Source organism: Eleutherodactylus coqui, chromosome 5 (genome assembly GCF_035609145.1).
Source record: "Eleutherodactylus coqui strain aEleCoq1 chromosome 5, aEleCoq1.hap1, whole genome shotgun sequence".
Lineage (NCBI taxonomy): Eukaryota > Metazoa > Chordata > Amphibia > Anura > Eleutherodactylidae > Eleutherodactylus > Eleutherodactylus coqui.
This window is the reverse complement of record NC_089841.1, coordinates 162,572,279-162,860,636: the sequence shown is the minus strand read 5'-3', so window position 1 is coordinate 162,860,636 and position 288,358 is coordinate 162,572,279. Positions and strand designations below refer to the sequence as shown.

At 44.3% G+C, this 288,358-nt stretch overlaps 7 protein-coding genes across 13 annotated transcripts in view; 4 read left to right on the top strand and 3 right to left on the bottom strand.

The window, feature by feature from the left end:
• The window catches only part of GGT1 (gamma-glutamyltransferase 1), a 30,774-nt gene extending 9,420 nt beyond the window's left edge, over positions 1-21,354 (top strand). The window contains exons 4-12 of the mRNA XM_066601937.1: positions 1,191-1,383; positions 3,650-3,807; positions 4,129-4,278; positions 5,011-5,144; positions 10,356-10,543; positions 13,010-13,137; positions 14,352-14,464; positions 16,097-16,210; positions 21,208-21,354. Coding sequence (XP_066458034.1) covers positions 1,191-1,383; positions 3,650-3,807; positions 4,129-4,278; positions 5,011-5,144; positions 10,356-10,543; positions 13,010-13,137; positions 14,352-14,464; positions 16,097-16,210; positions 21,208-21,354 — 1,325 coding nt within the window. The remainder of the gene's footprint in view (positions 1-1,190; positions 1,384-3,649; positions 3,808-4,128; positions 4,279-5,010; positions 5,145-10,355; positions 10,544-13,009; positions 13,138-14,351; positions 14,465-16,096; positions 16,211-21,207) is intronic.
• Positions 21,355-34,323: 12,969 nt separating this feature from the next.
• GGT5 (gamma-glutamyltransferase 5) lies at positions 34,324-103,352 on the bottom strand. Its single transcript, XM_066603569.1, has 12 exons — positions 102,990-103,352; positions 88,482-88,612; positions 86,101-86,196; positions 69,147-69,336; positions 63,599-63,756; positions 62,320-62,466; positions 60,600-60,727; positions 57,816-58,006; positions 52,547-52,641; positions 49,693-49,805; positions 47,471-47,581; positions 34,324-37,738 (listed from the first exon to the last, which is right to left on the bottom strand). The coding sequence occupies exons 1-12, from the start codon at positions 103,151-103,153 to the stop codon at positions 37,592-37,594; spliced, it is 1,671 nt and encodes a 556-aa protein (XP_066459666.1). The 5' UTR covers positions 103,154-103,352; the 3' UTR covers positions 34,324-37,591.
• Positions 103,353-135,551: 32,199 nt separating this feature from the next.
• Positions 135,552-167,640, top strand: SMPD4 (sphingomyelin phosphodiesterase 4). Of its 2 annotated transcripts, XM_066603567.1 has the most exons (19): positions 135,552-135,707; positions 143,717-143,803; positions 143,920-144,062; positions 144,154-144,229; positions 146,589-146,697; positions 147,936-147,988; positions 148,314-148,465; positions 149,065-149,194; positions 154,579-154,650; positions 155,110-155,193; positions 155,906-156,051; positions 156,691-156,781; positions 157,516-157,622; positions 159,478-159,641; positions 159,726-159,931; positions 162,354-162,584; positions 163,017-163,148; positions 166,912-167,040; positions 167,218-167,640. In XM_066603567.1, the coding sequence occupies exons 1-19, from the start codon at positions 135,669-135,671 to the stop codon at positions 167,536-167,538; spliced, it is 2,472 nt and encodes an 823-aa protein (XP_066459664.1). In that variant the 5' UTR covers positions 135,552-135,668; the 3' UTR covers positions 167,539-167,640. The 2 variants fall into 2 exon arrangements, with proteins under 2 accessions (XP_066459664.1, XP_066459665.1); XM_066603568.1 differs by lacking the exon at positions 155,110-155,193.
• Positions 167,641-172,543: 4,903 nt separating this feature from the next.
• MED15 (mediator complex subunit 15) lies at positions 172,544-211,695 on the bottom strand. 4 transcript variants are annotated; one of them, XM_066603560.1, is made up of 18 exons: positions 211,542-211,695; positions 205,365-205,452; positions 201,145-201,196; positions 198,052-198,081; positions 197,735-197,947; positions 190,217-190,512; positions 188,429-188,770; positions 188,178-188,348; positions 182,540-182,656; positions 181,663-181,799; positions 180,291-180,415; positions 179,773-179,907; positions 179,569-179,632; positions 179,418-179,484; positions 176,563-176,723; positions 175,831-175,997; positions 174,278-174,376; positions 172,544-172,944 (listed from the first exon to the last, which is right to left on the bottom strand). In XM_066603560.1, exons 1-18 carry the CDS (start codon positions 211,607-211,609, stop codon positions 172,808-172,810), a joined length of 2,469 nt encoding a protein of 822 aa, XP_066459657.1. In that variant the 5' UTR covers positions 211,610-211,695; the 3' UTR covers positions 172,544-172,807. The 4 variants fall into 4 exon arrangements, with proteins under 4 accessions (XP_066459657.1, XP_066459658.1, XP_066459659.1 ...); XM_066603561.1 differs by having other exon boundaries at positions 188,178-188,345; XM_066603562.1 differs by having other exon boundaries at positions 188,429-188,767.
• Positions 211,696-211,759: 64 nt separating this feature from the next.
• KLHL22 (kelch like family member 22) lies at positions 211,760-231,958 on the top strand. 3 transcript variants are annotated; one of them, XM_066603564.1, is made up of 8 exons: positions 211,760-211,919; positions 213,605-213,919; positions 217,857-218,022; positions 219,912-220,136; positions 221,999-222,492; positions 225,125-225,317; positions 227,190-227,423; positions 231,228-231,958. In XM_066603564.1, the coding sequence occupies exons 2-8, from the start codon at positions 213,699-213,701 to the stop codon at positions 231,612-231,614; spliced, it is 1,920 nt and encodes a 639-aa protein (XP_066459661.1). In that variant the 5' UTR covers positions 211,760-211,919; positions 213,605-213,698; the 3' UTR covers positions 231,615-231,958. The 3 variants fall into 3 exon arrangements, with proteins under 3 accessions (XP_066459661.1, XP_066459662.1, XP_066459663.1); XM_066603565.1 differs by having other exon boundaries at positions 211,766-211,880; XM_066603566.1 differs by lacking the exon at positions 211,760-211,919 and adding an exon at positions 212,006-212,154.
• A 14,206-nt stretch (positions 231,959-246,164) lies between these two features.
• On the top strand, positions 246,165-258,428 carry CRKL (CRK like proto-oncogene, adaptor protein). The gene is made up of 3 exons (XM_066603559.1): positions 246,165-246,695; positions 248,798-249,263; positions 257,060-258,428. The coding sequence occupies exons 1-3, from the start codon at positions 246,385-246,387 to the stop codon at positions 257,192-257,194; spliced, it is 912 nt and encodes a 303-aa protein (XP_066459656.1). The 5' UTR covers positions 246,165-246,384; the 3' UTR covers positions 257,195-258,428.
• A 23,202-nt stretch (positions 258,429-281,630) lies between these two features.
• LOC136626981 (T-box protein VegT-like) lies at positions 281,631-286,979 on the bottom strand. The gene is made up of 9 exons (XM_066601936.1): positions 286,955-286,979; positions 286,440-286,587; positions 285,490-285,592; positions 283,976-284,140; positions 283,741-283,887; positions 283,224-283,294; positions 282,818-282,903; positions 282,533-282,707; positions 281,631-282,076 (listed from the first exon to the last, which is right to left on the bottom strand). Exons 1-9 carry the CDS (start codon positions 286,968-286,970, stop codon positions 281,698-281,700), a joined length of 1,290 nt encoding a protein of 429 aa, XP_066458033.1. The 5' UTR covers positions 286,971-286,979; the 3' UTR covers positions 281,631-281,697.
• Between the last annotated feature and the right edge of the window lie 1,379 nt (positions 286,980-288,358).

Below are 288,358 nucleotides of genomic sequence, written 5' to 3'. Positions count from 1 at the left end.
TGCCTCCACAGTGGCAGTAGTAGTAATAGTATCCCCCATAGTGGACCCAATAGTAATAGTGTGACCACAGTGTCCCCCGTAGTGTACCTTGGACAACAACCCGACAAGCATTGAACTCAGTCCGTAAATACCTTGCGCTGTCCACCACTGTTGCAATCAGTCTTTGACCGCATTCCTCTCCCCCTGGCATTCGTGCTGCATATGGGAGAGCGCACACTTGGGGGGAGAGGTCAGGGGTCACAGACTCTTTCTACATTTATTGGGTCACAGACTGATCACAGCACAGCAGCCAGGGAAAGGGAGCTGCGGATTGAGTTCAACGCTTGTGGGGTTGCAGCCCGGCCATCTCCCTGCTGGCAATCTTAGATCGCCTTATTGAAAGGGCACCTCTGTTTATACCCCTCTCCATAAACTTATTAGATCACCGAGTCACCTAGCTTCCTAGTCTTGAAAAGTTTGCATGGCTTGAGGAAGTAAGATGGACCTTTCACACATACAGAATATTTCTGCAAGATGCACCTAAAGACACATTGCAAAACGTTCCGAAAAAAACGGCCATCTGTCGAAGCCTTCAAGCACAAAAAGTACATTGATATGCGCTAACATGTGCATATCAGCCTGGTTTTTGCCATATCAAAGCCTTGTTTATACGCAAGTACGCTCTGTTGCGGTGTGCGTATTTGCACATACAGTCATCTGAGGAACCCCTAAGGCTAGGCTGACATGAGGGTAATTTCATTGCGTATTACACGCGCAACCTACATGCACATAATACGCTGTGAATGGACTCAATGAAAGTACATTAATTTTCATTGATCCATTCACACTTGCCCAACTGCTGTTACGCAGCCCCATATGCAGCGATCTACAAAGCTGTGATCGGACTAGGCAAGCTGGTTTTTGCTCCCCACATGTATCGATGAGCATTGGGCACTGATAACCCAGTCACTGGTTGTCCTTCCCTCGACCACTTTTGGTAGGTACAAACCACTGCATACTGGGAACACCCCACAAACCCTGCTGTTGTGGAGGTGCGCTAACCCAGTTGTCTAACCATCACAATCTGGCTCTTTTTAAAGTCACCCAGAAATTGACCTACACTATAGATTTTACATCCACATCATGGCAACTCTTTCTGCAGATTTTACTTCTAGCCATTTACTTTTCATTAACAACCATATCTTCTACAGGGGGCTTGTCCATAGCAGTACCAGGGGAGATTCGAGGATACCACGCAGCACACCAACGATATGGCAAGTTACCATGGAAACATCTGTTTCAACCAAGCATTAAGTTAGCCCTTGGTGGATTTCCTGTTGGCCTGGGTCTATCCCAGGGTCTTAATTCTTCCAAGGCAATTATTGAACAAGACATAGCTCTTTGGTAAGAAACTCCACGTTGCTCCTATTTCTTCTTCATACCTATGGTTTTGCATTGAAACTTCACCCTTGGCCAACTTTAGTCAATTTTGTTTTTACAGTTTTTTTTCTAAATCTTTAACACATACAAATACATATGTTCTAACTGTACATACCCCATGCAGTTAGGACGTACGGTATATAGATTTCCACAGCATATGCTGTGTATGCATTGGGCTCAGGAGGCGAGCCCACGCCATACACTGTGGGTTTTGGCTATCTTTGACAGCCAACACCCACCTGAAACAACTAAGATCGTTGATGCAGTAGCCACAGTAAGAGTGCACAGGTATAGTGTAGAAAAAATAATATAGTAATAAAGTCCTACAATGGTCTTTCCTGACCTTGGAGAGACAGACTACAGAAATAAAAGATATAAAAGTAAAAAATCAAAAATAAATGTAATCAATTCTTAGAGAAAAAATAATCCACCCCAAAAACCCTGTTCTCCACCACCAACTACTACTGAGACCTGATAACTCTAAATGGGACAAAAAGTCTTGAAAAACAGTATACATTACGTGTATAAAAATGATCAGAAACAACCTGCATTGTTTATTAACATGCCCTACAAAAGTTACATCACTAGCCCAACAAATAAAAAAAGTTATAGTCTTTACGGGCTCCTGTCCACGGGCGTAGCGATATCCCGCGGCAGATCTCCGCCACAGGAACCATCGCCCAGGAGCAGGTGGGAGCTGACGGCTCTCCACGGTGAGCCTATCTGATAGATAGCCTCACTGCAGAAAATTCACAGCAATTCGCAGCATGCTGCGATTTAAATCCCGCGAGCTGAGAATCGCTATGGTTTTCCGCTTGTGGACAGAGGGGCTGCGCTTTCCATAGCAACGCTATGGAAAGCGTTCACTGCATTCCCTGCGGCCAGATTATCGCTGTGGGGAACACAGGGAAAATTCGCCCGAGGACAGGAGGCCTTAAGGGATTCTGTCATAATGTTTATGGGAGAGAGCTGTCGGTGTACATGCTGCAGGCAGAGAGGCGCTGGAGCAGAGCACCGCTGTAACTCCATTCACAAGTCATACTTCAAAGTATGTTTTTTTCTAAAATGCCAGTGTTTCAGAATAAAATACACCTAGAGCAATGGGAATATCTGTCCCAGGTTCATGCTGCTCGTGGTTTGGACAGCATGAACCTGATGACAGTATCCCTTTTTAAACCAACGCATGCTAAGGCCTTAGTCAGACGGGCATTTTTTTGAGCGATTTGCACATGCGCATGCGTCCGGCGATTTTTTAAAACCATTGCTTTGCAATGGTATTGGACACATGAGCGCTTTTTATGCGCTCGTCCGATAAATTATAGAACAGAAATCGCAGATCGCACCTATCTGCGATCTGCGATTCCTGTTCTCTTCTCTATATGCGCTCAATGGGGCCGGCGGCAGCAGCGCCGACCCCATTGAGAACATATAGAAGACAAATCATTCTTCACTGCCACAGCTGTAACAGCTGTGGCAGAGAAGAACGATGTTTGCCCATTGAATTCAATGGAGACGGCAATACAGCCGCCTCCATTGAAAGCAATGGGCTGCCGGCGTGCGCGGGATGAATTGTCGGGAAGGGCTTAAATATATAAGCCCTTCCCTGCAATTCATCCAGAAAAGTGTTAAAATAAAATATATATATATATACTCACCTTGTCCCGGCAGACGGAGTTCCGCGCGGCAGGCCGGCTGCGCAGAGCTCCGGCTGCTGGGAGCAGGTGAGTATATATATATATATATATATATATATATTATATATTATATATTATATATTATATATTATATATATATATTATATATTATATATATATATTATATATTATATATTTTTACACTTTTCTGGATGAATTGCAGGGAAGGGCTTATATATTTAAGCCCTTCCCGACAATTCATCCCACACTCGCCCGCAGCGCATTGCTTTCAATAGAGTCGGCTGTATTGCCGGCTCCATTGAATGCAATGCGCTGGACAGCTCCAGCCCGTTTCTAATGAAACGCGGCTAGGAGCAGATTTTCGGGCGATTTTCGGGCACCGGTCACGCGATTTGCGGATGCGCATCCGTCATGCGATCCGCAAATCGTGCGAAAAAACACCCGTCTGACTAAGGCCTAAAAGTTGCTAAGTGATGTCTAGTCCTAAAGATCCCAAATACCCTGGACTTGCATCATTATGCTAGCCAGTGTTTTCAGGTGTACAGTATCAGTCATTCTTGGTCATTCCTTTCTAGTGAGGTGTTCTGTAATGCAGAGGGGAAAATCTTGCAGAAAGGAGATATCGTTAAACTACCTAAACTAGCGCAGACTCTGCAGACCCTGGCTGATGATCCTGACTCCTTCTATACTGGTGCACTCGCCAAGCAGATTGTGAGAGACATCCAACAAGCAGGTTAGAATATAAATGAAAAAAATCTTGTTATTTATATAGTGCCAACGTATTCTGCAGGGCTTTCAGATAATTTATTTATTACCCCTCACCAAGCTGGGTACTCATTTTACTGACCTCAGAAGGATGGAAGACTGAGTCAACCTTGAGCCAGCTAACTGAACCATGCACGGATTGAACTTGCAACCTTTAGGTCATGAGCAAGAGCTTAGGACTGCATTTCTGCTGCCCTAACACTCTGCGCCACACGAGGCTCTTGAACTGTTCTACTTTGTCTCTGGGAGAAATGAACATGTGCCCTCGCTTTTTTACATTGTGCTGCAGGTGGAATTATTACAGAGCAGGATCTGAGAAATTATCAAGTTGACGTCAATGAGGAACCACTTCGTTTTCAACTTGGAGACTATACACTCATCAGCCCCACCGCACCTCTGAGTGGTCCTGTCCTTGGACTCATCCTTAACATTCTGAAAGGTGAAAGACTGATCAATGGCTGGTACTGTGATCTGCGGAGATACATAGATTATTCTGTATCTGAACATCTTATTCTCTAAAGGGAATCATGGTGAATGCTTGTTGAGATGACATGTACTGTTGTGTTTTCATATGTTAAAGGTATAAAAAGTATTGTTTATAGGTAAATCCAACCCATAATTATAAACATTTTTGTATATACACTTATTTTAAAAAAGTTTCTATCCCCAGATATTCCAGAAGTAATGTTAGAATAGCACCACCTACTGTCTTTATTTTGTGTCCACCTTGGTAAATTGCTCCACCTTCTTTGTCTTGCTTTCCTGTTTGCTCCACTGGGTGTGTGGAGGGATCTCTAGTGAGGTGAGCAGCTGTTTCTGAAGTTGCTGTGTCTTCTCTGATACCATTAGAAATGCTGAGCAAGCGATAAGAGAGGAGACAGAGTTACTGCAGAGGAGACTGAACAGGTGTGACCATCTTGGAACATTTACTGAGGTGGACCGCACACAAAAATGCTCTTCAATAGAAACAGGTGGTGCTATTCTAACATTACTCCTGGAATATCAGGCGAAGTGTAAATATAAAATAAAGTTCAGAATTTTGGTCGGAATTTAACTATAAGCAATATTTTTTGTGGGATAATCCCTTTAATGTAATAGGGTGTAGCAGTAGTGATGACTGTGCATTTACTGTCTAATGTTTGGCATTTTATTCTCTCATGTTTTGTGCCAGGCTTTCACTTTTCATCCCAGAGTGTAAAGCCTGACTTCATTGGACTCACCTACCATCGCATAGTTGAAGCTTTCCGTTTTGCCTATGCTAAAAGAACTTTGCTAGGAGATCCCCATTTTGTGAATATTACAGAGGTAAATGCAGCTTTGTGCATGAGCTTTATTCTGTGTGCAATTCCATTTGTCAAAGTTGTATTATTGTTGATGAAATGGTGGAAACAGCAGATCAGGGTGCAAAGCAATGAAGTTTCTTTATTTCTTTCCTCCCAGACAGAAAAAACACGACGTTTCGACTGCAAGAGTCTTTGTCAAGTATGGACAACAAGTGAACAGCATACAAATATATAGTGTGTCTAATATCACATTAAAGGGGTTGTCCCGCGCCGAAACGGGTTTTTTTTTTTTTCAATAGCCCCCCCGTTCGGCGCGAGACAAACCCGATGCATATGTTGAAAAAAAAAACCGGATAGTACTTACCCGAATCCCCGCGCTCCGGTGACTTCTTACCTACCTTGCGAAGATGGCCGCTGGGATCTTCACCCTCGGTGGACCGCAGGTCTTCTGTGCGGTCCATTGCCGATTCCAGCCTCCTGATTGGCTGGAATCGGCACACGTGACAGGGCGGAGCTACGAGGAGCAGCTCTCCAGCACGAGCAGCCCCATTCAACACGGAGAAGACCGGATTGCGCAAGTGCGTCTAATCGGGCGATTAGATGCTGAAAATTAGACGGCACCATGGAGACGGGGACGCCAGCAACGGAACAGGTAAGTGAATAACTTCTGTATGGCTCATAATTAATGCACAATGTACATTACAAAGTGCATTAATATGGCCATACAGAAGTGTATAGACCCACTTTGTTTCGCGGGACAACCCCTTTAAACCAATCACAACAGATCACATGATAAAATTCACCTGCATTCATTGATGTCATTATGGCACACACATGCTGTGGAGTCTGTAGCTATGGTGGAGCGTTGTAGCAACCTTTCACTTTCTCTTGTGGCTGTGTCGCCATGGAGACTTGTTATGCAGAGCTCCTATTGGTTGGAATCTATCTAAATCTCCTCCCGTCCTCCGTGACGTCATCACGTCACGTCAGTATAGCGTGGTCATGTGACTGGGGTGTTCAGCATCATTGGGCGCATGTCCTATTCACGCCCTGCTCCATAGAACTATTACTAGACACAAATGTCAGTGTTTCTTAATAAGCACCATGACGCAATCAAATCGCGCTAGTGAGACGTAGTCATGTGTCTGGGATGAGCCGCATCATCGGGCGCGTCATAGACACGCAGCCAGATCCCAATGTGTGATCCTACATAGATAAATCCACATCTGTAGTGAATACAAATATATGAGGCATTACTACATGCATAACACACAAAGAGGAATACCGCATGTCTGTACATCGGAATATATCGTATAGTTGCAATGTCATAGCCACACGTGTGGGCTCCTCCCCAAAGGGGTGTGGCCTCCACGTGAAAAACACCATAGCTTATTCTTTAGCTTTTAAGTGTCAATATCCAAGCAAACTAGATATTTGGAGGGCATCATGAATAAACATGAGATAATCGGATAAAAAATCAGATATAGCATATCATGCATATATAATCATATTAATAGGCCAGTGATAATGCTCATAATACACATGAATGTCAGGAAAAACTCATCATGTATTCATCAATATTTAGATGGTGCTAAAACCTCCACAAGGATACCACCAAAAATTCGCATATAAATAATATACAAAAATTGGCAATATGTTCACATAACAATCCGATGCAGTATAGATTTCTTTGGTGCCATAACAACATCATAAATGCACTGTAAGACATAAAATTACACGTAAATGAGTGAATTAAAATCCATATAGATGGCATAACCAATGCAGAAAAAGAGAGGCAATTACAGGAACATATGGGTATCATACTCATGATTTAGACCTTTTGGGGACATTGTCTCAAGTGTAAAAATCCAGTATAATTCTTTCTTTAATAACATTCGTGTTCTATCGCCCCCCTTAGATGTTTCAGGTACAGAGTCAATGATGCGGAATTTTAGTTGGCATACCGAATGTCCACTGTCATAGAAATGGCGTGGTACTGGCTGATCTAATTTTTTAGTGCGTATCGCGCTCTTGTGGCTCGAAATTCTGTTCCTCACCTCCTGCGTTGTTTGGCCGACATATTGTAGGCCACACGGGCAGGTGAGTAAGTAGACGACATGTGTCGATGAACATGTGTGACGTCCCTTGATATAAAAACACTTCCCGGTCTGTGAATGAAAAAATTGACTGCCCTTAATCATGTTTGAGCAGCTGGAACAACCCAAACATGGATAACTACCTGTCCCGACCGATAAAGAAGTTTTAGATGTCCGAGAGATAGTTTTTTCATGTGTTGATCGTACCAATTTATCGCGCAGACTAACGCAGCGTTTATATGACATGATTGGCCGTTCACGGAATGCATTCGCCTGCGGAGCTAATTGCAATAATGGCCAATGTCTACATAGAATAGAAGATACCTGTCTACTTATGGTGGTAAAGGTAGAAACAAAAGGAATGCGTTCGTTTTTATTAGTCCTGCTTTTCGGGATTAATAGTTCATCCTGCGAGAGTACCCTTGCTCGTTCCATTTTCTCTGTCACCAGATTTGTGGGATAACCACGATCAAGAAATTTTTTACACATCTCTGTTAGGCGTGTCTCTACATATGCATCATTGGTGACTCGCCTAACCGTTAAGAGTTGACTCCACGGAAGTGAGTCAATTGTGGTTTTAGGATGGAAACTTGTGTACTCAAGAAGGCTATTTCGGTCAGTTGGTTTGACATAGAAATCAGTGGAGAAGCCAGTGCTGGTTTTTATAATTGTCACATCCAAAAATTCTATGCTGCTATTAGAATACTTAAGAGTAAATTGCAGCTCTGGCCTGATGCTGTTGAGTTCCTGATGAAACAACCGTAATTCCTCAACAGAACTGGACCAAACAACAAATATGTCATCAGTATATCGCAGCCAGGAGACCGCCAGGGGCCAATATGCAGATGTATAAACAAACAGATCTTCAAAGATGCCCATATAAATATTTGCATAACTCGGGGCCATATTGGCCCCCATGGCGGTCCCCTGGCGCTGACGATAGAACCTCCCACAAAACGAAAAATAACTCTTGGTGAGTACAAATTCCAAAAGGGTCAGAACCACATGTTCGCATTCAATAGATACCAATGCTGATGACATTTTTTGTCTAACTGCCTCTAGACCAAGTTCGTGAGAAATTGATGTATAGAGAGCAGTGACATCAAGTGTAGCCAATATTATATTCTCATGGCAAGGAATAGATCTCAATTTAATTAGAAAATCGCTGGTATCCTTGACGTAAGAGCAATTACTTGTAGAGTACTCCCGCAGGATATAATCTAGAAAGATGGAAATATGGTTAAACATGGAATTTTGTCCTGATACGATTGGACGTCCAGGAGGCTCCGTGAGATGTTTGTGTATTTTAGGTAATACATATATAGTAGGTGTATTTGGATGGTGTATATACAGATATTTAGACAAAGCTAAGTCAATATTACCTTCACAGAGGGCCTCATTCAAAATGCTTCTCAATTGAGGAGGAGCCCACACGTGTGGCTATGACATTGCAACTATACGATATATTCCGATGTACAGACATGCGGTATTCCTCTTTGTGTGTTATGCATGTAGTAATGCCTCATATATTTGTATTCACTACAGATGTGGATTTATCTATGTAGGATCACACATTGGGATCTGGCTGCGTGTCTATGACGCGCCCGATGATGCGGCTCATCCCGGACACATGACTACGTCTCACTAGCGCGATTTGATTGCGTCATGGTGCTTATTAAGAAACACTGACATTTGTGTCTAGTAATAGTTCTATGGAGCAGGGCGTGAATAGGACATGCGCCCAATGATGCTGAACGCCCCAGTCACATGACCACGCTATACTGACGTGACGTGATGACGTCACGGAGGACGGGAGGAGATTTAGATAGATTCCAACCAATAGGAGCTCTGCATAACAAGTCTCCATGGCGACACAGCCACAAGAGAAAGTGAAAGGTTGCTACAACGCTCCACCATAGCTACAGACTCCGCAGCATGTGTGTGCCATAATGACATCAATGAATGCAGGTGAATTTTATCATGTGATCTACTGTGATTGGTTAATGTGATATTAGACACACTATATATTTGTATGCTGTTCACTTGTTGTCCATACTTGACAAAGACTCTTGTAGCCGAAACGTCGTGTTTTTTCTGTCTGGGAGGAAAGAAATAAAGAAACTTCATTGCTTTGCACATTGATTTGCAGTTTCCACCATTTTATCAACATTTGTACTAAAGAGTGGCTTGGCTTGGATCCCAAACCCAGGGGGCGTGCAGGATACCTGTTCAAACCATAGGGTATTTATATTGTGCTGCTGACATCTTTTTGCCTTTGGATATCAAAGTTGTATTATAGCATAAAAATCAATGGACCTATGCTGCACCTCTATGTGTCTCAAATGGCATAACATGATTTTTTCTAGAAAAACGATAGTATTGCAGCGACTGGGGTCAGGCCTTGGGTCGGAAAGACAGCGCGGAGCCCAATGATGGGTCACATTGGCTCTACTGCCTTCTGTCGAATGCATCCCAAAAACGCGGCCTGCCGTGGCCCGGCTGTGCGCAGGGGTAAAGTTAGCAACTGTGCCAAGAAGGTTTATAATTTACGGTTCACGTGACGCCAGTGTTCCTTCCACGCAATCAGTCAAATAAATGAGTCCACAGTCAGAAGGGTTGTTTTAAACCAGGACACACGGTTCTTTACTAAATGTTTCCAACCTTGATTTTCCAAAAAAAACACAGCGACCGTTCTTGACATAACAGCTGTGGCATACGTCCTCCTCCTTACAAACTCCAAAACACTTATATACGAAACGACACTTCTTCCCTGGAATACAGCCATCACCAGTCTCAGTTATCTGATGCCAGTTCCTTCCAATCACAATAAACAGGCAGTCATTTGTAAGTGAACGACTGCCTGTTTACATGGGCTGATTTGGCATTCAGTTTTCTGCATGCAGAAACTGAACGACGAACCAGAAGCAAACAAATTCTCATTTGTCACTCAGTTGGGGCACGCATAATAATAGTTCAGATTACCTCTGGATGCTGGAATCTGAATGATTTATCGGCCCGTGTAAAAGCACCCTTAGTTCCATACTCTGGTGAACTTCCCATCCTCTATCAAAATCATGTACAGTACATCCATTTATTCCTATGTCATTTGTGTCTGATAGATGTGATTCTCCTTGCAGGTATTGAACAACCTGACATCTGATAACTTTGCTGAGCGTCTAAGAAATAAAATCTCAGATTATACCACCCACCCTGTGGAATTCTACGAGCCTGTATTCTACACTCCAGATAACCATGGCACAGCACACATATCAGTCGTAGCGGAGGATGGAAGTGCTGCATCTGCCACTAGCACTATCAATCAATAGTAAGAGGAGTGGGTGTATGGGAAGAGGGATATTTGTCTATTTCTTACTCTGCCATATCATTTTGTGCTATTAATTTTTTATTGCAAGACAAGTATATGCAGTAGAAAATATAAATTGTTCACTTTCTCTTTATGGCTTATCTAATGTTTTCATTATAAATCAGTGACGTAAAGGACCCCTCGCACTGCACTAGTTGCTGGCCCATCTCTCTGAATAACATAGACATTAAACTATACTCCAAGAGCTTAGTGAACAGACTTAATGCTATCCTTCCATCAATAATACACGGAGACCAGGAGGGGTTTGTGAGGGTCAGGAGACAAGGGAGAACACCAACAAAACCTTACTCCTGATAAAGGAAGGTAAAAACCAAAATCCACTTTCAGTTTAATATCAATAGATGCTGAAAAGGCCTTTAACCGTGTTCACTGGAGTTACCTCCGGGCATCACTCACACAGATGGGCATAGAGCAGAGGTTTACAGACAAAGTTCTCTTCCTCTATGACAGACCATCAGTGCAGGTGAGAACCAATGGAATACTCTCCACTCCAAGATACCGACACCAGACAGGGCTGCCCTCTATCTCGAGAAGCACAGATACAGTTCCAGTGCAAATCCTTATTAACTGGGTACTGCCTCTTCAAAGACTAGCTCAAATTTAACGGCAGTAGCAAAAAAAAAAGTAATTCTTGACATGGGATGATTGATATTTTCAGGACACACTGTTAAAGGGGTTATCCATCTCCTAAAAAAATGTAAAAAAGGCTACAAATGTTCTAAAATAAAGCCTGCAGTGGGCTAACGCTAGCCACTTGTGAACAAAGCATGAAAGGACCACCTGGGCTGTTCTAACCTTTTTTTCAGATGTTGAATAACCCCTTTAATTCTATACACTCAATTCTTCCTTCTACTGGCTAATATGCCCTCCTATTAATCCTTCCCTACAGAGCAGTGCCACGACACAGATCACAGTATCATAGTATTGCTCCTTACATCAGTGTCAAGCCTTGCATGGCCTGATGTTGGGCTGCTGCTCCTCTTACAACCTGGCTTGCAGGCAACTGTATTCGACGACACTGTTGCCTGCAGTGGGCATTCAAACAGCATTTTGAAGAGAAGACAGGTGCATACTACAAAAGGGTACACCAACAGAGACAGCAGGTGAAGAGAAAAGACAAATACAGGTCACACTTATCAAGACAGTATTGCCTGCCCCCTTCCCCATTCCCGCAACACTCCTTCTTCCCCCTAGTACTATTCTACTATTCTTTCCTTAATTAATTATGTGTGTATATATGTGTGTGTGTGTGTGTATGTGTGTATGTATGTATGTATATATATATATATATATATATATATATATATATATATATATACATACATACATACATACACACACACACACACACACACACACACACACACACACACACACACACACACACACATACAGTCAAAGTGCTAACGACCACTTGTCTGTGAGTATGTGAGTGCTTCACATGCTCCGCCCACTGATCATATGATGGTGACATAATCGCAGGTGCTAAAGCATGTATAAAACACAGAGCCTGACAGCAGCTGTGTGCTCACAGGACCTGTGATAATGTCATCGTCACGTAGTCTCTGAGCTCCGCCCCTGATCACATGACAGTAATGTCATCGCATGTCCTTCACGTTATTAAAAATCTGCAGAGCTGGACAGCTGTCGTGTGCTGACAGGAAACCCCTGCGGCCTCAGTTGCTATGGATACAACAGCACTCAGTCTGGCAGTTTGTAGTTGGTTGTGAGACAGCTGGATAGCTGTGTGGAGACTCCAATAAATGACACCTCACAAATGCACACATACATAGCTGGTGGTGCATATTGACCATCAACATTGAAGCATAGTCCTTCCCCACTATCTTCACATCTCCTGAATGTCCTATAATGTCATCTCAAGTGCTAATGCCGCCAACCGTTGTCCAGTGTTGGAACAAACTGTCAGTGTCGTGCAAACATGTCACGACAGAGGGTTCAACGCTGCCGTGAAGCTAATGCAGCTTACGTGGCACTGTGACAAGCCACGATCAAGTAGCTGAAGTTTGTAAATCTTATGCAGCAGATATGCAAAAGCTACAAGCCAACATGTCTCCTTAGCGAACTGCTGAACTGTTTGCATGGAAATGTTTTGACCAACTCCAATCCCTTTCACTATATTCTACATTAGTAAGTGGCGCATTGCACAACCAGAAACACTGGTACTATAAATAATACTAGTATATTGTTAAAGACATGATGTATGGATGTGAGGGTTTGAAGAAAGGTTCCAGAATACGTGACAATGTCCATAGTACTAATCACAGATACTGTACATTACAAGTCTCCGGTCACCTTTTGTACATGTGTGTGACAGAGGATGTATATACATCTTATGTTTTTGTATATGTGCATATTAATATATTGTTTAAAAAAATCTCATTCCAGCTTTGGATCTAAGGTTCGCTCCATGACAACTGGAATCATCTACAATGATGAGATGGATGATTTTAGCTCACCGTTAATAATCAATGGGTTTGGTGTTCCACCATCACCTGCTAATTTTATTACACCAGGTATCTATGAATTCACAACACATTAAAGAGGACCTGTCACTAGATAAATTCCATGGGATGGCTGCATGGCTCTGCAACTGCAGCTCCAATGAGAAACCTTACTGTGGGGGAGATATGTATATCACCCACTGTTAGTATCCTCCCCACTGAATGTATATCTGCCTGCACACAGTAGAGTTACCTCTTACCCACCCCCAATACACACATAGAGTTTGATATATACAATCATCCTCCCTAAGTATATAATATTCCAACCCCACTCCCTGCACAGTAAATAGCTGAGTAGCTCTTCTCTCACTTCCTTACCCTTAGACAGCTCTTACCCCCCTTCCCTTGATCCCTGAGGGTGAGGCTCCCTCCACTCTTCTACATCTGCCCCTTTTGTATACTGTGGTAATTGGTGGATGACGTTGGTCATGTGACTTTCTTTCTCTTCTCACGGACGTGTGCTAGTAGCCGTCATGTGAACTCCGAAGTAGCTGCTGCGGCATATCTTGGCATCCTGTCTGATGGTCTTCGTTACTGTAGCATTGGTCCTGCGGCTGGTGTGTGGTGAACGGGCTCGGCTAGGGCTTTTTTCAAGAGCCTCACTGTAAAAAAAAATGTACACTAAAACCAAACATCCCACCCTCGGCTTCCCCTTTCTGGGGGACAGAAGTTCCAGCTTGTTTGGTTGCCACCAGGGTCTCTTGTCACTGTTTATTTCCTAGCACTTGGCTTCCACGTTGACATGAATGCCGCTAGACTTAACATACGGTAGGAACTGACCTGACAGGTCACTCAATGTATCAAACTCAAATTTTATGATTTTACACCGGTGGTGGGGATGTAACAAATTTAATGACACCAAAACCATCCACCAAAGATCACGCAAAGGGGTCAAAGTGCGGTGCAAGAAAAAAAGCCTGTAGGCTTTTTCAGATTAGATGTGTGGGTGGAACCTATCTGTAATGACAGCTAGCGATATTCCGTTGCGGCCGTGGACAGGCGACCTTAGAGTGAGTGGTGGGGACCACCCACTTGACAAATTGAGAGCTTCAGGGGCTGGAGCAAACTAGAATCCATCTGAATGAAGGGAAGTGACTTTGGAAAAAAAAGACGATAGTCAGCGGGCTGAGCAATGAGCCTCATTTATCCAGTGACGGGCCCTCTTTAAATGAAAGAACATGGCTCAGATGAAACATTAGAGATCTTGACTTGTAAAACCCTTGCAGGTAAACGACCTCAGTCCTCAATGTGTCCAACAATCCTGCTGGATAAGGACAAAAAAGTACATATGGTGGTTGGAGCGTCAGGAGGAACTAAAATCACCACATCAACAGCACTGGTAAGAAACTGAGAAGAATAGAGAGTTTGAAACTGCAAAGAGAACGAGTCATTAAAACGTTAGAAAAATGCTGCAAAATCAAAATTTTATATAATCTTTTGGATGTAGATCAACCCCACATATTTATATCACATATTATATTATTCAGTATACTTGTGCCAGTCCACCATAGCTCTATGATTGCTAATCAGAAAATCTAAGTGTGACTTCCTCCTTATCTCACTAGCAAACCCAGACTCCTACTCTACACTGATGAAGGGCAAATAGCTGTCTGTGCATGGAGTCTGGCTTTGCTTTTAACTCCCAGTCATTGTTACAAGGCTTGTATAAAGAGTCTAACTTTGGCTTGAAGAAATGCTGCCTTCCAATAAGTGGCACGGTGGAGGTATTATTCCATCTCCCTTATTTGCATATTACCCAGAGGAGCATGAATGGCCTTTTGAGTCTCTTCACTCACCGTCTAGCTGCTCTACCTAAGGAGAAAAGACAGCGTTTCCGTTCCTCCTTATCATAATCTCAAGGATCCAAGAGATATGGGGGGATTTTTAGTGGGGTCTTAACACTGAAGAGCTGCTCTAGTTGTTCCCCTAAATGGAAACTGTGGAGGATTTAACACATGAGCTTGTTTTTCCCCCCTTATATAGGCGTGATAATCACGGCCGTATAAAGGGATAAAATTAAACTACTTATCTCAATAGGAGTTCAGTAGTTTCATTTTCACTGCGAGGATTTCTTAGCCGTGATTTGTACGGCCGAGAAAATATAGGACATGCCCAATCTTCCCCGCACGTAGTGAATACATCATGCAGTGAAGATCGGTCAACCGCTATCTTCCCGCCTCTTTTTTTCAAACTCCTACGCTCTGGCATGGAGTTTGAACTGTCAGTATGGGAGAAGAAATTTCCCTCATTCACGCGCAGCTACGCTCCATACTGCTAAGCATAGTTGCGCCCACAGCAGTGTGTTTTCGCCCTAAATCAGTGTTTTTAGGCTTTATACACACGAACGCATAGACGCGCCTATGTTGCCGCGTTTTCACGCCCAGCCAATATATGCAACCATTCAAGGCATTGGCTTCCAATGCATTCGTTCACACAGGCGAATTTACAGCGCTTAAAACTGTTGCACTGTTAAAAATAGAACATGTGTGACCGAAATGTGTGACGGCGATTATACGCTGCGTAAAAACATAGCTGTGGTTCTATGTATTGACTGATATATGCCGGTGGGTCCCATAGACTCCTATGGGAGGTGGAGGCATTTTAGCAGCGTCCAATGCTGTGAAAAGCTTACAGGTGCTTCTATTTTGGCATTTGAAGTCATTCCGAGGATTTATGTCGAGCGAGAGATTTCCGAGGTGCGACTTATTTTTTCGGTAAAAACGTTACACCCAATCGTGTGAATGGACGTGAAACCGCTAATTAAGCACAGGACTTGATCGCGGAAAATCATCCATTCATGCAAATTTGCTGCGCGGACGTTCGAACATAAAAACCCATACAATCGTGTGAAGGAGCCCTTACAGTGTGAATTCAAATTGTTTGTTAATTCAATTGGTAAAATGGTTATCTAAGGATATTTGACAATGCAATCAGCAAGTATTGGGCACAATTTCATTTTTTTCTTTTGCAGGTCATTATAAACTCGCTGTGGTTTGGCTATGATGTGGAGACCTCAGTGGAGCTGGCACGGGTGCATAATCAACTATTCCCTAATGACACTACTGTCGAAGATACAATAGAGAAGGTCAGTGATGTCTATTTAGATACTTTTACTTTGCCAGGTTTGAATAATTGTCTACACATTAGTATAAGCTGTATATATTAACATAGTAACATAGTATGTTAGGCTGAAAGACAAAGACAAAGTCCATCTAGTTCAGCCTATTTCAACCCCCTTGTTGATCCAGAGGAAGGCAAACCCCCCCCCCCCCCCAAGAGGCAGAAACCATTTAGCCCTATCCGGGGAAAAAAATTCCTTCCCAACTCCATAATGGCACTCAGAATAATCCCTGGATCAATCTTTGATAGTTCCTACCTGAATATAAAACCTGGATCAACAACCCCCTGGTCACCTAATGTCTATATCCTGTAATATCATAGCGCTCTAGAAAGACGCCTAGTCCCTTCTTAAACTCCTCAATGCCTCTTCTAATGCACCCCGAGACTTTATTAGCTTTTGCAGCAGCTGATTGGCATTGGTTGCTCCAGTTAAAGCTACAGTCCACTAGTACCCCCAGGTCTTTTTCCATATCATTTTTTCCTAGCAGTACCCCATTTAGTGTATATTAATCCAATGAAGAAGAGAAAAGCAGCACTCCAGGGGATAAAATCAAATTGGTATCTTTATTGTGCCCATGAACAACGTTTCGACCCTGCTCCAAAGGGTCTTTGTCAAGTTCTGAATCACATATACAGACATACACCATTAAATAGCAACAATAGCCACACCTCCACCAATCACAGGACAATACATCATTAGCCCATTAAAACAGAACACATGCTATAGGTCGACTCAGTGCATATAACGCAGGTGATAAATACCTAATTGATTTCATCAGTACCTTCATGTCATACATTGTGCTGCAAACCTGTGGACCTATTCACCAGTGATGTCGCATGCTATTAGCGTCACTATCCCCATCCCGCGAGATCTCATTGAAGATCTTGCGATATCTCGAGTAAGATGCACAACTTGGCCCTATGGGCCAAGTCCCAATACATAGCGATCGCGCATGCGTGGAAATTCGCTGCTTCTATGTGAAACGTCACATCTCCACAGCGAAACCATAGTACGTGCACGTCAGCAGCATAACCAACGCAAAGCTGACATGCCCGTATAATGATCCTTTGCTAGTAAATAGTGATGCAGTTAATGCGCATGTGCGAGATTCACCAGTTCTCGCGTGTCTCACCTCATCACCATAACGTAAATTGCGCACATCTACGCCAACAGCGTACACCATATGCGGTAAGCTTATCAACGTGTGTTAACCTCAATAACTCTACGTAGTATCATAATATAGGGAAATCATCAGATTACCAATGTGTACATACAGTCACATATTACCGATATTAACTAGGATCTGATAGTTAGAGGCACAACAATTAACCATCAATATACCATATACTGGCAACCAAGTGCATATACCACCCCAAAACGTTGCCATAGTTAATACAATCAAAGGTATAACGCATAAGGCACCAATGAATCCCTCCAGAAAACCGGATGTATCATTAATCACCCATAGCAGTAATCGCCAACAATTAAGCCAATCACCACTACAGTATCACCATATATAGTGCACATAACACCGCCAGTAAGTATGACACAAAGGCACATCATAGTTTGTATTGCTGATAATGTTATTCAATCTAATTATGCATAGAAAAACGACCAATATAGGTTCATTCTGGAACAATCATAAACTGCCTATATTTTCACTGCATCTCCCCATGTGATCTGAAAAAACAAACATATATGAAAATTAAAATCAGTACTTAAGCAGCAAATATGAATCAAACATTGCCATAGAGAAGCACCTCTAATGACTACGTAAAGATATATGAAAATTTTTGAAGATATATGAAAAAAAAATTTTCTCCCAAAAAATTTTTTTTTAAGAGATAGCACAATATCATGTTAAGTACAATAATGGATTGTATTCCAGATTAAGGCGATTCGGGGCCAGCACATCAAGTTTAAAAATCCATTTTGCCTCAAGTAATTTTAACCTACGTTCCCTATCACCACCTCGAACGTCCCTATCAACAGAATCAATAACCATGAACCGTAATTGGCTAACGGAGTGGTTATGATCCTCAAAATGTTTTGGGATAGGTAGATCTTTGTCCTTACATTACTCTTGTGATTAGGTATCCGCTTGCGAACCTCAGTAGTGGTTTCACCCACATACTGAAGGCCGCATGGACAGCTAATAAGGTATATGACAAACGAAGACCAACAGCTGTACCACCCACGTATGGTGAAGCGTTTGCCAGATCTGGAGTGAAAAAAACTATCGCCCTTTGTCATATTATGGCAAGCCGCACATCCAAGGCACGGGAAATTGTCATTTCTGACCGGGGCTAATGTTCTTTGCACAGATCCAGAATGAACCTATATTGGAGGGATTTTCTGGAGGGATTCATTGGTGCCTTATGCGTTATACCTTTGATTGTATTAACTATGGCAACGTTTTGGGGTGGTATATGCACTTGGTTGCCAGTATATGGTATATTGATGGTTAATTGTTGTGCCTCTAACTATCAGATCCTAGTTAATATCGGTAATATGTGACTGTATGTACACATTGGTAATCTGACGATTTCCCTATATTATGATACTACGTAGAGCCAAACTGAGTTATTGAGGTTAACACACGTTGATAAGCTTACCGCATATGGTGTACGCTGTTGGCGTAGATGTGCGCAATTTACGTTATGGTGATGAGGCGAGACACGCGAGAACTGGTGAATCTCGCACATGCGCACTAACTGCATCACTATTTACTAGCAAAGGATCATTATACGGGCATGTCAGCTTTGCGTTGGTTATGCTGCTGACGTGCACGTACTATGGTTTCGCTGTGGAGATGTGACGTTTCACATAGAAGCAGCGAATTTCCACGCATGCGCGATCGCTATGTATTGGGACTTGGCCCATAGGGCCAAGTTGTGCATCTTACTCGAGATATCGCAAGATCTTCAATGAGATCTCACGGGATGGGGATAGTGACGCTAATAGCATGCGACATCACTGGTGAATAGGTCCACAGGTTTGCAGCACAATGTATGACATGAAGGTACTGATGAAATCAATTAGGTATTTATCACCTGCGTTATATGCACTGAGTCGACCTATAGCATGTTTTCTGTTTTAATGGGCTAATGATGTATTGTCCTGTGATTGGTGGAGGTGTGGCTATTGTTGCTATTTAATGGTGTATGTCTGTATATGTGATTCAGAACTTGACAAAGACCCTTTGGAGCAGGGTCGAAACATTGTTCATGGGCACAATAAAGATACCAATTTGATTTTATCCCCTGGAGTGCTGCTTTTCTCTTCTTCATTGGATTGACATACTTCTGATCCAGGGATCCAGGATTGTGACGAGCGTGCACCACCTATGCGATGATATCCTTCCTTACAATCTAAGGTGAAGCGTGTGCTGTGACTAACCGACCATTTGTGATTCCATTTAGTGTATATTGGTGACATCCGTTTCTCCTGCCCATGTGCATAACCTTACCTTTATCAACATTGAACTTCATTTGCCATTTTTCTGCCCAAGCCCCCAGCTTATCTAGGTCTTTTTGTAGCCGCACATTGTCCTCCATTGTTTTAATTATCTTGCATAATTTTGTATCATCTGCAAATATTGATATTTTGCTGTGCAGCCCCTCTATCAGGTCATTGATAAATATATTGAACAGAATGGGGCATAGTACTGAACCCTGTGGCACCCCTCTAGCAACGGTGGCCCAATCAGAGTACGAATCATTTATTACCACCCTCTGCTTTCTATCTCTGAGCCAGTTATTAACCCAGATACACACGTTTTCGCCAAGACCGAGCTGTCTCATTTTATTTATCAACCTATTATACGGCACAGTGTCAAATGCTTTAGATAAATCCAGATATAGTTTTTCCTCAATTACAGAGGGAAAGACAGAACTACCTGTGGCAAAACATTTTTGTGGTCAGAGACACCGCATAGACCAGATGAGTTATTATACTGAAGGGCAATTCAAGTCGCATCATCACAGAATAATTTGGGAGTACAAATTTATGGTCATGATTGAACCTCAGCCTGGGATTCTTGCATAAGTGGAAAATATGAAAGGTCTGAAGGAGGTGAAGAGGAGTGTCCTCCTACAAATCCTAATTCTAGGTCGTGCTGCATCTCCTTTCATGTGCAGGTTGAAGGAAAGATAAGACGCATCATAAAACTGTCCTGAGCTCAGTGGACTGATTTATGATGTATGTCTCCGCTCTGTTTGTCTGTTTTAAATTTTGAGTGCAAAACAGTCTCAAATTTCTGTATAAACATTTATTTAGATCAAGATGAATGTGTTCCCCCCTCCTCATCTGTATGTCATAATTATGTGCCATCCTAACTAGTTTCATTCAATAGCCTGACAAAGGGGGCGATATCCCCAAAAGCTTGCTGTAACATCATGCATTTTTGTTAGCCATTAAAAGGTATCATATCTACAAGATTACTTGGTTTCTCTCACTGAGCACAATCACACAATCCAATGGTACAACCCTGGACTTGATAGTGTCCATAAATATAAGAAATAGCGGTCTAGCTATTACATCACTTAGTTCCCTTAGAACCCTTGGGTGTATCCCATCTAGGCCCGGCGATTTTATCGATTTTAATCTTCTTTAACTGGCTCTGCACTTACCCCTGCTTTAAGCATGCAATATTTAGCAGGGGGTTCGTTTTATTCCCCTGAATCTTGTAGTACCAATTCAGTAGATCCAATTTTATATCTCCCTATGTTACAGCCTCTTGATAAACAGGGATGATAGGCCTACATTGGTGACACTAAGGTGACATTGTAAGACATGGCAGACTTTGTCACAATGTAATCCAGCAGTATGTCTGATACAAAATTTGGCAAAGCTTGGATGTGACCTAAGGAATGGTGGGGGCAGCTATACGGATTGTGAGGTTTGTGAATAGCCCTGAATGTCTGCTTTACTAATTATGTTTTATGTGTTTTTTTCCCCAGACTATAGTAAATGAGCTCTTAAAGCGGAATCATCATGTAGTGCATTCAAGAAGAGCTGGAGCCGTGGTCCAGGCTATAGTACGGACCAATGGTAAATGGGCTGCAGCTTCAGACAGCAGAAAAGGAGGGTTTCCTGCAGGCTACTGACCTTAACTTACACCGTCAACTGACTGTGAGCTGCTTATTGGAGTCTATGTGCACCTTTTGTTCAGTGGATTTCAAATTTCTTTCAATATATTTAAAGACACTTTGACTCAGGGACCAAGTACTATTGACCAAGTGTGTAATCTCTACCTAAGGATATGTAAGGGGGTGGGGTCTCCTTACAACAAGAATTTCTGGACTTCTGTTAGACACCATTCGTTTCATGTGATAGCCTGTACGAGGATAGTAGAAGTATTTCTTTAGTGTTGCTGCCACCTAGTGTAATGTACATAAGGGTCCCTTTTCACCAAATGATTTATCATTTGAACGAGTAAACAGGCAGGTATATCGTCGGCTCGTTCAAACAAGAAATGGTTCAGTTGTTCACATTTGCTGTATAAGTAAATACAAGGACTGAACGAGCGCTATTTAAACTGAACAATATGTGAACGAGCCAACAATGATTTTTAGGCGTGCATAAAATGAACGACAGATGAGAAGTGAACGATTCATCGTTTGGTCCTCAGCTACATTTAGACTGAACGATTATCATTCACTTTCGCTTGTTTGGACAATTGTTGTTTAACAATAATCATTCCGTGTAAGAGGGCCTTAACCTGTGATTATGTTATTTAACTCTTCTCACTCTTGGGGTATGGCATGGCTAGGTTCACACTGGAAGTCCCCGGGTAAACCGGATGCAGTGTAGTGTAGCAGAGATCAGCGTCTGAAGGAGACGTACTCTTAAGGCCTCGTGTCCATGGGCGCCTGCGGGAGCCAATCCTGCCCGCGGCTAAACTTTTTTTACCTGTTCGGGTCTTCTGCAGACCTGTCTGGGTCTTCTCCCTCCTGTCCGGATCTTCTTTCTTCTGCACTGCAAAAGCGTGCGGGAGCGCCATGCGCAGCACTTTTTTTTATTTGACTCCTGCTTTCCCCGAGGATCCGCGGCAGTAGTGTCAGCTGCAGGTGTGCTGCGGAGCGGACAGCTTCCATCTGTAGTGTCAGCTGCAGGTGTGCTGTGGAGCGGACACCTTCCATTGACTTCAATGGAAGCTGTCCCTCCGGGATCCACAGAAAAAAATGGAGCATGCTGTGATTTATTTTCCGGACCAAAGGGTCAGCAAATCAAATCCGCCCGTGGACATGAAACCTTTGGCCCAGTGATATTCTTTGGCAACACATGCGCCAACGGCATCCATGGGACTCGTTGCCCTGCGCAACTCTACCTTAACGAGGGGGTTTTGCCTGTAGAAAGAAGCAAACTAGACTCAAAGCTTTAGGGTGTTTTCAGAACTGCATGCTCAGACAAACTGCTGCATTCCCACTCCTAAGTGTAGCCACACTACCCCCGACGGGACCGTGAGTGACTGTTTATTTCCGCATCTTGAGCATTAAAGTTCCTGTTTCCCAGAATACAAATGTCTGCTTTTTTGCACTGAACTGGACTGTCCCGATGTGACCAAGAGCATTATGAGAAACATCCAGTAATGGTGGGGACTTCCAGTACCAGGCCTCACCTGATGCCTAGTCCGACGTCTTTTTCTAGCTCACCCAAATCCCCTTGGCCCATCATCCTCGAACCCTTCTGAGACTCCCGTCAACCCTAGAATCAATCTACACATGCACAAACATTGAATCCTGTGTTCTTCATAGAAATTGTATTCACAATTTGGAATAAAATGAAGGAATCCTTACAATGCTGCTATATACTGGGACTGCATGTCATGTTATGGCATAGGACTGACAATGGGATCGCATGATAATGCCAAGACTGCACTAAACAATACAATGTGTGCCTTTTAACGATTGCTCACTCGGGGAGGAAGAACATTACAGAAGATTTGCCCATCTCTTTCTGGAGATCAGCTGTTTGCCATTTAATAACACATCATGGCCTCTGGCTGACATAAGGTCTACATCAAGGTGAAGGTTGTGGGATGGATATGTTGCAGAACTACTGCGGTATAGCTTTCTTGGCATTACTGGAAGTGGAAAAATGTGTGTGAAACTAGCTTTTTACATTTTCTAATATGGAAGGCAAACCTCTGGCAAGTGGCCACAAACTATAGAACATAAGAGCAACATCAAAGTACTGTTCTGGCAATCCACACTCCGCTTCAAAAAACTGCCATTAAAAGATTTTAGGCATAAAACATGAAATATTAAAAGTTCAATAAGGGATGGGCAGGATGAAAACCAAGAAGTACTAGTTGCAGAAAGCTCCCGATATCCAGCCGAAAAGCCCATTGTGTACTATGATGTAAATCGTTACTGTTAGTCTACTTCATTTAAAATAGTTCTTGCTTGCTCACTGCATTTATAGGTATTATATTAGCAGGTTCTTTATAAACTATGCTTTACATACTTATTAGCAGGTGGCAAATTTGATTCCTCTTGGAAATTTTGGAGCTATTTCTCTTTCCACTAGTTTCCTACCAGATTCCATGTATGAGTTTTATTGTACAGTCTCCGTCCATTAAATTTAAAACTTTTATAACGTGTTGTATTATGTGATTCTTTTCCATATTTGTATATTAAAAACCTTATGAATGCATCTTATATACTCTAAATCAGTGGTGACCTAATGTTAGATTGTGATCTACTGGAAACTAAAAGCAGGTTGTAGATCTTGATGTTAGACCACCTGGCTGTTTCCATGCTGGTTTCTACACAAAAGTGGACTGAAGGTCCGGCTTGGAGGGTCACTCCCAGACTCCAGTCCAGGTCTCTCAAAGAAACCAAGAGCCCAGGATGTTTTTAATTAAAGGAGGGTGTGGAAAGTGGGCTAGGGGGCAAGTTCAGTGTGTAGGGTTGTCACCTTTGTCACGAAAAATTACCGGCCATTGTAAAAAAAAGGGATGTCGCTTATTACAGCATTTTATTTGACCTCCGGGCACCCATATTTGTATATTAAAAACCTTATGAATGCATCTTATATACTCTAAATCAGTGGTGACCTAATGTTAGATTGTGATCTACTGGAAACTAAAAGCAGGTTGTAGATCTTGATGTTAGACCACCTGGCTGTTTCCATGCTGGTTTCTACACAAAAGTGGACTGAAGGTCCGGCTTGGAGGGTCACTCCCAGACTCCAGTCCAGGTCTCTCAACGAAACCAAGAGCCCAGGATGTTTTTAATTAAAGGAGGGTGTGGAAAGTGGGCTAGGGGGCAAGTTTAGTGTGTAGGGTTGTCACCTTTGTCACGAAAAATTACCGGCCATTGTAAAAAAAGGGATGTCGCTTATTACAGCATTTTATTTGACCTCCGGGCATCCAGTGGCCTCTAGTGGTCGCAGTCTCGCTGGCTGCTGCATCACTTGACACAGTGGCCCTGTTAAGGACCGTTACACATGACCGGTCACATTAACCTTTCAAGCCTTGGGTTCCAAATTAGTTCATACCTGGATGCATCAGAGAGGCCAAAAACTATATGATTTATAGTAATTAGCTCTCACAGATATGTAGAGATGAGCCGCGGCAAGTATTCAGCCCACCCTGCTTAAGGCGCGTACACTGAATCTTTATTGACTGAGTATAGTTCTTAATACAGGAAAGCAATACGTCATTAGTCACGAGGTTAATCTTATTGGGTTAGAAAAACATCAAGAATTGTGCTTTGTTGAACAATCAGCGCAGTGAGAATAAATATGTGAAATGTCCTTCAAATGATTATTCTCTCTTGTGAGTTTGGATGATCGCAGCGTCTTATCAGCACGATTTGCTCTTTTCCCAAAGCTCAGGACATGGGGGAGTTTTTTCTGATAGCGGCTGTACCAGGCAAATGTTCTCGGATGAATAGAAAGAAAAAAACAAATCATTAGACATTGCACCGAATACCCTGCTGTAAAGTTATTTTTGCAAATTTATTGTTTCCCTACACACAAGCTTATTTACATCTTATAATGCTCCATTTTGTATCTAGCAGCCATTTTGAGACAGATTCTTCCATTTTATGGACCTGTACCTTCTCAAATCCCCCTAGAAACTGTCTCAAAATAAACAATACCTTATAACTGCTACTGGACGGGGTAAGGTTTGCTTTCCCTATCTCTAGCTTATGATCTATGCCCTACCTATCATTGTTGGTCAGCTGTCCAAGGGCTAATCCCTTCCCCGACAACTAATCCTAACTAACTAAACGCGAAGACCTAATAGACACAGAAGGGATCTATAACACACATGCTACTCTATTCTAATGGCTGGGAGACTAGAGTGGTCACCCCTGCTTCTGCTGAGACAGATCCATAAGGGGACAAATCGCTCTGTTGTATCATAGGCATATAGCCATCGCCTGGGGTTTCTATATCTACGTATACGGGGGCGACAGGTACCATCTGATCTGTAAGCTTAGCACAGGAGCGTTTTATGCAGGGCACAATACAGACAGAAAGTAGCAGGAGTATGATAAGAGTAACCAGAATCCCTATACCTATCTGCATCAAGAATTGTTTCCATTGTCCGGTCCATACAAACCACTCATCCCAGGGGGTTAGTTATCCCAGAATTACGCTTCAGCTCTTCTGACAATGTGGCCAATTTCTTTATTGCGATAGTCACTTTACCTGTGGGGCCTGTATTATCTGGAATATTCGTACAGTAAGTTTCACCAATCATTTTACAAACACCACCTTTCTCGGCTAGCATAATATCCAGAGCCACTCTGTTCCGGAAAGCCATGGTGGCCGTGGGGCCCAACTGATCAGCAAGCCCCTAAAGTGCATCTCTTGTATAGCTCACGAACCCCTGCTGGTTGTAATATATATATAAACATTCTTATTGATGGTTACTATTCCAAACAGGGACTCAAATCCGGCCTTAACTTGATCCCTGGCTTTAAACTCATCTGGCACCCCCCCTTGGCACTCTGATTGCATCTATATATATACACATGTATGTGGATCAAACCTGCCACCTGGTTTCAGATTGTGACGCTTGTCTGTAGGACCTGAGAGAGAAGCAGAGACCACGGAATGCGTTATTGACAATTCCTTGGAGAGACCTATGACAAAATTAACAAGAGAATCATTTCCCAAACTTGGCTACTGTGGCATGTATCCTCCGGAGAAAAAGAAAAACTAATGGAAGACACTCAATTCAAGATTTGCCAGTTTCCTTCATTGCCCATGGATCTACTTTCCCACTACTCCGTGGACGGTAGGGTGTGTGAAAAGCCTGGAATATACCCAAAGCAGACATGATGTATTGCATTATTTCACCTGTGACATTTGTACCTTTGTTAGACTCAATTACTTCCGGTACCCCATATCTGCGGATTATCTCATTCATGAGCTTCTGTACAGTTACCTGCTTATTTACTTTGGTAACAGGGTAGGTCTCCAACCTGAAAAGAAATCAACAACAAGCACATATTCATACTTCCCAACAAGTGGGAGCTGAATGTAGCCAATTTGCAATCCCTGAAATGGGTAGAGTGGTCTAGGCAAGCGTTATGTGGCAAATTTACTTCTGCCCTGTTGCTTACGGCAAAGATCATGCAAAATTGGACAAATGATACAGCAGCTACAGAAAACCCAGGAGCCACCCGTCCTTGCTCAAGCGTTGACATCATTGCTGCTTTGAACGGGGTGTTGGATGAGGCGAGCATCGCCACCATGCTGAGGGAGGTGCTGGAAGGCCTGGAGTACCTGCATAAGAACGGCCAGATCAACAGGGATGTTAAGGCTGGAAACATCCCCCTGGGTTAAGACGGCTCAGTGCAGATCGCAGATTTTGGCGTCAGCGCGTTTCTAGCCACAGGAGGCGACATCACCAGAAATAAAGTCAGAAAGACCTTTGTGGGCACGCCATGTCGGACGGCATCGGAGGTGACGGAGCAGGCCAGAGGACACGACCTCAAGGCGGACATCTAGACCCCCGGTAGGTGTGTCTTTCCGTGCATCAGCTGGGCCATCATGGGGCACAGGGACCGTGGTAGGCAAGTTCTGTTGACCGTCCCATTTCTGCTGCTCCCATATTTAGTCCATTTGTCTTTTTTCTTCATTGCTGGCTTGTAACTGTAAAGTCCTTAGCATATCAATGTCCAACATTTTTAGCAAAGTCCAAAGTTTGTATCAAAGTCCAAGTTCATATCAAAGTAGTCAAAGTCCAAGGTTTATATCAAATTCTTCTTTTCTTCTTTTCTTCCACGGCTTCAGGGCCACTGCCTTCGCTGTGTGGTTTGTGATGGCGTTGCCTCTTGCTTCTCCGGTGTAGGAATTGGTGTGAGCTTTCCACTTTGTCAGGTAGCAGTAGGGCTTCCATGAGACTTTGCACCGCTGCACCATTCTTAATTGGCTGTCCTGCTGAGGTAACAAGCTGTCTGGCCTTCCATGTTGGGCCGTAATCATGAGCTATGCCAAATGCATACCGGGAGTCAGTGTAAAAGGTTGCCATCTTACCTTCTACCACTCTACACGCCCCAGTGAGGGCCTTCAGTACTGCTTCTTGTCCTGAAACATGCGGAGGCAGAGCTTCTGCTTTTTAGGACATCTTGTTGTGTGACCACTGCATATCCAGTGTGGAGTCGTCCATCACCCTGGGACCATCTATAAAAAACAACTCAAAATATGCATTGTTAACAGGGGCTTCAGTAACCTCTTAAAACTTACATTTTCTTGTTGCATCACTGCTAGACAATCAGGCTGATATTCTATTTCAAATAGATCAGAACCTTGTTGCAAACAATTTAAAAATAGCTGATCTGCAATACCTAGATCACCTATGCCTTCTCCTCCCCCCTGTGAACCAGGATACTCAATTAAAAGAAGAGTAGCCAGGTTCAAAAGAGCACATTGTAGCCGGATCTGACAGGCCAGAGATAAGTGCTTGGGTTGCACTTGCGTGAGTATGGTCCGAATGACATGAGGGGTGAGGACCACTAAGGAATGGGGGGGTGTGGGGGGGGGGGGGGTATAGTCCAATACCAACTCAGAAGGTTTGTCAACCATTGCCTGTACTGCTGCCACCGCACAAACACATGAGGGAGCTCCTCGAGCCACTGGATCCACCCTCATTGAGTAGTATCCAAGTGGCCGTGGTTGTCCTCCGTGCTTTTGTGTCAACACTGCCGTCACATGGCTAGAAAGTTCAGTACAGAAAAGAGTAAAGGGTAAAGAGTAGTTGGGAATACCCAAGACTAGAGAGCTGCTTCAGAGGTGAGAGAGAAAAGAATAATTGAAAGACAGTCATAGAGTGGTTGCATAAGAGAGGAAACCGAGTGGATTCATGGGCAGCAGTATGAAACAAGGCCCAGAAAGGTGCGGAGTTTGGCAACATGTATAGGTACAGGTATGACCTGGAGAACAGCCTTTTGTTCCTCTGTCAGATGTCCAGTTCCTTGGCCTAAACAATGACCCAGGAGAACAACCTTTATTTTGCAGGACTGGACTTTGTCATTTCTGCAAGAAAAATTAACAGTGAAATTGTGGCCTGTTGGCAGGCTTCCAAATTATCAGCACACAGCACCGACATGCCGTAGGTGTCTGACTGACACCTCATCAGCACACAGTGCCTACATCACACAGCGCCGACAGCACACAGCGCCTACATGTGGTAGGCGCCTGGCTGACCCTTCAGCATTTTTTTCTGGACTGGAAAAAAGAGGGGTGTTTGTTGGAGCAGTTAGTTTACAAAACTCTTCTGAACTGGCACCTGAGGTCTCAACCCGTACCGATCTATCCGGTGGGAATTTGGTGGATGCAGATAAGGCCTGTAAGATATCAGTACCAATAACAGAGACATGAATTACATTAGGGTAGAATATTCTACAAACATCTATCCACATTGAAAATTTACAGTCTGCATATGCAGGGGGGAGGAGGGGAAATTGTATCCCCAGTCAATATCTGCATCGTCTGAACACGGGTCATTAACTCTCATCCATCCATGCGGTCAAGTCTGTCTCTCTCATTCAAATGCCTATGATTCACCACACACACAATGTTTGTGCCGTTACAGAGTTCAGGAAATTGTGGATACATTGCACTAAGATGCACACCGTTCACACCAGGAGATAACGCATATGATGCAACTGTCCTCATCTTGCAAACAAATGCATTCAATCACTACCACCTCTCCCTGGAAACAGTCAAACTTTAACTGTCTGTAATACTAGAGATGTACAACAGATTCCACAACACTAATATTTCCCATAAAAGGAACACACATCTAGCAATTATGCACATGTCCAACCAATTACAGAACTGACATTTACACAAAGAACAGCAAAAACAGTAAGATTCACTGGATTCATTACGGGTTCTATTCTATTCAAGCAAACTTCTCTAATCTTTGGCCTTGAGAGTTAGATGAAGAAAACCAAAGGGAAGGGGGGGGGGGGAGATTGGAGACAAGGGGGAGGACCTGCTCCGGACTAGCTGCGGCTTCTAATAGATCAAGCATTAACCCTCTATGTACTCCGATATATATATTATCACATATTGACCCTCCCCTTCCGACCTTTCTTCTCAGCAGTATCTGACTTATGAGGAATGGACAACACGTACAGCAATGACACAATGTTATGACATTAAAACATACAGGACAGACAGCACGGTGGTTAATTGTCACATAATTGTCTGCAGACTCTGCATGAACTTGCTTCATGTCATAGGGGGACACAGACTAGAGGATTCCCTTTCTCCTCCATTTTTCCCCCTTGCAAAGTGGAAAAGATTTTTCCAGCAACAACTACATTCATGGGAAATTTTAAGCACAGACCTACTTGGGATGGGGGTGCTAAACACAGACTGCAGAACAGCTAATCGGGAGGAGGCTATTTGCAGGCGCAATGAGGGGACTTGAATGTTTCTATGCAAAATTCAGAAAAGGCACTCGTCATTGCAGTTCAAAGAATTGGTATGCCAGGTAAAAACATACATAGATGGGAGATGAGAAGCCAGCTCATTTCTGCTGCGGAGCTAAGATGACATCTGAGGGGTAACTGAAGGTATTGTTACAACAGATGCTAAAATGGCCGCTGGGCTATGGCTGGCACTGAAATGGCCACTGAAGGCGTGGCCTGACTGGGCGATGGTGACGGGAGGGTCCAGGAATACTACATACTAGACACGTATCAAGATATATCGACTGGTATTGGCCCCAATAACAACACGGCCATCTAGGGGCAGGACAAAAGGGAGAAAAACATCGTCCATGACACGGCCGGGGCGGTGCCCTCAGATGTGGTGGAGAAGGACTGCCTTCCTTTGTCTTCAACTCAAAGCATATGAATAATCGCCATCTTGAATCTGCAACTTTCTTACTTCAACTTTACGTTACTTACTGAAACATCTTTCTCTGCAAACTTGAGCAAACGTCTATTAACTACAATTCCTTCATTATCAGCTAACACACTTTTCAAGCCTTCTCCGACAGCCCCCACCTTTGTAAAACGGCTGTCAGCTCTCTGTGAATATGAACTATTCCCTGCATTTAGACTCATAGATAAACACATATGCTTGGTTTTGAATTCCACACCTTGTGCACATCCAATGTGGAACATCATCAGTCTTATCAGAGCCCTCGTATGGAGGCGGTCTGACAGGCTTACGGTACTTGTAAGACCTTACATGTTCTTCAATCCATTCAACTTCCTCATAACCTTCAGCTTTCAACTGTACAGAAACCTTATGCCACATTTCAGCGTCTTTCAATAAACCAGCATCATTCAGTGACCCTCTACACTTAATCAACATTTCTGACCACAATCCAGGTTGTAGCCTGCCACCAGACGGCATACCCACTATCTCACATAACTTCTTAACCTTCTTCACATACTCCTTCCCTCCTCTACATGACACCAAGTGGACAGGATCCAGGAGACCAGTAACACTGGACTTCTTCTTAAAGAACTTCAACATGTTTCTAATATCCGAGCCCTTTTTCCACTGGAGGTCTGACGCCCTATGCTCAATCAAGTGGGATACCGCCCCCCTGCGTCCCTAGATACCCGATATGCGTCTGACCGGTCCTTGGGGGATGCCCCGCCTCTTGGTGTAACAACCAAGTGCTTCCCTTCCTAGTCGGACTCCCGGTCATGTGACCGGGTCCCACTGTGATATCGGGAAGCAACATTGGATATATGTTTTAATATATATATAAAACAATAATAATTGTAATGACATGCCACTAAATAAGAGGATGGGAAACCATTTATAATACTATGGTCACAATATGGAATATGTGCAGTGTGGTCAATCTCCTTCCTGTCCCTCCCCTTCCCCTTACCCTCTGTGTATGCTTTTGCTATAAATAGAGACCATCGTCCTACTGTTTCCTATGCTTGATAAAGGCTTGATATAAGCCGAAACGCGTTGCAACACCCACCTACCTGTCTTTTTATTCAATAAATCCTTTTAAAGAATATTCTTGCATCGTTGAAACTTCTCTGCTTCTGGGGATTTTGGGGGTGCCAGGAATCCAGGCACCCCTCAACAAGTAAGACTTCTACATTCTGTTAATTTTTGATGGAGCGCAAAAAGTGAGTTTTTTTGTCTCTCTTAACATACACTATGCTCAATCACGTGATGTTCAAAGACTTTCACGTCTGATGCCCTATGCTCAATCACCCCCTGGAACCTATACTCATGGATATCTTTAAATACACCTAATATCCAAGCCCTTTTTCCAATGGAGGTCAGAATCGCCCCCTGGAACCTATACTCATGGATATCTTTAAATACACAATAAATTTGCAACAACAACTTAGGTACCTATATCTATCGATTCTGTCCCTTGGTGTCACTTAAGATTACCCAAGACCTGAGGTAACAATGTCTATTGATGACAGCTTAACAAATGTACATTGAAATAACGACTGACCGCAGGACAGACTACAATCAAACGTGCCAAAACAGACCACGGTAGACATCATATATATGTATATATGTGACTTACCGCGCTGTATGGGGTTGATCAGTCCCCGGACTTTGGCACGGCTGATATCATCAATCCAGGTCTGTGTCGCAGTCCAATGGTTATCATCAGCGTCAATCAATAATCCTGCCGACTACGCCAGTTGTTAAGGTTCGTTACACATGACCGGTCACATTAACCTTTCAAGCCTTGGGTTCCAAATTAGTTCATACCTGGATGCATCAGAGAGGCCAAAAACTATATGATTTATAGTAATTAGCTCTCACAGATATGTAGAGATGAGCCGCGGCAAGTATTCAGCCCACCCTGCTTAAGGCGCGTACACTGAATCTTTATTGACTGAGTATAGTTCTTAATACAGGAAAGGAATACGTCATTAGTCACGAGGTTAATCTTATTGGGTTAGAAAAACATCAAGAATTGTGCTTTGTTGAACAATCAGCGCAGTGAGAATAAATATGTGAAATGTCCTTCAAATGATTATTCTCTCTTGTGAGTTTGGATGATCGCAGCGTCTTATCAGCACGATTTGCTCTTTTCCCAAAGCTCAGGACATGGGGGAGTTTTTTCTGATAGCGGCTGTACCAGGCAAATGTTCTCGGATGAATAGAAAGAAAAAAACAAATCATTAGACATTGCACCGAATACCCTGCTGTAAAGTTATTTTTGCAAATTTATTGTTTCACTACACACAAGCTTATTTACATCTTATAATGCTCCATTTTGTATCTAGCGGCCATTTTGAGACAGATTCTTCCATTTTATGGACCTGTACCTTCTCAGCCCCAGTTGAAATGGCAATCCCCACAGTAATATTAACCCTACAATATTATTAACCCCCCTCTGTAATATTATGAATGCCCTTAGTAATAATATTAACCCCACAATAATAGTAACCCCCCTTCAGCAATATTAACCCCCCCTCAGCAATAGTAGTAATGACATCATTGTATGGCTGTGATTGCTTAACCCAGCGCCGGCTTCTAATTGGCTGACGCCGGCGCTGGCTAGCCGATCAGAGCACTATCTTTTCTGGAGGCGGGGAATTCAAGCCCCGCTTCCAGAAAGAAATGCTCTGCCGGCACAGAGAACATCACGGCGGCCTGCAGGAGCGACAGGGACCCGCAAATGCACCAGATCGCCGGCGGAAGGTGAGTATTAGACCCCCCCCCCCCTCCCCAGTGTGATTACCAGCGGGGAGCTGCGGCACCCGAGTTCAGAATCACAGAGAATACCAGCCTCAGGGTCAGATGGGCGGTCGGGGCTGGTATTTAAAAATACAGGCCTGTAATATGTCCCGTAAAAAAAAAACCGGCACCAGCCTGGCGGGCAAAATATCGGCCAGGCCCATGAATTACCATCCGGGTGGCAACCCTACCAGTGAGAGAGAGAAACACTGCTCTAAATCGTGTACTGTGTAGAAAGCTGGGTGAGAACCACAGTATAAATTCTTATTACTAAAGCCCGAAATGAAGGACATTTAATTTAATTTCTGAGTTCTGTTGCTGCAGCAAGCTAATGTTACTTTGAATGTATAAATAAACCCTAGGCAATTGGACCTTATCTTCTGCTGGTGTCCACCTGTTTGCATGCCTATATATCCAGGTACAAATATACACACTGACACATACACACATGATATACACATGGAAATATGTGCACACTGGGATATAATGTACACAGGTATATACTTTACATTGTGCCCTTACACCCACCCTGGCTGCATAATATTACTAGTACCTAATAGAAAAATGAACATGCTGTGGCCGTTGAATCTGCGCCGCAGGGCCGGCTTTGCCGTGGCGGATTCGCCATCCTGTGTGGACGAGACTTCTGAGAAATCTCGTCCACATGGCTGGCTAATCCCAGGATTAGCGGCCATAGGCGGATTTGCCATGGTGAAATTGTGGACGGAATTTCCATGGCAAATCCGCCTAGTGTGAATCCAGCCTAAAGCTGCTGCTGCAGTACATTGAGCAGTGCAATAAGTAGTTCAAAACACATTGTCTAGATGGATACTGTGGGTGAAGAATATTTTTCTGTAACATACAGGCACATTTTTTAAGCAGAAAGAAATTCCTACATATTATGTGTTAATTAAAAAAAATGATTTATTTTTTCCTTTTAGCAAAAATAGTTTTATTATATTCTCATAGTTGAGTATAATACAATGTTACACAATATAGGAATATCATCTATGCTTTTGCAATCCACAACTACTCATATACAGAGTAAAGCCTGTGTCACACTAACATATTTGCACATGTAGTTGAGCACGACGATTTTGTGCGTGCAATACATAGAAAATAAAAACCATTGATTTTAATGGATTTGTGCACAAGCGTGTATTTTGCGAGCGTAGTTGCGTTGTGTAAAAAAAGTGCAGTACGCTCTATTACAATCCATTGATTTCAATGGGTTTGTTCACATAAGTGTATTTTGTTTGCGCAAAAAAAAATGTGCAGCTTGCTCTATTATCCTGTGCAAATGTGCAGAATAGGAACACATCGCGAACTCCTTAAACGAACTGGCCATTTCAATGACTGAGCGCATCAGTGCGTGTTCCTTGTGCAAGCAATTGCGCACGACTTCCGCGTGAAAAAAAGCACAGAAAAAAATGCCCAATGCACGTAAATACACGTTTGCTCATGTAACACAGGCCTAAGGGTCAGACACATAGCAGAGTCAAACACAAGCGGGAACTTTGACACATTTAGAAAAGGTCTGTTACTGTAACTTCTCGTGTGGCACCTGAACGCTGAGATCAGAGACCATGCTGCATATAGGGGGAAGGTTTGTTTTCATACAATGGTTAGATAGCAGAGGTGTAACTTGAAGCTGCTGGGACTTCTGGTTCATCGTTCAGTTTCTGCATGCATAAAACTGAACGATGGATCGGCCCGTGTAAACAGGCGGTCGGTCACCTATGAACAACTGTCTGCTTACTGTGAATGGAGACGGGTGGGCCGGGACAATCCCAGACCCGCTCCCCCTCCATTCAGTTAGCAATGATCATTCTTGTGTAATAGCACAGGATTGATTATCGCTGGGATGACCTGTTGGGTATTTACATCCAACAGGTCTTCCCATATAAAAGGACCGTAAAGTAAACCCTGCTCTGGGATACAAGTAACGAATGTATTAAGAAGCACAAGCCTCTTAATACATTTGTTTTATCTGACAACATATGCAAGTGCTAAATGAAATCCACCTCCAGCCAGGAGCTACAGTAGGTTTTTGGTATAATCTATGCCCGTTTCTGGCATAAATTATAGTAGTAACGATGGGTCACACCCCCTAAAACTAGGCCCTACCCACTTTTTCAAGAAGTGGTGGGTGCAGCATGCAAGCCCCAAATGTCACAGTTTTGGCGCATGTGCATAAATTGTAACTTTTGCATTCCAGAATACTGGCATCCTGACCTTGTTAAGAAGCCCCATGATTTATTAGAAAGTTGAATACATTTTCAATTATTTTGTGATCAAAGGGATTCTGTCATCAGGTTCATGCCGCCCGAGCCACAGACAGCATGAATCTGGGACAAGGATGCCTGTTGCCTCCATGAGTGTTTTATTTAAGCATTACTTATATAAAGCCAGAAAACCTCCCAAAAGGGGTTTTCTGGGGGAATACTACTGATAACCTATTCTCAGGAGATAGCCAAGTTCCTTTAAGACCAATTAAAAAAAAAGTTGAAATATTAGACATTCTGCTAAGTCCTGATACTGGTAAGGGGAAGGAGTGTTGGAGAGAGGGTTGTGATTATTTCACTTTCAAAGGTTGCAAGACAATGGCATGCACTCCACTGGGTACAGCCTTATGTCAAAGAAAAACGTGGAAATGAGCTGTACTCTAGAAAGCAGGATGTTAGCACCACCAAGTGGACCAATTCAGTGCTGCAGGTGGTTAGTGCAATACTGCACTGGATGGTAGGCAGATTCATTTTTACAGCTCAGTCACAATTTAGCCTTGAAGTAAGTAGCTGAATACTGGCACTGAATACAGGTGATTTTGTTTGTAATTTGCACCATATTTATTTGCCAAAATAGTGTCAGTATTTTTATATTGATCAGTAGTAAAGATGTCATATAGATCTAGAATACAGATCTGATTTTTCATATTTCAGTGACTTCCATAGGACATGCTGCATAATGAAATGTGTATAGATATAAAGTCATATAGAAATATGGATAGCACCAAAAATAATAATGTATTTACACTCAAGAGCCCATTCTATACACTAAGGCCGCCTTCACATACTCTGTATCTGCTGCGGAATTTTCACAGCAGAGGACCCGCAGCAGATATGTGGGAAAACCTTAATGGTGCAGATCTGCTGCGGATTTTCAGTGGATCTGCTGTGGATTTTAACCATTGTATTTCAATCTGTAGCATAAATAGACATATTGTAGATTCGTTCTGGAAAATTTCTGCACCATGTGAATGAGATTTTAGAAATCTCTTACACTTGACTTTGGACTGTAAATGCTGCAGAATTTCTGTAGCAAATTTTGCTGTGTAAGGAAAGCCTTAGAATACAGACATGCACACCCACCGTCCATGCTACAGGGTCGCATAAAATGAAGAGTGCTGAGTCTATCTCCCTGGAACCACAGCATAAGAGCCTGACTCGCTGGTTATTATAGATTACTATGGAACCTTTAAACCGATAGTTCCAAGCTGAATATATTAATTGTGTTACAAAAATATCATATGCGCTCAGTATTCATGTGTACTACTTTTTGTGTAGTTGAGCTGCCTATACATTGCTTCCACCATTTGTTGAGGTAGAACTTAAAATCACTTGCCTGATTTTCAAGTCCAGACTCCCCTGCCACCATATTCATTACTAAAAAAAGGCAATAGCATTTACAATACAAATATACAAAGTAGTACAATAGTCTAAATGCCAGGGTATTGGATATGCAACTAATACTGTAAACATGATCATCTAGGTGCTACAAGTTCCTCACCTCAACAAATACAGGTACTGGTACAGGTACAAATACTAGATTTTAGCTAATCTTTAACTTTATTAAACCATAAATGGGTGATTCAACAAGTGATAAGAATAAGTTTCAGTTATGCAAAGTATTTTTCCGGCTTCAAACTGTTGATCTCTCACCATCTGCTGATTTGCCCTATATAAAATAATAAAGTTGAGGTTTTGCTAAAATCCTTTACTCCGGATTTTCTAATTATTAGATATACTTTGTAGTCCCAACGGAGTCCGTTATGAAGTTCGTGGAAAGTTCCCTGCAAACTATATTGCAGACAGTGTAATTGCAGGTGGTAATATGCCAACTTAAAGTCCTGCATGTATGTGTGCTTGGTCTTGTAGCTGCTAAGTTTGGCAATTTACTGTTTTAATAACCTGCAGCCTTTCCGAACTTCCTGATGTCCGAGTATGGAAATAAACAGTCTTCCTCTTTGTAAATTCCTTGGACCACATTAAGTTTATACATAGATGTAGTATTCTTATGTCTTTTATCATGGAGACCCTTCTGTATAGCCTGTAAAAGATAAAAGAGCACTTTTGATGATAGATAGATAGATAGATAGATAGATAGATAGATAGATAGCCAAAAGTATGTGACCAGCCCTCCTAATAATTAAGGGGTTTCATTCAAACAAGTACATAAAATCAAGCACACAACTGAGGAACTATTGGTGGTGCAACACAGGTTGAGGATGGTGCGGCAATGACCAACGGAGGTAGAGGGGGCACATTCTTTTTCTATAAATACATAAATTTATTAAAGGAGATGTCTCGAGGAAGCAGTTAATTTTTTTTTTTGCCCAGTCCCCCCCATTAAACACACATTACTAAGCCCCCCTGTAAATGACATTTCTAGCTGGTTTCTACTTACCGTTCCAGCGTTTCAGCAAGTTATAAAAGTTTCCTCAAGATGGCCGCCGGCTCTTTCCCAGTCGCTCGCTGCAGCCCGACGTGCGCGCTCCCGAGACGCCGCCAGCTGTGTCTCCATGGCAACCGGACGCATCGCAGCCGCCGACCAGACAGCAGGTAACCGGCGCTAGCCCCCGGCTCCCCAGCGCTAGCTCCCCCGGCGCAGCGACAGCCCCCCCCATCGCAGCGACAGCCCCCCCGGCCTAGCGCTAGCTCCCCCGGCCTAGCGACAGCCCCCCCGGCCTAGCGACAGCTCCCCCGGCGCAGCGACAGCCCCCCCCGGCCTAGCGCTAGCTCCCCCGGCCTAGCGACAGCCCCCCCGGCCTAGCGACAGCCCCCCCGGCCTAGCGCTAGCTCCCCCGGCGCAGCGACAGCCCCCCCGGCCTAGCGCTAGCTCCCCCGGCGCAGCGACAGCCCCCCCGGCCTAGCGCTAGCTCCCCCGGCGCAGCGACAGCCCCCCCGGCCTAGCGACAGCCCCCCCCATCGCAGCGACAGCCCCCCCGGCCTAGCGACAGCCCCTCCCATCGCAGCGACAGCCCCCCCGGCCTAGCGACAGCCCCCCCCATCGCAGCGACAGCCCCCCCGGCCTAGCGACAGCCCCCCCCCATCGCAGCGACAGCCCCCCCGGCCTAGCGCTAGCTCCCCCGGCGCAGCGGCAGCCCCCCCCCGGCGCAGCGGCAGCCCCCCCCCCCGGCGCAGCCCGGCGCAGCGGCAGCGCAGCCCGGCGCAGCGGCAGCCCCCCCCGACCCATCACTTACCTGGGAGGCTTCTCGGGGCTGCTGGGCTGGGCTGGGCTGGGCTGGTCTTCTCCGCTGGGCAGCTCCAGTTTCTGCACCTTCCTCTAACAGAGGATGGTGCAGAATGGCCGCTTCAGCGCGCTCCCGAGCAGTGACAGCTCGTCTGCGCATGCGCAGAAGAGCTGTAGCGGGGAGCACACTGAAGCGGCTCGTGCTGAATGGAGAAGACCGGACTGCGCAAGCGCGTCTAAAAAAGCAAGCTGCCAGCGAATTTAGACGGAACCATGGAGACGAGGACGCTAGCAACGGAGCAGGTAAGTGGAATAACTTCTGTATGGCTCATATTTAATGCACAATGTATATTACAAAGTGCATTAATATGGCCATACGGAAGTGTATAACCCCACTTGGTTTCGCGAGACCACCCCTTTAACAACATTGCGCTCAATGGGAGGGTTCATGTACTTATAACGTTGCTGTTAGAGATGAGCGAGCACCAAAATGCTCAGGCGCTCGTTACTCGGGACGAAATTATCGCGATGCTCGAGGGTTCGTTTCGAGTAACGAACCCCATTGAAGTCAATGGGCGACCCGAGCATTTTTGTATTTCGCCGATGCTCGCTAAGGTTTTCATGTGTGAAAATCTGGGCAATTCAAGAAAGTGATGGGAACGACACAGAAACGGATAGGGCAGGCGAGGGGCTACATGTTGGGCTGCATCTCAAGTTCACAGGTCCCACTATTAAGCCAGAATACCGGCAAGAGTGGGCCCCCCCCCCCTCCCAACAACTTTTACTTCTGAAAAGCCATCATTAGCATGGCATACCTTAGCTAAGCACCACACTACCTCCAACAAAGCACAATCACTGCCTGCATGACACTCCGCTGCCACTTCTCCTGGGTTACATGCTGCCCAACCCCCCCCCCCCCCCCCCCGCACGACAGTGTCCACAGCGTACACCAAATTGTCCCTGCCCAGCCTTCAGCTGCCCTCATGCCACGCCACCCTCATGTCTATTTATAAGTGCGTCTGCAGAGGGTTGGCATGGCTAGGCAGCGACCCCCCCATAAAAGGGGCGGGCCGATAGTCCACAATGCTGTACAGAAGCAATGAGAAATCCAATCCTGTGCCACCTCCATCTGGAGCTGCACACGTGGGCATAGCAATGGGGAACCTATGTGCCACACACTATTCATTCTGTCAAGGTGTCTGCATGCCCCAGTCAGACCGCGGTTTTTTATAAATAGTCACAGGCAGGTACAACTCCGCAATGGGAATTCCGTGTGCACCCACAGCATGAGTGGCTCTCTGGAACCCACCCGCTGTACATAAATGTATCCCATTGCAGTGCCCATCACAGCTGAGGTAACGTCCGATTAAATGCAGGTGGGCTTCGGCCCACACTGCATGCCCCAGTCAGACTGGGGTTCTTTACAAGTGGACAGATGTAGTAACAACTCCCTGTGGACCCACAGCATGGGTGGGTGCCAGGAAGCCACCGGCGGTACATAAAAATATCCCATTGCATTGCCCAACACAGCTGAGGTAGTAATGTCGTGCTTAATACAGGTGGGCTTTGGCCCACACTGCATGCCCCAGTCTGACTGGGGTTCTTTACAAGTGGACAGATGTAGGTTAAACTCCGTTTGCACCTACAGCATGGGTGGCTCCCTGGAACCCACCGGTAGTACATAAAAATATCCCATTGCATTGCCCATCACAGCTGAGGTAATGTCGTGGTTAATGCAGGTGGGCTTCGGCCCACACTGCATGCCCCAGTCAGACTGGGGTTCTTTACAAGTGGACAGATGTAGTAACAACTCCCTGTGGACCCACAGCATGGGTGGGTGCCAGGAAGCCACCGGCGGTACATAAAAATATCCCATTGCATTGCCCAACACAGCTGAGGTAGTAATGTCGTGCTTAATGCAGGTGGGCTTCGTCCCACACTGCATGCCCCAGTCAGACTGGTAATATGTACCTTAACAGTAACCTCGTTGGTGGTAATGTGGTGGTGACTGCGGACCTGGTAGCGCAGTTTTATGTAGTTGGTTTTCGGAATGTGGCCAGGATTAAGTGGGCCGTGGTGGGGGGATGGTGGTGGTGCTCTCTTGTTGTGTCGTTAAAGGTGAAATTCTTGGACTGCCACCAGACGGACTAATGCAAAGGTATTTGCCAAGAATGTTTTCATTGTTGGAGGAGGAGGGGGATGTTTTGGAGGCACTATGTGTCCTCTACACGTGTCCGTGGTTATATGCACCTTAACAGTAACAGTGTTGGTGGGAAATGGCCTCGCCGCCATCATGTCTTTGTGAAGCCTCTGTTTCCACACCCCAGTGACATACCATTAGCAGCGGTATAGGCAGAGCCCAGAATTATTAACATTTCAGCGGTAGCATTAGGGACAGGCCCCACTAACATATCACTAGCAGCAGTATAGGGGGAGCGCAGTCTTAGTTCCATTTCAGTAATAGTAGCACTCAAGACAGGCCCCAGTAACATTCCCATGGCAGCAGTTTAGGGAGATAACAGTCTCTTTCACATTTCAGTAGCTGCAGTATAGACAAGGCCCCAGTTACATTTATGTAGCTAAAGTGTAGGCCAACCCCACACACCTTTCTGTACCATGAGTGCAGGCGAAGAACATAGAAATTACTATGATTACACTGTAGGTGAGGGCCCCAAAAAATTGGTGTACCAACAGTAGTAATGTACCTCAGAAACAATTGGCCATGCCCAACCAAGATGGCAGGTGAAACTCATTAATCGCTTTGGTTAATGTGGCTTAAGTGGTAACTAGGCCTGGAGGCAGCCCAGTTTAACGAAAAATTGGTTCAAGTTAAAGTTTCAACGCTTTTAAAAGCATTAAAAACGTATAAAGATTGTTTAGAAAAATTATATGAGTGAGCCTTGTGGCCCTAAGAAAAATTGCCCATTCGGCGTGATTACGTGAGGTTTCAGGAGGAGGAGCAGGAGGAGGAGGAGGAATATTATACACAGATTGATGAAGCAGAAATGTCCCCGTTTTGGATGGTGAGAGAGAACGATGCTTCCATCCGCGGGTGCAGCCTACGTATTGCTTAGGTATCGCTGCTGTCCGCTGGTGGAGAAGAGAAGTCTGGGGAAATCCAGGCTTTGTTCATCTTGATGAGTGTAAGCCTGTCGGCACTGTCGGTTGACAGGCGGGTACGCTTATCTGTGATGATTCCCCCAGCCGCACTAAACACCCTCTCTGACAAGACGCTAGCCGCAGGACAAGCAAGCACCTCCAGGGCATACAGCGCGAGTTCAGGCCACGTGTCCAGCTTCGACACCCAGTAGTTGTAGGTGGCAGAGGTGTCACAGAGGACGGTCGTGCGATCGGCTACGTACTCCCTCACCATCCTTTTACAGTGCTCCCGCCGACTCAGCCTTGACCGGGGAGTGGTGACACAGTCTTGCTGGGGAGCCATAAAGCTGTCCAGGGCCTTAAAGACTGTTGCACTGCCTGTGCTGTACATGCTGCTCGATCTCCGCACCTCCCCTGCTACCTGGCCCTCGGAACTGCGCCTTCTGCCACTAGCGCTGTCGGATGGGAATTTTACCATCAGCTTGTCCGCCAGGGTCCTGTGGTATAGCAACACTCTCGGACCCCTTTCCTCTTCGGGAATGAGAGTGGAAAGGTTCTCCTTATACCGTGGGTCGAGCAGTGTGTACACCCAGTAATCCGTAGTGGCCAGAATGCGTGTAACGCGAGGGTCACGAGAAAGGCATCCTAACATGAAGTCAGCCATGTGTGCCAGGGTACCTGTACGCAACACATGGCTGTCTTCACTAGGAAGATCACTTTCACGATCCTCCTCCTCCTCCTCCTCCTCCTCAGGCCATACACGCTGAAAGGATGACAGGCAAGCAGCATGGGTACCGTCAGCAGTGGGCCAAGCTGTCTCTTCCCCCTCCTTCTCATCCTCCTCATGCTCCTCCTCCTCCTCCTCCTGAACGCACTGAGATATAGACAGGAGGGTGCTCTGACTATCCAGCGACATACTGTCTTCCCCCGCCTCCGTTTCCGAGCGCAAAGCATCTGCCTTTATGCTTTGCAGGGAACTTCTCAAGATGCATAGCAGAGGAATGGTGACGCTAATGATTGCAGCATCGCCGCTCACCACCTGGGTAGACTCCTCAAAGTTTCGAAGGACCTGGCAGATGTCTGCCAACCAGGCCCACTCTTCTGAAAATAATTGAGGAGGCTGACTCCCACTGCGCCGCCCATGTTGGAGTTGGTATTCCACTATAGCTCTACGCTGCTCATAGAGCCTGGCCAACATGTGGAGCGTAGAGTTCCACCGTGTGGGCACGTCGCACATCAGTCGGTGCACTGGCAGATTAAACCGATGTTGCAGGGTCCGCAGGGTGGCAGCGTCCGTGTGGGACTTGCGGAAATGTGCGGAGAGCCGGCGCACCTTTACGAGCAGGTCTGACAAGCGTGGGTAGCTTTTCAGAAAGCGCTGAACCACCAAATTAAAGACGTGGGCCAGGCATGGCACGTGCGTGAGGCTGCCGAGCTGCAGAGCCGCCACCAGGTTACGGCCGTTGTCACACACGACCATGCCCGGTTGGAGGCTCAGCGGCGCAAGCCAGCGGTCGGTCTGCTCTGTCAGACCCTGCAGCAGTTCGTGGGCCGTGTGCCTCTTATCTCCTAAGCTCAGTAGTTTCAGCACGGCCTGCTGACGCTTGCCCACCGCTGTGCTGCCACGCCGCGCAACACCGACTGCTGGCGACGTGCTGCTGCTGCTGACACATCTTGATTGCGAGACAGAGGTTGCGTTGGAGGAGGAGGAGGGTGCTTTAGTGGAGGAAGCATACACCGCCGCAGATAGCACCACCGAGCTGGAGCCCGCAATTCTGGGGGTGGGTAGGACGTGAGCGGTCCCAGGCTCTGACTCTGTCCCAGCCTCCACTAAATTCACCCAATGTGCCATCAGGGAGATGTAGTGGCCCTGCCCGCCTGTGCTTGTCCACGTGTCCGTTGTTAAGTGGACCTTGGCAGTAACCGCGTTGGTGAGGGCGCGTACAATGTTGCGGGAGACGTGGTCGTGCAGGGCTGGGACGGCACATCGGGAAAAGTAGTGGCGACTGGGAACTGAGTAACGCGGGGCCGCCGCCGCCATCATACTTTTGAAGGACTCCGTTTCCACAACCCTATACGGCAGCATCTCAAGGCTGATAAATTTGGCTATGTGGACGGTTAACGCTTGAGCGTGCGGGTGCGTGGCGGCGTACTTGCGCTTGCGCTCAAACACTTGCGCTAGCGACGGCTGGACGGTGCGGTGCGAGACATTGGTGGATTGGGCCGAGGACAGCGGAGGTGAGGGTGTGGGTGCAGGCCAGGAGACGGTAGTGCCTGTGTCCTCAGAGCGGGGTTGGATCTCAGTGGCAGGTTGGCACAGGGGGAGAGGCAGCGGTGCAAACCGGAGGCGGTGAACGGCCTTCGTCCCACCTTGTGGGGTGCTTGGACATCATATGTCTGCGCATGCTGGTGGTGGTGAGGCTGTTGGTGGTGGCTCCCCGGCTGATCTTGGCGTGACAAAGGTTGCACACCACTGTTCGTCGGTCGTCAGGCGTCTCTGTGAAAAACTGCCAGACCTTAGAGCACCTTGGCATCTGCAGGGTGGCATGGCGCGAGGGTGCGCTTTGGGAAACAGTTGGTGGATTATTCGGTCTGGCCCTGCCTCTACCCCTGGCCACCGCACTGCCTCTTGCAACCTGCCTTGCTGCTGCCCTTGCCTCCCCCTCTGAAGACCTGTCCTGAGTAGGCGTTGCAAACCAGGTGGGGTCAGTCACCTCATCGTCCTGCTGCTCTTCCTCAGAATCCTCTGTGCGCTCCTCCCTCGGACTTACTGCCCTTACTACTACCTCACCGATAGACAACTGTGTCTCATCGTCATCGTCCTCCTCACCCACTGAAAGGTCTTGAGACAGTTGCCTGAAGTCCCCAGCCTCATCCCCCGGACCCCGGGAACTTTCCAATGGTTGGGCATCAGTGACGATAAACTCCTCTGGTGGGAGAGGAACCACTGCTGCCCAATCTGAGCAGGGGCCCGAGAACAGTTCCTGGGAGTCTTCCCGCTCCTGAGCATGTGTCATTGTAGTGGAGTGAGGAGGCTGGGAGGAAGGAGGAGCAGCAGACAGAGGATTCGGATTTGCAGCAGTGGACGGCGCAGAACTGTGGGTGGACGATAGGTTGCTCGAAGCACTTTCTGCCATCCACGACAGGACCTGCTCACACTGCTCATTTTCTAATAAAGGTCTCCCGCGTGGACCCATTAATTGTGCAATGAATGTGGGGATGCCAGAAACGTGCCTCTCTCCTAATCGCGCAGCAGTCGGCTGCGATACACCTGGATCAGGAGTTCGGCCTGTGCCCACACCCTCACTTGGCCCTCCGCGTCCTCGGCCGCGTCCACGTCCTCTAGGCCTACCCCTACCCCTCAGCATGCTGTATTACCAGTGATTTGATTTCCCAGCCAGGAAATAAATTGGCGCAAGCCTGCTGTTAAACTTAGCTGGCTGCGTATGATTTTTGTTTAAGTTCTCCACCCAGCACACACGTACCCAGAACGCTGAGGACTGTCAGAGGCAGGCCAAATAGAATTTTTTCCCTTTTTTTTTAAAGGAAAGGCCCACTGCGTATATTCAATCAATAATAAATGTGTTGTGGCCCTGCAGTGTGTCACAGAACTGCAGTGTTGCACAGTTATTAACTACAGCAGAGCGGTGATTTCCCAGGCAGGAAATAAATTGGCGCAAGCCTGCTGTTAAACTTAGCTGGCTGCGTATGATTTTTTTTGCGTTCTCCACCCAGCACACACGTACCCAGAACGCTGAGGACTGTCAGAGGCAGGCCAAATAGAATAGTAGTTGTTGCCCTTTTTTTTTAAAGGAAAGGCCCACTGCGTATATTCAATCAATAATAAATGTGTTGTGGCCCTGCAGTGTGTCACAGAACTGCAGTGTTGCACAGTTATTAACTACAGCAGAGCGGTGATTTCCCAGGCAGGAAATAAATTGGCGCAAGCCTGCAGGCCAAATAGAATTTTTGCCCTTTTTTTTCAAAGGAAAGGCCCACTGCGTATATTCAATCAATAAAATATGTCTTCTGGCCCTGCCTACACAATTCTGTCCTTGGAGTATTACTGCAGGGCGCAATGCTCTGCACGGCCGATTTGGAAAAAAAAAAAAATGTGCAACACTGCTAACAGCAGCCTCCACAGTACTGCACACTGTTAGATGTGGCCCTAAGAAGGACCGTTGGGGTTCTTGAAGCCTACACTAACTCCTAACACTCTCCCTGCCTAACCACCACTTCTGTCCCTGTAGTATTACTGCAGGGCGCAATGCTCTGCACGGCCGATTTGGAAAAAAAAAAAATTGTGCAACACTGCTAACAGCAGCCTCCACAGTACTGCACACGGTTAGATGTGGCCCTAAGAAGGACCGTTGGGGTTCTTGAAGCCTACACTAACTCCTAACGCTCTCCCTATAGCAGCTCCGGCACCAACAGCACTGTCCCCCAGCTATCTCACAAGGCATCTGTGGCGAGCCGCGGGAGGGGCCGACTTTTATACTCGGGTGACATCTGATCTCCCCAGCCACTCACAGCAGGGGGGTGGTATAGGGCTGGAACATCACAGGGGGAAGTTGTAATGCCTTCCCTGTCTTTCAATTGGCCAGAAAAGCGCGCTAACGTCTCAGAGATGAAAGTGAAAGTAACCCGAACATCGCATGGTACTCGTTACGAGTAACGAGCATCCCGAACACACTAATATTCGCCCGAGCATCAAGCTCGGACGAGTACGTTCGCTCATCTCTAGTTGCTGTATAACTTTAGAGTAAACTCTCTTAAAGCGACTCAAAATAAACATTTTCATCCATCGTTGGGTATATACATCTCAGTTCTTCACCATTTTCACTTGGCAGCAGCAAGGCACTAGGCATCCCTCATAGTTTTCAGCATCTTTTGCTACGTTTCTTTACTTGCGCCATAACCGCTAAATGCATCCTCGCACTGGCCATAGGCCCCGACCTCAAATACTCTGTAAGAGCAGCATCCACACTTTGGTATTGTCTATGACATGTTTCATGCATTCCTAAAGTCCAGAGGTCATTACATCATCATCATTATCAACTAGCCAGGACAGAACCAGAAGTCTAATAATGGCTTTGGTCCCATGGAACTCAATGTGAGCGATACCGCTGCAATGAGGAGCTGTGTAATAGGAGGTATGGCTCTCACTGATTTCAATGAGAGTGAAGCCGCCTATTATACTTCCAGCCCTGACCACCAATGACAATGTCTGATCCCCACTACACTGACAATGGGCCAGAGGATGAGTTGATCAGTAGAGATCCTGATCAGTGGACCCTTGCCGATTAACTATTTATGAGGCTTGTATCGATTCTGAGGATAGGTCATCAATAGTAACAGTCCCCAAATACACCTTTAATGACTGAACTGCTATTAAAAATGCCATTATTACCTCTTTCAGGAAGGACAATGATTGTACAGTCTTGAATATCTCAAAAACTATGTTCATACAGCATGATGCTTGTTCCTTACCGGGCTGAATGAGTCCTCGAAGTCCAGTGAATTATCCAGTTGTACATGGAACACAGGAGCTGAGATTGCATCTTTGATGTTATAACCGAACCACAGCTTGTTTATAATGGCCTAAAAGAAGATATATATATATATTACATGGCAAGAGTTGAAACCATTGGGTCAGTATTATCAGTAATTATAGTATCACAGGATCATTGCAGCTCATTTATACCCCATAAACCGTAAACAATTACAGAAAATAGCATGGGCTGATTTCACATCTGTGTTGGAATCTTTGTTCGGAGGTTCCAGCTCAAAATACCGGAAGAGGAAGCACTGCATGCTGGGCTTTTTTTCACGTCCAAAAGTTAAGTAGCTGAGCAGTAATTATAGTCAATGGGGTCCGCCCGGCGCTGTTCGGTTCCGTCCTAATACAGAGCCCTTTCATTCGGAGAGCAGAGAAGGAGAATCCCTCAGCCGAACAGGAAAATGGAACCTCGTGCAGAGTTCTAAAACCACACTTACAGAAAGAGAAATACATTAGCCCTCACCCTGAGGGCTCATTCACAAGAGCGCTGTTTTCGCACAGTATAGCCAAGTGAAAAGATTGCAGCTATACTGCTCTAAAGATCCCGTGAGCCGGTTAGTTCCTGCTACTTGAAGTAGCGCCTTCACACGGTCCATGGTGCGGGGTGCGTGCTTTCCAGCTCCCATAGGAGTCTATGGAAAGCATGCAGCAAAAATAGGTCAGGTCATATCTTTGCGCGCACCACGGAGCCAGAGGCGCGCATACACTCGCATGTCCTATCTTTGATTGGTGCGAGCGTTTTGCGAGTCTAAAATTCATTCATCTGAATGGTTCTGTAGGAAACCATTGTTTCTATTTAGACGTGATCTTTTCGCACCTTTCACTCACGTCTGAACGAGGCCTAAATCACACATTTACTTAGCATTCACAGAGGATTTGCCCTGGGGGGCAATTATAGCTTTTGCTGTCTGAGGAGAGAAGTGAAATAAGAGAGATGAGAGGAAGGGACAGATGTCAGAACATCAGACGCAAGTCAGAGATTGCAGGTAAGAGGCTTTGGGGAGTTATGGAATACCTGGGGGTTGTAGCCCGCTTTGGGCTGTTATGGAAGGCTTATGAGAAGTGGATACTCGGAGCCTCAATTAAAACAGGCCAACATCTTCTTTGATGTTCAGCCGAGATGGATGTGTTTAGCCTGTTTTGTTTTATTGTTCAGCTCTATTATATGACCCTGAGTTTGTTTTTTTTTCCACATTGTAGGATCTTGCTATATCCATATTGTTTGTTTCTGCAATCCAGATATAACCAATGATTTCTCCTCTTGGATGAAGTTATATATATTTCTGGGAAAGACAAGAACACCTATAGAGTTTATTAATACTCAGGTTCATTGATGGCAGATCTACATAGTTAAGTAAGTGGGGATATGAGAGACAATATTACTGAATTACTTATAATCATTAAATCTTTTTGCCCCAAGAAGACAACCCCTGCTCACATGCTTATTAGGACATATGGATATCATAGATTGGGATCCCCCACTCATGAGCCCTTGTATGAGCTGGAATGAAGAGTTTTCTTTAAATAGTGAAAATTGGCTGCTACCTCTTTGCTTGTTTTTTTTACCTTATTCTGGATCAACATTTGAAGGAGGGGGAGGCTGAACTGGATGGACCTGTGTCCTTTTTTTGGCCTTACATACTATGTTACTATGTTCTCCATCAGAATGGCTATCATGTAATACTACATTTTTCCTGCAATTCAGTGAAAAAGGGTCAAATCCATGCTAAAGTCACCGAAAATGGTCGTACTTACTGATGCAAAGGAATAAGTGCAGGTACAAACACCAGTTCCCAACAGCGTGCAGAAGGAAACAATGCTACACGGAGGAGGTAGCACAGGTACAAAATAATACATAATACAATACTTACACACAAATAAGGCTTATATGGAGCGTCAGTCACACAGATACATGCACACCCTATTAGTTCTACCCATACTATTATATCAGGCAGACACCCTGTGCATTTAATCTTTCTGCACGCCACTGCAAACTAGGGTTTGTTTCAATAATTCATCTTTGTTTTCAGCTTAACCATATACATACCGCGTGTCTGAGCATATAGAATTATCTCAATGACATCTATCTTGCTGACCCTATGCAATAGTCTTTTAGCAATTTCCATTTCCTATAGCTGTATTGTTTACTCACCTGTGCCGTAGCACTTACAATCCTTAGACCACCTGAACCACCGATTACCAGCTGAGACCTCTTGTCTTTGGATAGAAGAATGGTTGGTGTCATGGAAGATGGTGGCTGCATCCCTATAATGTCAAGGCACAGTAAGAGTTCTAGTGAACTCAGAAAGAGGGTAGGAAGAATCCAATGGCTGGATGTTCTTAAGGACAGAAATGCCCAAGAAGGTTGAGAAATATTGCGAAATGAGATTCTCAAAGCACAATCATTAACAATTCCTAGAAGAAGGAAGAATGGGAAGCATTTAAAGAGACCAGGATGGATGGACACAGAACTTGCACAAATGTTAAAAACAAAGAAAAATATGTTTATCAAATGGAAAGTGGATGAAATATTTAAAGAATATAATGCGGTGTGCAGAAACTGTAGGGCAAGTGTCAGAAAAGTTAAAGCTAATAATGAATTGAGGCTTGCAACAGAGGCTAAAAGCAAGAAAAAAGGATTTGGGGGGTATGTCAAAAGCAAAAGAAAAGTCAAAGATGCTATTGGATGCTTACAAGATGAAAATAATGAATTGGTTAATAATGATGTAGAGAAGGCCCAACTTTTCAATTCCTATTTTGTATCTGTTTTATTTCTCCATTGGGAGAATAAAAGAATGCAGGCTATCTGTAAGCTGAGAGATGGTGAGGGAACACTTAGCTAACTTAAATGAATTCAAGTCTCAAGGTCCAGATGAATTACATCCTAGGTTACTAAAGGAAGAAGTGGAGGTAATTGCTGAACCACTCGCCATAATCTTTAAAAATTCCTGGAGAACAGGAGAAGTCCCAGAAAATTGGAAAAGGGCAAATGTTGTCCCTATCTTCAAAAAAGAGAAGAAGGTGGATCCAGAAAACTACAGGCCTGTGAGCCTGACTTCTATACCGGGAAAGATCTTTGAACAAATTATTAAACAGCATGTATGCTAGTACTTGGATGAAAATGGAGTAATTAACCAGAGCCAGCATAGGTTTGTAACAAACAAGTCATGTCAGACTAATCTAATTTCCTTCTATGATAGTATCACTGACTGGGTTGATCAGGGAAATGCGGTGGATATAGTTTTTCTTGACCTTAGTAAAGCATTTGACAAAGTATCTCATACTATACTAATTGAAAAAATGACCAAATATGGGATTGACAAGTCAACTGTTAGGTGGATTCACAACTGGCTGAGTGATTATACTCAAAGAGGGGTCCTAAATGGCTGCACATCCAAGTGGAAGAATGTATCAAGTGGGGTACCACAAGGCTCTGTTCTAGGCCCAGTGTTGTTCAACATTTTTATAAATGATCTGGAGGAGGGAATTGGTGGGAAACTGATCAAATTTGCTGATGACACAAAGCTAGGAGAGATAGCTAACACTAGGGAAGAGAGAGTATTCAAAAAGATCTAGAAAATCTTGCACAGTGGGCAGCGTCTAACAGAATGGTATTTAACAAGGAGAAATGCAAAGTCCTACATCTGGGCAAGAAAAATGAAGAAAGCACATACAGAATGGGAGGAATTGAGCTAAGCAGCATAACATGAGAAAAAGACTTGGGTATACTAATAGATAATAGACTGAACATGAGTCAACAATGTGATACAGCAGCCAAAAAGGCAAACACAATTCTGGGATATAGTAAGAGAAGCATAGAGTCTAGATCACGTGAGGTCATTATCCGCCTCTACTCTTTCTTAGTCAGACCTCATCTGGAATACTGTGTCCAGTTCTGGGCACCCCACTTTAAAAAAGATATAGACAAACTGGAGCAAGTTCATAGAAGAGTTACCAGAATGGTGAGCGGTCTGCAAATCATGTCCTATGAAGAACGGTTAAAGGATCTGGGAATGTTTAGCTTGCAAAAAAGAAGGCTGAGAGGAGACATAATAACTGTCTACAACTATCTTAAGGACTGTCGCACTGCAGAGGATCAGCCCTATTCTTATTTGCACAAGAAAAGACTAGAAGCAATGGGATGGAAAGGGAGGAGACACAGATTAGATATTAGAAAAAACTTTCTGACAGTGAGGGTGATCAATGAGTGGAACAGGTTACCACGGGAGGTGGTGAGTTCTCCTTCAATGGAAGTGTTCAAGCAAAGGCTGGACAAATATCTGTCTGGGATGATTTAGTAAATCCTGCACTGAGCAGGGGGTTAAACCCAATGACCCTGGAGGTCCCTTCCAACTCTACTATTCTATGATTCTATGAATCTCGAAGAAATAATTAGCACAATAATAACATACATTTTCAGTAACATCCGGCTGATGGAAAATAGTACCGTGTTATCACTACCTCACTGTGTTAGCCTTATTCTGCTGTCAACACAGTGCCAATTAAAGGGGTTATTTGGGATTCAGATATTGATAAACTATCTTTAGCCAGAGCTGCAGCCTCTTTATTGGCCTGTGCATTATGTCCAATGGTCAAATAGCCTTTCTGCAGCTTAGTCCCATTCTAGTGTATGGAATGAAGCTGCTATACCAGGCTCACTACTATGAAATGAAGTCTAGCTTCTAGGGATACACAGTCTGAGGGCTTATTCAAACAAGCATGTCTGATTTTGAACTAAATGGGAGCTGCGCTGCAGTACTAACCCTATTCACTGTGCCATGGTCAGTCACTACAGTCAGCACTTTCTGCTTCCTGCTTCCCCCTAAGGCTCCTGGGCCTAAATGCAACCACATCCCCTATAGTTACGCCAGTGGTTCCACAATACCCCTTTCACCTATTGAGCATTTGGACAAAAAGAAATGAACCAAGGGGGTACTAATTCTTGACCTGTTTTGATAAATAGCAAATCCAAGTACAGAGCAGATGCACAATAAATGAGATCTCACCTTCCTTCAAGGAAACAGTAGGGATATTGCAGAAATCAGCTAGCTGATTGTTGAAGATTATCCCTGTGTTTGGTGAATAAATCCAGGCGCCAAATCTAGCATTCAGAGGAAAAAAAAGTCATATAGAAATTAATTCATGAAGTTCAATATAGGAATCGTCTTTACAATCTGAGAGTCAAATGTTGGAATGCCCAACCACAAGTAGTAATGGTAGATAATACTACAGTATTTATGAGAGCAGGGGGGAACAAAATTGGCAAAACTAGATGTAGTTGGCCAGGAGGTTTTGTTTTGCATCCTTCTGGGTCAGATAGCTAGGCCTGAGAAAGGTAGAACTAGATGGAAAGGGCTTTCTTTCAAAAGTGACCTGAAAATGGAAAATTGATGGTGCCTAATTTGTTATACAACTATTAGGCCTCCCACCTTTGGAGAATTTTGTTCTGATCATCTATTCCAGCGTACACCAGATGGATAGAAATAGAGTAACTGTGGCTCGCCCCTGTCAATCCTAACTTTCTTATTTAGAATGGTCCTTATGACCCTCCATCTGGTGATCTGCTGGGACCCATGGTCCTGTTGAGAAATATCTGGAAAAAAAAGTTTCTTACATATACATAGTGAAACTGCACACTAATAGCGCCATGAAATATGCCAATAGTAAATACATTAAACTGAACTGCATGTAAATACTAACATATACAAACGTACATAGTACAAACGTACTATGTAAATAATTGGGAGTTCTTAGCAGACATTTTGATCACAATGTGAGAGCTCATCTGCCAGTAACAAGGTGAATCTATCAAACAGAATCCAAACATCCAAACTTACCTCTCTTTGGGCATAGGCGTCTAAATTAACTAGCGTATGTAGGATCACAGCTAATTAAAATGTCTGGTACAGAAGGGAGTGGAGTCACTGGCAGATGGGCTCTCACAGTTTGATCAAAATGTGCACTAAGATCTCCAATTATATTTATAAAATAAGTTTAGCAGTACTCCGATTCAATTTCATGTATTTACTGTTTGCATATTTCATGGCACTATTAGTGTGCTGTTACACTATGTATATATTTATGTGCTTTTAGCCAGTTTAAAGCAACATCCACCTATATATATTTCATTTTAGATGTGCTGTCTGATTGCCTTTCCATTGAAAATAAAGTTGACCAATTTACTGCCGTTTGGGATCTGTGGGATACTTTATGGATAACCCACTAACTATAAAAGTGTTTTTCTTATTCTGCTCTTTTGCATTTCATTTTGTCGCTTCTTCCCCATACTTTTCTGGTTTAGGTTTTTGGAATATCTACACTGGCAATCTCTGTTAGGTTAGTTACTTAACCTGCCAATGTGTTTACATTAATTGACAAGTTGATCTATGACTGTAATCCCTTTGCTTATGTTCAACATTTTTACACAATGTGACAACATAAAAATGGAAGGAAAAATGAATAAAAACACAGTTATAAAAGTGGCCTAAGAAAATTCATATCTTCATTCTTTCTCCATAACTGATTTGCAACTTCTACTTTCAGCTACACTTTGGACAAAATATTTTTTAATAGCATTTAAAGCAATTTTCTAACATACTATTTAGGAGCCAAAATGGACAGAGCTTTGTAGATTAAAGTGGAACTGTCTTTTATTTTATCGGCAATTTTTAGGCTGCTATTGCTTGAGCGCTGACAGCAGCCACTAGCAGTCACAGTTTCCTGAGAATTGTTGGGCTGAACCTGAAAGTGCAGGTGCAGTCCAGCAATTAGTGCCATGAACGATACCCATGTGACAGCAGCTTAGGCCTCTTTTACACGAGCGTTTTATCATCGCTATTTTGTCATGATAAAATGCTGGCCAAAAATTGTGACCATCTGAAGCATTGGATTCCAATGCATCCATTCAGATGGTTGATTTTCCGGCGAGTAAAATCGGCAGGCGGGAAAAGGACTTTTCCTATCTTTTTGCCGGAATAAGTAGCCGATTCCCATAGACTCCTATGGGAACCTATGAGAGCCGTCACAAAAAGAGGAGGGAGGGAGCTTTGAGGGAGTTTAGCAGTGACTTGTGTTGCTAGAGTACCTCACTTTCCCTCTCCTCTCTCCCTAGCCTATAGGAGCTGCCGGCAAAGGAACATGGCAAGCACTGCTAAAGTCCCTCCCCCTTCTTTTTTACGGGAGCTCCCATAGGCTTGTATGGGAGCTTCTATTGCCGCGATCAGCCAGCAAAGGGAAGGGGAGTGAGGGGGCGAGACTTTAGCAGCCGTCTGAAAGGGCAAGAAAACGGGAGACTTAGCTGCTTTCTTTTGTTCACGCAATTTTCGGCTGCGGTGCAGGCAGCCGAAAATTGCAATGCCTGTGTGAAAGAGCCCTTAATGTGCATTCTCATATAACAAAAAAATGCTTTCGGCTAAAACTCTGCCCAGCCACAGCTGCCAATAGTCACACAATCTTGTTGACATTAGCGGCATGATCAGGCTTCCATTGGCTGCTGTGGCTGGGTGAGGTCTCAGAACGCACACTAAGACTTTTTCTAGCATTTTTAATGAACAGATTTAGGCTGCTTCTAATAGAAAATCACTATTGCCAGAGAAAATCAGTATTCAGACAGTAAGTATGGACGGCTGTGTGTCCACAGACTGCTGCAGTATTCAAGGCACTTGTCTGGAGATTAGAGATGAGCGAACGTGCTCGGCCACGCCCCTTTTTCGCCCGAATACCGCGATTTCCGAGTACTTCCGTACTCGGGCGAAAAAATTCGGGGGGCGCCGTGGTGGCACGGGGGGTAGCAGTGGGGAGTGGGGGGGAGAGGGAGAGAGAGAGAGGGCTCCCCCCTGTTCCCCGCTGCTACCCCCCGCACCGCCACACCTCTCCCCGCCCCCCGGCGCCCCCCCGAATCTTTTCACCCGAGTACTGAAGTACTTGAAAATGGCGGTACTCGGGTGCGTAAGTACTCGAAGCGAGTACGTTCGCTCATCTCTACTGGAGATAAGATTGTTTTCTCAGATGTGGCTTTTATCACTGTAATCAGTTTACTGACTGCCCCACTGTGAGATGAAGCTCAACTGTAATTAATTAGGAGGGTGCAGAGTGATTACAGGGATGGAAAGCCACATCTAATAAAACACTCTTATCTCCAGACAAGTGCCCTGAATAGTGGAGCACAGGGAAGAGCTCTCTGGCATGTCATAGCGACATGTCAAAAGTATGGATCAGTGGGGGTCCCACTGCAGAAACACCTAGATTGCTAGAGTGAGGGTCTATGCCCCCTCGGCTATGTTCGCTCACTTTAGACTGCTTTTAGCAGCTAAAGACGGCCTCATAGGGGTATATAGAAGAGGTACACACCTCTATGAGGCTATGAGGCCATCTTCAGCTGCTGGAAGCAGCCAAAAACACATAGTGAAAGGGGCACAGCAATCTGGTAAGCGCTGCAGCCCTCTCATTCTAGCAATCTGGGGGTCTCAGCAGTGGGACCCCACTGATAAATACTTTTGACATGTTGCTATGACATGTCAAACATTTTCTAAAGGTACAGGTAATTGTTAATTATATTAGAAAATGTTTTAAGTGACTAGCCTGAGCCATAACTCATTGACATAATAGTATGAGGACTTGTTTTTTTGGGGGGGATCAGTTGTATTTTTTAATAGCACCACTCTGGGGTACGTATAATGTGTTGTATAACTTTTACAATTTCTTTTCCTTGGGGGTGTGGGGAGAAGGGGTGGGAGTGGACAAAAAATAAGTAGCAGTTCTGGCAATACTTTTTAAAATTATTTTTACACATTCACCGTGCATGACAAACTATTTTCATTGTCTGGGTCGTTACGAATGTGGTTATACATATTTGTTGTTTTTTTGTCATGTTATCCATTTAAATCTGTTTTTTTGTGGGGAAAAATACATATTTTTTTAAACTGGATTTTTTATCTTTAACTTAAACTTTTTTGACACTATTTTTTAGTTGCTAAAGGGGACTTGAAGATGTGATTGTTCGATCTCTAGGGTAGGTTTCATTGAAGTGAATGGAGGAGAGCTGCTATACCACACCAGGCCACTGAGCTGGGGATGGTGTTTTGACATTACCGGCAATCCATAGGAACATCTTATCAGCAATAGTTCCGACCCTGAAAGCCCCCTTTTGAAAATACTATGTTACTACTCTATGGAGTGTTTGAAGAATAAGAGGTATTGTCTCTCCTTGAGGAGAGGACCCATAAGGTGTGTGTAGACACCTAGGAGGTGAGTCAGGAGATTGTGATGTACCTTCTGGGTGCTCTCCTTAAGAAGAGACAATATGCCCCCAAACACGGCACAGGCCTCTCACTAGCCAAGCCACAAACCTACTGCACACTGATGAGTGGCAAATACCCCAAAACAGCTGTCTGTGTATGGTTTTCTGGCTTAGAGTTCAATTTCCAATCATTATTTTAAAGATTTGTTTAAAGAGTTGTACATTGATTTGAAGGAATGCTGCCATCCAATAGGTGGCGCTGCAGAGGTATTGTTCCATCTTCCTTATTTGAAGAATAGGAGTTAAAGGGGTTCTGTCATTAAAAAAAAATTCTATACTCACCTATTCCTCCCCCGCCAGTCTACTTACCACGTCTTCTCCTCGCTGAGATTCTCCAGTGCCCCGGGGTTACCTCACCTTGTTATGAAGCCGGCATTCCTCACATTCTTTCTGGACGTCAGTGAAGATCAGGTCCCTGTGTTGTAGCCTTCACTGGCTAGGAAGAAATGCTGATCTTTTTCAGATCAGAGATAGCTCACATAAGCAGTCTCTGCAGTAGATAGGCACTCCCACTGCTGGCCTGTGAACTGTGACGTAACGTACATTGGCTGGCAGGCAGTAGACTGCCAACCAATGTACGTAACCTCACAGGAAGGAGAGGAATCAGGCAGCTGGAGGTGAAGTGACCCCCATCCCTGGACTGCAGGAGACAGGATAAGATAGGGGAGGTAAAGATCTGGTAAGCAGACTGACGGGGGAGGAATAGGTAAATATAGATTTTTTTTTTTTTAATGACAGAACCCCTTTAATGTCTAGGATTGCCTGAAGTCAGAAATGTTGTCATACCTTCTTTTATACAAGCTATGCATTAAAATTATATCTTTAACTTTCCCAAATCATGCACAATTTTCTACAACATAGCTATTACAAAAACTAAATGCATAAGCAAAGTAAACAGCCCAATTACCCTTTAATAATTCTATGACAAAAAGTAGCAACAAAGCCCCACTGCATCAGGAAGTGTGCAGGTCTCTTACATTAAATTGATGGAGCTAGTGACAGACACAGAGCTTCCATCTTTGCTGATGACAGACAGGTGAGTCGTACCAAAGGTCTCTGAATTTAGAACTGCAGACAAATTATAGAACCGGAAGTCATGATCACCGAAGTTGTCAGTTTTGTTCCTTATTTCCCCTCCATAATTCTTAGTTAACAAGAAGTCTATGAACTGTAGGTGAAACAAGGGAAGAAAGACAATGTATAAGAGGAAAGACAGTGAGAAAATATACAGAAAAGTTTGGAAAGCTGAATAACTGCAAGTATATTACATTATTATTTCATAGTAGCTCTGATTTATAATATTACTTCTGGCGGTTGTTGCTAGACAGCTTGACTTCGTGAAATGCAATGTCGTTGTGCCTATAGGACTGCATGAGAAGCCTGGTGCAGGTCTTCCATGCCAGGAGGAGCGGGTGCTCGGCTGTCAAGACAGCCTGGCACTTGCTCTAACAGTAGGAACCGAAAAAAAACTCTGATCCCCACTGTTTAACCCTTTACATGCCACAGTCAGTCAAAATGTTGACAGAAGTAGGAAGCTCCCTTTCTCAGTGATTGGACCTCAGCCATGTGATTATGGAGTCCTGATGGGTTGCTATGGTACCCGGAGGCTTGAATATAGCCTCTGGCTCGCATATATCTATATTACACTCAATTTCGGCACTAACAACCAATCAGGTTGAAGCAGGGAACCCAAACAACCAATGAGGTTGAATCAGAAAACCTAAACAACCAATCAGCTTGCTGGAATTGTGAATCAGAACCAATGAGGTTGCTGGAATCGCTCCATAGTGCCGAACATGAGTGTAATATAGATATATGCCTCCGGCTCTGTTAGCTACGGTGGCCTATGAGGTTCAGCCTCTGGCTGAGCTTCATAGGCTTTCTAATGCACTATTATACTGAAATTAAATCTAAAAAACAAATGGCAGAATTTTTTTATATGTATCTGAAAATTATGCCATTAAAAAATATACAACTTATTCTGCAAAAAACAATCCCCCATATGGCTATGTCAATGGAAAAATTAAAAAGTTATGGCTCCTGGGATGCGACAATGAAAAAAAAAATGAAAAATTAGTTGGTCATTAAAGAGGTTTTCCAGGGAACATACTATTGACGACTAGAGATGAGCGAACACGTTCGGCTCCGCCCCTTTTTCACCCGAACACCGAACTTTGCGAACACTTCAGTGTTCGGGCGAAAAAGTTCGGGGGCCGCCGTGGCAGCGCGGGGGGGTGCGGCGGGGAGTGGGGGGGAGAGGGAGAGAGAGAGGGCTCCCCCCTGTTCCCCGCTACTGCCGCCCGCGCCGCCGCGCATCTCCCCGCCCCCCGGCGGCACCCGGACACTTACGCGCGAACACTGCAGTGTTCGGCAAAGCCGGTGTCCGGGTGCGGATGTGTCCGTAACGGACACGTTCGCTCATCCCTATTGACGACCTATCATCAGGATAGGTCATCAATAGTTGATTGGCTTGGGACCCCAACTGATCAGCTGAGCGGGCGAATGCTGTCAGTGCCACAAATCACAGGGGTCGGAGCGGAAGCAGTGGAAGTCTCTGCACTGATCTCTGTGCAGTGGCCGGCGCTTGTAACTACAGGCATGGCTCTCATTGAAATCAACACAAGCTGTGCCTGCAGTTACAAGCGCCAGCCACTACACAGAGGTCGGCGCAGAGACTTCCATCCGCTCTGACCCCTGTGTATTTGCGGCGCTGACAGCATGCGCCCACTCAGCTGATCGGTCAGGGTCCCGAGTGACGGACCCCAGCTGATTAACTATTGATGACCTATCACGAGGACAGGTCATCAATAGTATTTTCCACAGAAAACCCCTTTAAGGCGCAAACAAGCTTCATCACTACACTAAGGCAGTGTTCCCCAACTCCAGTCCCCAGGGACCGCCAACAGGTCATGTTTTCCGGATTTTCTCAGTGTTGCACAGGTGATGTAATTATTGTCAGTGCCTCAGACATTGCCACAGGTGTTCTTACCATAGGATATCCTGAAAACATGACCTGTTGGTGGACCCTGAGGACTGGAGTTGGGGACCCCTGCTCTAAGGTGTTAAAGTGGTGCTGTAATAACTTTATCATATACATTTATATTGCATCGGGGAACAGGAGCTAAATGGGATGGCTTTCAGACTACTGCACATGCATGGGAGCTCTCTAATTTACTTACATTACAGTGGGGATGGCCAGGAGCTTAAATGAATGGCTGTCAGTTTACTGTGCAATGCCCAAGAAATGGTCTATTCACTTGTATTGCAGCTGGGAGCCTCTCAGGCTAAAGTGCTTAAAGGGAGACGCCCTATTCACTTGTATTGCAAAGGACAAAGAAGGCCGACTGGGAGCTACTGTGCTTGCTCTATTAATGCCTGTCCCCAAGAACCTGGCAATACTAATGGAAAAAACAGTGCAAGCAGTACACAAGAGAGGCCACTGCTGCAGGACTGCAACAACCCTTGGGAATGAAGAATGAATATTGCTAGGGACATGGGGTAGACCTGAATGAAAATCACCCAATCATCACAAAAGTAATAAATAAGTGTTTTCAAATATGCATATACTGTAGTTATATTTATCATAAACTAGAATAGGATCCTTGACATGGGATTAGCCCTTGAGGCATTCAAAATATTATGTACAAGAAAGACCCTAAGCAGCTCCCCTACAGTGCACATGACAATGGTTTTCCTTTGCTCATTCTTTTATTCACAAGCTATATCTATCATGTTTCCTGCCATTGTAGTCATATTCATACCTCTTGAGTGTTGGCAGATGTAAGCTTATCTCTGTTTCCATTTGCAAATTTCAAGGCTTCTGCAATGCGATGGTAGGTCTCTATCTGGTCAGGCACATTCTGCATGGCACGCTTATCAAAATGATACCCTAAAATCAGGTGTCTGAATTTAGTATTCACTCTTGATATCTAAATTGTAACTCACATACAGTGGATTGACATTTTGTCCGGTTCCTACTGCATTATTAAAAAAAGCCCCACTCCACAATTATGCCATTTATTTCAGCTAACATATTTTATACATATCATAGTATTTCTACATCTACTTGTTGCACTGTGTAATGAACTATTAGTATTGCAATGGAGTTGCAGATTACAAATAAACAGAAATCTTCCCTCTCTCTGTTCACATGATACGTCATCATTACATTTGTTACCTTATTTTATAAAGTTTAAGTTTGAAGTTCAATGTTTTGCACGTTTTTTTTCTGAATACAAGTCTTATTCCTCTCAGTACGTTAGCAGACAAAACTTTAGTCTTAGGCGACCTGCAGACGGCTGGGTCGGATCCCGTTGCGAGAATTCTCGCAGCGGGATGCAGGCTCGTGCCGCTGCAGAGATCTACGGCTCACCCACTCCCGGCGTCTTCTGTTTCCTACTATGCGCCGGCTGCTGGCCGGTCGGCGCATGCGCAGAGCGGAGCCGGCCCGTCACCACTGACATTTCTGTGCGGGCCTCTGCGAGACCCGCACAGAAATAGAACATGCCGCAATTTGTTTTCCGCATGTGTTTTTACGCAGACAAATCGCGGCCATCTGCATAGGATTGCATTTTGTAATGCAATCCTATGCAGGTAGGCACGGGCGGAAATTCTGCAGGAAATCCTTATGGTGGTCCTTCTGTCTCCCACCAAGTAAGGGTGGCCCCTCTGTGTCCTTAAAAGTAACCCTGGTCCCACTGTGCCCCAAATTAAGGCCTCATGTCCATGGGCATAATTCATTTAGCAACTCTGCGTGTGTGATCTGCAGATGAATTTGCCCATAGGGAATCATTGGGCATCCGCAGGTAATTAAATAACTGCAGATGCCATTTTTTACTGCCGTGCGGATCGCATGCGGGGAAAAATACCTGCAGCATGCTCCATATTCTACAGATTCCCGCACGGACGGCTTCCATTGAAGTCAATAGAAGCCATCTGATTCGCGGCACACCCGCAGCTGATCCACGGGAAAGCAGGAGATTTTTTTGAAAAGCACGGCGTATGTGCGCGGCATGCTGCCAGCGTGCCCTCACACATCCACCGTGTAGAAGAAAGACGATCACAGACAGAGAAGACCCGCACCGCATCCGGATAGGTAAGAAAATATCTTTTTAGGCCTCATGGTTTGGGCACAGGTGGAAACCGCTGCGGGATTCCACACTTGGAAACCATGCGTGCCCGTGGACATTAGGCCTAATACAGATCTATATATGCCTCAGTGTCCCTGCTTCTCTCTAATAGTGATCCCCTGAGCCACTGCTCAACCCCCCCCCCCCCCCCAGTAACAGTGGACATCTGGAATTGATGTCTCACTGGCTCTCCCTCTCTGAGATAACACTGTGTAACTAAACTGGATATGCAAATATTACATTTTAGGAATAAATGCTTTTAAAAAGTTTTAATTTCACGTTATGAACATAAAAAATAATGATTATATTTATTCCTTTCTAGCATTCCATTTTGCCAATTCTGTGATCTTACCTTCGAGAATATTAAGGACAAAGCTAAGAAGAGCCCCCCCTGCTGGCGGGGGAGGTGCATACAAGTCATAGTTTCCCAGAGAAACGTATAATGGTTTTACAATTTGCACTTGGTACTTTTTGAAGTCTTCCAGTGTGAGATTGCTTCCTAATCCGAAATCAAGTAAAGAACATTTCCATAATTAGTTAATAAGAACTAACAACAAGGCTAGGTGTAAAAGACAATAACTGCGGGGGGGACTCATTGGACTCCAAATGGATATACATGGACAATGCCCATTCACATGCATTGTATATTCATTTTCTCATTCATTACATGGACAGGAATAAAGGTGCTTTTATACAAACGATTATTGCTTGGATTTACGCAATCCAGCGAGAATCTGAACAATTATTTATTGTAAATGCACGCACCAACTAAACGATGAATGAGACGTCTTTCACTTCTTGTTTGTCGTTCGGTTTCTGCATGCAGAAAACTGAACAACGTATTGTTCCGTGTACTCAGGCAGTTGCTCACTTCTGAACGATTGCCTGCTTACCATAAGTGGAGACAGTCGGTCCGAAACAATCCCTGACCCGCTCCGCCTCCATTCACTAGCGATGCTCATTCCTGTGTAAAACACATGATTATCGCTGGGGCGTCCTGTTGGGTAATTTTTGCCCCACAGTTCATCCCGTGTGAAAGCACCCTAAGGCCGGCTTCGCACTGGTGATAAAATCGTGCGAGATTTGTGCGTTGCGAGATGCACAATTATGAACCCCATTCATTTGAATGGGTTCACACACATGAGCAATGTTTTTTCACATGGCACCGCAATGTGGTGCTATGCGAGAAACAAATTGGGGCATGTTCTACCTTGCGTAATCTCGCATCACGCCGCTCATTGTTTTAAATGGGTCTGGCGGCAGTATCGTCGGCCCCATTGAAAGCAATGGGAGAAATACCGCGATCTACTGCCGTGGCAGAGGACTACCTTCATCCCTGAAGTGATGCAAGGCTATTTTCACATGGGTGGAGTGAGTCTCGCCCCCATATCGCGCTTGCCTGTGTGAAGTTAGCCTTAGACATGCCATGAGTCTTGTTAAAAAGACCATGGGTCAGTGTGAAAAAAAAACTCCATGTATCATATGTATAACCTATAGCTGAAAATACACTGGTGTGCCCATAGACTAATAAGGATAAAGAAAGAAAAGAGAATCAAGTGCAAAAAGGGATCCATTTACTAAGAACTGGAAGCATCACTTAAAATAAGTTGTTGCTTTCGAGCTCAGCTCACCTTGATGTTTGAGATCTTCTACCATTTTTTTTGCTATGGAACCTCTATAAAAGCTGTCAGCGCCTTCATCTGCCACAGTCTGGAGAGTGTGTGCCAGCTGGGTGAAGTTTATGGCATCGCCCAATTTTAATACTTCTCCGTCTTTACAAAGCAGTTGACTAGCAAATATATAAAAACAGATCATGAAGAAACGGTCTCCGGCATGTAAGTACTTCTTGACATTCGTCATAGACAAAGATAAGCAAAGAGAAAAGTAAATAGGTGGAAACAGTAAAATATAAAAGCAAATACCAAAGATCTAAATCCCTACAGAAAGTAGTGAAATCTTAAATGGGTATCCAGGACTAAAATATTGATAACCTGTCTGCAGATCAATGTATAAGGTTGGCTTCACACCGGCGTATTTGCATGCTTTAAACAATGAATAGAACCCATTGCTCTCAATAGGTTACTTCACATGTACGCATTCTTCCTGTGCATTTCAGTCGCGCAAAAAAACCCCGCAGTATGCTCTATTTTCCTGTGCATTTGTGCAGCAAAAGTCCTCATAGAAGTCAATGGGGATGCACAAATACATGTGCAATACTCTAGGAGAAGCTTGATGCAATATTGTGCAGGAAAAGAACACATTAGACTAATTAGCCATTTCATTGGCTGGGAACGTTGGTACATATTTTTTGCACGCACAAAGAACAGCCAAATATATGTTGATATGCTTGCAAAAAAAAAGTTTGTTCCACAAAAACACGCATACTCCCGTGTGAAGCAGGCTTACACAAGCGTAATTTAATAGTGTAGTACGCAGTGAATGGAGTCAATAAAAGAACATTGATTTACATTGAGCCATTCAAACTTGTGTATATATATATATATTGTGTATAGTATGCGCGTAAAAAAAGCATGTTCTATTTTACCATCTATTATGCGCGGTAGAGCCCTATTATTCTCTATAGGCACATAATAAACGCTGTACATACGCAATGTTTTGTGTATGTGCGGAATTTATACGTAAAATTGCTAAGCGACAGCGAGAAATTTTTTAAAAAGTCACACTGCGCATACGTGAGATACTCTGTCATGCGCAGTGAAAACTTGCTGCCATGTGTGGCGATACACCGGCTCACACAGCGGTAAAACGCTGCATTATACACAGAGAGTTTTCTGCATATGCTTGTGTGACCTTGCCTTAACAGTATGTAGTTACTGTGGCTCTTGAGCCTCCTCTAGTGGCAGCGGCAGGTACCCAGAATATTGAAATCTACACTATGCAGGGAATTTGTAATCGTGTATCAGAAAAACAAGCCATTATAAATATATTTTAAAAATGTATCAGTTTTTTAACCTATTAAAGTAAAAATATGGTATTCAAGGGTGGAAAATTACTTTAAAGCAACTGTCCGGGCCTGCAGAAACAAAGATGGCCACACCAGCTTCTCCAACTACCTGATACAAACTGTGTATTAGGCCTCTGTCACATGAGAATTTTGCGCAGCTAAGTTACAAGCGCAAAAAAATCACAACTATTAGAACCAATGGATTCCTATAGAAATGTAGAGCCGAAAGAATTTTAAGCATGTGAAAAAAAAACAGTCGCACCTAAAATAATAGGACATTCATGACTGAAGTCCCACAACTGACATTCCCTGCTGCGTGAAAAGGTAGGACCTGACCGATCTTTGGTGCACGATGCACAGGAGTTTCCGTAGACTCCTATGGGAGGTGGGAGAGAGCTTAGCTGCATCCAACACTCGGTGTCTGTAGTTTAGACATTAGAAGGATTTCTGCCCACCAAGGGAATTCTTAACAGCAGCGCATTTTTTCCTGCAACATGCAGCTGATCGTGTGATTGGGCAATTTCACCGCTAATTAATCTCGGGACTTGATTACAGGAAATCATCCATTTACGCTATTTTTTGTGCAGTTAGCCATGATTTTTTGCTCGTGTGAAAGAGGCCTAAGGCTGTGTTCATATGGGGCAGCATTGGCGCGGAATTTCCATGCAGACTTTCTGCACAGAAAATCTGCCAGCAATCTTAAAGGGGTTGTCCCGCGCCGAAACGTTTTTTTTTTTTTTTTTAATAGCCCCCCCGTTCGGCGCGAGACAAACCCGATGCATGTGTTGAAAAAAAAAAACGGATAGTACTTACCCGAATCCCCGCGCTCCGGTGACTTCTTACTTACCTTGCGAAGATGGCCGCCAGGATCTTCACCCTCGGTGGACCGCAGGTCTTCTGTGCGGTCCATTGCCGATTCCAGCCTCCTGATTGGCTGGAATCGGCACACGTGACGGGGCGGAGCTACGAGAAGCAGCTCTCCAGCACGAGCGGCCCCATTCAGAAGGGAGAAGACCGGACTGCGCAAGCGCGTCTAATCGGGAGGTTAGACGCTGAAAATTAGACGGCACCATGGAGACAAGGACGCTAGCAACGAAGCAGGTAAGTGAATAACTTCTGTATGGCTCATAATTAATGCACAATGTACATTACAAAGTGCATTAATATGGCCATACAGAAGTGTATACCCCAACTTTGTTTCGCGGGACAACCCCTGAGATTAAACAGCGAAGTGGAAGAGATTTGCAAAAATCTCATCCACACGCTGCAAACAGTCTGTTGCGGCGAAGCCGTGCTGAAACTGACGTGCCATGCGGGATTCAAAGCAGCGGGAAGTCAATTTTATTGCTGTTTCTTCTGCGGGCTCTCTACTCTCTATCTGGAGAGATGGCCGCAGCGGAACAAGCCGCTTTCAAAACCCATGGAACTTCAGCTGCAGAATTACCATGCGTTCCAGCTGCGGACATTCCGCGAGATTTGCGCGGGATTTACACCCTGTGTGAACCTAGCCATAGGGCTCCTGCACACTGGCGAGTGCAATATCGGACCATGATTCACGGCCAGATATCACCCTCGCAATGCATGTGAAACCCCTGGATGTGAGGTGTTTTTATGTGAAAACAGCTTCGCATCACTGCGGGGAATCCTTTCATCCCATTGCCTTCAATGGGGCGACAGCAGCGCCGACCCTATTGAAAACACAAGGAGAACATCACTATCTTCTCCCTTTGTTTTCCATGGGGCCCGGCGCTGCTGCTGACATCGGCCTCATTGAGAACAAGGTGCAGGGCTGAAGGAATCCCCTGCTGCTGCTGTCACAGTTGCAGCAGGGGATCACGATCTTCTCCCTTTGATTTCAATGGGGCCGGCGCTGCTGCCGCCGCCCCATTTGCAATAATGGGCGATATCGCAAAAAGAATGGGCATGCTGCGATTTTTTTTCACACAGCATCGCAGGAGTGAAAGTATCGCAAATAAAAATGAAACCATTGAAATTCGTTGGTTTCATAATCCTGCGCTTTCACCGACTCTCGCAGCGCAAGAAAATCGCCCGATTTTCTCGCCAGTGTGAAGGAGCCTTTAGTATGTGTCATTAGTCTAAGACACCACACCTGCTTTAATTAACCAGTACTTTCCATATGAGCCCTACTGGCCAATCTGTTCAGTTTTTTAGACTAGTCATGCATACTAGGCACAGCGTGCATCAAGTAGTCAGAGAAGCGGTTTGATTCCATCTTTGTTTCTCCAGGTCCAGAGGGTCGCTTTAAGAGTAAATGAAGACTGCTTCCAACTATTTACTATATTGAATGCAAAGCAACACACAGCACCCTATAGTGTGAATGGGTAATTTCACTGCTAATTAAACTGGGGACTTGATTACGGGAAAACGTCCATTTACCCTATTTTTCGTGCAGTTAGCCATGATTCTTTTACGCGGGTAACTTTGGTGTGATTTTCACGCTCATTTGAATAAGGCCTTAGTTAACTGTCATCCTAATGCTTGTATGGCCAACGCATTAAATATATGCTTGTCCATGTTTATTAAGTATGGAAAGGGTATACAGGCTGCTGCCCAACACATATAACAGTGGCTAATCTCAAAGGATCTGGCATGTTGAAAGCTAACATGCTAGATCTTACATTCCCCCACACCCGTTGCAGGAAACAGGAAGCATGCAATATAAACAGTAGGTCGTAAGCAAAATATGTGTAGGTACATTTTACAGGAGTTTTCCATCACGAAAAGTTTTAACATCACAGTAGTCGGACTACCATGATCCCCAAATTGAAGAGTTCACAGCACTGCTGGCTATGTAGGGAACTGCAGCACGGCATCCTCCTTTGCATACATGGATGAAGGCGTGCATCACTAAAACAGCCCTGTAGACCCCTCAATATCGTGATCATGGGCGTCCCAACCTAAAGATGCACTATTATTATTTTCTATGTTAGGAATAATCCTTTTAAGACACTGTGCTAATGATCCCCATGATTCACAATGACTAGCTGCATTGCAACACACCAGAGAACTTGGCACATCAATGAGGGATTTTCTACAGATAATAAGGAAGGAAATGGAGGAAATCTTGTTTTCTGGAAATTAGCAATTTAGAGCCGATGCTCATGTGCTATGCAAATATTTTCATCAAGCTGGATGATATGCTATTTGTTTTCAAGGGGTGTAGCAGATATTTTTTACTGCCCACTGGAGAAGCAGTTGTGTGTATGGATGAAATCATAACATGTAGGTGAAAGGAGAACTTTGAATTTTCTAAAATGCATCGCATATAGCCTTGTGAAACAAACTGCTTGAAAAACATGTAAATCACCGCAGTATTATATACAGGAGGGATAGGGCTACAGAGGGAGAGAGAGCAGGGATGGAGGGGATTCCGCAAGGGAATACCCATAGCAAGAAGAGAGAGGGAGCAGGGCACCCCTCTAGCCCCACCCTTTCTCTCCCTTTCTCTACCTCTTGCATGCTAGTCGAGAGCTCTCTCCGCTAGGCTATCAGGACTTGGACAGTTCCATTGCTGAAACCTAGCCTTGTTCTATATTTCCCAGCTACCTAGTTCCTGCCTCCTAGTCCTGACCTCGCCTTTGTTCCGGATTGCACTTCCTTTAGAAGCCTAGCCCTGACACTCCTTCAGTGTGTGATTATTGAGCTACCAGCCTGTAATCAGCTCCACTGCTACCTCATTCTCTGTGCTGCAACTGAGACCATCTGCTAATGACCCGACTTCCACTTGTCTACTCTCCAGTCCAGCTTGGCTACTACACCTGGGCTACAATCCAGCGCCAGTAAGTCTTTACAGGGGGATTCCCTCAGGAAGTCCCCTCTAGTCCCGCTCGTTCTCCCCCTGCTATGGGGGATTCTTTTGGAGAGTTCCCTCTGGCCCCTATGGGTACTAATTGCTGTTCTGGACTTGGACTGCTGCCGCAATCTCTCTCTTTCCCGTCTCTGAACTCCCGAACAGCAGCGCTGTGAATGGGTGATTTTAGTGCAAATTAAGCTTGGGACTTGTACGCACAAAAATCATCCATTCACGTGTTTTTGTGCACAGTTAGCTGCATTTTTTGATGTGCTGAATTTGACTTCATTAAGGTACGCATAGGTCCCTCATGTGAAAGAGCCCTGAATTGATCATTTAAGAGTGTGCCTGCTGTCCCAGCCCCGACCCAGAAGTGAATGTTTTCCACAGGCCTGGCACTTACCACAATGAGCTAGCTTTTATTTGTTCTTTAATTACATTGATGAATCTGTGCAGAACATTCAAGACGTTAACTCCATCTGTCAGCAATTTGATTGTTGGCTGAAAGAGATCTTTCCAGGGCAAGCGCCCATACCTCTTGTGAGCAGCCTCATATCCTCTCAGCTCTCCGGGCACCCCAATCCATTGCACTCCTGTAAACGACAAAAATGTATTTTAAAGGGTAATTGTTCAAGTGCGTTATCCCACGAATTGAAAAAAAATAAGTTTCTGGAGCGATGTGCACAGTCTTCGTAATACTAATGGTGCCAGTGTTATTTTTTTCCAGTTAGCTGCTTTTCTTATCTCTCTGCAGCTCTGGCCTCTTATTTCTGCAGCTGGCAGCAGCTGGTCCCACTTAGCCCACAAGTTTACGTCATCCCCATAGTTGAAGGAGCTGAGTTTCCCTGTCTTTTTCTCACACAGCCCAAGTGACCCTGCTGATGAATAGGACTGTGATATCTTAGCTGTGCCGGGGCTCACTGGTCTTGGGTGGGATTAATCCGGTGCTTCCTCTTGGAAATCAATTTTATTTGCATCTTTAACATGTGGATACAATTGACTATGACAGTGGTACTGCAGAAAGCCAAATGCTTTCTGTTCTGCCGCTCAGCGCCCTCTCTGTCATGCAGGTAACTCAAGGATGTCAGGGGACTCAGTGGGGCCTATAAATGACTTAGAGGTAAAGCAGGACCTATGAATTGCTAAAGGGACACAGTGGGGCCTACAAATTACTAAGGGAGCATAGCGGGGCTTACTTAGGAGGCACAAACAGATCTATAAATTACTGAGGCTTCTTTCCCATGAGTGTATGTCGGCCAGCCGTTTTCACGGCTGGCGATATACGCTGTGATCTGATGCATTGGATTTCAATGCATCAGATCACATGGCCGTATTTCGTGATGCAAAAGCGCCCGTCCAGCCAATATAGCGCCGGACGTTTTTATGTTGGGTCCAAAAGAACTATCTTCTGGGCCGGAATAAATCGGATGCTACATGGGCTCCTATGGGAGCCAACGACAGTGGCCGGCAAAGGGAGTTGGGAGGGAGTTTAGCAACATGACTGCTAAACTCCCTCCTCTCCCCTCTCCTTTGACTGATCGCAATGGGAGGGGGGGCGGAGCTAAGCACAATTCTCCTCACATTGCTGGCTGTGGACAAGGTGTGGGAGGGGCTGAGCTAGGCTCCACCCCCTCTCATCCCTTTCCCGTGCAAGCAATTTAAGGAGTCGGGACAGAACGACGCTTAGCTCCGCCCCACCCCCTCCCATTGCAAAGAGCGGAAGGAGAACAGAGGTGAGTCTGTGGGGGGGAGGGAAGGTAAAGAGGCAAAGGCATGGCAGCCTGGCGTATATGCGTCGGGGCTCATGCTGTGTGAACGGACGCACAAACATTAGATCTGTGCGCCGTTCACGAGCTTTTGCGCTACAGATGGTAGCGTATATCGGCCAGCCGTGTAAAAGGTGGCCGGTATACGCTCGTGGGAAAGAAGCCTAAGGGTGCCCACTGTGACTCTGTAGTGACCCAGTACATCACCCTGGTTCCCTCCATTATTGTCATACATGTTTGTCTTATGTTGATGTGCTGTGCAAAGCTGTCTTGTCATTTCGAGTCATTTCTGCACAGCTGCAGCGCTATATATGGGGCATTATTACTAAGTGAAGGCCTATATGGAGCTATATTACTGAGTGGGAGCTAATGTGGAACCTATTATTACTGATTGAAGGCCTATATGGAGCTATATTACTGAGTGGGAGCCTATGTGGAGCCTATTATTACTGAGTGGAGGCCTATTTGGGGTATTATTACTGAGTGGGGGCCTGTTAGGAGCATTATTATAGAGTTTTACTGTGTGTGGGACACAAAAAGTGGCACTTACTTTGTGGGGCCTACAGAGAGCACAAAAAGGGGGATACTATTGCTGTGTGGGTCATCTCAGATGGCATTACTGCTGTCTGGGGCACTATTGATGGGGAGACTATATAGTAGCTTGGAAAATGAAGTCAGGTCCCTGGAAATTTAAAGAGTCAAAGATGTCAGTGTTAAATACTGCAGAGACAAGTTGTGACCAGAAGAAGTTATTATGATAGTCAGGGCCAGATGAGCAAAAGTAGAAGGGAACAAGTCCAATCAGAGGGGTTGTCACCTGTGATCACTGGATGTAATGCTACTGTAATAATTTATATGGTTTGTACAGTACTGCTGCAGATCTAATATATACTGCTAGACGGTCACTGTGTGTGTATGTGGGAAGGAGGGGGTTGTAATATTGGTCTTTGTGTAGTGTTTCTTTCAGCAACACTGGTGGAATTATTGGTCATAGTCTGAGGGTATTATTTAGCCCTTATACATTGTTACAATTGGTAATATTGATCTTTGTAGTGCTCTTTATTCAGTGACACTATGTTGGTATTAATCACTATGTAGTGGTAATATGTGGTGGGGTTATTTGGCCCTTATATAGTGCTGTTTTTGGTAATGTTGGTCTTGGTATAGTGGGATTTGTTGAGTGATAATATAGAGGTAATTATATGGGCCATGATGATTACAGTGATACGGTGTGTGGCTAAATTTTCTTCACTTCTGCAAAATAAAAACTGGGTAAATATTTTTAATAAACTTTCTTAACTTTTTTCCATTATTTATTTAAACCCGCTAGAGACATCACAATGTGATTTTTGGTATAGTTAGCGTAGAAAATAATTATTACAAGTGTGAAAAAAACTGCAAAGGAATCTATTAGGTTGTGCTGAAGGCTCATCCTAATAGTCAGCTGTGAATGCCTGGGGGTCTTTCCTTTGCCTTCAGCTGCCATAGTTACCCATTGGAGTCTTAATGTGTTAGAAATAGGCGTCGCCTTAATATTATATATTTATATACAGTTCTAACATCTTCTGGACTTCATAGAAAAATAACTGCCAGTTATACACGCCACTCACTACAGCTTTGTGGCTGCGGCAGGCGATTTGCTGACCTCTACATACTTTTATTCACAACACCTGCTGCCGCTTTTGGCCCTCCTACAACATGGGACCCCTCTGTTATAATTTTCAGGGCCACATGCACATATATGTGCATGCAATACACACTGAGTAGAACCTAATGATTTCAATGAGTTTGTTCATATACGCGTATTTTGCGTGTACATTTTCAGACACGCAGGAAGAGATTGAACATACTCTATCTTTCTGCATATTTGCGCACCAAAGGTTCCCATAGAAGTCAATAGGGGGGTGCACAAATGTGTGGGCAATACGCAAGGAGATGGGTAAAACACTGCGCAATTGCACTAGAAAAAGAACACACCTGGAACTAATTCGCCCATGTGAAACTAGCCTTATTCTTTTTTTTTGTCATAGATTTCTATTGAAAAAAGACAAGAAAAATGTGTGTACAAAATGACACAAAATAATAAATGCAGATGAAATGCCACAAAAGCACTTGTTACTTTAAAAGGAGTAGTTTCCATTTTAAAAATGCATTTTTTTCTTCCTTTTTAGAAAAAGCCAGGAAATAAGGCGGTATGAAGGAGCCTTCAATCTTTGCTGAACAAGTAACAAAGGACCTTGCTATTCACAAATAAATCAATGCACCCAGCCAAGCTAAAACAATTCCGTTCCCAACAAGAATATAGAACAAGTAAAATCATGAATCTTTGCAGTGCTAAAAGCTAAATATAATAGAGACTTGTATTTAAAAACATACAAAAGGTTCAGTTAGTTTCAACTTGCAGCAAGTTGTTTCACTGTTGTAAGTGCAGGATTTACATTATGGTCATTTGAGGAAATCATGAAGCATGAAAGCTTTCTCCTGTTAATCCCTTAAGAATGTTGCCATTTTTGGCCTGAAATGTGTTGTCTAGTTTAGAGGTTTTTTTAAAGAATTTATTTAGAATTCTAAGTTAAAGGGGTTGTACCAAGATCTAAAGTTGTTCCCTGCCCACTGGATAGGGGATAACGTTATGATCCATGGGGTCTGGTCACTGGGACCCTCACCAATCCTGAAAAAGAGGGTCCCCGTATTAATAGAGCAGAGGCTGTGCATGTGCACCACTGCTCCATTCATTTCAATGACAGCACTGGAGATTGTCGAGCGCTCATATTGGTAATTTCCGGTGCTGTCATTGAAATGAATGAAAAGGCCGTGCACATGCACAACCTCCACCTACTGTGTTTACCCAAAAATAAGACAGTGTCTTATATTAATTTTTGTTCAAAATGTTTTAACTTTTTTACATGTATAGCTGCCTGGACAATATTTAAATTGACTTTTTTAATTAACTTTTAGCAGGGCTTAATTTTGGAGTAGGGCTTATATTTCAAGCATCCTCAAAAAGCCTGAAAAATCATTTTGCATCCTCAAAAATTCTGGAAAATCATGCTATGTCTTATTTTCAGGGTATGTCCTAGTTTCAGAGAAACAGGGTAGTTCATGCGGGGACCATCAGGACTCCCATTGTCAGGATTGGTGAAGGTCCAAGTAGTCAGTCCCTCAATGGTGATAACATTATCTTTAGATCTTGGTACAAACCCTTCAATAGAGTGGGTTGTATATTCTGGACTCTAATCAGTCAGCCAAAATAGAGACCAGCAGCAAAGAGCTTACTTTGATCTGGAGGACCTGACCTGTCCTAAATTACATATAGTTCCAATCAAACGTTTGAACATGCCTTTTCTTGCCATGTTTTTTTTTTGTTTTTTTTTTCTACATTGTAGATTCATATTGAAAATATGCAAACTATGAGGAAAGATATATGGAATTAAGTGGTAAAAAGAATAAAAATCTGAATATATTTTATATTCTTCAATGTTGCCCCCTTTTGCTTTGATGACAACTTTGCTGTCTTTTGAGCTACAATCGTTGTGTGTGACTGCACTAACATCGTGCAGTTTCCGTTACCGTTGTCTTTCAGCGTGCTGAAAGACGATGATGAGCCTTATCAGGGATTCACAGCGGGATACAGCTGATACTATTGTTTCAGCTGTATTCCGCTCCCTGATAACAGGTGGCGTATGAAGAACAGAGCAGTCCAGCTCTGTTCTCCATACCTGGCATGGAGCTCTCGCCTGTATAACTGCCGGGTGCTCCATGCAGAAAACATCTGGATGCAGAAAACAAGCGGGGACACCCCACTTGTCTTCTGCATCCTCCGCTCCGAGCGCTTGGCTGTATAACAGCTGGACGCTCGGAGCGGGGGCACAGCTGGATGCACAAGACAAGCAGGGACACCCCGCTTGTTTTCTGCATCCTCTGCTCTGAGTGCTAGGCTGTATAACAGCCAGGCGCTCGGAGTGGCGGAACAGCTGTACGTAGAAGACAATAGGGGACACCCCGCTTGTCTTCTGCATCCTCTGCTCTGAGCGCTCAGCTGTATAACAGCCAGGCGCTCGGAGCGGCAGAACAGCTGTATTCAGAAGACAAGCGGGACACCCTGCTTGTCTTCTGCATCCTCCGCTGGCAGTGCAAGGTGATCGCTCATCTTGAGTGATCATCTTGCACTGTAAATGACACAACGATGATCGTTTAAAAGTCGCTTGAGCAACATCTTTTGAGCAATTATCGTTGTGTCTAAATGGGACTTTAATGTGTTTGAGACCATCAGTTGGGTTGTGCAGAGGTGGGGTTGGTACACAGTTCCATACAGTGTTTAGCCCTATTTAACTACTATTCTAACATTTTGGCAAGAACCACTCAACTAACTACAGAGAAGCAACATCATTATTTAAAAACACGAAGGTCAGTCAACCCAGAAAATTTCAAGAACTTTGAAGGTATTCTCAAGTGTAGTGATAAAAATCATCAAATCCTATGATGAAACTGGCTCTCATGAGGACCATCCAAGGAAAGGAAGACCAAGAGTTACCTCTGCTACAGAAGATAAATTTATTAGAATTAACAGCCTCAGAAGCTGCAAATTAACAACATCTCAGATTAGAGCCCACATGAATACTTCTCAGAGATCAGGTACCAGACATATTTAAACATCAACAGTTCAGAGGAGACTGTGAGAATCAGGCCTTTATGGTTGCATTGCTGCAAATAAGCCACTAATGAGGAACATCAACAGGAAGAATAAACACAAGAAATAGACATGAGACCAGTGGAAATCTATGCTTCTGCAGCGTCCAGCAACGACCAAGACATCAGGCCCACGCTGAGGAGCTGGTGGCGTAGAGTTGGCACTTGTCACGGTGGCTCTACCAGAGTTCTTCCCGGAGGGACGCACAGAGCTTCAGCCAAGGCACTGCTAGGCCTCTTCCAGGCAATGCTGGGACAGCTCTTATCTGTATAAGTGTTGTAGGCGTGAAGTTGTCACGTGTGACGCCACCGTTCCTTTCACACCGTTGAGTATCCGGCGGATGAATAAAAGGAGTCCACACACTGATAGACTTGAATACCTCAATCACTGGAAACGGGTAGGGACAGGAAACTTTATTGTTGAATATTCAGTAGAATACAGCTTACTCACACGTCCAGGAAAAACAAGTTGCTAGTGTTAGGTCAGGGAGGATAACTCAGGAGGATATAGGGTGTGCAGTCTGTTATCTGCAGTGCTCCGCTCCTGGACAGGGAACACTCCGGAGGAGGACAGGGAAAGGGAACACTCCACTGACACACTCTGTGCTCTTGTAGACAGCTCTGCATGGCGGACGTCTCCTTTCTCTCTTCAGAGGTGGCTCCTGGCATGGAAGGCCTGAGGATACCTTTCCTCCTCTTCCATCACTTCACCATATGAGGGTTGAAGGTGTGAGGGTATATATATATATTGCCATATGTGTTTTTTATGCTTTTATACCTGTATGCAAGTTTTATTCAATTCCAAATGAGAGAAAAAACTTATATGTCGCCTTACATCAGATATTCCAAGGCTGAGAGAGATGTTCTAGAAATTCAGAGAAAACCACGGAACCAGACACAAGGACGCATGTACTTGACCGTTTTCCCAGAAGTGCCGTATCAAGATGTTCAACCATGTACATAATTTTCACTGTCCCAGGCCGGAAATCCGGACTTCTTAGAATTGAGTGGGTGATTCTTTGCACTGGAGTTAATTGAATACGTGATTTTCTGTACAAGCCAGAGGCGCCAGTATCAAGATAATGACTGTTATATGATTTTCACTGTCTCAGTCCGCAAATCCGGACTTCCCATATATGGTTATGAGCCCATCACCCCCTGGTGGGGATGGGAAAAAGGGTATAAGATCTCATGTAATCTGTAATAAAGCACGACGTGGGCACAGCTGAGAGCCATGTCCCGTGTGAGGAATGATACCAGATCCCTGTGTGGTGTCTATTCTTACGGCCGGCAGTGGGGCAAGTGGGGTGGGCCCGATTGGTGCTGTATTTAGAATTTTAACCCTGATAAATGGCGCCCGAACGTGCGGCGACAAAACCGGAGCTTACAACGCATTCCACCCGGATCCACGCCGCAGAGAAACCGTCCTGCTGCAAACCGAGCCTGATCAACTCACTTAGAACTCCAGGTAAGACAAACATATATTTATGTTGTGTTTTACTGCGAGTCTTGCAGCAGGAGGGACTATCTGTGGTTTGTGACCGGACGGGTTGGGTTAAGAGTTCTACACGGTAACTCGTGTGGGCTCCGGGTTTGCCGTCATGGACCACTGACCGTGATATGCGCACCAATCTGTCACCCAGAAACTAGTCTGTAGTCTATTTGTTGTTGAAGTCCGTAGTGTTTTAGCGATAGTGGAGATTGTTTGATTGTTTGGTGTATCTGCAGAAGTTTTTTTTTCTCTCTTTCTTTTCATTTAATCTCACAAGAGAAGGGACCCTCAGTTTAGTTTAGTTAGTTGTTAATGGTTTAGCAGAGAGGGATGCATTTTGTGAGATAAGGCTTCATAAGAGAAGGGACTCTCGGTCGGTTTGCCTTATATATGGGGCTAGCGATTTGATTTCAGAGAGATGCATTTTATGGGGCTGGTTCCATAAGGAGAAGGGACCCTCGGTTGTCTGCCGGTATATAAGGGGCTGACAATTTGAAAATTAAGAGGGATGCATTCTATGGAGCGTGTTATTATTATTATTATTTTTGTTGTTGTAATATGCGTAAGATCTTATTAAAGAAGACAGAGCCCCTCAAGGGCTGCCGCCGTGTGGATAAATTTGTAAAATGTAAGAAAACTCTAATGAAAATGTGTGACACCGACCCGCACGGCAGATTACAAAATGGTGTCTGGGGGGAGGTCTTTAGGACCGAGAGGTGCCTTGGAAGACCAAGGTTTGCTAGAAGCAGAGAGAGAGACAGTCAGAGAAAGTATGTACACATTATTTGTTTAAGAAAGTATCCGTAAGTGAAATGTTGAAAAGTACAGTAAGTGATCAAGAGGGCGTCAGGAGAGTGTCTATTAAAGGTTATATTGGCAGTTAGGTAGGGGAGAGAAAGTGCTGAAGGAGCAAGCAAGTCGATAAGTAAGTTACAATGCATGTGATTTGTTGGCAAAGAAAGAGATGAAAATGTGTATAATACAAGATAGATAATAGATAATATGTATAATCCATACTAGGTGGATATATATGTGTATATATATATACTGTAAGTGCAAATAGTTAACTGAGCTTGCTTTTAGGGGAGAAGAGTTTGTTGACATGTAGCTGCGAGTCTCTGTGTAGCCTTCCAAGGTCAGGAAGATAACAGCGAGAGAGAAAATGCAATAACAACCTTGGTTAATATCTTTGCTTGCTTGCAATGAATTGAAATGAATTTAATTAGTTATACTGTCTTAGTAGGCAGGGAAATATAGTAATTTCTAATGTATATTCTTACTTATACAGGGGTTGAAAATGAATGTTGCAAGGTCCCAGGATATGTGTTAATTATGATTTCAAAATGCAGGCAATAGTTTAAGCTAAAACTTATTCAGTCTGTGTTTCATATTCGCGGAGAGATAACAGTCAGGGTCACAAGGGGGGCTGAAAAATACCCAGAGATTCTAAAATACTTTAGCGTTTAATACAGCATATAATAGCTTCAGTAGATAAGAAATATAGAATATTTCAGTCACTCAGCAAACTTTTTTTTCACATAATTTGTCATAAATAGCGCTCATTCACAATCTCATCTCAATAGAATAATGTACTTTATAAAATGATAGCACTCACCTCGGTGTTTTTCAACTGATGTATGTATGTTTGTCAAACTTTTTTTTCCGTGCATCTGTGTGTACTGGTACACCTCCAAGGGGGGTGACGGAGCAGACTTGAGAGCATGGATGGATGAGAGTTAGTGACCCGTGTTCGGGCTGCGTGGAATGTGTGATGTGGATAATTGACTGGGGATAAAAGTCCTCCCCATGCATGGGACTTTGCTTGGTTGAGATGTGGATGCTTGGACTGTTACGCTGAAATTAAGTTGGGAAGACGGACGCACGGTGCCAATATCGAAGGGGTGGAGCTAGATGATGTAATAGTACGTAGTAATGTTTCATCCTTCTTGCACAAGGGAGGGGGTAAGGATCTTGAACAGCTAGTAAAAGTTTTGTTGTTTTGTTTGTTTTTTTTTCTCCTGTCTCAGATTTTATAAGATATTGCAGGCAGGGTCAGACTAATAATGAATTCACTTAAAGGGATCTCACATTTCAAATATGAATAGATGTTTTGTAGATTATTCTTCCCCGGTGTAACTCATGTTTCTGTTATTGGTGCTAACTTCTTACAGGCCTTATCTGCTTCCATCAAATCTTTTTACAATGTTGTACTAACTTAAACCCGGCTACTATTGTTCCAATTGAGTACCCTGGTTTAAAGGGGGGGAGGAGAAGGCATAGGTGATCTAGGTATTGCAAGTCAGCCATTTTAGGTATTGCAAGTCAGCCATTTTAGGTATTGCAAGTCAGCCATTTTAGGTATTGCAAGTCAGCCATTTTAGGTATTGCAAATCAGCCATTTTTAAATTTTTTGCAAGCCATTTTTAAATTTTTTGCAACAAGATTCTGATCTTTTTGAAATAGAATACCAGCCTGATTGTCTAGCATTGATGCAACAAGAAAATTTTTAAGTTTTAAAAAGTTACTGAAAGCCCTTGTTAATAATGCATATTTTGAGTTGTTTTTTATAGATGGTACCCAGGGTGATTGACAACTCCACACTGGATATACAGTGGTTACACAACAAGATGTCCTAAAAAGCAGAATGTCTCCGCATGTCGCAGTACAAGAAGCGGAACTAAAAGCCCTCGCTGAGGCGTGTAGAGTGGAGGAAGGTAAGACGGCAAACATTTACACTGACTCCCGGTATGCATTTGGCATAGCTCATGATTACGGCCCAACATGGAAGGCCAGACAGTTTTTACCTCAGCAGGACAGCCAATTAAGAATGATGTAGCGGTGCAGTCTCATGGAGGCCCTATTTCTACCTGACAAAGTGGAAAGCTCACACCAATTCCTACACCAGAGAAGCAAGAGGTAATGCCATCACAGACCACACAGCAAAAGCAGCGGCCCTCAAGCCGTGAAAGAAAGAAGAAAAGAAGAATTTAACAATAATTTTGGACTTTGACTACACTTGGACTTTGATAACAACTTGGACTTTGATTTGAACTTGGACTTTGATAAAAATTTGGACTTTGATATGCTAAAGACTTTACAGTTACAAGCCAGCAAAGAAGAAAAAAGACAAATGGACTAAAAAGGGACGGCGTATGGTGAACAGTCAACAGAACTTGCTTACCATAGTCCCTGTGCCCCATGATGGCCCAGCTGACGCACAGAAAGACGCACCTCTCAAAGCAGCAATGATGACGACGCTTGAACAAGGACGGGTGGCTCCTTGGTTTTCTGTAGCTGCTGCATCATTTGTCCAATTTTGCATGATCTTTGCCGTAAAGCAACAGGGCAGAAGTAAATTTGCCACATCACACTTGCCTAGACCACTCTACCCATTTCAGGGATTGCAAATTGGCTACACTCAGCTACCACTTGTTGGGAAGCATGAAAATGTGCTTGTTGTTGTTGATGTCTTTTCAGGTTGGAGACCTACCCTGTTACCAAAGTAAATAAGCAGGTAACCGCACAGAAGCTCATGAATGAGGTAATCCGCAGATATGGGGTACCGGAAGTGATTGAGTCAAACAAAGGTACACACTTCACAGGTGAAATAATGCAACACATCATGTCTGTTTTGGGTATATTCCAGGTTTTTCACACACCCTACCATCCACGGAGTAGGGGGAAAGTAGATACAAAAGGCGATGGAGGAAATGGACAAATTTTGAATTGAGTGTCTTTTATTAGTTTTTCTTTTTCTCTTAGGAGGATACATGCCACAGTAGCTGAGTTTGGGGAATGATTTTCTTGTTAATTTTGTCATGGGTCCCTCCAAGGAATTGTCAATAATGTATTCTGTAGTCTCTGCTTTTCTCCCAGGTCCTACAGATGAGTGTCACAATCTAAAACCAGGTGACAGGGTCTATGTGAAAAAGTTTGAGCGAGAAACCCGGTTTGAATGTCCTTACCAGATGTTGTTCACCACCCCAACTGCAGTCAAGCTCGAAGGAAAACCCACTTGGATCCACACTTCGCACTGAAAGAACTCATGATCCTGTATATCCTTTACATGCTATAATGTGGTACAATTCCTCTAACACACACCTTTGACTACTGTACACTAGCCCCCTGTTTCAGAACAAATTAATACAATCGAATGTGCAATATGAAGCCTACACTGAGGGTGAGAATACAACACCGTATCGTGCTAAGAGAGAAGTTGACGCTCCAGGTGGTAACTTTGATCCACATGTATACATAGATGCAATAGGAGTGCCAAGGGGGGTGCGAGATTAATTTAATTCTAGAGATCAGGTTAAAGCAGGTTTTGAGTCCTTATTTGCTATTGTCACTGTTAATAATAATGTAGATTGGATGAATTATATCTATTACAATCAGCAGAGGTTTGTAAACTACACCAGAGATGCTTTTGCAAGGGTTAGCTGACCAGTTAGGGCCCACTGCATCCATGGCGTTCCAAAATAGAGTGGCCGTGGATATGATTTTAGCAGAAAGAGGTGGGGTATGTAATTTCCCGTTTGTGTATTATCCCTTAAGGGCTCATGTCCACGGGGAAAATAGGATTTAGGATCCGCAGCGGATCTCCCGCGCGCGGATCCGCACCCCATAGGGATGCATTGACCACCCGCGGGTACATAAATACCCGCGGATCGTCAATAAAAGTGATTTTAAAAAAAATGGAGCATGAAAAAATCTGGACCATGCTCCATTTTCATGCGGGTCTCCCGCGGGGACGGCTCCCGCAGGCTTCTATTGAAGCCTATGGAAGCCGTCCGGATCCGCGGGAGACCTAAAATAGGAATTTAAAGCATTTACTCACCCGCAGCGGACCGCGAAGCTCTTCTCTTCCTCACCGCCGCATCTCCCTTGCTTCGGCTCGGCGGATGTGCCCGGCGCATGCGCGCGGCACGTCGACGACGTGCCGGCGACGTGCCGCCGGCGTCAGGAATTCATCCGCCGGCCGAAAATGAAGATCCGGCCGTGAGGAACAGCTGACCTTCGTCGCCCGCGCCGGAAAGGTAAATGCTTTAAATTGCTATTTTCGGCGCTCATGTCCGCGGGGCAGGAGGGACCCGCTGCAGATTCTACATGGAGAATCTGCAGCGGATCTGATTTTCCCCGTGGACATGAGGCCTTAATGTGTCCAAAATTTCCCTTGTTTGAAAAAGATGAAGAGCCAGTTCCGATAATGCCAACCAGATACGTTACCAGAAGAATGGAGAGATGGACTAGTACTGTGTCTGCCCCGGTCTCATAAGATGGACTGTCAGTGGACTTCCCATTTGCCTAGGGAAAGTGCAGAAGACCTTAGGTTCCGGCGAGGGCACACCCTGCGGGGTGTTAACTTGTACAGATAGAGGGTATGGATGCCCGGAAATAAGCCCAGGGAATCCATGGCCTCCTTCTGAGGTGAGGTAGGGATCCCTCCCTTTTAGGAGTAGGGACTTACGGGCAGTGGAGAAACCCTGACGCAAGGGAGAGACGACCGAGGAAGAGTGCAAAGTCTGATGCTTGATCTCCATATTAAGTTTTTTAGGGGGGTTCGTGAGGGTATATATATATATTGCCATATGTGTTTTTTATGCTTTTATACCTGTATGCAAGTTTTATTCAATTCCAAATGAGAGAAAAAACTTATATGTCGCCTTACATCAGATATTCCAAGGCTGAGAGAGATGTTCTAGAAATTCAGAGAAAACCACGGAACCAGACACAAGGACGCATGTACTTGGCCGTTTTCCCAGAAGTGCCGTATCAAGATGTTCAACCATGTACATAATTTTCACTGTCCCAGGCTGGAAATCCGGACTTCTTAGAATTGAGTGGGTGATTCTTTGCACTGGAGTTAATTGAATACGTGATTTTCTGTACAAGCCAGAGGCGCCAGTATCAAGATAATGACTGTTATATGATTTTCACTGTCTCAGTCCGCAAATCCGGACTTCCCATATATGGTTATGAGCCCATCACCCCCTGGTGGGGATGGGAAAAAGGGTATAAGATCTCATGTAATCTGTAATAAAGCACGACGTGGGCACAGCTGAGAGCCATGTCCCGTGTGAGGAATGATACCAGATCCCTGTGTGGTGTCTATTCTTACGGCCGGCAGCGGGGCAAGTGGGGTGGGCCCGATTGGTGCTGTATTTAGAATTTTAACCCTGATAAAGGTACTCCCATGTGGCCGACACTCTCACTCCTCTCTTTACCATTGAAGATCAGGAACCCCTGAACCACACCTTAAACACTCACATTTATAGAGTACAGACATCACGTGATTAGACAGATATTGATACTTTCCCAGACATATCCCAGCCACTTTCAGACATTACCCTCTTACATGCTGCAGTTGTGCTATACATATTACAGCAGACAAGACACTTTGCACAGTGCATCCACATTAAAGACATGACATATATGACAATTATGGAGGGGCCAGAAACAGGTGTTTCGGGCCACTACACTTTGGTCTGATGATGAGTCAAAATTTGAGATTTTTGATTCCAACCACCATGCCTTTGTGAGATGCAGAAAAGGTGAATGAATGGTTTCTATATGTGTGGTTCCATCCATGAAGCATGGAAGGAGAGGTGTGCTTTGATAGTGACCATGTTGGTAATTTATTCAAAATTAAAGGCACACTTAATCATCATGGCTACCAGAAGCATTCTGCAGTGACATGCCATCTGATTTGTGCTTAGTTGGACCATCATTTGTTTTTCAACAGATCAATGACTCTAAACACACCTCCTGTCTATGTAAGAGCTATCTGTCTAAGAAGAAGAGTAATGAAGTGCTGCATCACATGACATGGCCTCCAGAACCACCCGACCTAAGCCCAAATGAGATTATTTCGGGTGAGGTAGATCGCAGAGTGAAGGAAAAGCAGACAACAAGTGCTCAACATCTATGGGAACTCCTTCAAGACTGTTGGAAAACTATTCCAGGTGTCGGCCTCATGAGGCTGATTGAGAGAATGCCAAGAGTGTGCAAAGCAGTCATCAAAGCAAAAGGGGGCTACTTTGAAGAAAATCTATAAAACATATTCTGGTTTGTTTGACCCTTTTTTTTTATTTACTACTTAATTCCATATGTGTTCTTTCCTAGTTTTTATGTCTTCAATCTATAAATCTACAATGTAAGAAAAAGTATGATGTAGTGGCCAGAAGTCTATGTTGCTGGCTCCTCTATAAGTGTCCAGGACTGCGGAGCTTCCCTGCATCGCATTCCATCAACCTGGGTGATAGGACCGGCGGTGCGGGCATGGAGACCCCAAGAGCCGCCAGTCCTGACAGTATCATTTATGTCCTGTTATGTGGTTTGAGTGAGAAGATAAATAGGAGTGTGTGAGAGCAGAAAGGGTCCATTCTAAAGAAGCTATTTTTCTGGGTTCCTGAGAGAGAGTGCCAGCCACATGGGGGTACTTTCAACTCCCATGTGGTGAAGAATAGAGGAGGAAGAGGGGTTCCTGGTTATCTGTATGCCAGGGACCGTGAGAGAGTGAGCCCCAAAAGAGAGAAAACGTGAGCGTGTTGGTCCTATGCGCTTGTCCTGTGCATGGGATCACTGCATAGAGGCACTCAAATTCTACTGTTTCCTACATGGCCGTCCCGTTTCGGGGATCACCATGTAGAGGTACTATCCTATTGTTTGTCTTCCTGCACCTTAACTTTGTGTAAATTGTGCCTTTCACCCAGTGTTGATTCCAAGTAAAATTTTGCCAGGCCCTGACTCTTACCGGGAGTGTGGTAAGTGCCGCCGTGAACCATCTTACCCTCGGACACCCTGTGTTCAGGGTCACCCTACGGGATGCTGCACATGAAATGAAAAGCTGTATCCAAACTTTTGACTGATACTTGTATATAAAATAAATAGCTTTTTACACATTGCATTCTGGCTGCAAGCCGCTCATAACCATGTACTATCTTGGCGTTTTTGCTCAAGTAATATGCCCCAAGGTAGGACATGCTGTGATTTTTTTGTATGGCCGCCTAATGCAAATTGGTTCAGCATATTATGCGTGAGACCCACGAGCAGAATATGCTGTATCAAGGTCCAACACGCTTGTATGAGCTGGGCCTAAAAGAGAAGCTATGCCATTCTGCTGCTTGTATAATTCTGTCAAATGACTTTATTCATCAATAAACAACATCACTGGTCAGTATTATTTTTTCACAAGAATATGTAATGATAATTCCAGTAGCATTTCACATCCCGAATACAAATATGTTGTTAGAATTTTTCCACCTTTTTAATTTAGGTGTTCTTTATGGTTTGCCATTGGATGAATTACCTTTTATATTTAGTGTCCTATTCTGCAGCATTTATGCATTTGAAATCTAAATTTCCCTAATTTAAAGTTAGTGATGTGAAACTGAAGGAAGGAAGTTTTATAGGGCCCCAAATAAGATCAGTGATGGATGATGGAAAATTTCAGGAACTCTTAAATTCATAGCAAAAAGCAGCCTGGTGGTCATTCAAAAATGTCTCCACTATTGTGATCTAGTGAGTGATCTTGTGAAATCGTATCAAGCTATGGGTTGCAATATACCCTTAAAACTTCACTTCTTGGCCTCCCACCTGAACTTCTTCCAAGAAAACATTGTGGCTGTCAGTGTCCAACATGGCGAGCGTTCCATCAGCAGAACCAAAATATTCCCGTCAATCATCATCACAAACTTTCTAGGTAAACTGTATTTCCATAATGTTGACTTACATAAGTACTAATTTTATGAAACTTGAAATGTGTGTCACAAAGAAACCTGCCTGATGGAAACATTCTAACAACATATCTGAATTCAGGAGGTGAAATTCTACTAGAATTACCCTTACCTATTCTTGTGAAAGAAAAAAGTTTTGTTTTGTAGGCCAGTGTTAATAGTTTACAATACTGTAAAATTAATTATACAACATTCTGTTTTAAAGCTACACATTGCACAGTGGGCAGCACAGTATCGATTGAACGGCTGTAGTCATTCAAGCCAGCTAAGCTCAGTAAGGCCAGATGTTTATTGGGGCGGCTCAACTTTCGCCCAACAGATGATGTCAGGAGGAAGAATCATGGACAGTGAATTTCTACACTTGATCCTTTTGCTTCCCAGGAGATAAGCCACCACCAGAGCTGTCTGGCTGCAGCTTACCTCTCTAAACACATGAATGCTCAGCTGAGCCAAATGTTCATATGTATGGGGATGCTAGGGTAAACAGCTACAGCTGTTGAAGGTATATGGGCACCTTAACAGACAACTCATTTGCATCCCTTTTTCATGAGAGAATTCTACAACTCAGTTATTTTGATCACTTCTGTCCTTTTGTCTATGTAAACATATTCCAAAACAGTTTTCCTATATGTTGACACATTATAGATGTAAAAAAATATTTTAAAGTGCACCCACCTGTTTTAAATATTTTTTTATCTGCACACTGTTGCAGTAACTTTGGAGGAAACACTTTGGGAACAGTCTCTCTAGCATTGATGATCTCCACGATTCCTTAAAATAACAAATGGATGTAAACCATACATTGATAATGTTTCACAGCATAATGTATCATACAAATGACCTGTAATGCCACTTTTACAAAGGAAAACAACTCTATATAATGGGATCTATACATTTATTCATGTGTAAAGGTAATTTAAAGAAGACAAAATTATGATGACTGCAAAAAATGGCCAAATTCAAATCAAAATCAGGGCATAGAATGCGTGTCAGACTTCCTCTTCTTTGGCTCAAAAATTGACCAGGATGATGAATCTATGCCAGAGATAAAACGTAGGATAGCATTGGGGCGAAGCGCGATGCTAAACATGGACAAAATCTGGAAAAGTAGGGATATCGGCATAGCAACTAAATGCTAGTAGCTAGTGCAAACCATCATTTTCCCCATAGCCGTGTATGGATGTGAAAGCTGGACTGTGAAAACAGCTGATAGAAGGAGGATTGATGCGTGTGATATATCACTGGAGAGGAAGATGACCCGGCTCGGACTCAACGTATTTTGGCCATGTAATGTGAGCAGAGTCGCTAGAAAAATCTATAATGCTTGGACAGATCAGTGGGAAAAGAAGACCCGGCTGCAAAGAGCACGATTACTTGATATTGTTAAGGCTGATACTGGTTACATATCAAGCAACCAAAAAAACATGGAGGGGAGCTCGCCTTTAGGATCGCCGAGGGTCGTGAACAACTAAGCATCTAACAATAACAAAAGGTAATAGGCATGCCTGTGCTATTAGTAAAAGTAAATCTGATTATTTTCACATTAAAGTAGATGTCTTCTTATGACAACCTCCTTCTGAAAACAAAGTTCGCCCAGCAATCAGCTGATTTTCTCCATTCTGGCTTCTAAGACCACTGGCAATTTTGCTCTCACCAGGGAAAGTTGCAGGCAGATATACTGTACATCTTCCCTGCAGTGGCGCTGCAGAGAAAGTGTCATACTACATGCTAACCATGAATGGGCATCCTTGTTATACATGGATGGACCAGTTCCTTTAGAGCAGAAACTACTGATACACAGTGAGACTCAGCTCTGGATATTAGAGGGAAAAAAACATGAGCAGTAGACCTTGATTTATGACAGCCATATATCCTAGTAGGGCATATAGACAGGAGTTGTCCTTGGGAGACAATCACTTTACTTCTGTAGGATTGCGTTACAGTTTTCTGTATTGTATCTTATTGGAAAATTTGTGGCCTTACAAAAAGGTTTATGGGAATTTTCTTGCTGAAAATGAAAGGGTCTATGGCAGTTACAGTAACAGCATAAGGGTATATTCTGGGGAAAATCCGCACCAAACTCTGCAGACTTCAAATGTGAAAAACCATGTCAAAATATGCACTATTCGTGGGGACTTTGACATGGATTTTGGTGCAGATCGGCAGCTGCTTTCATCCATTCAATAGAATGGGTGTAATTTGCTGTGAATTTGCACCAAAATTCATACCAGTAGTGCAGCATTTGACATGGAAATGACACAAAAAATCTGCACCATTTCTGGTACGTGTGAACATACCCTGAGACTGCTTGTTTAGCTCTTTCTATGACTCCTAACCCCCTTGGAATAGTGTACACAGGAGTATTCCCACTGCAGCCATAATGGGCCAAGATGGAAATACCTCTCTAACTACATATCAAACCAAGTCCCATAGACAGGAAGTTTTACGACAGTTTTAAGCTTTTTCTGCAACAAAGATCAGGATATAATTGTACAGTGAATGAGGCATATTCAGTAATATTGTCTGAGGCCTTGGTCAGGCGAGTGTGATTTTATGTGAGCTAAAACAATGAACTCTATGGATGTGCAAAATGCGCCTGAACGGGTGCATTGGCATTCACATGTCCAATCTTTTGCGCCTCTAAAAAACAAACATGTGAACACTTCATAAGAAACCAAGAGTTCTAATAGATGGGATTTTTTTGCATGCATAGGCACGCAAAAAACATGCTCGTCTGAGCGAGGCCTAAGGGTACCTTCACATGTAGCGGAAATGCTGCGGCAAAATCTGCAGCATTTCCGAAAAAAACAGGGTCCAAATCCACATCAGCTGATTTTAGCAGCCACGTGCTCCTCCTCACTTTGGAAGTCTTCACACTGTCAGCGCATCCCTTCACCCAGCACCCGGTGGCCTCTAGTGAGCGCAGTGCTGCTGGGCAAGGGATGGCACTTCCACATTTGTGTTAATTCCAGTAATTACAAATAAAACTGTCAATTGCAATATAGATGCTTACACTGTTATATCCAACAGACTAAAATGCTTTTCATGCTACTTACTTTTAGAGGCATCATAAATAGTAAAAATGACTCCTCCTCCAATGCCCATACTTTGTGGATTTATCACTGATGTACAAAGCAGAGCGGCAATAGCGCCATCCACAGACGAGCCTCCTTGCTTCAGGATGTCTCTGAGAGAAAAAAAATTGACACAATGACTCAGATTTGTTTATACAAGGCATATTTTCTTAGATTTTACTGAAGCATGTTTGAGGCAACACATATACTGTATACCTGTAATAACACTGGCTGGACACAAGACAATGGAACTGGACTTCACATATAGAAGTTGCCTTTCTAGCGTACTAAGGGTACACAAACATGTCAGCCTAAGGCAGCACTCTGGCTGACAGGTATTAATGTATCTTGATGCCACCGGAAGCTAGGGTTTGACAGGAGGAACACCCCCAGCTCCCGATAGCGTCAAGGCTGCAAGGTCCTAGCAGCAGATTGTGGATGAATGTCAGTCAGAGTGCTGGCTTAGGCTGACGGTTAGTTGTCTTCTTTGCCTTACATTATTACCTGTAAATGCTGCTATGTTACAACAGTAAAAGCAGCAGAAGCATTCCTGATGATCACAACAATACTGTATGCGTTTGTTTAGGGGATATTTTGCATACATTTGCAAGCCAATCTGCTGTGACAATCATTTATAATACCCCTTCTTCATAAATAATTGAGTGATCAAATGGAATGGTCTCTGCTAGGTTCTCCTTCTGTCTGCTTCAAAGCTTTTATTTCTGACAGAACCACAATACGCATACGGTTGTGTGAATGAGGCCTTACTGTCTTTGACAACTCTTTACAGTATGTTAAAGTTACAGTATGTAAGCTCCACAATAATTAGTTGAACATTTCCTGCTAAAAGTTTAGATAAAAGACAAAGGACTTACTTTCTTCTGCACCATGTGTCCTTCCATGGCATATGCATAAGGTTTTATTGTGAAAAAGGTCAGTGCCAAACACTATAAATAGATTTACTGAAATAGATGCAGAATTCATTACATGCTTAAAAAAAAGATAAGAAGAATGCATAGAAACCACTATGTTTGTTGAACTGTTTATTTCAAACTGTGTTAACAGATTATGTTCTCTTCCTGTTATCAAGAAAAATAAGAAGAAACACTTTTTTCTTTTCTTTTCTTTGGTACGTATAAAAAAATAAACATTGCACAAACTCTTTAAAAATATGTTCCTTGTACTAATTTTGCAACATCTTGCATAAAGTTTAAAAAAAGGTCAGTGGATCCATTTTATTTCTATATGACTTCAACTCATATCAAAGTGCATCTATGCAAGCTTAACTGGAGCAACCAGTGTCAGGCAGCTGTTGCCAAAGCAAATAGGATCATGGGGTGCATCAAAAGAGGTCTAGGGGCACATGATGAGAACATTGTTCTTCTTCTTTACAAATCATAGGTCAGACTACACATGGGATATTGTGTACAGTTTGGGGCACCGGTACTCAAGACAGGCATATCAGAGCTTGAGTAAGTACATAGGCGGGCAACTTAAGTAATAAATGGAATGAGCGGACTACAATACCCAGAGAGCTGTTTGCAGTGCCCATTGTGTGTTTAAACACACGTCCAGCCGTGCAAACAGCTGCGGACACATTCCATTGTTCTCCTCACGGCTAGTGTACGTAAGCATGCCACGGGGAGAACATCCTGCAGTCTTTTGAAAGATGAGTGAAATACATTCAAATGGAATTTATTTGCTTAGTCATTCAGCGGCGGAATGATGGATTTTACGTGAACTAAAATCCATCGTTCAAACGAGAAGTGCACAATGCCCGCGTTTACATGTAACGATTATCGCTCATTTTCGGCCACTTGGACGAGTATTAAGTGATAATCATTGCGTGTAAAAAGGGCCTTTAGACTGCAGTTTCTATATACAGTGATATGTAGAAGCTGCAGAAAAACCAATGGTGCAATGCTTCTACCAATATTGTAGAAAAAAAAACATGGACCGCACAGCCAGACATTATACAATGATCAATAGCTTTTCAGTAATATTTATAAACATGAACTTGAGGCTCTGTGTTACATTTTTATCAAATTGTATAAGCCTACTAGCGTCCCTTTAGTTGGTCCATATGCTACAGGGTGCAGCATTGCATGGTGACCCCACTGCCAGAAAACATAGGGGGAGTGACCCAACAACCCCATTGCTGCCAGGCCAAGCTTCCATGGCTCTGGGCCACACCACCCATAGACACTACAGCAACAACAGCCAGAAGACAGTCTGAAAATCAACTAGGCAAATCACTCTCATGCAGTCTCCCACTAATTAAAGACACCTCTGCTAAATGAGTTAGAGCACTGGTACGAAGGCAAGAAAAGGAGGAAAAAGAGATCACCGTGAAGTGTCTAGTGGCCTTATACGATTTGATCAAAATGTAACAAAAACCTAATGTCCATGTTTAGAAATACTGCTAATAAGCTAAAGATCAATGTATAATATATGGATGTGTGGTTCATGTCTTTTTTTCTATGATGTTGATGTAGGTGCTAAATTTTTAACCCCTTAATGACGCGCTCCCTTTTTCTTTTCCATTTTTGTTTTTTTCCTCCAAACTTAAAAAAAAATCATAACTCCTTTATTTATCCATCGACATCGCTATATGAGGGCTTGTTTTTTGCGGGACGAGTTATATTTTTCAATTATGCTATTTAATGTACCATATAATGTACTGAAAAACTTTAAAAAAACATTCTAAGTGAAATAAAATTTAAAAAAAAAACGACATTCCGCCATCTTTCAGTGCGTCTTGTTTCTACGGTGCACAAGCTGCAACAAAAACGACATGATAACTTTATTCTATGGGTCAGTACAATTGCCATGATACCAAACTTGTATAGTTTTTTTTTTTACTGTACTTTTCTTTTTTTTTTAAAGACATTTAATTTTTTTCAATTATTTTCTGCTGCATCTTCTGCGTGCAATAACTTTTTTAATTTTTCCGTCGATGTAGTTGTGTGAGGGCTCATTTTTTGCGAGATGTCCTGTAGTTCACGTTAGTTCCCATTCAGAATACAAGCAACTTTTTGATCGCTTTTTATTGCGTTTTTTCTGGGAGACAGGGTAACTGAAAAAGTGCATTTCTGGTGTTCTTTATTTTTTTTTTTTGGACAGCATTCACCATGCGAGGTAAATAAAGTCCTACTTTGATAGATAGGACTTTAACGGATGCGGGGATACCAAATAGGTATTTTTCTTTTATGATTTAGATTTTTTAATTATAGATGTGGCAAAAGGGGGGTGATTTAAACTTTTATAACTTTTCTTTTGATAATTAATAAAACTTTATTGATCTTATTTTCACTTTTCTTTTAAGCCCTCCGGGGGGACTAGAACATGCGATGCTTTGATTGCACCTGCAGTATGACGTAATGCTATAGTGGCCTATAGCATTATGTCATACTGCGATTTGACAGGCAGTCTATCAAGCCACCCCACAGGGATGGCTTGATAGGCAGACTCCTAAGGCAGCCCTGGGGCCTTTCAGAAGGCTCCCGGCTGCCATGATACCTGCACGGCGCCCCTGATCTCACTGCTGGGGTGCGCATATGGGACCCCCGAACATCGTTCAGAGGATTTAAATGCCGCTGTCAGAATTGTAATAAACAGTTGACGCCCACGCTGTATGAAGAGAGGTCTCCCAGCGACCGCTCTTCATAATACCCCGACGCTCCAGGACGTAAATGTACGTCATGGAGCGGGAAGGGGTTAATTAAACCCTATTGCAAAAATGATTGTCAGCCCAGAATACATGCATTTAAGTGAAAAAAAATTGCCTCCCAAAAGGTGTCCATAGCCGTTAAATGTAATTATCTTGTGATTGGCTAAAATTTTGGCTAAAGATGCAATTTGATTGCAAAGTATTACAGAACATTTTCCCATTTGGTCACAAGATGCTAAATCATGTAACATATCCTTGATGCTTTGTAGCTTGATTACTAGGACTTGATTAATGGGCCACGAGATGCTGGTTGATAGACCACATGTGTGCCAGACTTCAAGTACTTTGGAACATAGATAAAGTCATCTTATTTATATGCAGTTTTTTGGATGACTTTACTGAACTGGGCAATGAACTGAGATATTGTTTGTAATCCTTACTTTGATGAATTGAAATGTATCATGACTACAGTCTGCTGAGCAATGTCTGGCCTCAGTACTAAAATTCATTTTGATAATTGAGGTATTGTTTACGGAAACATTTCATAAACTGACTTTTTAATGTTTTTATTATGATCTGACCATATTTTCCATTTAAGCTCATATAACATTCTGTAGCACAGTTGTACATCACAACATTTTTTAATCATTAGCTTCACATCTGGATAAAGAGCTGGACAATACAACTGTTTGCTTTATGTTTGGGGATCTGGAAATAAAAAAATGTAAGTATATCAACCAAAGATACTGAATTTTTTTTAGACTTAATTTTACAATTATAGACAATGATTGAGCATTTGAATACCTAATATAGTTTTTATATTTAAGAACAAACAGAAAAGTAAAAACTCTCCAGCGCTCAGAGGTCTAGCCCATATATATTAAGACAGCTATTTCAGTAAAGTCATCGATACACCTACTTGAGAGGGGAGGGGGGTGACAAGGATAAATCCAAAAGAAGCCCCCCTTAGAGGTCCAAGTAATGTGAAGAAATGATTTCAGAAGCTTGCAATAAGTATGTCCGTTCTACAGGACTAACAGGGAAAATCTATATTTAATATTAATATATAAAATATTTTTTCCCCCTTTTTTTGCACTTTATTATTTAAGGGCTCAGTCAGACGGGCGTTTTTATGTGTGCATGGTACTTGCATTTGCGATCCGCATCTATTAAGAACCAATTCTCCCATTGAATTCAATGGAGCAAGCGCTACAGCCACCTCTATTGAAAGCAATGGGCTGCCGGCAAGCCCTGCAGTAATTTACGGGGAAGGGCTTTAAATATAAGCCCTTCCCTGAAAATCATCCCTAAAATGTGTAGAAAATATATATATATTTACTCACCTCTCTGCAGCTGCCGAGGCTCAGTGCATCCAGCTGGGTCTTCTCCCTGCACTGCTCTGAAGTGCTTTCAGCAGGTGGGGATCTAAAATCCCTGCCTGCTGAAAGGGCTGCCTCTGGGTATTAGTGTATTTTGACGCCACCAGGAAGTCCTGGAGGTGCCAAGATTGACAGGGGAGTGATGCCCTCTGAACCTGATTGGCTGCAGAACTTGTTAGCCTGCAAGTCCTGCAAGTCCCCTACGGCAGTGCCTGGGCCAAGGAGGACAGAAGCACCGGCCACCAGGGAAGTGACAGGCAGCTTGCAGACCAGCTGCTGAGAGTCCACGGCTTGCAGAAAGGCAAGAGGTGGCTTCCGCAACGCTGTACACAGCCGGCGGCCAGCACCAAGGTCACAGCCGCCTGCCAGGGTGCTGCAGTGAGTCGTGTGTCGGCATGGAGGTGACATGCAGATGCCGTGAGGATGCAGAGACCCATCGGCCGCCACGGAGGTGAGAGTCGGCTGCCGGGACTGACTCCAGCGCTATTACCCTGCACATGGAAGGGGAGGTGGGGCCGGCTGCTAAGCAGACACTGCTGTCCGCAGGTTGTGGAAAGATTTGTGGCACTGCTCCAACCTCAGGCAGAAGCTTACTTATCGTCTTAGGCTTACATAATTAGATGTTAATGGTGCCATGTTACTGCGGTAACATGGCAGCATTAACATGTAAGAATGTAAGCCTAAGAAGTCAAGTAACCTGCCTAAGGCTGCAGCGGTGCCACAACTCTATCCACACTGTGCTGCTAGGACTTTAGTCTCTTCATGCTATCGAGAGCTGGAGTGTGAGGGGGGCATTCCTCTTGTCAAAGCCCTAGCTTCTGGTGGTGTCAAGGTACACTAATACCCTGTCTCTCTTTGGCTGAGCACTGTGACCAATCAGAGGCAGCTCTCAGCAGTCATTCAATAACTCAGAGTTGCCTCTGATTGGTCACAGTGCTCAGCCAATCAGAGGCAGCCCTTTCAGCAGGCGAGGATTTAAAATCCCTGCCTGCTGAAAGCACTTCAGAGCAGTGCAGGGAGAAGACCCAGCTGGATGCGCTGAGCTCCGGCAGCTGCAGGGAGGTGAGTATATATATTTGTCATTTTTTACACATTTTAGGGATGATTTTCAGGGAAGGGCTTATATTTAAAGCTCTTCCGTGAAAATCACGGCAGGGCTTGACGGCAGCCCATTGCTTTCAATAGTGGTGTCTGTAAAACCGGCAGTAGCACAATGCTGTCACAGTGTTCAGTGACAAGGGGACTCCCTGCGGAAATGAAGAAATGCTCTGCCACAACTGTCACAGCTGTGGTAGAGGATCACGATCTTCTCTGTATGTCAATGGGGCAGCATCCAGGGGTTTCACATTCAAGGAATCCCCTGCTGCAGCTATCACAGCCACAGCAGGGGATAGCGGGCAGCACACTTTTTGTGCGCATAAATGCAGTCAAGTACGTTTTTTTCAGTGTGACGCCCGCTTCGGTCACGCAAAATTTTTTGCGTTTGATTTCTGTGCACAAAAAATCTGCACGTAAAGACCCTCATCTGACTGAGGCCTTATAGTGTCTTGCAAAAACATTTTTCTGTTTCTAACCATACATTCATTATTATAAACTGTCAGAAAGGAAATGAGGACCTTCCTGTTTTTTCACTATACTTCCTGCAAAATTCTTTTATTGTCCTAGAGATAACTCTGAAGAGATAAGGGTTCACTTTGCATAATCAACCTCAGGAAGCAGATGGACTAGAATTGTCCATAGTAAATATGTAGAAGTCATTCTGTTTCAACTGGATACAATTTCCTTGGGTTGATTACATCCCGCTATAATATTTTCCTAACTTAAAGGAAGAATAGAAATGCAAGCAGTGAGGAAATATACTAAATCGTTAAGAGATCCTTAAGGAAACCTGTTATTTCCTCTCTACTGCAAAACTAAATAACATCTATTTTCAGGTTCCCTACTTATCCCACTGCCCTTTTCCCCACATATCCCATTGGTATACTATCCTCCCCTTTGAAATGTGCTCACCATATGCAAATTTCCAAGTTAATTGACAACTGTGTGTTTCATAGAAAACCAACATTTTGTACACATTGGAAAATCATACTGAATGGTAAAGATTATAAGTGATACATGTATATAAGTCAGATAATAATATTAACTCATTACCAGCATTTACTGTGAGCGGAAAAATGGTGATAACTAAACATAATAATCTGCTCAACTATTAACAGCCTAAAAATATCACAAATGCATTCATTTTTCTGGCACTAGTAAAAAGTTCCCTATTTTCATGGGCTGTCCAGGAATTTTCTGGATGGTTGGCAACCCTGGTGGCAACTCTAATTTTAACCTCCTTGGTGACCCACCACCAACACCAGCTCATCCTTCATGTGTTACAATCCCCAAAAAGATCATCAAAATTGGGAGTAAAGTCTCTTGGTAAAAAGCCTTTTCTGCAAACACTCTGCAGTGTCATCTCCCAGCAAATCATTATGATTAAGTATATCAAAGTTCATTACAGGGATCACTCTATAATCTATTTATACCCAGGCCTGGGACTATAATAAGGGGGCATTCTCTATATCCAGAGGAAAGAACATTTTTTACAACAACATAGAAGGGGCCTCTTTCCTGTAAATGTGAAACTTTCTGCCTTTAGAAGTTCCCATGATTAATTTATTTAAAACAGTTTAAAAATACTCTGGATGTCTTTCCTGATTATTGGAAATAGGTCACTGATCCAGCGATTTATTATGAATCACAATTGGATTAGAGAAGCAATTATTTCCCAATGATGGCTGTCCCATAGGTACCTTTAGGGCTTAGTCAGACGGGCGTTTTCAGCCGCGATTTGCGCATGCGCATGCGTCCGGCGATTTTATAATTTATCGTCTGATAAATTATAGAACAGAAATCGCAGATCGCACCTATGTGCGATCTGCGATTCCTGTTCTCTTCTCTATATGCGCTCAATGGGGCCGGCGGCAGCAGCGCCGACCCCATTGAGAACATATAGAATACAAATCATTCTTCTCTGCCACAGCTGTAACAGCTGTGGCAGAGAAGAACGATGTTTGCCCATTGAATTCAATGGAGCCGGCAATACAACCGTCTCCATTGAAAGCAATGGGCTGCCGGCGAGCGCTGGATGAATTGTCGGGAAGGGCTTAAATATATAAGCCCTTCCCTGCAATTCATCCTAAAATGTGTTAAAATAAAAAAAAAATTGTATACTCACCTGGTCCCGGCAGACGGAGTTCAGAGCGGCCTGCAGTGGGTGTGAAGGGGGTGTGAGTCAGACTTGCCTCTGATTGGCTCAGCGCTGAGCCAATCAGGGGGCAGGTCTGACTCACACCCCCTTCACACCCACTGCAGGCCGGCCGCACGGAACTCCGGCTGCCGGGAGCATGTAAGTATATATATATTTTTTATTTTAACACTTTTCTGGATGAATTGCAGGGAAGGGCTTATATATTTAAGCCCTTCCCGACAATTCATCCCACACTCGCCCGCAGCGCATTGCTTTCAATGGAGCGGGCTGTATTGCCGGCTCCATTTAATGCAATGCGCTAGACAGCTCCGGCCCGTTTCTAATGAAACGCGGCTAGGAGCAGATTTTCGGGCGATTTTCGGGCCCCGGTCACGCGATTTGCGGATGCGCATCCGTCATGCGATCCGCAAATCGCGCGAAAAAACGCCCGTCTGACTAAGGCCTTACAGGGTACAACTGTCGGGAGAATACGAGCCAGACATCAGTACCTGCGACTATCTCTCAAATGAATGGATGTGTATCCTTCCAGCCGCCTGCCTCCATTAGCAGTAAACAGGCAGTCGCTCTTAGATTGAGCAACAGAGTGAGAAGCTGCTCAGTAGTCGTTACTTTTCATTGACCTGACACGGAATGGCTAGAGACAACCGAGCGACTACTCACTCAGTGCCCTGTTGGTGGCCATGTGTCCATGGGCAGACACTCACCCAAAATCGCTCATTTGAACGACTATCACCCCCTGAAAAGGTACCTTTATTTTGCCCTCCTATAAATAATCATAATAATAGGTTGAACTAGATAGACGTATGGCTTTTTTCAAGCCTAACTATGTAAAGGCAGTTTTACACAAGCGTATGCGCAAAACAGTGCATGTACAATGCAGCGCTGTACCGCTGTGTGAGCCAGTGTTTAGCTGCGTAGGGTAGTGATTTTCTACTGCGCATGACAGCATATCTCATGCACGTTGTGATGCACAGTCTTCCTGGTTTCCTTTTTTTTTCCCCCGCTCTGTTGCTCAGCAAAGGTGTAAAAATGCCGCACGTATGCAATATAATTACATATGTAGAGCGGTTATTACGCGCCCATAAAGAACAATAGGGCTCTATCGTACATAATTCACAGAAGGATAAAACATGCTGCATTCTTTTTTATTATATGCAATGTATATACGCAAATGTGAATAGATCAATGAAAATCAATGTACTTTCATTGGATCTATTCACCGCGTACTATGCATGCGTACATCGCTCGCTTAATACAGGATTCAATGCACTCGCATGCGGATTCCGACCCGGCCGTGCGCATTCGGCGATATTCATTCCACCTTCACAAGATTCCGTGGAGAATTTATCAAGTCAGTGACACCATGGTGAAGGAAAGTTGCTAATTATACTGCACACCATATTTGCACTACAATTTGCAACAATTTCTCTCCTACCGCTCATTTGAAAAGGAGTAATAAAAGTGGGCTTAGTGCTGTGGCAGGGAATGGTCAATGGCTCTCTGACAAAATATATTGTTATAAGGCAAAAATAGAGCAAAAGACAGCCAAATTTTAGTGTCTTTGGGAAAGCCCAAGATGTATCAACTTTACTAAATAGCACCCGCCTCTTAAGGCTGCTTTCACACAGGCGACAAATCTGTCCGATTTTCTCGCGATGCGACAGAGCTACAAATCGCATGTATGTGAAGCCCATGCTTTCCAATGCATTCCTTCACATTAGCGATGTTTTGTAGGCTGCTACATTGCAAGAATACAAAATCGCGGCATACTCTATACAGCCGTGATTTGCTATGTTTTGTAACCAATGTTTCCCTACGGAGCCTTACTTTCTCGTGCATCGCATGAAAACGTGGTTTTCGTGTGATGTAACTTTTACAGTAGGAAATCCTTCTGTAAAAGCCGTAAAATAATCCCTAGCAACATAAAAAAAAATAATAATAATACATCACCTACCAGGCACTGTCAGCCTCGGCGCATTTCTCCTCTGCTGCTCCGGCAGCTCCTCTGCAGCTCTGTAGTCTTCAGGCAGCTCTTCCTGGATTGGAGGTTTAAAATCCTCGCCTCCAGGAAGCGCTGGCTGTAATTGGTTCTCAAGCGCCGCAGTTCAACCAATCAGAGCCAGCACTCGATGAGCAAATCACAGATATCGGTCGATAGGTGATGGGGTTTTTTTATGCAGATAGAGCTTATTTTCAGGGTAGGGCATATATTTCAAGAACCCCCCCCCCCCAAAAAAAATCTTTTGTAGCATCATGTGCGACTTTGTAGTGTCAGAAATCGCAGCAGTAGCGCACAGAAAACATATGCGATGTCGCTGTGATTTGGTTGTGGCGATATCACGTCGCCCGTGTGAATGCAGCCATATAGATTTAACGCATTTTACTCCAAAACGCCAGGACATATGAAACACCAGTCTTAATACATTTTCCCCAATGAGTTTCAAGGTTTTCTTTCGTTTTGTACTTCATAGCAAAATAAGAGGCTCTAGCATACAGTAGATCAATGGTCTTAGGTTTCATTCGCAAAAACACAAGCCACATCTCAGCCTTACTTGCACTTTCAGCAATTATTCTGGATTCTTTGCTTGTCAATTTACAGTTCAAATAAGAAGCAACATTATTGTTAGACTTGTACCCGGTTTCCTAGGAGGCCCCAGTTCTACAGGCTTTACTTGCTGACATATCAAACTTCACTTTTCATCTATTTGTATTTTGGTGCAATCTGTCTCAAAAGTTGTCACTTCTACTGATATATAACATTACAACCCCCATCACAAAGTTTACAAACATTATACAACAAATGGCCAATCAGAGGCTGGAATCGGCACATGTGACGGGGGCGGAGCTTCGCGATGATGCGTACAAGGGGGCGGAGCCAAAATGCCGGTGATGCCGAGACGAGCCGAATGGAGAAGATAGATCTGCGCAAGCGCGTCTAAAAAAGCAAGAAGACACCGAAGTTAGACGGAGCCATGGCAACGGGGACGCCAGCAACGGAGCAGGTAAGTGTATAACTTCTGTATGGCTCATATTTAATGCACGATGTATATTACAAAGTGCATTAATATGGCCATACAGAAGTGCTTAACCCCACTTGCTTTCGCGAGACAACCCCTTTAAGTCTCCTCTCAGCCTTCTTTCTTGCAAGCTAAACATTCCCAGATCCTTTAACTGTTCCTCATAGGACATGATTTGCAGACCGTTCACTATCTTGGTAACTCTTCTCTGAACTTGCTCCAGTTTGCCTATGTCTCTTTTGAAGTGGGGTGCCCAGAACTGGACACAGTATTCCAGATGAGGTCTGATCAAGGAAGAGTAGAGGGGGATAATGACCTCAGATGAGCTAGACTCTATGCTTCTCTTAATACATCCCAGAATTGTGTTTGCCTTTTTGGCTGCCGCATCACATTGTTGAGTCATGTTCAGTCTATTATCTATTAGTATACCCAAGTTATTTTCACATGTGCTGCTTAGCCCAATTCCTCCCATTCTTTATGTGCTTTCTTCATTTTTCTTGCCCAGATGTAAAACTTTGCATTTCTCCTTAATAAATACCATTCTGTTAGTCGCTGCCCACTGTGCAAGCTTTTCTAGATCTATTTGAATACTCTGCCTCTCTTCCCTAGTATTAGCTATCCCTCCTAGCTTTGTGTCGTCGTCAAATTTGAGCAGTTTTCCATCAATTCTCTCCTGCAGATCATTTATAAAAATGTTTGAATGCCGAATGATAATTCATTCGTTTATCGTACATCGTTCAGTTTATGCAAGCAGAAAAATCAAACAAGGACCTGTGTAAACAGGTAGTCCTTCATCTATGAACAACTACCTGTTTACTGTAAATCGAGGCAGGCGGAAGGAAGCGATCTCCAGTTCACTAAGCAGTCATTGCTCTTGTGTGAAAGCACAGGAGTGATAATCGCTGTGACGACTGTCTGGTGCAATGTGCTTGACAATCATCTTGTGTAAAAGAATCCTTAGTTTGCACCAAAATTTATTGCCAAAATTCTGGCGCACATTGATTTATTTAGGCCATTCCCATTCATTAAAATATGCCCTCTTTTGATAAGTGATGCTTCTTGGGGTTGTCCCGCGCCGAAACGGGGTTTTTTTTTTCAATAGGCCCCCCGTTCAGCGCGAGACAAACCCAATGCATGTGTTAAAAAAAAAAACGTTTAGTACTTACCCGAATCCCCGCGCTGCGGCGACTTCTTCCTTACCTTAGCAAGATGGCCGCCGGGATCTTCACCCACGATGCACCGCGGGTCTTCTCCCATGGTGCACCGTGGGCTCTGTGCGGTCCATTGCCGATTCCAGCCTCCTGATTGGCTAGAATCGGCACACGTGACGGGGCGGAGCTACGAGGACCAGCTCTCCGGCACGAGCCGCCCCATTCACCAGGGAGAAGACCGGACTGCGCAAGCGCGTCTAATTGGGCGATTAGAAATTAGACGGCACCATGGAGACGAGGACGCTAGCAACGGAACAGGTAAGTGAATAACTTCTGTATGGCTCATATTTAATGCACGATGTACATTACAAAGTGCATTAATATGGCCATACAGAAGTGTATAACCCCACTTTCTTTCGCGGGACAACCCCTTTAAGCATAGTGGATTGAGTACTCTTTTTGGCACATTTGCTACATAAATGTGTCTAGTGGTACATTCACACGACAAATTCCGACGCTGAGTTTTATAAACAGAATCCGCCCGTTAAACTGTGGCAGAAATTTGCGACTATTCTGTTGCAAGTTTTGTCATGGATCTGCATGTAGATTTAGCCCTGTCAATGGGCAAAATCCACATGCAGAAATTCTGACATGTTTCTGGGGAAAGAAGTGACAAGTCGCTTCTTCATATGATCCCTGCTAAGATGTGTTAGAAATTCTGCATGTGGATTTTGCCCACTGACAGGGCTATATTCACCGAAGGATGAGGCAAACACTGTGGCAGAATAGCCTGACGTGGTTTCACAGGCAGATTCAACGCTACAAATTCTGCAGCAGAATCCACCATGTGAACATACCCTAGGAGCGCGTCCACAAATAGTGTATTGGGTACGTTTTTTCCGCAGCTGACAAATCCATGTCAAATTCCACATCCAAATCTGTGCCAAAATTTGCACCATTGGCATGGATTTTGATGCAGATTCACAGTAGATTTCAACCTTTCAATGGAAGGGGTGAAGTCTGTTTCAGATTCGCATCAAAATCCGCACCAATGGAAAATCTGGAAAATGGAAAAGCTGCATCATATCCACTACATCTGAACACTTCCTAAAGTGGGATGTGACATTATGCTCCAGAAATGCACCAAATTTTGGCAACTTTTTTGACAAAGTCTATGTGCAAAAATATTAATGTATTTGCCCTAATGTTTATAAAGCCGTATTTACAAGATTAATATTTTCGCGCGAGTTTTGTGCATTGTGAGACTCACAAAACTTGTACGAAAAGACATCTTATGGTTTGAAATGGATCTACTTACACAGCGATTTTTCTCTCGCAGTGATGCTGCAAGACAGGAAAATCGCATTATGTCCTATTTGCACGTGAGTCTTGTACAGTAATAGAACATGCAGATGTGCGGTCTCCCACATACCGCACAAAAATGGACATGGTGTCTGTGTTCTGTGCGATGTAAGTTGCGCTGAGATTTTCAGGCTCGACTCACTATTGGCCGTGTATGTATGGCCTTAGGCTTGGTTCACACGAGATGGAATTGCCGCAGAATTTCCGTGCAGATTTCCGAATGCATGCATTCTTAAGCATGAGACTAAGCTGCAAAGTGGACGGGATTTGCAAAAATCTCGTTCACACTCTGCGGACAGTCCGTTGCGGACAAGCCACGCGGAAGCTGACATTCAGCGTGGAATTCAAATCCGTGACATGTCAGTTGTATCGCTGTTTCCGTTGCGGGCTCTCTTCTCTCTATGGAGAGAGAGTTCTACAGCGGAATAAAGCTGCTTCAAAACCCGCACCTTCCACTCCGGAAATCTTTCAAAATTTCCGTGTGGTCCCGCTGTGGACATTCCACAAGATGTCCATCCCATGGGAACCGAGGCTAAAGGTATAACAGTATCCAAGGAAACAACATTCATTCATTCTATTCATTCATCTATTCATTCTATCCGAGAAAACAGGTTATTACTTTCAACAGTAGTCTTTCTGTATAAAAGCCACTTACCTGCCAATATCAGAGCAGATCTCAGAGTCTGCAGCTACTGCTCCATTTACAAATCCTCCTTCACAGCTGGAATTTTTAAGTAAAAATACTAAAGGGATGATGACCACAATAGCCACAAAGAACAGAACGATGAGCGAATAACACAACCTCTTGGATGTTGCCATTATACCAGGATGTGAAATTGTGGCTCTCTTCCCTGTAACTGAACTCTTAAGCAAGCTACTTTAAATTCTTTGCCATACTGTTCTTCCTTGGAATTCCTTAGCTTGTTACTCCTTTCTATATGCTTTCTTCAGAAATCTTCGCTCTTGCTTTGCTATATCACATGCGTCGTGAAGAGAAAAGTAACTTTCACTTACTGAGTACTTCTGGAACAAACAGGATCAAAAATCTCTTCCAAATCCCTCCCTCATGGTGACGGCTTGCCCCCCCTCGTTTACATCCATACAAACACATGGAAAGATTGGCTTCGTATTTCATTTAACATCAGAGAAATCAGGAAGCAGTAAAAATCTGTTTGGTTTGCTTGCATCGGATGTAAGGCACAGTAATGAGTGTAAGATGGTAAAAGTTAGTTATTTTTGTCTTTATCTAGCTTGTAAATACTTTGCAGGTAGGAAACAGAAATATACCAAGTGTTAGAAAAAAGCTACTCCCAGGGGTACACCCGTCCATGAGATGAGTTGAGCACATTGCATCAAGCAGCGGTGCACGCTCATGACTGCAGAGGGTGGCAATCCTTGGATATGTTAGTGATTTACCAGTGGAGGAGCAAGAACAGATAGCAATAGCCAGACTACAATATATTGCAAAGAAATTAATAACTCAGCATTGGCTAGATGAGACCCTCCTTACACTAGAAGAGTTCAGAGACAAGCGTAATCGGCCCCTGCCATGGGAAAGAGGGATATGCTTTAAGCACAAAGCGGGACTTGAGTACAACTAGATATGGTTAAAATGGTTAAAGGCCCATGGTCCAATGCCACTCAGTCTATTCAATAGTACTCCACTGGGCTGATCCCTGTGCAACTATACAGGAACTGTGTGAACTGAAGGAGATTGTGAAGGACAGAGAATACTTATTGCTCCAGGCAACGAATAAGATAATGATATGTGTGATAGATAGAATATGTTTAACTGATTATACTCTGATGCAGGACAGTTTACCTTAATTTATCCTAATTACTCTGTATTATATTCTAAAACTGGTATTTATTAGAGATGAGCGAGCACCAAAATGCTCGGGTGCTCGTTACTCGGGACGAAAATTTCGCGATGCTCGAGGGTTCGTTTCGAATAACGAACCCCATTGAAGTCAATGGGCGACCCGAGCATTTTTGTATATCGCCGATGCTCGCTAAGGTTTCCATTTGTGAAAATCTGGGCAATTCAAGAAAGTGATGGGAACGACACAGCAACGGATAGGGCCGGCGAGGGGCTACATGTTGGGCTGCATCTCAAGTTCCCAGGTCCCACTATTAAGCCACAATAGCGGCAAGAGCGGGCCCCCCCCTCCCAACAATTTTTACTTCTGAAAAGCCCTCATTAGCAATGCATACCTTAGCTAAGCACCACACTACCTCCAACAAAGCACAATCACTGCCTGCATGACACTCCGCTGCCACTTCTCCTGGGTTACATGCTGCCCAACCCCCCCCCCCCCCTCACGACCCAGTGTCCACAGCGCACACCAAATTGTCCCTGCGCAGCCTTCAGCTGCCCTCATGCCACACGCTGGCCTCATGCCACACCACCCTCATGTCTATTTATAAGTGCGTCTGCCATGAGGAGGAACCGCAGGCACACACTGCAGAGGGTTGGCACGGCTAGGCAGCGACCCTCTTTAAAAGGGGCAGGACGATAGCCCACAATGCTGTACAGAAGCAGTGAGAAATATAATCCTGTGCCACCGCCATCAGGAGCTGCACACGTGGGCATAGCAATGGGGAACCTATGTGCCACACACTATTCATTCTGTCAAGGTGTCTGCATGCCCCAGTCAGACCGCGGTTTTTTATAAATAGTCACAGGCAGGTACAACTCCGCAATGGGAATTCCGTGTGCACCCACAGCATGGGTGGCTCCCTGGAACCCACCGGCTGTACATAAATGTATCCCATTGCAGAGCCCTGGACAGCAGAGCTAACGTCAGATTAAATGCAGGTGGGCTTCGGCCCACACTGCATGCCCCAACCTGACCGGGATTTTTAATTCATAGACACAGGCAGGTACAACTCCCTATTGTGAAGTCCCTGTGGACCGACAGCATGGGTGGGTGCCAGGAAGCCACCGGCGGCACATAAATATATCCCATTGCATTGCCCATCACAGCTGAGGTTATGTCATGTTTAATGCAGGTGGGCTTCAGCCCACACTGCATGCCCCAGTCAGACTGGGGTTCTTTAGAAGTGGACACATGCAGTTACAACTCCATGTGGACCGACAGCATGGGTGGCTCCCTGGAACCCACCGGCGGTACATAAATATATCCCATTGCAGTGCCCAGCACAGCTGAGGTAACGTCAGCTCTAATGCAGGTGGGCAAAAATTAATTGGATTAAACTGTAGGCGAGGGCCCCAAAAAATTGGTGTACCAACAGTACTAATGTACCTCAGAAAAATTGCCCATGCCCAACCAAGAGGGCAGGTGAAACCCATTAATCGCTTTGATTAATGTGGCTTAATTTGTAACTAAGCCTGGAGGCAGCCCAGTTAAAATAAAAATTGGTTCAGGTGCAAGTTTCAATGCTTTAATGAGCATTGAAACGTATAAAAATTGTTTACAAAAATTATATGACTGAGCCTTGTGGGCCTAAGAAAAATTGCCCGTTCGGCGTGATTACGTGAGGTTTCAGGAGGAGGAGCAGGAGGAGGAGGATTAATATTATACACAGATTGATGAAGCAAAAATGTCCCCGTTTTTGATAGTGATAGAGAACGATGCTTCCATCCGCGAGTGCAGCCTACGTATTGCTTAGGTATCGCTGCTGTCCGCTGGTGGAGAAGAGAAGTCTGGGGAAATCCAGGCTTTGTTCATCTTGATGAGTGTAAGCCTGTCGGCACTGTCGGTTGACAGGCGGGTACGCTTATCTGTGATGATTCCCCCAGCCGCACTAAACACCCTCTCTGACAAGACGCTAGCCGCAGGACAAGCAAGCACCTCCAGGGCATACAGTGCGAGTTCAGGCCACGTGTCCAGCTTCGACACCCAGTAGTTGTAGGGGGCAGAGGCGTCACGGAGGACAGTCGTGCGATCGGCTACGTACTCCCTCACCATCCTTTTACAGTGCTCCCGCCGACTCAGCCTTGACTGGGAAGCGGTGACACAGTCTTGCTGGGGAGCCAGAAAGCTGTCAAAGGCCTTAGAGAGTGTTCCCCTGCCTGTGCTGTACATGCTGCCTGATCTCCGCGCCTCCCCTGCTACCTGGCCCTCGGAACTGCGACTTCTGCCACTAGCGCTGTCGGATGGGAATTTTACCATCAGCTTGTCCGCCAGGGTCCTGTGGTATAGCATCACTCTCGAACCCCTTTCCTCTTCGGGTATCAGAGTGGAAAGGTTCTCCTTATACCGTCGGTCGAGCAGTGTGTACACCCAGTAATCCGTAGTGGCCAGAATGCGTGTAACGCGAGGGTCACGAGAAAGGCATCCTAACATGAAGTCCGCCATGTGTGCCAGGGTACCTGTACGCAACACATGGCTGTCCTCACTAGGAAGATCACTTTCAGGATCCTCCTCCTCCTCAGGCCATACACGCTGAAAGGATGACAGGCAAGCAGCATGGGTACCCTCAGCAGTGGGCCAAGCTGTCTCTTCCCCCTCCTCCTCATCCTCCTCATGCTCCTCCTCCTCCTCAATGTGCTGAGATATAGACAGGAGGGTGCTCTGACTATCCAGCGACATACTGTCTTCCCCCGGCTCTGTTTCTGAGCGCAAAGTGTCTGCCTTTATGATTTGCAGGGAACTTCTCAAGAGGCATAGCAGAGGAATGGTGACGCTAATGATTGCAGCATCCCCGCTCACCATCTGGGTAGACTCCTCAAAGTTTCCAAGGACCTGGCAGATGTCTGCCAACCAGGCCCACTCTTCTGTAAAGAATTGAGGAGGCTGACTCCCACTGCGCCGCCCATGTTGGAGTTGGTATTCCACTATAGCTCTACGCTGCTCATAGAGCCTGGCCAACATGTGCAGCGTAGAGTTCCACCGTGTGGGCACGTCGCACAGCAGTCGGTGCACTGGCAGATTAAAGCGATGTTGCAGGGTGCGCAGGGTGGCAGCGTCCGTGTGGGACTTGCGGAAATGTGCGCAGAGCCGGCGCACCTTTACGAGCAGGTCTGACAAGCGTGGGTAGCTTTTCAGAAAGCGCTGAACCACCAAATTAAAGACGTGGGCCAGGCATGGCACGTGCGTGAGGCTGCCGAGTTGCAGTGCCGCCACCAGGTTATGGCCGTTGTCACACACGACCATGCCCGGTTGGAGGCTCAGCGGCGCAAGCCAGCGGTCGGTCTGCTCTGTCAGACCCTGCAGCAGTTCGTGGGCCGTGTGCCTCTTCTCTCCTAAGCTGAGTAGTTTCAGCACGGCCTGCTGACGCTTGCCCACCGCTGTGCTGCCACGCCGCGCGACACCGACTGCTGCCGACGTGCTGCTGCTGACACATCTTGATTGCGAGACAGAGGTTGCGGAGGAGGAGGAGGAGGGTGGTTTAGTGGAGGAAGCATACACCGCCACAGATACCACCACCGAGCTGGGGCCCGCAATTCTGGGGGTGGGTAGGACGTGAGCGGTCCTAGGCTCTGACTCTGTCCCAGCCTCCACTAAATTCACCCAATGTGCCATCAGGGAGATATAGTGGCCCTGCCCGCCTGTGCTTGTCCACGTGTCCGTTGTTCAGTGGACCTTGGCAGTAACCGCGTTGGTGAGGGCGCGTACAATGTTGCGGGAGACGTGATCGTGCAGGGCTGGGACAGCACATCGGGAAAAGTAGTGGCGACTGGGAACTGAGTAGCGTGGGGCCGCCGCCGCCATCATACCTTTGAAAGCCTCCGTTTCCACAACCCTATACAGCAGCATCTCCAGGCTGATAAATTTGGCTATGTGCACGTTTAACGCTTGAGCGTGCGGGTGCATGGCGGCGTACTTGCACTTGCGCTCCAACACTTGCGCTAGCGACGGCTGGACGGTGCGCTGACAAACATTGGTGGATGGGGCCGAGGACAGCGGAGGTGAGGGTGTGGGTGCAGGCCAGGAGACGGTAGTGCCTGTGTCCTGAGAGGGGGGTTGGATCTTAGTGGCAGGTTGGGGCACAGGGGGAGAGGCAGCGGTGCAAACCGGAGGCGGTGAACGGCCTTCGTCCCACCTTGTGGGGTGCTTGGCCATCATATGTCTGCGCATGCTGGTGGTGGTGAGGCTGGTGGCTCCCCGGCTGATCTTGGCGCGACACAGGTTGCACACCACTGTTCGTCGGTCGTCTGCACTCTCAGTGAAAAACTGCCAGACCTTTGAGCACCTCGGCCTCTGCAGGGTGGCATGGCGCGAGGGGGTGCTTTAGGAAACAGTTGGTGGATTATTCGGTCTGGCCCTGCCTCTACCCCTGGCCACTGCACTGCCTCTTCCAACCTGCCCTGCTGCTGCCCTTGCCTCCCCCTCTGAAGACCTCTCCTCAGTAGGCGTAGCAAACCAGGTGGGGTCAGTCACCTCATCGTCCTGCTGCTCTTCCTCCGAATCCTCTGTGCGCTCCTCCCTCGGACTTACTGCCCTTACTACTACCTCACTGATAGACAACTGTGTCTCATCGTCTTCCTCACCCACTGAAAGCTCTTGAGACAGTTGCCGGAAGTCCCCAGCCTCATCCCCCGGACCCCGGGAACTTTCCAAAGGTTGGGCATCGGTCACGAAAAACTCCTCCAGTGGGAGAGGATTCGGAACCATTGCTGCCCATTCTGGGCAGGGGCCCGGGAACAGTTCCTGGGAGTCTGCCCGCTCCTCAGAATGTCTCATTTTCATGGAGTGAGGAGGCTGGGAGGAAGGAGGAGCAGCAGCCAGAGGATTCAGAGTTGCAGCAGTGGACGGCGCAGAAGTCTGGGTGGTCGATAGATTGCTGGATGCACTTTCTGCCATCCACGACAGGACCTGCTCACACTGCTCATTTTCTAATAAAGGTCTACCGCGTTGACCCATTAATTGTGAGATGAATGTGGGGACGCCAGAAACGTGCCTCTCTCCTAATCCCGCAGCAGTCGGCTGCGATACACCTGGATCAGGAGCTCGGCCTGTGCCCACACCCTGACTTGGCCCTCCGCGTCCTCGGCCGCGTCCACGTCCTCTAGGCCTACCCCTACCCCTCAGCATGGTGTATTACCAGTAGTGCAGAAACAGAACGCTGTAATTAAATGTGCCGCTTATTGGCCTGTGGTTGGAGGCTGACTTCGCTTACGGAACGCACAGCAGAGCCAGGAAAGAATTTTGCGCAAGCCTGCTGTCACACTTAGCTGGCTGCGTATGAATTAGGACAACTACCCCCAGCAGAGACCCAGTACACTGAGGACGGTCACAGGCAGCCCAAATAGATTTTTTTTCCCAAATGTTTTTGGAAAGGCCCACTGCCTATATACACTAAATATGTCTTCTGTCCCTGCCTCACCACTACTGGCCCTGGACAATGTAAAATTACTGCAGGACGCAATGCTCTGCACGGCCGATATACAAAAAAAAAATGTGCAACACTGCAAAAAGCAGCCTCCACACTACTGCACACGGTTAGATGTGGCCCTAAGAAGGACCGTTGGGGTTCTTGAAGCCTAAAATAACTTCTAACACTCTCCCTATAGCAACTCCAGCAAGACAGCACTTTCCCTGAACTATGTCAGAATGCATCTGTGGTGAGCCGCGGGAGGGGCCGATTTATATACTCGGGTGACACCTGATCTCGCCAGCCACTCACTGCAGGGGGGTGGTATAGGGCTTGAATGTCGCAGGGGGAAGTTGTAATGCCTTCCCTGTCTTTCTATTGGCCAGAAAAGCGCGCTAACATCTCAGAGATGAAAGTGAAAGTAACTCGAACATCGCGTGGTGCTCGTTTCGAATAACGAGCATCTCGAACACGCTAATACTCGAACGAGCATCAAGCTCGGACGAGTACGTTCGCTCATCTCTAGTATTTATATATAAGTGCTGGACAAAATATGATATGATTCAGTAATGCCTTTCTGCGTTCATTGCTTCTCAGATACCGGTAACTCTTGTGCTGTATAGCACTGGCGTCACGACAAATAATCATCATCATTACAAATTACCGTTTGACCACTGCAAATGCTGCTATTTGGGGAAGTGCTGGTGATCGTCAATATGACATATCTGACCTAACTACCACTCACATTGTCCACACCCCAGCTCACACTCTACACTTTAACCACTACTAGAGATGACCAACTGTCACATACAATGGCCCCTCAGACCATCACTCCACCAGTGGGGGCAGTGTGCAGCTACACAGCAAAGGCAGGATTGAAGTGCTCATTGCTGGATCTCTAGACTCGAAAACGGCAGTGCCATCATCAGTGCCCAAATTAAACTTCGATTCATCATTGAAAAGCAATCTGGTTCCACTCTGTAGCAGTCTAGTTTCATTGTTCATGACACCACTGCAAAAAGAGGTGACTATGGGTATCAAAGACAGTATATGTAATGGGCACCGTGAAACCAAATGTCCCTCAGCCAGGCACCAGGAAATGTTTCAGACAGACACGGGGCCTGTAACGATGGTGCCACCTGTCTGTAGATGATGAACAACAAAACAGTTTTAGCTGCTCATACTTGTTGGATGATCAAACGATCCTCTCTACTGGTAGTCTGTTGAGGGTGTATTGAGACTGGTCACCTTGTGTGCGTGCCCTCATATATCCACTGGTCCCAACAGCTCCTAACAGTCTGGTCAGAACGACCATCCAGCATCTCACATCTAATAATGTTAACTGGGCAAAATCTCTTTGATTGCGTCATAGAGGTATCATAGGCGTAGCGTGAGGGGTCGCTGGGATCGCCGTGGCAATCCGGCCTTTGCGCTTAGGGGGCCCTCTGCCATCCATATATGCACTTTCAGTGCTTTAACGGTTAACTGCTCAGTCTGAAGCATGGCATAGATCACATGGCAGGCAGAGATGCCAGCCTGAGAGGAAGCAGGGAAGAGCAGGTGAAGGAGGAGAGAGGCAGTCACATGGGCCGGCAGGGACTGATCATGTGATCATGTGTTGCCCCTCTCTCCTGCTGAACGGAAGCTGCTGTGTCTGCCTGTGCTGCTGTCACATAGAGGAGAAGTGGTCCGGGCCCCAGGGTATGTGTATATCTGTGTGTGTGTATATATATATGAGTGTGTGTATCTGTCTGTCTATCTATCCAACTCCTATCTATCTATCTATCTATCTATCTATCATTATCTATCTATATATCTATCCATCTGCTAGCTATCTATCTATCTATGAACCACAAAACAGTTTTAGCTGCTCATACTTGTTGGATGATTAAACAATCCTCTCTACTGGTGGTCTGTTGAGGGTGTACCGAGACTGGTCGCCTTGTGTGTGTGCCCTCATATATCCACTGGTCCCAACAGCTCCTAACAGTCTGGTCAGAATGATCATCCAGCATCTCACATCTAATAATGCATCCCCTTTCAAAATCTTAAATGGGCAAAATCTCTTTGATTGCGTCATAGAGGTATCATTGGCGTAGCGTGAGGGGTCGCTGGGATCGCCGTGGCAATCCGGCCTTTGCGCTTAGGGGGCCCTCTGCCGCCCTCTGCCATCCATATATGCACTTTCAGTGCTTTAACGGTTAACTGCTCTGTCTGAAGCATGACATAGATCACATGGCAGGCAGAGATGCCAGCCTGAGAGGAAGCAGGGAAGAGCAGGTGGAGGAGGAGAGAGGCAGTCACATGGGCCGGCAGGGACTGATCATGTGATCATGTGTTGCCCCTCTCTCCTGCTGAACGGAAGCTGCTGTGTCTGCCTGTGCTGCTGTCACATAGAGGAGAAGTGGTCCGGGCCCCAGGGTATGTGTATATCTGTGTGTGTGTATATATATGAGTGTGCGTATCTGTCTATCTATCTATCCATCTTCTATCTATCTGCTATCTATCTATCATTATCTATCTATATATCTATCCATCTGCTATCTATCTATTCATCCATCTATCTATCTATCTATCTATATATCTATCCATCTGCTATCTATCTATCTATCTATCTATTCATCCATCTCCTATCTATCTATCTATCTATCTATCATTATCTATCTATTTATCCATCTTCTATCTATCCATCTGCTATCTTTCTATCTATCTATCTATCTATTCATCCATCTCCTATCTATCTATTATCTATCTATCCATCTCCTATCTATCTATCTATCCATCTGCTATCTATCTATCTGCTATCCATTATCTATCTATCTATCTATCTATCTATCTATCTATCTATCTATCTATCTATCCATCTCCTATCTATTTATCTATCTATCTATCTGCTATCTATCTATCTGCTATCTATCTATCTGCTATCCATTATCTATCTATCTATCCATCTTCTATCTATCTATCTATCTATCTATCTATCTATCTATCTATCTATGCCTCTAACCTACCATCTGGGTTAGGGGCCATTTTATTCATTTTTGATTTGCTATTTATTTATCTTTTATTTCTCTGAGCAGCTATTAGGTAGGCAGGGGAATGTATTTATTGTAAGGATTCTATGGAACACAAAGAGTCCTAGAGGCTGTACTGATGGGCGATTAAGGTATTTATCTAATGGAGCATTATCAATTGCTTAGTAAGAGTCTAGTCTTTCATCCCCCAGTGCATGTAATCAACACTGAGTGGTGTGAGCTGGCAAGTCCAACAGCCTCTTGTGTACCTGGCTTTATTATAAATCTAACAAACAATTATTTCCAAGTTTTGCTCCACATTAAGGCCTCCTTCCCACGAACGGATTTACGCCGCGTAAATTCGCGGCAAAAATCCGCTGCGTGGCCCCCTGCTATTAGGTTCTATTGAACCTAATAGCACAATGCTCACGATGCGTAATTCCACCGCGGAATTACGCACCGCGATTTCTCCCGTCCTCACCCGCAGCATGCTCTATTTGCTGCGGGTGATGACGGGCTGTACGCGCTGACGGCTTCCATTGCAGTCAATGGAAGCCGTCCGTTCACGCTATCTCCCGCTGTAACCAGCGGGAGATAGCGTGAAAAAACGCTTCCCCACCTACCGCCGCAGCGTCATTTGACGCGGCCGGCGCGTCACGTGACGTGGTGGGCGTGTCACACGACGCGACGGCGGTGGACGGGGAAGCGTTTTCACGCTATGTCCCGCAGGTAAGTATAGGGGCTCTGGGGGGCGCCGTGACGGGCTTCACTGCGTAATATTACGCGGCGGAACCCGTCACGCTCGTGGGAAGGAGGCCTAAGGCCTCCTTCCCACGAACGGATTTACGCCGCGTAAATTCGCGGCAAAAATCCGCTGCGTGGCCCCCTGCTATTAGGTTCTATTGAACCTAATAGCACAATGCTCACGATGCGTAATTCCACCGCGGAATTACGCACCGCGATTTCTCCCGTCCTCACCCGCAGCATGCTCTATTTGCTGCGGGTGAGGACGGGCTGTACGCGCTGACGGCTTCCATTGCAGTCAATGGAAGCCGTCCGTTCACGCTATCTCCCGCTGTAACCCCGCCTACCGCCGCAGCGTCATTTGACGCGGCCGGCGCATCATTTGACGCGGCCGGCGCGTCACGTGACGCGGTGGGCGTGTCACACGACGCGACGGCGGTGGGCGGGGAAGCGTCTTCACGCTATCGTCCGCTGGTAAGTATAGGGGCTCTGGGGGGCGCCGTGACGGGCTTCACTGCGTAATATTACGCGGCGGAGCCCGTCACGCTCGTGGGAAGGAGGCCTAAAATACCCTGAGTACAGGACATTGATACTAATTTTTCTCTATCCCAGCTACCTGTATTTAGTATACGGGAAATGTCTGAGATCTCAGGAAAATTGCATAATCATCTAATATTTATAGCACTAGAAAGAAAGACACTGTGATGCTAGTGCAGAGGGATAGCAGTTCCTGAGGAACTACCGTATTGGTAGACAAAACGCGTTGAACCGAACCGACCCAATAGGAATCATTTCTTGGTTACAATTGATATTCCATTTCAAAATCAAACCCTTATAGAGATTTCTACCATGCCCACAACCCTTACATGAGAAGTCTTGACCATCTGTACATCTATGACTTGTATATGAGAAGTCTAGATGGTAGCGGTTTATGCAAAACCATCTGAGTTGCTCACAGATTTAGTGACAGTAGCGGATTTTCGATCGATCTGACTATCATCTAATCACGTTAATTGTTCTGACTGCGGTTCTGGTTGTTGCAAGAACCTGCAGTCTGTGTTTGTAGCCCAATAAAATTTTAATGTATACTAATAAAGGATAAATTTTAGGTATATGTCAATTCTGTTAAGGGCCTTTTTGTTTTGGTTACAATAGACTTTTTCTGCCGCCGTGAATCTATCTATCCATCCATTATCTATCTATCTATCTATCTATCTATCTATCTATCCATCTCCTATTTATCTATCTGTCTATCCATCCATCGCCTATCTATCTCATATATATCTAGCTATCTATCACCTATCTATCCATCCATCATCTATCTATCTATCTATCCATCTGATATCTATGTATCCATCCATCTCCTATCTATCTGTCTATCCATCTCATATCTATCTATTTATCTATCTATGGGTGGATAGATAGATAGATAGATAGATAGATAGATAGATAGATAGATAGATAGATAGATAGATAGATAGATAGATAGATAGATAGATACATAGATACATAGATGTATCTATGTATCTATCTATGTATCTATCTATCTATCTATCCATCTGATATCTATGTATCCATCCATCTCCTATCTATCTGTCTATCCATCTCATATCTATCTATTTATCTATCTATGGGTGGATAGATAGATAGATAGATAGATAGATAGATAGATAGATAGATACATAGATACATAGATACATAGATAGATAGGAGATGGATGGATAGATACATAGATAGATAGCAGATGGATAGATAGATAGATAGATAGATAGATAGATAGATAGATAGATAGATAGATAGATAGATAGATAGACAATGGATGGATAGACAGTAGAGATGAGCGAGCACCGAAATGCTTGAGTACGCATTATTCGAGTCGAGCTTTTGGTAAAATGCGAGAGCTCTACTCGAGTAACGAACCCCATTGACTACAATGGGAGACTCAAGCATTTTTATATGTGAGACGCCAGGTGCCAATCTTTTTTCTTTTTTTTAACGAATTTTACGAAAAGCTCAACTCAAATAACGCGGACTCGAGCATTTGGGTGCTCGCTCATCTCTACTGTCTATCCATCCATTATCTATCTATCTGCCATCTATCTATGTATCTATCCATCCATCTCCTATCTATCTATCTATCCATCCATCTCCTATCTATCTAATATCTATCTATCTATCTGCCATCTATCTATGTATCTATCCATCCATCATCTATCTATCTATCCATCTACTATCTATGTATCTCATATCTATCTATCTATCTATCTATCTATCTATCTATCTATCTATCTCATATCTATTCATCTATCTATCTATCTCATATCTATGTATCTATCATCCATCAATCTCCTATCTATTTATCTATCTACCTATCTAAAACATGAACACACCCTAGGGCCACTCTCACACGTCTATCTATCACTCTCCTATCTATCAATCTCATATCTATCTATCTCCTATCTATCCATCCATTATCTATCTATCTATCCATCTGCCATCTATAAATGTATCTATCTATCCATCTATCCATCCATTATCTATCCATCTGCCATCTATCTATGTATCTATCTATTCATCTCCTATCTATCCATCTATCCATCCATTATCTATCTATCCATCTGCCATCTATCTATGTATCTATCCATCTATCTCCTATCTATCTATCTATCTATCTATCTATCTATCTATCAATCCATCCATTATCTATCCATCTGCTATCTATCTATGTATCTATCCATCCATCTCCTATCTATATTTCTATCTATTTATCTATCTATCTATCCATCCATCTGCTATCTATCAATCTGCTATCTATCTATTCATCTATCTCCTATCTATCTATCTTTCTATCTATCCATCTCTTATCTATCTATCTATCTGTCTATTCATCCATTGCCTATCTATCTATCTATCTATCTATCCACCCATCTCCTATCTATCCATCCATCTCCTAAATATCTATCTATCCATCTCCTATCTATCTATCTATCTATCTATCCGTTCATCGCCTATCTATTCACCCATCTCCTATCTATCTAATATCTATCTATCTATCCATCCACCCCCTATCTATCTATCTATCTATCTATCTATCTATCTGCCATCTGTCTATGTATCTATCCATCCATCTCCTATCTATCTATCTATCTATCTATCTATCCATCTTCTATCTATTTATCATTCTATCTATCCATCTATCTCATATCTATCTCATATCTATCTATCTCATATCTATGTATCGCATATCTATGTATCTATCATCAATCAATCTCCTATCTATTTATCTATCTATCTAAAACATGAACACACCCTAGGGACACTCTCACACGTCTATCTATCACTCTCCTGTCTATCAATCTCATATCTATCTATCTCCTATCTATCTATCCATCCATTATCTATCTATCTATCCATCTGCCATCTATCTATCTTTCTATCTATCCATCTCCTATCTATCCATCTATCCATTCATTATCTATCTATCTATCTATCTGCTATCTATCTATGTATCTATCCATTCATCTCCTATCTATCTATCTATCCATTATCTATCCATCTGCTATCTATCTATCTGCTATTTATTTATCTATTCATCCATCTCCTATCTATCTATTTATTTATTTATCTATCTCCTATCTATCTATCCAGCTATCTATCTATCTATCTATCTATCTATCTATCTATCTATCTATCCATCATCTATCCATCTGCTATTTATCTATCCATCATCTATCCATCTGCTATCTATCTATGTATCTATCCATCCATCTCCTATCTATCTATCTATCTATCTATCTATATCTATCCATCTCCTATCTATCTATCTATGTATCTATCTATCTGTCTGTCTATCAATCCATTGCCTATCTATCTATCTATCTATCTATCTATCTCATATTCATCCATCTCCTATCTATCTATCTATCTATCTATCCATCTGCCATCTACCTATGTTTCTATCTATCCATCTCCTATCTATCCATCTATCCATTCATTATCTATCTATCTATCCATCTGCCATCTATCTATGTATCTATCCATTCATCTTCTATCTATCTATCCATTATCTATCCATCTGCTATCTATCTATCTGCTATTTATTTACCTATTCATCCATCTCCTGTCTATCTATTTATTTATTTATCCAGCTATCTATCTATCTATCTATCTATCTATCTATCTATCTATCTATCCATCATCTATCCATCTGCTATTTATCTATCCATCATCTATCCATCTGCTATCTATCTATGTATCTATCCATCCATCTCCTATCTATCTATCTATCTATATCTATCCATCTCCTATCTATGTATCTATCTATCTATCTGTCTATCAATCCATTGCCTATCTATCTATCTATCTATCTATCTATCTCATATTCATCCATCTCCTATCTATCTATCTATCTATCTATCTATCCATCTCCTATCTATCTATCTATCCATCTATCTATCTATCCATCTCCTATCTATCTATCCATCTAGCCATCTCCTATCTATCTATCTATCTATCTATCTATCCATCTCCTATCTATCTATGCATCACAGAAGGGGAAATAAAAAATTAAAAACAATCACAGAAAATGGCCGTTACTTACTGACTCTGGAGTGCATATAGATGCATCCTCCTCTCACCATGCTGGTAGCTGACTACCAAATGGAGGAGCAAATAACACCTGTGCAGGACACCGATAAGACAACCATTCACACTGCCTCTTGATAATTAGGGGGGTGGCTGCTTGGCGTACACTCCCACACATAGTGGATATGATCTGGATTATGATTTCTCCAGCAGGCTTTGAGGTATTTTGTCGCTTTCCGAATTGAGTGTCGTGTGCACACATCATCGAACCAGAATCAGACACCAATGTTGGTCTAAAACTGGGAGAGTCTCTACCATGTGTAGAGGCTCAGGCTTTTTATTATAACACATGACAACCGCCCTTCAATGGGCGTGCAACAGATTACATCAGTAACATATAAGATTCTCATTTGTCGGATCATACAGAATCCCCCACCTCTCTGCCCACCCCCTCCAAGTGTTGAGGTGGTATGGACTTCGTCCTCTAGCTGAAGTCATCTCCGTGTAGTGATGACTCATTGTTTACCTAGCTTCAGGATGAGGAGTGGAAGGGGGCTAGACAAACACTCAGTATTAAACACAGGATATAAGGATATACACGACACTATGGCCCTTAACTCTTAGAAGCTGGTTGTGCAACTTGTGTAACTTCTATGTACTTAACTAACATTAGATCAGACATCCATTGTCTAGCAAATACTATGATTAGATTGTGTGTGTGTCCTTTAAACTCCTGAGCTAAAAGTCATTACAATAGCAAAATACATTTGGGTTATATTAAACGATAGACATTTTATAAATAATCATCATGTCTATCACAATCCCCCCTTAAAATGTCTATCCTCTAATTTTCTATCTAATTTTCACAGTTTTCTGCGCATGAGCCTATAACTGGAGCGCGTTGAAGGTTCGTTTTAGGGTCTTCAAGGGGGTGTAGGACTTGTCCACTCCTTCTGGGGATGCATCCAGCAAACTCATGGTGGGAGCGGCTTTTCCAGCATCAGTTTCACAGGTCTCTCTGACACAGGGAATAACACAGCAGACTAGAACAGAAAAGGTAACCATCAGTTCACATACAACAGCGACGCCCGTCTGTGCCAGCATCCTTTACCACCCGCTCATCCATGGCGAGTGCTGGTCCCAAAAGTTAGCTCTTTTTAGTTAGTGCGGTCAGCTTCTTAATAGCAACTGCGTCTTTACCCGCGGGTCACGTGTCGTCTAGGATGTAGGTACAACAAGTCTCCCCTATCACCTTACAGACACTCCCCTTTTTAGCTAAAGTCGTCTCTAAGGCCATTCTATTTTTAAAAAAGTCATAGTCGAGGTAGGTCCTATTGGTCGACTAGTCCCTATAAGGCGTCTCTAGTATAATTTATAAACCACTGCTAATTATAATAAACATAATTAATCCAGTCAACGTTTATTTACCATAATGATCAGGAAAATGGACTCGAATCTAGTTTTAACTTGGTCTCTAATTTTTAAAACTCGTCAGGTACCCCCCTTGGCTATCCTATGATGTCAATGTATACGTGTAGATCAAAACTACCACCAGGGGTCTCTCTTCTCGCTCTAGTATAATGTTACAATACTAGTAGCGTGCACAGGTACGCACGGCGTGGGACTCCCTAATCTTCACCCACACCAATGTCCCTCCTGGAGATAGTCCTAATGGTGAACACGTCCAAGTCACCTCACCCTTGCGTCAGGGCTTTCCCACTGCCCGTAAGTCCCTACTCCTAGGAGGGGGGGGATCCCTACCTTACCTCAGAGGGAGGCCATGGATTCCCTGGGCTCATTTCCGGGCATCCATACCCTCTATCTGTACAAGTTAACACCCCACAGGGTGTGCCCTCGCCGGAACCTAAGGTCTTCTGCACTATCCCTAGGCAAATGGGAATTCCACTGACAATCCATCTTAGGAGATCGGGGCAGGCACAGTACTAGTACATTTCTCCTTTTTCTTTGGTAGCGTATGTGTTTGGCATTATCGGAACTGGCTCTTCATCTTTTTCAAACAAGGGAAACGTTGGTGTCTGACAGGATGTGGAGGAGCATAAGGGCTTTACTAAGGCACACTCCCCTGTCCAATTACCCTCCAGGCGGGTCCTCTACCTCATGTCTCCACAAAGCCAGTAAACGTCTCCTAAGGACTGGACCTGATTCTGCATCTATTCCCCTCCTATCATACTGTAGGAGGAGCAATACCCGTTGGCGAGTTCCCCAAAAATCTCCCTCCACCCTGCCTATTTGCCTGGCAGGTGTAGTTTCCAGGGTAGTCAGTAATACTCTCTCCGGTGCAAAACACTTAAGTAGTTATAGAGTATTCCTTCTTCCATTTCTCACGGACAGTGTAATTAGCGGAAATGTTCGTGAAGAGACTAATAAACCACTCTTCAGCATCTACAGGGAGATTTAGGGGGACCATCCCCGAGTGTGGTCGGGCACTACCGCACACGCAACAGTTAGACTTGTTGCTCCTGTTAGCATTGTACCTCATCAACTCCAACCAGAGATTCTGGTCAGAGTAGCCAGTCGCTACTGTCAAGGTGTCCTCAAAAGGTAGGGTCGGCTATGATCATCATGTTCGTCAAGGTCTTTATCTTACGGCGGAGGGGGTTAATTATGGGCACGGGACTAAGTGAAGGCTTCCATTCGGCTGTATCTACCATATCCCTTATTTTAAACTTCCCTAAGGGATCTATCCTCCCGTACCGGTATGTCCCCAGACTATAAGTCTCCCCGTCCCCCGGGCTTGGATCTTCCATGGTTAGTGTAACAACCGCATTAAAACCAAGCAGCATACTAAGTTCAGCCTTCCAATACCTGCTGTCCTTATTATTCTCAAGGAGGGTTATACGACTAATTAGGGATTTCCCGCTCTTATTTTTCTTATTTAAGGCACTTCGCGGTTTATAGGACTAGTCTGTTCCTGCGTTCCATGCCACTAATCCCCAATAACGGCAGTCTTCTCCCCAGACGTTATCAGTGGCGCAAACATATTGTATTCCCCGGGTATATGAGTCATATAACCAGCTGGACTGAGCTAAATCTGGCCTGCGGTGGGATCTTGCGCCTAGACACGGGACCACAGTACAATAGTCGAAGGAATATGCAGCTACTTGAGCATTGGACGAGTTATACTAGAAGGTAACCATACCCCCATATTCTTCCGACTAAGGATTCCAGTTGCTACCTTCCTCTCTCACTAGCCCTAACCAGAGTAACGTCTTTGGCACAACTAAGACTGGTCTCCCGGATCTGAAGCTTTCTTACAGTATGAAGCATGGATCCATGTAAGTCTTTCGGCTAGTTTCACAGCTGTGGCAGTAGTCAGAAGCACCTGGTAGGGGCCATCAAATCGGGGCTCAGGAGGGTGCTTCCTGAGGAACTTCTTGACGCACACCCAATCCCCAGGCTGCAAGATATGTGTCCCAGTGTCTGCCTCTGAGTCTGGAAGAGAACACCTGTGCATAGGCTTTGGTTAGTTCTTTAACAACGGAAATCACATACTCAGTCAACACATCAGATTGTAATTGTAACCACTGAGGATAGTAACAACCTAGCCTTGGGGCTAGCCCAAACAATCTCGTAGGGAGATAATGTATAATCCCCCCTGGGTTCATATCTAACACTGTATAAGGCTATTGGATGACAGTCTTTCCAAAGTGGCGTCATTTTTAAGTATCTTACTTTTTAGCGTGCCACTATGTCTCTCCACCTTTCCACTACTCTAAAGATGGTAGAGTATGTAAAATGCCTGGGATACACCCAGAGCAGACATGACATGTTACATTCACCTGCGAAGTTTATACCTCTGTCTGACTCTGAATCACCTCTGGTACCCCATATTCACAGTTTACCTCGTTCATGAGCTTCTTTGCGGTTACCTACTTGTTTACCTTGGTAACAGGGTCGGCCTCCAACCTGCAAAGACATCAACAACAACAAGCACGTAGTCATACTTCCCAACAAGTGGGAGCTGAACGTAGTCAATTTGCAATCCCTGAAATGGGTAGAGTGGTCCCGGCAAGTGTGGTGTGGCAAATTTACTTCTGCCCTGACTTACCCATGGCATAGATCATGCTAAACCGGACAAATGATGCAGCAGCTACAGAGAACCCAGAAGTCGCCCAACCTCTTTCAAGCGTCGTCGTCATTACTGCTTTACTAGGTGGGTCTTTGCGTCCATCAGCTGGGCCATCATGGGATACAGGAACTGTGGTGGGCAAGTGCTGTTGACCGTTCACCACACGCTGTCCTGTTTCTGCTGCTCCCATATTAGTCCATTTATTCTTTTCCTCCTTGCTGGCTTGTAACTGTAAAAGTCTTTTAGCATATCAATGTCCAAATTTTTGTCAATGTCCAAAGTTTTTTACCACTGACTCATGCTGTCAGTATCTTTCTTCTTTCTTCCACGGCTTGAGGGCCGCTGCCTTTGCTGCGCTGTCAGCGAGGGTGTCGTCTCTCGCCTCTCCAGTGTAGGAATTGGTGCGAACTCTCAACTTTGTCAGGTAGAAGCAGGGCCTCCATGCGACTCTGTACCGTTGCACCATTCTCAATTGGTTGTCCTGCTAAGGTAAAAAACTGTCTGGCCTTCCATATTGGGCCGTAATCATGAGCTATGCCAAATGCATACCAGGAGTCAGTGTAAAGGATTGCCGGTCTTACCTCTCGCCACTCTACACGCCTCAGTGAGGGCCTTCCATTCCGCTTATTGTACTGTGACATGCGGAGGCAGAGCTTCTGCTTCTAGGACATCTTGTTGTGTGACCACTGCATATCCGATGTGGAGTCATCAGTCCTCACCCTGGTACCATCTGCAAAAAGCTCAACATATGCATTAACAGAGGTTCTGATAACTGTTTGCATATCTGCAGTTTCTTACTGAATTAGTACTAAATAATCGTTCTGATGTTCTATTTCACATGGCTCGGAATCTTGTAGCACAAAATCATTTATTTTTTTTTTTTTCAAACCCAATAGCTGATCTACAACACCTAGATCATCTATGACCCAGATCACCTATGCCTCCCCCCTTTTGAACCGCAATACTCAATGGAAAAAGAGTCATTGCGTTCAAACTAGTAAACCAAGAGGCACAAAAACAAGCACTTTGTAGGTCAAGGTGACATTGTATGCAGCGAAGTCTGAGCGAAAATCTCCTTACAAAAAATTTTTTTTTTTTCTTTTTTCCCTCTCAGGTCGCAGTTAGCAATTTTTAACACAAGGGGGCGCCACACGATTCAAATTTTACGTCACCCAGTGTAATAGTATTTCAGGGTATGGCCAGCGTTTAGCTTTTACTCTCCTGTCGGCAAAAGGCTTAAAGAAAAACTAAAGAATACGGATGAATTAACATCCTACTCTGGGCAATTCAGTCCCTCTTTCTTCACATAAAAAGTAAAATTACTTCACCAAATTGCATGAAAAAGTTTGCTGGGTGACTATAGTGAAATTATTCCATCTGTAGGAGCCTTCCATAACATCATCTGTCTGAGCATCCATTGGAGAAGCGGGCAGTGGAAAACAGAGCCCCTGGGAACATGAGAGAGCGTCCCCTGTCATGTATTCCCGGCCTCTGCCCCCCATGCATCAACTCCAATCTTCCATGCACTATAAACCAGCTTAGTCATCTACTATGTCCCAAGCTGCATCTCCACAAAGGTTTGTTTCCCTGAACTTATCACACATCCAAAGTGGCCACATCTTGGAGTGTAACAAAGTCTGGTCAAACAAAACCTTACTTCAGACAATCATGATGTTAGCACTGGATACAGTGGCATTGGGGAATATAGGCCTCCCAAATGCAGCAAAATGGCCGCCAGAGGCAGAAAGGGGCGGGGCTACAAATCTCCCACGTGAGGCAAAATGGCTGCCGGAGGAACGGGCGGGGCCAGGGGCAGCAGCACTCCCAGGTGAGGCAAAATGGCTGCTGGAGGAGGAAGGGGCGGGGCCAGGTCCTGTCCCGGATGGGGAGGGACCGGAAGTAACATCACACACCCTGAAAGTGAGCACATGGGGGGAAGTAACTTCAGGGTGGGGGGCAGGCCTCACTACATTTACTGCAGAGTCACACAATGTTGGATTGTAAACATTGCAAGCACGGCCGCCATTACAGGGAGGGGCCGCAGTCAACACAAAGACATTACATTGTTCATAAGCAATACACATACCCCCCTACATGCTTTCTCCTCTTCAATCTCTTAACTACATTATACCTCCTCCTAGCAATCTAAAAACACATTTCTTTCTGCTAGGCTTCCTGCTCATCTTCTGAAAACTTTCTACAACCTATCTTATCTGTCCATGACCTAACATTTCTTTCTGCAACTTTTCCTGGTCCTTCTCTTTGTATAACATTTCTACATGTTCAGTAAACTCTGCTGCCTTCAGCAACCAGATGACAAGCTCTATGACCTTTGTCCTTGCTCACTTTGCTCAACTCTATGCTACCTGCTTATTCTATTCTATTCAAAGTTTCTGCACACAGTACTGTTTCTCTTGTAAAATCTGCTTTCTTCAAATCCTTTCCATATAACCTCTTTCCCACTCAGAATTATAATGCACATTAATTCTACAAAACACAGGGAACGACAAAGTAAACAGAAAGGGTTAATTGGAAAAAGCTTTCAGTTCACTCTTATCAGCAGCCCTCCCCCCAACAATAAACACTGCACATTCTTTCTATAATACCAGACAGACGGGATTACTGGAGAATACCCACAACGGCTCAAGGTATATATATATCTCATCCACCTTTATATCAACCCAAGGTATATATCTCATCTACCTTTATATCAACCCAAGGTCTACTAGCAATCCCGAAGAGCACTTCCTGTACACGTCCTAGACAGGACATTTAGCTATACACAGAGACTGACGATTATTTTCAATGACCAAAACCTCAATAATATTCTGGAGAAATCAGCCGTCACAAAGCACGGCTATACTTCACAGTATATACCTTTCCACATATGAGAACATAACACGCTCAATCATAAAGTTAAGTATACGTATCATAAATCTTCCTAACCTCACACTAGTTTTACCTAGGAGCACGTGTCACTGGCGTGTTCCCTCAGACTTAAACAGCCGAGTCCGCCCTCCCGACACATTAACCCTCACAGAATTTATCTCTTGGTCTTGTATACACAATTTTTAACCGTCTCAAACATAACAGACACAGCATACAAAATACCCCTTAAGCAGGTTAAAACGGTGGTCTTTTCCGAGTAAGAAAGAACTATATTACCTGCCTTTCATTGATTTATCACTCTGGATCAGGAACAGGCAGAAAAGCAGTCAGAACCCAGATCACATCGGTAGATTTACATAAAGCAATCTTACCGTGTTCTGTAGATTTTCGGGCCCCTGAGTTCTGCGTGCCATCCGCCGATCTCTGTATTTTTCCAGAATGAAAGAAATCAAAATCTCTTAACTCGGTCCACCCAGAGACGCCACTGATCTGGATTATGATTTCTCCAGCAGGCTTTGAGGTATTTTGTCGCTTTCCGAATTGAGTGTCGTGTGCACACATCATCGAACCAGAATCAGACACCAATGTTGGTCTAAAACTGGGAGAGTCTCTACCATGTGTAGAGGCTCAGGCTTTTTATTATAACACATGACAACCGCCCTTCAATGGGCGTGCAACAGATTACATCAGTAACATATAAGATTCTCATTTGTCGGATCATACAGAATCCCCCACCTCTCTGCCCACCCCCTCCAAGTGTTGAGGTGGTATGGACTTCGTCCTCTAGCTGAAGTCATCTCCGTGTAGTGATGACTCATTGTTTACCTAGCTTCAGGATGAGGAGTGGAAGGGGGCTAGACAAACACTCAGTATTAAACACAGGATATAAGGATATACACGACACTATGGCCCTTAACTCTTAGAAGCTGGTTGTGCAACTTGTGTAACTTCTATGTACTTAACTAACATTAGATCAGACATCCATTGTCTAGCAAATACTATGATTAGATTGTGTGTGTGTCCTTTAAACTCCTGAGCTAAAAGTCATTACAATAGCAAAATACATTTGGGTTATATTAAACGATAGACATTTTATAAATAATCATCATGTCTATCACAGATACAGGGTGCCAGACCATTCTGATATATGTAGTTCACCATGCAGACCAGCAACCTATTAATGACGCCAAGATAATTCGGCGGGTTGCCCTGCATTTCCATCAGTGAACCACATTGGTACTGCCACCCTGGGCTCCCCCTGGAGTCTTAATGCCATGCTACATGTGAATGATAGATAATAAATGCAAGGCATTGGTTGGATGTTGGCCAAGATACATGAGCCCACTAACCACTTCACGGTTCTTTGCGTTGTAGTGGATCCCTACACTAATATAAATGCATCACAGAAGGGGAAATCAAGAATTAAAAACAATCACAGAAAATGGCCGTTACTTACTGACTGAGGAGTGCATATAGATGCATCCTCCTCTCACCATGCAGGTAGCTGACTACCAAATGGAGGAGCCAATAATACCTGTGAGGGCACCGATAAGACAACCACTCACACTGCCTCTTGATAATGAGGGGGGTGGCTGCTTGGCGTACACTTTGCTCCTCTATTTGGTAGTCAGCTACCTGCATGGTGAGCGGTAAAAAGCAGTGTGTGTGAAAAAGGCCTGTCGGGCTACAAACAAATTTTCATGTAGTGCAGGAAATGCGTCATGTTTGGAAAGATTACGCCAAGGGACAGATCATGTATGCAGCACGAGTTAGGTATGGGTATGGGGGAGTGTGGGGTAGAAGCCCAGGGGGGCCCCGAGCTAAGCTTTTGCACCTGGGCCCCTGAGCCTTTAGGTATGCCCCTGAGAGGTGTCATGTGATCAACAAGCTTTATATAAGTGGAAAAGGTTCACTACACACAAGTAGCCCCTGACAGCCTTTTTTATAGATCAAGAGTGGAACCACTTTTAGGGCCTCAGGTGGCAAGACCGTTCGTCAACATTAACAACTAATCATTTGCATATCTGCCTGAGATGTAAAGGCCCATTTACACGGAGCGATGATCGCTAAAAAATCTCTAAAAGGCGATCGTTTTAGCGATAATCATTGCGTTTAAATGTGCACCCATAGTTAAATTGAGTCCAACCTAAAAATTGTCATTCAGCCTTATTAGCAGTTCTCCATGGGTAGTGCTGATAGCATTGTTTCCCGCTGGAGAACAAGGGATCTGAATGCAGATAAGAGCCCTTGGACTATTAACTGCTTTCAGCTGAGGCTTCATTTGCACACTTAATTGCTCTTAAGTAGCTGAGTAGGTATTTAAAAGTTTATGCAAAATGATCACTCAAACTGTCCTTTGAGCAATCTTTGAGCGATCATCGGGTCAACCTTAAATGAAAGGCTGAATTTGCAGCAAAACGACAACTCATCTAGGGGGTTGATTGAGCTCACCAGGCCATCGCCCATTTCCCATCCCTCCTCATCGCAGGCTTACCTGTCTTCCACCCCTTTCGTTCTGTGCAATGGAAGAGGGCGGGGGCGGAGCTAAGCGCCCGTCCGCCCCACCACCTCCCATTGATAGCTATGGTCAATGGGCGGGGAAAGGGTGGGCACTTAGCTCCGCCCCATCCCACCCTTGTCCATAGCATCAATGGGAGGAGGAGGGGGCGAATGGACACTAAGCTCCGCCCCACCCCACCCCTCCCATTGCACAGAACGAAAGGGGAGGAAGACAGGTAAGCCTGCACGTAGGGGGGGGGGGGCGGGAAGAACAGAGGGAGGGAGTTTATCAGCCACGCTGCTAAACTTCCTCACACCTACGGCCACTGCCATGGGCTACCATAGGAGCCCGTACAGCGGCTGGACGTATTTCGGCCAAAACATAGTTCCAGAACTATGTTTTGGTCCAACGTAAAAACGCCCGGCGCTATATTGGCTTGGCTGGGCGTTTTTAAATCTCACCAGTACGCCCATGTGATCTGATGCATTGAAATCCAATGCATCAGATCACAGCGCATATCGGCCGACCGTGAAAATGCCAGCCGATATGCGCTCATGTGAAAGAAGCCTAAGGCCGCCTGCAGACGGCCGGGTCGGATCCTGCTGCGAGAATTCTCACAGCGGGACCCGACCCGAGCGTCTGCAGTGAGCAGGTTGACACTCACCTGCTCCCGTGGCCCCGACTCTTTCATGTGCCGGCTGCCGGGCCGCCGACGCATGAGCAGAGCGGAGCCGGTGGCCGGTGAGTGACGTTTCTGTGCGGGGCTTTGAGCCCCGCACAGAAATAGAGCATGCCGCGATTTGTTTGCCGCGGGAGATTTTGTGCGGCCAAATCGCTGCCATCTGCATAGGATTACGTTTGTTAACGCAATCCTATGGCAGCTTCCAGGGGCGGAAATTCCGCGGGAAATCTCGCCGCGGAATTTCTGCTCGTCTGCAGGCGGCCTTAACTTGAGAAATAAAAACATCACAGTGCTCTTAGATCCTCATATGCAGCACCTTATGAAGGCTTTCCCTTCAATGCTTACATGCACAAAATCTAATAAACTCACATACAAAAAAGTCATTGCTGTTGTTACTTTAGTAGTGAATGTGTTACTAATTCTTTGTTTATAAATCTTTGTTTATAATCTCAATGCACTAATCCTTCTGTTCATTTCCAGAAGGTATTAATCCTACAAATGCTGACATGCACAATTCTAAAATAGATGTTTGTGTGCTATTCAAATGTATACTAATGAACTATAAACTGTTAGGTTCTTCTTTTTTATTACAGGTTTAGGCCTCATGCCCACGGCCAGGTCGGATTACGACTGTGAAATCTCGCAGCGGAATCAGACCCGGCGCCCCGCAGAGACCCTAAACTCACCTGTCCGGATCTACTGCGAGCGTCTGAATGCTGAGCTGTGATATGAATTCCCGTCATACTTCTGCAGTGCTCACAGCGGAAGTATCGCCGGACGGACAGCTTCCATTGACTGCAATGGAAGCCGTCCGTGCGATTTTCCGCACAAAATAGAACATGCTGTGATTCTCCCCCGCAAGAGCAAAATCACAGTTGGGATTCTGGGAGAATCGTTTAACACAGCATGTCTATGGATGAACATTGCTGCGGAATTTGCGGCGAGTGTCTGACCGCGAATTCTGCAACGATAATCCGTCCGTGGGCATTCGGCCTTAGGGACGTTATAGTAAAAATGCTAAATCACCTAAACACAGTGGTTGCAAAAAGCCAAAATGTCCATGCAGCCTAAAGAAATGCAGTAAGTATCATTAAGCTGCCTGTACCCGGCGTGCCAACAGCGCAAGACAGAAGAACGAACACTGATGAATCTGTGTCGTGAAACGTGTGTCAAGGTCTGAGGTCATTACCCTTCTGATAATATGTCTTAGGGTTCCTTCAGATGGACGTATTCGAGAAGGCAAAAATTGGGCGTACAAGAGACACAGAATAGAACCCATTGATTTCAACAGCATTTCTTGCATAAGCAAAATAATAGGATCTGCTCGATTTTCCTGCGTATTCAGTTCAACTTTTTTTTACAACGAAGAAAAATCATGATGACCTTTTTTTAATTCTGGAGAAGGATGTTCATTAAAATCCAGCAGTATTTATAATTCATTTGTCACATTCTGAGAAAAGCAATACAGCTTTCAACTTTATAAATTAGTTTACAAGTTCTAACTTTTCCATATTACATAAATACATCATCTGTCATGTCACATACCAGCTAGAGGCGGGAGTCTACACGGCACAAGAATAACTATTCTGACATTTTTCCTTATCTGCGGTATGTAAAGTAAACATCCTATCTGCAATGAATTGCTGGTGTGTGGGTAATGTTTAATGTCTCCCTGTCAGTTGCACAGCTTTGTAGCACCACTTGCGACTTCGTAGCGCCACAAAATCGAGGTATCGCTGCCTGAAAATACCGCGATATCACACAGACCAACAATGCAATATCGCTGTGATTTTCTCGTGGCAATGTCGTGCCGCCCGTGTGAAAGAAGCCTAAAATAAGCACTACCAAAGGCTTGTTAGGGTGACTTCACTTGGGACAATATATTCGACACAGTGCTGCAGAATATGCTGCTGTCAAGATCTGTATGTGTAAATGCAGATTTGTAAATGTGGATTTGCCAGGAGAATTCTGCGATTTTCTATTCTGCATCAAAATCTGCACATTAGACAGATAGATTTTGGTGCAGATTATTCCACACTGCAGAATATTCCGCAGCATCCACCGGAATATTCCGTCTTTCGTGAAAGCGTCCTATGAGTGTTTACATGTTGCAGAAATGCAGAATTGCCTTTGGAAAATCTGCTGCGTTTTCCAGTACAGTTATTGTGGATGGGATTCATCCCATTGTATTTCATTTTTTGGAGGCTATGTGACAAAAAAACAGCCTTTCTGCCTGTTTTAATTTTTTTTATTGCATTCTTTGTGTGGGAGAAATCATTTATTCATTTGTATGCAGGTTGTGATGAATGTGGAGATACCAAGTATCTGTCTTTTTTATTGTTTTATTTTTTTCTACATCATAAAACAAAATGTAAGGAGAAAATTGTGATTTTTTTTTGTTTCTTTTATACTTTTTAACATTAAACTTTTTTTTTCATCTTTTGAGTCCCAGTAGGGAATTTAACCATACAAATGCTTGATAATTTGTACAACCCCAATTCCAAATGGTGCGTGAGCACAGGCATGTAAGCAGATGCAAGAGAGACTATCAGACGTAGGATGGGGTTGCCATAAAATATATCATTCCCAATTCCAAAAAAGTTGTAAAATGTAAATAAATATGAAGAAAAAGAGAATGCAAGGATTTTGAAATCTCATATAGCCATATTTTATTCACAAAAGAACACATTAAAAAAATTAACTCATTTAGAAATTGATGGCAGCAACACATCTCAAAAAAGTTGGGTCTGTAAATGCCTTGAAAGAGGAATGTTATCCCATTCTTGGCTGATATAGGATTCTAGTTGCTCAACAGTCCGGGGTCATCTTTGCTGGATTTTCCGTTTTTCATAATGCGCCAAATGTTTTCTATTGGTGAAAGTTCTGAACTGCAGGGGGCCAGTTCAGCACCCGGACTCTTCTGCAAAGCCATGTTCTTGTGATGGATGCAGTATGTGGTTTAGCATTGTCTTGCTGAAATATGTAAGGTATTCCTTGAAAGAGATGTTGTCTGGATGGGTCCCTCCCAAAATACAATTTTTTTATATCCAACGCCTAGGAATCTTGGTGTCAAACTGGTACATATAAATTGCGACCCATTGGCTCTCCTGAGTCCCCTGCTAATAAAGTATAACTTTCTATACTTATACTTTCTTAAAACCATGTGTGGGGTGCACTAAAACCAAAGCTCTTGCATCCGTAATGACTGTACCTGACTGTCTATTTAATTAGATACTCTAACTACATGTCAGTCTAAAGCTTGATGTAACGCTGCCATTTTAGAACTATCTGCAAAGCCCCCCTGACATGTGCCGGCATGGTTTTATAGATAGGGCCGGACACCTGATTATCCACATGATCATCTGGATTCACTTAATCAGGGAATGTTTTTGTATTGCTCAGTGATCTATTTTTTTAACTCTTTTGCCAATGGAGTCTTGCTTGTTTCTCTTATGCAGCAATGGCACTCAAACCGTTTGTATGATACTATAGCCAATCTGTGCTAAGGACCAATGAGTTGTGGATTCAAATATATTAGACGAGCTTGTTTCGCTCGGGCAGCCTGTTTAGACAGGCAGATACATCATTGGCTCTTTCACATGAGAAATCATTATAAGTGAATGAGAATGACTGACCAAGTGCAGTTTAAACCGAACATTAAGTGAATGAGTCAACGATGATTTTTGTTTGCAAAAAATGAACTACGAGCGAAAAATGTCAGTTGGTTGTTAGTGCATCTTTAGACTGAACTAATTATCGTTTACCTTCGCTTGTTTGAACGATTTTTAGAGCACCCTACGCTGGAGCACCAGCATTGTATTCAGCTGTAATGGGCTTGACTGTGCACCATCTGCTTACCAAAATGATTCTTGACTCTCCTCCTCTGACCCCTTTCGTCGACAAGTTGTTTAGGTCCACAGGATCCCCTTTCACTATTTTTCCTCGATTACTCCTCTCTTGCTACACTCTCAACACCATTGCATGAGAAAACCCCACGAGATTGACAGTCTTTGAAATACTAACCTTGACACTCCGGGGTCATGTGTCTAGGTTCTATACAGGGAAGCTCCTATCGTGAAAGAGCAGGTAGGTGTCTTAGGCTGCAATTCTACACAGCAAAAACATACTTGTAGCTGAAATTCTGTCCAGCGGTGGCTGTCAATAGCCGCACAATCTTGCTGACATTGTCGACAAGATTATACAGCCGTTGACCGCTGTGGCTGGCCACCATGTCATCCGCAAACAGCTTTTGTTGTGTGGGAATGCAGCCTCATTAAAGTGGCCATAAGTGTATATATTGGTGCTACTTTTCTTTGTAATTAAGCCTATGATGGTATTGAGATGACCGCTTAAAAGTTTTCTCTTGAGAACTGGAAGTGTCAGATTATTATTAGGATTATATTTGTTTTGGACAGCGTTTCTTGGTCCACCCCCTATAGGATCCTGTTTTACATGATGTCACGTCCACGTCAAGCGTGCAATGACTGCAAACCAAAATAATCTCTTGGCAATGTTCCTATAATACTACCAGGAACAGTAGTTATGTATAGAAGAAAAAAAGAGGACGAGAACTTTCCCTAGTAGGCACTAGATGGTGACATTCCCTGCCTAATAGTAGATGGCCGACCCTGATAAGGACGCATCCAACTCTCGTTCCTTTGCCACTCACTAACCCTGCAAAAATGACAAATGAATACCACAGTGCATATAAACAAAACTCCACAAAATAAACCTCAGTACTTATCTTATGAGTTGCTGGATGAACTACAGAGCCCTGATACAGCAATGTTCACTGAAATCAGCAAGAGACTGTAAAAAATTGAACAGCACAGAACCAAGGCAATGTGGAAATAAAAACCCTCCCTAATTGTCCTCTAGCAGCAAAACACACCCATAACAACTCCAGTGTTAAAGGAGACAAATGAAAAGAAGTCCAAAGCAACTAGCAAAGTCAAACTCAAACCGACACAACACATAAGATGGAAAACTGAAGATAACCATTGTCTTCAATAAGTGAAACGGAGACCAGTTTTGTCTTGATTCCACAAGCTTCAGTCATTGTCTGTCTTTTTAGCTGGATAGAAAAGCTCTATGAATAACGCTTGTCTATACAGCTAAAGAGACAGATAAAGGTAGAAAGTATGTGAAATGGAGACCAAAGTGGTCCCCTCGTTTCACACATTAAATGCTGTGGCTCCATCCTAGTGGTGTGTTCAGCATGTACGATGGGATGCGGGAACATACAGGCAACAGTGTGTGAAATAACATTGCGCAATGTGAGAGCGAGTGAAAATGCAGAATTATGAAATCCATGCTTTTCAATGGTTTCATTCCCATTTGTGATGTTTTCACTCATGTGATGTTGTGAGATTTAAAACTCACAGCATGTCCTATCTTTCTGCGTTTTGCGATTTTTTTTCCCCTTTGGGCAGCAGTGATGCGCGATTTTTCAGAAGAAAAGGCATCGCTGACGCTCAAAAATCGCCTGAACAAAACAGCGATTTTGCCGCGATTTTCTCGTGGCAATATAGCACTCGCCCGTGTGAAACTATCCTTACTGGTCAGTGTGAAAACTGAGGGATTTTTTTAAAACTATATATTGTGACGAGAAAAATGTAAAATAAAAATCTGGAGTTCTTAAAACATATATAAGCACATTGGATCCTTTTTTCTCAAATTTCAGACAAATACTTTAAGCGTTGCATGGAGGAAGCCTGCAGGCACTCTGTGCGGGCCTTCTTATAAACTGTTTATTGGTCCCTCTGCCCACATTCGCAAATTAAATTTAGTGGGTGTTTTGAGGTCGTGTCCAGGACTATTGTGGCGCTTACACAGAAACAAAATCAAGCTCTTGGCAACATCTGATGTCTCATGTCTGCTGCAACAGCTGTGGTTGGCTGTTACTGATTTAAGTGCCGGTGTTGAAGGGGTTGTACCAGATCCGCTATCTACAGAATAGGTGATAACAGTCTGATGAGTGGGGGGTCTTCCCACTGAGGTCCCTAACAATCCCAAGAACTGAGGACCTGTGTCTTCCTCTTCTCATCATGGATGATTCTACCACTCGCAGTGACATCACATGAAATACAGCGATGGCCGCACAGGCACAGCTGCTCCTCCATTCCTTTCAACATGGCTGATGGAAATAGCTAAGCCTTAGGCCTCATGTCCACAAGCAAAATTGAATTGCGGATCCTGCATGCGGATTCTGCGGGTGAAATCCGCATTCAATTTTGCCCATAGGGAATCATTGGCCATCCGCAGTCAATTAAACTGAATTTTGCACCCACGGAAATTCTGCCCACAGCTTTTTATCCTAGGATCAGCCAGCACAGTGGATGAGATTTGCAAGAATGTCGTCCAAACGCTGTGGCCAAGCTGCAGTGAAATTGACATGGGCGCAGAATTCAAAGCCGCAGCATGTCAATTCTTTCCCTGTTTCCGTGGCGGACGCTCTCCTCTCTATGGGGAAAGATTGCCGCAGTGGAATACAGGCAGCGAAGCCGCTCCAAAATCCGCAGCGAAAAGCGGTGGGTTTTGAAGCTGCATTTCTCCGGCGGAAATCTTGCGGTATTTCCGTGCGTTCATTCTGCGAGATTTCCGCTGGATTTCGGCCCTGTGTGACCCCAGCCTTATACGCAACTATTTCTGGCAGTCCCATTAACAATAAATTGAGTGGCATTGTGGATGTGCGGTCATCACTTCATTCAATCTCCTCCTCATTGCAGGAGGTGCAGTGAGCCCACAGTGAGGAGGAGGGGGACATCTGACTACCACGCTCACAATCAATGGGGGTCTCAAAAGTGAGACCCCACCGATCAGACTTTTATCACCTATTCTATAGATAGGTAATAAAACTTCATTCTGCTGAAGCTCCTATAATTCTGACAGCAAAATTTAAATCAGCATCTAGAAGTCCTGAATGGGCCTTTCACAAAGAGATCATGGGGTGCCGTTCAGGTGTCATGGCTGCCAGGGGCTTTAGGTCCCCCAGGGCTGCTATGAATGCTTGCCTATTAAAACATACTTGTAGCACGCCTTAATAGAATGAATGTCAAAATATGTAATATTATTGTAGTGCGGTATACTGTAGAAGTGATCAAATGATCGTAAGTTCAAGTCAATTTAAGGGTTAAGAAAAACTGTAAAAATAAGTGCAAAAGCTTTTATTAAATAATTTTAAAAATATTTAACGTTAAACAACCCTTTTCCTAAACTTATGATAAAAAATCATTCGTGTGCATTAAGACTAGAGTAGGCTGGAGGACTACTGGGAGAGCAGGGGGGTACAGAGCGGCTCAGCTCACTCCTAGTCTCATCAGTGTCTCTCTCACTAAGCCCACGTGACGTCCTGCACACCAGCACGTGACTACAGAGTTCAGGCTTCGAGAAAATGGCGGGAAGCAGACTTCCAGCGACCAGTTGTTTGCGGAGCTTTTCTTTCGTTTTCTAATTCAAACGCCGGGGACGCGTTTTGATGACGTCAGAGAAACGAAGCCAGTAACTGAGGCGCGGGGGTTGAACGGGGACGGTTAGAGAAGCTGGTGAGGATGAGTCTCCCCGGGGGACCGCAGCCCAGCTACCTGCTGGTAAGTGGCGGCCAGACCCGCCGCATGCGCTGTGTGTACCGGGCTGGGAAGAGGCCAGGAACTGCTGGCTGCCACTGTGGTTGCCATAGCAGCCTTCAGTGTCACCCAGCTTTCTGACAGTGCTGAATGGCACGTGTTTTGCATGGTTGCCCCTGGAAACGGCATTGGAGTGGAATGTGCTATTCAGGAGAAGGGGTAACCAAGGAGATAAGCGGCACTTCTAGAATAGGGAACAACGATGTAAAAACCGTCTGGTAAAATCTGTGATGTCACATGATCCGCGCAGAAATCTGACGATTTAAACGTTGGTTTGCGTCCGAATTTAACCCCGTTTATTGCGGCAGATCCCTTCGCTCCCGCCAACGCTGTTTCCGTGTAACGGCATCAAGAAGTCTTGGAGGATGGTACACGCCAGTAAACGCTGAAGGGGCCGCAGCGCGCACATGGCCTTCAATCAGATGATTGGCTAGTGGTGAGCCCCAGCTGATCACATGCTGCTGGCCGCTCCTGAGGACAGACCGTCTATTCTTACAGCGTGGATAACTCCTTTATACCTCACGCACGCACGCGGGCGGATTTGAATTGGCGAATCCGCGATCACCCCCCGCGCGGGAGATCCACTGTTCAAGTCGCCTATAGGGAAACATTGAGTGTCCTCACCTCCACACACAGATGTGGGTTTGCTTTGTGAATTCTGCGAGCGTAAAATAAATCGCAGCATGCTCCATTTTAGCGCGGATTCTGCGCGGACCGGCTTCATTGATCTCTATGGAAGCATTTACATTGCAGATTTGTAGGCGAATACTCCTCAGGTTGCTTGGAGGTCAGGCAGGGAGGAAAATATTGTTTCAGCTGTATCCCTGTCACTGATGACAGGCTGGGTATGAAGAACAGAGCAGTCCAGCTCTGTTCTCCATACCCCGCACGGAGCGCTCAGCTGTATAACAGCCGGGCGCTCCGGACAGAGAACAGCTGGATGCAGAAGACAAGTGGGGACACCCAGCTTGTCTTCTGCATCATCTGCTCTGAGTACTCAGCTGTATAACAGCCAGGCACCCAGAGCAGGGAACAGCTGGATGCAGAAGATAGCCGGGACACCCCGCTTGTTTTCTGCATCCTCCGCTGGCAGTGCAAGGTGATCGCTCATCTTGAGTGATCATCTTGCGCTGTAAATGACACAACGATGATCGCTCAAAAGTCACTTGAGCGACATCTTTTGAGCGATAATCGTTGTGTCTAAATGGGCCTTTAGGACAGCACCATAGCGTGAAGAGAATTTGTTTACCAAGGAGAAGACAATCAGATCTCGTGTAGACCCTCAGGAGAGATACTAAACACACCAGCCTAATGCCATATCAAGTGATTTCTACTTGATTCAAATGTGCAAGTGGTTTATATACCATAAATGACATCACAGGAAAAGTATATACCTCCAGAATATACCTTACTAAGAATACTTGATCAGTTACCACTAAAAGATGAACATAAGTTAACATATAACTATAACATGCAAAGAAACCGTTATGAATTCAGTGAAAAGGAATGGGGGGGGGGGGGGGGGGTCTGAGAGACTCTTATCTTCTGTCTGTCTTTATCCCATACCATTCACTGGTATATAGAAAAGGTTTTGTTTAACCCCTTCACTACTTATACTAGCATCATGTTATATCTTCCTAGTCTACAATCTAATAGCAAAAACAATTAACTGATACATTTTCTTAACACATAGCTTAAAGGGGTTGTCCCGCGCCGAAACGTTTTTTGTTTTTTTTTCAATAGCCCCCCCCCCCCCCCGTTCGGCACGAGACAAACCCGATGCAGGGGTTTAAAAAAAAAAAAAACGCGCTCCGGTGACTTCTTACTTACCTTGCGAAGATGGCCGCCGGGATCTTCACTCACGGTGGACCGCATGGTGCACCGTGGGCTCTGTGCGTTCCATTGCCGATTCCAGCCTCCTGATTGGCTGGAATCGGCACACGTGACGGGGCGGAGCTACGAGGAGCAGCTCTCCGGCACGAGCGGCCCCATTCAGAAGGGAGAAGACCGGACTGCGCAAGCGCGTCTAATCGGGCGATTAGACGCTGAAATTAGACGGCACCATGGAGACGAGGACGCTAGCAACGGAGCAGGTAAGTGAATAACTTCTGTATGGCTCATAATTAATGCACGATGTATATTACAAAGTGCATTAATATGGCCATACAGAAGTGCTGAACCCCACTTGCTTTCGCGGGACAACCCCTTTAAGGGCCATTTATTCACTTAGTGCCCGAAATTCACTCAAACAAAGGAATTTGCGCAATAATTATCACATCTAAATGCAGAGCCATCATGCACTAGTCGTATACAGTCCATTAGTCGTTCACGTGCAACCAGCATGAAAATCATCGCTGAGTGTAAACGCAGCAGTCCTTTAGAAGGGACATTAGTTTATGGTGGTGGTGTGACGTGACAGGTTCCCTTTAACCCCTTCAGGACCAGAGATTTTTCATTGTTGTTTTCCATCCCCACTTTCTAAGAGCCATCCATTTTTGTTTTTTTCCTTTGACGTTAGTCGTAATGAGGATACAATTTAGTTTTCCATAGAATGTACAGAAAAACTTTTTAAAATGTTAGGGTGTGGATATATTTTTTTAAAATGCAATTGCGCCATTTTTTTTTGGGGGGGGGGGGTAGTGGGGGTTGGTCTCTACAGCATTCACAACGCAATAAAAATGACACATGAATTTTGGTCTATGGGTCAGTACAATTCTGGTAATGGCAAATTTATATAGTTTTGTTTTTTAAGTGTTTTTCTATATTTAAAAATGAAAGAATTTTTTTTTTTATTAAACCAAACTTGCTCCATATTCTGAGACCTATATTCACAGAGGAGGCAGTGCAGAAAAAGTCTCCAAAATATATAGTAAAGCCCTATCACAGAGGTGACTTAAAAGAAGAATAATTTTTATTAGGAAATTCTTTAAAAATGGGACACATAAGGGCACAACAAATGACGAGGACGTTTAAAAACGTAATGTACTGTATGCAAGGACACACAACACAGTTGCTCAGGAAAGAAGATCCACCAGCGCAGTATTAGATCAAATATTGTGGTCCTGAAGTAATCTTATGGAACCACAGGTCTAAGGTGTCGTGGCCTAATGTGTGAGCTGTTATAGTTGAATCCACTTTTTGTCCTGTCCCGAACAAGATGTAATGCTAGAATGGGTACAAGGATATTGTGGATCAAGCTTCGGAGGAAAGAATCGATTTTTCAACTGTGGATTAATCCTCTGACTAATTACTGTTATACAGTTGCTCGAAAATCGACAGTGAATCTAATATATACAACTGTGTTTTAGAGTTTGAGAATCTTGATGCTTAATCTCTATGCCAAGTCTCTTACCTGTAACAAAGCATCCCAAAATTTATCGGGACTCGACAGGGTCTGAAAATTTTGTGAGACTTGGCAGGATATAAGCACTGATTTTACGGGTCAAAAATGCTCGATATAATGCAAGACCCAGAAAAAACTCCAATCGTTTTTGCTCGATATTTGCTTGTTTTTGCTCAACGCGTTTCCCCACTGGATTATGTGGATCATCAGGAGCATTAAGAAATTGGAGAAGTCTCAATTGACTCAAATGACGAGGAATCAAATGTCCTAACAGTATATAAATAAGGAGGAAACAACTGTTTCGGCAGATTTTAGGAGGTGAACATAACGTAATCAAAGTCTCTGTTTGTAGATCCTTTGTGCTGTCGAGGACCAGAGCATACGGCTAAAGCGACCCCTAGAGATGATAGCGGTGTGACGCTAAGCCGATGTCCTGGGAATATTGCTTAAGCAGAGACTGGGGTAAAGAGAAGTCTCGAAATAAATGGGGGCAATCGCCCCACTCAGAGTATACAGAGTTGTTCACCCATTCCCTATCTGCTCCTTAGAAATTTCTCAAAAGGCATGTGTATCAGGATTGTTCCATATCCAGAATCAGTGGATGGAAACTGGAGAAAATGCTCCAATATAACACGTTAGCTACAAAAAGGCTATGCTGTTTCTAAGTTCCTTCTTTAAGTAGTATCCGAATGTTCCCACCCAAACCTCCCTTTTTCCCCCTTAAGTGTCAAAATGACAGAGTTAGGTAGAGGATACAAGATAAAAATAAAAATTTCCCATAGCCTACCATCTGGGCTATGGACACCAACCTTTTTTGTTTTTATCTTGTATCCTCTACCTAACTCTGTCATTTTGACACTTAAGGGGGAAAAAGGGAGGTTTGGGTGGGAACCTTCGGATACTACTTAAAGGGGTTGTCCCGCGGCAGCAAGTGGGTCTATACACTTCTGTATGGCCATATTAATGCACTTTGTAATGTACATTGTGCATTAATTATGAGCCATACAGAAGTTATCAAAAGTTTTATACTTACCTGCTCCGTTGCTGGCGTCCTCGTCTCCGTGGTGCCGACTAATTTTCGGCCTCCGATGGCCAAATTAGCCGCGCTTGCGCAGTCCGGGTCTTCTGCTGTCTTCAATGGGGCCGCTCGTGCAGAATGCCGACTCCGTGTAGCTCCGCCCCGTCACATGCCGATTCCAGCCAATCAGGAGGCTGGAATCGGCAATGGACCGCACAGAAGAGCTGCGGTCCACGGAGGGAGCAGACCCCGGCGGCCATCTTCAGCAGGTGAGTATGAAGACGCCGGACCGCCGGGATTCAGGTAAGCACTCTCCGGTTTGTTTTTTTAACCCCTGCATCGGGGTTGTCTCGCGCCGAACGGGGGGGGGGGGGGTTAAAAAAAAAACAAAACAAAAAAAAAACCGTTTCGGCGCGGGACAACCCCTTTAAAGAAGGAACTTAGAAACAGCATAGCCTTTTTGTAGCTAACGTGTTATATTGGAGCATTTTCTCCAGTTTCCATCCACTGATTCTGGATATGGAACAATCCTGATACACATGCCTTTTGAGAAATTTCTAAGGAGCAGATAGGGAATGGGTGAACAACTCTGTATACTCTGAGTGGGGCGATTGCCCCCATTTATTTCGAGACTTCTCTTTACCCCAGTCTCTGCTTAAGCAATATTCCCAGGACATCGGCTTAGCGTCACACCGCTATCATCTCTAGGGGTCGCTTTAGCCGTATGCTCTGGTCCTCGACAGCACAAAGGATCTACAAACAGAGACTTTGATTACGTTATGTTCACCTCCTAAAATCTGCCGAAACAGTTGTTTCCTCCTTATTTATATACTGTTAGGACATTTGATTCCTCGTCATTTGAGTCAATTGAGACTTCTCCAATTTCTTAATGCTCCTGATGATCCACATAATCCAGTGGGGAAACGCGTTGAGCAAAAACAAGCAAATATCGAGCAAAAACGATTGGAGTTTTTTCTGGGTCTTGCATTATATCGAGCATTTTTGACCCGTAAAATCAGTGCTTATATCCTGCCAAGTCTCACAAAATTTTCAGACCCTGTCGAGTCCCGATAAATTTTGGGATGCTTTGTTACAGGTAAGAGACTTGGCATAGAGATTAAGCATCAAGATTCTCAAACTCTAAAACACAGTTGTATATATTAGATTCACTGTCGATTTTCGAGCAACTGTATAACAGTAATTAGTCAGAGGATTAATCCACAGTTGAAAAATCGATTCTTTCCTCCGAAGCTTGATCCACAATATCCTTGTACCCATTCTAGCATTACATCTTGTTCGGGACAGGACAAAGTGGATTCAACTATAACAGCTCACACATTAGGCCACGACGCCTTAGACCTGTGGTTCCATAAGATTACTTCAGGACCACAATATTTGATCTAATACTGCGCTGGTGGACCTTCTTTCCTGAGCAACTGTGTTATGTGTGTCCTTACATACAGTACATTACGTTTTTAAACGTCCTCGTCATTTGTTGTGCCCTTATGTGTCCCATTTTTAAAGAATTTCCTAATAAAAATTATTCTTCTTTTAAGTCACCACTGTGATAGGGATATTCTGAGACCTGGAGCTTTTTTATTTTTCCGTCAATTAGCCTATGTAAAGGGGTGAGCTGTAATTTTTAATAATACTATTTTAGGAAGCATGCGTCTTAGGGCTTATTCAGACGACCGTATATCGGCTGGGTATTTACGCCGGCCGATATACGGCGTCCCTCTCTGCAGGGGGAGGAGGCTGGAAGTGCCGGGAGCAGTGCTCTGAGCTCCCGCCCCCTCTCCGCCCCCTGGCACTATTTGTAATGAGGAGACAGAGCCAAGTCCAGAGACTTGGCTCCGCCCCTGTCCCACCCCTCCCATTGCAAATAGTGGCGAGGGGCGGAGAGGGGGCGGGACCTCAGTGCACTGATCCCGGCTCTTCCAGCCTCCTCCCCCTGCAGAGAGGGCCGGCGTGAATACCCGACTGATATACGGTCGTCTAAATAAGGCCTTCGAAAAATAAAAAATCTCAATTCTTGCAATCCGCCTTTTTTAATAGCTTTCTCTGTTTGGAAAACTGGAATAAATGTTGTGATATTTTAATAGTTCAGACTTGTTCATACACAGTGATGCCAAATATGTGTTTTTAATGGGAAAACAGCAAAGGGGGTGGAGGGGAGTGGGCTTTAACGTTTCATTTTTATTAATTTTTTTAAATCTCATTTTGGTAGTTTTATTTTTTTTAGTAAACTTGCAATTATTTGCTTGCTTGTAGTACCATGTTTCCCTGAAAATAAGGCCCTGTCTTAAATAATTTTTTTGCCCCCCCAAAAAGCAGTGTTTAATTTGGGGGGCTTATACACATCTGGCCCGCGGCATCTGAGTCCCTCATGCTGGCCTCCAGCACTACGGCAGGCTTCCGTGACCTATGGGTTGACATATCACTCTCTTTCTGGTGACGGGGCTTTGAATACCCCACCTCCAGCAAGCAAGTGCAGTGATTGGCTGAGGCAGGGGCGCTCATGATCCAATCAGAGCCGGCGCTCGATCATTCACAGCCATTACATCTGTCTGAGGCAGTGGTGCTCTTGAGCCAATCAGAGCACTCGCTTGCTGGAGGTGGGGTATTCAAAGCCCCCTCACCAGAAAGAGAATATGTCAGCGCAGAGGTCACGGAAGCCTGCCGCAGCGTGGGGACCAGCGCGAGGGACTCAGACGCCACAGGCTAGGTGAGTATTGATGTGTGTGTTTTTTTTTTATGTAGTTAAGCCAGGGCTTATTTTCGAGGAAGGGGTTATATTTCAAGCCTCCCCAGAAATCGTGGTCGGCCTTTTTTTTGTGGAAACACGGTATATATTGCAATACTTCAACATTCCAGTACGTAGCAATTGTATTGTTTTGTTTGTGTTGCCTATGAGGCTCTGCCGCAGCAGAAATTGATAGGCATCTATGCATGACTGCCCTGAGAGCTTCCAGTAGGCTCCAAGCTGTCATCCTAGCGCATCGGCGCCCCCTGACTGTGTTGTGGGGGGTGCTAATGAGGCCCAGGAAGGGGGTCCTGCCCTCCCTCTGACTGCTTAGATGCGCAGTCAGCTTTGACCTCTGATCGCAGCACTTACCGGCGGCTTTCAGAAGCAGCTGGTACCCAACGGTTATGGAATGGACTCTGCTCCTGATCCTGCTCCATTCACCCCACATGACTGCCCAATGTAAATTTACCGGCAGTCTTCAAGAGGTTTTCCGGGCAGATGCTATTAATGACCTAACCTCAGGATAGTTGATCAGCTGGGGTCGTATTGGGCGCCTGCTTTCAGTGCCACAAATAGCAGGGTGCAGAGTGGAAGCGGATCGCTCTGACCCCTGTGTAGTGACTGGCGCTTGTAACTGCAGGCGCAGCTCTCATTGATTTTAATGGGACCCCAGCCTGCAAGCACCAGTGCTGCCCATTAAACCCTGTGTGTTGTGGCACTCACAGCGGGCTCCAGATCATCTGACCTGCTGGGGTCCCAGCTGATCAACTATTGATGATCCGTCGGTAGTATCTATCTGGAATTTAATGACTGTATATACAGTATATAGATGTCATATGGCATATATTCCTTTTCTCCCTAAATAGGCCTCCCTGAAGGCGGATTGTGTTAATAAACCTTTTCACCAAAGATGTCAGGATCTGATCCGAGTAATTGAAGATTTTCCGGCAAAGGTACTTTGTATACATATAAGCTATAGTAACAGCTTGTCGTTACTGTTAGAATAAGCGGCTTACAATGGGACATGCATCGTGCCGCTGACTGTCTGCTCTCCATCACATTCTTGAAGGAGCTGCATGCCATCTTCCCATGGCTGGTGGAGCAGGTGTTTGGCAGTCTGGATGGCAGCATTGTGGGCTGGAACCTAAGATGCTTACAGGAGAAGATTAGTCCTGTGGACTTCCATTCTACCCTGTTCTTTCTAGACCCCAGGTGAGTCCGCCATGTTTTTGATCCATTTTACTTCTTATTTATGTCCGTTTTCTTTGTTAGAAAGTAGTGAATTTTCTCTCTTTCTTCCTAGTGGTGCAATGATGAAACTAATCTATAAGCTCCAAGCAGAGGAATACAGATATGATTTTCCTGTATCGTTCCTGCCAGTAAGTGAACCTTCCTTTGGGATCCACAGGAGAAATGGTTAAAGGGGCTGTCCTACCATAGTAAGGGGGACATAGCATTGTCATTACGTGATGGTGGTAGAACTGTTGTAACCCCGACTAGAAAGAAAGAGTTGCAGTGCTGGCTTAAGGCAAGGGGCATATTTGACAAGGAAAATAAATTTTTTACATGTCAGTGGTCACCTTCAGTTAAAAATTAGCACTAAGTTTCAGGCTGCAATCTTCATTTAGTTTCAGAAGCCCATCATGCAGTTTGCATCCAGTTCCTAGTTTGGGGCTGCGTTCCCTCCGGGCGGAAGTCCCACGGAAATCTTGTGGAATGTCCGCAACAGGACCACATGGAAATTCTGTGAGATTTCCGCAGAGGAAAGGCAGCCTCAAAACCTGCACCATTCGTCACGGGTTTGAAGCGGCTTGTCCACCTGTATTCTGCTCTGGGAATCTCTTCCCATAGAGAGGAGAGAGCCCGCAGCGGAAACGGCAATACAACTGACATGCCGCGGCATGCCAGTTTCAGTGCGGCTTGGCCGCAACAGACTGTCTGCAGCGTGTGGACAAGATTTTGGAAAATCTCGTCCACTTTGCTGCTTAGGCTCAGGTTTAAGATTGCAGGCAGCAAGTCTGCACAGAAATTCCGTGGCAATTCTGCCCCGTGGGAACCCAGCCTTAGAGTTCTTCTATGTGGATGTATCCCTCTCAGTGAAGCATACAGGAAATGAGATGTGTGTGTCCAGGATGCTGCTGCCTTTTCTAGTTTTCATGCGCATTATCACAGCTACATTCCATTGCTGTGCTGCAGTGCGAGGGTGGAGGATGTTGACTCACAGCACTTTTACACAGGACGACAGTTGTCTAAACAATTGTTTAAGGTCGTTAGCGCTCGTATAGAGTGACTAGACTGACAGACTTCACCGCTGAATTGCAAGCTTCTCGCTCAGGGCTTCACCTTCTATGTGAAGCGCTCAGTGAAGAGTGTTTACACTGAACGAGAAGCTCGCAGTCCAACAATGGTTGAAAATCAGCATAAACGAACAGTAAACAATGTTTTTGCATTTACACTGGACAATTATCGCAGAATTTAGTTCGTTTGAATGAAGTTTGAGTAATAATCGCCCCGTGTAAATGGCCCATCAGGCTGACGGCAGCAGCTAGGAGCGATGTGCTATCAGATCTGTGTCAAAAGCAACAAGACAGCCAGCTGTGTGAAGGAGTTAAACTAACTCTACAGCAGCAAAATGCAACAACTTTTTAAATGAAGTCTATTTAGTATGCTTATTTTGTATTTAAGAAGCAAATAAAAACTGCAAAATCAATCTAAAGATGCTTGTACAGGGTGGAGCGCGGTAATTTGCTAATTTGGGAGTGAAATAAAAAAATAATGAACTTGTAAAAACTTTATTTTATATTTTATTTACATTAAACAGTAGTGGAATTTACAAATTATTTGGTTTTAAATATTGTATCTGGCAAATGTTGACCTTCGCTATCCACACACTGCTGCATACGTTTTCGGAAGTTCTCATGCACTCTTTCAAGCATGTCGACTGGTATTCTGGCAATCTCAGCGTCAATATTGTTCCTTAGGTCTTCCAGGGTGTTGCTTTTTTGAGTTGCAGGTTGTGGCAGCGCTGTTGGTCGAAGAGAGGGGAGAGTGGGCGTTGCTTATAGTGGCTGACGGGAAGTTTGTCTGCAGCTGCTTTTCAGTTGCCATCATGCAGTGGACACGTGAGGAGCGTTCATTTTGTGTTGAAGCATATTTTTCAAATAACCACTCGATCATTGCAAAACAACGTATGCAGCAGTGTGTGGATAGCGAAGGTCAACGTTTGCCAGATACAATATTTAAAACCAAATAATTTGTAAATTCCACTACTGTTCAATGTAAATAAAATATAAAATAAAGTTTTTACAAGTTCATTATTTTTTTATTTCACTCCCAAATTAGCAAATTACCGCGCTCCACCCTGTATATTCCATATGGCCCCCTTAAAATAAAAAATATAAAAAAAGGGCGTGATTTATGCGTGCTGCAGCTCCTTCTGTGTTTTCCTGCCTACTTACACTATTCACTTGGATCGCAGCTGTGGTGCAGTTTTCTACATAGCGGGTACCTAGGGGTGCTGCTATACAAGAGAAAATCTGAAGGCAACCCGCTGTCTGCCTTTTCAGCATCTATGGCGCTCCCAGAGATCGAACCTCCGTAATTTATAGTGTTGTTTTTCAGTTGTGTGAAGACCCTTTTGATTGGGCTTGATTGTCAGTCACTTATTTTCTATTAATCGTTATCAGAGATTGCTTTCAGAGTCATGATCTTTTACCTACAATATTTTGTTTTCTCCAGGGTCCTGTGCGTGCATCTATACAGGAGAGAGTCTTGCCTGAGTGTCCTTTCTATCACAACAAGATCCAGTTTCCATCCTCCGGAGGACTTGGTCTACATCTGTCTCTTAGTATCTTTTACGTTGCTATAGAAAAAAATGTGCATATATTATATTAAGTAGGCACTGCGCTTTCAACCAATTTGTGCCTGTACAATGGCCAATGTGATAACTAGCAAAAGTCTTAATCACTTTGTTCGCCTAAAATGACTTTTTTGTACTGAAAATTCACTCTAAGTGCTGGCCATTTAAGGTGTTTTTATTGTTCAAAAAATCGCTGGATCGTTCGAATTTGAGCAATAATTACTCAGTGTAAACACAGCTAACGACTGAACAATGAACGAGAACTTGTTCACTTCATGTCTGTCGTTCGTTTAATGAAACTATAAAACTAAAAAGAAAGGAAAATAAACCTTGTTATTTGTATAGCACCAACTTATTCCGCAGCGCTTTCAGGTAATTTATTACCCCCACCAAGCAGGGTACTCATTTTACCAACAATGGAAGGAGGGAAGGCTGAGTCAACCTTGTGCTGGCTACCCGAACCAATCAGGGATTGAACTCGCAACCTTTAGGTCGTGAGCGAGAGCTTAGGACTGCATTTCTGCTGCTTTAACATTCTCATAGTTCGTTGTCAGCCGCACCGGAGGATCGCTACTTCCCCAAAGTGATACAAAAACTCCTTGCATCAGCAGCAATATCGCATGTTGGCGAACGCGATATTGGGCGGAGTTTCCCAGCTCGACATCACGCTTGCAAATTGCGATGTCCCTGCAGTTGCGAGGCGTTTTTATGACAAAACTGCTTTACATCACTTTGAGGAAGTTGCGATCCTCCGAGACGGCGAAGGATCGCGGACATTCTTCCATTCTTTTTTTCAATGTGGAAACCTTACATCGCACAGCGAGCACCTAGCACATGGTGCGATGTGAGAGCAAGCGCAAGCCTAGAGCCTGCCGCAATTTTATTTCTGCATTGTGGTGCATTGTGATGCGGGAAAAAATTGCTCATGTATGACCCCATACTGAGCGTCACCCTTTACAGCATGCAAACAGAGTTCGGTGGGGAGAAGGGGAGCAGCGGGCATCTTTCCTTCATTTAAAAAAAAAAGTTTGGTGAGCAATTGCTTTATTTTCTTTTACTGCCTGCTAATATTTGTTTGTGTTTGGTTTTTTGGGGGTTTTTTTTGAGAATGCTGCCCTGTCTGAATACAAGAGTAAAATAAATATGTTTAGAATTAGACAGGACATTTTGCTGTGCATGGAATAATGCTTCACTTCTCAGAGGTTTTTTCTTAAGCGCCCCCTCAGATGCTTTTGAGTATTTTATGTTCCACTTTGCCATCTTCTTAATCATCCAGAGGGTAAGTAACCTTAAACGTTTCTGCAAATCTGTACATTGCTGTGTATAACTACCCTTAAATACAGAAAAGGTTGAATCCTTCCACGGTAGTCTTTCACCAATGGGTTTGGCTTTACAAGTATTGACACAAAAAAACTGACTAAAATGCTGCCAATTGAATAAGGCGTTAGATGAGCCAAAGCAGTCATTTGTAATAAAAATACTGATTACATGTAGTATCTGTGTTGTGCTCCTATAATTTCTGCTGTCTACCAGATGACATTTGTGTTCAACCTCCTTACAGTATGAAAATGAATGTTCATAATTTCTACATTTTTCTCTTGCAGAACTTTATCACAGGACAACTTTGCAATTTCTCTGATAACGCCTACTACATCTTGGTTGAGAAGTACCTGAATTGGTTCCTTCCTATAGAAGGAAATGTCCCCCCTCCTCATTTCTCCAACCCTGGAGGAGCGGTGCCATCACCTGCACCTAGGTACTATGCTCTGCTTGGTTGATTTACTTATTTTGGGCTTAATAGTATGCAGTTGTTAAAGGGAACCTGTCACCCGGTATCAGCACTATAAACTAAGTTATGGTGCTCATACGGCAGGTTCTCTTTGGTCTGATGAGGTATTTCTTATACTTGCCTGGCTCCCCAATCCAGCATTGTCACCCTCGGAAGTCAGTGCGGACCATGCAGATGGGCCACTGATCGTACGCTCTATGCGCACGCTCCTATTGATTGCTGTGGGAGTGCGTATGCACAGCATGCAGTCAGCGGTCCAGTTGCATGGTCTGTGCTGACTTGGGAGGTGACAGGGCTGCATCAGGGAGTCGGTTAAGCATGAAAAATACCCCCCTAGGACTCCAAGGAACCTGCTATATGAGCACCATAACTTAGTTTATGATGCTCATACCTGATGACAGGTAGCCTTTTACATAATAGAATTACACATAATGCCATGCACTAGGCAGTGTCCATAACATTGCTCCAACCCTGTAGCAGTGCCCACTATTTTCACAGTATTATATACTTTAAAGCCTATTAGGGGGTTCAGAGTGAATTTGACTAATGTCCTTTTGTTCGTACAGATCTCCATCAATTTCATTAACTTCATATGGGACTAGCCCCAGTCTTTTAAAGAGACACATTTCTCACCAGCACTTGGTGAATGCTGACCCTGCGGCTCAGGAGATATGGAGGTCAGAAACCTTATTGCAGGTGAGTTTCGGAGTTGTGTTGTGTGGGGACATACTTGTTCTCTGATGAAAGGGTATCGGTGTCAGGTCTTTACAGATGAATATTGACCCTGTGATTTATTTATTTATTTATTAACTCCTTCTAAACAACTGCCATGCATTTTACTATTGATGTCCTATCCATCAATGGCAAAAGTCCTGGGGAACCCCTTTAAATGTACAATATGCTGAAATATAAGTCTGCTATGGAGACTAGAAAAAAAGTAAAAATAAGATTAGGGTGTTGTGTTTTTTTTGTTTTTTGTTTTTGTTTGTTGTTTTTAAAGTTTTTGTAATTTTATAAAACTTAAGTTTAGATATGCTCCCTTTTTCCAGTTGTATCAAAAATAAACTTTTTTTGTTTTTCTTTTTTTAAAGCTAATTTGTTGCATAGAAATTGACCTAGTTATAAACCTACTGACCCGCAGAATAAAGATAACCATGAGTGCTTTAAAACTACCCTTCCCACGGCCAAATGTGCATTTTTTTTCCTCATTTCACACCACTTAGAAATTTGTGAAGTTTTCCAATCCATTCTATGGTGCGTTAAGGCCATGTCTCATAAGGGACGGATTTGCAGCAGCCGACATACCGCAACAGAAAATCTCATCCACTCTGCTTCTACTGTAAGTGCTGTGGACTTTCTGTTGCATAGGGTCTGCACGGGAAATCATCGGCAAATCCGCACCGTGTAAACATGGTCTAAATGGTACCAATAATAAAAAAAAATGCAAGTTATCATGCAAAAACCAAGCTCTCATGTGGCTATGTCGCCAGAAAAATAAAGATCTTTGTTTTTTGTTTTGTCTTCAAATGTGGATTAATTTCATATATCAGAATATCAGGGTAATATATTCTAAGTACAGCACCAATCGGGCCCACCCCACTTGCCCCGTTGCCGGCGGTAAAGAAAAAAACACCACACAGGGAGGTCTGGTATAATTCCTCACACGGGGCATGGCTGCGCTTTGCCGACGTGCTTTATTACAGATTACATGAGATCTTATACCCTTTGTCCCATCCCCAACAAGGGGTGATGGGCTTATAACCATATATGGGCAGTCCGGATTTCCGGCCTGACAGTGAAAATTATGTACATGGTTGAACATCTTGATATCTTGTTTCTGGGAAAACGGCCAAGTACACGCGTCCTTCATGTCTGGTTCTTCTTTGCTGTGTTTAAGATACATTTTGTTCAAGATACGTTTTTGTCTTCGCCTGGCAAGGCCTCTTGGAATATCTGATGTAAGGCGACATATAAGTTTTTTTCATTTGGAATTGAATAGAACTTGCATATAGGTATAAAAGTATAAAGAACATATGGCAATATATATATATATATATATATATATATATATACCCTCACAAGAATATTGATTGATTGTGTATCAGATTGTTTCAATGTAACATAGTATGTAAGGCCGATAGAAGATATATGTCCATCCAGTTCAGCCTATTCCTCACCCCGCCCCCCCCCCCAAATGTTGGAATAATCCCTGGATCAACAGCCCCTCTGAAGTTAATAATGATTATAATATTGCATCGCGCAAGGAAGGCATCCAGGCCCCTCTTGAACTCTTTCGGTGAATTTGCCATTACCCTGTCCTCAGGCAGAGAGTTCCATAGTCTGACTGCTCTTACACTAAAGAACCCCCTTCTATGTCAGTGTAGAAACTTTCTTTCCTCTAGACGTAGAGGGCGCCCCCTGGTTACAGTCACAGTCCTGGGTATAAATAGATGATGGGAGAGATCTCTGTATTGTCCCCTGGTATATTTATACATAGTCATTAGGTTGTAGCCGGCTTTTTCTCTACATTAAATAACCCCAATTTTAATAATCTCTCTGGGCATTGTACTCTCCCATTACATTTATTACTGTCGTGGCCCACCTTTGTACCCGCTGAAACTCTGATATGGCCTTGAGTACCGGTGCCCCAAACTGTCCACAATATTCCCTGTGGGATCTGACCAGTGACTTGTAAAGAGGAAAGCAATGTTCTCGTCTTGTGCCCCTAGAGCACTTTTTTTGTTCAAAAACATTTTATTATGACATAGGTGACAAAACATAATTGACAACAATAATATATAGCTGTATAAAAAGGAAATTTAACAGCATATCTCTTCTGCCAGTGGATCTCGAAAAGCATCCAAAGAGTACACCCGTGTCACAGATTTTCAGATAAATCAAACAATATAATAGAACGCAAAGTAAAATAGATGAACACAGGGTAAGAAAGGGAAATCTAGGGGAGGGAAAGGTGGGAAGGGACATCTAGGCCTCAAAGGAGGTTGGAAAAGAGAAATCAACCCTGCCAAGTAAAAATGTTGGCAACTCAGGCTATCTTTGACATTCTCTCATGTGAGGCTGAAGAAACCAGGGTCAAGCCGAAAGATAGCTTTTACTTTGCCATGCCTGAACCTAAAAACAACCATTCTTCCATTCTGGGAGATGACCCAAATTCCAGCCATGGCTGCCATACCGCATAAAATGCATTAAGATCCTAGTCCTCCTCAGCTCTCATCTCCTCATAACGCACCAGTGTGTTGGTTGCCTCCACCTACTGAACTCTGGTTGGGGAAATGTTGGTTTTCCACAATCTTGGGATGATCTACCTAACGGCCTGGACAAAGCATCGTAACAAACCTTTGCTATGGACCCTGGAAACATAGACAACAAAGCCATCCTGCAGGTGAGAACAATGGGAGCGCCACATATCCTGTTACACAGGGCCAAGACATCCGACCACAGAGCTGCCGCTGGGGGACAATCCTACACCTCGTTTGATGCAGACCATGATCCTATTTGCCTTGGCAGCAGCTACCGAACACTGGTTGCTCCAGTTAGGCTTACAGTTAACCAAACTCCCCAAGTCCTTTTCCATGTCAGTGTTACCCAGTGGTTTCCCATCTAGTGTGTAATGGTGACATTTATTTCCTCTGCCAATAACTTTAAATTTATCACTATTAAACCTCATTTGCCACTCCCCCCCCCCCCCCCCCAATTTATCCAGATCCTTTTGCAATCTCCTTGCGTTCTCTCTTGTGTTAATTTCTTTACCTAGTTTTGTGTCATCTGCAAATATTGATATTTTACCTCACAGACCTTCTACCAGATCACTTATATATATATATATATATATATATATATATATATATATATATATATATATATATATATATATGAATAGGGCCAGTACCTAGACTTCAACTTTTCAGGTACTTTCAGTCCAGACCTGCTTTGAATGCACAATTTCCACTGGACTCTACCAAAATCTCCAAATACCCAACAATAGGTATTCTTAAATCACAGGGACCTAGAGGACTAATATCAGCACTTTACACACACTTGTTGTCAGCCAAGATAAGCCATGACCCACTCTCTATTTATGATCAGCGGAAAACAAGAATACTCACATTAACGTCAGAAGACTGGCAGGAGATAATGGAGTCACACCTATGGGTGTCACCAGCAATTAATAACAAACTTATACCGTTTTATATATCATACACCAGGCATATCTCACGCCAGTCCCACTGCAAAAGATGGGTAAAACTGACACCTCCACATGCCACAGATATTACCAGCTGGATGCCGATTTTTGGCATCTGATCTGGGAGTGCCATGTTGGAGAATTTTGGAATTAAGTGTTTACTTTCCTGTCCACACTTTTCCGGTCCCTCTAGCTCTAGACCCTAAAGTGGCGTTATTTGGACTGTTGGATGAGGAGGCGTGGACTCCTCATGACACAATATTTATTAGAGAGGTACTATTCCTGCCAGGTGGATGGCAACGAGATCACCTTCCATTTCATATTGGATAAGATTAGTCGATACAATAATTGCCTTTTGAAAAAGTATATCAGCATCATGGCTGTCACAATAAATTCACAAAAGTTTGGGTGCCTATGGATAAACTCGCCCTCCACAATTCAGGTAATATAAACATAGCAAGAAAGAAATGAAAATAAACACATAGTAAACCGAGCATGTTAGAAAAGAAATAAATACTTTTTTAAAACATTTTCTTTATTATTATTATTACCTTACTTTCAATTGTTTATTGTATATTACAAAATATTACTGTATTGACGGAAACTTAAGTCAAAAACTAAGTATGAGTAATTCTATACATGCCGTAATGTATGTTATATATTGATTTGTGATTTTGCTAATAAAACGGTTAAAAAAAAGAAAAGAATAGGGCCCAATCAGAGTATGTACCATTTTATAACCCCCTCTGCTTTCTATCACTGAGCCAGTTACTTACATTCTTGCCCAGACCATTTTATATACCAACCTTTTATGCTGCACAGTATCAAACGCTTTGGAAAAGTCCAGATACACAAGATCCAGTGACTCTCCGCGGTCCAGTCTAGAACTTGCCTCCCTGTAGAAGTTGATCAGATTGGTTTGACAGGAGTGATCTCTCACAAACCCATGCTGATTTGGAGTTATACAGCCATTTTCGTTGAGGTACTGCAGAATAGCATCGCCTAGAAATAGAGCTCAGCTAGCATGCTCTGATACAGCAGTTACTCGAGCAACTGCTTACTGGTCCGAGTGTGCTGGGGGGGGGGGGGAGATCTCTCTCTTCTTCCCAACCCCCGTCGTCCCCCCGAGCATGCTCAGCCCAGTAAGCAGTTACTCAAGAAGAGCGATGCTCGCTGGAATGCCTGCTGTATCCGAGCGTGCTCGCTCATCTCTACTTAGAAACCCTTCAAACATTTTATCCACAATAGAAGTTGGGCCTCGTGTGGCGCGGAGTGTTAAAACAGCAGAATATGTTCCTAAGCTCTCGCTCACAACCTGGAGGGTTTAATCCCCGCATGATTCAGGTAGCCGGCTCAAGGTTGACTCGGCCTTCTATCCTTCCGAGGTCGGTAAAATGAGTACCCAGCTTGGTGGGGGGTAATAAACAAATTACCTGAAAGCGCTGCGGAATAAGTTGGCGCTATACAAATAACAAGTTCCCTTTAGTTTCCTGGTTCACTTTTTGACCCCTTTTTAAATTGCTGCACCACATTGGCGATGCATCAGTCCAGTGGATCAGACTCCGTCACTATAGAGTTATTAAATATAAGAAACAAGGGTCTGAGTATCACGTTGCTCAGTTACAATTTTGATTTAATCTTTTTAGGACCGCTCTGCAATTCTTGCTGAGTTTGACTTGTGACATTTAGTGGAGAGTTTACTTCATCATTCTGCATCTCATCTGACACTTCATATTCCTCTGTGAATACACTGGAGAAAATGTTGTTTAATAGATCTGTTTTCTCCTCATCACTCTCTACAATTTCTCCGACATCATTTATTAAAGGTCTGACACTTTAAGTATTAAACTTTTTAACATGTTTTTCCTTTCTGCAGATATTTGTCGAAATGTGGCTTCATCATTATTCCCTTGAAATGTACCATAAAATGCAGTCTCCACATGCAAAGGTAACAACCCATTCTGGGTCCTCTATGTATTGTTGTTTTAGTTATTATAGATGGACATGAGATTCCCTTTTAGTGATTGGACATTAGAGACTCTACTTTTTTTGTGTACAAGATTTTCTACTGCTGTCTTCTAGTATTGTGAATGTTTTGCATGTGTGTATTTAAATGTTATGTTTTTCTATGTTGATGACTAAGCATTGCAGAAGTAGATAGCAATACACTGTGTGTCTGGTTTTGCCATGCCTGATGGCATCCAGCGTAACGGCAGTGCAGTAAGACTTGTAACCTAATTGAGCCACAGAATGATCAAATAGTGTCTGGATCTCACATTCTGATGTTGTGTTGCCCAGACTTATTCACTCAGTATGTTTTCTCTCATTCCATGTTTTGTGTTTTTTGTTATTGTCCCTACTTCTTCTCCCCAATTTCTCATCATCCGTTGGCTCCCATGTGTCTCAGCTGGAAGCGCTTCACCACAGGCTCAATGTGTCCAGTACTTCCTACATTAGCCCTCCTCTGCCTGGGTCCCTCCATTCATACCAAGTACTTCCAGTTCTCTGGGACACACGTCTGTGTTGTAAATCGTAGCTGTGGGGAAGGATGGGGCTTTTGCCATTTTGAAATCACTTTTTAGCCAATGCAATCTGGGGGATGATGGGCACAGGCTGCATTCAAGGGCTCTAACAGTTGTTTGACTATGGTGTATTGCTTAAAGCAGCTTTGCTTATATATGATTCACGTTCCTGTAAATGCTGCTCATTCTTTACATGCAAAATACCATCCTTTTCTTTCTGCATTCGGTGGCCTCAGGGGATGCTGCTTTGCCTGCTTTGTTGGCTGGGACTGCGTGACAAGCAATAAACTGCTTTGGCTCAACAGTGTGATTTTTGTATAGAATTTGTGGATTTTAACAAAAAAGTTGCATTCATTCTAATTAGTAACCCATCCTATTTAACACCCAGCAGAGAGATACTGCATTATAACCATATTGTATTTCTTAACACAATGGCACGTGCTAGCTAACTGTATGTAGAAGGCCTTTAAATTTGAGAAATGACTAAAGACGGCTGGGCCTGACACTTTAACTACTGTGTGCAAGGATGAATGCAGTCTTCACTAATATTTCTTAGAAATATGATTCTTCATCTTCAAGTGCAATGCTACTTTTTATTTTATGGCTTTTTGCTGCTCTTAGGCTTATGCTCTTAAGAGTCTACACTGTGGTACAATAACCGCTATTATACTTCATTGCTAGGAGTCTTTTCAGCCCACAGAAGAACATGTCTTATTGGTCAGAGTTCTTGTGAAACACTTGCATGCCTTTGCCAATAGCCTCCGGCCGGAACAGTTATCGTCTGCTGCTCACTCTCACACACAGAGTCCAATGGAAGAGTTAAAAAGGTGAGTTATTTTGCTACAGTTTTCCATTTACAAAGCTGGCAAAAAAGTTGTTTGAATTTTTGCGAAGTTTTTGACCTAGGGTAACGAGACATGTAATGACGGTACAAATGCAATACCTTTTTAATACCTTGTATTGACATAAGGGGTTTTTCTAACCTGAAAGCTGCTTATCCTAAGCAAGTCACTTGGAGGATCAGCTAGGACTTTCAGGAGCCAAGCTGCTGTTATTACCAGGAGAAGCTGCAGGGTAAAAATGGGCCTATTCAGATAAGGCCTCCTGTCCACGGGCGATATTTCACTGCGTTACCTACGGCGATAATCCGCAAGCGGGTAACTCAATGAACGCTTTCCATAGGGTAACTATGGAAAGCGCAGCCCGATGTACTCAAGCAGAAAATCGCTGTGATTTTCCGCTCTCGTATATAAAAATCGTGGCATGCAGCGCTTTTCTGCAATGAACCTATCATAATCAAAAATAATGGAAAATTGCGCCGTGAGATAATTCTCCCCTATGGCAGGTCCCGTGACAGTATATCGCAACGCCCATGGACAACCAGCCTAACTGGGCAACCATTACAACCAATTGTGAGAGCTCATACCAAATAAGTGACCCTCATACTGATATTTTTCTTTCCTTAGGGTTGTTATCCCAAGATTTATACAGCCGAAACTGTACATCTTCCTGCAACATTGCTTTGGTCACTGGCCTCTGGACGCCTCCTTCAGAGCTGTATGTATAACAAAATGTTTTGCAGGTTATTTGTGAATACTGATGTGCGGAATATAAAGCTGCAGTCTTGCACAGAATAACCAGTTTTGGGCCTCATGTCCACAGGCAGATTTTTGCTGCAGAATCCAGAGCGGGTGTTCCACTCCGGATTCCACAGAAATAACCCACCATAGCATGCTATAGAAAAATGATTCTCCATGCACACGAGCAGAAACCAATTGCAGTTTCCGCTCGCGGATGAAAAATCCCAGCATGCTCTATTTTACTGTGATTTTTGCACGGACAACTTCCACTGAAGTCAGTGGAAGCTGTTTGACCTACAGCTCATCCTGAATTGACATTGTGGACAGGCTGCGGATTCCATGGAAAGAGCAAGAGATTTAAAAAAAATAAAAAATAAAATAAATCTGTACTGTGCAGGTGCGCTGGCTTGCACATCTGCACACATCTGCAGTATAGAAGAAAGAAGACATGGACAGGTACGCAGGGTCGTCAGCCAACGGCAGATTCTGTGCGAGATTCTCCATGCGGAATCCACGCGTGCCGTGGACGTGAAGCCTTAATTGATTGTTTATAGACAACCATAATTCCGTGAGGGGTTCAATTTGCAGATTCAAGGCCCCTTTTCTCTTGCATATTTATTCTAATACATGGCCCACTTTAAGTATTTCACTTTTATTTTTTTATTTATTTTTATATGTTAAATATACTGAAAAATTATCTGCTCCTGGCAGGTACTGGAAATGTGGCTGAGTTATGTGCAGCCCTGGAGATATGTTCCTGAGAGATCTTCTTCACCCCTCAGTAATGAACCCCAGAACCGTGCAGTCCCAGAAAAATGGTGAGTAGACTTCAGCAAGTTGGCTTCAGTAGTACACTGGGGAAGGTTCATTATGGCTAGACCACAAATGTCCGAGATGGAAATACTGCTTTAAATCAAAGTTCGAATTAGACATTCATTCTGGGCCTAATATTTAATAATAAAGTGTAGTCTTTCTGGTTGCTGCTGCATAGTGGAGTATGTGGGCAGACAGTGGTTGGTGACATCAGCCTCTGCCCATCTGCTCCATAGGAATGACTATGCTGATATTTAGGATCAGACTGGGGTGGGAGCACACACTCCCACTTCCTCTGTATTGTTACTAAAGAGGGGGGTGGATAGTGTGAAATTATGGCAACACCTTTCCTCATGACTAACGATGCAATTGTGCCAGCCACTGTTGGCTGCCAACATGATATTAAAACAGAAAAAATACCAGAGTAGAAGCTGGAATTATGTAGATAGATATCCATATTATAGAGAGATCTAATCTACATTGATCAGCTTTAACATTAAAGCCACTAAAAGGTGAAGTGAATAACATTACCTCTTGACAATGGCGACTGTCAGGGGTGGGATATGTCAGGCAGCAAGTGAACGGTTAGTTCTTGAAGTTAATGTATTGAAAGCAGGAAAAACTGACAAGCATAAGGATCTGAAGGAACTTTGACAATGGCCACATTGTTATGACTAGGCAACTTGGTCAGAGTAACTCCAAAGCAGCAGGTTTTATGGGGTGTTCCAACCAAAAGTGGCTAAAGGAAGGACAACTGGTGAATCGGCGGCAGGGTCATGGGCACCAAGCGTCATACTCATGGGCAGCGAAGACTAGTTCATCTGGTCCAATGCCACATTGATGCAAACCAAGTAACCCCTTCATGGGAATAGTATTCCCTAGTAGCAGTTGCCCTTTCCGCAGGATATTGCGTCCTGCCTCGCTACTAAAATTGTTGAAGAATGGTTTGAGGAATGTAGAAAAAGGTTTAATGTCTGACATGGCCTTCAAATTCTCCAGATCTTAATTTGAATAAGCGTCGATGGGAATTGCTGGAATAACAAGTCCAGTCCATGGATACTCCAATTTGCAACCGATAGGACTTAAAAGTTATTGTGTTAGGGTCAGATTCCACAGGGTATCTTCGAAAGTCTTGTGAGGGCCATGCCTTGAAGTGTCAGCTGTTCTAGCTGCATGAGGGGGAACCTACACAATATTGGGCAGATTATATTATGGCTGATTAGTGTATATTCAACCCTGACATTACACACAAAGAAACACTGCCTGCAGTTTTGACTTTATTCAATGGGGTAATCTGGGGAGAAAAAGGATGGATTGAAATGTGCTCAGTGCTGTATAAAAAAATAATGTCATGCACGTCTCAACCAGTTCCTCAGAACTCCTTTTCCAAATTTGCCCGGTCCCCATTGCACTGTCCTTCCAGCTCCAGTGATGATGTGCCCCCCCCCCCTCTCCTAACCTCCCTAGTTCGACTCTTAAAAAGGATAGATTTAGCTTAAGAGATAGGTCAAGCGGGTGTCCTACAACTCATTTACCCTTTAATACCTAGACAGGCGCTCCCGTTGCTGTTGCAGGGCAACAAAATTGGGCCCTGACTACATCCCACAGATGGTAATATCTAAAATAGGGATACTCGGGCAAGTCATGGGTTATCTGCAGTTGTAGGAGGGTGCAGAACGTACCCTCACTGACTGTGAATTTCTTATGTTTAACAGCGCTGAGCCCATTTTAATTAAATTTCTCCTCTCCAGACCCCCCTTTCAGATTAAATATTTGTTGCATCTGAGCATTTATGATGATGAATAGGTATTGTTAGCAGCACACTGCAAATGAAACGCTGGATATGTTCTTTACCAACAGGACTTCATTTGTGCAAGAAAACTTGCTTATGTACACAAAGCTTTTCCTTCGCTATTTGAACCGCGCCATCCGTAGTGACCTTGTCAGCCCCAAGAATGCACTAATGCTTTTCAGAGTAGCAAAGGTTTTTTCTCAACCCAATCTACCAGAGATGATCCAGAAAGGTAAAAACAAACCCTTATACTAGCATCAGATATACATAGTCCCAGGGATCCCTGTTGTTATGCATTAACTAACGATCTCTACAGGTGAGCAGTTGCTCCTGGAACCAGAGCCCGTTATGCCCCACCGGCAGCACCGGCTTCTTATGTCTCCAAGCCTTGGTGGAAGCTTTCTTTCATCCTGGCAGCCACCAATTACGGATGCTTCTTTCAAGATCAAGAGTCACGTGTACAGCCTAGAGGGGCAGGACTTCCAGTACACACAAATGTTTGGCAGTGAGACGAGGAATCAGGTAAGTGTAGTGTTTATAGAATAAGCCATAAGGAGGCACAAAGCAATCCTATTGAAATGGCACCTAAAATTAGAAAAGATCAATAGGATAAAAAGTTTAGTCACCATTTTGTTTAAGAATATTCTGTTCTAAGAGTAACATCTGTGTCTGTAGGCTTCTGTGTGCTCTGATCCTGCCTGCAATGTTTTTAAAATTTCAGGTGGCTTTCCTCCCCTGTGTTACAACCTGTTTTACTTTCTATATGGCCTCTTACGATTTTATTAGTCCCATGTATCCAAGGACCATTCTGAGAGGAGAGCTGAATAATCTCAGTCTGCCTGGACTATTATTGGGCCATGTTCAGTAGAACCACTGAAGCATAATCAGGCCGATTAGTAGTCTTACACATCCCCACTTGATTGTAATTTTCTTTTTTTAAACTAGATGCATGGTACTCTTTCAGTAGTAATAGTTTCTTCATTGATGGCCTTATAAGGAAAATGTGTTTTTTTGTTTTTGTTTTTTGTATTTTTAGTTGGGCTCTTTTTGTTTTCTTAGCAAGAGCCATTTTACTGTATTCTAAAAAGGCTTTCAGTTATTTCCATGCAAATGTCTTTTCTCGTCTGTCATTGGGGGACGCAGAAGGCCTTGGGGTATAGCTCCTGCCACTAATAGGCGGACACTAAGCAAAGAAAGACTTAGCCCCTCCTACCAGCTATACACCTCCTACAGGCACTAATCTGTATTAGCTTAGTGTCTGTACGAGGCAGATCTCCTGCTCTGCAGGACTTCTGTCTTTCTTATTTTAGTTTTATTATTTTTCCTTTTTTCCCCTCTAGCTGAGAATCTGGGATGAGCTAACTTCCCTGATTGTCCACAGGTTGGGAAGGTGAACAGTGCTGAATGGGACACAATCTACACCCCCCCTCCAAGAAGACACAGCAGCGCTAAACACTCTGTATCCCGCCAACTGTGGGGTCATCTGAGGTTGCTGCCTGCTTGGTCCATCAGCTTCATTACCCCCTTCCATGAGAGTATTAAGTTGGGGTTAATCAGTACTGGCAGCTCTTCGAGTATCTGGCTTCTCACTTCTTCTAGGAAAGCATTTTTGAATGGCAGATTGCCCTCCCCTTGCAGGCTGGGTTTCTTAGGTTGATGCTATTCAGCCAAGGTGTTACTCATAAATCCTTTACTCCCCACATACCCTGCAAATCGGTCTACACCAGCTTCCAAAAACTCGTTAGCACAGTAGCTGAGCCGGCACAGTAAGATGGGACATTCTGATTTCAAGTGCAACCTCTCCTAGTTACTGGCAATTTTTGACCCCGATGAGGACATTCTCTAGGTGAGACTTCATGAGGCTTGTGCCAGTAACTCTGCAGCAGATTCCTAAAATCCTTCCAGTATGTACGTCTGCCTGGCGAGGACTGCCCTCTCTTTACACAGTGCACCAAGCTCCCTTAAGTGGTCCAGTCTGGCATTAGCTTGCCAGTGGGAGCTTAGCGGGGAAAGGAGAGATTGCTTTTTTTGTTCTGCTGTCATTGAGAACGGGTACACAGAGGGGAGAGGCGCAGGGCATTGTGGTAAGGCAGCACAACGGCGCCATCTTTCAGAACTGCTTACATCATCAGTTTACAAAGTAAGAAACAGACATTACGGCTGATCTTCCTGTCGGTTTTGAACCCATGCAGGCTGTGTGTTACAATGCTTAGTAAAATGAAAGCATTGCTATTATAAAAAAAATTCACCCTGCGTGTAGGGACAACCCCTTTAAGTACAAACTGACTAGCTACATGCCTGCAGGGGATGTATAACTTCTTGGAAGGACTATAGGCCCATTTACACAGAGCGATGATCGCTCAAAAATCGCTCAAACGACAGTTTGAGTGACAGCTTTGAGCAATCATTTTGCTACTCAGATGTGTAATAGCAATTAAGTGTGCAAATGAAGCCTTAGCTGAAAGCAGTTATTAGCCCGAGGGCTCATATCTGTATTCAGCTCCTTTGTTCTCCGACTGGAATCAATGCTATCAGCACTACCTGCTGATAAGACCACACAATGTTTTGTAGGCTGGCTTGAATTTAACGATCAGCTAGCAGTGCACGAAAAGTGCACGATGGCCACGCGTTTAGACGCAACGATTATTGCTCAAACGATCGCTTTTGAGCGATCATCGCTCCGTGTAAATTGGCCTTAACTTTTTTAGGCTTAGTGTCTGCCTCCTAGTGGCAGGAGCTATATAGCCAAGGTCTTGCTATATGTCCCCCAATGAATGTGATAAAATAATGGATTTTACAGTAAGTAACAAATCCTATTTTATCTTTATCTCCTTTCCTGAACAATTTCGTCTTACTTGTAAATATATCTGTAGTCTGTGTAATGCCTTTCTCCTTTTCAGATGTGCCTAATTCCATTTTATATGTACTTCTATGTTATGTACAGGTTTTGCGACTTGCTCAAATGATCATACAAGCCAAACAAACTGCTAAATCCATCTCTGACCAGTATCCAGATACAGGCAGCCAGACACTACTCTCCTGGTTTGGGTTAAACAGCCCAGATCTGAACACCACTTACACGGGGAATGACCTTGAGGAGTCGGGGTATGACAGTATTCGGAAAACTGATGAACACCTTGAAAAAGCGCTGGAGTATCTCAGCCAGATTTTCCGGGTGAGTGTGCATATAAACCTAGTTCAGTAGTAATCTTAAAGGGGTGTATCTATCTATTGTTCCTGTGGCTAGCAGGGAGAAACTACAAAGAGTAGGTTTCACTCTGGAAGACTCCGCTTGTCCATGATGGAATGTATATATAAACTGTGTCAGAGCCTCATTCTTTACAGTAGGTTTCCAGGGCAGCTATAATAACACTGGTCACCTCCACAAACATCTATGCATTGGTCTGACATAATGAACACAGTGATGTGTGACCGATCATGGCAGGGGTACAGCTTCATCTTTCTTATGAATGTGGTCACATATTCTGTTCATTGTGGGGGAAAAAGCTGTTCATGCCATCAAAAGCAATAGTGTTGTGCTTTATATATTGACAATGGCAAAGAGCTCTCATAAATTTATTTTGCACCTTTTTTTTTTTTTTTTTAGCTAAATTCTGCACAACTCAGTCAGCTTACAGTGAACTTCGGGCATGCCCAGGATGAAAGCCAGCGGAATCAACTACCTGATTTTGAACAAAACGAAAATGGTATTGTCCTGACCCAACTGGGCAGACAGCAGGTAAGACTATGTAATAGACGTTTGCTGGAGGGTAACGCTCGGTTGACACTTCTGTTCGTTCACTCCGGCATGGATTTCATCAAGAGTGGCAGAAAAGCTAGCACGGCATGGTGCTTTTTTCCACTAAAGTGATGGAAATCTTGACTGAAATCAGATGTAACCCACTATAGTTAACCCCTTAACGACAAATGACGTACTGGTACGTCATGGAGCGTCGGGGTATGTATGAAGAGAGGTTGCGTGGCAACCTCTCTCTTTATACAGTGCGGGCATCAGCTGTTTATAACAGCTGACACCCGCGGGCAATAGCCGCGAGCGGCTATTAAAGGGGTTGTCCCGCGCCGAAACGGGGTTTTTTTTTTCAAACCCCCCCCCCCCGTTCGGCGCGAGACAACCCCGATGCAGACTTAAAAAAAAAACAGCACAGCGCTTACCTGAATCCCCGCGCTCCGGTGACTTCTATACTTACCGGTTGAAGATGGCCGCCGGGATCTTCTTCCTCCGTGGACTGCAGCTCTTCTGTGCGGTCCATTGCCGATTCCAGCCTCCTGATTGGCTGGAATCGGCACGTGACGGGGCGGAGCTACACGGAGCCCCATTGAGAAGAGAAGAAGACCCGGACTGCGCAAGCGCGTCTAATTTGGCCATTAGACGGCGAAAATTAGACGGCTCCATGGAAACGAGGACGCTAGCAACGGAGCAGGTAAGTGAAAAACTTTTTATAACTTCTGTATGGCTCATAATTAATGCACAATGTACATTACAAAGTGCATTATTATGGCCATACAGAAGTGTATAGACCCACTTGCTGCCGCGGGACAACCCCTTTAACCATTTAAATGCCGCTGTCAATTCTGACAGCGGCATTTAAATCCCCCGAACGATGTTCAGGGGTCCCGCGCGGCCCCCCCGCGGTGAGATCGGGAGAGCCGTGCAGGTGTCATGGCAGCTGGGGGCCTAATGAAAGGCCCCAGGGCTGCCTTAGCAGACTGCCTATCAAGCCGTCCCCGTGGGGTGGCTTCATAGGCTGCCTGTCAAAAAGCAGTATGACGTAATGCTATAGCATTACGTCATACTGCAGGAGCGATCAAAGCATCGCATCTTAAAGTCCCCCAGGGGGACTTCAAAGTAAAGTAAAAAAAAGAATCAATAAAGTTTTTTTTTTAATTGAAAAAAAAAAAAAGTTGTAAAAGTTTAAATCACCCCCCTTTTGCCATATCTATTATTAAAAAATCTAAATAATAAATTAAAAATATGAATTTGATATCGCCGCGTCCGTAAAAGTCCGATCTATCAAAGTAGCACATAATTTTTCCCGCACGGTGAACGTTGTCCGAAAAAAAAAATGAAGAACGCCAGAAATGCACTTTTTTAGTTACCCTGTCTCCCAGAAAAACGCAATAAAAAGCGATCAAAAAGTCATATGTATTCCAAAATGGTACTATCAGAAACTACAGGACATCCCGCAAAAAATGAGACCTTGCTCAACTACTTCGACGGAAAAATAAAAAAGTTATTGCGCGCACAAAATGACGACAGAAAATAATTGAAAAAATTTTATGTCTTTTAAAAAAAAAAGAGTATAGTAAAAAAAACCTAAACAAGTTTGGTATCGTAGTAATCGTACCGACCCATAGAATAAAGTTATCATGTCGTTTTTGTTGCCATTTGTGCGCCGTAGAAGCAAGACGCACTAAAAGATGGCAAAATGTCGTTTTTGTTTTCATTTTACTCTACTTAGAATTTTTAAAAAGTTTTTCAGTACATTATATGGTACTTTAAATAGCACCATTGAAAAATACAACTCATCCCGCAAAAAACAAGCCCTCATACAGTGACGTGGATGGATAAATAAAGGAGTTATGATTTTTTTAAAGGGGGGAGGAAAAAACGAAAATGGAAAAAGAAAAATGGCCGCGTCATTAAAAGGGGTTAAAGGGTTCTGGTGAGCGCTGCTGGTTTCCATCATTTGACAAATCCGACTCCCTTTCTTTTTGGGCTTTTTTTTTTTTTTTTTTGCCAGTTTTGGCCTTCCGGACCAGTCCCCATTTTTTTCAAATCTGATATGTCACTTTAAGTGGTAATAACTTTGGAATTGTTTTTCTGGTTTTCACTTATGCAAGTGATTCTGAGAGTGTGTTTTTGTGCCACATTGTACTTTTGTTAGTGGTCAATATGTCTTGCTCTTTTATTTTTAAATGCTAAATTTACATAAAAAACCTTGAGAAAGCGTTGCCATTTTCCAACTTTGAATTTCTCTGCTTGTTAGCTATTTTGCATGGTAGCATATGTCTAACAACCATATGTGCTCTGTAGGTTGGTACCATTTTGAAAGCTTCATTTTATTTACACTCCTTGTCAAAAAAAAAAATCAAAACATGTGAAGGGAGGCTCTAGTGCCCTGTGGGCCGCCTCTAGCTTGGATACAAGATGTGATATGGGCGGGCATGTAGGCTTTAGTGCCCTGTTGGGCTGCCTCTAGCTTGGATACAAGATGTGATACTGGCTGGCATGGAGGCATACAGGTTGTGTATAGTATCCTGCAGCTTATCAGTCAACATTTGCTGTAACTGAACCTTTAGATCATGCAGAGTCGTAAACTGTCAAAGTTGGTGTCCCAGATGGTCCCATACATGTCCTATTGGCGATAAATCTGGCGACTGAGCAGCTGCGGAAGTGTGACAATGTTGTGGAGGCTCCTGTGACATCCTTGTATGTGCGCGACCCAACATTATCCTGCTGGAAAATACGTCTTGGAAGCCGCCATGAGAGGAACACATGTGGCTGCAGGATGTCCTGAACATATCACTGAGCTGTCATTGTCCCTCGTACCACGACTGTCCTATGCAATGGTTCCCCAGACTATCGCACCAGCACTGCATTGTACATGTACGGTGTGTGTCAGGAAGGGGTTGACGTATACCTCTTTAATACATGGTGTCCTTGACAGGGGTGTCAGACCATGAAGAATCTGAATCTAAGCCAGGGGTCTAAAGAACCACTTGTATACTGCTGTATAGTAAAGGAGTGAGTAAGCAAGCCTATGACATAAGTTTATCATAGGAAAGATAATAAATTCTCTGTATGTACTACATGTGCCAGCACACTTTTAAAGGGACCCCTAAATCACCACCAATGCCTTAGGGCTCCCACCCACTTGCGTTTTGTTAACGCGATTGTCAATGGGACTTTCTAATGTTGAAAACGCATCACACAAAAATAGCAAAACACAAACTTGCGTTTTCAACATTAGAAAGTCCCATTGACAATCGCGTTAAATGAACGTAAGTGTGTGGGAGCCCTTAGTGGGGATATCCTTATCTGTGTTGCTGCTGCTTGCATGTAAAGTTATGGGGTGTTGCTAGTCCTCTGAAGAGTTACGCAGTGCACAGAGGAAGCTGAGCCCATTTATGCATCGCATCACTTCACTGCACATGTACTAATACGACCTTGTGATGACATATCCCAGCCTGAGGGCTTGTCGGTCACGTTAAAATGGGCGTGATTAGGGACTGGCCAGCGCCGGCACCAAAATTACCTGTAAAGTTCTTTTCTGAGTTATTGCTGTAGCAGAGAACATAGATTAGGATATGTTTAGAAGCCTATTCCCCTCCCGTAGCGGGTATGGTAGTTTGGTGGTTTAGGAGTACTAGATTTAAGAAGCTCACTTTAAAGAGCAGAAAGGTTTTCTAGTAGTGGATGAACCTTTTAAACTTGCCTTGTGTGTTGAGTAAAAATGCTTTTTTTTTTTTTTTAACTTCAGATAATAAATGGATTACGCAGGTTTGACATACAGTACCTTGGTGATCCGGAGCTCCAACCAATCCGTAGCTATGAGAATGCTACACTAGTGAGATTCCTCTACCAGCTTTCCAGTGTATTAAATGAAAGGGTAAGGTCCTGCAAATGTTACCTTTTGCTGTGGTTAATCAACTGTTTTTAGAACTTACACAAACATGGCTGGTCCATAATGGTTGGCTTTGTTTTTATAAAATTGCTTTATGATGTTATTTGTGAAATGTTTTTTCACCGCAGTGCTTCATCAGGGTCGTCTTTTATTATCTTCCAGTTTGGCAGTACGTTTGCATCACTATGCAGAAGACAGGACTTTTTGGGAAGGTTTTGTAGTTATCATCTGATCAGCAGACCAGTCCAGAGAATGAGCCCCATGCCTTCCACCAGTACCTTTGACCCAACCGTTCCCCGAATAACTCTACGGTTCTTTGCCAACTATCGAGTTTTGATGTATTTGGTTTTTTTCTACTTTGTGTGTGGAAGTATGATGTCGATGGGACCCGTTTCCTGCACACTTTTCCTTCTTTTTGTATATGTTTTCTATGCAGCCGTCATGACTTTACTTACAGAACACTGGAGACCACACCAGGACTGATGCGCATGTTTGGGGTTTTTTTTTTTTTTATTTTGTCACAGCTATAGTATTTTAACGAGGGTACAAAACTACAGTCTACAAAATTAAAATGATTACTCTATATATTTTTGGTGTGTACTTCAATCACCTGTAGGAAAAGAACTTTGATAGTAATCTGTCCAGCCCTTATTTACTAAGGAATTATTACACTCGAGTCTGACTTTAAACAGTTTTATATATCCTGCAATGGAACAGTTCTTAACTTGTGAGTGACCTTGCTCCTGTACTTTCTCCTGATGTGTTTTTACAGTACAGCACTGCATTAGTACGGGACACGTGCTTCTGAGTGTAGCAGGATCTTAAGGCCTCCCTTACACAGGTGTTTTTGTACAGAGTTTAGTGCTGTGCTAAACTATGTACAACACACCCATTAATTTCATTGGGGCTGCTTACACAAGGCTGAAACCGCTGCGCTTCGACTCCGGTGCATGTTCTATGTTTGGACAGTTTCAGCCCTGCATCGCCCCTTGAAATGAATGTGCGGCAGTTTCAGCATTACTGAAACCGCGGCAAAACTTGGTGTCGTGTTTTGGGTAGCGTTAGCTGCACACTGATTTTCCGGGGAGGGCTTGCCATATAATCCCTGCCCTGAAAATCAGCCCTAGCTACACTAGTTGGGGGGGAAGCAATACTCTCCTAGCATGGGTTCTGGTTGCTGGTCTCTACCACTGCTCAGGGCAGTGTTATTGTATCTTGTCACCACCAGGAAGTAGGGGTGGAGATAAGATTGACAGGGTGGTGACACCCCCCTGTTCCTGATTGGCTGGCAGCTGCCTCCCCTTTCTTGACCTCAGAGGTCCTGGTAGTCACTGAGAATGTTGGGCAGGTGGCTGTGGGGGAAGATACTCACTTCCCCATCTGCCTCCCAGCAGCGGCAACAGGTGCTGAAGGTAGAAAAGGCAGGGAAGCAGTACCAGAGACCCCTTACCAGCCCAGCTGTCACTCTCCCCTGCATGGAGGGAGGTGATCAGCCAGCTCCTAAAGCAGTGGGGCTGCTGCCGCTGACATAAACAGATGGCGGCTGAAGAGTGAGTGCGCAGGGAGGCTTCAGTAAAGGGGAGTAGCTTAGCTCTGCTGCATCACCGCTCCCCTAGCAGAAAGAGACACTCAGAAGCCACAGTACACGACTGTGGGTGGCAGGAGATGGAAGGGGAATGCCTGTTCCAGGGATACTGATAGCAGCAGCCTTTGTAGTGAGTTTTCCTGTTAGGCTTACATTACCTCTAAATGCTTCCATGTTACAGCTGTAACATGGAAGCATTTAGAGGTAATAATGTAAGCCTAACAGGGAAAACTAAAACTAACCCTAACCCTCCGGGCCAGGCAAAAATCACTACAGCCTCTGCAAGGACCTTCAGGAATTTAGCCTATCAGGAGCGAGGGCTGTTCTTCCATGCAAGCCCTGTCAAACACAGAGCTTCCTGGTGGTAACGAGATACAATAATACGGCTTCGGCCTTCCCCTGCACTGACAGAGCTATTGCTGCAAGCAAGGCTTGAGAACCCTGCCTCCAGCAATAGATTGCTGTGATTGGTTCTCGGTGCTAGCTCGATGCCCAATCACAGTATGGGTTGTGCTGTGTCTCCCAATGAATGAGACTAGAGCGATTTTACGGGAAGTACAAAAATCTTGTTTTCTCATCCGTATAATTGGGGGACATGACTGCAGACCGTGGAACTGGTCCAGAGCAGTCCCTCAGGTGCAGGAAAAGAATGCATGCAATCAGTTTATAGCCATCTGTTAAACTCTTTGAGCAAGGGAGGTTTTTGCTGATGCAAAAGTATGCACTTTGGACAACGTTTCTAAATAATTTTACCAAGAGGTCCATGTAGCGGCCTCACACACTTGAGTAGCAGAAGCACCATTGTGTACCTCCCACAGCCGAGTAGAGTGTGCCATAACGCAGAATAGATGTGCTCTGCCCTTGGCAAGGTAGGGCCTCTACCACTGCTGATTGGATCCTGTGAGAGATGACCACTTTCCAAGCCACCAGACCATGCCATGAGCAGTCAGGAATCACAAACAGAGCGAGCAAGAAGCTGTCTGAGAAAGGTAGGTCCACACGGATTGCACAAGATGTAGTTTGCGAAGAGCACGTTCTTTCAGGTAAACTGCAGAGGGGCAAAATGAAGGAAGAACAATTTCCTCATTGAGATGGTTTTGCCAATAAGTTAGGTAGAAATGAAGGAACTGGGCGTAGGCCCACTTTGTCTTGATGAAAGACAGTGAATGGCAGTTTAGACAACAGTGTGCGCTCAGAAACCCAATGGATGAGGTGACCAAGGCCATGTTCCATGTCAAAAGGCAAGCTGGAACCTCCTTCAGCGTCTTGAATGGATGAGAGTAGCACATCAGTACAAGATTAAGGTCCAGAGGCGAATGGTATGGAGGGGTGTGGCCTTTGTTCTTGTGATGCCTTCTTATTGTCCAAGCTCTTAGGACTGGGACAGCAAAAGGATCAAAATTGAAGTAATTACTTCTGTGGAGCTCTCACATGTCTGGCTCTGTTATGTGGCAGGTGAGAACTTTTTCCACCTGTGGCATCAGCAATGATCTCATCCAGTCTAGTACTGAACAGTCACGAGCCAACACAAGGAATGCTCGTTAAGGACTATTTGAGGAGCCATCTGCGTCCCAGGGTTTTAGCCACAAGGTCCGGTATGTGTCTGCGTTCGGGAAGCTTTACCAATAAACTTTGTGCATCAGATAAGCCAAGTAGGAATGTCTGCCAATTCTTGTGGAGGAGACCTGGAAAGAATACCTGTGCATATCGCTCAGTCATTTAGTAGTGGCCTTGCTGATCCAGAAAGAGGCAAAAACTGGCCTGAGCACTAAACCCACTGTCTTTGCTAGAGCTTCAATCTCCGTCGCACACATCTTGAAAAGAGGAGGCATCCACAATAGGAAGTGTGATATATGTTGTCAAATGGGACACAAGTGGATCCACTGCTGTTGAGACAACCCTTTCTTCACTAACTCCTCTGGAAAAGGATACATGAGAGAAAAGGAGAAAAGATACAGCTGTACTAGGCATCTGGGCGGATAGCTGAAAGGTGTCCTTTACGACAGCTATCAGGCTGTCCTCACTAGGGGAGTGTGGAAGCCTCTGTCTGAGTCCGACCCAGCCAACAAACAGCTCGCTCTCTGAGCGACTATTGTGCCTGGAAGACAACACAAGAGAGTTGGATGAGTGTAGTGAGCAGGAAGATCTATTCCACTGCTGTGGTCTACTACAAGACGAGTCCTGCCTGACAGTCTACTCCGCTAGATACAAATCCACCTATTCAGAATGTAGCTGTCCAAAATGGCATGAGACGCCCTGATAAGGTGCGAGACCACCTACGACCGCGAGCGAGCCCATTCCAGGTCAGCATGGTAGAGCAGGAGGGGTGCTTGTAGTAGATTCTACAGCCACCTGCTGCAATGGAATACAGTTAGAGCAAAGCATCTCAAATTGCTCGCATGTGAATTTTTTTCCGAAGCGAGAGCACACATAGTACGTGCCTCTAGCTGATCCTTGTCTAGAATTTTCTGCTCTGGTGTCGAACATGGGTGCTAGAAATGCTGCAGACTGTTATTTAGTATAAAAACAGTTGCCCTCATTCTGTTTCCTCCTGGCCTAATCTAAGAGCAACAGCGGGAGCCAATGGGATCACAAACGGATTGGGGGAGAGCAGCAAATTCTCCTCACCACCGAGCGCCATTAGAACATGCCCCGGGAGAGTGGCCAAAGGAGGCCAGAGGTCAAGGCCTATGGTTTTGGCCCCTAGCCCTTTACAGGCCACATGGTGGCCAAGTGCAGAGAAACCTGCTTGTAAAAAAAAGGCTTCCCTAGGCCAGAGCAGGACCTAGTGCTGCTCCTAGTAAGGGAGAATTGGGAAAGTGTGGAGATACCTCTCCAGGATCTACTTAACCTTTGAGAAAGGATGAAAGGTCCCTAGTTCCATCACTGCCCCCCTCACCTGCCTTTATAGGAATGCTCAGGGGAAGAATACCAATCGCTGGCAGGTCACGGTCAAGGTAAAGCGTAAACATGTCTCCTTTTCCTCTGTTGTCTGTCCTGTACTCAGAACAGTTAACTCCATCTGTTCGCCCTCTGCAGTGGGGTAACAGGGAGAGTCCTGCCTCCCTAAATCCAAGAGGTAGTTGAAGACTACAGATCTGCCACCTATGGACACCAAACTAAAAACGGATTAGCTTTATGCATGCAGGAATATAGCTAGTAGGAGAAGCTTACACTTTTTCTGCTTAGTGTCTTCCATCTTGTGGCAATAGCTATACCCAAGGTTTTCTCCAATGATAGATGAACAATCCTTGTGCCCTCTTTATTTGGGCTCCAGCAGTCAATGACTGCCTAATAAGTTTAAAGGGGTTGTCTCACGCCGAAACGTTTTTTTTTTGTTTTTTTTCTCCATAGGCCCCCCGTTCGGCACAGGACAACCCCAAGGGATGTGTTAAAAAAAAAAAAAAAAAAAATAATACATATTACTTACCCGAATCCCCGCTCTGCAACTTCTTCCTTCTTCTACCTTCACCAAGATGGCCGCCGGGATCTTCACCCACGATGCACCGCGGGTCCTTTCCCATGGTGCACTGTGGGCTCTGTGCGGTCCATTGCCGATTCCAGCCTCCTGATTGGCTGGAATCGGCACACGTGACGGGGCAGAGCTACGCGATGACGTTTAGAAGGGGGTGGAGCCAGAACGCCGCTCGTGCCGGACAGAGCAGAAGGGGAGAAGACCGCACAGCGCAAGCGCGTCTAAAAAAGCAAGAAGACATCAGAATTAGACGGATCCATGGAGACGGGGACGCTAGCAACGGAGCAGGTAAGTGAATAACTTCTGTATGGCCAATATTTAATGCACGATGTATATTACAAAGTGCATTAATATGGCCATACAGAAGTGTATAACCCCACTTGCTGCCGCGAGACAACCCCTTTAAGTTACAGGAGTTATAACTCAGATGGGAGGGAATCTGATTTATTACAATAAAATGCAAAACCATGTACAAAATATGCCTGAAGACATCAAGCATTAGTTCTCATACACATTAGATCACATGCTCTGCCACTGGTTTATGCTAGATGCTTACCACAGCAAGGTGTCTATTTTATACTAATGTAGGCACAGAGCTGTAATGTAAAGACAAAGCACTCCTTATCTTATCTAACTGCTAATGGCAGATAAGGTAACATATACAAGAGTATAGAGACAGTCCAGGGCCATGACTATGCAACTGCCAGGCAGGCTTGCCGTATGCTCTGTGCCCAGGTTGTCAGGAGGGCTGTGAGCGAGTGCTTGTCAGGAAGCTGGAGAAGTTTCGATGTCATACAGCGATATACAGACTGCAGGAATGGGTTTGCTTCTGAAAAAAAACAAAAAAAAAAACTTGAAGAACAAGTCATTAAGAAATAAAGGGTATTTCCATCTAAGACATTTAAACAGGGGGTTGGCAGGAATATAGAGACAGCTGAGCTACATAAGCCTCCAAAAACTCCTACAAAAGTGAAAGAATCACAAAAACTGCATAGAAGCGACCTACAGTGTTCCTGCAACTCCCATTCACCTCTATTGGAGTTAGGTAAACAGTGTAGCGCAACCCTTTTTCTGATGGGTAGGGTATACAGACTCCAATTCCAGAATGAAAACACCCATTTAAGAACCTTTTATTTTTCTGAATCAACACAAAGATGCAGTTTTAGGCCAGTTTGACACAAACATTATAGCAGTGTCTGTAATATGGATGCGTGTCCCAGCCTGACCACATGGTTTACTGAACTGTCACCAACATGGGAATATATAATGGTGACAGTTCTGAGCAGTAAACCCCACAGTCGGGCCAAAAAACGCACAACGGTATTAAGGATGCAGAAATGCCGCATTCGAAATTACAGTGTTTTACTGCAATTTCAAGTAGCATTTTCTAACGCATTGTACGGCATTTTTAAAGCACCCCATTGTTGTGATGGCTTTAGCAGGCAAAAAAAAAATAAAAAAATGAAAATGGAGCAGACAGCACTCAAAAATCACAGCGTTTCTAAACACAGCCCTCTTCAAGTGCTGCAATAAAACGCTGTAAGACACCTCCATTGATTTCAATAGGGCTTAGACTAGTGCTCAAATCTAGCATTTTCAACGCCCCATTTGTCGAGCACTGTTATATTTTCGGTTGTGTAAACTGTCAAAAACGAGGTAGAACGCTACCGTGTTTCCCCGAAAAAAGGACAATGTCATATTAATTTTTGTTCAAAAAGGTTTAACTTTTTTACATGTATAGCTGCCTGGACACTATTTAAATTGACTTTAACTGTTAGCAGGGCTTAATTTTGGAGTATGGCTTATATTTCAAGCATCCTCAAAAAGCCTGAAAAATCATTTTGCATCCTCAAAAATTCAGGAAAATCATGCTAGGTCTTATTTTCCGGGAAACAGGGTATGTACAGCATTTTTACTGAGAAAATGAGTGGTGACGTCATCGGCTGGCTTTGCCCGTGTTGTTACTGCAGAGTAACACTACTACAAGCACAGCAACAATGCAGGCAAACGCTCACACTAAACGCTGCACAAAGCAGCTCTGCCCCAGTCATGCCTGTGTGAGAGGCATTAATGTGTATGTGAAACTGGCCTTATGCAACACCTGTGAATTAAAGAGGAGCTGCCCGCTTCACAAAGCCTGTGTGTGGAATAGTCTCACATACCATACTGCCGTGGATTGTCCATCCACAGTGGACTCTGCTCGGGGTAATCTGCTGGGACGCTGAGCTGCAGCGGAGGCACACTTGGGAGGTTTTTGTCATCTGGATTAATAAATAAAATACATGGGTACGTTAAGTGCGATAAACCTGAAGACCCATCACCGTGTAGAAGACCGGAAGAAATATCACAGGATAAATATCACCTGTTAACCCCTTAAGGACATCGCTGATTTTGGCCCAAAGGGCACAACATTATTTTGGGGATTTCCATCACCACTTTTCAAAAGCCATAACTTTATTTTTCCGTTGCCATGGCCGTATGAGGGCTTGTTTTTTTGTGTGGCGAACTGTAGTTTTCATTGGTACCATTTTTTGTGTACATATAATGTATTGTAAATCTTATGTTTTTTTGGGAAGGCAGAAAGAAAAAAATTCTGCCATTTCTTTTTACAGTGTTAATCATGCAGCATAAATGGCATGATACTTTATTTTCTGCAAGTCGATATTCTTGCGATACTGCAAAAATTTTTTAAAGGTTTTTCTACATTTGCACAAAAACTCTTTAGGGAAACAATTATTGGACTTTGAATACAATGATGTAGATAAACAAATTTCCACAGATGGAGCTCTGTGAGGGATTGTTTTTTGTGTGATGAGTTGTAGTTTTTATTGGTACCATTTTTTGGGTAAATAAGGCTTTTTTAGAGGCAAAACTAACAGAACAAGCATTTTACCTCAGTTTTTTTTTTGGTTTTTTTTTTTTTAAACTACAAACTTTTTTGTCCAGTTTTCCCTATTTGTATAAAAACATTTTAACAAATCCAATATTTGGTGTCATCGTATCCGTAATGACCCTTACAATATAACGGAACACACCATTTATCCTGCACAGCAAAAACTATTTAAAGAACAATGTTTTTGCCGTGCAGTATAAATAGTATGTTCAATTTATTGTACAGGTCATTCCGGATGTAATAACAAATGTGTTATTTAAAATTTGCACTTTTTTTCATTTAGTTATCTTTAAATCACACACACAGAAGTGCGGTAAATTCTCCAAGTGGATCTAAAGTAGCAGGCAACATAAATCACATATTGCTGAAGTTGAGCTGCAGTGTGGATATTTCCATTTGCAACGCGTAAAGTGGGGGATTTTACGCATTGACGGGATAACAAATTTTACACCAACACGAAGGCCACTCCAGGAGACAGAACCAAAAATGCACCAAATCACAAATATATACATCTATCAAAGAAAGAGTGCAGTACTTGTATTAATGAGAATACGTCGTTTCTATATGCTGGAGGTGTTGTGAGACTCATCATGCATGATGGTTTCATTGCTTTTAAATGTCTTGTATGTATACCTTTCAGCTTTGTAATTTAGAGATTAGTTGTTGTTTATTTTGAGTCTTGCACTCTGATACACTGACGGGGCAAGTCAAAATTCAGTATTTAGGAACAGGTCTCAAAATGTAACATTTAACTACCAGTGAGCCAAGGACAACAGAAGTGTCCATACACACAAGTACAACTTCCAGTGCATCAATACTCACCTAATTTACAAATGAGATGGACCGTTCCATTATTACTGCAGTGAGAAGGATCAAGGTTGACCAAAAATCTGGAGTGCAATTTTGCAACCTCCCCCTGGAGAACATTGGGAATAGTTTGTCTCTCATCATCCTCAAATTTTCTCTTTCGGGGAATAACCGTTTGAGCCCTAAAAATGAAAAAAGTCTCTGCATCAGTCACATGCTCTGCAAGGTATAACTGGATTAGCAGCTACTTCAAGCTAGATCTTGATTAATGCATCTCTGCAAGATAGTAACAAGCAGCAACTGCCCTGTGTTCTTGTCATAAAACTTAAGGCTACTCTACTGAGAAATTCTGCAGAGGTTTACTTCACGGATTTCTGTCCGATGCAATGCTGCTATGGGAGGATTCAACCCAGCACCCTCATCAGTGTTGGCACACACATTTGTCACCACTGAAGCTAGGTAAAAAAATGTTGCTATTGGGAGTCCAATCGCCATATACATGTGTATTTAAATCATGCCCAGCTCGGTGCCAGTGGTACATGTGTGTGCCAATTTGAATCCATACCACCACCGCACCTGACAAGCCAAAAAAGGAACACATTGAGCAATTTTTCAGTAGTGCAACTTCAGACTTTGGTTGTACAACTTAAAGCAATCATACTTTTTTTAATGGCTTTTTCTAACATAACAGCACAAATGTAAAGACTATCATGGTTGTTTCTGTCAGGCAGGGCTGTACTAACTTACGTGATGGGCTGTCCATGAATAGCAGTCATAGCTGGTACAAATGTCCGGTACAAGGAGTGGTTAAATACAGGTGATCTAATATTTGCCAGAACCGCATCCAACAATGGTTGACACAAATATTGCTGCTTGGTGGATGGAACAGTTGGAGGAGGAGGAGTTGTCTGGAGAAGAGGTAAAAATGACAGGAGCGTCAATTAAAAGGTCTCACCATAAATAGGTACAAAGCGACATAAGATTCATATTAACTGGCAGTTTGCAAAATTACTGGAATCTTTCTGTATATACACACACCCCGCAACTATTTTTTTTTCTTTAACCCCTTAGTGCTGAGCATTTACGACAAAGTGCCTGGTAGTGTATGAATCAGGGTCAGGTGTTACACCTGCTCTATATGCAGCAGATGTTAACTACCGTATTTTCCGGCGTATAAGAGGACCCCTCCAACTATCGACTTATACGCAAGGAATACAGTGTAGGAAAAAAAAAACAATACTCACCTCCCGCGGCGTTCTGCGGCGCTGCTGCAGGCTGTCGCTCCCTCCTTCTCGTCAACAAAGCATTGCTTTATGGATGCGGGGCTTGAAATCCCCGCCTCCAGAAAGCTAATGCTCTGAATGGCTAACTCAGCGCGGCGTCAGCCAATGAAGGCCAGCGCTGCATTAGCCAATCACAGCCATTCAATGACACCCTATGGTAGATGCAAGAGGAAGGTCGTTTTCTGGCCCTGAACATATTCCGTACAACAGGGTTCACAAATCCCTGATCTTTTAAGAGTGTGGGTTTTACAGCCACATCTTCAAATGTAGAGTATGCAAACGTGGGTGAAGAGCCGGGCCCTGCAGCAGATCTTATCTGCTGGTAAGGGCCAGGGCATGCCAACCACAAGATTGACGTACCAAGGACCAAGTTTGAATCTATGAGGACCATAGGGACACCCTCCATCTCTGATTTCTTGAAGGGAAGTGGGAGCAAAGGCGTTGGTGGAAAGGGGTACAGGGACGATAAATGGTTCCATGGGATCACTACAGTGTCTATCGTCCACGATTGAAGATCACAAAACGAAGAACAGGGTTTCCGACTGTTGAGCCTGGATGCCAGCAGATCCACGTCTGGCGTGCCCCATTTCGCACATATGTCTATGAAGACTAGACATGGATCGGATGACCAACCAAAATCTGAATCAGGCACAGGTGGATGGCTCCAAATTCCAGTATGCTGATGTGGAGGGATGATTGGACCATTATCCCTGCAATGTCAGGCTGCCTAGGATTCCCCAACCCCATCTACCCCAGCCTTAGAGGCTGGCATCCGTGGTTAACACCTTTTCAGTGGAGGGAGTGGAAGCACATCCCCGGAAAGAGGGTTGGATGATATTAGCCACCAGAGGAGGGAACGACGGACTGACTGAGGCAGAATTAAGGGCCGATTCAGGAATTCACGCAATGTCTTCCAGCAAGCCAAGATGGCTCATTGACGTAGAAGAGTGTAAAACTGCTCGTGCGGTACTGACTCGAACAGTACTAGTAGCCTGGTGGCATCCAGGGAGGCCATGCAGATGACTTAGCTGAGCCTGGTTCTTCTGCTCTCCTAGCCAGGCAAACTCCTCCTGTGAAGCACCGGAGAGGACTCCTGGCACAGTTTTGCCCATTCAAATATAATCCTACGGACCCCATGATGAGGCGAGGAGTGGACGAAGTGAACCGGTCACCTCAAGAGACGATTGGCAAAAGATTTCAGCCATCCATCATGCTGGTCCTTAAAGGATGACACATCTGCCAGTGCAGGGTAGTACATTTGGACAGGCGACACACTGGGACAGCCGATTGTGAAGACAAACCTTTTTTAATGTATCTGTTCAGGGAACAAATACATAATGTCCAAGCGCTTAGGCTTGAGGAAACATTTTTCCTGGGTGGATCATTCTTTGGTCACAACCTGCTCAAATACCACAAGTGGGGAATGTTTTATACGAATGTCTGGGATGTCAGAAGGAAAAAGAAGTCTGCGGTTGTAGAGGAATTGTGGTCTTTCATATGAAGAGTCTTTTACTGCTGTATGAGAGCTTCTACCATAGCAAAGACTTTGAAAGACTGTTCCTCATTTGCTCTCAGAGTGGGAGCTATCCCTAGAGAGAATTAAGTGGGATGCTGTGGGTCAGGGTAACTGTGTATGACCGTGCGACCTTGAGGACCATTGCCATTTGGAGGTCCTGCCACACGCATGTTCCGGTAGGAAATATTCTTCAGCATCCCTGGGACAGGGACATTATTTGCTTTTCTGAGAGGCAGGCACTTAATGCAAAGGGAATCCTTTTGCCAAATTGAAAATTTAGTACAACAGCGATCCAAGTGAGTGGATCTTGGCTGGCGGGTCACAGAAGGAAGCAGCAGGGAAGTCAATGGCAACCCTGTTGTCTCTCCTCAGTAAAGGAATTCTATTACCCTGTGAACCCACACAGTCCAAAGAACTCCAGTATCATGAAGACCTGCAACAGGAAGGTCTGCTTTCTATGGACACTGAGCTAAAACGGATTTAGCCAAGTAGCTAAAGGAGAAATACAGCTAATAGGAGGAGTCAACTCTTCCTTTCCTTACTGTCCGCCTCCTAGTGGTAGGAGCTATACCAAAGCTGTGGTGTGACCCTCAATGACACAGCCAAGAAAAAAAAATATTAAAAATATTAGTTCTGGCTTTAGGAAGGGAGCTAAGACAGACTAAAGTTAGTGCCAAGAGGTACACCTCACTTTTCTTGCTTGGATTGATGTGGTTGATGCAGAAAAGTAAGTAATAAAACAAGAAGTTGGTTAAAAGTAGTAGAAGAATGCATAAGGAATAATTTGAGATACATTTACTTACCACTATCATGTCATTCTTAAGCTTCTCCAGTGCAATTTCACATTTCTGCAAGGTCTGCAAGGGGCACCTTTATTTATAAAGAAAAATCATGTAAAATGCAGAAATGAACAGCCTTGAAAAGACAATTTTTTGGAGGACAGCATGCACATACCTCTTAGATGGATCAGTCAAAATATCCAACAGACTCTTCATTTTACTTAAATCTTTCTTGCGATCTTACAATAAAAAAAAAAGTTATAGTTAGCAAACAAGTTATTCTGCAGAAGGTTTGGAGCAGTTAAATGGGTGGACCATGTTTCAAATAAACCTGCCTAAATAATGAAATAACCTATAAATGGAACGGGTAGGTGCTCACCTTCATTCTTATCAATCTTGTTAATCATGCGTCGTAAAGGCTCTATATACTTGGAGAGTTGTTTCAGCTTTTCTAAGTACTGTTGTTCATCTGACTGGTTGGCGCTTGCGGGGCTCATTACAGAGTTTGGATTACCTAAGTCATAAATCAACCAATTAGTTTTCTCCAAAAAAAAAAAGCTTTCTGATCTTCAAAAGGAAAAAAACAGGCCAAGCCATACACAGACATTTTCAGTAGACATAGCAGAAAGGGACATCAGTGCAGATCTGAAAGCTTGGACCTGAACTTCATCCTAAAAAAGGAACTGAGGCAGACAATACTCTAATAGTCAGACCCCTTTAGGTCCCATGCAGATATGCTTCATTAAATAACTCCAACCCAGTACTCAGAGTAAAGAGCTCAAAGACCGAAGCATCATCGTTCTGACATTTCTATATGCCTGGTATGCGGCAGTGACTTTACAGACAAGACCATGTTTTTTTGCAATAGTTCTATTGGCGAGATGCTGCAATGCTTACCTGGAGTATTGAGGGGTCCTGGAGAGGGCACACTGAAATTCTGAGGTGTTCGGGCAGAGGCTGGGCTTTGAGAAGGCTGTGGAGATGGACTGGGCATGAAGCTTGGTGAGGGTGCTGTACCTGAGCTGAAAAAAACAAAAGCAAGAAATGTGAGAGTATTCTGGGCTATTTGTACTGATGACTAATCTTACTGAGAGCCGGACCTGTAATTACCAACTCCGGCCACCACACAGGAGTTGAAGTTGACTCACTTCCGTTCCATACCCCGTGTTTTGTCAATAACAGTGGGTGCCCGAACAGCTGATCAGCTGGGGTCCTGAGTGGCGGACCTTAGCTGATCAGTTATTGATTATCTATCCTGAGAATAGCTCATTAATAAAAAAAATAGCCTGGAAAACTCATTGAACATTTCCACAAAGAAAAACTGAGCATACAGCCTTTTCAAGCCGAATCTGAACATTTGTACTATTTACTATAAATCTAAAAAACATGCATCTGGCATCCAGATTAAGTGCATCTGGACTTATTACCAAGGAAATAAAATAACAGATGAAAGGAGTAGAGCAACAGCTTATTTACATGTATGTCCTTTCAGGGCCTCCGTGGCTGATTTCTGTTAACATCCACAACAAAGATGGCAGTTGATGCTTTTTGACTGTACATGATAATTTACATGAATATAAAAAAATAATAACTACAGTGTGCTCCCAGCAGGCAGAGATGGTAGTGGCTCTAGCTGGTCATGTGAAGCTGTGCTGATGCATCATGGGATTGCTAGCACAGCATAGGGAAACAGAAAGCAGGGAGAAATCTAGCAATCAAGATAATGTATGATAAGTTTCAGACAAGAGGGTGCACTGAATAGAAGTGAGTGCAATATACATAGACCTCCAAGTGCGATAAACAATGAGGCAAGAGGTGCAGTGATGAAAAATTTCTCCCTCTGCTGGAATGGCCCATTAGGAGGAAACTTACTGCACTAGATTAAAAAAAAAAAGTGTAATGTATTCAAAGTGTGGCATGTACATCATGAAGATGAACAGTGCAGCCTGATGTCTTCTCATCTTCAACACCGTTTTGTCCTGAGACAGGAGGTTATATCACCTGCAGTTGTCCTTAGCTGCCAATCCCTAGACCGCGCTGGTCATCAGGACCTGGAACTAGTGAATCGGAGAAATTGCAAAGAAAGACTGCAGGCAATATACCCCTCCTTTCCACTTCGGTCCTAAGACAGAATTTGGTCCTGAAACTGAAGGGTCAGTTTAATTCTCCAGGAGGCATCGAGCTTGAATCCTAAAGGGGACAAGGTTATGCACGTGTTCTTTGTTTTAGATAACATGACAAGGTAAAATCATAAAGAGCAATTGCACACCTGACATTGGAGTTGGGTTGAGACATAGGCTGTGATGGTTGTGGGGATGGCTGCGGAGGTGGTGGCATGGATTGTGGAGTCTGTACTTGCTGTACGGGTGATGGAGACGACATTAAGGAAATGCTGCTTTGGTTTACCTGAAATGGAAATTACAATTGGGGAAGGGAGGGTTGGGGGGGACACAACAAAAAAAAAATCATTAAGTGCTCTCGATGACAGACGATTAGGCAATTTGTGTATTAGTTAGTTAAAATGCGGTGATGCATCATCATTTTCCGGACCTGTAGAGATATTTAGTGCTGAAGATATCTTCATACAGCCACCTGTATTAATATGGATTTAGCTACATTTCTGCGGTCCGCTTGATGCTAAAAACATTTTAGATTAATTACTATTTAAAAGAAAAAACTAGAAGCGCTCTACAAAACTGCCCAATGAAGGACATAGAGCAGCCTATAAATCAAGCTTGACACTTTCTGGAAGGCTTCAGCACTTCTGTGCCTTACAAGACGAACTCCGGATACAACACCACAACCTTAATAAACCTAGAATATAGAAAGTATGCAAGTAGCAGAAAGCAAAACATTCACTTAAGAGATGGAAATGTCAGGGTTGACCAGCTAAAATAAAAGGGCACTCTAATGGAAATGTGTATTGGTTTACGTTTTGATTAGCTATTCTATGGAGTGAGAAGAAAGCAAGGACACAGGCACACTGTTACGCTAGTACTAACAGACCAATATTAGGCACCACAGTCCAAAACGCAAACTACAGAGGAAACTACTGAAAAGCCGACAGAAAGAGGCCGTCCTCCATGAACGAGTTTAAATCAAGAGGGACTGAACGACAGCTCTGGCACCCACAAGTCAGCCAATACCTGTGGGATCTGCGATCCTCCCATTGGGGTGGAGCTTGGAGGCGTGTCAGATGAAGTGGTGGGCGGGAACCGTGACCTTACTGCCATCCCACCTCGAGTCATAGCGGCGGTGATCATCTTTGGGAGGACAGAGTGACAACAGACAAAAGTAAAACAAGAAATGCAGTGCAAGTGGCGAGAGTGGGGGTGGGGGGAGGAGTGCATGCAAAAGCCAGAGGTAAGGGAGCCCAGAAGCACCCTAAAAACTACAGATGTGTTCTACCAGCACCCCAAGCATGGAACACCTACACTAAAAGCTTTCAGAGCGTAGCTATCTCAAAAGATCAGCCCCAGAACTCCTTTAATGGTTGCCACATTAGCAAGACTACAAATGGTCTATTCCTCTTTAATTAGTCTATGACCATTTTGGAACTCAGAATTGCTCCATAAATGTACAACATATCATGGCCAAACACTAAAGACAACAGCATGTCACGTGGTCGCTGCTCATTTATCCATAAAACGCTGAAAATTCCTCCTCGCTTCCAGCATCACAGGGACTTGTGTCTTACAGTAAAAAACGAACCAGCCTCAAATGGGCAATAGAAGGAAAGAAGATAAAGACGCACAGAGACTGCAGGATTCTCTGCACAGGTCCGTTAGAAATCTTTCAGAGAGCTCAGGGATTGGTTTCCTGCTGATCTGTTCCATTTTTGGGTGGTAAATGACTGATAGGTGCAAGGCTCAGGGTCCTTTCACCCCAAATAGGTGCAAGGCTCAGGGTCCTTTCGCCCCAAATAGGTGCAAGGCTCAGGGTCCTTTCGCCCCAAATAGGTGCAAGGCTCAGGGTCCTTTCGCCCCAAATAGGTGCAAGGCTCAGGGTCCTTTCGCCCCAAATAGGTGCAAGGCTCAGGGTCCTTTCGCCCCAAATAGGTGCAAGGCTCAGGGTCCTTTCGCCCCAAATAGGTGCAAGGCTCAGGGTCCTTTCGCCCCAAATAGGTGCAAGGCTTAGGGTCCTTTCGCCCCAAATAGGTGCAAGGCTTAGGGTCCTTTCGCCCCAAATAGGTGCAAGGCTTAGGGTCCTTTCGCCCCAAATAGGTGCAAGGCTTAGGGTCCTTTCACCCCAAATAGGTGCAAGGCTTAGGGTCCTTTCACCCCAAATAGGTGCAAGGCTTAGGGTCCTTTCACCCCAAATAGGTGCAAGGCTTAGGGTCCTTTCACCCCAAATAGGTGCAAGGCTTAGGGTCCTTTCACCCCAATAGGTGCAAGGCTTAGGGTCCTTTCACCCCAATAGGTGCAAGGCTTAGGATCCTTTCATACGGAGTGAAAAATCATTCCAACATGCGAATGACGACAGTCATTTACTCTAAAAGCACCATAACAGTCGATGCAGGGATGGCATGGACTCAGGACCTGTGTCAACACCCTCACTTGCGAGTGGCAGCTGTATTAAACAGCTGGTGCCCTGCACTAATAACCGGGATAACACAAACCTCAATCTCAATCGTTTAACCCCTTAGATGCCACGACAACTGTGCCTGCATTACCAACCCAAGCCAAATTGAATTCAATGGGAAGCTGTGCCTGCATTACCAATCTGGGTTGCTGCAATGTTGACAGAGGTATCTGCCTCTTGCTCTGTCTGCACCAGCAGCAGGCCAGGCGAACCCAGAGCGGCGGACTCCCATCAATCAACAATTAATGACTCACCCTGAAGATAGTCACCAATAGTAAAGTCCTAGAAAACGCTTTTCAGGTTGCATTCACAATGCAGTGTCTGTATTTGGGCAGAAAACACATTGGAAACACATGGACAGCGGTCCATCCAATGTCTGATGTACATGGACTCTGCACATTGCGTGAAACTGATAACAGGCCATGAAGCGATATTTTTCACAGGGACCATCAATGCCCAGCCTCATTGGATATTGTGGCTCTGTTCATGGAATACACGGCCCATAAATACTAAATGGGCCCTAAAAAGGATCTTTAGCATCCCTTTAAAGTGAGGTTATGCTGACTGCTACATATGAAAAAAATGTTATAGACTCCATTATTCAGCAGATCTAAAGCTAGTGAAATCTATAAATCAAGACCAATGACTAATTCACAGAACAGCTAAATACCCCTCTTAGAGCGCCGCATACACCAAGTAGTAATGTACTGCGTGAAAGAAATCAATATATATTGAAAAATATCATCTCTTATTGCAGAAATCCTCAGGAGGAGTCTGGCTTTCAGCAACCATTAATTCCAACCTACATATATGCAGGTAATTCAGTTCAGTATAGGCATCCAAGTAGATCAATACAAGCTCTGTGGCAAACAGTCAGGACTCCCAAACCCCCGTACCGCTGGGATTTAGGTCTCTAGATGCTCAAACTGTTAGATTCTAGCTGTTAAAAATCCATGCCAAATCACACCGATTTTACGGAATTGAAGTGATGAAATACCTTTTTGTGAATACCAACCTACTTAAGAGAAAAAACAAAACAAAAAAAGCGTCAAACACAAAGTTTTGGACATTTGCACGGAGTATACAGCTCCTGTGTGAAGCCGAAACCATTACTTATCTTACCCTGTTGGCTACGGATACAAGATCATCATACTGTACGTTAAATTAAGAATCGCATGTAGACCTCTAACAGGGAGAGCATTGCAGGAGCCAAATAGTATTTTAGGTGGCCAGATAAAGACCTTAATAAACACCAAGAGAACAATCCAAAAACAATTGGTTGCCAGTAATCAAGGGCACCACCTGTCACGATCACCCCCCCTCTAAAATAGATTTCACTGTCAGGGAAATTGAAGAAAAAAAAAAAAATCAATGGTTTCTTATTTCTTTTTCTCTAATTTTCACTTTTTCTTATGTTTTTCTTATTATTGTTGTGTTATATGTTGAAACTCATGTTATGTATACTTATAAGAACAAAATTTTCTTTAGGGCTCATGTCCACGAGTGTTGCGTAATTCTGCGTTCATATACTTGAATAATGCACTGAGATGTACAAGTCTGGCAATTCTCCAATAAAAATACTAATGGTTTAAATAAAAAAAATAAAATAAAAAAAAAGGGGGGGGGGGGGGCGTGGGGTTCTAGTGCTGCTGCTTTTCCTCCTGAGCCGCATGTACCTGCACCATTAGGTTCCAAAGTGACCTTGTTAAGAAGTATGCAAAATGGCAATGAGCTAATGACACCTTCCTCTTGACACACAGGAAATCTTGCGTACTAGGGATGCAACAAGCTATGTATTAGGCCTCTTTCACACAAGTGTAGTCATTTTCGGCCACATCGCAGGCGAAAAATCGTATGCATAAGAGAAAGACGCGACCAAGTCGCGACTAAATCTTAGGTTTTCTCGTCCATTCACATGGGGTGCGGCATACAGACACCACAGCCCGGAATTTCTTTGGCCAGCATAAGTACCTCAACTGGCTCAATAGAGCCAGCTGACATGGTCTAGCAGCACTAGCTGCTGCTAAAACTCCCTCCCCTTTCTTTGCTGGCAGCTCCTACAGAAGCCTATGGGAGCCGCCAGCTAATCGTGGCCCAAAGACAGGGCAACACCTATCTTTTCAGGCTGCGTCAAAACATCGGCTGGCATACTTGGCTGCAGATATCCTATCTTCGCCGGCTGGAGGTTTTTACGTGACAAATAAGTCGCCCATGTGAATGAATGCATTGGATCTAATGCCTCACGCGGGCACAGTTTTTTATCACAGCTAAATTAGCAGCGTAAAACCGCTCGTATGAATAAGGCCCTAAGAGAAGGGGGTGTGGTTAATTCAACAGCGCAATACTCCGTGCAGGATAACTTTGGAACCTGACGGTGGAGACACATGGGCCGATTAGAAAAAAAGGGCAATAGAAGGGATTGATTTTTTATTTCCTGACAGCTAGTGACCTTTGTTTTAGGGGTTAGATGGTGGTGAAAGGTTCCCTGTCCACGGGCAAAATGGAATTTAGAAATTTGCATGGGTCTGCTGCACACGTGATCTGCGTACATAGGGAATCATTGGACACCAACAGGTAATTAAATACCTGTGGATGTCATTTTTCCCTGGCGCGTGGATAGCACGTGCGGGAAACCAGCAGCAGCATGCTCCATTTTGTGCGGGTCTCCCGCGGCTTCTATTGAAGCCGTCCTGTCTCGCGGCACACCCACAGCTGCATTTATGCTGTGCCGTGGGACCACAGGAGTTTTTTTTTTTAAAAAGTGTGCAAGGCGCATGCGCGCGGCGTGCCAAGCACATCCGCTGGGCAGCAACAAAAAGATCCGTCTGTGGCAGACGGAAAACCCGCAGCATCCGGACAGGTAAGCATAACCAAATTTATTGGCATCATGCCTGCGGCCCAGGAGGGACCCCCTGCGGGATTCTCCATGGAGAATCCGCGCGGGCCCGAATTTTCCCGTGAACATGAGGCCTAAATGGTCACAACATAAAAAGAACAGTGATTGGTGAATAGATATCACAGCCCAGATGACACACCGTCAGATGCAACAGCTGTTCTCTAACATTGGTCTCGGAAGAATGAAAGCTATAGATCAGCTATTAAAATGCAAAAGGTTTATAAAAAGTGTTGGTTTTTTTTTTGTTTTTTTTTTTAATTTAAAGACACAAACAGCACTTAAGAACTCAATATTGATCTCAAATCCATTATCAGCCATCATAATTGCTGCTTTTTTTTTTTTAATGGGCCAAGTGATAATGTAGTGTACTGTACACAAGCATTACAATAGATTTCAACTATATAACGTGCGCAGAAATAGCAGTTTGAAGTCACAAAAACCTGCCTCATCAATCCATACTCCATCTATTCATCTAACTGCTTGTGAAGAGGCTGCTGCTACCTACAGTAGCCTCTTTTCAAAGAGATTCTCTCCCCCCCCCCCCCCCCAAGGTTTATAGACATCTCCAACTATTTTCACATGCACAAAACAGCAGCCCTAAGGGACCACTAACCAGACGATACAAACATTGAGGTCACTATTTTAAGAACTTTCTTCTTTTTTTGTAACATTTTCATGTCGCCTCAAGTACGAAACGGTCAACCCAAGACAATTGCCGCAATAAAAAAAATAAATAAAAAAAAAAAAAAAGAGAAAACATACAAAAATCAGGGTGTTTGCACCATGCAGTTAGAACCCAACCCTTCAATAGGTCTCCAAGTGCATCTAGCAAATGCAAGACATGGTTCACAACTACAAATCGTTTCCCATTACCATTAGAGAACGCTGTTAATAGTCACTTTTGCTATTAAATACACTTGCTGTACGTCATACCTTTCCATGTCTAACGTGAAGCACAGTGGATTATTACAGCAGCGCTGGTTTATTCAGAGATCCTTATGTTTTTGCAGCAATAACCACTACAGCTTCTCTACAACAGGTATTATTGCACCGCCACAGAAAAACCCAAGGAAACCAGAATTAAAGGAGCAGTGCAAGTTAAAAGTGATAAGAGAACACTGAATACCAAATTGCTCTCTGCGCAAATGTATCTTGCGGGGGGTTAAATATCTGATGATAAAATGGCAAAATAATTTAGAAGGGACTGAATATAAACCTGCAGTGCTGCTTTAAGTAGCTTTGATTGCAGTTAGGAGAAAAAAAAATACATGCAAAGACAGCATTGCATGGCTGTTGTGTAAACTTACCTGGGGTGCCGCAGCTGCCATGTGAGCCTGAGCCGCTTGCTGCTGAGCTGCCTGCTGCTGCACCTGCTGAGCAGCTTGTTGAGCTGCTTGCTGTACCTGCTGAGCCTGCTGCTGAGCTTGCTGCTGCTGAGCTTGCTGCTGCGCCTGCACTTGCTGTGCAGCACGAATCTGCTAACATAAAAGACAAATTTGTTGCAAACCAACAGCTTAAAGGAACTGAATAATGAGCTACTGTATATGCAGATAGATACCTGCATTAATTTGAGCTGCTGTTGCTGCTGCTGTTGTTGCTGTTGCGGTGTGAGTGTTACAGACATAACCTGTGAAGGGATTTGTCCCGGAAGAGGCTGACCGGGTGGTATCAGGGACTGGGTCTGGGGTTGTGTGGAAAGTAGCTGCTGTTGACTTTGTGCCACTTGCTGTTGCTGCTGCAACTGAAGCTGCATCACCTGCTGCGGCTGCTGTTGCTGCATTTGCTGTTGCTGTAAAGGCAGGACCTGCTGCTGTTGCTGCTGTTGTTGCTGCTGCTGCTGCTGTTGTATTCGGTGGATATGTGCTGCCATTTGTTGAGTCATTTGCTGTTGCTGTAACTGCTAAAAGGGGGGGAGACAACAATTGTTAAAGGAATAGTACAACAACAACAGAAAGACAAAAAGCATCTCACTGATAAACAAAACAAGTGAGTTTTATCCATTTGGTTCTGCTCTATAAGGCCTCATGTCCACGGGCTTAAAATCCACAGCGTTTCTCCCGCTCGCGGATCCGCGCCCCACAGGGATGCATTGGACACTCGCAGGTAGTTAAATACCTGCGGATGTCATTTTCCCGTCAGGCGCGGATCTGCGTGCGGGAAAAAAATAGACATGCTCCATTTTCGTGCGGGTCTCCCGCAGGCTTCTATTGAAGCCTATGGAAGCCGTCCGGATCCGCGGGAGACCCGTACCAGAATTAAACTCACCTGCTCCGGACGATGCGGTTCTTCCCTTCTTCGCAGCTGGATCTTCTTTCTTCGGCCCGGCGGATGTGCCCGCTGCAAGCGCGTGGCACGCTGCTGGCGTGCCGAGCACATCCGCCGGGCCGAAGAAAGAAGATCCAGCCGCGAAGAGAAGAACCGCATCGCCCGGAGCAGGTGAGTTTATTCTGATTTTTAGGCCTCATGTCCGCGGGGCAGGAGGGACCCGCTACGGATTCTACATGAAGAATCCGCGGCTGGCCAGATTTTCCCCGTGGACATGAGGCCTTAAAGTAATGGAAAATAGTCATATAGCCAAGACCATCACTAATGCTCTGCAGCTGGATGGGTAGACAAGTTGAAAACTTTATCCATATGCAGTACAGCGCATTCATTTTAATACACTCCCTAAATAATCATCTTTTTTGAAAAACAACAAAAGAAGCTATTCTGTGATGAATTTAGGATTAATTTAGGCAAGTGATTACTGTAATCATTGCTCAGGATGGATATTTGGAGAAAAATAATTAAGGAAATCAAGGCTTGGTTCATATGCAAGTAGTGTGTTACGAGTACAAACCATCTTTCTTGTCTTATTTGTGCTGTATTTAAATTAATGAGCTATAGTGTACTGACAAATTCTGGCCCATGTGGACAGCGACCAGACAACTACGTCATGCATGGCTTCGCCAGGGTAAGATAAGAGCAGCTTGCTATCCTACACAGTGTTGAGAACATATTCACACATTAAAAAGTTAAACACTGCAAGTCCATGGGGCTGACAATCAGATATGTGCAGCATACCCGCATGAGGATTAACCCTACACCTTTTTGCAGCAGATAACTTTTTTCCCGTGGCGATGCTAATAATCTGCCGGGGAAATCTCCATTGCATATGAACAGGACTGTGAAAACCTCATTCCCATGCATGGGGGGTGTAGGTTGCTGTTGGATTTGACATGGATTTCAGCTGTGGAATCTTTGTCAAAATCTGTCAAATCTAACATGTGGCAACATAAGATATATCCAATACATTTTTTTTTACTGCGTGCAGAAATATAGTTACACCTTGTGTTTTTTGACTCACCTGCTGCTGGTTTTGCTGTTGCTGAATTTGTAGCTTCAACATGTGCTGCTGCTGCTGCTGAGCCGCTACCTGAAGCTGCTGTGCCTGCTGCTGCTGCTGCGCTTGTTGTTGCTGCTGCTGCGCTGCAGCCACTGCCATTTGAAACTGCTGTTGCTGCTGCGGCTGCATCACGGTCTGTTGAGCGACTTGAAATTGCTGCTGCTGTTGCTGCTGCTGCTGCTGCTGGAGGGCAGCTACTTGCTGCTGCTGAAACTGCTGTTGCTGCTGCGCCGCCATTTGCTGGAGCTGTAGCTGAGCTAAAAGAAGAAGAGCGTGTGAATAGAGGTAAACGCGTACGTGCGGTATATGCAGAGTAGATGTATGAATAGGTAAATTTAAATATAGCAGATTTGCTGCATTTCTGTTGGGGTGATCCATTTACATGGCAGTTACCTGTAGAGTTGTGCTTTTACATATGTGCAATTATAGGGAAAGTTCACCTATTTAAAGCAGTTTTTATAGCCATTTTTGCCGTGTGAAAGGCTTTGTGCAGCACCAATTTCAGTATGTACTCTAAACCTGGAGTTGCGCATCAACTAGATGTGACAGCGTCAAATATAAAACGGATACGTGATAACCAGTCATGCCCATTGCGTTTGACTACTTCTCCCTATGCCGGTTTTATTTACAGAACAAATAATTCTAACTTTCACACAACTAAGTGTATTCCTATGGACTGCAGCTGTTGCACTGGAGGTGGTCTCCAGTCCTAGAGTTTCATAAGGTAGGTGGTTTGTGAGCTGATGGCAGTTTCTGGGACTTAACTACTGATCTCTCATCAGAATAGGTCATCAATAGTGTATCAACAGGGGAGCAGACAGCTCCGTACACGTTAGTGTCCCAGGTTGGTAATGCACTGAACAGGAGCGGTGCTTGCTTTACCAACCTGGGCTGCTGTAGTATGTATGGAGCTGTCAGCTTCTTTCTCTGTCCACAATGACAGTAGGATGGAGAACAGGGGATTTTTAGGGATCCCAAGCAGTAGACACTACACTCAGGCCCCTGATGACCTATCCGGAGGATAGCTCAACAGTTCAGTAAAGAATTCCCTTTAATCTGCTCTTTAGGAAGCATGCTTCATTAACACACGTTCTCCAATTGCCTGGAAAGTAAGAAATAGGTTGTCTACTGAATGATCACTGTGTTAGAAACAGCTGGCGTGGGACATGCTCCATAACTTTCAGAGCCCATATTGAATGTTCCAGTAAACAGACGATAGATGTGGAGCAGCACACAAGGGGATTACGTCAAAACATTAAATGCTTTATTGTGCCCAACAAGACAACGTTTCGACCCAAGCACAACGGGTCTTTGTCAAGTCCTAACTGACATCCAACACACACCCTCCTTAAAAACAATTAACTCCACCCCCATCACCAATGACATTACATATCACAAACATGGTAACTCCAAAAGGAGAAACAATTACCTTCATTGGAGAAAGCAGCAAGTAGACACAGGTGTACACATACAGGTAATAAGGCATTCAGCCGTGGCATGCATGTGCAGCGATTGCCGGTGTATACATCTAATGGGTCCCAAAATGGACGCTCTGACGTGTAATGTCCGCGCCAGCGGACCAATCGCGGCGGCGCCCGCCATACCGTCGCATTCACTGCGCATGCGCAGGCTACCCAACATCGCGCGATAATTCGTCCGATGACAAAGAACAGGCGGGTCGCAAAGAGGATGCGCTGACGTGTAACGTCCGCGCCAGCAGACTAATCGTAGCGCCGCCCGCCATACCGTCGCATTAACTGCGCATGCGCAGGCTACCGAGAATCTCGTGATAATTCGGCCGATAACAGGGACACGTCATGCGAGACCCGATCTAAGCCATATGTAATGCGCAAGCGCCAAGAAAAACGCTTGCTCTATTCGCTCCTCCATCGGTGTACATAAATACCGATTACAACTCCACAAAGCCATCATTAATGACCACCAGATAGTGTAGGCAATGTACGCCTGCATAAAGAGATGTATATATCTATCATACTGAATTGCCTACCCTGTTTCCCTGAAAATAAGACATAGCATGATTTTCCAGAATTTTTGAGGATGCAAAATGATTTTTAAGGCTTTTTGAAGATGCTTGAAATATAAGCCCTACTCCAAAATTAACCCCTGCTAACAGTTAATTAAAAAAGGCAAATTTAAATAGTGTCCAGGCAGCTATACATGTAAAAAAGTTAAACCTTTTTGAACAAAAATTAATATAAGACACTGTCTTATTTTCAGGGAAACATGGTACTAGTGATACGTCTATGCAAATTGTGGAGACCATCAGTAGCCCTACAGATGAAACCCCTCAATGGAGCCAACTACTTTGTATATGTCTGATTAATGAGCATAGTGTAGCCAATCTATGAAATGTCAATCGCATGCTATTGCCCCATATACAACTTATATAATAAACATGGCATACACAACCCAATGAGTCCCTACATGTCACCCCAAAGAATGCATGTCGCAAACAAATGCATAATATGCAAAAAAAAAAATGTATTGTTCACAACTCAGGACATAATACATGAAGGTCCCTGTTGGCAAAATCCTGTATATGCACCAAATCCCGTGTCCACCTCCACTATTCATCCAACGGTGAATAATCTAAAAACGAAATCACAAAAGCAAGTATGCATGAACACGTAACACCACGTCAATCAAACCCTACATGCTGATTCAAAAGTTGTTCAAGTAATATACAGTAGTGGGTTATAATCCAAATTTAAGCCATTGGGGGCCAGTGCATCAAGATCAAAAATCCACTGGGCCTCCAACAGCTTCAAACGCCGTTCCCCGTCACCCCCTCGTAGGTTTATCCTCACTGCATCAATAATTCTAAAACGCAATTGGCTAACTGAATGTCCACGTTCATCGAAATGTTTTGGAAAAGGCAAGTCAAGTTTCCTGGTTCTAATGTTACTTTTATGATTTGCTATTCTCTTGCGGACCTCCGTTGTGGTCTCACCCACATACAGAAGGCCGCAAGGACAATCAATCACATAGATGACAAACGATGACCAGCAGCTGAACCATCCCTTAATAGGGTAAGGTTTTCCTTCACGGGGGTGCGTAAACCCATCGCCCTTGATCATGTTGTTGCAGGCTGCACACCCCAGGCACGGGAAGTTGCCATTTTTTAGGGGGGCCAGCGTGCGTTCAACGGTCGTAATCAGTGACAGACCAGAGGTCCATACCAAACGGTCTTTTAAATTGCGGCCCCGTCTATAGGCCATCATTGGTGGGGCCAAAAATTCGGCAATCTCTGGATGACATCCAGACAATACGTTCCAGTGGTTATTGAGGATCCGTGTAATTGAGTTACTATGGGGCCCGTACGTTGATACAAACGGTATGCGCGTCGTCGATTGTGTATTAACAGACGGATTAAGGATAGAAGCCCGCTCGGTTTGTTTAACCCTATTTTTATGCTGGACAACCAATTCCCGCGGGTACCCCCTATCAAGAAATTTCTTACACATTAATTCCAGACGGTTGTCCAAGAACTCGTCGTCAACCACCCGCCGTACCCTGAGCATCTGGCTCCAAGGCAAAGAACGCAACATAGCGGGTGGATGACAACTCGTAAAGTGTAACAGATTATTACGATCTGTCGGTTTTGAAAACAAATCAGTGGTAAGCCTCACACCACGCTTAATGACCATGACATTAGGAAATTGAATGGAGATTTCTGAAGCGACCAAAGTAAACTTAAGCTACGGTAAAAAGCCATTAAGTTCACTGTGAAATGTCTCCAACTCATCACGAGAACCTCTCCAGATGACAAAAAACGTCACCAATGTACCTCCACCATACCTGGACTAAGGTCCAGAATGGGGAGGTACAGAGAAGAGTTTCCTCAAAATGGCGCATAAAGATATTGGGATATGATGGGGCCATATTGGACCCCATTGCCGTTCCTTGTAATTGTCGGTAATACCGATCGCCATACAGAAAGAAATTGTTCGATAGTACCAATGTGAGCAGGGACAAAACAAACGTCACACAACCATTTGACAAACTAGAGCTGGACAAATAATGTCCAACCGCTGGCACGCCATTATCATGTTTAATGATGGTGTATAGAGACGAGACATCAAAAGACGCCAAAATGGCTCCCTCCTCAATCGAGATTTGTTTCAACTTTCCCCCCCAAAAAATCTATCATCTGTTTGCATACTATACTGGTCCAGGTTCGGTTAGGAGCGGGCACCATCTTTCCAGGATTGTCCTCCCTTTAAGCTTAAGGTACTGTGTGTGCTGTGATCAACCCTATCACGAATGTTCCAGTAAAGTTATAAAGTAAAAGCTGAATTGTTCTACATCGTCATAGTTTTAGGACTAACAGTCACTTATTGGATACTGCATGACAACCATTGTCATACGACTATTCTGGGTAAATCTTGGGTTACAACTACTTCAGCAGTTCTACATACAAATGCGGTCTTGCATTATAAAATGGAATTAAAATGTAAACCGTTCCTGGAAAACACATTTATGAAGCTGTCAGATGACTGAAGTATGACATTTATTGCACCAATCTTAGCAGAATGTACCAAAAAAATAGAATATATAAGAGGAATGGAAAACTGCTAAGAAACCTAGAGTTCTGGTTACGGTTAGCCATTTCCATTTGTATATGCAAAACTTGGTTTCTCTGCACCATTCGGGGCCATAGCGAAGACCTCGGGTATAGCTCCTGTTATTAGGGGGCGGACACTAAGTAAAGAGTTGTCTCCTACCATCTACACCCCTCCTGCAGTCACTCAGCTAAATTTATTTTAGCTTTGTGTCCATAGGAGGTCGATCTTCCAGATCCTAGAGTTCACCGACTTTGCTACCACATTGCACCTAGGTATATTTCCCTCTGCACATACAGTTACAATGTCAGATTCTAGGTGGAAACCCAGTAAACAGAGCACAGCCATTGTGCCAAACTTCGCATGCTGCCATTGTTGCCTCAAATTCTCATGCAGTCAGCAAACTGCCTGCTTCCTAGACCAGCCAGTGAACCCATTCTAGCACCCTTCACCGCCATGCCCCTACAGGGCTCTGTACGTGAATGGGCATGCTCCCTATTGTTGGCAGTTTTGGAACCTACGAAAGCCAGATCCATTGTGGAAATGCTGGGCAAGACATCCAGGCAGAAACTGACTAAAGGGTCCAATGCACAATTCCACACTTGCTCACATCCAGGAGCCGTCCTATCCAGCTGGAACAAGTCACGCAAATCCACAGATTGAGGGAGAATCAAAGCTCAATCAGTTCATCATTTCGTCCTTTGGTAGACGACATCAAACCTCTCAGAGAAGGTCTTTTCTGCCCCTTTCTTAGAAAGGGACAACCACAGACACTAGTTTCTTGGGCTGTGAGGGTAAGGGGGATCATCGGCAGCTTGAGAGTGCAGGGACAGTGGACAAACTCGAAATTGTCCCTCCACATCAATGTGCTGGAGCGCAAAGCCCAACCCACTGGTCTCAGATTCTGACCCTTTATCTATGGATAACATGACAGCTGTCGTGTACATAAATCACCAGGGAGGCACAAGAAGTGTGATGGTGATGAGGAAGGCCACCAACATTCTCCACTGGGCAGAAGCACACGTCCCAGCCTCTCAGCCATCCACATTCTGGGCATGGAAGTTGAATGGTGGACTTCCTCTGCATGCAAAAAGTAGATCCCAGAGAGTAGGCAATACATAAGGACGTGTTTGCGGCCATATACGTCAAATGGGACGTCCCAGAAGAAGCTTTGTTGGTATCCAGACAGTCTGCTTCCCCTTTGTCTTACGGACTCACGATCCCCAATTTGCGGTGGATGCCTTAGCGATTCCATAAAACCAGTTCTCCTTCCTATATGCCTTTCCACAGATGCCTCCAATCCCACAGCTCCTCAGGAAATCCAAGATGGAAGGCATCCCAAGGATCACAGCGCCAAACACATCACGAAGTCACTGATCTCACGTCCCTAGTGGTTGACACACCCTGGCTCCTGCCACTTAGGCATGATCTCTTTACCAGAGTTTGCATACGCAATGTATGACGGACCCCGTTGTCAGATATGAGCTAAGGACCAGGAAATCTTTCTCTCGCATCTGCCATAGGGTGTGAAAGTCCTTCAGATGATGGAAGCAACATCATCTCCGACCCATGCATTTTTCTGTTCCCAGAATCCTTTCCTTCCTCCAGTCAGGCGTGGATTAGGTCTTGAGCCTCAGCTCTCAAAAGGATCAAGTCTCTGCGTTGTTGGTCCTTTTTTAACACCTACTGTCTTCCAAATCCATGGTGTGTACAATCCTTCAAGGTGTGGTCTACGCTGGCCCTCCATACCATTTCCCAACACCACCTTCGGACCTCAATTTGGTTTTAGATGCATTACAATGACACCCCTTCGAGCAAATGTGTGACTTTTCCCTCAGTCTACTACCTTGGAAGAGGGCCTTCCTGGTAGCAATTACTTGGATTAGCCACATCGCTGAACTCATTACGTTACCATACAGATCTTCCTATCTGGTGCTTCATCAGAACAAGGCGGTTCTCTGCCCTGTTCCATCCTTCCCAAGGTGGTTACATCCTTTCACCTCAACGAGGACATCGCTCTGCCCTTCGTCTGTCCAAAGCCTTCACATCCTAGGGAAACAGTCTGAACAAGCTTGGCATTATCCGCGCACTGTGCATCGCTCTGGCACGACACTCTTCTGCCATTTGGATTCGTTGATAGTCATCTCTGATGGCCCTTGGTGAGGTTTGGCCGCCTCGAAGTCCACCATCACCCACTGGATCAGGTCAGTGATCGGTATCGCCATCTATACCTATATATAAAATATTATACAGACGCGTACAATCTTTTATTGCTAGATGAATGCCCGTGGAACCCTTCTGAGGTGTTATGGCAGCACACGTTGAGGAATGCTGCGTTCTGCTCCAGTGTCTTTCTTCAACAAGTTGTTCTGTTTTTTTGCCCGTTTTGTGATGGCCAATTTATGTGAACAACATACAGCAGTGAAATTTTGTTTCCTTTTCCACTGCTCAAGATCGAATGAGTACGGAGGGTGAGGCAAAGATGTCATTTTTCATCACAAATTTGTTAACAGCACTGTGTGGGCAAACAGGTGACTGGTTCTTCCAGAATGGCAACGCATTTGCCCACATAGTGCTGAGGGTTAAGTAAGTTTTGACAAAAAAAAAAAATGCCATGCCACCTTTGTCTCACTTTCCTTCATCGGATCTTGCCCTGTACTTTAATATATTTCTTTTTTTTCCGCCCCTAGTGCCTCTTTAGGGAAGCCATATTTGTGTGTGCCCATCTACATATATACACATGCAAGTACGGTTTTATGCCCATAGTGAGTGCGTGCATGCATTCTAAAAAGGAGCATGTACAAGAGGTTAAACATACCAACTCTTCACACTCCAGTGCCATCTATTGATTCTTCATTTACAAACTCCTAAAGAACATGAAGGCTTGAGAACTTACTTGGCTGGTTTCCTGTTGATACTCCAGATATACCATGTGGTGCCATTCCAGATGCTCCAGGCTGCGGCTGACCAGGAAGACTCATCTGTTGGGCCATTTGTGGCATTCCACTGATGCCTCCCATTTGAGCACCAGGAGGACGGACCCCCATGGGCATCCCCTGTACGCCTACAGGTGCTGTGCCCGTTAATGTCTGCAGGGCATTCATTGGATCTATTGGAAAATATTATAAAACATCTATAAAAGGTTACCTAAAAGGCAGTCTTAACCAATAAATTAGACATCTGTAATACATCTAGAAGAGAAGAATCTCTTACCACTGACCGATGCCTGAGCTTTCTTGTTATCTGTAAGGAAAGGACAAACCAGAAATACATAAGATATCTTATGGAGTGTGGTAGCATTCTGTCTGCTGGCACAGCTATTGGAGAGTGGAGGCAGCACTTCCAAAGGGAAAACTGCTGTTTGTGTCACCACTGCAATCCAAATTAAGCAGTGTGATAATGAACTACGCTGTATATCATAAAGTGATTGTGTTCATTCTACTATTAGCCAGTGTAGCAAATATAGATCGCAAAGGTATAACAATACAACAGTGACCATATAAAAATAATTCATATAGTCCGTGTATCAAAACCATAATGCGATCACATAGTGCAGTTAGGATCATGATCATCATGAATAAATATACATTACTGGAAGTCCCAGATCTCCCACCGCACCATGCCTCGTAGTTCACACAACACTGGTCAGGTCCTGTGCCAGAATCCCACTGAAGAGCTGTGGAGGCACAGGATCTGGGGCGCTGACCAATGCTGCTAACCATATAGTTCAATCGCAGCAAGCCTCCAGGGTGGGAGCGAGCACACACAGCCGGGCTGTGCTTACCAGTCCTCCCAAACTGTTCTGTCCATACACCAAGTATGATGAAATGGTGCATGGACTTCACCTAATACCTAATTTAGACAATGATTATCGCTCAAAATTCACTCAAACGGCAGATGAGTGACAATTTTGAGCGTTCACTTTGCATAAGTGTGTAAATGAAGGCTCACACTGTATGCAGAAGACAAGCGGGACCGCTATCTTCTGCATACAGCTATTGTCTTCTCGGAGTGCTCAGCTGGTATGCAGAATACAGGCAACCCCGCAGTGATTTTCAGAGGAGGGCTTTAAATATAAGCCCTTCCCTGAAAATAATCCTTATTAAGTGTAAAAATTAACACACACACACACACACACACACACACACACACACACACACACACCTCTGAAATTCTACCAGGCGGGGATTCAAAATCCCTGCCTGCTGAAAGAGCTGTATCTGATTGCCTGAGCGCTCAGCCAGCCAATCACAGGCAGCGCTCTGCCATTTATGGAATTCAAGACCTGCTGAAAGAACTTCAGAGCAGTGCAGGGAGAAGACGCGGCTGAGCCCCGGCAGCGGCGAAGATATGTTTTTTTTAAAAAATATTTTTTACACTTGATAGGGATGATTTTCAGGATAGGCTTATATTTAATGCCCTATCCCGAAAATCACTGCGGGGCTGCTCCGTGTGGGATATGCAGAACACGTCTGGACCGCTGTCTTCATATTCCGGCTGTGTTTACGGAGTGCGATACCAACTGAAAGAATAGTATCAGCTGTATCCCGCTGAGAACTCAGCGGGCGGTCCTGATAAGACTGGTCGTTCTCTTTCAGCTTGCTGAAAGAGAACGATCAGCGACTCGTTAGGCCGGCTGTCCACGGGCGATGCGGTACAGGGAGCTTCAAAAGCGGGCAGAACATAGTAGAAATTGAGGGACAGAAAATTTTAATTTTTGCAGACGTTTCCACAGAGGTTCAGCGTAAAAGAAAGGCATTCTCTCCGATATGCTTCACGCCATATAAAAAACAGATCACATTTGCGCTTTTGTATCCAGCAATTCTATATCACACAGATGGCACTAGTCTCACATTCCATGATCCGGAGGAGGCAAAGAAAGAACTCTGATTGAGAACACCTCGGACCTCACCAGAACGATGGGGGAAGGAACCTGGACGCATGACAACTGATGGAGGAGACTGGCAGGAAGACACACCAGGTCCTTCCACGGCGCCACAGGAGCAGAGACTCACAACTGTAACTAAATCGGCATCAACCACTTGAAAGGTTTTGGGTCGAGTTGTGAGTATGCGGCAAAAAAAGGCATTACAACCTTAAATAAAGACTGGGACAGAACACTAGATGAATCACTTCTATCGTTATAGCTATCCATTTCTGGTGTTATCTTAGGGGGTACTAGCAGCTTCAATGATGATAATTTGGATGCAGAGTCTCGCTGAGGGAGAATCTTCAATACTATTGGGGGGGGGGGGGGAATTCTGGAGTGGGGGGTAATTGATTTAAATCTGAAAATGGAGCTTCCGCTTCATTTATCTTAGCAAGCTATATAGGAGCAAAGAAATAATGTCATCTTTTCACTGTCGGAGCAGAGTTGTGATAGGCGGTTGTACTCCTGCTGCTATTCACGAAGTGGAATTGCAGGAAGTCTATTCATGCATTCTCTTTTTGGGTTTATGTGAGACATTTCTCCTTAAAAGAGACAGCATTTTTTGTTTTTTCTTCGCGTTTGTGTTCACTGTTTATCTAAATTGAAATTATAAAGTGGTGGAATTGCTGGGGGAATTACAGATTATAATCGCAGAAGGCTGGTTGCAGAAATGTATGCAATTGGAATTCTCCTTCACCTGAAAGTAGTTGTCTTTGAGTCAAGCACATGGATTTCTGCAAGCCCGATTCAGAGGAATGTAACTGTTGCCTACAATTCTGCAACAAATCTGCCACATGTGAATTGACCTTAAAGGAGATGTCCCGCGCCGAAACGGGTTTTTTTTTTTTTAACCCCCCCCCCCGTTCGGCGCGAGACAACCCCGATGCAGGGGTTAAAAAAACCACCCGCACAGCGCTTACCTGAATCCCGGCGGTCCGGTGACTTCAATACTTACCGCTGAAGATGGCCGCCGGGATCTTCTACCTTCGTGGACCGCAGCTCTTCTGTGCGGTCCACTGCCGATTCCAGCCTCCTGATTGGCTGGAATCGGCACGTGACGGGGCGGAGCTACACGGAGCCGCTCTCTGGCACGAGCGGCTCCATAGAAGAAAGCTGAAGACCCGGACTGCGCAAGCGCGGCTAATTTGGCCATCGGAGGCCAAAAATTAGTCGGCTCCATGGAGACGAGGACGCTAGCAACGGAGCAGGTAAGTATAAAACTTCTTATAACTTCTGTATGGCTCATAATTAATGCACAATGTACATTACAAAGTGCATTATTATGGCCATACAGAAGTGTATAGACCCACTTGCTGCCTCGGGACATCTCCTTTAATGAAAACACAGGATTGATCACAATTTGACGCATGACTTACGGATATCTCGAAAGTGAATAATCAGTCTGGCCACCAAAGACAGATACTCCTCCTATAATCAAATAGAAATGACAATTTAGACATCCAGAAGACTTTCAATTCAGCGCATTTGCAATCCTGAGGTTTGTTTTACAACAGATGGACTGAGGGTGCAGACCTTTCAGCAATGTTAGGTTTATATATCACTCCCCCCCCAAGCCAAGATTAACGCTTCTAGGACAATATTCTCCTCTCTTCGACATCAAGAGCAGCACCCGTCAAGGATGCCCTTCACCTCTCCACAGAGCCTCTTACACAACAGCTGCGCATCAACAAGAATCTTCATATAGAAGATAGATATTCACGAGTTTAGATTCAGCATTTACGCTGATGATTTGCTTTGTTTACAACCCGCTCTCCTCCTTGCCACACATTCTGTAGATTCTCTTGGACTTTGGCCTCTTATCTGGGCTAGAGGTTAATCCCTCTAAATCTGTAGCTATGGAAATAGGTAAATGGGAAAATGGCAAATGAAGTTCAATGTGGATAAATGTAAGGTTATGCCCATGGGCAGGAGAAACGGATGTCACCAATATACACTGAATGGGGTACTGCTAGGGAAAAGTGATATGGAAAAAGACCTGGGGATACTAGTGGACTGTAGACTAAACTGGAGCAACCAATGCCAGTCAGCTACTGCAAAGGCAAATAAAAGGTATAGAGGTGAGGGATGAGAACATTATCCTCCCACTATATAAGGGACTTGTCAGGCCTAACATGGAATACTGTGTACAGTTTTGGACACAGATGCTCAGGAAAGGTATTGCATAAATGGAATGGGAGGACTGGAATACCCAGAGAGGCTATCAAAATTGGGATTATTTGCCCTAGGGAAAAAAAAATAAAAAATTAAGGAGCGACCAAATAACTATGCATAAATATATCAGGGGACAATACAGTGATCTCTCCTATGAACTTATACCCAGGACTGCGACGGTAACATGAGGGCATCCGCTACATCTAGAAGAAAGCAGGTTTCATCACCAACAGACGGGGGTTCTTTACGGTAAGAGCACGGAGACTGTGGAACTCTCTGCCTGAGGATGTGGTGATGGCAAAATCCATAGAGTTTAAGAGGGGAACTAGATCCCTTTCTAGAGCGGAAGGATATTACAGGATATAGACATCAAATAACCAGTGAGGTTGGTAATCCAGGTCTTGGACTCAGGTAGGAACTGACTCAACACGTTGATTCCGGGATTATTCCAACTGCCATTATGGAGTCGGGAGGAATTTTTTTCCCTCATATGGGCTAAATTGGCATCTGCCACATTGTTGTTTTTTTTTGCCTTCCTCTGTATCAACAAGGGGGAGGTGGAAACAGGCTGAACTAGTTGGACATTGTCTTCATTCAGCCTAACACACTATGTTACTATCTAATGTTAGAAAGTGTATTACTTCAAACTTTGATTTCAAATGAGAACCCACCAATCTACCCTATCGGAGGGCTAGGATAGCATCTGATCTTAAAGGGGTTGTCCCGAGGCAGCAAGTGGGTCTATACACTTCTGTATGGCCATATTAATGCACTTTGTAATGTACATTGTGCATTAATTATGAGCCATACAGAAGTTATAAAAAGTTTTATACTTACCTGCTCCGTTGCTGGCGTCCTCGTCTCCATGGTGCCGACTAATTTTCGCCCTCCGATGGCCAAATTAGCCGCGCTTGCGCAGTCCGGGTCTTCTCCTGTTCTCTATGGGGCTCCGTGTAGCTCCGCCCCGTCACGTGCCGATTCCAGCCAATCAGGAGGCTGGAATCGGCAATGGACCGCACAGAAGAGCTGCGGTCCACGGAGGTAGAGGATCCCGGCGGCCATCTTCACCGGTAAGTATAGAAGTCACCGGAGCGCCGGGATTCAGGTAAGCGCTGTCCTGTTCTTTTTTTCAGTCCCTGCATCGGGGTTGTCTCGCGCCGAACGGGGGGGGGGGGGGGGGGTTTGAAAAAAAAAAAAAAACCCGTTTCGGCGCGGGACAACCCCTTTAATATCTGTGCAATCATCCCAAAAAACTTGCTGAGATCAGGAAACTTTTGGAGGACTGGTCAAAATACCACATTTCATTATTAGGTCACCTAACTGCAATTTTGCCAAAACAAACTTATCCATTTCAAGCCTTACCAGTAAAATTTCTAATAAAGCATTTGAGTTGATCCAGAGACTCATTAACAAATTTATCTGGATGGTCCGCAAAGCCAGAGTATCTAAAACGGTATTCTACCGATGCTCCAAGAATGGTGGTTTAAACAACCCTATTATCAGGCTGCGCAGAGTGCACAAACTACAGAGACACGAGACAAATAATTTCATCTGCATGTCAACTACAAATTCTTGCAGCGAATTCTGACTTCTCTCCTGATTTTCAATGGTGGTGCTAGGCAGGACTAACTGCACTTGGGGAACCCTGCAGGGAAAATAAGAGAATTCCCTTTGATAGCCTATATCGAAATTAATTGCCCATTTCAATTAATGCAAGCAGGATAACATTTATTTTTATACAGTAAAACATGCACAAACAAGCGCATAAATGACCTTACAGCTGTGTGACAACATCCTTACTCATTTAGACAGGAATTCTGGAAGACTAAGCCTCAGGGTGCCTTTACACTAGCAAGAAAAATCCCCCTTTTTTTAGCGATTCTAGTGAGTGAAAATGCAGAAATATGAAACCAATGATTTCCTTTACAATTGCGATGACGTTTTCACTCATGTGATGTTGCAAGAGGAAAAAAAAAAATCGTGCTATGGCCTATCTTTTTGCGTTTTTTTTTTAATTTCCCACGTTTCCTTATGGAGCCTCATTTTTAATCGCATCGCAAAGCAGGAACTTGCATTTTTTGTGTGGTGCGATTTTAACATTAAAAAGGCCTATTGACTTTTGCGCTAAAAAACTGCGGCCAAATAAAAAAAAAAAAACACATAAGAAAAATTGATAGCGGCAGCGATGTTTCTGCAAAAAAAAAAAAGAATGCTGACACTCAAGTTGCTGAAAAAAGTTGTGAATTTCATGCGGCGATATCGCAATCACCAGTGTGAAGGAGCCTTAGGATAGTGTCGATAATGACCCTCCTCACTATGGCGGAGCCGTCACATGGGGGACTATTCCTCTGACTGTATAATACCAGGTGGTGCAAGAGGGGGGGGAGGGGGAGAGAAAAAGTGACAGTTTCTTCTGTTGGCAACAGCTGAATGACAGCTATTAAAAAACTTAAGACAAACCCTTCAGGCTACTTTCACACAAAAGAGAACATTCCCACACCAAAATCCATAGTTAAAGCCCTGCTTGATTTGGTTACAAATATGGCTGCAGATGTCACCCATCACATCGCAAGGACTGAAATCAGTGGGGACATTTCCACAATAAATCCTACCTTGGATCTGAAATACCACAATATGACCCAAATCCGTGACACAATATTCCCACTGTGAATGGGCTTTATTATACTGCACATAGTTGGAGTTTTCATGCCGAAAAGTCCTGAAACTACTATGTTTTCAGTGAAAGCAGCCATAAGGCCCATTTATATGTAAATGATTACCACTCAAACGAACAAAAGTGCGTGAAAATCGTTGTGTAAACATGAAAACAAGAATCGTGCCGTGTAAAAGTGCTATTAGGAGACATTCAGATGTAATCAATTTGTGATTTTATGCAAATCCCTGCAAAAACAACGAAATTTGACGGCAACATCTAAACTTCCAAGTACCGTGCATGGTTCTTTACACACCCGAGGCTCATTCACACTTGCATATTACGGATTTTTCTGCCATTGAAAAACATTTATATTTTTTAATTGTCTAATACGCATTTCCACTTTTTAACTTGCGTTTTTTTAAGGAGCAGCAAGTTCCAAGTGATTTTAGTAAAGATTTTACCCCATATAAGTCAATGGGCTGAATTTAAAAACAAACACGTTTGTGTCTGATTAGCTGGTAAGTGCTTATTTATAGCGGGACACAGTATGAAAAATCATAAAAGAAACATTAGTATTACACATCTCAGTTTGTTACGTTTTTCGAACACAAGTGTGAATAAGCCCTCAATAAAGGCCAAGGCACCCAATGGCAAGTGGAAGCGCAGAATAGAACGGTCGGAGGGGGCGTCCCGCGTGCTGCAAAATTGTAACTCAGAGTTTTGCTCTACAATATCACCATAAGTGCATGAGAGTTAGGAGCCACTTACCCGGGTTTTAGCTTTCAGAAACACGTGACTCTCCATATCCTTGCTAGACTTGTTGTGAGCAACTCCAGCTTTGCGCATAGCTTCATCACTGAAATGCAAGAAGACACCATTTACCAAGACAGAAGGAATCTCTTAACTGGGAGAGAAAACATTTCTTGTACTTAAAGCTCAGACAAAAATAAAAGCACCGGGCAGAATTTGACTAATTTTGAGGCGCTTCCCTCCAGCCAGCAGGTCCGCAGCGTTCCAGTGCAGCTCATTCTGGCCTAGAGAGCTCAGAGATTACTGCTGTCTAATAGAACATAAAAGGAACCATCAAGATACTGCCTCTTCCTGAGCGGTGCCGACTCCGCAGGGCGCATCTTGGAGCCCGCGCTCAGAAACCATTAAAAAAAAAAAAGGGAGTCCGAGCTTTAGATTTGGTTTGCACTAGAATAATGCGAGCAGAAATCCTGTTCTATTTACTGCAGGATTTCTATCCTCTCCTGGATGATGGGGTAGTAGGGAAAGATGTTAAGGCAACAAAACTAATACATAAAGAAGTCCCTAGCCCACCGGGATCAAGGTAGGCAGACGCAAAGATGAAGATGACTGAGGAGACGGATCCCTCTTTCCCCTTCAAATAAAAAAAAAAAAAAACTCAACTCACTTTAAGATGGAAGAGGCTTATTATCTTGTGGTTAGTGTCTTTCCATCCAATATACTTTGGCATCAGAAGCCGGCCGCCAGTGTCCACAGCCATTGGTAAGGGAAGGTCTCACAAGGACTAACTTTAATGGCGGAATCCACGATTGCCGTCCACACGGACATCCCGTGACAAAATGTAGGCATTGAAAGGCATGTAGTTTTGCTTTTTCCCTCACACTCATGGATATGAATGGCGTATTTCGCAAGCGGAAGACAAATCGCAGCTTGCTCTATTTTGCCGCGGACAGCCTCCATTGAAATCAATGGAAGCATCTGATCTGCAGCCCATTACAATTAGGCTGGGTTCTCACAGAGCCGATTTGCCGCGGACAGCCTCCATTGAAATCAATGGAAGCATCTGATCTGCAGCCCATTACAATTAGGCTGGGTTCTCACAGAGCCGATTCTCGGTGGAAATCTGGCGCTTTGGCCGCAGCGAAAAAGCACGAGATTTCCGCCGGGAGAACCGCTGCTTCAAAACCCGCAGCGGCTTTAAAGCGGCCCGGCCGCTCGCTCTTCCGCTGCGGGCGGCGCTCCTATAGAGGAGAGCGCGGCCGCAGCGGGGGAAAAAAAAAATGGACATGCTGCGGTCGTCCACATGGCTGGCTAATCTATGGATTAGCGGCCGCATGCGGTTTTTGCCGCAGCGAAATTCCGCACGGAATTTCTGTGGCAAATCCACCCCGTGCAAACCCAGCCCTAACATTGCGTATGGGCTGCGGCGGCGCAGGAAATACAAACACAGAAAAACAATAAAACAATAAACCTGTACTGCGCATGACTGCCTGTGAGCCGCCGGGGTCATTCACAATACAGATGCTCCCCGACTTGAACAGGTTCCGTTCCGGGAGCCCGTTCGCAAGTCCGTTTTGTTCGCAAGTCGGACAAATGGTAGTATGGAGGGGATCGCGGGTGGATCCCGCTCCATACAACGTCGGGTGCCGGCTGTTCTTACAGCGGGCACCCGGCGGCAGCAGTTCCGACGAGCCACGCTGCTTGTCAGAACTGTTAACACTTTATATACCGCTCCGACAGCGGTATTTAAAGTGTTAACAGTTCTGACGAGCGGCGCGGCTCGTCAGAACTGCTGCCGCCGGGTGCCCCCGCTGTAAGAAACAGCCTGCACCCGACGTTCAGGGGGCCCGTACAGCGTCCCACGATGAGCTCGCGGGACGCTGTGTGGTTGCTAGGCAGCCGGGGACCTCCTGAAAGGCCCCAGGGCTGCCTATGCAGAGTGCCCATCAAGCGCACGGCTTGATAGGCGCTCTGCATAGACAGCCCTAGGGCCTTTCAGAAGGCCCCCGGCTGCCCAGCAACCGCGATGTGACCGGACAGGCTTCTATCAGGCTTGATAGAAGCCTGCCCTGTCCCTGCACAGCATGATGTAATGCCATAGCATTACATCATACTGTGCAGGACAGATAGTTCGTATCTAGCGAAATTCGTAACTCGAATGTTCGCAAGTCGGGGACTATCTGTACAGTTCAATCAGGTACGCAAGGTCACCGGCCGGGCTCAAACGCGGAATCCACCCCATTTGTGTGAGCCCAGCCTAACTGTTCATGATATCTGGCTGTAATACTTAGTGTCCGGGGTGGGAAGTGCTCTGTGAGCTACAGTCATCAAACACACAAATCTCTGACATTGTACGTCAGATGTCTCTGCTTGGAGTGCAGCCGTGTAGATCAGAGGATCGCCTGGATCAGACACAACTGCAGAAGTACTACGTCGGAACCATCTGCAGCCTCCGGATAGAAGCAAGAATGTTGTCATTCATCGACGGCAAACAGATCTTGAAAGTGGTGATTAAAAGCATGTAAGAGAAGGAGAATGTCATTATGCTTAAAATGGGTTTCCAGTTTAGGAAAAGGAGAATAAAAACAAAGATACCTTTCTGATCCGCTTATTGCCTCAATGACATATGTGCCCGTCCCTATAGATCTCTGGCGGTCTATATCTATATCCCTGCTGGGGTGTCATTCCATAATGACACGAGTACTGCGGCCAATCACCGGCCACAGAAGTGATGTCAGTACATACTGACCGGCCTGAGATCCCAGGAGCGGCAGAGATTTAATGGGAATGTCAATTTAACCCTTTGCAATCCAATTTTGGATTCAGGGTTTCCTACGGGGTTTTCTTTTTCTGCCATTATACAATGGCGCCACCTGCTGGCTAGAGTCAGTACTGAGATATTGGACATGCTGGAGAGGCCCCCCGACAACAGAGCAACCAGTAATATACAATAAGAATACCCTGTGGGACGTCTTCCGACATCGAAAGCTGTACAGCCTTCAATCAGAATGTCTTTAGACGTCAGACAGTGGATTGGAAAGGGTTAAAGGGGTTATAGAGAATTAGAAAAACATGGCAGTTTCCTTCCAGAAACAGCCCTACTCCTGTCCACAGATTGCATGTGGTATTGCAGTTCAGTCCTGTTCCCTCCAGTGGAGCTGAGCTGCAATACCAGATACAAACCATGGACAAGTGTGGCGCCATGTTTTTCTGTTCTCATACAACGCCTTTAAAGCGTACCTCCAGATATAAGCGGTCAGCTGGTAAGGTAAGTAGTACAGTTCCAGCAGTAGATCGCACCCTGCGCACCGTCTCCCAAGGGGCCCGAAACAGTAGGGGGGTCTCCCTTTACTGCTTTGCAGCAGAGACCTGCTGGTGGATATGGTTGTGTACGATGCGGTGGAGTCTGCTGCTGGGACTGCAGTGTATGATCCTTGTGGCGGACGCTCTGCGAATCATCCAGCTACAATTCTGTAGATTCACAGCGTATTAAACGAGCCGAAAATGTGAAGCTTTATTACCAAATCTCATATACAAGCGAGAAAAAAAAACTGCACTGAATCCACGCAGAAACGGACTTCTGTGGATGTCACATCTGCAGCGTGTCAATCTGCGCTGCGGATTCGACAACTTTCAATAAATGCTGTACAATACATGGGAAATCTACACATATGGATTTTTTTTACGGAATTGCGGCAAAAACGCACCCCGTGTAGCCATTGGCCGGTCAGCTGGAGATTAGAAACGAGGCCGACCACACAAATGAACTGCAGTGTAAAGTTATAGGGGAGCTCTTAAAAAGGGATGACCAATCCACAGCCAACTGGTGGGGGCTCACCACCTAGGACTCAGATCGATAAGCTTCTCACCAGGTCCGTGTCCGGGCTCCTTCACAGTGGCGATCACAATATCATCGCGAGAAAAATCGCAACTTTTCTCTTGAGACGTCTGAGCGTCGGCGAGGCTTATTCTAGTAAAAACATAGCTGGCGCTTGCGATTTTCTAACGCGATAAACAATAGGAGATTCTAATGTTTAAAGACATTGCCCAAAAATCACAAGTTCGTGCTTTGCAATGCGATAAAAAGGAGGCTCCATACGGAAACCTGGGAGATTTTTTTTTTAAAAAGTAAAAATGCAGAAAGATTTTTTTTTTTACGCCACATCGCAAATGGGAATGAAACCATTGAAAATCATTGTTTCATAACCTTGTGTTTTCACTCGCATCGCGAGATCACACATGTGAATGTACCTTAAAAGCTTATAACTCCGTACTCCGTGCAGTGGCCTGGAGTGGTATTGCAGGCAGAGCTCCTCTTTCACATAAATGGCAGCTGTCCCTGCAATACCACACCTGACCAGTACACAGCGCTATCCGCTTCTGTACACAGTAAGGCTGGGTTCACACAGGGCGGATTTCGCTGTGGCAGATCCGCCCGCGGCCGCTAATCTTGGGATTAGCCAGCCATGTGGATGAGATTTCTGAGAAATCTCGTTCACACGGGACGGCCAATCCGCTGCGGTAAGTCAGGCTGGAACCGCGGCTGCGGCGGCCGCAGCTGCAGTTTCAGAATATGCAGCATGTCTGTTTAGCTTTTCTTTCCGTCGTGGCCGCACTCTCCTCTATGGGAACGCCGGCCGCAACGGAAAAGCAAGCGGCCGGGCTGCTCCAAAGCCGCCGCAGATTTTCCCGCGGCGGTGATCCCGGCGGAAATCTCGCGGTTTTTGCTGCGTCCAAGCCGCGAGATTTCCGACGGGAATACGACCAGTGAGAACCCAGCCTAACAGCCGCCGTTCCTGGGAGGCGGACCGCTTACTGATCAACAATCCTGTGGAGAGGTCAGCGATTTTTCAAGAGCCAGAAAACCTCTTTAAAATTGTACTACTTGCTAGAAGGTGTAAAGGCGGCTTCGCACGGGCGGATGCGTTTTTATGTGCGACTCAGTACAGTGTATTTGCGATAAAATAGAGCATGCTGTGATTTCTTTTCCGCGCGTGGCATTCACAAATCAAATCAAATCCGCAGGTGTTAATTCAAATGCGAACGCCCCATGCTTTCCTATGGGCGGCTTGAACTGTGGATCATCCGCAATTCAAATCCGCCCGTGGACATCGGGCCTTAATCAATATCCAATTAAAAATAGCGTTAGGGCGCCGTTACATGCCGCAATGCAAAGGGCAGGAGCTCCAAATACAGCTCAGGTCTGTGACTAAGAGCTCGTGCCCACAGATTTATGCCACGGGAGTACCACGAATCGAAACAAAAGAGTGCCAGGGAGTGACCGCATTTTTCCGCGGTTTCGCTTCCTTTGCCATCAGTGGAGCACTCCCGGTAAAATAGAACACGCCACCATTTTTTTTACACTCATCGAAATCTGCGGTACAAATCCGCCTGTGTGCGTTGGCAGACAGAAAGCTATTAGCGTCAATGGAAACACGATGCAAACCCATCTGTGGGCATCCACCCTTCCGGCTGTAATCCGTGCGGATCCTCGTGCGTTTTGCGGTAACACTGCTGTGAGAACACATTGGCCATATACAATTACTACAACTCAGCACGGTTTGGCGGTATTTGGGTCCTTTACTACTGCTAATCGCCGGTCGCACATCTGCGTTTGTCACGGATCCGGATCAAAATACCAGAAGATACAATGTTGCATGCAGCACCTTTTCTTCAGTCCCAAAGCTGGCCAACAGGGCGGAATGCAGACGGACCCCATTGTATGTAGTCACCGGGGTCCGCCCCGTGCTGTTCAGTTCCATACAGAGACGGAGCAGTTCGGCCGTGGGGATTCCCCCCTCTCCAGCTCCCTGAGCCCCCAGCACAGGTGTGACTCCCCCACACTGTGAGATGTATAAGTCAGCTGATTGGGGGTCCGTCACTGACCGGTCAGCACTGTACCTTCCAGGGAACCTCCGAGATGATTCCCCCTGCACTAATCCCCGCTACCTGTGGGGGGAGCCCGCGCGGCTACTATGTGTGACTGGGGGTCTGCCGCGGGGCTCCTGCAGCATCACTAGGACTGACCGCTGTCAGACATGAACACATCTCCCAGCGCTCAGACTGTCCGCAGGGGGCGCTGCGCAGCTCGCTATAACAACACCCCTTGCCGCTATCCTCTTCCACCAACTCTACCCCTAGCAGCACGTCTCCGGCCGGCCCTCCTCTCCCGGCTCCGGGGTGTCTCCCACTTACATCTGGCTGACCAGCTTCTGCCTGAAGCCCGCGCTCCGCCAGTCACTGTCCGGGGCCGACACGTCCATCCTCGCTCCTGGCGCGCGCTCTCTCAGCTCCACAGCCGACCGGAAGTGCCGCAAAGCAGCCTGGGACTTTGTTTAGTCAGAAGCGACAAACGTGAAGGAAGAAGCGCAGCGCCGCTGAGACCACGCCTCCTCGCGCTGATTGGCTAAAAGCCCCGTGCACGGCTCGTGGTGCTGCCTGGTGGGAGGAGTCTGCGGCGCTGCAACTTCTCTCTCTTTCTGCAGACTGCAGCCCGCGTGACGCCATGTTTGCGGAAGTGACGCTAACGCTCAGGTATGGCTACTGGAATGCCAGGTGAGCGGAGCCGCACAGGTAATAATAACGTCACCCGGAGAGGGAGCGGAGCCAGCTCACGTGACACGCGGGTAGCCTACAGCAGTGTGGGCGGGGCTGTGACTACTCTGCAGGTCTCCGCCCCTGAATAGCAGCAACATCATGGTACTAGAGCAGGAAGTGGCAGTGGCTCCTCCACTCTACAGGACACTGCTTTATAGTCAGTTGGGCCTGGATGTGTCACCAGGCTGGTGCCCTGTGGTGGCAGTGCCAGGTGAGCACTCTGTGCCAGTCACCGGTGTTGTTTGTGCCCTTTGGATGACAGCTGGAGGCGTTCTGTTACTGCGTGTCGTCGGTAGCTTTCGGTTTTGCAGAAGGTGACATGTGACAATATTGTGCGCCGCTGCTCCCTGTTGTCTCCTATGTAACATTGGTCATTGTATGAAGCGCTGACATATTCTGCGGCGCAGTACACGGAGGTGAGCGGCGGCACTCCACGCTTACAAGAAGTGGGAAGTTCAATTTATTGATCGGAGAATAGCGCCGTCCAAAAAAATCCATGATTCTCCGCTCGTGGACAGGTGCTGGCACTTTCCATAGCAATGCTATGGGAAGCGTCGGCCGCCGTGGACAGGGGGTGTTAAGATTCATGGTGTTTTTTTTGTTTTTTTTTCTACAAACGTCTAAAAAATATATTTGGATGAAAAATGACTGCATGGAGGAGACCCCCTTTTTCCCTGCCCCCGGTGCGGAGGAGACCCCCTTTTTCCCTGCCCCTGGTGCGGAGGAGACCCCCTTTTTCCCTGCCCTCGGTGCGGAGGAGACCCCCTTTTTCCCTGCCCTCGGTGCGGAGGAGACCCCCTTTTTCCCTGCCCTCGGTGTGGAGGAGACCCCCTTTTTCCCTGCCCCTGGTGCGGAGGAGGCCCCCTTTTTCCCTGCCCCCGGTGCGGAGGACCCCCCTCTCTGCCACCAGTGCGGAGGAGACCCCCTTTTTCCCTGCCCCCGGTGCAGAGGAGACCCCCTTTTTCCCTGCCCCCGGTGCGTAGGACCCCCCTCTCTGCCCCCAGTGTGGAGGAGGCCCCCTTTTCCCTGCCCCCAGTGTGGAGGAGGCCCCCTTTTCCCTGCCCCCAGTGTGGAGGAGGCCCCCTTTTCCCTGCCCCCGGTGTGGAGGAGGCCCCCTTTTCCCTGCCCCCGGTGTGGAGGAGGCCCCCTTTTCCCTGCCCCCGGTGTGGAGGAGACCCCCTTTTTCCCAGCCCCCGGTGCGGAGGAGGCCCCTTTTTCCCAGCCCCCGGTGCGGAGGAGGCCCCCTTTTCCCAGCCCCCAGTGCGGAGGAGGCCCCCTTTTCCCAGCCCCCAGTGCGGAGGAGGCCCCCTTTTCCCAGCCCCCAGTGCGGAGGAGGCCCCCTTTTCCCAGCCCCCAGTGCGGAGGAGGCCCCCTTTTCCCAGCCCCCAGTGCGGAGGAGGCCCCCTTTTCCCTGCCCCCAGTGCGGAGGAGGCCCCCTTTTCCCTGCCCCCAGTGCGGAGGAGGCCCCCTTGTGGATTACAATCTTAATTTCCTTTGCAACAAATTTGAAAACAATCTGCTAGAGCCAGTTTGCCTTTCAGGATGTTTTTGGAGTGTGGGAGGAACCTGGAACCGCAGGCGATCCGCACCGACACTGCCTCGTCCTTTATAGCAGGGGACAGGGCATACAAGGACACTTACTTTCACAACTTCTCTTTCAGAGGTATCTGGGGTGTGAGGTCAGAGAACTGCTGACCTCTGCTTCATATGGATGAGATACTGGCACAAGCTTGGCTTTAGAATATTTCGGCAACCATGGCAGAGGACCACGAGGTTGTGAAGCCTAATCATGTGCTGAAGAAGCAGCCCATTCCACAGAACACCATATACCGGAGCACTCAGCACTCGCAGACTCTTCTGGATGGTCTTATGGGGCTCCGCGATGGAGGGATATTGTTTGATGTGGTCCTCAAGCTGGAAGGGAGATCTGTGAAGGCTCATCGAATCCTCTTAGCTGCATCCTGTGATTATTTCAGGTATAGTAGAAGGACCTGGTTTATGGGCTTCCACTTGCACGGAGTCATTACTTAAAATGTCATTGGAATATGTTTATTTTACAGAGAATTGATTAAAGTGGTATTCCCATCTAACAAAGTCATGGCATATTGTTAGGATACACTACCATTCTGTGATCAGCGGGGGTCCAACCTATGGGACCCTCGCTGATCCTAAGAATAAGGGAGCCGCAGTGCTGTAACCCTGTCTCTGTTTTCCCTGTATTGTAGCCACCTTGCCATTAAAGGCACTATGGCACGGTCCCATTTACCGGTGCTGTACTACAGTTCCATGCACAGCGGATGGTTAGGGTACCTATGTGCTGGGAAGGACTGTGAATAGGCCTTGGTGCTGGATTGGGGCTGCCGATCCTTTATTTTGAAGTTCTAGAGGCAATAGCAATACACCATCACTTTATGAGACATATGGAGGGGCCTCACTCTGTCAGCCCATCAGCTCTAATGCCGTCAGTTGGGGCCATTGTGTTGCAACAGCAGCCGGGTCCTAACATGATTATATGCCTATTATTATGCCACTGACAGGTATAATATATTGCAATATAATAGCGTTGCAATATTTAATTGAAGCAATTGGAGGATCGCACATTCCAAAAATACATAAATAAAAATTAAATAAAATACACTTAAAAAAACCAAACCATGAAACCTACGTTCATTCTTTACCTGCATTCTAGAGGTGGGCCTTGCCTGTGTCGGACATTTATGGAATGTCCTATGGATTTGCCATACATTTCTAGTTGGTAATAGTCTTGTAGAGGGTTAACATTCTTTCAGGTACTTGACAGAGTAAACAACTGGGCAAAAATGAGAAAGAATTCCACTTTTGGACAGAATTGTGGCATGTTATATGAACCTACAGTTTCATGTGTCTGAATGGCACTGCTCCCAAAATTGCTCACTTTTCTCTTTTTCTATTGGCATGACCAGAACTGCCTTGCGTGCTTGATGGGAACAGCCGGGGGTACGTAATGGAGCCATTCAGTAAATTTTAACCTTTCGTCCACTAGAACTCCATGACTCTGGCCAAAACCCAATTTTTCCGTCTTTGCCCAGAGTTGCACCATCCGTAGCGTACTTGGACTACCGCCTTTCCTTAGCCCCAATCCCACTTTGGTTCTCAGTTTCTGTTTGATCACCAGCATTTTCTGCTCCTGTTTGATGAAACAAGGATTCATGGTTTGGATGAGGATCCTAATTTATAGCATTTTATTCAATGAACAAACCACAGGATGAGGATTCTTGTCTTCCCACCACCTTGCTTTATCCTGCCCATTGACCAGCAGGATGGTTCTTTTTTGCAGTTATTTAGGAGTTGGCTTCTACCCATGCACCTTGGCTTCTCTCCTTTTTTCCTTGGCAACCATCCTCAACAATTTATTGTCTAGCAAACCATTATGTTTCTTCTTTTTTCTAACCTACTTCCATTTTTTGAGTGAGTAAAGCCCCATTCACATCTAGTTTTTTGTGTTTATGGCCGCCTGCAGACGAGCGGGTCGGATCCGGCAGCGAGAATTCTCGCCGCGGGACCCGACCCGAGAGCCTGCAGGGACGAGCGCGTACTCACCCGCGCCTGGCGGCCCCGGCTCTTTCGTGTGCCGGCTGCCGCACAGCCGGCGCATGCGCAGACCGGAGCCAGCGGCCGGGTGAGTGCGAGCCCCGCACAAAAATAGGACATGCCGCGGTTTGTTTGCCGCGCGAGATTTCGCGCGGCCAAACCGCGGCCGTCTGCATAGGAGTGCGTATTGTAATGCACTCCTATGCAAACTTTCAGTGGCGGAAATCCTAAAATCACTGCAGAATAAGTTGGTGCTATACAAATAAGTCCCTTCTTTTCTTCTTCTTCCATTAGTCAAACAGAGGCCAAAAGAGTCCTTTTTAGCCTTCAGTTGACCAAGTGATTTAAAAGGGAAAAAAAATCAGAAGTCTGATCGTACTGTGAGAACATTGTTATGTCTGTTATTTGCCTTCATTCTTCATCTCTAAAGCCACAGGATACAATTACCAAGCTATCCCATTCTATGCCCCATACATTTTCTACGGTTATTAGTAGGTTATTACAGCCCATACAACACATCTTCCCTTATATGCTGATGCATGTTCAAATCCACTGTTCCTATTAAATGTCCAACATATATTTTCAGTACTTTAATATTATTAGAAGTGCTTAGAAATAAGAGAGTGCCATTATAGGAAACCACAGGCAGGAAGTACTGAAATCGGCGCATCCTCAAGGTATCGGCTGGTGATAATCACAGGTGAAGTATGACATGAGAAAAAGGATGCCCCTACCGATACTTGAGAAGCTAAGGTATGTTTAGTGTATTGTGTTCCTCCACATTTGCTTTGTCTAAATCCTTAGGGCTCACTCACACGGGCGTATTGTCATCGTGTATTTCCCGTGCTTCACATGCGGTGAATGGAGGTAATGAAAGTCAGTGGACTTTCATTCTTCCATTCAGATCTGCCTGTGGATTGCAAGTGGACACTGCGTATGATACGCAGGAGAGATGAATCGCAGCATGCTCTATTTCTCCGCGTATCATACGCTGTCCATACACAGGCATTTAGTTTGCGCAGCGTTTCAATACGCAGCCCGGCACTGCACAGAGCGGGGAATTAAAAAAAAAATTGTACAGTGTATGTCCGTGATGTTAGAATCCCGGGCATGCACAGCGCCAATTGTAGCCCTTACGCACTCTCTGCCAGCAGAGCGTATGAGCTGCGATGCTTACAACGCTGTGGGAACCTCGCAACGTTGTACACATACGCTCGTGTGAATGAGCCCTTATACAGTTGAAAAGCCAGCAGGATTATAGAGTAATATTATTCATTTACTGTTTGTGTTCCTTTTTTAGTTTAGTTCGTCTATAAGGTATCAACAAGCTGAAGATTTTTTCTACATACATGGCTGTAACAATCTCACAACTGGGCCTGCAGTCCAGTAATGTTTCGCTAAATGTGCAATGACATGGTGGCCTCCCAATAAGAGCAAGTGTAGACATTTGAGTTACTATATGTATCCACTCCAGTGCTTATAGTCCAAACCCCAATACAGACCGTTCAGGATAGCTGGAGTTACAGTAAGGGAAGGCAAGGAATACGATTGGACCTAGCTTTAAAGGGATTGCCCAGTTGCAAACTACTGATGGCCTGTCAGCGGGATAGGCCATCAATAATAGATCAGCAGGGGTCTGCCACCCAGGATCCCAACAATGAGCCGCTTGCTGGGTCAGCATGTTCATGCAATGAGCTGATTTCCGTAGAAAGCAGACAGCTCCGTTCTCACTGCAGTGGCCAGGCTTGGTATTGCAGGCCAAGCTCCCATTAGTTTCAGTGTGAGCTGGGCCTGTAATACCAAGCTTGGCCGCTGCAGTGAGAACGGAGCTGTCTACTTCCTGCAGAAATCAGATCAGTGCAAAAGCACACAAGCCCAAGGAAGAGCTGATTGGCAGGCATCCCTGGCAACAGACCCTTGTCAATCTATTATTAATGACTTATTCTTCGGATTAGTTCATCATTAGTTTACACCTGGACAACCCCTTTAGGCTAAGCAAAGCTAAAGGTGCCTATATAGACTGAGCCAAGACAAGGTTCAAAAAGTCTACAAACATCAGCATGAACACATAATACTGAGATCTTACAAGGAGCAGAAAAAGGATACATGGATCTATGCAACAGTTGCATGTGTGCGGAAAAAAGTCAATTTACAATTGTCCGTTGTCATGCAACCCGTGTAATTCCTAGATCAAACACACGTGACATGATATGGTCCAGTGCGTGCCTCTGGACTATTACTTGCACTAGCTTCTCACAATAGACTTATCTGATGCAGAACAGATGTGATGCGGGCTACCTGTGCTGTCACATACTCATTCATACAATTAATGTGTTTCATCAGGGGGATGTTTGCAGGAGGCTTAAGAGAAATGGATCAACATGAGGTGCAGATCCACGGTATCACATATAATGCCATGTGCAAGATTCTGGATTTCATATACACCTCTGAATTGGAACTTGGCATTCACAATGTGCAGGAGATACTTGCAGCAGCTTGCCAGCTTCAGGTGGGCACAAGGCAACATTTTAGATTTAATCACGTTTTGCTGATTTTAACTAATGATGACTTTGTACATAAACCAGGCCTTCTCAGCTGTGGATTAATAATAAGAAATTCCCTTATATGTTGTGTGTTTCTACCTAAGTTTCTTGTTAATATTTTTATACCTAGTAAGTACCTGGAACGATCTGACTGAAGAAAAGCCAGTTAAGCAGCAGCAGCATTTCTATAGCTGAAAACACCTTGTAATACTTATGGTTCCTAAAAACTGTACCGATTACTCTCCAAAACTAGCAGGAGGGGGCAACTTTTTTTATAGGTTTAAGATAAATAAATATTTATAACTTTACCTGCAGATGACTGGAAAAAGTTTGACAAAACTTTTTAATTAGGATTGTGAAGTTTAAGAAGGCCAACATGAACCTTTGGGTAATAACTAACCTATGGTGCTGTTGGGGGATGTGACGGAAAACTGGGTGATGTATTTTTTTTATACTTGCCTGCTCCCTTGATCCAAGTGGTGTCCTGGCGGCACTCGAAAATCTGACTCTTTTCTGAGTCCCGTGCGCACTCTAAAAAGAGTCCGATTTTTGTGCTGCGGACCTACTTCACCAGGTGACACCTCTGGATCACGAGAGAGGGTGAGTAAAAAAAGTACATCACCCGGCTCCTTGTCACATCCCCTGACAGCACCATTACTTAGTTTATGGTGCCGTGGGGACGTGACGGGTTCCCTTTAAAACCAAATAATCTATATAAAGGGATTAAAAATCTTCATATTTGTGTAAAATAGGAAGGGGCACAAGATTAATAATCTCATCTATAAAATTGTTAATAGATGGGGCTTTCATCTCTAAAACCCCCACCTATTGGGAGAACTGATCCCTTCACCACAATTCAACAAGCCAAGGCAGCCACGTATAGGACATGATGGAATGGAGAGATTATGTGACTGTTATTGAAGTCTATGTGAGTTACTGAAACGAAGTGCAGACGCCTCTCCACTTCATCTCCTCCTATAATCTTTACTTGACAAGAGATTCTTGATTCCCAATAGATGGAGAAACAATAAAATGTCTTAGGCTTTTGGCTGCAACAGGAGCTGCGTAAGCAATAATTGCTGTGTAGTCTTGCATCCTCGCACTCACATTGAAGTCAATGCTGATGCAGTGCAAGTCACAGGTTCAGCAACAGCAGGTTGTAGGTCACAAAAGAAGGGAATAAAAGGTTGGCTTTTTTTGTGACCTGTGATCCATAGTTGCAGCGAACTGCAGCATACATTGTAATCCCATCCACTTCAATGTAAATTTGAAGTGGCTGTGCCACACAGCGACTCAAGTTGCCATCTAGCTCCAGCCCTTGGTGGGAATGTCTCTCTTTAAGCTTCTGTATCGGTAAAATGGAGCTCTAACAAATGTAAAAATGTATTAACAAATTAACCAGTAAATACTTTTGAACCCATTTAGCATAAAAGTGGCCAGCAAGGGTAAGTAATCACCTGAACGTTCCATGCATAACTAGTAAGCTTCAGAGCAGGGATCTCCCACCATTGCTTGCTGGTCAGTGTATTTACATTCTTGGAGCAGTCCTCATTATACCAAGTACTTCCACATTCATTTTAGAGGAGCTCCGCTGTTAGGGGGATTTGACGATAAGTTGGCGACTGTTTCCAATGACACACTTCCAGTTGAGAGTGCAGCCCTGAACCTTAATATGGGCTGCAACTCCAGATCACTACAAATAAAGTGAGGAGAACACAGTTTTTCAACTTTTGAAGTAGATCCATTCAATATGGAAGCTGTAAATCACCTTAAGCACAATTATGTCAGTATTTATGTTGTTTTGAGATGTGAAGCTCCTGTCTAACTGAGTCTTATGGTCTTTTTCTTTTCTCAGATATCTGAAGTCATCAGTTACTGCTGTGACTTTCTTATTTCCTGGGTGGATGAGGAAAATGTTGTGGAGATGTACAAGCTAGCGGAGCTATTCCACCTCGACCAGCTTGGTGAAGAGTTGGATTCCTTTGTACATAAAAACTTTATTACCTTTTCACGTACTCAAGTATACAGGCACCTCCCTTTGGAGAAAGTGTACTCTCTTCTTCGCAGTAATCGACTAGAGGTACATTTTCAAACATGGCTGTTGCTACTTTTTGTTGTCATAATGGAAAAAGAGAAATCTATAGGGAAAAAAGTGTTATCTACTACTTACAAATTGTAGCAGGACCCGGAACTTTTCTTTTTCTTCACTGGGTTTTTCCTCCCCACTTTGAAAAAAATCCTAACTCTTTCATTTATCCATCAACGTAGCTGTCTGAGGGCTTGCTTTTTGTGGAACAAGTTGTGGTTTTTAATGGTACTGAAAAACTTTAAAAAAAAAAAAATGAAATAGGAAAAAAAATGAAATTCCGCCATTTTTGAGGGGGTTCTTGTCTCTATGGTTCAGTACAATTACTGCGATAACAAATTTATATAGTTTGGGTCTTTTTGCTGTTCTAATTTTATAATATCATCATCTGACAGCCATAATATTTTTAATTTTGCATTGACATTGTTGTGCGAGAGCACATTTTTTATGGGTCATCCTGTTGTTTCTATTGGTACAATTTTGGAGTACATATGACATTATGATTGCTTTTTATAAAAAAAAATTCTTGGAGATAGGGTGACCAAAAAAGCGCAATTCTGGCAGGTTGTGTTTTGTACTTTTTTTCTCCTGACGACTTCACCGTGCGTGGTAAATAGCGTGTTACTTTGATAAATCGGACTTTTATGGATGCAGTGATACTATATATGTGTTCTTTTTTTTTAATTTAGATTTTTTTAAATTATAAATATGGCAAAAGTTTTCTTTTTTTTTAATGTTTATTATCTTTTAATTTTTTTCAATAACTGATAACACTTTTTTTTAAACTGATTTTGTATATTTTTTTAGTCCCTATAGTAGTCGTGAACTTGCAATGGTTTGATTACTCCTTATGATGTAATACAATAGTATTACACTATACTGTGATCTGACAGGCAATCTATGAAGCCACATCACAGGCATGACTTGATAGACATTTTGCAATGTCAGCCCTGGGGGCTTTCAGAAGGATACAGATAACATGGCAACCAAACAGCACCCCGCGATCTCATTATGGGGGCAGTATGGGACCCTGAACATTGATAGGGGCATTTCAAATGCCGCTGTCAAAATTGACGGCATTTAAACTGTTAACAGCTCCTATCAGCGTAAGCGCTGTTCAGAGCTGAGGTGGGGCGGGTGTCCTCTGTAAGAAACAGCGGGCACCCACATTATATGGAGCGGAATTGACCCCTGATCCTCCTGTATACAAACCCTGAACCTCCATGACGTATATGTACGTCCTAGAGCATGTTTGGAGGAGAAGGCAGTTACTTGAGATGAGCGAGGCTCGCTCGAGTAACTGACCTTACCGAGCGTGCTCGCTCATCTCTAATCTTGCTACATTTTTTTTCATCTATTTTGATATGAAAAATGTATGTTTTTCACTGTAATGTTTTTTTTTTCTTAATAACGTTTTAAAGTTCAACATTTTTCCTTCCAGGCATTTGATCACAAAAAAGTATACATGTATACACATATATATATAATTTTTTTTTTGTGTGGAACAGAAATGATCAGTAAGTGTTCCACAAAAAAAACTCAGGGAAACGTATGCATCGTTTGGCTACGTTGTTTAACCCCCTGTACCCTATGGTCCGTTAAATGCTACGCTGTCATTCATTTTTTGGAGTACAAACGTGGGTGTTTCACAGAGTGTGGAAGGACCCTTATAAAACTACGGCTTGAGGTATGATTGGGATCCAGCAAAATAATGACCTCTCTTTAGGTACTGATAGATAAGTTCATAACGCTAGCTGTGAGAAGAGGACACCTAGAAGCAGAGACTCTGAAGATGTGGGCTTAATGACTGATACTTCCATAATAAACCCATGCATTGCATTACATTTGTCTTTCAGGTAGGCTCTGAAAATGAGGTGTATGAGGGGGCTTTGCTATATCATTACACTGCAGAGCAAGTGGAGACAAACCAGGTGAGCCTGTCTGAGTCTCCAAAGTTATTGGAAACTGTTCGCTTTCCTTTGATGGAGCTCCCGGTGCTACAGAGATTACACGACAAGCTGGGACCGTGTCCCCTCAAAGCCACGGTGTCCAATGCTCTGGAATATCACAAGAATGAAATAATGCAGCCAGTCCTACAAGGGAGCCACACGCAACTGCGTTCTGAGTTCAACTGTGTGGTGGGCTTCGGAGGCATGTACTCTACCCCTTACACTGTTCTCAGCGACCAAGCCAAATATTTAAATCCTTTGACTGGGGATTGGAGACCCCTAACTGCCCCTCAGGCACCTCGCATGTCTAACCAAGGCATTGCTGTATTCAATAACTTTGTCTACTTAATTGGGGGAGACAACAATGTGAGGGGGTACCGTGCAGAAGCGCGATGCTGGAGGTAAGGGAATATTCCGTTTATTTTGTATGTACATACAGTGTATTAACAGTAATTATTTTCTGTCACTTATACTATTAACCGTTTGTGAATGAAACCGAATCCTATTTTGATTACTGTTATCAGCATTGCTAACAAGATCTAGGTTATTACATAAATTCAGAGATTATTCACTAGAATGTTCAATTTTTTTCTCTATCTGATAATTAATGGGCGAATATAAATTCTAAAAAGCTCCCAGGATATATGCTAAACATATGCATAAGGCTCCATTCACCTGACGCAGGCTAAAAACCTCTGTTGGAATAGGTATGGAATAGCATAGTTGACTACAGTATACCAAAGAGCCTGGACTTTAAGGGGTAAATAGTAGCACAGTTTGAGGCCAACTGCATGGCTAGTTACAACTTACAGTTCATTAGCAAGCTGCACAGACCTGCATAACGGCAGGGTTCTCGGCCACAACCCACCTGCTCAACAGACGCATAGTGACTGCTATGTGGGACTGTGCCCCAATAGTTGTAGCAGCACACACACAACTAGAACCTTGTACTATCATCTTTTTCAGATCATGTAAATAAATAAACCCAATGGACGTAGCAAAGTGTACCTGTTCTTTTAGGGGACATTTGTAAGCAGGCTGAACTGAAAATCAGTAAACCGACCATAAAGCTTTAGCATACAGTCAGTTATTGAAGTTGATATGTTGGAAGTAGGAGAAATGAGCAAGTGTAAGGACCTAGCGACTCAGACAAGGAGAAAAGGTTTGATGGCTATAGATAACTGGGTTACAGTATCCCCATAACATGTTCCCAGTATTCAGAGGTTAGTACCTACCTGAAGTGGTCCAATAAAGCACAATTCGTAAACCGCTGACCGTGTCATGGGTGCCCAGGTCACATTTATGCATATGAGGAGCAAGGGCTAGCCCGTCTGTTCCGATCCCACAGCTACTGCCGCACAAATAGAAAAGCGAATTCTGGCTTTGATAGGAAGGTGTTCGTGAGTAGATTTACTATTCAAAATACAACAATTTACTGGCGCAAATTGCACCAGAAAACTGTCTTACGTGCCTTGCGCCACACTTGCCATGTATTTTTAGACCCTTTTCTTGAACTTATCTGGGAAAAGGGGCGTGGCCTAGTTTGCACTAAAATTTTGGTGCAATTTTTGGTGTAAATTAGGCCAGCTATTAGACTAGACAGTTTTAACAGATAATCCATACAGCTGTAATGAACTGGCACAGTTTAAGACTGTCTTAGTTTGTACTATCTGACCTTTACACAGTATTAGTAAATGGGCCCCACAATGACTGGTCAGATGAATGCTGTATTGTGTGACATCATGTGGACGGTGTGGGACGCTGAGGCTCTCTTTACTTCTGTGTTCGTGGTTTTCTCTCTTCTGTTCTGTCATGTGGATAGAAAAACAAATAAATGTTTCAGTTTCGTTTTCCATTAACTTCCGTGTGTTTTGTTTTGGTTTTGGTTTTTTTAGTGCTCTGTTTGGGGTTTTTTTTTTCAAGGAAACACTATTGCAGTTTGCTGCGCCTTTTTTTTTCCCCATACAAAAAAAAGAAAAAACGGAAACTTGATAGAAAGTAGCCCATTTTTTAACATTACTGTCAATGGAGAACAGATACAGGTGGAAAGTCCTCAGTTTGTATGTAATTTGTACCGTTTATCGGATTCTTATTTTTCTTCTGCGCATGCTGAGACGGAAACTAGAAAAAAGTTATTTTCACTAACAGCTAGATCCAGTAAAACGGATGCTAAACTGATACAAATGGAGACTGTTTCTGTTTTTTAACAAATCCCTAAAAAATAAAACCTTAGTTTCCACTAGGCTGGTTTCACATTACGGTTTACAAAACTAGCATAGGTGCCATCCTGGTTTCCATCCTGCGTAAAGAAAGGTGCATGGAGATGGGAATCACAGTGGAACCTGGATGGCAGCGAAGGGGTGAAGATATGAGACGGATATTCCATCACTGCCAACTATACATTTATGGAAGTCCTAATGTATCAAAGGAACATTTGGGACAGCAGTGCTTAATTTAGCTGGAAATCCTTTTATAATGTACTTTATTTACCCTTTCATTGCTGAGCTATTTTTATTTTTTTCATCGTTTCGTTGCTAACACCTGCTGGGTATAGAGTGGGCTCTGCTCCTCTGTCATGAAGGGGTTAATTAGACTAGCCATACATATTTGGTCTATTTTTTTTTTCTTAAAGGCCGTGTCTGTGGACCTAGCACATTATATATAAAATATTAGTTAGTTTATTTTAAGGCTACTTTCATAGTTCCTTTTTCTGATCCTTTTGACATATGTGCAGGGATGTGTCCCAGTGCATACGCCAAATACATCTATAGTTTACCATTTAACAGCTGTTTTTTTTGGGTTTTTTTACAAGGTGCCATTATATCCAATAGGTGATGGATGCCAGTGTTGGGCATCCTCCACAGTCTCCTTTAAACATATACATCTGGAGTTTTTCCCAGTGCATACGTTTAACAGAAGCCATTAACGCACTTTGAAAAGATCCTAACTCGGCAGCGTAATGTTTTTGGACTTAAGATTGTGTTCTTTGTCCTTGAAAACATAAAATATTTCTTCTTTTCCACCATGCCAAAGATATGACCCCCGGCACAACCGCTGGTTCCAGATCCAGTCCATGCAGCAGCCTCGAGCTGACCTGTCTGTCTGTGTTATGGGGAAATTTATATATGCAGTTGCAGGGAGAGACTACCACAATGAGCTCAAGGAGGTGGAAAGATATGACCCATACACCAACACATGGGAATACGTGGCACCACTGCAGAAACAGGCAAGAAAATAGTTTTTCATTTTTCATTTAATGCGTTGGCAATATTATACAAGGATATTACATTTCTGTGGGATTGGCCAAAAATCTGCCATATGTGGTGGCAGCTCGATTGTCCAATAACAGTTGCTATTGGAGGATAGTAGGATTGAGTTTGTAAGAGTGTAACATACCCAATCCTTTGTTCCCCGGGATGCAAGCGCTGCCGGAGGGGTCTCGCAACAGCTTGTGAAATTCCTCGCCTCATCGGAGCATACATGTTTATTAGGAAGCATGCTAGTGCCCCGACTGTCTGAAACTAGGCCTTGGTCAATACAAATGTGGCTTTTTATGGCAGATATGGTATCTCTTAGCAGATAGTTATTACCCACAAGTTCAGGAAAAACTGAGAATTAGAGATACAGCCTGCAAAGGGAAGAACTGGTGAAAACTGCCATATAGAAGTCCTATATTAGCCATAAATAGTGATATTCCTCAAGTACACACCCAGCTTATCCTGAAAAGACATCTGAAAGTGCTGGTATACTTTAAAGTCATATGATGAAGCAAGTGTGTACCAACAAAAGGCAATTAACCTCTTCAGTAGCACACCCAGAAATTTTCCAAGACTAGCTCTACTGCCCATAGTGATATAGTCCGGAAGATTTCCGGGCTATGTTTCACTGTGGGACCGTGCAGAACATGCCATAAGCTGTGGTATTGTGTTCTGCACACACACCGCCTGCACAGTCCCACAGAGAACTAGTGTAGGACTTTTAAAAAAGAAATAGGAAGATGTAACTGATCTGCCTGCAACGTCCCGCTTTTTTAAAAACTCCTGCACTATTTACACGTTGCCACAGAGACCATTGGCTTGTCAGAAGCCGGCCAACGTCCCCATGGCAGGGAGAGCTGGTGATCGGCTGTCAGATGATAGGGGGCATTATAGTTGGGGGTTTATAGTCTAACTATGAGACAGAGAGGTGTCATTACACACAGTATTGTTCATGGATCCTATTTTAAACAGTTCTGTCTGTCCGTAGCACCATGTAATCAGCTGATTGATGAGGATTTCGAGCAGTGGACCCCAGTCAATCTGCTGTTGGGGACCTATTCTGAGGCTAGGTCAACAATAGTTTTGCTTCTGGAGAACACCTTTTAGTGTTTCGATTCTCTTGTTCCAGCACTTTGTTCTGAATGATTCACTTTCAAGGGATCTTGAAAACCATTGTTTAGTGTTATTGGACTGTGTCCACACTAGCATCATAGCTTCCGCTTATATCGGAGACCGGAGAGCTACGCTGGATCCATATTCAAATGGATACCAGTGACGTCTAAAGGCTGCATTGCCTTTAATGGGGTCTGTTGGCCTTTTATTATTTTTTACAGCAAGAATAGCGCTGCAGACCCCCTAACACAAGTGTGTCCATAGCAAGATCATTGACCAACTCTTGAATAGTGAAGCGGTTGTTACCACGAGTAGATTAAATAGCTGTGACTATATTACAGGTCTTGAATCTCAGATACGGCAGACCATAACGTAGATTAGCTGCACAGGTAAAATGTGGATTTGTTTTGGGAATTAATTGAAGACTAGTGCTAACTGGAACTCCATAGTCACTAATTTATAGTAAAGGATACAGCAGTAATAATTCTCTCACACCAGGTATTTCCCAACCTCATTATCTATGCCTGGCATTCATGCTGATATCTACACATTGCTAGCAGTGAAAGTAAAACTACAGAAGAAATTATATGTTAGTAGGTTTATTTTCACTGCAACTGAATAGTATCTATTCAACAATTGTGGGAAAAAGATTTATGGGGCACATAACATCTATTACCCTGCAATTAAATGTTTCTTTTTTATACCAAATCTGCTGTTTCTGACTACAGGTGCACGCACACGCCGGCGCTGCTTTGGATGGTAACATGTACATTGCTTGTGGCAGGAGAGATAACACGTATTTAAGAGAAACCTGCTGTTATGATTCCGAGAAAGACCAATGGTCATATGTTGCCCAGGGGCCAGTAATACGGGCTTGGCATGGTATGGTGGCACTTCTGGATAAACTCTATGTCATTGGAGGAAGTAATGATGTTGAGGGCTTTCGGCAGGATATCTTAGAGGTAAATTTCAGACACCCTTGTTCTTTAAACATTATTGGTAAAATAATACTGTAAAAGGGGTTGTGCCCTATCCACAGGATAGGGGTAACTTTTTGATCGGTGGGGCTCCTACTGCTGGAACCCCATCAATCGCAAGAAAGAGATTTGTGAAGCTCACCATATGAGTGAAGTGACGATCATGCTTGCTCGACAACGCCCCATTCAATTCAGTAGGAGCACTACTAGAAATTGCAGAGTAGGAGCACTCGCCAATCTCTGGCATTGTAATTGAAATGAATGCAGCCACTGCGAGGCTGCCACCTAATTTATGCAGGGAGCTTTAGAATCCCCATTCTCAAGATCGGTGGGATTTCCAGCAGTCTTGCCACCACTGATCATAAAGTTACTAGTAATTATTAGAAAATTATAGTACACAGCTCTGCTACGTTGCTTTTGTATATGAGCTGCATGTGATTTACAAACTTTAGCAGCTCGCTGAGGAGACATGTTGGCTCATTGCTTTTGCATATCTGCTGCACGAGATTTACAAACCAGCTGGTGGCTAAGGTAAAATTGTGGCTTGTCTCTGTGTCATGTAAGCTGCATTAGCTTCAGGGCAGTGCTGAACCCTCTGTGGTGACATGTTTGCATGACAGCGATGGTTTGTTTCAACACTGGGCAACGGTTCACGATTAGATGAAGGCTGGACTGGTGTTGGCGGCATTAGCACTTGAGATGACATTATAGGACATTCAGGAGATGTGAAGATAGTGGTGAAGGACTATGCTTTAATCAATCTACACCACCAGCTATGTATGTGGACATTTGTGAGGTGTCATGTATTGGAGTATCCACACAGGTGTCCAGCTGTCTCACAACATACAAACTGCAAAGTGAGTACTGCTGTATACATAGCAACTGAGGTCATGGGGGTTTGTGGGTGATGTAGTCTGCCCATAATACTACATTCAGCTCAGAGACCATGTGACTGATCACATGGCAGTGACAACATCACAGGTCCTGTCAGCACACGAGCTATGTTTGTGTACATTTTTGAGGTGTCATTTATTGGAGGCTCTACACAGGTGTCCAGCTGTCTCACTACAAACTGACAGACTGACTGATGTTGTATCCATAGCAACTGAGGCTGCAGGGGTTTGTGGGGGATGTAGTCCGCTCATAATCATTCATTCAGTACACAGGACCGCTGATGACATCACCGTCATGGGATCAGGGGGCGGAGCTGAAAGCCAGTAACTGACATTCACAAGTGCTGTATAAATGCTCTACATTTAATTCACACATCACACACGGAAAGACGGACAAGTGGTCGTTAGCACTTTGATTCCCTATCCCGTGGATAAGGGAGAACTTTATAAGTTGGCACAACCCATTTTAGCTTTAAAGTAGTTTTCCAGTTCTGCACTATTTTCAGGATAGGTCATCAATAGTTTATCAGTGGGGCTTCGCCGCTTGGGATCCCCACTGATCATCTGGTTGAAGAGGTTGTGGCATTCAAGTGAGCGCCACTGCCTCTTCTCAGACTCTACAGCAGTCACAAGAGCAGCTCAGATGGGACTGATCTGCAATACCAGCCAAAGCCACTATGCTGCGCTGTGCCTAGTATGGACTGTAGTGACAGTGGTGCTCAACCACTCTTCACTGCCACTTCAAACAGCTCGTTGGTGCATTTGAATCCAATGGGAGCTGCACCTGCAATACCAATCCGGGCTGCTGCGCTGTGATCGGAAATCTGCTGAGCGGTAGAGCCCCGCTGATCGTTTACTAATGACCTCTCCTGAGCACAGGTCATCAATAGAAAAAAATACAAAAAGTAAAACCCCTTTCACCCTGCAAAACTATACCTTCCCAGACAGACGTTAATATTACACCTTTATTTTTCAAAAGTATATCATCCTACATGTAGGAGCTCAATACAGGTTTGTCGAAATAAAAGAAATGAAATTCATAGCACTCTGGTGGCAACAGTTTGAAAATTTGATAGGGTGTATGTTCACTCAGGGTAAGGGCCCATGTCCACGACCGTGTTTACACCATGTATCATGTGTACGTTGCATGCACGCGTGATATGTAGTAAATGGAGTCAGTGAAAGTCAATGGACTTTCATTGTTCCATGCACATCGGCATGTGGATACTGTGTATCGATACGCGAGAGAAGTAAATCACAGCATGCTCTATTTCTCTGCGTACGTACATAGGGTGAGCCCTATACAGTTGTATGGGCTGAGTATGATACACTGTCAATACGCAATACGGTGTTCAGAGTGAGGAATTTAAAAATAAATCCCACTGCGCATGTCTGTGAGCGTGTGATTCACGAGCAGGCGCAGTGCCATACACAGTCTCTGTTGGCTCTCTGCCAGCACAGCGTATGGATGCCAAATGTGTAAGACGGTGTCGGGAGACCTGCAGCATTGTATACATATAGCCATGGGCATGAGCCTAATACTCTAGGGTTAAAGCACCCTTCCATTAATAACCCCATGTGCCTTGCATTAGTAGCACTTGTGAGGCACAGGAAGATTACTAATGTGAGGTACATTTAGAACTAGGTTTAAAAAGTATGGGTATATTCAGATGGGGGCATCTCCTGTATTTTTGCCTCAATTACTGCAAATCATGTCAAAAGGCTGCTTTTTTATTGATTTAAACTTTGACATGACTGCTGCATGTAAACATGCCCTAATCATTTGAGAAACACCCCCTTTAGCCCCATAAGGACCAAGTGCCTTACATATATGACACTTGGTACTGGGCTTCAATCCCGGCCGATAGCAGAATTTTGACATGATTTTAACCCTTTCCAATCCACTGTCTGACGTCTAAAGACATTATGATTTAAAACTGTACAGCTCCGATGTTGGAAGACGTCCTTTGGGGTTCTCTTACTGTATATTGCCAGCCTCTCTGCTGTCGGAGCCTATCCAATGTGTCACCTCATGCAGTACTGGCTTTAGCCAGCATATAGCGCCATTGTATAATGGCAGAAAAAGAGTAAGCCCCCTAGGAAAACCAGGATACAAATTGGATTGGAAAGGGTTAAAGCCAAGCAGAAGCAGGTGAGGTCTTCAGCTGTCAGACACAGCCGAGCACCTGGAGGAGAAGGTAAAGGGTTTTTTTTAACTGCTTCTACCTACTCCTTTCTAAGTTACTGAGCACTCAATGGCTCCTATGGATGCCCCAGCTACAGAGGAAAACTATGAAATTTGAAAACAAAACTTATGTGAATGACCCCCAGAGGTCTTATATGATGTTATGGAGGACATAGATGGTAAAAAAAATAAATAAATTACAAAAATAAGTTAAAAGAAAAATGTACAGAATAAAATAAAAATATCTAAGTCATCCTCTGTAATCCAAAACTATACAAATTGTATATCAAAACATCCAAAACAAAAAAGGAACCCACTCCCATACTTTATTTTAAATATACTAATTTTAAAAATAAAGTATAAATTAAGAAAAATCTTAGACGTTTACACCCCCTCCCCCCCCCCCCCCATCAAAAAAAAGAACGGAACAAAGTCAGTGGATACAGATATTAAAAAACAGCCCTACATGTCACATGAAAAAAACGCTGCAAAAATAATTTTGGTAGCTGAGGTAAAAAAAAATAGGACAGTAAAACCACCACATGGGTAAAATCCAAGGTGTACAAAAATTAGTCTTTGCCTCTGATTATATTATACTATTTTGTAAGCATACAATTATAATATGATATGAAATTATTGTAAATGTATCCTTATTTTCTAAGCATTTTATTGTCCCTTTCTAGATGATCGTGTCTTTTGTACTGTTTTCAGGTGGCCTGTTATTGTCCAAAGAGGGACCATTGGTCGCTGCTGAGCCCGGTTCCAGCGGGTCATGGAGAGCCTGGGATTGCTGTTCTTGAAAATAAAATTTATGTCCTAGGAGGAAGATCACATAACCAAGGCGATCGTATGGATTATGTACACATATATGATGCAGAAAGTGGCTTATGGGAGGAAGGACCTCAACTAGAGGATGACATTTCAGGCATGGCAGCCTGTGTTGTGACTCTTCCCAGGTCTGTTCTGGTTGATGCAGATGTGTGGACACAGGAGATGTACATGCATTGCATGGAGAGAGTGCAGCACTCAGCTGACAATATATCTGAAGGCATCAGTGTTTCAGACTGGGAGGACTTGGATAATTCTGGAGAAGATTGACATCTGCTTTGTAAGCACGAAAGAGTTTTTTCTGAAACTTTATCGCCTCTCATATGTTTACGTGATTTTTGAAGGCTTTGGCTCAACAGAATTTTTTTTTAATATTACTGCACAAAGAACTAAGCAGAGTATTTGCAAACCTCTTTTTGACGCAACCGGTGCCATTTGCCTCAGACATGTCTTCTGATTGTTCCCTGCATGGAGTGGTGCGGCTCACCTGTTCATGTTCCAAACTCCTTCCTGGTATAGAGATTTGTCGCATCTTTTCACCTTGAAAGCACTAAGTTTTTGCACAATATTCAACACCATGCCAAATGTTGATAAAGGTGTGGAGTCTTAAGGAAGACGTCGGCTCTCCAGTCTTGCCTCTTTTATTACATTTCCCAAAAAAATAACAATTCCGGAGCATATTTTCGTATACCTCTGCGTTGTGGTTATTCCTCCTAGACATTTATGAATACATTGTAACTTGATGTTACCAGTTGGGGTGTCTTGACACATGCTGACTGTCCGGTTAGTACTTGACGGTATCCGATTGTAGGGACATGCTCCTTTTGAAATGGCAGATAAGGGAGATGGAGCAATACCTCCACAGTGCCACCTATTGAAAAGCGACATTCCTTCAAGTCAATGTTAGACTCTTTGTACAAGCCTTGTAACAATGACTGGGAAATTTAAGCAAAGCCAGAAGCCATGCACAGACAGCTGTTTGCTTATTTGCATATTACCCAGAAAAACATTAACAGTCTTAAGTCTCCTCACTTGCTCACCGTCTAGGTGCTCTCCCTAAGGAGAAAAGATAGCGTTTCTGATCCTCGTCACAGGACTCTCTCTAGCAAAGCCAGAATCCTACTGCACACTAATGAAGGGCAAAAAACCTGAAAGAGCTGTCTTGGCATGGAGTCTGGCTTTGCTTTCAATTCCTGGTCATTGTTACAAGGCTTGTAGCAAGATTCTAACATTTACTTGAAGGAATGCTGCCTTCCAATAGGTGGCACTCTGGAGGTATTATTCCATCTCCCTTATTTGCATATTATCCAGAGGAGCATCAATGGCCTTCCAAGTCTCCTAACTCGCTCACTGTCTAGGTGCTCTCCCTAAGGAGAAAAGATAGCGTTTCTGACCCCTTGAAAAGGCGAATGGTAACACCCAGTTGTCGATTTAATCATAAAATTCTAGGAGGAATAACAGAGGAACAGCACAACACCGAGCTCTAAGAAAAGATTAACTAGAATTGTTATTTCATGGGGAATATAATGATTTACTAAAACAGACCTGTCCGAAGAACTGATAGGTCCTCATTAATTACGTACTAATAAGTGTCTAAGATGGTAATAATCTGGTAATCATGGACATTGACACATTCACGTATCTGCACATGAGCTACACATCGTATTGCACAGTCAGATGATGCAACTGATCCGTTGCGTCTAGACACGTTTTTATATATAAATGTTTGGGTGGGAGCGGCTGTTTCTTTTCCCTTTAAACATTTGTAAGCGGAGGAATTTCCCCTTGATAACAAGTTGCAGGCGCGTATTAAATTGATTTGATTTCATGTTTAACAAACTTGTTGCCATCCTTGCATAACCCACTGTGGCAGACTTAACCAATGTCGGTGCTTAACGCCTTTATGAATAAATATCCTTCTCTTTGTCTACTAGGCAGGTTCAGACCAGTTGAGTGTTTTCTGCAAGGCCTATCCTGAGCTTTCCTAAAAATGCATCCTACAGAAGCAGTAAGGCTGTTGGGTATTGTTTAGAGATAAGTGGTTAATGATCTTTGTATTGCAAATATTTATGTGTATCATAAGGACAAAGTGCAAATGAGGAGTCCTATATTTGTTAATTACTTGCGGTCAGGAAGTTATGTACAGGGTTTAGTCTTTATAAGACATTGCTTTATCAAATTACCAGACCCAACTGTTCAGATACTATAAAATCTGTGCATCAATACAACAAACTTTCATCTACGAGAGTCAACATCTCCATGGCGGCAGTAGTGGCATGTGGACCAAAGTGATGCCAGGATTGTGACCCAGGAGTTTACCACCCAGTCCGGTAATGTATAAAGTAGATTAACCCCTTAAGGACATGGCCTATTTTGGCGTTGAGGACCAAGCGATTTTTGGTATTTTTCCATCTCCATTTTTCGAAAGCCATAACTTTTTTATTTTTCCGTCGACGCGGCCGTATAAGGGCTTGTTTTTTGCGTGGCGAGCTGTAGTTTTTATCGGTGCCACTTTTGGGTACATAGACAATATCGTAAAACTTTTATTATTTTTTTTATGATAACAGGGAGAGAAAACGCATCAATTCTGACAGATTTTTTATTTATTTATTTTTTTACAGCGTTAATTATGCAGCATAAATGACACACTAAATTTTTTCTGTGGGTTGGTACGGTTACAACGATACCAAAATTGTTCTATTTTTTTTTTTTAGGTTTTTACACTTTTTTGCAATAAAAAGCCCTTTTTTTTGGAAATTTTTTTTTCTGTATAGCTGCATTCAAAGTCCTGTAACTTTTTTACTTTTCTATGTACGGAGCTCTATGAGGGCTTATTTTTTGCGAGACAAGCTGTAGTTTTTATTGGTACCATGTTGGGGAATGTACGGCTTTTTTGATCACTTTTATTGCATTTTGCCTCTGTTTTTTAGCGTTTTTTTTAACGCTTTTTGTTGTACAAAATAAAAAGCGTGTTCAACTTTTTGTACACGTTGTTACGGACGCGTCAATACCCAATATGTAGGGTTTAAATTTTTTTTTTACCTTTTTTTATGCTAATATTTAAAAAAGCATACAAAAGGGGGTTTGTTTGTTTTTTTTTTTACATTTTTTTTTTTTTTTTTTTCACATTTTTCTTTTCTCTTTTTTTCACTATTTGAGTCCCTCTAAGGGACTTGCAGCTACTGCTCTCCCATGCCTTATCACTCATACAGCGATCATAGGCATAGGCAATACAGGACCTGTTGCCATGGTGACAGGCCGGGCTCTCGCGATGACATCGCGAGAGCCGGCCGGAGACACAGAGGGAGCGCGATCCCTCTGTGAACTTTTTCCCTGCCGCGATCTACTTAGATCGTGGCAGGGAAGGGGTTAACAGCGTGGGGGCGCATCTCCGATGCCCCCCCGCTGTTGCAGCGGGACGCCAGCTGTGACTGACAGCTGGCTCCCGCTGCGGGATAACGCGAGGTCAGTCATGATCTCGCGCTATCCCGATGACGTACCGGTACGTCATTTTGCGCGAAGTACCAGGCTCCCATGATGTACCGGTACGTCATGGAGCGGGAAGCGGTTAAATAATGAGAATACAGATGGATGATGAGCAGTGGGCTGTCATCACAAGACTAGTGATTATGCAAATGTGTATTCCCACCTGAGACTTTGTATATCGACAGGATATGCCATGAATGTCTGAATATTGCCACCAGGACGCAGCGGAATTTGCCACCATGGAATTCGGCATTAAATCCGTAGAGCTATCTGTGGATTTTTATGCGGAATTGCAGGCTGATTTAAACCATTTTCGCATGTCCTGCATCAAAATCCGCACTGAGCCATGTGGATTTCGGTGCTGAATTTACTGCGACTTGCGGTGCGGAATGTGGAGAATTGTGCCTGTGTGAAATGGCCGTTGGATAGAGCTGAGCATGCGCCTTTCTAGCCTGACTGCTACAATTAGAAGCTGTGCACAATTGTTCTGTATAGATGATCATTATCTCATTCTGTGCAAACGTATAGAATGAAGAGATGAGTTCCATACTTACCTTGGCTTCTCAGGTGGACCTGAGGGCATGGGGAGGCAGGTGAGTGTGACCTTTACATCCCCGAACTCAGTCGCCCCTGTCCTGTGATTCCATACCAAAGTTCATATTTAGTTTATGGGGCTCATAACCTGATAGGTTACTTTTTAAAGGGGTTTTCCAAGCGTAGAAAAAAAATTGGTAAAAGTAAAGGTACTTATATGGTGGCGGTCCACAGTGGATTTTCTCTGCACAGTGTTGATGGGATTACTTAAAATCCCCTCCACAATGCTTGTACTAAAAATGCTGTGGATTTTTCACAGCTAATTCCACTAAAGAAAGTCCGCAGCATTTCCAACTGATGTGAACAACCTCACACAGGCCATTTTTACAGCGTTTAGTGCGACATTTCAAAGGCTGCGCTTAACACTGTAAAAATCTCCATTGATTTCAATGGGGTTTCTTAGACAAGCGTTTGAGCGTGAGGTTTCTAACACTGTGATTTCCGAGCGCTGTCTGCTATAGTTTGGTGCATCTCAGCGAGGTTTTTTTTTTTTAACGCACATCCTCACACATTGCAATGATTGGGTGCATTAAAATGCTGTTGAATGCATTTGAAAACACCATTCGAAAGCACTGTAAAACACAGCGTTTTTATAGACGCCTGTGAGAGAGCAGCCTTACACGGGCAGATGACCATGTAAAGGAACGGCTGCTCATGATTATCTGTATGTGAAAGGCCTTTAAAGCAACCCTCCAAGCTTAGAGAAAGATCGATAGCTGTAGCAACTCATCTGCCTGTCTATTGCACTACCTTAGACCGGTTTCACCCTGGCGTGGGTGATGTGGGGAACACGGCCTGATGTCAGCCTCGCAATCGATATGAAACGAGGTGAGGTGTTTTCACATGGAAACAGCCTTGCATCCCTCCAGGGCTGAAGGCATCCCCCGACACGGCTGTCACAGCTGCAGCAGGGGATCGGGATGTTCTTCCATTGTTTTCAATAGGGCCGGTCCATTGAATGCAATGGGTAATATCGCAAAAAGAAAGGGCATGTTGCAGTTTTTTTTCACGCAGGAGTGAAACCATCACGAGAATGAAACCATTGAAAATCATTCGTTTCATAATCCCTCTCGCATCATGAGAAAGTCGCTTAATTTTCTTGCCAGTGTGAAGTTGGCCTTACTAGGTATGCATACTTAGTCTAAGGCGCTACACATGCTTTAATTAACCAGTACTGCCCAGTTAGAGCAGCATGAAGTGTCTTAGACTAGTAATGCATACTTAATACACAGTGTGCATCAGGTAGTCCAGTTTTACCTTTAGTGCGAGCAGGCTAAGCGTATAATGGCCTATCATGGTGGACCACCTGCCTGAACTTAACTATTCATTACATTTTGTCATGATTTGTTATATGAAGCGTTGTTCACACCATCCAATTAAAGGGATGCCGACAATCACCAAATCGCCACAATCACCAAACATGGTCCTCAGGAAACACTGCTTCTACTAGCTTCAAGAACAGATCAGTAAGATTAAATATTAACCCTTAAATTACAAGTATAGCGGACCATCTTAATACTTTCACATCCTCCTTCCCCCCTCTTGATTACTCTTTTATTCCTAAACTTGGTATATCCCATGGGCTAGTCCCCACAGGGGAGACTTCAGTGCTTCACCTTCTCAGCCAGCCTCCAAGGAGGACTTATCTTCACTCCATTCCTTAATTTGATAACTCTTCTTGGTTAGAGAAACCTTGAGCACTAAATGACACAAATTAAAGTTGTGACAGGGTGAGCATCTTCACATGGGCGTTCCCTAGGGCCTACAACTTTGGTAACTTGTTTGTTTCTTGGTGACCTAGGTAATCAGTGGCTTCCACTAATTCATCCCACATTTGCACAAGCATTCGATAGAATTCCGAATCTAATATAGCATAAAAGCAAAGATATTTTAACATTGTTACCTTGTCTAATAAAAGCCTCAGTAGTTGTGGAATCATTCTTCCAGCTGCACCCCCTCTGATGTGTAAGGGTAGGGCTAATGCTCCTCATCCTCCGGCGCATTAGACGCACTCTCAGACCGTATTAAGCTGTGTCTTAAGACATAATATATATATTTGTCTGTCTCTGTTGGAGATAAGTTGTCTTACAAAGAGGAGAGGTGTGCGTAAGTATCGAACTGGCATCATGCAGATAACCGCTTTAGCCATATTCTTTTCTGTAGCTGTGGTCACAACCTAAAAAGAGAACAAACAGACAAAGATACACTCATATCGGCCCGACGCTGGCAATTGGATGATGCCCACTTGCAGTTTCTGAAATGAGTAAGACGGTCATACAGCATTTTTGGCAGGTACCTTTACCATTCTACCTGGGCTATGACCGGCACAGACAATAACGGTCTGTACAAACCTTGTTGCAGCATTGTTGAACCCTGGGGCAATCCAAGCTGAAGACACTACACCACGTTACCTGCTTTTTGACTGGTGAGTTCGTCCATAGCTCAAATGTGACATCATAGAGTAGAGCAGTCGGGGAAGGCACAGGTGCTTACCTTCCCTCAAGACTTCCTTCCTGTCCGTCTCGGCACCCTTATTGTGTCACTCCTCTTTTTTTTTTTTTTTACCTTTGAGGCCTTTTTCTGCAAAATAGACAACAGAGAGAAAAATCGCAGCATGTCCTATTTTTGTGCGGGTTTCGCACAGATGGCTTTCATTGAAGACAATGGAAGCAGTCTAACCCGCAGCCCATCTGCAATTGACATTGCGGATAGGTCGTGGGTACCCGTGTTGTTGCCTAGCAAACAGGACATGCAAAACAAATATTTGAAAAAATAATCTGTACTGCGCATGTCTGATGGCGGCTCGCTGCGTCCATTCGCAATACAGAAGAAAGACGTACGTACGGTCGCCGAACGCAGTCGGAATCCCACCCATTCCTGTGCTTCCAGCCTAAGTACACCCTTGTTATTAATTGAATTCTGTTTGTAATGTACTTATCAGGCTTGTTAAGTACACAATTGTCTCAGTATTGTCTTAGCATCATAATTCAGGCACTTTCCGAAGTCTTTTAACCCATTAGTGGGAGTCTTTGACTCCCATTGTACCAATTAGCATGACAATTAGGTAGCCATTAGATTGTATAAACACCATTCTACCAGTATGAGACTGTGTCAGAGGTTTTAATGTACATCTACCCAGCACAGATCAATCTCACAACGTGTTAAGGCCCATTTACATTGAAAGATGTTCGCTTAAACGACAGTTTGAGTGACAGTTTTGAGCGATAATTTTTACATACATTAAGTAGCTAATTAGCTACTTATGAGTTAAATATACAGGCAGAGTGGATACTGCTGACAGTTCCGAGAACAGCAGCTGCTTTATATATATGCAAACAGCTGCTTTGTTGTTAGAGCTCTCAGCTGGTGTCCCGCTGAGCCGATAGCGTCGAGAACAGAAGGAGCTGCTTTGTCCTCGGAGGTATCGCTGAGAGCTCCGTGCGGGATACCAGCTAAAAGAATGCTATCAGCTTGAATCCTGCAGAGAACTCTGCGTGCGGTGCTGATAAGGCTCATTGCTGACTTTTAGCGTGCTGCCCGTTTATGCACAACGATTATCGCTCAAAAGAGGGCTTTTGAGCGATAATCGTTCTGTATAAGGGTGGACACCCACTGGCGTTTTTTTCTATCTTGCGCTGCGAGAGCAAGTGAAAACACTCGCCTCGCAGCGCAAGAAAAACGCTGGAAAATCGCTGGAACATTGCCAGTGTTTTCAATGGGGCCAGCGGCAGCAGCGCCAGCCCCATTGAAAACATAGGGAAAATACCATGGACTTCTGCCACAGCTGTGACAGCTGTGGCAGGAGTTTCCTTCATCCCCGCGGGATGAAAGAATCCTCTGCCACAGCTGTGGCAGAAGTGCAGCATGCTATCCAATTGCTTTCAATGGTATCGGCGCTGCTGCTGGTCTCATTGAAAGCAGTGGTTTCTGGCAAGCCCTGCAGTATGATTTTCGGGGAAGGGCTTGAAATATAAGCCCTTCCCTGAAAATCATCATTAACGGGTGAAAAAAAAAATTAACTCACCACCTCTCCACTGCTCAGGCACGTCCTCCGGCTGGCTCCCCAACACTGCTGTCCAGCACTTTCTGATTTAAAAATCCCCGCTTGCTGAAAGGGCTGTGCTGATTGGCTGAGCGCTCAGTCAATAGCTAAGCACTAGCTGTAATTGGCTGAGCACTCAGCCAATCAGCACAGCCCTTTTAGGAGGCGGGGATTTTTAAATCAGAAAGTGCTGGAAAGCAGTGCCTGGGAGCTAGCCGGAGGACGCGTCTGAGAGGTGGAGAGGTGAGTTAATTTTTTTTTTTTCTTTTTAACCAGTTAATGATGATTTTCAGCAAAGGGCTTATATCTCATGCCCTTCCCCGAAAATCATACTGCAGGGCTTGCCACAAACCACTGCTTTCAATGGGACCGTCGGCAGCGCCGATCCCATTGAGAGCAATTGGATAGCATGCTGCACTTCTGCCACAGCTGTGACAGCTGTGGCAGAGGATTCTTTCATCCCTGCGGGGATGAAGGAAACTCCTGTCACGGCTGTGCCAGAAGTCCATGGTATTCTCCCTATGTTTTCAATGGGGCTAGCGCTGCTACCGCTGGCCCCATTGAAAACACTGGCGATGTTCCAGCGTTTTTCTTGTGCTGCGAGGTGAGTGTTTTCACTTGCTCTCGCAGCGCAAGATAGAAAAAAAAACGCCAGTGGGTGTCAGCCCTAAATGGGCCTTTACATTCAGTTGGAAAGGTTATTCACATGCACTAAGAGGTCCAACCTGAAGCGTAGGCTTCACTTCTTATAACCCAGATTCACCAATCCAGAGATTTCTCCCTATTCTAGCAGTCTGTCTGTTAGAACACACAGGGTTACTAAAAATAGCCAGTACTTTCCAGTTGAAGTTGGTATCTTTGCACCCCAACCCATAAAGAGCAGGGGATTGACATTCCCTATCCTGTAATTTTCTAACAGATAGAATGTTATAAACACACACACATCTACAAGACTCTTTTACTGTCTTTATCTTAACAGAACACACTCAGAACAACATTGGGACATTCGATTCATGCATAAAAGAAATCACTTAAGCAGATGGTGAATCTGTGAATTGCACCATAACAGAAGCCACAGCAATAGCAAATCATTGTAACGCACAAAGGGTGTTACTTGCTGGTACTTATGCTTCGTCCATACAAGGGGGTGCTGATAAGTATTGAGCTTTACCCAGTAAAAATTTAGCTAGGAAGCTGAAACTGCCACACTGTTCTACATTTTCCCCAAGGATGGCAATGCACTTATAACGTCTCTCCTGCAGCTTTTTAGGTCCCTACTAGAGATGAGCGAGCATACTCGGAAAAGCACTACTCGCTCGAGTAATTTGCTTTATCCGAGTATCGCTGTGCTCGGGTCTGAAGATTCGGGTGCCGCTGCGGCTGACAGGTGAGTCGCAGGGGAGAGCGGGCGGGAGAGAAAGATCTCCCCTCCGTTCCTCCCCGCTCTCCCCTGCAGCTCCCCGCTCCGTGCCGGCACCCGAATCTTCAGACCCGAGCACAGCGATACTCGGATAAAGCAAATTACTCGAGCGAGTAGTGCTTTTCCGAGTCACTCGCTCATCTCTGGTCCCTACTAATAGAATTCTTCCGGCTGCTGGTCAAACCACTCATTTGCAGCATTAGTTGCCTCCAAAACACTCCCAAACCCTTGTTCCTTTTAGGTGTCTTTTGAGATTGAGGTACAGATGGTAGTCAGACGTAGCCAGGTCGGGTGGATAGGGCATCAGTTGAAAGCCTAAGGCCGGCTTCACACGAGCGTGACGGGCTCCGCCGCGGAATATTCCGCTGTGAAGCCCGTCACGGCGCCTCCCAAAGACCCCATACTTACCAGCGGAAGATAGTGTGAAGACGCTTCCCCGCCCACCGCCGCCGCGTCATGTGACACGCCCACCGCGTCACATGACGCGGTAGGCGGGAAAGCGTTTTCACGCTATCTTCCGCTGTGTTACAGCGGAAGATAGCGTGAACGGACGGCTTCCATTGACTGCAATGGAAGCCGTCAGCGCGTACACCCGCGGCAAATAGAGCATGCCGTGGGTGAGGACGGGAGATTTCACAGTGCGGAATTCCGCGGTGGAATTCCGCATCGTGAGCATTGTGCTATTAGGTTCAATAGAACCTAATAGCAGCGGGCAACGCAGCGGATTTTCACCGCGAATTACGCGGTGTAAATCCGTTCGTGGGAAGGAGGCCTTAGGAGGTCAGTTTTGCAATACTGGCACCTGCAGTGTGTGACGAGGCATCGTCATGCAACAGGATGACACTTTTGCAGAGCTTTCCTCATGTTTTTCCTTAATATTTTGCCTCAGCTTTGTCAATAACAAACAGTAATATGTTGCACTGATGGTTGAACCCTTTGGGAGGTAGTCCACGAGCAGAACTCCCTTCTTATCCCAAAAAATGGTTGCCATTTACTTCTGCGCTGACCTTTGCACACGGAAATTCTTTGACCTGGGAGAACCACTGTGCCTCCATTCCTTAGACTGTTCCTTTTGTCTCTGGATCATAACAGTAGATCCATGTCTTGCAAAATGCCCCAAAACATCCACCGATGTCTCCAGACGTCTCCTCTTCTGTCCGGTTGTCAAAAGTTTTTGGATCCCCGTTGTCAAAAGTTTTTGAATCCACTTGCCTGTAAGCTTTCTTATTCCCAAGTGGTTGTGGATAATGGCACCAACTCTCTCCCCTAATGTTTTCCCAGATATGTAGCAATACTTGTGGCTGATATTCAGCGGTCCTCCATGATCATGTCATTGATGGCTTTCACATTTGCAGGCAAGGCAGGCCTTCCACTAGGTTTCTCACTTTCAACACTGAAATGGCCAGTTTTAAAATGTACAACCCAACGTTTAACTGTTGCCTTTGAAGGGCCACTGTCACCCAAAGTATGTGACATTTCATCATGGAAATGCTTTGCACCTTTCCCTTGGAGAAACAGCAACTTGATAATGGTGCTATGCTCTTCCACAATGACTGTCTTTGGAGATGCTGCCATGTTCACTTTGGACCAGAAAAAAAAGATAAGTTAAAATCATAGGTAGTTGGTTTCTTTGCATAATTGAATATAGACAAGTACACCCTGCAATTTACAGCTTCCTAGCTCAATTTTTGTGAGTAAGACTCAATACTTATCTGCACCCCCTAATACATGACAATTCACTAGACAACTTAGTCTGCCCGCATTCTCCACCAAAAACTCTTGGAGTAACCTTTTAAATTAAGATTTGATAATAAGGTTACTGGGATCTGAGTGCTGTTATGTATCCAAATTATTTACCAATGATCATCGGAGAAAGTGCAAGAGCCCAGTTTTAACTTTTATTTATAGTGCAAGCAAAGTGAAGAGAGTAAAGTGGCCTATCATGGTGGACCAGCTTCCTGAACTTAGCAAATCATGACAAAGTTAAATTAATAATTATGTGACTTGTTGCCCACACCATCTTTGTAAAGGAATGCCCACGCAATGACCAAACATGGTCTTCAGGAAACACTGCTTCAACTAGCGTCAAGAACAGTTCAGTGAGACTAAATTTTAACCTTTAAGGTAATCTGCTACACTTGTTATTTAATACTTTCACACTTGTGCGAATTCCACAGCGAATCCTTAGCCGGATTTCACTTTTTCAATTGAATTCAATGTTCACATGGTGGAATTTTGCAGGGGAATCTGCTGATTCTGCATCCTGTTCCTTTCAATTGCATGTGAATTCAAAATCTGCGTATGGAAAACAATTTGAGTATGAACCGTTTATTACTACCCTCTGTTTTCTATCTCTGAGCCAATTCTTTGCCCACTTACACACGTTTTCGCCCAGTCCGAGCAGCCTCATTTTGTATATTAGCCTATTATGTGGCACGGTGTCAAAGGCTTTAGAGAAGTCCATATATACGAGATCAATAGACTCTCCCAGGTCCAGCTTAGAACTTACTTCATGGTAGAAGCTGATCAGATTGGTCTGACATGATCGACCCTTCATGAACCCATGCTGGTGAGGAGTTATTCCGCTGTTCTCCTTGAGGTACTCATCGATGGCGTCTCTCAGAAACCCCTTGAATATTTTTTCAGTTATGGAAGTAGACCACGAGGAAGAAAAAGCGACTGTCCGCGCTCCTAGGGATATCAGACTCTGATCCGGGATAATAAATTCCTTTTTTTTATTGGAAATACATACAGGGATCTGCGAGCAACGCGTTTCAGTAGATACAACTACCTTTCTCAAGCTCTATACAATTACGACTAACATACAACATAAATAGATACTGAACATGTTCACGAAATTAACACAGCTACTTACCACGTAGCTGCATGATTAAAAGGGGGCGTGATGGCAGCCTCCCAGGTAACTCTATACGTAATCCAGGTAGAACACTAGGAACGCCCTTCAGCGATCCGTGTACTTCAACAAAACTTTATTTGGATCACTGCGGGACAGCAATCTCTCTCCAACAAATGTGTACACCCGCTAAACGCTCGGTTATAAAAGTTAAAATTTCATTAAACATCCTTAAGATAACACTATTCACATGATAAAACGAGTGAATAAACTTTGCATAATTAAATTATCTACAAACAACTTCATTTATCTTCCGAATCAGCATGAATAGATTATACGTCTCATAAATATAAATTACATAAAAACGGCACTTCCCTATATATTCAATACCATTGACATCAGTTAAAATTTATATTATATAATATTATGTAAATGATATATATATCAATACTCCTCTAAATCTATATTTGATATTAATTATCATCTAAAACTAGATAAAATTTATATGAAAAATAATTAGTCCCCCAATACTATGTGAATATATATAAAAACGGCACTCCTCAATATCTATATTAATAATGGTCATTACTCCTCACCCTCGGGCATAATTTACATTAATTTATTATTATATATAAAAAAAATTTTAAAAAAAAAAAAAAAAAAAAAGAATTAATTATACTAGTTATTCATCATATTTTTTCTAGTACCTCATTTAAGCCATAAGGGCATAGAGTATTGAGTCTATGGATCCAAAACATTTCGCGTTTCCTCAATTCACTGATTGAGTCTATTTCTAAATGCTCTATTGGGGTCACAGTCATTTTTAAAAAATCAGCATCATGTACATCGTTAAAATGTCGAGATACACTGTGTGTACGTTTATTACTACCCTCTGTTTTCTATCTCTGAGCCAATTTTTTACCCACTTACACATGTTTTCACCCAGTCCCAGCTGTCTCATTTTATATATCAGCCTATTATGTGGCACTGTGTCAAATGCTTTAGAGAAGTCCAGATATACGAGATCAATAGATTCTCCCTGGTCCAGCTTAGAGCTTACTTCATCGTAGAAACTGATCAGATGTGTCTGACATGATCGACCCTTCATGAATCTATGCCGGTGAGGAGTTATTCCCTTGTTTTCCTTGAGGTACTCATCGATGGCGTCTCTCAGAAACCCCTCGAATATTTTTCCAGTTATGGAAGTGAGACTTACTGGCTTGTAGTTACCAGGCTCACTTTTGGACCCTTTTTGTAAATAAGAACCACATGGGCAATGTGCCAATCCAGCTATACAACATCAGTCTCAATAGTGTCCCTAAATATAAAAAACAGCGGTCTAGCTATCACATCACTTAGTTCCCTTAGAACCCTTGGGTGTATTCCATCTGGGCACAGCCATTTAGCGATTTTAATCCTCTATAACCGGCTCTGTACTCCCACCTGTGTTAAGCCCCATTTAGACATATTATCGCTTGAAATTCACTATAACGATAGAAGTGAGCGATGGTTTTGCTTTTAAAGATGGACTTTTTAACCTAACAAAAATCATCAGAAAACGTCAGTCTTTTCAGTCGCTGTATTATCGTTGTGAGATGTTTGTATTGAAAACCGCACTAAAATCGCAGAACGGCTGAACGATGTCATTTTAACCAAACGAAAAGCAAAAGGCTGAACGATGGATTTTAAGCGAACTGAAAGACGAACGATGAGCGAATCTTTAACTAAAACTGCAGAACGGGCGCAAGATGGACACAACGATTATCGCTTAAACCATGGCTTTTGAGTGAATTTCAAGCGATAATCGTTGTGTCTAAAAGGGCTTTTAGGTATGTATGCCCATTAAATAAAGCCTAAACCCGTTACTGTACACCTCCATAATAACTACAGCAGACGTGGAGCTCAGCGGGACATTCCTGGGGTGGTTCTCATGGTGGGTTCTGCAGTGAATACACACTACTCTTGCAGACCGTGGAGAATTTATTTAACTCTTTAACTCCCGGCAACATCCTGGATGTACAGGGGTAGGACTGTGCCTGGCACTATTTATGGGCACACCAGCCAGCTAGATAGGACAGGACTTCTACATGAGCCGGCCGGGTAGTTTGTAGCGCGAGCGCCTCCCGCACTTGTCAGACACCCTAAATTTAAAGACTGATGTAATCCGCCGAGCACACTGACGTCACGCGCTGGGAACGCCCTGCAGGGCATAGCAGCCAATCCGGAGGCTGAGCGGATAACGCTCGCTGATGTCAAAGCCAAGGCGGCTTCTGATTGGTTATCCCGTCTGGCAGCTGTTCGTACGACCATATGAAAAAGCGCGTCCACGTCTCCGCCCGTGACATGACAGCCGCAGCGGCCAATAGCGTCCAAGCGAGCAGCTCGTGATTGGCTGCCGCCCTCAGGTGACGCGTTTCCTCTTGGCTGGATGTGAAAGCCTGCAGTCCCTCCGCCATCTTTACTGTCTCCCCAGTAGTCTCGCAGCTCCGAGCAGGGAGGGGACGCAGGCGGCGCGGACCTGCAGCCGGGACCATGAAACCCAGAGCAGCCGAGGGCGCCGCCTGTCTGTAGCCGTCCGCAGCAACCTCCCTAGCCCGCGCTCAGCACCGTTATCTCCCGATTGTCCTAGGCGATTGCGCTCATCATGTCGTCCGCCCGCTTTGACTCGTCGGATCGTTCGAGCTGGTACTTCGGGCCGGTGTCGCGACAGGAGGCGCAGTCGCGACTGCAGGGCCAGCGACACGGCGTCTTCCTGGTCCGGGACTCCTCCACCTGCCCCGGGGATCACGTGCTGTCCGTCTCCGAGAACTCGCGGGTCTCCCACTACATCATCAACTCGCTGCCCGGCCGGCACTTCAAGATCGGCGACCAGGAGTTCGACAACCTGCCGGCCCTGCTGGACTTCTACAAGATCCACTACCTGGACACCACCACCCTGATCGAGCCGGCGCCCAGGTGAGCCTGCCTGCTGACGGGCTCCGGGACGCAGTCTTCCCGTGGCCCCTTACGGCACAGTCACCGCACTCTGTCCGCGCGCTGGCTGTATTTTACGGCACGCGGATCCGTGGCAGTGAGTCGGTGGAGTCGAGAGCACCAAACTTCTGCTCATTTTTTTTTTTTCGTTATGGCCCAATGGTTCTCCCAAAACAGAGAACAGTTTGGCGCGCCCCGTGTTGGTCCGCAGTCACCGGCGAAAACTGCCAATGAAGGTCTATGGGAGCGTAAAACCACTGAACACGGATGTTACACGCGTGTTTAATGTCTCCTACCACTGGGGAAAAACTGACGATATTTGGGTTTTGTTTTATGGTGTTTTAGTTTTTTCCGTACTTGGTAAACGGACGGCGCCCCCAGCGTAACTTCAGCGTGCGTTACACGGCGAATGGAGTCAATGAGAGTGCACTGATCCGTTCACACTTGTGTATATTCATTGCGTAAAATGGAACGCGGTCCCATATCGCTGGCGCACACAGTGGGTTAGGCTTACCGTCGTGTGAGCCCGGCCTAAACGCCAACGCAAGGTGCTACCGATCCGTTTTTCTTCTGTAAAGTGCGTATGTCTGTGTGAGCCCTGATGGGAGGCTGAGATCGTCTTATGACGGTGCCAGGCGGGACCCCGCTGACTGCAGTTGATGCGTTCTGCAGGATAAAATGGCGCCGCGTAGGTTTTTGTCCTGTGTGTTAACTGAATTCAATGCCGGAGGCTCCGAACAGGAAGCTGACGGCGCTGCGGACAGACCGGAAGGCTGGCGGCGGAACGACTGGTCATATGGGCAGGCGACAGTAGGGCAGCAGTTTCCTCGCTCTTTCTTCGGTATTTGCCTCCATATTTGCTGTGGGTGTTATTACTCTTCTGATCCTTATCCACCCAGCAGAAAATACCAATATGGAGGCAAAAGTGGAAGAGGGTTGTGCGTGAAGAATACATCCGTGTGGGCAGATAGATAATTTACTTTAGCTCTATTTTGATGGTCTGCATATCAGACCAAATCTGGAGGTAAACGCTCTTGTCTGAGAGGCCTTGGGGCGCCTTCAGGCGTCCGGATATGTGTCCACAAAATCATCCCATAGAACCCGTAGACGTCAGTGGGTTCTATTTGCGGTACTAGGGCCCATAGAAGTCTACGAGCGGTGTGCCCATGTGCATCTGAACCTCATTGGGGGGGGGGAGGTTGTGTGCATGTGAACTGCGCAATACAAGTATCGTACTGTGCATCAATACGGGCACAAATCTACCTCGTTCACAACAGATACATTGGGCTGAAGTGGGCGCAACTGCGCCTCCGGTCGTTTGGGTGCCTGTCCGCGGGAGCAAAATGCGCCAGGGCCTTTGTATACAGAGAATAGTTTAGCGCACTACCTGCCCAGTCACAGCACTCGCACTGCCAACTCCCTTCCATTACCTGACCCCCTTCGCAGCAGGTGGCACTGGTGTGGGATGGAAGTTGTTGGCCCCCTAAGCAGTGGTGGATTTAGACTTGGCAGAGTCGTTTGGCATTCTTGGGCATTCCCAGTGAAGTTTGCCGCTGGCATCGTTACTCTTGGTGGTATTGGCTGTTAGGTACCTACTTTGGTGGCGCAATGAGTTGCTAGTGACATCCAGGCGGCTGGCGCTGCTCGGGGGATGGAGTGTGTCTGCAGCCTTGTTGCCGACGGGCATTGACTTTGTGCAGTGGAAGAGATGGCTATACCTCGGTAGACTGCAGCGTGCCCCGTTCCCCGGCACCACTGCATTGCATCACTGTTGGCAGCCGGCGAGTTGTCAAGGAGTTTGTAGCACATGGCATCCAGCTGGCATAATCTGAGGCTGATGCGTTTAGCGTCTCTTAATCTGCTAATCTAATTAGTTGGCTCGTTTATCCGCTGAACTCCTTCTCGGGATGTGATTACTTCTTAGCTGAGCTCTAAAGTCCCGCTTGACACGCACACGTCTCTGCCACTCTAGTAAGGGCCGCGGGACGGGGCTCATGTTGTAGCCGGACACATGTATGATCTAGGCCCGCCGCCGTCTCCACCTAATATGGCTAACATCTAATGTTTGTTTCATGCTCCTACAGATACCCGAGCCCGCCGGTGGGCAGCGGCTCTGCCCCTACTGGACACCCAACGGAGGAGAACTTGGAGTGCGTACGGACTCTTTATGACTTCCCCGGTAACGATGCCGAGGACCTTCCTTTTAAAAAAGGTGAAATTTTAATAATTGTAGAAAAGCCTGAGGAACAATGGTGGAGCGCTCGCAACAAGGACGGTCGTGGTGGGATGATCCCCGTGCCCTACGTGGAGAAGTTACCTCGCGTGTTTCTTCAAGGAATGATGGGGAACAGGAATTCAAATAGCTACGGCATCCCCGAGCCCGCACATGCCTATGCCCAGCCTCAGACTCCCAGCCCTCTGCCCTCCTCCTCGACCCCGCCAGGCGCCGTCATCACCCCATTACCATCCACGCAGAACGGACCTGTCTATGCTAAAGCCATTCAGAAAAGAGTTCCTTGCGCTTATGATAAGACCGCCCTTGCACTAGAGGTAAGAGTCCGGCAGCAACTAGGTGTTATTTGTTTGGTTTTTTTATTTGTTTTTCATGCAGTTTTTTTTTTCCACTACAAAATTGAATTCCTTATAGATTCACAGGTCGTTGTAGGTCTTCTCCAAAGAGCATAAACTACAGTGTTCACCGGCATTAGTCACCTTGGGTACAAAGAAAAAAGTTTGCTACCTGTTAGGGCTAATTCACATGACTGTGATTTTTGGCGTGTATTACGCACATGATGTGCGGCCGTGTGACACAGTGAATAGTCTGAAAGGACACGGACTTTCATTGATCCACTCATATTAGTGTGTGTAAAAGATTGCAGCATGCTCTATTTCCGTGTATCACGCAGCGTGAGCCCTATTCTTTTGTATTGGCAGCATATACAACACTGTCCATGCGCAATACATCGCATATGGATGACGATGCATACTCAACCACGCTGTGAGACACGGCCGGGAATTAAAACTAAAACCGTCACACTGCTCATGACCGCATGCGTGATATATAGGCTGTCATTCGCAGTGTCATACGTGGTCTCTGCCAGCTCACACAGACCAGTAAAGGACCATGTGACCCGCGCTGCGTTGTGTGCACACGGTCATGCACTTTGCTGGAGTCAGTGGCCAAAATGTAAGAGAAACCAAGTAATGTAGATATGATTCCTCTTACTGGCTAACAAAGATGTTACAGCAAGCTTTCGAGACTCCTTCGCTTCTTCATCAGGCTTCAATACTCCATTAGCAACCTGACTAAGAGGCCAAGAAGTCTTGACAGCTTGCTGTAACATCTTTGTTAGCCAGTGAAAGGGATCATATCTACAAGATTCCTTTTGAACAGTGACATTAATGACGCTCCTGCTACGTGCAGGTCAGTCCGTGTCTGGATGCTGTCGGGTTCAGCTTATCACACTTTTCTGGGGCTCATTGCAGCCCAACTTCTCTTGGCAGCACACAAGAACAGGCGCAAGGGGCAATGAAGGAGCAGGGGCTTTTCTGTTTTTTGTCTGCTGCCCTCGTCCCATTGCCTTAGCTGAAAAAAAAAGAATCTGAAATTTTTACTGACCAACGCAGAGCGTCTTATGTGGGGGTCTCATCTGGGAGGTGGATGATGGCGGCTGCAAATAGAAATAGCCAAGGATAGCGGGTTTCTACTCGCCTCTGACGTCTCGTGCAAAAAAAGATATCGATTGAGAATACCCAGGAACACCCTCAAACCCTTTTAGACGGAAGATTACCGTTCAAATGAGCGAAATTGAACGATGATGTTTTTGTCTAAATACGAGCCAACGACCGGATGACAAACTAGCTTTTTGCTCGTTTATTTTATGTAAGCCTAAAAATAATCATTGGCTCGTTAAGTTGGCACGCTGGTTGCTCAGTCTTTCACAGCGAATGTGAACACCTCGAACGAGTCAGCGATGAATCTGTCCGAACGGGCTGCAGGAGGGCGAATGCGCTGGCGATGACATCACTGAATCCTGCAGTCTGGGAGGAGCCGTGTTCACGTCTTTTGGACCGAATGTCCTCTTTAACTTAAAAGTACACTTTTATTATGAAGTTGCATAGAGACGTCTTGCACATTCCTTGGAAGTAGGTCTGTGCCATCTTATTATATCAAGTGTCAATTAGTAATATAATCACACGAGTCTCCAGGGCTCCAGGCTAATTAGGTTGCTAGCTGGGATAAATGAGGCGCTTTGGAAGGTTAACAAGTAGGTCGCCTGCTCTGGTGAAGTCCCAGTGATGATATAAAGTGTCCCGTAATCTAGTATTCTGGGCCTATATGTATTCTATCATGTCGGACAGCTGGTGTAATGTGCCATGTTGTGTGCCCACAGAGTAGTAGTGTTAATAGTGCTCTCGTCTTGTACCTGTATGGACGCTTCCAGGTTTGTGCTTTTTGCACCTTATTGCTATATTGGAATCCACTTTTTTTTTTTCCTCATCGTTAGCCCCTGTGATAGTGGAAGTGACCCTAGCTGTAGCCGAAATCCTGACTACTTCTTGTCATAACTTATCAGCTGGTATTTAGACTTTTGCGCTGTGACTGCCCGTGACCTCAATGGAAGTGAAGTGCAGCGTTTCTGTTCAGGCAGCTGTGGTCAGGAATATCCTCTGTCGGGAGAGCAGCAGAGCCTCGGGTTATCAGGCACAACAGTTTGTCAGTGGCCAGAAAGCCCGGGATCTGTCAGTATATGGCAGGAAGTGACACATGGCAGTGCCTCGAAGTGACACATGGCAGTGCCTCATTGACGGCAGGTCGGACAGGAAGCCTCGTGTGGAACTTCTGAGTCATTTTCCCTCCTTGAGGGTAAGGATTCCAATAGTCATCAGCGGGCAGCAGATGGCAGTGAGCTACCTGCCGGCGTCCTCGGGTGCGGCCAAGGCTTCTAGGAAAGGAGGCGAGTCGGGGCTTGTTGATCTACTGCTCTCCTGAAGGCGCCTGCAGAATCCGCTCTGGTAACTTGTTACATGGTGAAGGGTAACTAAATACAAACTAGAAGGCTTCCAGTTATGTTTGTAGCCTTCTGGATTTATCAAGTATCTGAAGAGCAAATTGGGACTCTGACCGTTTACTTGGTGCCCACTTCTTGGAGGGGGTAAAAGGCGGCCGCAGCTTCTTTAAAACTCACTGTGCGCCAGAAGAGGTGGTGTTTACAATGTAATCCTGTACATCTAGGCCGGCTGCACACTGGCGTATTTGAAAGGAGTATTATACGCACGCTGTACACGTGTATGATCAGTAAATCGCAGCTATTAGAATACATTGCTTTTCACTGTTCCACTCACACTTGCGTATATTTATCTCATATAATACGCGCCTAAACGCAGCATGTTCTATTTGACCGGGTATTACACAATAGAGCCCTATTCTCTATGGGTGCGTGCGAAAACACTGTACACAATTACACTGCGTATGTGCGGCGGTTTTAGGCAACGTTGCTAACAGACAATAGGTTTGCTGTTTTTAGCACCCTGGAGCCAGTGCATGGCAGCGTGCATGAGAGTCACACTATCAAAAGCGCGGTGATTCGCAGCTCCACGCGTCGGTGAAACGCTGCGACTCTTATGCAGCATTTTACCATGCGGTCCTGTGAGCCCGACCTGTACATGTCGCCGCAGGTCGCAAATATGTATTCAGCCAAAAGGATCAAAGGTTCCTATGCCCAAATGTGGCAGTGAATATTCGGAAGTTTCTGTGGTTTCCGAAAGGATCCTGTTCCATAAGTCTGGAATGTTATAAGGGTTAATGGAAATCCTCAGCGTTTTTGACTAGTTGTCTTATGTGAAGCCATGGATGGCTTTCCTACACAAGCCTCAAAAGAGTTGGCCGGTTACTGGACAACCCCTTTTCAATAAGACCCCCTGTGTGAAAATAGAGATCCCTCGCATCTTGAGATACTGCACTGCGGTCCCGGTGATTCCTGTGACAGATGACATCACAGGAAATCATGTCGCTGCAGCCAGTAAGAGACCGCAGCGTCATGTTCTTGAACACCTAGCATCATGGCGCTCAGGATGCCAGCAGATCAGGTGGTGATGCTGCAACCTCTCATTGGCTGCAGCTGTCACTTGATTTCCTGTGACATCTGATAGCGGGACCACAGCAAGCAGCAGTGCTGGATCCTGGCTTTAAAGAAAAGATTTTTGTTTGTGGTGTTCTTGCATGTACTACTGTCCTGGGGATACAAGTCTAACTGGATCATTTATTATACTGCTGCCTTCCTTTTTTGACATCCCATTCTTGGCTTGAGTTCTTTTAGCAGTAGTGTTTGTCAGAAAATCCCAGTAGTATGGGACGCAGCCCAGTAGTATGGGACGCAGCCCAGTAGTATGGGACGCAGCCCAGTAGTATGGGATGCATCACACGTCTTCATTTATTGTAAAGTAACAGGATACAAGGGTGGATAGGGAGTCATGTAACGGGTCTGATCAGCACATGGGGGTCTGTCACCACCTTTGTGGTAGTGACAGACATACTGATTGAAACAGTATCTGTGAAGTAGTTTGTCTGACGCTTACACTTTATCAGTAACAGCCAAACATGAGACTACAAGAAGTAGTCCTTCATATTCATGAGCTGCAGGCTAGTCCCACCCACACTCCAGGCAATGATTGACAGCTATCTCTATGCACATTAATGTGGAGATGGCTGTTAATCCTTGTCCACAGGTTGGGGCTAGCCCACAGTTCATGAGCATTAGTGACTACTTCCGGTATTCCTTTGTGTGGCTACTGATGATGACCATTTCTGAGCGATTAGTTCAGCTACATGCAGCAGATCTATTGCTGTTGTCTGTGTGCTTTTCACTAAGTTATACTGTCAACGCATGTTCACTAAATCATCCCAGACAGCTGTCTGTCCAGCCTTTGTTTGAAGACTTCCATTAAAGGAGATCTCGCCACCTCCCGTGGTAACCTGTTCCACTCACTGATCACTGTCACTGTCAGAAAGTTGTTCCCCCAGGGTTATAGGGTCCAACCCCCTGCCAAGTGCAGGAATAGGGCATCCAAGTCTTGAAGAACCCGTTTAAGAAGACTCAGAAGTGCTGCAGGTTTTGTGTGAATGTGCAGATAATCTGCGCTGACTTGCAGCCCCCGGTTTGAGCGGATCTCCTCATTTCCTGATTTTCAGTGTAGAGGGTTTACATACATGGATTTTGCTAGTGATTTCTTGCTAACTTGTCAGTCACACATGGCCGTCCCCTCGGGGCCAGTAGCCTGCGTCATCTCTGATGGTGTCCGCACACTACTAATCCATAACTAGAGTCCTACAAAAGACTGCTTAACTATTGATGTGCCGTGTCCGAACAATCGGCCGCCTAGAACAATTCCTGTCAGAATGCCCCACAGAACAATGCTTCCTTGGGCCTCATTCACACGGGCGAGAATCGCGTCATGTTTCTTGCATTTAGGTGCACGAATATGAATTCCGTTCTTTTGAATGGCCATATACACATGAGCAATTTTCTTTCGCTCCTTTCCTTAGTGATGCTGCAAGGGGGGGAAAAAAATCGCAGCGCTCTGTCTTTTGTTCTATCTTTCCATTGAAATCAATGGGAAACACTTGTGATCCTCTGACGCACGTGAAACACGCTAGCGGCAATTTCACAATTACTATGCAAGGTGTTTTTGAATGTAAAGGGGGGCGGGAGGAAGGGGACTGCTGCGTCACACGGGCTCTTATTAAACTCAGAAGTTAGGTTTCTACACGCTGCACAACAGTAACCGAACTGAGGTTTTTGCATGTAGCGGACCGCATAAAATAAGGTGGTGGCCCTTATGGTTGCTGTGTGGTATAGTTTAAAGTTCCCCGGGTGCCGAGGTCACCAGTAGGTATCGCTTATGGAGTCCACAGGGTCTCTACTAAGCTAAATGAAGACAGGAGGCTGTGGGATGAGGAAATGTTACCCAGTTTGGGCGAAGAGTAATTCTGGAGGCCTGCGGACACGCAGGAGCCACCATCATATGGGGTGAAGGGTCTACAGAAGGCACCACAGTCATCCCTCCATGCTGATTGGTCCAGAGATCTAGGACAATCTAATGCACAGACCCTTATTTATGGATGTGTTTCTGACAGGTTTGGCTAAAACAGGCCCAGAATTAAGGTGAACGGAGTTTTAGAAAAATTTCCAAAAAGTTTGCAAAAGGAAAAAAATCTGACATGCTTGACACCCCCCATCCTTTTTTTTTTTTTTAACAAACTAATTTCATGTTAGATGCTGCAGAATAAAATTTTGGGAGTAAAACCTATTTCAGAATGTCCTTTTGGTGCACACAGTAGTGTAATACAAAAACTGGTGCATTTTGTGGTGCAAAATCTACATTGATAGGAGGCCCTTTTCTATTTGTTTCAAAATCAGTAATTGGGCTGCTGGCTCTTTTTTGTTGGTGCTTTAAGCAGAATTTAGCTTGTGTCAATTTGTATTCTGAAATAGGTGTTTGCGCCACACTTATCACTGCTATGTGGAAATTGGCGCATTATTTGTGCATCTTTCCTATTTTTAGCAATGTAAACTGTGCCAAATTAACCCCTTGGTGACCAAGCTGTTTTTGGTTCTATTTTTGTGATTTCCTTCACAACCCCCCGCCCCCCCCCCCATGTTTTTTGTACATCATATGATACATTGAATAGTACCATTGAAAGTTACAAGTGGAAATGTAGACAATCCGCCATCTTTTGTGTCGTTTCTACGGCGCACAAACTGCAATAAAAATGACATAACTTTTACATAGTTTTTTTTTTTTATAGAGGGATTTAATTTTTTTAAGTTACTTTGTCTCCATCTTCTGCACACAATAACTTTTTATTTTTCTATCAACATAGTTGAGCTAGGGCTCATTTTGTGTGGTACGTTCTGTCGTTTCCATTGGGACCATTTTTTGAATACATACAACTTTTTGATCGCTTTTTATTACATTTTTTTATTTTCATGGAGACGGGGGTGACCAAAAAAGCGCATTTCTGGCTTTCTTTTTTCCTCCTTCGGTTGTTCACCGTCCCAGGTAAAAAATTCATTACTTTGATAGATCGGACTTTTACAGACTCAGCGATACCAAACACATTTTTTTTTTTTATGTTTAGGTTTTATTGTAAATATGGCAAAAAGTGTGTGTGTGTGTGTGTGTGTGTGTGTGTGTGTGTGTGTGTGTGATTTAGTCAAACTTTATTTTTTTTACATTTTCTTTTACTCTTCCTAGGGGACAACAATATGCAATTCTTCTGCTCCTGCAGTGTGATAAACCATAGCATTACATTCTACTACAATCTGACAGGCAGTCTATCTGGTCACCCCACGGCAATGGCTTGATAGGCATACTGCCAAGACAGGCCTGAGGCCCTTTACAAGGCCCCTGGCTGCGATGACTCCAGCACGGCTCCCTGCAATTTTATCATGGGGGGGCCTGTATGTGACCCCCAAATGTCGTTCAGGGGATTTAAATGCCGCTGTCAGAATTGACAGCGACATTTAAAGGGTTAACAGCCCCGATAGCTTGTCTGATCAGCCCCAATCGGCAGCGCGATCTCCCTCCATACACATGCTGCAGCTGCAGGACATAAGAACGCTATAGGGCGGTCACTAAGGGGTTAACAAGTCCACACGCCATTGTTGTAAATTTGACACAACTTAAGACTGTCACGTTCTAAAAGGGAACAGCACAATCTACGCCAATCTTGCTAAACAAGGGGCTATTACTCCATTTTGCATTCTTGATGCATACTGTGAGAAGCTTCCCCTGACGAACCGATCGGCGTCCTGCTGGCAGACTTGCGTATTTCTCTACATATGTAGTCAGATGAGATATTAGTCATTGGTAATAGTTGTAATGCTAGTCATATACATGATCGCCTTCTGCCACCACTATGTGCTCACACTTTATAAAGAGCACTTAGTGTGTGAGGAGACTTATAGGACCATCCAGGACCCTCTGGGAAATATGTAAATGGAACAATACCTCTGCAGCGCCAACTATTGGAAGGCAACATTCCTGCAAGTCAATGTCTGACTTTTTAAACAAGTCTTCCGCAATGCCTGGGAATTGTCAGCCAAATAACCATGCACAGAGCACTGCATGGTTAATTTGACTTTGACTCACAATTCCCAGTCATTGCTACAAGACTTGCATAATAGGTTGGACATTGACTTGCAGGAATACTGCCTTCCAATAGGTGGCGCTGCAGAGGTATTCCATCTTTTCATTTCCACTTTATAATGGGTGCACAACTTCACTGTACAGGTAAACTACGTATCACTTGCTGTCATAATTCATTTTTTTTTCTTCTTCAGGTGGGTGACCTAGTGAAAGTGACGCGCATGAATATTAATGGCCAATGGGAAGGAGAAGTGAATGGCCGAAAAGGGCTTTTTCCCTTCACACATGTGAAAATAATTGACCCTCAGAATCCGGATGACAATGAGTGACTGATGTGATCTCCTGGTAGCTCGTCTTCTTCACTTCCCCTCCTTTCAGGACCTCTGAAGCTTCCCCGGCCTCTTCTAGCCACAGTCTTTTCAGCTGCCTGGTTATTTGACACTTGTGATAATAACACACCGCAACGTTCACCTACTGACGCATGTAACATAGCTGTTTGTCCATAATGCAAAGCTGCTGCTTCCCACGTCTTCAAGGGTCTGAACAAGCTTGCGTAGAGATGCTATGCTGCCAGCCGCTAGTCCCATTGCTACGGAGAACAATACCTGGTGGCGATCTGACGCTTAGGGGTTTAGTTTATTTTATTTTTGTTTGTTTTTTGAACAATTTTTGAAATTCTGCCTAAAGAATTTAATGTTTTCTTGACTCACACATTGCTACCGAATATTGTAGAAATGAGCCCATTTCTGATGATCTGTTGTGATCGCTCCGATCCCTCTTGCTCGCGGGGATAGCTAGGTGTGTGATAGTTAAACTGAGGCCTTTATTTATACTGCAAACCATGGCAATTGTTCTGTGCAGGAATCTCCGATGACTACTTCCCCTTTCAAATGCAGAGTCCTGTCGCTGCCGCACAAGATGCCACCGGCTTGTCCTTCCGGGGATGACTGCCATTCCAGTTTCCTATTGCTCTGTTGCAGTGTGATACTTCTCGGTGCCATTATCCGTCTGTACTGTGAGGTGTTTAGCGGGTAGATCTTAGGGAATCGCCATTTTAGTGAATGTGATTTTTCGGAACACTTTGGTTTCCATCAACAAAAGTACTGGCTTATGCCCCCCTCCATTGCAGAATGCCCGTCTCCGCGCAGTTAGTTTCTGCATGTATTCCGTTTGGATGACCCCAGATCCATTTGTTTCTACTCCTTTGTTGGCCTTTTTAATGCAGGGAGCGCTAATGTTCTGCTGCAGCGTTATAGCACAAGAGGAGGAGACCGATTCCTACACAATGAGCCAACTTCTAGTTTTTGCCCACTTTTTTTTCCTGGAAGACTGCAAAAAAAAAGACTATGCAAAGGAAAATTGCCTTGACTCGAGTTAGGTGTCTTAAGTCGAATTTCCAGGCCTCTAACGCAGCGAGAGTTGGTTTCCTGTACATTTCCATTTGGAGGAATTAAGAGATTTGAGCGCAGCGTCTGTCCGGCGTCACAACTGTAACGTTCTGCCTACGTGACCCGGATGAGATGGTGACGGGAGCATCGCTTCTCCTTGCTGCTTACTGATGGTTTCTGTTGGATCTGGGACGGTTCCAGCCGGCGAGTCGCTGCGTTCTTCACGCTCCGCGTTCTTCGAATTTCATTCTTCTGCTTGTTTACGAAATCCAACAAATGTCGAAAGGGAATCTGTCACTTGGGACGTTTTGCTAATGGAGGGCGATGTCTCATTTTATTTTTGTAAAGGGAGGTTAAACGATGTCTGTGCCATTTGTTCTGCTTGTAAATTGTAATTTTATATTGTATTTACCTTTTACAGGAGGGATTTTAAGTTTTCGATTTCAACGTAATTAACTGTTTTCAAGCCATCGACGTCAAGTTCATGAGCTGCAGGTTTTCTTCCTGCGTGTGGGGTCTTCTCTGTAACCATCCCGAGGGTCTCGTCTCAGTGGGTTACATAGAATACATTATTGTAGGTGTACGCTTTTTAACTTGATTTTTGTTTTTGAAGGGGGAAGAAATCATAGCTTTTTGAGTTTTATTTTTTTGTGCTGTAAAATTAACAGTATTAAATGACTTATATTCTTAGAATACGCGGTGTCTTCATTTTGTGTTCATCCAAAACCTTTTCTGACTATGCCGAGTAGCAGGGAATGGAGGCAGAGGTCAAGCAGATAGGATAGAAGTCTTAAAGGGATTCTCCCAACTTCAGTTGCTTTCAGACAGCGCTGGATATTTTTATAGTGGCCCGGGTTGGTACTGCAGGCTGAATCCTATTGAAGTGAATGGGACTTGACCTGCAGTACCATCCCTAGCCACACTGCAATGTATGGAGCTGTGAGAAAACCCTTTAAGAAACCCGTCTAGAAAGGAGTGCAATGTGTCTAGCTTGTTTTGTAATGCTCTTAACCAGTTCACACAACTTGCAGCCACTTCTTAGAATATGCAGTTGGGCTACACTAGTAAGTATGATGGTAGCCAGAGAGCTTTCAAAGTTACATTTTATTAATCTTACATCTAGCTTTTACATACGTGATAAGGCAGGCATACTCAAGTGTAACTTAATAGCATATTACATGCCCATAATACACGTGAATGAAGTCAATGAAAGTACATTGATTTTCATCTATTCACATTTGCGTTTATTACGCACGTAAAAAAAATAGTATGTTCTGTTTTCCCACGTTACACACAATCGAGCCCTATTCTCTATGGACGTGTAATAATCGCTGTACATATGCAATCGCATTACAACGTCACTAAGTGACAGAATGGGGAACTTTTTTAAAAAGTCAAACTGTGCATGATGGCGTGCGTGAGATTCGCTGTCATGTGCATTGAACTGCTGGCGCACACAGCAGTGAAACACTGCATTATACATGCAGCGGTTGACAACACGCTAGTGTGGGCCCGGCCTTAGTGTGTTGGATTAGGGCAGTTATTTTGCCTTTCGGACAAATTGACTGGCTAATGAATTTGAATATTTGGCTACGGCACATTTTGGGGGTTTTGTTTCCAATGTCCACCCTCATAAGTACCTTGCTGTGTCAATAGGGCACCGTCTATACAAGTCTGATGGCTGGACCAAGGTCCTCCTGCTGAATGACCATTACACTGAAGCAGAGATGCATTCTAGTTGGCTTATATACTGGACAGCTCTCTGCAAAGAACACACAGGGGCTCCTTCACATCTGGGCTTCAGATTCTGCTCCATTTTTGGAGCAGAACGTAAAGTGAACTAAATGTTTCCCCCTCCCCGCTGATTTCAGTGTGCTTTTACAACCACTGATAACTGATGTCCCGGAACGTAAGGATCTTGCAGTTGGATTTCAACAGGCTGCCCCTTGTTTGCCCTTCAGGGCTCCCTCCCACTGGCGATATTGCCGCAAGAAAATTGTGGCATAATCGCAATTTTGTTCATGAGATGTTTGAGCGTCAGCAATGCTTTTTCTTGCGTGTTTTTACATTATTATTTTCTGCAAATTTTTAACACAAGTCAATAAGACTTTTTATTAAAATCGCATTGCACAAAAATGCAAGTTTGTGATGTGATAAAAAGGAGACAGCATCAGGAAACATGGGAGATTTTTTTAAAAAAAGGAAGATGTGAAATGCTGTGGTGGTTTTTTTAAAATTCTCGCAAACATCGCAATTGTGAAGGAGACCATTAAAAATTACATTTTCAGAATTCTGCGTTTTCACTCACGATTTTATCTCCAGTGTGAAGGTGCCCTCAACTGCATACCAAACATGCATGGATATGGGATCACCCACCTCTCAAACAATGATAGGTATTGGTCATATGAGACTGTTTTGGAAAGAAGTGTTATGGCCCATTTACACAGCCCAATTGTTTAAAATTCTCCAAATTCCCGTGCTTCCACAGGAATTTGAACGATATTGTCCTGTGTAGTGTCTGAATGAGAATTATTCCGTTTCTACATGCAGAAAACTGAATGATAGGCCGGTCAGTGTGAACAGTCTTCTGAGCAACCGGCTGCTTACTGTGAATGGAGGCAGACGGGCAGAATGCTCCTCGGCCCGCTCCGGCTCCATGTCGGCAGCGCTGTGAGTGATACTCGCTCCCGTGTAACCGCGCAGCAGCGAACATCATTGGGACAAGTGTCAGGTATTGTTTGTCCGACGGCTCGTCCCGTGTAAATGGGCCATTATTTGGTAGAAATGTGGGATTTCCAGCACACGGTAAGCACACTTGACATAGAGTGCCCATGAACATGAAGTGTGTAGCACAATAGTGACACTTGATGACTACAAAATTTAGGATGTTTTCAGGTATAAAAAGTTTCATGAAAACTGCGCAATGACTGGATGTAGAACTAGAGAAATAGTTTCCTTCCTGTGCAGCAAAGCAAATCTTGGCCCTTAGGAGGGGCTGTGGACTACAAGCTGTTAGCCAGCCATGACTACCGCTGTAGCATCTTACTAAATAATCAGGTTATTTCACATACATATCTTTTGGGAGACAATGAGATTGGAACGAGAAAACTTTAACATGTCACATTGTCTAACATTGACTTGCAGGGATGCTGCCTTCCAATAGGTGGCGCTGAAGAGGTATTATTCCATCTCCCTTATTTCCACATACTTGTTACATTACCAGCAGATTTCCACAGTTGGAGTTCTGTCATAGCTCTGTGCAACTGTAGTGATTACCACAGGGTGGCGCTAATGACCCTTTTAGCACAGACAACTCATTTTTTCCCCCCTACTATTAGATGTGTCCCCTGAAATGCTCAGACTAACCAGGAATACCAATTCTCTGAGTTTGGCAGTGCTCATTCAAGCTTGCTGAGATACTTTCAACATCTTGGGAAATTTGTTTGCAAGCTTCATGATACTTCTCACATGCGATACATCCACGGCTGCGAGGGCTGGATACATCACTGTATGTTGATTTGTGTGATATGGAATTTTTTTTTTCCTTCCTGCTTTTGTCTATTTCTCCATTGCACCCATTAAATAACAAAAATATGCAGCTTTGTGAGTTAAATATGGCCTGTCTTGTCGAGTCCCTGTGCAGAACCTGCAGCAATCTGAAAAAAGTAGTTCACTTGATTATCCTAAAATGTTGGGGCGCAGGAAGACCAACAAAAACATGAGACAGAGCAAATTTGTCTCATTTTAGGGAAAAACGTCGTTTCTCAACTCCAAATCTAGCAATTAAAAAACCTCCCCGGATCAATGACCCCCCTGCAGGAAGGGTGCTTGTACACTGAGCCAATTATGCAGAGAGGTCGCAGGGCTCAGTGTAAAAGGGTGCTTTTACACCACAGAGCCCTGCGACCTCTCTGCATACATAGCCCGACGCTCCAGGACGTAAATGTATGTCCTGGAGCGGGAAGGGGTTAAATAGGACGATTAGTGAATGAGGCAACAATGGTTTTCATGCTTTCCTGCAATTAATAGGTTGTTTGCTTATCATTCATTGTGATCGTTGGCTGTGTTTACACTAAATGATTATTGTCAAAATGCAAACTATACAGCGGTTTTTATTTTTTTTTCTGTAATTCCCCATTTTGCTTTGCTATTTGTTTAGTTGGATGTGAATGGGGCCTTACTGGTACTATTAATGCACTCAAGGAAGGCGTCCAGGCCCCTCTTAAACACTTCTAGAGAGTTCTATAGTTTTACTGCTCTTACAGTAAAGAACCCCCTTCTATGTTGGTGATGAAACCTTCTTTCCTCTAAACGTAGAGGACGCCCCCTTGTTACAGTCCTGGGTATAAACAGACGATGGGAGAGATGTCCCTTTAGTGAGCAATAATATAATCTTGTCTAGTCTGATCCAGCACTCATACTCCCATCTGCCATCAGGAAGAAGTAGGCAACGATGGCCTTGCTAAGGTAATACTATATAGTTTTGCTTATTGAAGTCAATATTGAGTTTCTCTGAGCCCCTTCACAGATGTACAGGCAGTAGTTTACTACACTTTCCATACAGAGCTACTGCCAATCTATTGCTAAACCAATTTTTGATTACTTTTATTTTGACTGTCATCAGAGGATCAGAATAATAGGTAAGCAGATAAAGTGGGAAGAGTAAGAGGAGATGCCAAAACCCTTGCTTCTTTTTGAATTTTTATTTATTTATTTTTTACCAACTTTCTATTATTTTGATTATTGAAGGACCAAAATGTCTTGCCCTAGACTATATCTCTTCTCACTGAGCTACTACTGATCCTTGCTAAACCTATTTTATTACCACCACCTCTCTTTTCATGCTCCTCTGAAAGTCAAACTAATGTCACCTCTCCACAGGCTAGAGGGCTTCTCCAAGAGAGGGAGTGGGGTGAGACGGTGGATCCCTCTAGCTCCACCTCCTCTCTTGGCTACAGGGAAATCACTTTGAGAACCCCCTCTATCGCCACCTCGTCTCTCCCCTGCTCTTGGGGGAAGCCCCCCTTTCTCTACAAATATGAGTAGATTTCTATGAGATCTGTAGCTCCTCCCCTCTCTCCATGCTATGGGGGACTCCTTCCGCACCACAGACTGTTTCGCAATCTTCTCCCATTGATTTTAATGTGGCCTGTGCTGCTGCTGCCACCGATGGCCCCATTGAAGGCAATGGACGATATCACTAAAAGCAAGAACATGCTGCGATTTGTTTTCGGCATAGCATCACATCGTGGTGCCATGCAGGGAAAGATCGCATGTGTGAATGAACCCATTCAAAAGAATGCGTTTCATATTTGTGTGTCTCGCAACGCTCAAACCACAATTTTCTCGCCAGTGTGAAGGAGCCCGTGGGGCAATTTCACATGGGGCAGAATATTCTGGAACATTGCAGAATATGCAGCACCAAAATCTGTACTGCCAACGTGTGAATTTTGATGCAGAATTAAAAATGGCTCCAATTCCACATCAAAATCTGCTTTTCAACATGGGGAATTCTGGGACGGCGTATCCAATAACATTGTGGAATATTCTCTCTCGTGTGACAGCGCCCTTAAAGAAATTGTGCAATCTGTTCCATTTTTTCCAGCCATATCGTTGAATGCCCAACCACAGATACATATGTACAGACAAAAGAAGAACGTGGGGCAGATTTACCAAACCTATAAACCTAGGCTACCCATACAAATGAGCTACATGTTTATTTGTCAGCCAAAGGTTATATTGACTGTCCTTTATATTAAAGGGGTTGTCTCGCGAAAGCAAGTGGGGTTATACACTTCTGTATGGCCATATTAATGCACTTTGTAATATACATCGTGCATTAAATATGAGCCATACAGAAGTTATTCACTTACCTGCTCCGTTGCTAGCGTCCCCGTCGCCATGGCTCCGTCTAATTTCGGTGTCTTCTTGCTTTTTTATTTAGACGCGCTTGCGCAGATGGGTCTTCTCCCTTCGGCTCGGCAGCAGCGGTGTTTTGGCTCCGCCCCTTGTACGCGTCATCGCGTAGCTTCGCCCCCGTCACAGGTGCCGATTCCAGCCTCCTGATTGGCTGGAATCGGCACATGTGATGGGGGGCGGAGCTACGCGATGACGCGTACAAGGGGCGGAGCCAAAACACCGCTGCTTCCGAGCCGAAGGGAGAAGACCCATCTGCGCAAGCGCGTCTAAAAAAGCAAGAAGACACCGAAATTAGAAAGAGCCATGGCGACGGGGACGCTAGCAACGGAGCAGGTAAGTGAATAACTTCTGTATGGCTCATATTTAATGCACGATGTATATTACAAAGTGCATTAATATGGCCATACAGAAGTGTATAACCCCACTTGCTTTCGCGAGACAACCCCTTTAACTCACAGCACACTTCTGGATATTTAAACCCGTCAGCCAGAGACTACCAAGTCTATGGAGTGCACGCCACAGTGAAGGGGTCAGAGCCGTCAGAACCCCAAATAGTCGATCCAATTTACAGCAAATAGAGAGGCAGCATCCCAGGCGTCTTTAGCAAAAAGTTACAATTTATTCCTCTATATAACTGCTACGTTTCGACCCTCTTGGGTCTTTATCAAGCTTGATAAAGACCCCAAGAGGGTCGAAACGTAGCAGTTATATGGAGGAATAAATTGTCACTTTTTGCTAAAGACGCCTGGGATGCTGCCTCTCTATTTGCTGTAAATTATATTGACTGTCCTACCAACACACAAGCTCAACTTGTTTGAGCATGCATGTGCTTTGTATGTAGTGAGGGGCGACTGCTGGGACCAGACACCTCTGGCAATGGCTTATCTCTCGAGAACAAAAGGATTAGGCAGTTGATGTCCAACTTCTTGATGCTCATGTCCCCAACATCTGCCACTGGGGGGGGAAAACGTGGGAAAGGCGGGAGGCTGCCATACACATCAGATGGTTGGCCACTGGGCCTGCCGAAATCATTGGGCTCAGCTGATCTATAGCTAATGTGTTACCAGCCTTAGGTCTTTCTCAGAAGGGTATAAGTTGCTGAGTGCCACAAGTACGATACGATATGCGTACTTGCTGCGTGCCGATAATGTCCATACACTATCGTGGTGTGTATGCATGCCTAATACGCGCCAAGATAGTGCAGGCTGCAATTTTCGTGCCGTGTGTTAAAGTATATGGAAGATTGGTAATACATATTACACGTGCACTTAATATGCAGCGACCTTCCGCTTGTGTGAGAGAGGCTGTAGGGTGCATTCAGACGACTGTATATTGGCCGGGTTTTCATGCCCAGCCAATATACGGCGTCTCTCTCTGCAGGGGGGGGGGGGGGGGGAGGCTGGAAGAGCCGGGAGCAGTGCTCTGAGCTCCCGCCCCCTCTGCACTATTTGCAATGAGAGGAGGGGGGCTAAGTTCCAGGAATGAGCTCCGCCCCCATCCCGCCTCTCCTCATTGAAAATAGTGCAGAGGGGTGGAGAAGAGGAGGCAAAGAGTGGGCAGGAGCTCAGAGCACTGCTCCCGACTCTTTCAGCTTCCTCCCCCTGCAGAGAGAGAGACGCCGTATATCGGCCGGCGTGAATACCCGGCCGATATACGGTCGCCTGAATGCACCCTTAGACTGTAGAAAGTGTAAATTAGCTACATTTATCAAAGTGGATACAATTATGCAGTGTACTAAATTTGGTGCATCTTTAGATACTTTTGTTTAAGAGCTCCTTCACACGGAAGTATTTTTGCGTGCAATACACAGAGATTAGAACTCATTGATTTCAATGGGTTCGTTCACATTTGCGCATTTCGGTCGTGCAAAAAAATGAAGCATGCTCTACTTTTCTGCACATTTGTGCACTAAAAGTCCCCATTAAATTCAGTGGGTGGTGCGCAAATGCTCGCCCGTAATGTAAGAGATGATTAATACGCTGCGTAATTCTGCTGGGAAAAGAACGCATCTGGAACTAATTAGCCCTTTCAAGCGATGCATGTTGTTTGCTGCGCGCAAAAGAACATGCCCAGCAGGCGCAAAAAGTGCAGTAAAATATGCCGATATGCAAAAATGTATCATTCGTTCTGCAAAAACCCAACGATGAGGCGTATGCAGATGCTCATGTGAAGGGGCCCTAACTTTGTACCATCTATTGGTTAGGGATAGGTAACTGCCCCTTGTGCAGTGGCTGGCACTCATTAAAGTCAATGGGAGCCGTGCTCCGACCTCTGTGTAATTGCAGCGCTGTCAGCAGACACACAATCAGCTGCTTGGTTGTAGTCCCGAGCGACAGACCCCAATTGATCAAGTATTGATGACCTATCCTGAGGACAGGTCATCAATAGTATCCCCCCCCTTCAAACCATGCCTCTTTCCCACAGAACTATTCCCCCTTGTTAAGTGCAAACAAACAGAAGAACAGACCCACTCACCGCCTCCAGCGATCCACTCCCTACCTGTGAAGGGGCAAGCCCAAGGAGTCGAGTCCACTACAAGCATTGAAGAGTATAGAGACCAACATCACAGCAGAATCTCAGTAAAATCTCATGTCTTTAAGTAAAAACCTTCAGTACGAGGCAAGGGGCAGTTGTTCTGGCATTCTACAGGCTAGGAGTGAAGTGAACCACTGGTCGCTGGGGTGGGGGGGGGGGGGGGGGCTGATGCTGAGTTTTTATCCATTTCTAATAAAGACAAGACATTTCATTGCGGATCATCTAAAATACATAATAAATGTAGTACATAAAATGAAGACTGGGCAGATACCAGTTCTACACAGCGATAGCGATTACAGTGCAATTATCTCCAGTGACCGCAAGTGACATCTGCCTTGATTGGAAAGTCTATTTTCATTTTCCTTCTCCATCTGTGCCCAGATCACCATGAAGCCTTCATCCAGACACAACTCATCTCTGCACACTCTTCCCATCAGTACTCCACTCTGTGGATCCACTTACTAACAGTGCCTCCTCGTTGCCCCACTAATAGTGCCCCCTCTGTGGGCCCACTTCGTTCTGGTGCCCCTTTTATACCCCATGCTAAGTTATATTACTTTATGTGTGGCTGTGGTTAGTTAAAATTTCCTCCTCTCTGGGCCCACTTACCAATAGTGGCCCTCACCCATCCCAACCTCGTGGCCTCTGCTTTAGTCCGTAGGGTAGCATCAGTAATAAAACAGACTACATCACTCACAGAACTGCTACACTGACTTCTCCCCCCCTCTCCAGGCACACTGCTCAGCGCCAAAGACAGGGCGAGAAGTTAGGTTATAGAGTGAAATCGGGGATGATAGTGGGGGGACAAAATGGCCACCAAAACCCAGGACTGACCTGACAAATACAGGACAGGTGGGAGGCGTGAAAACGGTTATATTTATTGCACACAAAAATGTAACGTTCTTAAGCAATTAGATCAAAATTGTGTAAGCTGACTATTCTTAAATGCATTTGGAGGCTTAGGTCCAAAGAGAGATGAATTAGTGTAGGGTCCTAGAGATTGTCTTGTCGCGGCTCATCAAAATGCATTTTGATTTGTGAAAGACATATAATAGTAATGTAGATATTGGCTGCCTGTGTTTGCCCTTACTGGAATTTTCTGCTGAGCTTTATAATCGTTTCCTACATAACCGCTAAAAAAAAAAACCCAAAATGTGGGAAAAAAAAATTACATTTCAAAGAAGTTAGAAAAGAAGGGGAAATTGAAAACTCCCATAATGTCTGATGTTTCCTCAATGTGGACCAACTGTATAGTTTTGTGTATCTCTCCCTGTCACATCGTCTGGAAAAGAGGCAAGAAGAAGAATACAGGATTTGGAGGGGAAGAGAGGCCAGACGCAAAGGAAAGGCAAGAGACACAGGGCTGCATGACAACAAAAGGACTTTACACATCAAAGTGAAAGTGGCCTGCAAATTCACATGCAGCTGTAGGAGTCATGAGTGGGAGGAGGATATGGGTGTTATCATGCGGAGACTGGGGGATAATGATATTATGCCACCTCACAGCTCATTATTACTTTATGGATGGAAGGCACACCTTATTTCCCTGCACACATATAACCTTTATTAAAATGTAATTTTTCTTAATAACCAAAAAATAGTGTGATACCATATTAGCCAGATAAACCAATCATGTCTTTTTTACACAAAGTGTTTAATACCACATAACGAGGGTGAACATATATGATAGCCAAGACTAGACATCTGTCTGACAAAAATGTGATTGGCCGAATCTACATGTTTATGGCATGATTGGGAAACTTTGGCCAGTCATTTGCAACTTTGTGCAAACCCCAGGGAGTCATTCATTTTAAAATCTGGTGGTATTGGACATGTGTATGGCCAGTTTAAAGGGGGTTTCAGGAGTTTTCAAGTTAGGGCCACAGGGATTTTTCAATTGAAGGGAATATGTCAGCTTGAACATGCAGTCCAAACTCTGAACAGTTTTATGGGGAAATTCAGTATAACTTTATTTTATTCATTTAAACCTCTGCTCATTGTTAGCTGAGCAGTCCAATGGGCGGTCCTATCAGTGATTGACAGTGAAATGCGTATGACAAATCTAGGTTTAGTTTGGGCAAGGACGACAGCCACGTTCGTGTCTGGAGACCCAGGGGTGAGAGCCTCAATCCTGCCTTTGCTGTGGAGCGGCACACTGCCTCCACTGCTGGTGTGATGGTCTGGGGGGCGGGGGGGCCGTCACATACAGCAGTCGGTCACCCCTAGTAATGGTACGAGGGACAATGACAGCTCAACGATATGTTCAGGACATCCTGTAGCCACATGTGTTCCTCTCATGGCAGGAGGCTTCCAAGAGACATTTCCCAGCAGGATAATGCTCAGCCGCACACACAAGAGGGTCACAGGAGCCTCCACAACATTGCCATACTTCCGTGGCCTGCCCAGTTACTGGATTTATCACCAATAGAAAATGTATGGGACCATCTGGAACGCCAACTTTGGTATGAATTTGCACGATCTAGAGGCTCAGTTACAGCAAATGTGGAGCGATATGCTGCAAGATACCATACGGAACCTGTATATCTCCATTTCCGCCTGTATCACATCTTGTATCCAAGCTAGAGGCGACTCAAAAGGGTACTAGAGCCTCCTTGCCCGCTCATATGACATCTTGTATCCAAGCTAGAGGCGGTACAACAGGGCACTAGAGCCTCCATGCCTGCCCGTATCACATCTTGTATCCAAGCTAGAGCTGGCCCAACAGCGTACTAGAGCCTCCATGCTTGCCTGTATCACATCTTGTATCCAAGCTAGAGACAGCCTAACAAAGCACTGGATCCTCCATGCCCGCCCATATCACATTTAGTGCCCAAGCAAGAAACGGTATTACAAGGTAGTAGAGCCTCCATGTATGCCCGTATCAGATCCTGTATCCAAGCTAGGAGTGGTACAACAGAGCACTAGAGCCTCCATGCCCGCCCGTATCACATCTTGTATCCAAGCTAGAGGCGGTACAACAGAGTACTAGAGCCTCCATCCCTGCCTGTATCACATTTTGTACCCAAGCTAGAGGCGGTACAACAGGGTACTAGAGCCTCCCTGCCCGCCCATATCAAATTTGGTACCCAAGCTAGAGGCAGTAAAACAGGGTACTAGAGCCTCCATGCCTGCCCGTATCACAATTTGTACCCAAGCTAGAGACGGTTCAACAGGGTACTAGAGCCTCCATACCCGCCCATATCACAATTTTGTACCCAAGCTAGAGACGGTTCAACAGGGTACTAGAGCCTCCATACCCGCCCATATCACAATTTATACCCAAGCTAGAGACGGTTCAACAGGGTACTAGAGCCTCCATACCTGCCCATATCACAATTTGAACCCAAGCTAGAGGCGGTACAACAGGGTACTACAGCCTCCATGCCTGCCCGTATCACATTTTGTACCCAAGCTAGAAGCGGTACAACAGGGTACTAGAGCCTCCATGCCTGCCCGTATCACATTTTGTACCCAAGCTAGAAGCGGTACAACAGGGTACTAGAGCCTCCATGCCTGCCCGTATCACATTTTGTACCCAAGCTAGAGGCGGTACAACAGGGTACTAGAGCCTGCTGTCAAGTGTTCAGTTTACCACAATAAATGCTCTGTTTGCTTTCATATTGTAATCACTCATTTATGTTGTTATAATCACACATAGAAAGTTTCATTTGATTACAAGAACTCCTTTTAGTTGCTTGATTTTTGGATGCTTTTGACAATGAGCGTAGATCGCTTGTTAGTTGATTACTGACAGGCAGCAATGCTTTGGTATACAATACTGAGCATGCTATAGCACCATAGCTGCGATTGGAGTTTCAAAAACTGAAAAATCCCTGCAGTCCTAAACAAGAAAAAACTCTGGAAAACCCCTTTAAATTAGCCAGGCACACATACAATCCCATCAGTATTTAAAAGAACTGACTTCCTGGGGTTTGCACAAAGTAGCAAATGACTAGTCAAATTCTTCCAAGCATGCCATAAACAAGTAGATTCCTAAAACTGTGCCAATCACATTTTTAATCGGACAGACGTCGACTGCTGGCTATCATGTATGAACATTCTCATTCATTTTTCAAACAATGCTTGGCTGGAGCAGCCAAAATGAACTGTTTTGAGAGAAATTTATCCTGCGCGTAGGCAGCCAGCTGTAATAAAACAAATCTGGTGGTAGATCTTGTTTATAGTGGAGATCATGTTTGTTCACTGACAATTAGATACTGAAAGTACATAACTATGCGTGGATCTCTGTGTAGGGAGGGGGGGGGAAGCACCTGAAATATAACTTTTTTTATTACATCTTACATTATTTGAGAGTGATCTACACTCCATAAGAACAGCCTCCAAGTACAATATATGAGCTTTTTGATACCAAGCTCCACAAATACTTGGACATAGCCATAAGGCCCAATAGAGCGGGCCTATCTGGGCTCTTATGTCAAAGTATTGAGGACAAATGTAGCAAGAACATTGAATAGTTTTCTGTACAGATGGACGCTGCCCGGGACAGGATTGTGCTAGCAGGTTTCACCAGAAGTGGTCTGCAAGAAAACCCCCAACTGAGATCTGAATCATTAGGGTACCAGGTAAGTGAAGCTTTGGGGATAGGTGTACCCACGCTGAACTACAGCTGATCGTTAGCTTTTTCCTGGAGGTTCAAATTAAAATCTTCTTAATCTCCCACTAAGTACTACTATGCTGCCATTTGCATTTCCTATTCCACCACCTTGTAGATGATTGCGTAGGATGGCCCACCACCACCTCCTCCTCCTCCTCATGTGTCTTGTGGCTACTTGCAATCCCTATTAGGAAACATTCAGTGATATGTAAAACTGCCTCTGCAATGTAAATTAATTATATTGACTTCTAGTAGACTGATCTCTATCATAAGCAGTCATTTTATGCTCATCAACTGGATTACTGGCAGAAAGTCCAGGACATGTCTACTTCCCATGAACACCACTTTGCATAAACCCAGGTAATACATACGGTGCATGTAACTTGTCTCTCTTTTTATAATCTGCAGACTTCATGCATGTTTATCAGTAATCTGTCACCAGATTTATGTTCCCCTAATGGCAGCATAAACTGAGGACAGAGATCACGATTCCAGCAGCGCATCACTTCATTTGTTGCAGTTCTTTTAGTAAAATTACCTTTTAGCATCTGCAACACAGAGTCCTCCTGTTCCTTCCTGATGCTCCCTCCCGCTGCTGATTAACAGCCTTCTCCCTGTATTGTGTATAAAAAGAAAGCTGGCAATTAGTGGAGGGTAATAGGCTGCAGCTCATGAAACGTATGACATCAAATCAAGTGATACACTGCTGAAGTCAGAGTCTGCCACTAGTTTATTGCTGCCCCCAGATAGAGCAGAAAAAAAGATCCTTATGGGCGCATTCAGACGACTGTATATCGGCTGGGTTTTCACGCCGGCCGATATATGGCGTCTCTCTCTGCAGGGGGAGGAGGCTGGAAGAGCTGGGAGCAGTGCACAGAGCTCCCACCCCCTCTCTGCCTCCTCTCCGCCCCTCTGCACTATTTTCAATGAGGACAGGCAGGATGGGGCAGAGCTAATTCCTGCCACTTAGCCCCGCCCTCATCCCACCTCCTTTCATTGCAAATAGTGCAGAGGGGCGGAGAGGAGGCAGAGAGGGGGCGGGAGCTCAGAGCACTGCTCCTGGCTCTTCCAGCCTCCTCCCCCTGCAGAGAGAGACACCGTATATCGGCCGGCGTGAAAACCCAGCCGATATACGGTCGTCTGAATGCACCCTAAGGGTGACTACCCACTAGCGTTTGCGAATTTGCTGTGGTTTTTTTTCCAGGTGTCTATGCGGCTTTCTAATGTTAAAAACGCATCGCGGTAAAATAGCAATTTACCGCAAAGTCGCGATTTTGCGCGATGCGATTTTAACATTAACAAGTCCCATAGACCCCTGGAGAAAAAAAACACTGCACATTTCGCAGTGAAAAAGAACTGTAGTGGGTAGTCACCCTGAGAATGCACACAGGTGGATTTGAATAGCGGAATCCGGAGCGGGCGACCGCCTCCGGATTCCACAGCAATAACCCTCTATAACATGCAATGCAAAAGTGATTCTTCGTGTACACAAGCGGAAACAAATTGCGGTTTCCGCTCGCAGATGAAAAATCGCAACATGCTCCATCTTCCTTCAGATTACGCACAGACGGCTTCCATTGAAGTCAATGGAAGCCATCCGACCCATGGCCCATCCGCAATCTCAATTGTGGATGGGCCGGAGATTCCGCAGGAGAAGCAGGAGTTTAAAAAAATATATCTGTACCACATATGTCCGACGGCGAGACGTGCAGACCATCCGCAGTACAGAAAAGAAGAAAATACAGGCAGCATGCACACAGGCAGTTTGGATTCTACATGCAGGGGCCCGCAGCGGGATCAGACCCTCTGCCCGGCGGGCATACCTGCTTCTTTCTTGCTTTTCTTGTACTGCAGATGGTCCGCACCGCTCGCCATCAAATATGTACAGTACAGTTTGTTTTCTTTTTTAAATCCCTGCTTTTCATGTAAATGCGGAAGGGTCATGGGTTGGATGGCTTCCATTAATTTTTAATGGAAGCCGACCGTGTGGAGCCCACACAAAAATGGAACATGCTGCGACTTTTCCTCCGCTTACACAAACCACATAAGGTTCCGCGAGTGCGCACGAAGCAGCGGTTTTCCATAGGATGTAACAAATGGTATTTGGTGTGGACGCCAACCACGGATTCTGTAATGCAAATCAGTTCCTGTGCAGCCTGCCTTAGGCCAACTTCACACGGGTGAGCAATATGGTGCTGTGAATCCCGCCTCCATATCACGCTCCCCACCATGTAAATTCCCCAGGGATATAAGGAATTCTCATGTGAAAACAGCTTCACATCACTTCAGGGATCCTCCGGAGCGGCTGTCAGCCGTGGCGGAAGATAGCAGAGTTTCTCCCATTGTGTTTAGTGGGAGACCTTACATCACATTGCATGCACCTAGCATGTAGTGCAATGCTGCTGTCGGCCCTATTGAGAACAATCGCAAGTGCAAAGCAATAGCGCTCCGAAAAATAGGACGTGCTGCGATTTGTTTCCTGCATAGCATCGCATTGTGGAGTCATAGCTCATGACTATGACCCCATTCAAACGAATGGGGTTAATATCTGTGCGTCTCGCAACGCACATATCTCACACGATTTTATGACTATGTAAAGTCGGTCTTAAGAATATTGGCGCCAGAAATATATAAGATGACTTGACTCAACTTTTGCAAATCTACTATATCAGTGATTCTTAACTGCAGTCAAGTACTGATACAAGTAGAGTATGGCCCCAGAAATGTTGACCACCATGCGACTGAAAGTTCAACACACTAATGAGTTAAGTGGTGCTAACTGTTAATGGCCACACGGTTTACCTAAACCTGCATTGCCATTTATCATGAATAGTCAATCACTTAAATGATTGGGCAGCTTTAGGCAGAACTTGCACCATTATCTCAGTCAGTGCCGCAGAATTTAACACAGGTATTCACTATAGGATATCCTCAAATGACGACCAGTTGGGAGTACTCAAAGAGTTGAGCAGCACTGAATGGGCACTATTACACTAACAGTCACCTCTAGCCCATGAGATTTACAGATAATAGCCTGTCTGAACCTGCAAGTCGAGGTTCAGCCAGGCAGTTAACGGCAAATTGCAAGTGTTCGTGGCGCTTTTGCAATAACATCATACGAGCATTAAATTGTATGGCAAACAACTAAATGTAGAAAACACATTTTTCCCCAGAAGAGAACAGCAGAAAAAGTTGCAACTAAGTTTTCTTTCTTTTTTGCATTAAAAGTTGCTGAAACCTAAAAACTGTCCTAAAACGTTTTCTAATTCAATTGAATATGAAAATGCTATAAAAACACTACGCCCCATTATTTCAGATTGAGACATTTGTTATTTGCAATTTATGCATATTTGGGACCAGAAGAAAAGTGTATGAATGTCAGTACTCCAAACAGAAATATTTCAGGTCAAAAATACACCAGAAAGCAAGGTTTTGGTTCTATATCAGAGACTTTCTCAAAAAATAAGTTATGTTGCATTTGTGTGACTTTGGATGCAGCAAACTGTCCTTGATGCTTCAGCCCTTATTATTCAAGTACCATTCACTTAAAGGGCACACTACTGTTTAGGGCAAACCATCGCTTTACATACCGAGCGAGTCAAGTCTCCATGCAGGTATGCTTTGCAGGCCACATAAGCGATGCTGCTGACAAGGGAGGGACAGATCCATGATACACTGCTGGCAGGGTCAACACATCTCGTGGCCTAGATATTCAATATGACACAAGTTACATATGACTGTTGCATTTGTAGAGGGACACGTGTGCAGACTGGAGATTTTTTTTACCCCCCCAATCCTTCTTTTAAATACATAAATATACTGAGAAGTCTAAAGGAATATTTGACTGGGGACCACTTTGTATAGGTTGTCATATAATTCGTTCCTTGTCACTTTCTGCTTCGAAGTCCAGTGGGATTTGAGACTTGATTCTTCATATTGACTCTGAGACACGATAATCAATGGAGTAAAAGTGGCTCTAGAGATTCTACAATTGTTTTTTGAATCATCGCTTTATCATGTTGATTCATTTACTTAAGGCTGGGTTTCGATACAATGATTCTCGCTCAAAGCCATCTTTTGAGCGATAATCGTTGTGTCTAACTGCACTGACATTGTGCAGTTTTTGTTACCAGTCGCTGATCGTTGTCTTTCAGCTTGCTGAAAGAAAACGATGAGCCTTATCAGGAGTTCACAGCGGGATACAGCTGATACTATTGTTTCAGCTGTATCCCGCTCCCTAAACACAGCCAGGGTATGAAGAATGCAGCGCACAGCCGTATACCAGCTGAGCGCTCCGTGAACAGCTGGGGTATGAAGAACAGAGCGGTCAAGCTGTGTTCTGCAGACCCTGCTTGGAGCGCTCAGCTGTATAACAGCCGAGTGCTCCGAGCTGAGAACAGCTGGATACAGAAGACAAGCGGCCCTGCTTTTCTTCTGCATACCCCGCTCAGAGTGCTCAGCTGTATAAATGCTGAGCGCTCCGTGAACTGCTGGGGTATGAAGAACAGAGCGGTCTAGCTGTGTTCTGCATACCCTGCTTGGAGCACTCAGCTGTATACCAGCTGAGCGCTCCTTGAACAGCTGGGGTATGAAGAACAGAGCGGTCCAGCTGTGTTCTGCATATCCTGCTTGGAGTGCTCCGAGCAGAGAACAGCTGGATGCAGAAGACAAGCAGCCCTGCTTTTCTTCTGCATACTCCGCTCAGAGTGCTCAGCTGTATAAATGCTGAGCGCTCTATGAACTGCTGGGGTATGAAGAACAGAGCAGTCTAGCTGTGTTCTGCATACCCTGCTTGGAGCGCTCGGCTGTATAACAGCCGAGCGCTCCAAGCAGAGAACAGCTGGATGCAGAAGACAAGCAGCCCCACTTGTCTTTTGCATACCCCACTCAGAGCGCAAAGTAATCGCTCAATGTTTGAGCGACCACCTTGCCCTGTAAATGCACACAATGATTATCGCTCAAAAGACATCTTTAGAGCGATAATCATTGTGTCTAAACCAGGGTTTACTTCCAGGTACAAATTGTTAAATAGATTTTCAGCAATTATATGATGTGGGATCCATCTTTACAGTTCAACAGAACTACCTTTGAAAAGGTGTACCATGAAACATACATTAAATCTATATAGCTATATGCACATACTCAGGAATTTAGCAGTAATGAAGTGTATACAGATAAGATTTATCCATTATACCGGACTTCTTTTGACTAGAACCATTTGGAGAGCCTGTGGTGACTCTTTAAACATAACTTAAAAAACAGAGTTTTTCCAGGTTACAACAGGATGGTCCTTGTCTCAATATAGTCTTTATTAAAACCACAGCTATCAAACCAGTTTGGTGTAGATACCTCTTAGGTCCCTTAATTCCTTTTTAGTTGTTGGCCTTTCAAATGCCGTGGAATTGTCTGCAGGACAGATACGGACTTTGTCAATTAGGGACCATTTGGTTGTGGTTTTAATTGCAGAATTTTTTTTTTACCCGCAGACTTTAATTGCAGAATTATATCTTCTGTTTGTTAGAAATCCACAAGATGTCCTTAGTTCCTCAGTAGAAAGCTTCAGAATTTAATCTTGCGGTTGTGAAGTAAAGACGGGCAGATTTTAACAGCTGTGTAATCCAAGCCCCATTAGGGATGACATTGTGATGCAGAAATGTCCAGCGGACTAATGGCTCTATTACATGGGCTGACAGTTGGCTAAATGACATCACGAGCGCTGACATCACCGCTAAAGGTCGTTAACACTTGTGCAGAGCGATTACACAGAAAGAGTTCCTGCTCGAGGGGAGGTGAGGTGTGTGTGGGGGGGGGGGGGGGTTCTTCGCTCAACACTTCTTTTATGTGACACGCTGAGTGGGGGAGCATTTACACAGAAGCAGCCAGCGATCGACTTTCAGTCAGCATAAAAACAATCGATGACGACTTGCAAATAAATTGTGAGCATTTTTTCTTGCATTTACGCTGCACAATAATTGCTCAAATTTGTTCAAACACATTGTGAGCGATAATCGTTACGTGTAAATGGGCCATAGATCCATCCTGTGTGAAAGCACCCTACACAGGGCAATTCTCTCCTGCAAAATGCAGTTGGAGAATCACTGGCTGTTTGTTGAATAGGCGAGTCCAGGTGCCGACTGCAATCAGCATTTCTTCACCTCCGTTTTGCAGGGGAGAAACACTATGTACCCTGTTTTTTGCTTTATAAGACGCCCCCCCCCCCCCTCCTTCCCCCCAAGTGCGTCTTATTAATCAAACGTTCTGAAAGTCATCGCTATGCACAACTAAATCGCAGTCGCACAAACTTGCGATCATGCAAACAAATGTGCGATCAGTTAGCAGTTCTCTCTCCTTCCCACTGCTGCCCATACATACTGCTATTGGTGGTGAGTGATGGTGGAAATGGCTGCCGCTTCCCTGCCTCCACCAATCGGCTTCTTCCCTTCTTCCTGCCATGCACAAGCGCCGCTATGACACAGAGCTCCGGTGTTTCAGAGCTCTGCTGCTCCATCACCTGGTACTATCTGCCAGAGGCGTAACTTGAAGCTCCTGGGTCCCAATGCAAAACCTGTAATGGGGCCCCCAACTATAACACTTTATTCATAGCACTGGGCTCCCTATATAGAGAAGAGGGGCCTTATGGCCCCCCTACGGCTCCTGGGCCCAGGTGCAGCCACATCCCCTGCATCCTCTATAGTTACACCCCTGCTATCCGCTGTGCTGTACCTGGGAGAGTTCAAAATATTTTTTTCCCTATTTTCCTCCTCCAAAACGGGGGCAAGTCTTATAAAGCAAAAAACTACGGTAATTGAATTTCCTTCACAAAATGCTGTGTGTGAAGCTGCCCTCGGAGCGCGTTTTTTTTTACCCAAAGGCAGAAGTGGATGCAGCGCTAAAGAGAAGAATAAGTCCTTCCTTTATAGTTCATTGGTTTTTAATCCCCATCTGATTTGGCTCAAAAACCGCAAGTGCGTTTTGCAAAAACTGCTGAGTGTGAAGCCGCCCTAAGGGAATTAGGACAGCAGATTATTACACCTCATGGTAATAGCAGCGCTCATCTGTGAATTGGTGGAAATGTAAACAGCTAATGGGATACCTTAATATGAAATGATTCTCTACATGGGCTCTCAGGTTTGAATAATCCAGTGCCCCAAAGATAGGGGGTTAACATGAGATTTTATAATAAATGCATATACAGAACATTGGCCCACATTTATTAATATGAGATACAGCTTGGGCCACGTGTTTTAAGTGAAATAGGAGGAAATCTTGCAAATTTATGCCTCCCTTATAGGTGTCTTAAATGTTGGTTTTTTTATTTTTTCAGTGAGGAAATGAAAACAATTAATGGACCAAAATTGTGTAAGTTATGAAATATTGTATATACACACACAAACATTTAAATCTCAAAGGGTATGTAGGCGTACATTGGTGGTATCCCACTAGTTGTACAGCCGTTTGCCAAGAAACACATTTCTGCCGCCATCTCAGACTGATTTCTGTGCGATTTTCATGCATTTTTCTTGTGACTTACCATTTTTTATGCACAATTTTTATCTGTTTTACGTGCACATTTTTTCACTGATCTGCACTTTCTGGTTCTTTTCATCGTGGTCTTTATAATAACAGGTGTAAAAGAGGTTCAGACTCACATGCAACTCCAATCAGTTTTTTTTTTTTTTTTTTTTAAAAACCCATCCCATAGAAAAAGTTCTCAGCATCACTTCACGTGACGAGTTTACAATAGGAAGCTTCGTATTGCACGCACGCTGTGCAATGCTTTGCCAGCCACATTGAAAACAATGGGCAATATGTTTCTAGGGAACGCACAAAGATAGGACAATGCGGGAAAAATTAAAGAAAAAAAAAAATTGCTCATTTATATAACCCCATTCAAAAGAATGAGGTTTATATTTGCGCAACGCACAAATCTCACCCGATTTTCTCAGACGTGTGAAAGCAGCCTCAGGCCTTATTCACACCGACGTTTTATCGTAGCTATAAAAACGCCAGCCGAAAATCGCGACCATCTGAAGCATTGGATTCCAATGAATTAGTTCAGACGAGCGATTTTCCGATACCAAAAAAAAAATTGGTCCAGAAAAGATAGCGCATATACTGTGGATTCCGGCCAGCTCCCTTTTCACGCATCTGGAAAAGATAGGTTTTGCCCTATCTTTTGGCCACATTCAGCTGGCAGCTCCCATAGAAGCCTTATGGAAGCTGCCAACAAGGAGAGGGGTAGGAACTTTAGCAGTGGCTCATGCTGCTAAACTCCCTCCCACCTTCCTCTCTCTTTGCCGGCAGCTCCCATAGGCTTCTATGGGAGCTTCTATTGCCGCGATCAGTCGGCAAGGGTAGTGGGAGGGAGGGGGAGAGAGTGTAGCAGCCCTAAACGCTTTCCCCGGCTGACAAAATTCCAGGCTGCAGAGTGTATACTCCGAAACTGGCCGTACGAATGGGCAAGACAAAACGAGGATTTAGGCATGACTTTCTCTTGTTCCTCTAGTTTATGTGATTTGAGCGCGATGCGGGTGGCCAAAAGTCGCAATGCCCGTGTGAAAGAGGCCTCAGGGCCAGCTGATGCCTCTAGAAGCTATGGGATTAGTTTTGTCACCTGTTGGCAGTTAACATTTTGGTACTTCACTGGAGGTCTGGACATTTGTGAACTTACCAAGTTAGAATTGCTGTTACCACTACATGTGGTTTCTCAGCTCATCAAAAAGTAACAAGCTATTGAAAAGCAGTTGGGGATTAAATGTTAAATCATTGAATGAAATGTTAAATTGATTAACGATGTGCAAAAATAAGACTACTGTAAAGAGAGGTAGTGGTATATAACCTATGATAATCACTAACCAATTTACCACTGACACTAAATAATGCAGTAAGAGGCTTATTCAGATAACTGTACAGCATGGGTCACAGGATATTGAATTAGCACCATGCTGTGATGGCCATATTGGAAATGAATTGCAAAAACATTCAATGGTCCACTTAGCACTGAATGGAGCCGTTAGTTAATCTTAACCTTCAGCAATTTGGTTTAGCCTGAGGAATCTTCAAACCTTGATACTTTTAGTGGAGCTGATTAGATCTCCATCTTTCGCATTGACAGTGTTTGCTGTAAAAATTAGTGCTTTAGATTACATGCAGTCTAATCAGTGCCAAATAATGAGCCCACGGGCATTTCACGTTCAGACTTTCCACATTTCTTTGTTACGGACATTTATTGAAGGTGCAATATAAACACTGACCCACAAAAGTACATCTCGGCATTTTTACTTTCCAGTTAAAATTCATTAAGTTAAAAATTACATAAAGCAGCTTTCAGTAGAAGGAGATGTTCCCATCAGATAAGTCAGTTTCCTTAAATAAAATCTATTTACAAATATTATTATATATACATAAGATACACTATCCTATCTCTGACAACCAACGTATAGGTTGCTCAATCTGCACTACACTGCTCGTTACTACAGACCAAACCGTCAGCCTGTAGCAGCACAGCAATCTTCCAAAGTTTATATTATGAAAATTATATATAATTATTTGTGAACACACACATTAGTTAAAGCCCAGAGTCCAAAGAACCCCCCCCCCCCCGCCCCCAGTTGGAATTTGCATGCTTTGTATATGCAAACCTGTGACACATGCAACAAATGTAAAACCCATGTGCATTGCTTGTATAAATCATGTGCCCTATAGTGTGCTCATCACATCCAAATAGGAAATTGTGCAAACAGCAAGTGTTACAGCTTAATATTCATACCACAGAAATACAGACACCACCACGATGCAAAGCAATGCTGAACAAAAGGGGTTTTTCCTAGCATTAAAACTGTTCCAGCCATAGGATAGGGGTAAATGTCTAGAAGTGGTTATTTAAAGGGTATTGTACAGCAGAAGGTCATGCCATATAGGTAGTTCATGCTTTGCGCCAACTAATAACAGTCTCAGAGCATATTATACTGGTATTTAGTCCCTCAGCAAAGTGGAAAGTTAAACTTCTCCACGTTTAGCAGTGATCTTGTGGATTTGATCCAAATAACAGTCCGTTGTCATCTTCAGTTATTTTACAAGAATTCCATAAGCAAAAATAGGAAAAAAATAAATAAAAAAAAAAGTGTGCCATGGAACCAAGAATTCTTAGTTCATAAAAAAATACCATTGGAAAAAAATTTTTTTTTCTTTAAACCAAATTGATTTTCAAAGCTCGAGGTTTTCCCAAAACATACTAGATTCATGCTCATCCATTATAAAAAAATTAAAATAAAAAAAAAATTACAATTTTTTTGGTAAAAACTTGACATTGAAAATTCTCTAGCCTTGCCATGTAATACTTTTGTACAAGTACATAGTCTCTTTTTCATACAATTCACCAGCAAGTATATGGGAACAGAGAATACTGGCTCCAGTCTGACATGCCATTGTGTGGATGGGTGACTGCCCCCTGCGTGCTAAATTCTGTTGGATAGGTGTAGCTCATGGGGCGATACTGCCCTTGTGTAGGAACCATCCACTGTTCTGCCCCATATGGGCTATACATGGGTCCTCGCAGACTCTGTCTCTGGGTTTCAATGGGATGGTTCATTGCACTTGAGCGATCCTGTGCAGGATGCAGGGAATGGAATGAGGGCACCTGAAAAGCATCAGGCTCCGGCACTGTTGCAGTATCGGATGTAACACGTCTGCCTTCTGCTTCACAGGAATCCAGATTGCCCGAAAGGGACTGGAGATATTTTCTGTTGGGACTTCTGTGAAATAAAATGGAAAAAAAAAAATCTTGGAATAAGTCTTTAAGTCAACTTTATAAAAGAAACAAACAGAATCCAGCATCCCCGAGACTAAGGAATTCAAGTTTATTTTCAGAATTTTACAAAAATCTATAACAGAGTTTCTATTAATGCATTTCAGGAGTAAGGAATGCCTTTACTATAACTATGAGTAAGAGTGTTCTGTATGCCTGAAAGCATAGATGGCAATTCTGTTCTTAGGGAAGTCTGAAAATAAACTTGAATTCATTTTATTTATGGATGCTGGACGCTTTCCTCATATCTCCAGAGCTTGCTGGGCACATACAGGTATCCTGGTGGGATGGTGAGCGGACTGTAGTTTATTTCTTAGTTAAGTCAGCATTCAACCATCTACATGTTAACTTAAATCTCCAGTAAAGCAAGAACACAATTGAACATGATGCTTAAAACACTCACCTGTATGAAAAGCTGGAAGATGAAGGAACCTGTTGCTCTTGGCTTGGAGATGCTGTTAAAGCTGGGGAGTTGGGGGCCAGGTTCTGGCTTCCTTCGTGATCTGGAACCCATTGTGTGTATACACCTGAAGGAACATCATGAGGCTCTTTCTTCACACGTGCAACTTTAGAGCGATCTGAGGAATAGCACAAGAAACAAAATGAAGGAGGAAAGATTTTTTTTTTTTATGTTCCACCGGGAGAAGATATTTTATCCATTCAGATAACTCAAAATCTATGGTAATACCTGCATCTTCTGCTACAGGACTGTTCTCCCACTTTCTCTTGTGACGTTTGCTTGGACTTTGCACCGCATGTTTCGAAAGTTCGTCTCTGCAAGAAGCAAAAAGACATTCAGTAACTACATAAACAGGATAAAACAGGCTGGACTAGACGGACATTGTCTTCATTCAGCCTTACAAACTATGTTACTATGTTACATCCCCATACTTAGAAGACCTTAAACTATGTAAATGTCAATAAACCAGTCAAGGTTTCACTCTTTTATATCAGCCATTGTGCCAACCCCCCCACCTAATTTTCCTTTACAATGCAGTAATTAGTAGTGACCAATTATGGTCAACACCTTTTAAATGAAGTAGAAAGCAAAAGGTTCAATCCAAGCTGTGTCCCATATAGAAGAATGATGTTACCTTTTGTGACTTCTCTCCTGTTCCCGAAATCCTTTGGCAAATGGATTGTGGTCAATTTTTAATTTTGTGATCTAAGAAAGAAAAGACATTAATAAAAGGGTCATTCCCATTTTGGACACTTATGACATATCTACATAGGATCCGCATCCATCTTCGGAATTGCTCCCCCAACCCATCTCCTCCTGCCTGACGTGGCCAGGTTTATGGATACAATTAAATTTGCTGTTCAACGCTCTATTTTGTAACTCCCATAGAAGTGAATGGGAGTTGTGTAAACAGCATAGAACAGCAAGCTCTGCTGCTTTTGCACCTCAGAAGTTACTGAAACAGCATGGCTCACTGGGATATGCCACTTACTTAACTCCCATCCACTTCTATAGGTGTTACGGAAACAGAGTAAAGCAGCCAGTTCGACTGTTTCTGTAATCCGTGGTGAGCCAATATGTATACCCTCAAGCTTAAAAAAAAATAAAAAAAGGAAAGGTCATTGTATCTTGTTGGTGTATTTTCGCTATACCTTCTCATTCTGGTAAGCTGTGACTGCAGTAAACTCGGTCTCTGGGAAGCTAAACACCTGCAGTAACCCCCAGCGGGTGTTGTACACATCGTCAGACTGGATGACATGGAACCTGGGCTTGTATCTGTGCATGGAATGCAAGATGATCTGGAAGAAGAAAGAAAATAGTTTGATACAAAATATTATGCAATGTTGTATATGATGCGCCTCAAAGATGAACTTTCCTCTCACTTACATGTCCATGTTGGTCCAGAGTGTTATTGGTGAGTTTTAGTTTTTGAAAGCAGAGGACATCCTTCATCCAGTGGGCGCCAGGGGCCGGGGAGTCCGGGTGTATATAGGTCCTGCATGGTGGATGTGGTTCTGCTTTCCCAGCAACTTCCCACTGGTTCTTGTTCCACTGTAGAGAAAAATAAGTTATTTAAATTGGTTGTCCAGTTTAGAAAACCAGTTGTCATACCCGATCATAGAATCCTGAGCTAATGAAGGGGAGGGGGTTGGCGGAGGGGGGGGGGGTTCCTGTTCAGGATCACCATTTCTTAAGTAAGGTAGAGAGTGATCATAATGATTTTGCACATATAACCCATTGAGATGCATGGGCACTGTGTACTGTTTAAGGGGGTTGTACCAAAATAGACTGAGACCCCCAACAATCCCGAGACCCCCCCTCCTGTCCTTACTGCACTCATCTGTTATGTGGGGACTAAATGAAGCCACTGTCGCACATGCATGATACCACTCTATTCATTTCCATGGGGGGGGGGGCACAGAAATGGTCAAGTACAAGTGTTTGGCTCTCTCTGACAGTCCCATTGTCCCACTGAAAATAAATCGAGTGGCACATTCAATTCCCCTCATTGCACTAAGACCACAGTCAGGAGGACAGATTGTTATGAAACCCCCATTCTCTGCATCGTTAGGATCTCAATGGCAAGACCCTCACCAATAAGACTTTTATGGATAGGTGATCAGTCGATTTTAGTGCAACACCTTAAGTTTTCCCTGTGGAGGCCCTAAGGCCAATTAGAATACTTATTGCCAGGTTTCTCCAGATTACAGCCCATTGCTGGAGTCCCAGCAGAGAGACATTTTATGATCAGTATATTGTCAAGTGATCCATATAAACAAGTAGGGATGGTCCAAGCAGAGAACCTCTTATGTGTATAATTGTAATGCACATCTATCTTACACATCATGCTAGCTGAGTGTGGAGTCGAGAGGTGCTGGTAAAGAATCAACATATTCAAACTCTTCTCATGAGCAAGCGTCACCTACATAATAATGCACCCCACAATGACTTTACTGCCTTTTCAGTATCATCAATACTGAAGTAGTTATGGCCCTTGACCACTAAGCAAGAATCCAACGATTCTAGTATGCCCGAGTGAATGAGCTGGTAAGGGCCGCCTGTTTAGACTGCACGGTTCTCGTTGAGTATCGTGCCTGCGCAGGTCGCATTCACTAATAGTTCAGCATTTCACATTCCCATGCGAAACCTTAAAAGAGCAGTATTTAAACTGCATGATAAGTGAAAGAGCCAAAACTGAATTTTTATGCCAGCTCAAACTGAACGACGAACGGGAAGCGCACAATTCTTGTTAATCATTCAATCAGTGGCTTGCGTTTAAACTGAACGATAATTGTTAAGTTTCGCTCATTTGTACAATTTTCTGAACTATAACCGTGTAAACGCGGCATTAGCCAAGCACAATTGCCCGTATAATTGAAAGAATGTGGAATTATATTTACCTTGTGTCTGCAACTGTCCAGGGGAACAAAATCTACCAGCACCACATATTTAGTGTAGGGATGTAGCCCAAATAGTCTGATCTTGCACTGTGGGAACATCCTCCTGTGAAGATTATGGAAATATCCATTATCATGTAGTATATTGCAGTTGTTATAGTATATGCTGAGGACAGACATCAGGGCAGATTGAGCTAAGCAAATGCATAAGAAATTGCAACCAGATTTTTTTTTTTTTTTTTTTTAGCAAAAGCTTATATATATATATATATATATATATATATATACACACACATACATACATATATACATACATACACATACACACACACACACTAAAAATATAATATATACACAGACTTCAACATGAAAAAAAAAATCTGCATACAAGCATTACTACTAGAATTAGAAAGATATCACAGGATAGTTGTAAGTCATGTTTGACTTCTGCAGTCACATTTAGTGCTACAAGTGGTCACCATTAACATCCAGGCACTTCCAATTTCAAGGAACTACTACACAAGCTATATTGATGTTTGAAGATGATGCGTGCCTCCCCCATTAGATTACTTTCCTGATGGGCACATGCTGGCTTTAGCAATCGAGCGACTGCTGACATCTTTAGAGACAAGATAATACTACATATTGCAGCCATAATTCAGTTCAGATTTTATAAAGGGCCTATAGATAAATCACTATTCAAGTGCATATGCATTTTCTAGAAATATACACACACATTATATAATATATATATATATATATATATATATATATATATATATATATATATATATATATATATATTTTTTTTTTTTTTTTTTACATTTATTGCACTTACATACATACAAATGCTACTGTCCTACTGGGTCATCATTGAAGTTACATAGTTCAGTGATTTATATAAAACTCTATAGATGTGTTTAATGCTCATCATGGTCATTGACTCCACTTACCGTCCAGATTTGGTGATGATCATTTCCGTCCCTTCCTGGTGGAACTGACTCCATAGATCCACGTCCTCCAGCGATGCAGTGACAGAGTTGGGAAGGTACAGAGAATCTTGGTTGGTGACACAGTCCATGTCTGTTGCAGTTTTCACATCTAAGGCAAACAAAACAAAGCCCCTTTAGACACATGGTATAAGTACAGGCGACTTGACACCAAACGATTTATCGTTCCAACGAGCGAACAATGTCTAAAGTGCAGCCTGCTTATACAGGCAGATAAACTGTTTGCATAGTCTGAAGCTACACTAGTACACTATTAGATACTATATTCTGTACTAAGCCTAAAAATAATGGATTACAACACTTACAATGAGACTATTCTACTGTGTTTAAAAGAAACAAAAAAAAAAAGTGTCCAAATGCATGTAAATACATATACAGCCCACTGCAGGTAGTATAAAGTGCCAGACAGCTTCCCAGGGATGAACACTTGTATGATTGCAGCCATGTCCTTGACTTACCAGACACAGAGAGCATGATCCTTCCATAACTCCACACATCAGTCTACACTAGACCCCTGTCCAGCCAACATTTAAAGGTAAGGAGGAGGAGCCAAGACACCTTCCTCCTCCCCAAGCTGATCACCAAGGCCAGGCCTTTGATGTCTGAGGACACAAAGAGAGGAAGGATCCTGTTTAATGACAGGGGCAGAAGCAGGTTGGCCAGTGATTAGCATGAGCCTGATACTCAGGAAACCCTGCAGGGGAAATGCGACTTCATTTAGTGCTAACTCACTGCAAAACAAACAGAATATGGAAGCCTCTGCTGGCATGCAGGAGATGGGTTATTGAATGCATGCCACTACCAGCCCCTATGTGACAATACATGCTGGGGGGGCAAAACTGGACATTCTGAATATTTTGTAACTTTTAACATCGTTTCCTATTAAACTTACTGTTAGGCAATACTGTGAAATGAGAGGAACTTTCCCATATTTTACTTGATCTAGTAACAAAATAAGAACAGACTAGGGTAAATTAGGATCCCAATGCCATCTATGCATGCAGCATATTTCTGACAATGACAGCGGTTGAACTGACTAAATACACACCTGCATAGCCAGAACAGGTGAGTATATGCTATAGGTGGCAGTCAAACTGAAGAGCTTACAATTAAAACGCAGAAAAATCTTAAAATCAGGTTGTGTGCCTAGTACTAATAAATAGATCTATCTATCTCATGGGAGCACGTGTGATCTAACTCCCTTAAAATTCAGTTCATGGGTGCCAATTTTGAGGATCATGATTATTACAAGCACTTTACTATTTGAGGATTATTTACATAAATATAGAGAAGTCATTTTAATACATGTAGGCCAATTCGTTTAGAATATTTTCTATTGTATAGCTTGGTAATATAGCCTCACCTAATTACTTTTTTTGTGGGCATGAGCATGCACATTTATATTATTCTATTAGAGGACTGAGATAAGCGCCTGTCAGACAAATATGGTGCCCTTTATCCAAGGTGAGAGTTGACACCAGAATTGGATCAGGTCACATCCAACCCTTCTGGTTTTTCCTGGTGAGCTGCCCCCATACAGTATATATTGTATTCTTAGGGAATCCTTTAAAATCAGCTGCTGTGAAAGATTTTACCCGGATGGCCAGCTTAAGGTGGGGTTCACACGGAGTTAAGTTGCATGAAAATTCCATGGCATTTACAGTAGAAACAAAGTGGACGAAATTTTGAAAATCCCGTTCACAAGCTGTGGAAATAACCTGCACAAAACCAGTGCGTAAATTGACTTGTGGCGCGGAATTCAATTCTGCGGGATGTCAATTTTATCACCGTCTTGACTGCAGAATTCACTCTCTCAATGAAACCTGCAGCAAATTGTGCAGGTTTGGAGGCAGGCATTCTGT

Bases quoted from the DNA above. Each gene is read 5' to 3' on its own strand.
- GGT5 (XM_066603569.1), bottom strand. From the start codon at position 103,153: ATGGCAACATCCAAGAGGTTGTGTTATTCGCTCATCGTTCTGTTCTTT. The intron at 88,613-102,989 runs GTAAGTGGCTTT...TTTTTCTCTCAG, and splicing joins ATCTGCTCTGATATTGGCAG to AGACATCCTGAAGCAAGGAG. The intron at 52,642-57,815 runs GTAAGAGACCTG...TCTGAATGCTAG, and splicing joins ACTAGCTCCATCAATTTAAT to ATTTGGCGCCTGGATTTATT.
- SMPD4 (XM_066603567.1), top strand. From the start codon at position 135,669: ATGAGTCTCCCCGGGGGACCGCAGCCCAGCTACCTGCTG. The intron at 144,063-144,153 runs GTGAGTCCGCCA...CTTTCTTCCTAG, and splicing joins CTGTTCTTTCTAGACCCCAG to TGGTGCAATGATGAAACTAA. The intron at 159,642-159,725 runs GTAAAAACAAAC...CGATCTCTACAG, and splicing joins ACCAGAGATGATCCAGAAAG to GTGAGCAGTTGCTCCTGGAA.
- KLHL22 (XM_066603564.1), top strand. From the start codon at position 213,699: ATGGCAGAGGACCACGAGGTTGTGAAGCCTAATCATGTGCTGAAGAAG. The intron at 213,920-217,856 runs GTATAGTAGAAG...GTGTTTCATCAG, and splicing joins GCATCCTGTGATTATTTCAG to GGGGATGTTTGCAGGAGGCT. The intron at 220,137-221,998 runs GTACATTTTCAA...TTTGTCTTTCAG, and splicing joins TTCGCAGTAATCGACTAGAG to GTAGGCTCTGAAAATGAGGT.
- LOC136626981 (XM_066601936.1), bottom strand. The intron at 283,295-283,740 runs GTATAGCGAAAA...TTTCTTTCTTAG, and splicing joins CAGCTTACCAGAATGAGAAG to ATCACAAAATTAAAAATTGA. The intron at 282,708-282,817 runs GTATTACCATAG...GCTATTCCTCAG, and splicing joins TCCTGTAGCAGAAGATGCAG to ATCGCTCTAAAGTTGCACGT.
- MED15 (XM_066603560.1), bottom strand. From the start codon at position 211,609: ATGGACGTGTCGGCCCCGGACAGTGACTGGCGGAGCGCGGGCTTCAGG. The intron at 190,513-197,734 runs GTAAGTTCTCAA...TTCTTCTTTTAG, and splicing joins ATCAACAGGAAACCAGCCAA to CTCAGCTACAGCTCCAGCAA. The intron at 176,724-179,417 runs GTAAGTAAATGT...CCTCTTCTCCAG, and splicing joins TTAAGAATGACATGATAGTG to ACAACTCCTCCTCCTCCAAC.
- CRKL (XM_066603559.1), top strand. From the start codon at position 246,385: ATGTCGTCCGCCCGCTTTGACTCGTCGGATCGTTCGAGCTGGTACTTC. The intron at 246,696-248,797 runs GTGAGCCTGCCT...ATGCTCCTACAG, and splicing joins CTGATCGAGCCGGCGCCCAG to ATACCCGAGCCCGCCGGTGG. The intron at 249,264-257,059 runs GTAAGAGTCCGG...TTTCTTCTTCAG, and splicing joins AGACCGCCCTTGCACTAGAG to GTGGGTGACCTAGTGAAAGT.